The sequence below is a fragment of the Pseudorasbora parva genome, chromosome 17, assembly GCF_024679245.1.
Source record: "Pseudorasbora parva isolate DD20220531a chromosome 17, ASM2467924v1, whole genome shotgun sequence".
NCBI classification, from domain to species: domain Eukaryota; kingdom Metazoa; phylum Chordata; class Actinopteri; order Cypriniformes; family Gobionidae; genus Pseudorasbora; species Pseudorasbora parva.
The window spans coordinates 9,132,262-9,361,247 of NC_090188.1; the positions used below are offsets into that span (position 1 = coordinate 9,132,262).

The window sequence follows — 228,986 nt, forward strand, 5'->3', positions numbered from 1 at the left end:
GCATATGCTCTGTGTTCCATAACGCAGAAGAAAAAAGAACCATAACTGTGCCATGTCCGGCACTGGCACAGAACAAATGGTTTCACAATGAGAACGGTTTGGCTTGATGGTGGAAAAGAGTCTTATATGTCTGATATAGCTATACCTTAGCACTTTTGTCGTGGTTCATATTTTTCTATATAAGAAGCAGATGCGTAGATTGTTTGTATTTCCACCCCCCTGCCATCAAGACTTTAAAAAAGAAAATAAACCACTATTCTGTTGTGTAACAGGCAGCTGCTCTATAAATTTCCTTTTCCCTCAGAACACCCAATTAAAGGCTTTGTTAGTCTTCACGTGGCATAAATCAAATTCCACACAAACTCCTCGAAGCACTCTCTCTATCCCACCTCAGCTGTCACTGTTTATATTTAGTGTTGAGGCAAAACAAGGGCAATGTCATAAATTTGTAGCCCAGAGAAATCCAACCTGCTGGGTACTTCATAGCTCAAACAGCACTTCTCTATTAAAGCCCAGGTGCTGCGTGCTTTACTGCTCTATAGGTGTTTCTTAGTATAAAGTTCCTCCTCAACACACTGATGTTGCTGTAAAGTCTGGTCCAGTAATTACCCAAAACAGCCTCCTGCCAACTCATCTTACCATATTTTCAACTGTCCCTTCTAGTATCAGAAAGAATAATTGTCCTTCAAACACACTTGTATACTGCAACTGGCCAGAACGTGGGAAACAAACAAGGCTTATGTGAGTAATCTGTCTTTTACTAAAATGGTTCTTCCTTTGCATCCTATTTGATAACCTGCTTACAACTCCAAATGGATCCATTGTATTATTCAAGGCCATTGTGATATGAAGTATAATTGCCATTAATTTAACAAATTCAAGATCTCTCTCAGAATTTCTCTTAGTCTATTTCTGTGGAAGACAAATTCCATGATATCCATACAATCTGATGTACAATTATTTTTCTTAAACCATTAGAGGTGGGGAAAAAAGTATTGTAGTGACCACTGTTGGGGGTAACGCATTACAGGTAACACAAGTTATGTTATCAGACTACTTATTTTCAATTAACTAGTAAAGTAATGCATTACTTTTAAATTTATTAGCAAAATATCTGAGTTACTTTACAAATAAGTAACTCAAGTTACTTCGTTTTTGACCATATATTGACTGATACCTCTCCTGTCCCCATGTTGAGAGAAATCATAAGTAAGTGCGGCGTTGTGTGCGCTGTGTGTGAACATGATGACTATTGTAGTTCTAGGACAGAACAGTTCTAAACAGATGCATATGCAAAATAACGTGACCATCAACATTAAACATCATATAAATCAAAACTGCCTAATGTTACTGAATGAAATGTGGACCCAAGATGAGCTACAGGACGGTGAAGCATTAGAGGTGTTGATGGACTCGATCTACTCCATCTGTGTTTGATCATCGCTCTGAATCTGATCTGGATGTAGTCTTTGACAAAGATGTGATTTTCTCAGCTTTTTGTTTAAAATGTTGCTTTTTAAAAAAAATAAAACTTTGTTTGAAACTACAAAAGGAATGCAAGAAGCTAGAATAAAACGTTTTTAGTGTTTTTTTTTTTTTTGTATAAAAGAAGAGGGTCAGCTCTTTCGTTTGATATACAGTATTGCATGCTCAGATACTCATAAAACAAAATATTCTATGGGCTATTACATTTTGGTGCAAATGGTCAAAAACCTGCCGGTGGCTGGCAACTCTTTTTTTTAAAACACAGGCATTGAAATAGTTAAAGACCAGCCAAGATGAGAAAACTAATGCAAAATTAATGTAATGCCTTACTTTCCATAAAAAGTAACAATATTATTAATTTTTGTAGTGAATAACACAATATCGTTATGCATTTGTTAAATCTTTAATCTATAAGATCTTTAATCTAATTAAGCTTTGTATCAGTAGAAACCTGGTATAGTATATTCAAATAATCATGCTCCCTCCCCTCATATCCCCTGAGACAAGAGATTTTGTCTGGAAAAAAGCCTCAGATGACGCAAATATCATCATTTTGTGTCATCATAGGATTTTTTGGCCATAGGGGTTGGGATCTCACTTATGGGTCCTGCACACTGTGCAATTTTTCAAAATCCTTTGCGAATATCCCTTGTCAGACTGTACGAACATGATCCCCGATGTAAGCCATGTCACACTGTGAGATCTCAGTTGGCATTAATGTCAGACTGCACGATGGTGAAGGCGCGCTAAAAACGGACGCGCGCAAGAAAACTCGTCCGGAGTTTTATATCATCAGTGAATGACACGTTCGGTGACGGTGAGCTGCATTACACGCGGGACTGAAATGCTGGCTACAAAGAAATCTCTAGCTCTCTTTTTGGTCATAGTTTGGCTTGAAAAATGGAGATATTTGACTGTCGTCATAGGAAAAGTCACAATGCAGGATTGTGTGCCAAATCTTCTGAAACTGCCAGAATTTCGTCTGAGGTAAAATTTGATCGCAACGCTCATTAATCGGCTGCCGGTGGACATGTCAAACTAACGACCAAAGACGTCAGATTTTAGCCTAGGATCAGAGGAATTTTTAGGATTTGCTAAATTTGTCTCAGACAGCCAAATCGTGGCCAAAATCGCACAGTGTGCACCCGACATTAAAGAATGTAAATGCACACAGTCGCTCAGGTATAGCAAGTGTTTCAACTTTTTAATGAATTCCTATGAAAGTTTCCATAGGCATGATCTGAAAACGCGCCAGACTGGACACACACCGTGAATGACTGCCGTTATTCACTCAGCTCTTCGCTCTCATGATGAATGAAATCTGACTCCTGCTGCGTTTGTGCTGTGACTCTCGTTCGGCTCACTCACACTTTATTGAACAGACACGTTCAGTTTTTAATTGTGTGTGTTCTCTAACTGAACTATATGATTTTATTACTATAAAAATGAAAACGACGGTGGAGGCGGTGCCAATGCATTCTGCAAATGCATTCTGGGAGTTGTTGTCTTTCATCCTCATCATCCTGTCTTTTCTCAGTCTAGAAGGCAGCAACTTCTAAAATAATTTCACATTTCTTCTACATAAATGTTGTTTTCTAAAAGAAATTCCCAGCGGTAAAGTAACCCTTTAAGAATTAGGTATAGACACATATAAAATATATCTCTAACATGTTGTCATAATTCAATCATTTGTAAATAAAAAGTAATTTTAAGTCATATCTTTTTTAAATCAATTGTATCTATTTTGATTATTTAGCAAAAAGTAACAAAACTGTAAACTGTATTTTGACAAATCCCAAACTTTCTTTATAACATGTAAAATAAAACAGCTAAAACATATTTAGTTTCATCTCCTGAGGTTAATGATAAAGGCTTTCTGAATGTTAAGGATCTTCTTTCACTGTTCAAATAAATAGATATAAATTTAACAGATGTTTTATTTATTTCAGGAATCTATTGAACTGATCTATCTTATAATTCAGACACCAAAAGAGGATCATCACACCAAACACTGGGAATAGATTAACCAGTCAATATGCAGGGACTTTCCCTGTCCCAGATGGCTTTTACACTCCTTTTATTTAAGGGTGTGGACAAACGGATGACTGACGACTGTCTTGCACAACACAGAATTGTAAAATGAAAAGCTGAATGCATCTATCATAAGTGAAACTAAACGGCTGTCATTTTTCTATAAATTATCAGCACGTGTTATTGGACCTGTTTGATCTGTCACAGCGGTCAAATGAGATTCATTCATATGTACAGTGCTGTATCCAGTCGTCAGTGCTCTGAACTGCTCTTGAATTTGCAGCAGTAGTTGGGTCATTGCATCTCAGCATATCCTCAGGGATGGATGCGGTACCCAACCTGGGTCAAAAAGAGGGTTAAGTGTTTTCAGGGCAATAAACAAAGAATTTACACATTCCACCAGAGCTTTCAGTGTGGTGCACAACGGGGGCCATTTGGCAAAGTGGGTGGGATGCGTTTGGGGTTTAGGGGCAAGACATAATGAGATTTTAATGGAACGCAAAGACTTAATTTTCCCAAAGCTAAGCAGCATCAGAGCTACTGTGCAGCTCCGATTACCTCATATTTAATTCAGTTTAGGAGAGCCAACTTAACCAAGCAAGTATACAACAGAGCCAAACAGTAGGGCAGAGACGAAACCGGGTGGTAAGAAAATATTAAGAATCTACCCCAAAAATCAGTGACTTATTGGACCCCAGAGGGCACAGGAAGGGGCCCGAATCAACATAGAGAGGAAGTGCAAAGGCTGTATCATAGGTACACCATCGGGGCAGGGGGAAAAGTGTCGAAAACATGGACACAAAGAAGTTTGTGTGCAGCAGAAGTTCACAAGTTCAATTCAGGATATACAGTACCTGCAAACGTTGATCATGCTATAAAGCCGTACATTAAACGGAAACTTTAAGAAGTGTCATATATATTTGCATTACAGAACTTCCAACGGCACATCATTTTAAATATTTATTAATAAATATTTTATGGTATGACATTTCTTGTGCCACTTTTTTATTGTGAAAAAATTCTGTTGTTCTTAAAAAACTGGCACCTGTCGGTTTCCAGAATAATTTAGTAAAAACAAATATATTTACTTACCAACCTGTACATTTACAGTTTAATACTTTTAAGTCTTTTTACTTTTAACATTGATGTTCACCACAATAACACTGACACTAAAGAGAAACCCACATGATGAATCAAAGTTTATCACACGCCACATTTACACAAGCTGGTGTATATTTATATATACTGTAGAAGGTGTACAGTGCCATGCACACACATCATGGTAAAACACTATCATGGTAACACAAATTACACTAAAATAATGCAATATACTTTCATTTCACAACTCAAGATGCGACATAAAACCATATGTACATAAATGATAACAAAAACTAAGAAAATCTGTTACAGCGGCTTTTCACTATTTTTATTAATATTTTTATTTTATATTTTATTATTTATTATCTCAAAATACATGTTGTTACATTGAGACTAAAAATAAAGAAATGTTTGTCAATAGGGTGATACAATTAATTAAAAAAATAATTCAGGATATATTACATTAATTTTAATTTCCTTATCAAGCACTGTTCAAAGTTTGATTAGGTAAATATGAACATCAGTTGTGGTAAACGAAAGCTCTTGCTCAGAAATGCTTGCTTGATGTGTGAGAACCAATGAGGTTTGTTCCCGCACATTAAAGGTTTAGTTCACCCAAAAATGAAAATAATGTCATTAATGACTCACCCTAATGTCGTTCCTCACCCGTAAGACGTCCGTTCATCTTCAGAACACAGTTGGTTAGTAAGAATCTCTTGAAGCATCGAAAATACATTTTAGTCCAAAAATAACAAAAACTATGACTTTATTCAGCATTGTCTTCTCTTCTGTGTTTGTTTTCAACCCGCAAACAAATATTAGAACGGTTATGAATCAGCAGATTGATTCATGATTCGGACCACTTGTCAAACTGCTGAGATCACGTAACATTGGTGATCCAAATCTTGAATCAATAGGCTGATTCATAACCATTCAAATCTTTATTTGCAGATTGAAAACAAACACGGAATTATCTTCAGTATAGTGTGCATACACTTTCATTAGAGGAACAGAAAAGCTCTCAGACTAAATATAAAATATCTTAAACTGTGTTCTGAAGATGAACGGAGGTCTTACGGGTGAGGAACGTCATTAGGGTGAGTCATTAATGACATCAATTTACATTTATGGGTGAACTAACCCTTTAAGGAGGTTCGGTTGAGCTTCTTTTTATATGTTCACTTCATAAAGATATAAATTCATCATGTCTCTTTATAAAATTTGGACTTAACCTTTTGATTCATATGGATTATTTTTATGATCTCTTTATGAACTTTTTGAAGCAACTTTTTGGAGGGACATATTTCATTTTCATAGAAATATCTCTATTTATGTTTCGAAGATGAATATAAGTTTAACAGGTTTGGAATGACATGAGGGTTAGTAAATGAAGACAATTTTTTTAATTTTTGGGTGAATTAACATTTGAATGCAGGCTGATATAACTTTTGAAGCAACTGGTGCAATGCTCAGATGCTATACATGTTGATGGGTCAGCCATCCTCTTATGCAATCCCATTGTGTGACTGAAAGAGACCAAATCAGCTTTTTTTTGTTCAGTTTCATTAAACTAAACTGGCCTCTCCTCAAGAAAAAACATAAACAGGGGAGTCGGCTGTTCCGTTAGATGAACTTCAATGGTTGGTAATTGCAGCCATGCTGCACTTGACTTGACAGAACCGCCTGAACTAAAGACGCTCATTACACCAGGCACAGAGGCTGTTGACACAGGTGCTGGAGTTATCATTAATGACCATTGCAGGAGTTGGTGGGTGGCAGTTTTGTTCAAAGTCATTCTTTTCATCTTAATCTTACTCGACTTGACAGTTGGCAAGTATTTCTCTAGGAGTGATGAGTGAAATGTTACATCAACTTCAGTAATTTGATCACTATCATATAGAGGTAATACAACAAAATGGAGCTTGAGCCTCTTGTTTACTTTGTTGTTCACTCTTTCTTCCTCCCAACCAGGACCTGAGTGACATTTTGAGAAATGTTAAATGTCTAAAAGTCGGGCTGCAATCATTTCTTTCACACGTGCCTCAGGACAAACAACCTACGGTTCATTTACAAGAGATTTCAGTGTGATCAGTCTCATTGTGTTGTGTAAAATGCATATAATCTTAAAGTGGAGAGCACTTCATGGCGTCCCAATGATGAATTAACAAATGACAAACAGCGGCAGTTTTCTGAGAATATATCATAATCATTTTTATCATCATTTTTATGTGATATATTCCAAAAATTCTTTCAGTATAGATCAAAATAAATCAGACATAATTCTAACTTTACCTTTAGAATAACGTAGAATAACGTTGCAGAACATGCTGCTTTTTATTTAGCTAAAATACATAATAGTGTATCTTATAGCATAGTGTAGGTTTTATTAAAATAATTTAAGTGGGGAAAAATGTTAAAAGCATTTGTTGATTATGCAACATCTTTAAGTAAAATGTCTATATATGTGTATATAGCCTATATGTGTATATATATATATGTGTGTGTGTGTGTGTGTGTGTGTGTGTGTGTGTGTGTGTGTGTGTGTGTGTGTGTGTGTGTGTGTGTGTGTGTGTGTGTGTATATATATATATATATATATATACACACACACACTTAGATATATAGTATATAAAATAATATAAATATTTCAGTTGCTTAAATTCAGAAGAGTATATAATTTATTATTTATTAATTTAATTAAAAACTACTATTTTAGTATTATAGGAAATTGTATGCTACTTTTTAAAAGTTTTAGAATTTGTTTTAATAAAAAAAGTGATAAAAATGATGGTGTCACTGTAAAAAAAGAAGAGAAAAAACCTACATGTTTTACATTGCTTTAAAAATCACATTTTTAAGTTATAAAAGTTATACAACTCAAGGTAAAAGTTAAGTTAAAAAAGTTCAAGATTCAACTCATTCAAGTCAGTTTAATGTAATATAAGTTGAAATGACTTAAACATCCAAGTTGATTGTATTGAAAAATGTAAGGCAGACACTTTTTTTTCAGTGTATATATTCTGGGTCAGATAGACATTGTGTAAAGGTTCATGACAACTGCAATTTAACAAACAGAACTGACCGTAAATTCAAAGAAACAAACATGTTATCAGACGCAGAGGATGGACCGGGGTGAAACAAGGGGTACTTCCTCATCCACACCACTTCACTCGAACCTTTGGGAGGGTGTGATGCCTATCATGAAGTGCTTATACAAATAATGTCCGAGCTAAAAAAAGAAAATTAACCACCCTCTTATGAACACTATATGAAGTGTTATATAATTGCTAGAGACTGCAGGGCAGATCTACTGAAAGCTAGCATTCAAGGACAATAGGTCAAGAAAGCATGAGATGCAGAACATGACGCAGGTTAACACAATATAATCTCCAGTTTTTCAATGGACAAACAATGGAGTTTCCGTGGCACTCATGTTGATACTAGGGATATCCTGCTGATAGAAATACCACTTTCTTTGAAGAAAAACAAAAATGAAAACATCATTAATAGTATCAAACTGTCAAAAGAACCTTGACATTCAGACATCAATCTGACATCGTATTGTACTGTTATATGTCCTGAAACTATCATTTCCTTTTACGCACAAAAGATGAGTTTAAAACAAAACTATCGGGCATGACACATAGTCGGTCTTCCCAGATTACAGCGCATTCATCTTTTCAGAAGCACTAATGTTTCCCTGCAGATCCACCGCAGCTGGTTTTACTGTCTGCTCATATTGCTCGTGCATCAACTAATTGCCTCCTTTGATGCTTCTGCCTTGTTTCCAAACTGTAACTTTGACTTTTGCCAAGTCTGATGGGCTTTTCTAGTTTTAGTGACTTTGAAAAAGTAACATATGTATTATCATTCTGGAAGATCCCCAGTCCAATTGTTAGTTGTATTTTAAGTGCACGGTTCTTTGTTCCAGTTTAAGTGAACTGAAGTATAGTAACCTGGTCAAGCAGAAACCTTTTCATTTGATGATAAATCTCCTTAAAGACCGGCAGCAGACGCCACCATATCAAAAGGAAGTTTGCGTATTATCCTGACATCGTGTCCTATTGGAGGCTCCATTTACTTTAGACATGGTGTAAGTGCTATTAATTCTGAGCATTTTGTCTGGAGTAGCTGGTTTTATAATGGTTCGTCTGGCCTTAAATCTGTCATTAAAGCTTTTATGCAATAAGATACATTTCATATGGATTAAAGATTTAAATTGTAATTATTTTCCATTTATTTAAAGGCTACAATCCAAAGCATATGGTGGAAACATTAGCTCTTATGTAGTCTTTAATGACTACCCATGCCTGTGTTCTTGCTTTAGTGATTCTCTCATTTGTAGAGTCCAACTTTTCCTGCCCTCCTGAGAAATCATTGGCGTATTGAACTGGTAGGGTAAGACATCAAAGCCAGAGAGCAGACATATTTTCAATGCAGACTGTACCATCTGGCCTCACAGCCTCAGGCAGCAGATACCCGTCTATAATCAGGGCATCTCATTCAGTTGAATACACATGCATGGTTAGTATCCAGAAACGGATCAGTGGCGAATAAATAAAGATGGATTATCTACATTAATACAGGTCTATTACAGAGACATAAAATGGCAAACTATTTCACTGGAGCATAACACCTACAGGGCTCAGTTTCATCTGAATAAACAAAACAAAGCCAATATTTTCAGAATCAGAATGAGCGTTATGTGCCAAGTCAGCACACATTTGGACAGTTGGTGGCGCTAGAGGGATTGGGATAGAGACTCCAAATGTTCTATTGTAACATTTCAGACTGTCATCTAACTGTGTGCCAAATTTTATAACCTTTTACCATACGGTTCTATGGGCTGCCATAGATTGATTCAAGAGCGGAAGAAGAAGAAAAAATGGATAAAGACTGATAATAAGAACGCCTAAAGACATCCGGAACAGAAGACTTAAGTAAAGATCTGTGCATTGTGTCTGTTTATACAGCTGTATAAATAAAAAGAAAATGTATATGTATTTACATTATATCTAATTATTGCCTCACTCTCTAGTACTGAGGTATGAATTATAGAAACAGGTAATTCAGTACTGTGTTAATTCTTTAAGCTAAACATAGCATGGGGGGGGGGGGGTAGTTTTTATACCGAGATGTTTTATGCCACAGAGATTTGTAATAATTGTAATATTAATTTGTAAATTAGTGCAGACAGGCTGTGGCGGGGGTGAGAGGGGTCTGTGATGATGATGTTACCTGCCCTATATGTTACAAGCAGGGCTGTAGGCAGAGTTTCATAATCACAACTCTGCAGAAAGAAAAAAAAAGTTCCTAAATTTGAGCTAAGGGGATTAGGGGGCATGCACCCCAGAGAAAATGTGGATTTCTCTGATCTACATATGTGCATTTTAAGACATTTGAAGGCCAAAAAAAATTGGACAACAATAGCTTTAATATGTCAATGAGCAGTAGATTATGTCAATTGCTGCTCTTCCTCTGCTCCATCACCTCTTTTCTCTCAGTCTCCTTATCTTGCCCTATCGCTTCCCTTCCTAAAGCTAAGCTTTGACTGATAGTTTTTTCTGTATCAGTATCTGTATCAGATTTTCATCTGTATCAGTGAAGAAATAATAGGGTGAACAGATAGTTATGTTTTATAAATCATTTTCTTAGATACATTAATTTGCTGAAGGCTAGGAAAGCTAGTTTACTACGTTTATTAAATGTATACACAATATGTAAACAGTCATTATTAATCTTATGCCTAATATGACAAAAACAGCTTCATTAAAGGGGTGATGAATTGATAAATCAACTAACCCTTGTGCCTTTGATATATAAAAGGTCATGGTAATATAAGAATATCCTGTAAGTTTCAGAGCTGAAAACTTCCTTGTTAGTAAAAGAAAAGCTTTTATAGACACCAGGCCCAGAACACGAAGCTCTCAAATCAATGACGTATTAGAAGGGCCCCGCCCACCGACTCGTGGAGTTAAACTGATCGCGCTACCGAGCAATAAACACGCCGAACATAGCAAGATAATCGTTTGTAAACAAGACACATGTCGACACTGGATTTGCAGAGATATTGAGATTAAAAAACAATGCAGTGCTTTCTATATTGGATCCGACAGGAATGGTGCAACCCACTTGTGTGAGTAAAACATGTTTTTTAATGTGTGATAGTATTTCATTGTTGCAGATCCATTATGTCTAGGTGTCTAACAGAAAATACCTCAGCACGTTGTCACAGGCTGGAGAATCCCTTATTTGTTGGTTCATTGTGATTTAGGATCAGAACGTATATGTTATGGGCCAGGGGCTCGCAAAGCCCAACATCCCGGTGCTGTGTTTTCCAGACCAAAGCTTAAGCACGTCAGCAGGCCGGCGAATCTTAAATAGTAAGATAACATAAATTTCTTGATCTTCGTTGTTAATGTCCTAAAGTCCACTCTCTTGACTTGATATTTGAAGAGTGCACGCCCGCTTATGTGTGTGCGGTTCGCGCTTATATCCACCGATCGGGTGGGCCAAGTTATAAAAAAATCGTTGCGTTCGATGAGAGATAAAGAGAGCCCTGTGAGATAATCAAGCTCATTAAATATGCAAATCTTATCCAATCCTAGCCGTGGGCATTTACTTCCAAGTCTCCAGTGCGGCACGCTCATCAAAACCCAGCGTTCAGGAGAGAGCCTCAAAACCAGAGTAGAAAATAGCCTATTACTTATTCATTACGATGTTTTTGAATGTAAAAAACACACGAACATCATTAGTTGACCTCAGACAACAGTATACATTTTTTTAAAAAGCCATGATACCTTGAATGTTTCTTCCCCCTCACACAGTTACATTACTATTTAACTATTTTAAGTTAAAAATGGCAAAATTAGACAAATGTTTATTTTGCCTGGTCCTATCATAAAACAGCTGTCAAGTATGAAATGTTTAGTTTAGCTTTTACATACAGTATTATCTTGAACTTTATGACCGTTAACGGAAGTATCGCGCTGGAATTTGCACTCAGAAGCTTCTGTGAACATACGGCCCAGCTTCTTTAATTTGATCGGTCATCTCAAATATTTTGACATTGACGAGCGGTGACCGACCGCTGAGCAATGCTGTACAATATCTTTGCAGCACTAAAGTAGAGTTAATACTATACTAGTCAATTATATCAACATTTATTGTATACACCTCAGAACAATACAGAGGTCTTGACCTCATGGTTACAAATCCTGAAGGTTGGGCAGGTGCACACCATTACCCTTTCAGCTGTCCTAACAGTCTGTTGCAGTATTTTATGTCTGATTGGCCTGCTGACCCAAAGCAGACAGTTATAGAAGTGCACAGAACCGACTCAATAACAGCTGAATGTCATCTGTGCCTGTGGCTGGGTGAACTTTTTCAGTTGACAAGGAAAGTACAACCTCTGTTGGGCCTTTTCTCACAATGGAGTCAATGTGATTGTCCCACTTCAGGTCCTAAGAGATGGTGGTGCCCAGGAACCTGAAAAACTCCCCTGCCGCCACAGTGCTGTCCACGATGCTCAGTGGGGAAAGTGCTGGGGGGTTTCTCCTAAAGTCCACTATCATCTCCACAGTTTTGAGCGTGTTCAGCAGGATGTTATGACTGCACCAGACAGCCAGCTGCACAACCTCTTGTCTGTAACCAGACTCATCAATGTCTTAGATGAGGCCGAAGACTGTGGTGTCATCTGCAAACTTTGGGAGCCTGACAGAGGGGTCTTTAGAGGTGCAGTCAATTGTGAAAAGAGCAGGGAGAGCACACACACCTGAGGAGCACCAGTGCTGATGGTGTTGGCCCTGGACGAGAGTTTTCCCAGCCTCACTAGCTGCCACCTGTCTGTCATCCAGGATAATGGTGTTGAAAGAGTCCACAAACAGGATCCTTGCAAGTCCCTGTTTTGTCCAGATGTTGCAGGATGTAGTCCAACATGCAATCCCATGTTGACCACATCATCCACAGACCTGTTTGCTCAATAAGCAAACTGAGGGGGATACAGCAAGAGACCAGTGATGTCCTTCAAGCAGGCCAACACCAGGCTCTTCAAATGACTTCATGACCACAGACGTCAATGCAACAGTCCTGTGATTTTTGGTTTCTTGGGTACAGGGATGATGGCTTCAGTGATCTGTTGAAGATCAGGGTGAAGATGGATGACAGCTGGACAGCACAGGCTGGTGAGACACCGTCTGGGCCTTTGGCTTTTCTTATCTTGTTTCATGCACAGACATTACACTGCATGGCATATCACAACTGATCACAGGAAACAGAAAGGGCCTCGCAAAAAACTGTAGGGGTGTTAATACATTTATACTTAAAACTGTAATGGTAGTACGTGATGACAAATAAAAAGTACATGAAAGATATAATGTGAATAATTCTATGTTTTATGTACATATCTTCGACAAAGCACATCCTTTAACACTGAACACATACTCAGATTATGAAGTGCAGACTTTAATGTAAACACATAAGACAAATATAAATACCAGATCAGCCTGAAATAGTTGTATATGATTTTGTTTTTTATAAACACAATTATGCTCCTATATGAATGTACAGACTACCGTACGAAAGTAATAATATATTTTGTGCTGCTTACTGATTTGTGGAAACATTGATAATTTTTTTTTTCAGGATTGTTTGATGAATAGGACATTCAAAAGAGCAGTATTTTTAAACTATATGCACAATATTGCCAAAAGTATTGGGACACCCCTCCAATTCATTGAATTCAGGTGTTCCAATCACTTCCATGGCCAAAGGTGTATAAAATCAAGCACCTAGGCATGCAGATGCCTTTACAAACATTTGTGAAAGAATAGGTCGCTCTTAGATGGTACCTCGATAGGTTGCATTCGTGCAATTTCCTCACTACTAAATATTCCACAAACAATTGTTAGTGGTATTATAACAAAGTGGAAGCAATTGGGCCACAACGCAATGGCAGGAACTAAGCCACAAAGTCCTGGGCCATGTGAAATCACAGAGTGGGGTCAGTGCATGCTGAGGCACACGGTGCCCCAGCTTTCTGCAGAGTCAATAGCTACAGACTTCCAAACTTCAGATTAGCTCAAGAACAGTGTGTAGAGAGCCTCATGGAATGGGTTTCCATGGCCGAGCAACTGCATCCCAGCCTAACATCACCAAGTGCAATGCAAAGTGCCGGATATAGTGGTGTATAACCCACCATCACTGGACTCTAGAGCAGGTGAAATGCGTTCTCTGGAGTGAGAACATGCTTTCCTGTCTGGCAATCTGATGGATGGTACTTGTCTGATTGCATTGTGCCAAGTGTAAAGTTTGGTGGAGTGGGGATTATGGTGTGGGTTTGCTTTTCATTTACATTTATTCATTTAGCAGACACTTTTGTCCAAAGTGGCTTACAAAAAGGGGAGAGCAATAGAAGCAACGAAACAAACAAGGGCAAAAACCTGCAAGTGCTGTAAGAAGTCTCAGTTAATCGATCACAGTACACAAACAAAACAATTTTTTCAGGGGTTGTGCTTGGCCCCTTAGTTCCAGTGGAAGGAACTCTTAATGTTTCAGCATACCAATACATTTAGGATAATTTCATGCTCTCACCATTGTGGGAACAGTTTAAGAATGGCCCCTTCCTGTTCCAACATGACTGTGCTCCAGTATACAAATCAAGGTTTATAAAGACATGGATGAGTCAGTTTGATGTGGAGGAACTTGACTGGCCTGCACAGAGTCCTGACCTCAATCTGCTAGAACACCTTTGGGATGAATTAGAACAGACTGTGAGCCAGGCCTTCTCGTTCAACATCAGTGCCTGACCTCACATATGTGCTTCTAGAAGACTATAAGAATGGTAAAAAAATTCCCATAAACACACTCCTAAACCTTGTGGAAAGCCTTCCCAGAAGAGTTGGAGCTGTTATAGCTGCAAAGAGTGGGCCAACTCCATATTAAACCCTACGGATAAAGAATGGGGCATCATTACATTTTATGTGCATGTAAGGCAGGTGTCCCAAAACTTTTGGCAATATAGTGCAGCTGAAAGGATAAACATCTGTGTTGATCGTTTCTAAAACAGTCTATTATTTTTGTAATGAAGAGATCAAGGTTTGGATACCTGATATGGTCATTGTGAGAGTAATGCGTATTAAGCTATTACTGTAACATTTATTCAGCATTACAGTCTTCTCTGTTCTTCACTAATATGAATTGTTTCATCAAGTATCCATGGACACAAGGGTAGATGTGAACAGATTGATGAACAAACTCTTGAAAAGGCCAAACACACTCTTCTGTCTTCTTAATATCTAAAAGGATGTTTGTGTTATCTTAACTAGATGGATGTTGTAGACAGAGCATACAGTTTAACTGCAATGGTTCAAGTGGAAATGATCTGTATCCAATGGGAACCGATAACAAAGTGCCAAACAAACACAAGCATCTGACACAGCACTAATTATTCAAGAGCCTCATGATGGATTTCAAGGTTATTAAGCAGCATAAATAATGATAAAGCTTTATTGTAACAAGGATAGTGAGGTAGGCTCCCCTTTTAACATTAGTTGTAGACATTATATCATCATTTAGATAAGTACATCAACTCCACAAATCCCCATCATCCATCATATTATTTGTGTGAAAAGGTTGTGAAACACCAAAGTTGTTGGTGTTTCACTGCTACTAGTGTTCATTTGAGCAGAAAAATGCAAATTAGTTATCCGTTTTGGTGGAAAATTCTTTATTTGCACAAATTCCCATAAAAAAGACTAGATTTTTTTAAATGAAATTTCGCAAAGCAAGTACGTGACTGCACCATTAGACACTCAGGGGCCCATTTGAACTATCTGAGTCCACGGTGTGAAGCGCGTGGCGCAGATCCACTTTTGCTACTTTAATGATGGAAAAAAACATTCGGCAGGCCATGGTTCAAAAAGGGTTGTGCCTGAGTCATAGGTGTGTTTTGGGCATAACGTGCTATAAACCATTCAGAGTCTCATCTCTCATTCCCTTTAAAAGCCAGTTGCGCTTGTACCATGGCGGATTTGCTATTGAAGGCTTCTCCAGAGATTAATCTTTTATTTTTAATATATAAAAATTATTGTGTGCTGCTGCATTGTGTGTAATAAGCAGAGTGTATGTACGTCGTGTACCCGCCAATAGGTGCATATTACTAATGCGCCCTTTAAATAACACAAAATATACTGTGGTATTGACTTTAGACCAGGTTTTTCTTGGTCAATGTCCCAGTCATTTTCAGTTGCATCAAAATTGCAACACACCAACAATGCGCCTGAACACACCTGCCTTTCAGACCAGTACGCCCATGGGCAAACATGAACAGATGGAAGCGAGTGCATTTGCTATTTAAACTTTCCCTGTTTTGTGTTGTGCTGAAACTAGCAATAAAACACTTGCGTCGTGCCTGCCGTTGCATTGAGCTGGGTGTATGATAGGACCCCAGCTCTCAGTATCTTTCAGGTAATAATGGCATTGAATACATGATTTCTCTCATTGTTCTTAGTTGCCCCCTTCTCAACACATTAGATTTTCATATTCTGTGGACCATCATGAGGACAGATCAAATGTTTAGAAAGGGGAAAAAGCTATGTCACTATTATTACACTTCCTTGCTGTGTTTACCCAATAAAGCTCAGTAAAACTTATTTGATGGAGCATTTAATAGCCTGGATCTGACTGTCGTTGTTATTTCCCATATCCTGGTTCACTACCGTCTGACCACCTCTGGATCAGTGCTGAGTGAAGTCCTGTGAGGACAGAACAGAAGGGAAATGTTTCACATTTTATCACCATGCTGACAGCTATATTCAGTCCTGTAAAATACTATGTTTTTACTTCTGTTGTCTAATTACTGTTGGAAACTTTTTCCCTACGTTTCAGCTTAACGTTTACGTCTTTAACATTTTGACCTCGGCTTACTGAAATATTTTATATTGAATGCTTTGTGTATTAAATCTACCGAGGCAAAACAGATTTATTGGCTACTGTGTAAAAAATGTCTGAGCCATTCTGGACCGCAGAAGCATAGAGCCAAATGTGACATTTCATAGCAGCAGTGACACATAGCACTTTAAGTGATTTCCTCCACTGCTTATCTAGTGGTTGTTTTAATGGATATTTATAGTATCTTTTGTTTTTCTCCACCCTACGGAAACTCCATTGCACGAAACCTACAGCTCTTCACTCCCGAGACACGGCTTAAGTGGAAATATCTGTCGGGTTGACCTGCAGTCCGAACTCCAGCCCTAACTAATTGCTTCCTGGTCATGGTTTCAAATGATCACATGCACAGGAGGTTCATCTATAGGGTCATTTCTGTGGCTATCTATCATTTCAAGCCACTTTTTGTGCTTTCAAGAATTATTTAATATAATTTGCTTACAGTGCTTATTCCAAAATTGATTAAATTCTATTTTTTCCCCTCTAAATTCTACAAGCAATACCCCATACTGACAACCTGAAAGAAGTTTGTTTGACATATTTGTCCATTTTTTAAATAAATTAATATATTAAATTAAATAAATATATAAATAAAAAACATTCACAGCCTTTGCTCAATAATTTGAAGCACCTTTGGCAACAATTACAGCCTCAAGTCTTTTTGAGTATGATGCTAAAAGCTTGGCACACCTCGTTTTGGACAGCTTCTCCCGTTCTTCTTTGCAGGACCTCTCAAGCTCAATCAGGTTGGATGGGGAGTGTCAGTGCACAGCCATTTTCAGATCTCTTTAATTTCAGATGTTCAATCGGGTTCAAGTCTAGGCTCTGGCTGGGCAACTCAAGGATATTCACAGAGTTGTTCCTTAGCCACTCCTTTTTTATTTATCCTTTATTTTTCCAGGAAGGTCCCATTGAGATTAAAATAAATCTATTCTTCCAGGAAGTCCTGGCCAAGATTTCCGTAATAAATTTCACATAAACATATAACACACATGATAAATTCTAAATTTTCCTTTGATATCTTGGATGTGTGCTTAGAGTCATTGTCCTGTTGGAAGATGAAGCTTCGCCCTAGAACGCTCTGGAGCAGGTTTTTATCAAGGATGTCATTGTACATTGCTGCATTTATCTTTCCCTCAATCCTGACTAGTCTCCCAGTTCCTGTTGCTAAAAAATATCCCCACAGCATGATGCTGCCACCACCATGCTTCACTGTAGGGAAGGTATTGGCCAAGTGATGAGCAGAGCCTGGTTTCCTCCAGACATGATGCTTGCCATTCAGGCCAAAGAGTTCAGTCTTTGTTTCATCAGACCAGAGAATTTTGTTTCTCATGGTCATGGTTTGTTTCTCAAGGGTCCTTCATGTGCCTTTTGGCAAACTCCAGACGGGCTGTCATGTGCCGGCTGCATGGCCACTCTACCATACAGGCCTGATTGTTGGAGAGCTGCGGAGATGGTTGTTCTTCTGGAAGGCTGCTCTCTCTCCACAGGCTTATCATTAGCCAATGCTGTCCAGTGTGTTGTGATTCACTAACTGCCTAACACACTCCAGCCTACTTTTCTCCACAGCAATAATAAATGGTCTCACCCCCTTTATTTAATATTCTCTGAGGAGGGGTTTATGTAAATATTGAACCCGCTGATGTCACCGAGTCTGGGGGGAGAAGCTGTAGTTACCGGCCGTTTGCTGTAGTCCTTAGAAATTGATTTCTTTAAAAGCAAATGTCTCCCTTTGCTTTAAACTTTGAGCATTTTACAGCAATATTACACACTTGCTAAAGTTAGAAAAGTGGAATTGTGTTTTACCACCCCTTTAATTAAATTGCTGTCTATAGAAGGGCCAAAGAGCTCACGGAATTCATAAAAAAAAAAATCATAATTTGTGTTCTGAAGACGAACAAAGGTCTTTGGAACGACATGAGAGTGAATAATTAATCACAGAATTTTCATTTTTGAGAGAACTAGCTCTTTAAAGTCACAGGAGCCTAATAAACCTGTTGCTGTGATGTCAGTCATTAATGTTAATTAAAGAACAAAGGTAACAGAACATTTTAGCTTTAATAAGGAGTAATCTTTATTTAATTTATAATTTATGTCTTTAAGAAAACGTGGCTGGAAGGCCACAGGTAAATATGACATTTATTAGAATTGGTTTACGTAAAGATAATTTTAAGTTCACTTAAATTAAAAGTTATTAAAAAAGTTTTAAAGCCTAATAAATGTTGAAATTGATAGCATTCAATGGTACTGTAATGTTGAATGTCTATCATTAATGTTTAAAACTAATTCAGGGATACATTAATATTTAATACATATTTCAATGGGATGTATTAGTATCAGTGATAATGGCCTTTATTCATAAAAAGATGCCATTACAACAAACATTTAAAATATACTGCCTTGAAGTTGTTTAAAAATTAATTCGGAGAGTGACTGTGAAAATATTACAGTATAAAAATATTACGTTTTTAATCACAATTACAGAAAAAAATGTACTAACACAAAATTTAAAAGAACAGCATTTATTTTGACTGTCACTTTTGATCTATTTAATGCATGCTTGCTGAATAAAAGTAACTAAATTAAAAATCCCTAACCAGATTCTTGTTAACAACACCTGGAAAGAGGATACTCTACTCTTGAAGAAAGGCAGGGCAACTATTAACAATAAAAACTAGATTAATATACAAAATAATCTAGCTGGGTGAAAATATTAAACATGGAATATTCTGCTGTCAAAACACTGACATGAAAATGACTTAATATAAAAGTGTGTTAGTAAAACAATATCTGAAATTGAATGAACTATAATAGAGTTGTCCGGAATTGTCCAATGTTTTGTTTTGAAAATGTGTCTTCGCTTAAAGATAATCGGATAATTCAAATCGCAGTGATCATCTGCTGTTTCTCATCTCTGGATGACGTGACCTTGCCTTCCAGCCGATTGACTCGGCTCTGAAATAGACATTAGCACTAAATTACATAGTGGAGACTTGTCACTGATTGCTAAAATTTGCCATCTCATCTCCGCTCTGTGTACGTCTGTGAGGGTGTGCAGGACATAATTGCCCAGACAGCTGCGAGAGTGAAGAGATTCATGAGCCTTGCTTGAGTTATGGACACACTCAGAAGCACCTCTACTTCTTCACAGACTTCTCAAAAAAGAACGTCACCAGCTCTAGCCATCCACTTTACAAATGATACCATTAGTGCACAGTGGAATGATACATAAAATAAACAGCAGAGTGGATGGCCTTTCAGAGTGCAGATTTAAATTCAGGACAATTGAGTGGAAGTGAAGTTTCTTGACTAATAAATTAACTAAGACTATAGAGCAAAAGAAACACATTTTGTGAGCAAATGAAAGACGCTGTAGCGATTTCAACCTAGTCTTCAGCAGTGAATAATCTAATCAGTTGCTGATTCAGTTTTAATTCAATTAACCATAAATATAATTCATGCATGGGTATTTGCAATTGGATTAATCTTTCACAAGTAATTGTATAACTGAGATAAAAGTTCAGTTCACATTTAGCTTAACAGAAAATGCCTCTCTCTACATTAAAATTTAGAGTCTGTTCTCACCGGTGACTGTGTCCAAGTTATGTATTCAGAAATGTACCATTAGCTAACAATGTATTCATTTAAACAATGTGTTCATTTAAGGCAGAACAACAAGCAGAAGTTGAAGTAAAGAGCAAAGAATACATGTTGTTCACAAAATTATTATAAATTGGAGTCTTCTTGAGTGTTGTCTTCACAGGTGTTGGGGCATCTGAAGTCTTCATAATGCCGAGTTCACATTGAACGATCTTCAAAGTCATCTGATCACTGTTCTTTTCACACTACATGACTATCTCAGGTAGAATTCAGTTGCTGCTGTTTGCACATTGCACGATGGATCGGCGACAGGGGGTTCGTATTGCAGGACTTCACAATAAGAAGAATCCGTTTTTACAACCAAACACACGCGGAGAGTGATAAGGAAATAAGGCAAGATTACGCATGCGTGAAACCAGAGTGCTTGTGCGAGACTGTAATTATTATTACAAATTATATCCCGCAAGAAGCTTGTGATCCAAATTGTCTGTGTGCTAAAAAGGAGAAAAAGAAAGAGAAAAAGATTTTGGGGGAAGAAATGGTTGGAGAGAAGCAGGGAGCAAGCATTGTGTGTTCTGCAAAGAAAGTAGGAGGTAAATAAATATTTTTTCAATGTGCCGCTTTTGCAGCTGGTCAAGCAAATGTCTGTGCTTTTTGTTTGATATAATTGTAAATATATCTATTAAAATACTGATGTTCTGGTTTATAACTCCTCTTCAAACTTCCCGCTGCCCTGTGTCTTGCTCTTTCAGTGGCAGTAGTTCATCACTGATGTAATTTTTTTAGTCAAAACATATTTCTCACAACCGATATTTAGCATGTCAAATATCTCACGGGCGGTGGCGACACATCTCAGATCGCATCTTTGATAATTCATACTGCGTGACAATTTTTGCCTATGATTTTAGGCATTTGTCGACGATTTCGCAAAACCTGTTGGCGAGAGAAAATAATGCCTAGAATCGTGCGATGTGAACTCGGAGTCGACATATGGGTTGGATCCACACTGGAGCTATCATACTCTCTAGTTACCTTGAGATGGCCATCCCAAGATAAAACAGAAAAGCATGAAAAATAACTTGCTGTTGATCATAACATTAGGCAGAGATAATCATGTGCATTTGATCTGATATAACTGGAGTACACGGTTATAAGATGCATTATGTGACTGCATCTCTAAAGAGATGTGTCTTTAATCTAGATTTAAACTGGGAGAATGAGTCTGAGCCCCGGACTTTATTAGGAAGGGTACTCCAGAGTTTAGAAGCCAAATGTGAAAACGCTCTCCCTCCTTTAGTGGACTTATCATAAAGAGAGTGATGGATTGTATGGTGATAGAAGATCAGTTAAACACACAGGAGCTAAACCGTTTAGGGCCTCAGTAGCAATACTTTGTAACTGATATGGAACTTAATAGGTAACCAGTGTAGAGATGATAAAATTGGTGTTATATGATCACATTTTTTTGACCTATGGTAAGAACTCTAGCAGCTGCATTTGACTTATAGAAGTCCTTATACAATTGTAATTTTATTTAAAATGCCATATTTACAGATATCAAAATTATTTAATCAATTTAAAACTAAAATTATTCAGTGACTAAAATTAATGGAAGATTATAATAAAATTTAAAAAGAGTAGTTTTGCATTTCTCTGATAATTCTGTTAAACTGCAGTCCGTAAGTTTTACCTGTGTCGCCTAGCCTGACAAGCCAGAACTGGTTGGGTCTGGAAGCTCACCATTGACTGGGCTCAATCCGAGGAGCGGGATAAACGGGTGTCTTTCAAACTCCCTCTGCACGCGATAGGATAGCGCTACAACCAACCAGAGCAACATGAAGCAGAGGTAGTTGACAGATTAAACTTTCGTCGTATCTGGTCGGCAAAACTCAGAACACATCTTCCCTTTTTAAGAGTGACTTCAGTGCCGTTCTTTGTTCTTTTCTCAGAGAAAAGCTTAACTCCAAGTCTTCCAGAGTCGCTGTCAAAGCTGATTCAAAAGACCGCCATTTGACAGCCTCTGTGTTTACTAGAAGCACGTAAGCACAACTCTGCTGTCATTATGTTAAGCCCCGCCCACCAACTCTATACACGATGTGATTGGCCCAACCAGAGTTTGGTTTTTACAGCTCAGAAGTGTATTGAGAGTTGCTAGACAACACTCGTGGGCAGATTAGATTTGCTGGCGCTAGGGTGCATCTAGATTTCTAGGCTATCTGTCGCCATCTCTGTTTGAAAGCTGCAATTGCAGTTATTTGTTTTCATCTGTATGTGGGTTCTGCATCTATCAGCGCAGATAAATCTAATGTGGGTTTCAGTCACTGCACCGGTGTGGGTATTCACTGTACTTTAGAATCACAGATTACGTCTTGTATGACCAAAATATAAAATAATAATTTGAACAAGTAACATGTTCGCCCCTTTTGCTGACCAACTGAGAAAAATAAATAAATAGCGCTACCAATGGTGATTAAATCTAACGATCACTTAGCTCAAATCAAATCAAACCGTGCAAATTATTATTATATTTAAATTGTACATTTTTAACAACATCAGCACTGTGTGACAACTGAACATTTAGTCTATATTAGTGTTATCTGTAGATTTAACATTTCTCTACAGTCTAATCTTTACAGAGTAATCTGTCTAGTTGCCACTGACGATGTCATGTGGACCTTTCTGGATTACAATCCACCATCAAAAATGATAAATTTAACTATTCCAGCTGCTGTGAGAAAAGGCTATAAATGATCCACCACCTGCAGCATCCTCACATGCAATACTACTACTAGCCGGACACCTTCTTTACGTATACAGACTTGATGTACTGATGTAAATACATGCACTTTAAAAAAAATGCTGGGTTAAAAACAACTCAAGTTGGATTGAATATGGACAAACCCAGAAATTGGGTTGTTTGAACCCTAAATGGACCCATTCAAACAACCCAATTTCTGCGTTTGTCCATTTTCAACCCAACTTGAGTTGTTTTTAACCCAGCATTATTTTGAGTGTGCTTGAATTCCCCACGGAAATTCACCAGTACCACTCAAATTATAACACATTATTACAAGTTAACCGTTGTGAAGTGAGCTAAGGTAAGGAGATAGTTTTGAACACTGGCTGGTTATGTACGTGCTAAAAAAAGATTTTGTATCACCACAAGCTAGACACATTCCTGGGTCAACATATTTGTAACAACATTCCTGTCCAAAAATTTAGTCTTCTTAACCCTTATCCCTAAATCTAAAACTAACCCTACCCATAAATTGTCACTAAAATCAGAGGAAAATGATAGGTGAACAATATTAATGTAGAAGCACCTAAAACTGGTTGTAAGCCTAAAATTAACAAACTGTAAACTTGTCCCTAAAATCTGATTGGTTGATTGGAATGCTGATCCAGGAACATGTTGCACTTGGTGAAATCCGGTTCTGCTGTGTCGCCTAGTCTAATTTCTCAGACCACCCACTGTCTGTTCATGGACCGTCTGTTGTATTTTGCATCCAAAAGTGGTGATAGCTGGATAAAAATAGCCAGTTCCAATCTAACTGGATAGCTTTAGTCAAACTGTTAAAGCCATTTTTTAAATCAATCTACCTGGAAACAAAAGTATGGACGCTAATTATGACTTTGTCTCACAATTTTCACATTTTGTTTTCGCATTTGCAAGTTTGCATCTTACAATTTGGACTTTTCTTTGAATTGAGAGATATAAACTTTCAACTGTGATTTATAAAGTCAAATTTGATAAAGATTTGTCTCATAATTATTTTTTTTCTCTTGTTTATATCTCGCAATTTTGACTTTATAACCCCCAATTAAAAGTTTATATAAATGTTGAGGAAAAAATTCAGAATTTGCTAGGAAAAAAAGTCTGAATTTTGAGTTTATCATATTTAGTTAATTATAGTAATAGAAACATTTATGATTATCAGGTTTGTTTTTCAGGATTCTCAGGTTCAACATTTATTTGAAATAGAATATCTTTTGTAACATTATAAATGTTGTTAATGTTAATTTTGATCAACTGAATGCCTCTTTCTGAATAAACGTATTAATGCAATAAAATGTAAATTATAAAAATCTTTTGAACTGAAGTGTATCTACAGTCAGAATTATATGGTTTAAAAATTTATTATAAATATTTTACAGCATCAGCATTTTCTTTTTGTTCCTTGACACTTTCTCTCAACAGATGCAGGTTCACCAGCAGAGAAGTGACCGAAACAGCCTCCATGTCACAGGAAGAGAAAGTGGGACCTTATTCCAGGAACAGATCTCTAGGCTCCCCACCGTCCCGCTTTCCAGACAAGGCCCATCCTGGTCCTCGCGGCACAGACTCGAAAGGGGCCCCGGCCTCATCATCTGGCAGTTATCAAAGCAAATTAGAAGAACATATGCTCACAGGCACTGCACTCTGTGTGTAGCCCCTGTTCTCACAACAGCAGAACAAAGCCAGGCCATGGCAGGAAGCTTAAGAAGCACTTATAGGGGGCACTAGGACTTTGGCCCTCAGGAGGACCTCTTTACCCCCTGGGGGGACAATGAGGTTGTGAAGGCTGGAGATGGAGATTTCATTCAGAGCTGCCATTCCATCACACACAAATCTTTGTTTCTTTTGACCCAGGAAAGCGCATGAAAAACATAACTGACCCAGCAGGTGAAAAAGAACGCTGCAATGGGAGTAAAATCCTTGAAATATTCATTAAACATATGGGTCTAATGAGCCCTTTTGAGGGAATAGGCCGTCTAACTGAAATAAGCAAGCTGAGCCTTGATCATGGTGGAATCTCATGATAAACATGTTCTTAATGGTGACGTGACATCATCAGCCAAAGGGCTTTTGGAATCAACACCAGAGCTAATTATTCTCAAGTGTTCTGTTAACTAAAAAAGCACATGTTAGCCTAATTTGCTTACTGATTCAAGTCATTGTTACAACATACATGAACCTTTTTATTACAGGTCAACGAGTGTTTTGAGGATTCCTAATTCTTTTTCGCTTGGATGGGTAAAACAATCTGTGAGCATAGGTAATGCAGGGTCACATTCTCATTAGATTAAGTCCACATTAAAATGCCATTGTGGTTTTATTGGACAGGTCATAAAAAACTTAAGTAATAGCTATTTTTAGGAGCTCTGGTCTTCCCTTTATGGTTTGAAGGATATTACACTCAGACCATCAACATAATGCTCATTTTAAGGATTTATTTTATGTCCAGTGATCTGCAAGTTGGCGGTGACTGTTCATCACCATCAGCTGGTGTGTGACAGTTTTATGCACTGTGGGATTGGCCGTGCCATTGCCTTGCCTCCGGTAAGGAGAGAAGGCTATAAACCCCCGCCCACTGGTGACCCAACATCACATCCTCTCTGATCCTCTGGTCTTTTACCTGACACAAAAAGAGGAAAGGACCTTGATTGACAGTTAAAGGCAGTGATAAAAGTGTTCTCTAGAATTAAGCTGAGCTTTAGCACTTTAACAGCATTTGCAGCAGCACATTCAACAGCATAGTACTGATTACCACTAGCAATAATGTAAAATTGTTCCTTCAGCTCTATTGTCAATAATGCAGCACACTGAAATCGCTTCATCTTCATACAGAAATCTCAGAGTACCAAATTCGCTTGACCAAGATGTGGAAAATCTTCATGGGGAACTGTTTTTGAGCTCACGCGAAACCTCCGATCGGCTCTACGTTATTGCCTCCAGACTTACTGTGCTGTACGTGGCGAGGAATGAACTTCTTAAAGCCGAGTCTGCTAGATTGAGTCCAGCTGTGGCACAGGTCATAATTCTTACCATCTCCTCATATGCGGGGGTAAGGGAGGAGGCTTGGGGAAAACCATATTTGGTTCGAAAATAGACAATCTTGGGAGATTTTAAACATGCACACAAAAAAACGGCTTCCTGAAGACAATGAGGGCACCCTTTCAAAAATATGCTGGCACACCCAGTGACATCATATGACTGCCATGGCCAATAAGATTGGCATATTTTTCACACTTCAGACACCGGTTCAGTTAAAAGGCCTGTACAACCATTCGGTGGCTGATTGAAGCAGTGTATGCCGGCTAGGAATTGTGCCAGAGTTAAGACGGCACTAAAGCCACGTGACTATGACGTTTGCCATCAAAAAAGGCGAATGCCTTGAAAGGGAACTGGTACTTTATAGTTGGTCAAACACACGCAAATAACTAATAAGTTTAGTTACTTCCTGAATGTCTATAATATAATGTTTTATAAATTATATACATTGGGTCTCATAGCATCAAAAATGCTAATTACATGGATAATTTTATATTTATTCATACGGGGAATATCTCACAAAAATGTCTACTTATCGTTTTTACCTCTTGTACACCTACGCACGCGCGCCCTCAGATCAGTCGGACAAAGTGATGTACAAGAGGTAAAAACTATATAAATACTGTTAGTTTTCTCACACAAACGACTCGTTTCGCGTTTTAGGCCATCAGTGTGTACTTACGATGGGGGATTGTTTAATTTGGACTTCTCTGTGTATGCTCTTTGAGGTGGTGACCATAGACCTGCATTATGTGAGGCACAGACAAGAACGGTTTGACCTAAAATGATCAAAATTGAAACTACTGGGGAAACAAATACTCCTACATCTCGGACGCCCATGAGGTAAGCTAAAACATATAAAAAATGTATTTCAAAGTGAACTATCCCTTTAATTCTCAACGTATGAAATTGTTCTTATCCTAACTTTAATATTAATCAATTTAAAATATTCTAAATGAGTGACCACATGCCCAAGGTTAGTAATTTGCATTAAAACACACCCAAACTATCTGCATATAAGGTCATCTCCGTGAAAAATTCCTTTACAAATTTTTAGTCAGACTCATCGCACTCCTGCATAAAAAGTACGCTGAACACAATCCTAAAACGGTACCAAGGGTTCCATCCTCAAAACCAGTTCAAATACAATCAACACCTTTTATACAGACCCGAAAAAAATTCAAACCCATCAAACACCATCTGTACATATGCATGTCAGTGAACTACACTGCCACCAAAATGGTCGCATATACGACCTTATGAAATGCCATTGCGACCCGAATTTCTATGGGGTCGCAAATGTATCACTGATTATTTTTGTACCTACCTTATGTTTTAGGCAATATACTATGATTTACTATGAGCATTTATTAATACAGAAATGTGTATTTTAAGAAAACGTTTTATAACGTGCTCTCAACACATCAAGTTGGCTTCAACCCCGCGACCCCCGCCCCCTCCCAAAATGTAGGCGAGGCGTAGGCTACGTTGATTAAAAATAATATACCTCTCGTTAAGACACACACAGCAATCGCATATATCTCAACATAGCCTACAATCTGTACGTGTTGAAATTAAGCGGACAATTGACTCATATTGTAAGAAGGGAAGTTCAAGTGTAACAGAACCATCACTTGATGTCGATGCGACATGTCAAACGGAGCCTGTGAGTGGGAATGATGTGGCTGAGAAGGATTCGTCAGGGAAAGCACACGCGGGAAAAACGAAACGGACATATGAATTTCGACACCAGTGGCTCGAAGAATAAGTTACCAGTGGTTAAGGTACCAAGACGGAGCAATGCACTGTATGTAACGTTACTGTAAATTCTGTGGGCCATCAATTGCTTGCAGGACTGTCCAAATTTGTAACTGCGTCAAAACAATTCAAACACGAATCATTAACGTTAGCCGCCACGTTTACATGCACACTTTTTTGTCATTCCAATTAAAATAATTACGATTGAAAGATTCAGTGGCCTGTTTACATGAGATGTTATCTAAACCGAGCTGACTTTCAATCGCAATCATCACAGAGCAGTTTGTCTGCCGCTTCAGAAATGTCGACGCTTCTCTCCAGCAGCTGAATGTGTTCACGGATGCCATAGCAACTCTCAACGGCCACCAGGACTTACACGGTTTTATAAAAGCTATTTATTTGTTGTAAAGTGTAATAATCATCTCAGAAAAAATAAACTCTTCTGTCAGGAGCAGTTGAAGTAAAAAGTGCCTGGGACAAACGCTGTCAAGATGAGAGGATGTAGCCAGGCTATGTCTGTGTCATTATGCCAACATTATTATCTTCATACGTTCTTAAGAAATAAAAAGTTTACCCCTCAGAAAAATAAACTTTCCTCTCAACATTATTTTTCTGCGGCGCGCAGTCAGTAGTGAAGGCGCGCGCTGTGTATCACGTCATATAAAAGCACACTGAAAAGTAATCCGGTCAGGTCGTTTAAAGGGATCCCATGGTGTTGAGACTTGTATGGCTTAATATAACATAAATGATGTCTCTTACTGAATTATGTGGTAGAAAACCCATGAAAGATCTACGTTATTTAAAAAATCGATTTTATATTTGGACCATGGGCGGCGCCATTTTGTTTGCGTTCTAGGTTGATGACGTAGAGTGGTTGAACTCCTCAATAAGCTGGCGTTACCCGTTGCTATTTTTACCACAACGCAACTCGAAAATTGTTTCAGAGTTAAACAAAACAAATGAATTGCTTTGTAATTGTACTTAAAACACACTCAAACATACATGTGCACACAAACTCACCTACACAAATCACAAACAGATCGGCGGGCGCGCACACACCTAGGTCAGCGACAGACTGCTCTGTCTCAATCGCATGCATCCTCACCAAAACATCCTGCCTCTCTTCCTCACGTTACTTTATCCCATCGTCCTACCTAGATATTTCCCTCTGCTGGTCACATTAGGCATTACAGTTCATCTACTGTCTATCTAGGACATCAACACAGGGAATAGATTGAGGGTTATGTATGCGCGCACGCAGTGCGTGCGTGTGTGTGTGTGTGTGTGTTCGCGCCGATCTGTTGGGGTGTGTGTGTGTTCGCGCCGATCTGTTGGGGTGTGTGTGAGTCTGTGTGAGAGAGAGAGTTTGTGTGCACATGTATGTTTGAGTGCGTGAAGTCGGACAGCTGTTTGTAAATCGGCTGTACACTCGTTATTGCGGTGGAACGTGAGACTGAATGACTGCACTCGAACATGTCCACTATGGTGTCGGACAACACTACAAATGTCCGTCCCTTCAAATAATGCCCTATTTAAGGGTATAGGGTCGATTTCAGATTCAGCCCCTGTCGTGGAGACTGAGCAGCCCAACATCTCGATTGAAACAGAGCCTGTCGTGTGCGCGCCCGCCGATCTGTTTGTGACTTGTGTAGGTGAGTTTGTGTGCACATGTATGTTTGAGTGTGTTTTAAGTATAATTACAAAGGAATTCATTGGTTTTGTTTAACTCTGAAACAATTTTCGAGTTGCGTTGTGGTAAAAATAGCTACGGGTAATGCCAGCTGATTGAGGAGTTCAACCACTCTACGTCATCAACTTAGAACGCAAACAAAATGGCGCCGCCCATGGTCCAAATATAAAATCGATTTTTAAAATAACGTAGATCTTTCATGGGTTTTCTACTACATAATTCAGTAAGAGACATCATTTATGTTACATTAAGCCATACAAGTCTCAACACCAGGGGATCCCTGTCGTTTAACATGGTTACATTTTTCATGAAAAGGTTTATCCCACCCCTCTCAAACTGATTACAATTTCATTCGGTTTGGGCATTTTTATTCAGATTGAGGTGTGTATATGGAGCATTTTCATTTGGATTGGACTTTTAAACCGATTATAGTGCTCCATGTAAACGCACTGAAGCTTCACAATGATAGTATTTTTCTTATTATTTTATGGATTATATTTATTTTATTTTTCCTTAAGAGTTCAGGAGTCTGCCCATCTGTGCCCACCACAGCATGTTGAAATGCAAAAGAAATTCATTTTGCACTTTATTGTGTACTGTATTTTTTATTGCAATAAATCTATCCAAACCATTGTTAAAGAAAACAAGAAGGCATGTGGTTTAAAAGATGGCAAGTAAAAAAAAAGCACCGGTATGCAATACAGTTTCATTATTGTTCATTATTATCCAGAGTGGCTTACTATAAATAATTTGTGCGACCAAATCATGTTTTGTGCCAGTAACTGAAAAAGTTAGTAGCGCAAGTGCCACCAGTGGAAAAGGTTAGTGTAGTTCCCTGCATGTCTGCATTTTTATATACATGCAAGCCTGCATTTTTTATCAATTATCAATATCGCACCTTTCCTTACTTTTTTGCTGTAAATGAAAACTGAAGGATGCTTTCAAAAATGATAAAACAAATGCTGACAACTGATCTCAAATCACACTGAACTTTGAAGTGGTGCATGGTGGTTGGACTTGGTAGAGACACAAAGGAAGTGAAAAACGGGATGAGACAGAAATCTGGAGACATGAGACGCATTGCAGGTGCGACATGCAGGAGACAAGAGAAAGAGATCGGAAGAGAGAGTGAGAACGATGCATTGCAAAAGGAAGACGCTTTCATTACATCCCCTATCATGTGTCCTGATCACTTTCCCAGTCTCACTATCTCTCCCCTAACACAACAAACATCTCCCTCTCGCTCTCTCTCCTGATTCCCAAACCTGCAAAGCCCATCAGGGCAAGAGCGGAGGGAGGGAGCATCCCGCGTTTCTCTCCCCAACTCCCTGCGGTGGAAAAAAAGCTCAACCTCAACAAAAGACAGACAGCTGGTTTTTGGGAGAAGGAGCCGCTCTTTAGATTGAACCGTCTCACCATAAAGATTGGGCGGTAATGAGAATGTCTCTTCATAAAGCCCAGCAGCGTATCGTCCCCTGTTGGTTTGTGAATTACTTCTTTTTCTTGAATCAAACCTCAACCTGACAGCTAATGATCGCAGGGCATATACCTTACCCTAGTTTTGTGGACCATATCAAGAATTTCACAAGTCAGCCAAACCACAGACTTTTCGGAGACAAGTTAGAATGAAAATACGGTATCATAAATGTCCAGGTTAAGGAAAAGGAAAAATATTTAAATACATTTAAAAAAACACATGTGCCAAGGTCTTAGAGATGAACTCATGTAGGTTATGTGGTTATGTACTTGTACAATTTTCAAGATTTTTTTTAAAATTAAGTAACAATATAAACTTTTTCTTGCTACACCTTGATTACATATGAATGTACACACGTTAATTATTAGTTTGAAAAACTACGACCAGTAGGATTTATTTATTTTTTGAAGAAATGCTTTTATTCAATAAGAAAGAATTAAATTTCTTGAAAGTGACAGAAAAGATATTTATAATGTTACAAAATATTTATTTTTCAAATAAATGTTACAGTTATTTTAAATTGTAATATTATATTTTAGATCAAATAAATTAAGGCGAGCATATGAGAATAAGAGAGCGTAGAATCCTGCCAACCATTGACTTTTGAACGGCAATATAGATAATAAGCAGTGATACATTATAATAAGCAGTGATACATTTTATAATATAATAATAACATGATCATTACAGAAGGGGTGTATTCTTCCTGGAAGCTTATCGAATGAAATTAATCAAAGTATTTAAAGGGATAGTTCATCCAAAAATGTAAATGTTGAAATCATTTACTCACCCTCATGTTTGTCCAAACAGTCGCTTTTTTCTGTTGAACACACAAAAATATATTTTTAAGAATGATGACATTGACTTTCATTGTATTTTTTTCCTCCTATGGAAGTCAATGGCTAGCATCAACTGTTTGATTACCAACATACTTTATAGGTGTCATGAAGTGGCTTTTTTATTTTTTTATAATGTTGTCTGAGGTCAGCTACTGACATTCGTGTGGTTTTTACATTCAAAAACATCATAACTAATAAGTAATAGGCTATTTTCTACACTGGTTTTGAGGCTCTCTCCTGAACGCTGGGTTTTGGTGGTCGTGACGCATTGGAGACTTGAAAGTAAACACCCACGGCTAGGATTGGATACAATTTGCATATTTAATGAGCTTAAACTCGCCTGTCAGTTTAGTTCACATGAGAGAGGAGAGAGTAAGGGAGAGCGGCAACCGGAATGATTTTCTCGATCACAGGGTTCGTAAACATCTTTATCAGACAAACACAATGATTTACTTCTAATCCACCCGCAATTGATTGGACTATTATTTTTATATTACATATAGCCTGCAAGATTGAACGATATAAGCGCGAACCGCGCACTGCCCTTCAAATGTCAACTTGAGAGAGAGAGAGAATAGCAGAACAAGAACGGTCTAAGCAAAACGGCCTATAACAATGCAATACTACCACATATAAAAAATAGTTTTACTCACATAAGTGTGTTGCACAATCCCTGTCGGATCCAAATCCAGCATCGACCAGAGATTTGTTCACAAACGATTCTGCCGTGAAATGAAGTGAATATGTCTTCCCCACGTGAGCTGGAACTTCATTAAAAATAAAGTTCAACCACACATTCCTAATATTAGGATCCGAAGGAATCTTATGCAGCGACTGTGTTCTTCCACAACCAGGAATAGCGCAATATCTTGCCATCTTCCTCGGCATGTTTATTGTTGTTGACCAGCTAGAACAAGCCCTCCATGAGTCGGTGGGCGGGGCTACTGGATTAGATGTGCTGTAGATTCTGTAGAGGTGTTTGTTTCGCCGCGCACTGACATCAGTATAAAGCACAAGACCGTTTGCTGGGCCTGGTGTCTATAAAAGCTTTTCTTTAAATAACAAGAAAGTTGTCAGCTCTGAAACTTACAGGATATTCTTATATTACCATGACCTTTTATATATCAAAAGCTCAGGGAAAGTTGATTTCTCAATTCATTACCCCTTTAAAATATGTTTGTGTTAAAGAAGAAACAAACTCGTGCAGGTTTAGAACAATTTGAGGGTGAATAAGTGAACAACATTTTTATTTTTGGGTGAACTATCCATACTTCTTCAGAGTTTTCTGTGAGTTTTGTGTCAATCTCCTTGTAACGCCTTCTCACTGATGCAAACCGTCATTAACAGACACTGTTGATAGCCAGGGTTCCTTTTCCACACAAACCCTATACGCAAAAACCCAAAAAAATAAATAAATAAAAGCATCACAAGAATGCTGCTCCGCCCCACAGTGGGATATGTGAGAAAAGGCCCCCTGCACAAGTCCCAGTGGGCTTGAATGGGTTATAGTTCTCTCAGAGAGACTGCTGATGCCTTTTTCAGACGAGGACTTGAGAAACAACATGAGAGGATGCAGCAGAGTGTTTTATCTGCCCCGTCTGTTCTGCTCTATCGATACTCTCTGTTAGTCCTCTCAACTCAAGTCATGCAGAAATGCTGCTGGAATCTGTAAAGAACAATTTATGATTACAACATGATTTAGAGCTCAATCAGAAACCACCTAAAAGGACACATGCGCCTGGAGACCGAAACCGCTGTAAATGATTTTGTGTGATGACTGAACGTATTAGGACACGAGCTACAGTACTATCCTTAAAGTTACCCATCTTGAGCTAAATTTAGATGCAGATGTTCTGCTTTTCAAAGTTCAGGTGGTTTCATATGATAGTGATAAATGTCCTCTGTGATTACGCTCAAATATTGATTCCATCCGTTGTTGCCGAGAGAAGCAGACATTCAATTCTACGGCTGGATTTGGCTTCCTCTGCTCCTCGGGAGGACAGATCAATCATGTGATCAGTCAAATGATGTCAGCAGCCTCTGACACTCCTTGACCTTTCTAGAGCGTTAAGTCATAGAGTAACATTTTACTGGCCCCACATTGAAAGAATTAGAACTTTTTACTTTTAGCAATGCACACTATCAATACAAACATTTTATTAGGTTGGTAAGATTTTTCCAAGTAGTATCTTATGCTCATCAAGGCTGCATATCAAAAATACAGTTAAAAAAAGTAATATTGTGCTATAATTTAAAATAACTGTTAGTGTTATTACAGTCCTGTGATGTCAGTGTTGGTTAATATTTTTGTGGAAACTTTAATAAATTTATTTTAGCATTCTTTGATGCACAAAAAGTTCAAAAGAACATAATTTATTTGTATCTTTAACATTATAAATATATTTCCTGTCACTTAATCCATCCTCCTTTAAAAATGTAACTGTAGTGTATTTATACTATGCCTATACAAGTATTGGGCATAAGTACTCCTCTGAATCATTGAAGTCAGGTGTTCCAATCACTTCTATGGTCACAGGTGTATAAAATCAAGCACTTAGGCATGCAGACGCTTTTACAAACATTTGCGAAAGAATGGGTCGCTCTCAGGAGCTCAGTGAATTCAAGCGTGGTACTGAAATTGTGAATTTCTCTCACTACTACAAAAATCCACGTTCAACTGTTATAACAAAGAGGAAGCAATTAGGAAATACAGCAACTCAGCCATGAAGTGGTAGGCAATGTAAAATCACAGAGCGGGGAGGCGCACAGTGCGCAGAATTCACAAATTCTGCAGAATCAATAGTTACTATAATAGTAAACTTCATGGGGAGGATTAGCTTCCGATTAGCTCAAGAACAGTGTGTAGTGAGTTTCATGGAATGGGTTTCCATGGCCGAGCAGCTACATTCAAGCCTTGCATCACCAAGTGCAATGAAAATGCAGGCTTGACTGGCCTGCACAGTTCTGACCTCAACACAACAGAACACCTTTGGGATGAATAAGAGCGGAGACTGTGAGCCAGACCTTCTCATCCAACATCAGTGCTTGACCTCCCAAATTAAGAATGGCTTCTTGAAGAATGTTAAAAAATTCTCATGAACACACCTAAACCTTTACTTGTGGAAAGCCTTCCCAGAAGACTGAAGCTATTATAGCTGCAAAGGATAGGCCAACTCCATATTAAACTTACAGATTAAGAATGGGGTGTCATTAAAGTTCATGTGCATGTAAAAGCAGGCATCCCAAAACTTTTTGAAACTTTTGCAGAAATACTTTCCCAATAAATTATACAGCGATCCTCTATAACTCTATAATTCATAAACATGCTTTTTTTTGGAATATTATACAAAATATTTTTATCTTGAAGGCAAATCAGCACAATTTGCAACAACAATGTGAAATACGTCACACAAAACTAAATGTTTAAGTTTGCAAGGCATAAAAATGGATCCACAAAATCAATATACATACATTTTTAGTGGCAGTGCAGAACTGGCATGAAAAAACAATTCTCAAGAACTTTCATCAAGTGGCCCAAAACTTTCTCACACTCACCCAAGGTCAGCAGGCTAGCCTTATTGTTAAGTCAATTGTTAAGTTGATTTTTCATGAGGCATTTATGTCTCAGGTGATTGTCTCAAAACGTTCTGTGACTATGAGCAAAGATGGTAGATTACAAATCGCATACTTCAGGGGCCAATTGAGCATCTGCCATTGAGTAATTGGGATTGTTAACGGACAGCACTTTTCCTTCAGGGTCAAACCCAAAGCACACCATGAACTGTTTTTTGTTTGTTTGTTTTTTAAACACAGTTAATGAGCATTGCCAGCATGTTCGGATAATTGTGTGGTTTGCCCAAAGCTTAAAGTCACGAGGTGGCTTTTGTTTGAAGAGTCCAAGGCTTCATGCCACCTCATCTAAGATAAATCCTGATTGCTGGGAGTGTGTTGCTATGATTGTCATCAGCTGTGGGACGTACGCTGCCTTGTTTCTAACAGCTCAAAAAGCCTACAGGATGACTTGGATAGTGTCCATCTGTTATTTAGGAGATCACAGGAGAGCAGTATGCTTAAGCATTAAATAGTCTACTTTTGAGGAAAAGTGAAAACAGCTGGCAGGCTCTGGATGTCAGCACTAGTAATATGGATGACAGATAAGCCCAAGCTTTAGTGAATAGAGAATATATTTCCTCACAGAAGCAGACATGCCGCTCCTTTTGCCCAGTGGGCGAATGGTTTTATGGAGCTCATTTGTTATTTCATTAGTATTTTAAAAGGACAGTTTAATGACAAAACTATTGCCATTAAAATCTGCACAGGAAGTGCTATTACCTAAGAGCATATCCATTCTGTAAGTTCTGTTATCAACTCATGCAATTTGCACTCATAATTTGATCAATAATGTAATGATATTTTTTCCCCACAGATCTATCTTCCACAGATCTATCTACGTCACTCAGAACTACACTAAAAATCAGCTTCAAAAAGTGAATGATTTAAATACACATTCTATTTCAAAATAAAAAAAGGGGTTTGGATCATTTTTATGGTGCAGATATATATATATATATATATATATATATATATATATATATATATATATATATATATATATATATATATATATATATATATATATATATATATATATATCTGCACCATAAAAATGATATATATATAAATATATATATATATATATATAAACTATATATATATATATAAAAAAACTATATATATATATATATATATATATATATATATATATATATATATATATATATATATATATATATATATATATAGTTTTTTTAGTAACCATAACTTATATTCATAATTTTTGTTCCATGTCATTATGTACCACATTATGCTACAACCTAAATATATTAACATTAAACATTTTTTTAGATAGTTAACTATTTTAATATAAATTCATTGATTTTTCAGTTATAAACATATTAGTTTCACAAGCACTGTAACAATAAAAAAAAATTTAAATCAAAAAAGAAGCTGTGTGTAAATATATTTGAGGTCAATAAAGGTTTCTTTTTATAAAATAATAACATTATTTAGCAAGGAGTCATTAATTTATTCAAAAGTGGAAGAAAGACATTTTCTGTAAAGGCAATTTTTATATCAATATATCAAATAAATGCATTTAATATATATATATATATATATATATATATATATATATATATATATATATATATATATATATATATATATATATATATATATATATATATATATATATATATATATATATATATATATATATATATATATATATATATATATATATATATATAATACATATAATTTTTTTTTAACCAGAACAGTAAGCCCCTGTAAGACCATCCCTTTTTGATGTTTGGTCTTCTGCTTTAATTACTTTGGTCTCTTTCACGCAACTACTTTGAGTCGAGTGAAAGCAGTGGCCACATGTGTGGTCTGTGTTGTTCCTTTGTTTCTCAAAATATGCCAGTCACACCGAAGCAGAAAGGAGCAATGTTATGACAGGGTTTGACAGGGGTGGCGGCATCCTTGAGCGGGATTGTGCTCTGACTGTTAATAATAGTACAGCCTTCTTTAAAAGATTGTGGCAGAGTCTGCAGTTTGGTGGATGTGTTTTGATACTCAACAGACAAGCTCCACGCAAAAAGCCCCATCTCAAAAATGGACTGGCCTACCACTTCTATCATAACAACATCAATTTATATGCATGGGAACACAAATTCTGTCTTTTTTTTCTCTGAAGACATGAAGTATTTGCAAATTCCTTTTCAGTGTGACCCAAGGTCTTGCTCATGACAGGTTTCATCATCAAGTTCTTCTCTAGACTATACAAAAGCACCTCACTGGTCCTCAGTGGCATGTTTTCAGCAGGTATCGTGAAATTTAAAAGAAATCGTTATGTGAAAACTCTGAAGTGTGTTAGTAATTTGTGTCTCCAAATGTGCAGTCTTTATGTGTGACAGGACCAATGACCTTGAAAAATAAGCTACTGTGATTTCAGAAAGAAAAACCCGAAGTGGATTCGAAGCGGAGTGATTAACACTTTAGCTGTGTCCTCAGAGGCTGCATTTGAAGGAATGCGGTTCGATGACGGCTGTCCCAATTAGAATAAGTGGATCCTTCACAGCCTAATCTATCCTAAAAGTACAATTTTACATTTAAATATTAGGTTTCATCTTATTCGAATGTCTAAAAATACAAATGTAAAAAAAATCTTTAAAGCGGTTAAAATGTTGACTTTTATTTTAGCAAGATGCAATGTTATAGTTTATACTCTCTATAAATGGACCAAGGTAAACATATTTAGACAGGTCTTGTTTTCAGACAGATACTTTTGTACTTACAAGTACAAATGTTACTTTTGTTACTAAAATATATATATATTTTTTAATCGGTGCTACCCGACCAGTCAAATACCACAATGCCTTAGTAGGAAAAACTTCTTAGCGAACTTTTAGTCATAATGGTGTCGACTTGTAGCCTGACAAGCCAGACCCACATCAAGATGTTTGGTCTGGAAACTCACCGTTGACAGGGCTCAATCCGAGGGGCGGGATAAACGGTTGTCTTTCAAACTCCCTCTGCACGCAATAGGGCTGTCAAAATTGCTCAAAAATGGCATTCGAATATTCCCTCTAAAACAAACATGAATATTCGAACTATTCGAACATCTGGGCACGCATTTTGTCAATGACGCGCATTACGTCAATAACAGGACAGATTAATACAAAGAGACATAACTAATTGTATAGGTAGTCTATTTAAGTTTATACATATTTGACAACGTATTACTTACACAAAAACAAGTAGATTGTTATTATAAATTATATAATTATTATTATATAAATTAACTAATGGCCAAGACCGCAGAGCGCAGACCTCTCTCTCTCTCGCCCTCACTGCGGATAACAGTTTAAATGAACAAACTTTGAGAGCTGATCAAGAGTTTTGTGCAAGCAATTTAAGGTCGCGAGACTCGCGACTCTTGTCCCAAATATAACAGGCTTCATTCAGTGATTGAAACAAATATTATTAATATTAAGTGAAGTTTTACAGCATACTGAGCGCTCCGAGCAAGCTGTGGGGTGGTAAACATGGAGCTTTTCTTTGACATGGTAATACATTCAGTGCCGTTCTTTGTTCTTTTCTCAGAGAAAAGCTTAACTCCAAGTCTTCCAGAGTCGCGATCAAAGCTGATTCGAAAGATCGTCGTTCGCCAGTTTCTTTGTTTACTAGAAGCACGCAAGCGCAACTCGACCCATCATTATGTTAAGCCCCGCCCACCGACTCTATACACGATGTGATTGGCCCGACCAGAGTTTGCTGTTTACAGCTCAGAAGTGTATTGAGAGTTGCTGCCGCTAGGCTAGTCGACTTGAGCAAAGAATCATATACACGGAGTGAACAGCCCGACAAAAAATCTGGACAAAACTGTGTTTGTGGTTGACCCTTAAACTGGATGACCCTGAACACAGTGTTTTAGGCCAAACAGAGGGGAAAATTGAAAGAAACTGACGTTCTATCAATTCCACCCAATCCCCCAAAGCAAAACGCTGCTGTGTCCAGTTAAGAAAGCTGTTGCTATACATTTTTCCATAATGCTGTTTAAAGAGTAGACATAATACGATACAATTTTCATTGATAAACCTACCCTCACAAAAACTGTTCTTTTAACATTCGACAGGGATACAAAAATACAAAAATGCGGAAGAATAATCTGTATTTTTAATCAAATCCCTGGAGCTGTCAAAACTCCACCAGATGATGCACTTTGAGGAACTTTTGCTGACCAATTTCAGTCCACCTAACACGGAGAGCAAATAAGCAATGTTCATTGAGGCCTACATATACTACTGACACTGTGGCAATTCAAAGTTGGTTGAAAATCGGTGAAGGTACACTTTAACAATGCTCGGTTCAACCTTTGCAGAATGATGCAGCCTTTAAGCAAAGAGGGTCAATTTCTGTGGTTCTGGTCCACTGATACACACTGTTCCAGACAGGCTTTCATTCTGTGTTGCTTTGGTTTCTGATGGAATTATTTTTCTACTGCTGTAGAACAAGCAGCCCATTTTGTAAAGGCTAAATACCTACACTTATATAATTCTAAAGGGAGACTTAGAACCTTAAAGTAAATAAGAATAAGGTAAAAAATCCTGTTCAGAAGAAGCAGACATCACTAATCTGATCCCCGTGCCAGACCCACCCTAGACCAACTCTGATGTTTCAATGTTTATGCATGAACACATCTGCTTCTCAAAGAACTCTGCAGTCAGCCTTTCAAATGTGCAGATGTGAACTGAGAGAGAAAAAGAGAATTTAGATTAAAGACTTTTATAAGGAAGTGTGGTCAGTCTCTAGCTCTTCTCTGTGTAAACCTGTCCTTGGCTCTCACGGGCGACTGTGGCTAGTGGAAGCAGGTCAGACTTTAAAAGAGCCTTACAGTTCTGAGACTTCACCCACTGCAAAATTTACGGTCCACTCATATAAATTTGTAATACCATAAATTACTATTTTGCGTTCTTTCAAAAAGACTTAAAATGACAGTTCACCCCAACATAAAAATTCTATGTTCATCTACTATGAAATTCTATGATATCGTGTCTGTCTTTCTTTCTTTTATTGAACACAAAAGAAGATATTTTAAAGAATGTTAATGCTGCTCGACAGGGCTGTCAATCTCTGTATAATTAAAGAATTGATTAACAAAATCGGATAAACGCAAAATTTAACAAAAATGAACTGACTGCCACGCATTATTCTCCACATATAGCACGTTCTGAAACCTAAACACGCTTAGTCACTATTGTCCAGTAGGCTATAGTCCACTGTAAAGGCATTGCAAGTTCATGTTTTACAGCAGAAACCGACAAGCACTCTTGTTTGTGAACACAACTCCATAAGTCAGTTTATCGAATCAGCGTGCAGTTTTCAGGTCAGGTGACAAGGCTGCTAGTTACTTTGAAAAGACACACTAGCTGAGAGGAGTTTTTTCTAAAGGAGTTTTGTCTAAGCTGACAAAGTGATCGAGAATGGATTATTTCGAAAACCTGTTCTTCTTTGGATCTTAAAAGGAAAATACAATCACTTTTTCACAGAAAGTTCCTAAAGCAGCATGTTTTAACGTGGTGAGGGAAAAGCTCCTAGCCTAGAAATCTAGACGCACCCTAGCGGCAGCAAATCTAATCTGTCGCGAGTGTCATCTAGCAACTCTCAATACCCTTCTGAGCTGTAAACGCCAAACTCTGGTCGCACCAATCACATCGTGTAAAGAGTCGGTGGGCGAGGCGTAACAATGATGGCAGAGTTGCGCTTGCGTGCTACTAGTAAACCGAAGCTGGTGAATGGCGGTCTTTCGAATCAGCTTTGACCGTGACTCTGGAAGACTTGGAGTTAAGCTTTTCTCTGAGAAAAGAACAAAGAACGGCACTGAAGTCATTCTTAAAAAGAGAAGATGTGTTCGGCGTTTTGCCGACCGGATACGGCAAAAGTTTAATCTTTCAACTAGCTCTGGTTGGTTGTAGCGATATCCAATTGTGTGCATGCCGTGCAGAGGGAGTTTGAAAGACAACCGTTTATCCCGCCCCTCAGATTGAGCCCTGTCTATGGTGAGTTTCCAGACCAAACATCTTGATGTGGGTCTGGCTTGTCAGACTAAAAAGCTCCGTGTTATGCATGTAAAAAGTTGTTAAAGCACTTGAATGGTTTTGGTTAACACTGAAACATGGAATGTGAACATGAAACAATTTTTGGAGTTATCTGCTTTTGCTAAATACAAACTTTTAATAATTGTTTAATAATTTTATAATTCATGTCCATTCAATTAAATTTGCTATGGTCTAAAGACGTATGCCACTGTGATTATTACTTTTCATATTTTCATAACTTCAGTGGTCAATGATTTCAGATATTTCAATCTAGTTGCACTGCACATTAAACAATGGTAATGACCAGCCATTTCAATTAACAAGTTTCTAGAGTGTAAAAAGTCTGATTCTGCCAATGTGCAGACCTTTTGAACTTTGAGTTTCTGCTATTAATAACTACAGTTCTATGGCTGAGGAAAAACTGAACAGGTTTGTTCTGAAAAAAGGACAAACAGGAAGTCTCTCAGAATTTCTCACACTAAATTATACGGCATTCAATACAGCACTTAAGAAGTGCAGATTACATGTTGCTGTCCACACCAAACTGGACACTTGAAGCGGCCGGTGGGCAGGTGATTTATGGCAGGTAGCTCAGACCTCCCCCTCAAACTTGCTGACGTCTGTTATTACGATGTGATTCATTCTCCCACCAACAAGCCGACCTGATGATTTTAACAGCCATACTGGGGCAGCAGTCTGAATTGAGGAGCCGAGGGAGGAGGATGGAGACCAGTGAAGGGGAGAAGGAGGCGCCTAGAGAGAGGGTCCAGTGCTGGCAATAGGGTGAGACTGAAATAAGCAGTGTGCACTGTAAGCGTACACATTATTACCCTCAGCAGACAGTTAGATGACAGTAATCTGAATGATGGTGCCTCTCAGTACTTAGTACTGTCGTTATATCTTTTTTATTGAGTTAAAGTTGAAGGGTGTAATTTTTTCTGTTAAAGTACTTTCTTCTACTCGGACTCAGTTTAATAAAGTGCAAAGACTACACGTTTGTTGATTTGCCTAAAAAGTAGGCACACAGTGTGCAGAAGTACTTTACAAAATTAAAAACAAGATTGTATCCACAAATCCCATATTAAAAAATGTACACTAAAAAAAACCCTGATAATTAACTTAATAAAAATGTCACAATCCTTACGTTTCAGCAAAACAAAATTAGATCTACTAACCTTAAACCTGTTCTGACTGAATATATATTTTTTTTACTTATTTAAATATTGTGATGAAATGACAAAATTAAGAAGAGCATACCCAATAAATAAACGCGTTGAGATGTGATTTGTCCCATCTATGATCAAGAAAAAAAATGCCTACCACATTGTACCCTACTTGTATTCAGTAAGTAAGCATTACATTGATTAAATGTGAAAGATGTTACAAAAGATTTCTGTCTCAACGAATGGATTTGGCTTTATATTCTTATCAACTAGAACTAGCATGATAGACTTTCTGTACACAAGGTGATTGTGAAAGGCTTTTTAAATACACTTCTGGTCCATATATAACTCCCAGTATCTATAGGGAATGACTTATTTTGCTTTCCATTAAATGGCAGTGTGCCCAGAGGTTCAACGGGAAACACTTGTCCAGAAGGTGGACAGACAACACTAACATCCTTTTCCGAGGGGGATAGAACAGCCCTTTTGGAGTGCTAGAACTGTGTAATTGATAGTTCCCAGGCATCTGGGAGTATTATGCCTGCAGCTGAACATGCCCTAAAGATAGACGCGGGCCCACTTTTATGCCATTCATGTTTACACGCATCCACAGAGCAGTGAAAGCACGTCACTGTGTCCCTCTGGCCAGCGCATTACCAGACTACACTTCACATGCTGATATTTTAGCTTCTCTTTTACAGGATTTTTTTTTTTTTAATGCTTGATTTATCTGCCTATTTGAAGCTGTACACTGTAAAAAAAGAAAAAAAGAAGAAAAAAAAGTAAAAAATCTCCATAAAAATTAAGGTAAAAACTGGCAGTTGTGGTTGCCGGAGACTTTACTGTAACAAAATATGGTAGCAACATTTTAGGATTTACAGATTTAAGTTAAATTTACAGTAAACTACCGAAATAATGTTAAATTACCAACCTAATAAAATACTAATATCTGTTATGTAACTTTAATATACTGACAACCACCAAACAATGAGCTTTTAATTCATCATGTGACTCATCACCACTGTTTGGTGATGAGTCACATGATGAATTAAAAGCTCATCTCAAGCAGCTTTTAAGAGGACAATAATAGTATATAGAAGGTGCACGGTGTCACATACGCACTAAACACCATCATGGTAACACTCATGGAATTTTAAAAATGCATTAAACATTAATTTAACAACATTAAATGTAACATAAAACCCTAATGTACACAACTGATTAGAAAAAAACTAAGAAGAAAGAATTATTTCAATGAAAAAGACATACATTCCAATGTAAAGTCTCATGCAGAGTTCTGGGAATGTCAATTTACAGTTTTTTACAGAAAATCCCACAACAACTTATTTCTCTTGTTCTTTTTCACTTCCAAAAGCTGTTATTTTATAACAGTATTTTACTGTAAAATTACATTAAATGTAAGGTTCAGTCTATAACAGCTATTCACCGCACAGTACGGAAACTGTACAGTACAGTACAGTACAGTTAACCAGTTAATTGTTTTTTTAACCGTAGCATTTTTACAGTCTTTTACCATTAAAATCACAATCATTTTTTTACAGTGCATGCAATACGCTTTGTTTTTAAATGCTAAAAATCTTATAGAACAAAAAGTCTTTATGTTAATATCAATTAAAGCTGCATAATTTGGGGGCAAATTTATCAGCGAACATAACTAAACCTGCTTGATGCATGAGAACAAACCTCATTGGTTCTTCTTGCGGAAGCTCAAATGTGATGCGTAACACGAGAATGAACCTCATTGGTTCTCACACATCAAGCGAACATGCTTGTGTTTCCGTTTACCATAACTGATGTGTGCGTTGATGAATGTTCATATGTGAATAAAAGCCTAAATTCAATCTGTTCATCATAAGCGATTGTGTCTCTTCAGAAAAGTTTGGACTAAACTGCTCAATTCATATTAGAGCCCTGCACGGGCCTCAAATCTAGGCCCTAGCCCGGCCCGGGCCCGAGACGCTGAGGCCCTAGCCCGGCCCGTGTCCGACAGCTTATCAAAATTCTCGGCCCGAGTCCGACTGGAGCCCGTTTTTTTTTTTTTTTTTTTTTTTTTTTACATTGTTGCAGCCATTAAAATAGTTCTGTTTTGTTTTTAATGTCAAAGTAGTTATTTTTCGTTTCGTTTCTTTAGTAAGTTAATTAAGAAAAATGTTTAGAGCATTTTTTTGTTTGTTAAATTAAAGTTTTAATTTTTTTAAGACGACCAAAAGCGGCCAGCGGCCGACAGTGAGTTAACCGCATATTTAATTAATTTAGTCTCTCAAATCAACTCTTGACTTGTCTTGCCTATAATAAAATCCATAAAACACTTCAAGCATCACAATGTTAGTTAATTTCGCCAACTATTACCACCAGTAGCCTAAAAGGCATTTTTGACGAGCTGAGGCAGGCTGATTCTGCTCGCGGCTCTCGCAAACGGAGCTAAACAAATAAAATAAAAAAAGCACATGCAGGTTGTCTTATAGCCTACCTTACACCTACGCAAATGAATATAAATCCGATCTTCAATTCCCGGGGTATATGCTCATTTAACGGAGTTTACAGCAACGGAAGCAAAAGATTAAGATGCATTTTATTCAGCAGCTTATTTCAGATTCAAATACCACATAAGAGAGCGCGACGCACTGGTAAGATAATGATCTCATTCATCTCATTCATTTTTATTGAAGATGATGGTGTTTTTGACTAACTTAGACTTATTTTAAGTTTCATTTACGGCCATTTGCGTTGGCTTGCATTAGTCATTTGCGGCGATGCGTGTTGCAGCACCATCATATCTATCTGACTACAACATATAGCCCATAAAACATTGTGACACATAATTACATAATGTTTGAAAGTCTGTAGGTTAACATAAATGCAGATAGGCCTAATTGTAATAATAAAAGACAACATAGCCTAATTATCGATTTTGAAATATTAAACCAGTCAATACAGAACGAATTATTCTGTAGCCTTTTGCCGTCAATACCATGGATATGGCATGGGCCGGCTACTGCCGAAGTTGTCTTTGCTGTATCAATAGGCAATATATTTATATTTAACATGAAGTATAGGGCTTCCCTGTACATTAATAGCAGCAGACGCCCCGCGGATGACACGCAACAGAAACGCCATGCTCACACCACGCTTGCAGTGTGTCTCCGCGCTGAAGAAACGCGCGCTGCTGCTGGCGCGGACTCTGAACCTATGCTCTGAACACTGTGCGAGCCATCTTGACAGTTGCGTTAGCTATTATGGTCTCGTGTTGTTTCCACCAGCGCAGAACTCATTGTTCCTTTTAATTGATAAAATAAATATAAAACGAAGGAGAAGCCTATAAAAAGGCCCGAAGCCCGGCCCGCGTTTTAGGTATGACATGAAAATTGGCCCGAAGCCCGGCCCGAGGGGCGTAAAAAAGTCGGGGCCCGTCGGGCTCGGGCATAAATGCAGGGCTTTAATTCATATGGATTAGTTTTACGATCCCTTTAAGAACTTTTTGAAGTGTCAAAGCGGTATTTGCTTAGCTGTCAAAGGAGGGAAAGAAAGCTCTTAGATTTCATTAAAAAAGATCTTTATTTGTGTTCCGAAAATAACAAGTCTTGCTTGTTTGGAACGACATGAGGGTGAGTAATTAATGACTGTATTTTGGGTAAACTATCCCTTTAAAGGTCCACTGAAATCAAAATTTAAGTTTTTTTAGCTTTTAGTATGACTGTGTTAGCCTTAAAGGGGGGGGGGGGGGCACTCAGTTTCAGTCAATCTCATGTCAATCTTGAGTACCTATAGAGTAGTATTGCATCCTTCATATCTCCGAAAAGTCTTTAGTTTTATTATATTTATAAAAGAAATATGGGCTGTACCGAGTCTTTCCGGAAAAAAACGAGCGCCTGGAGGCGTATCGTGTGGGCGGAGCTAAAGAATGACGAGCTCGTCGAAAAAGGGGTGACGTCCTCAAGCGTGGAGAAACCCATGGATATCGAGTTCAGCTAATAGATTTATGATCCAGAATCATTCTGAGGCTGAAATAAATTGAACAGGAGAAACAGCAACAGCAGGACGTCCGTCTCTGTGGTATGTACTGTCAACATTTGTGTGTGTTTACTCGCAGTTTATGAGGACATGATTCGGTTTATGGACTATATGCGACTTAACCTTAGCATGGCAAGCAAAACGGTTTTGCACGTCAGACTAGTGTAACGTTATACATAGAACAACAATAGAGTCCGTAAACGCATTTGAATGACGAAGCACGCGATCGTGTCGTTTACTGATGTTTACTCACGTGACGATAGCCAACAGCACAGACATTTGAAGCAGTTTTACTCACCGGCTGCTTCCAAAGCAGGACTGAACCTTTATCGCTGGGACCGCTCCGTCAAAAACACACTTCTTTGGTATGATTTGGTGAAGTCCTGTGACAGCAGTGAACGGTGGAGATCCACTTTTGCGACGCGACTGAAGCGATGTTGTGAAGCTTCCCGTCATTTCTGCGTTCAAATCGGTTCAAATGCAGCGCTGCCATCCCGGAATGCTGTGCTGAAGCGTTGAAGTCGCTCGACGTCTTTTATAGGAATAAAGTGGAGCGCGGCACCTGGATCGACTGGATCTGCACCTGAGCGAGTGTTTATGGCCGTGCATTTCCTCTCTCGCTCTAGTCACGCGTGCGCGCACCCTACCGGGAGAAGAGCCCGTACGGCCCATACAAGGACCTTCCACTCTTATTAACGTCAAGTCGAGCCATACTGAAAAAAACTCGCCGAAACTTGTGAGACACCGGAAGGCATATTTTTAACACAGATATACTCCATCAAACGTCCAACATTAGTTTTTGAAACTTTGTCTATGTTTAGTATGGGAATCCAAGTCTTTAACAGTGTAAAAAGCTCAGTATGCATGAAACAGCATTTCACCCCCCCCCCCCCCCCCCCCTTTAAAGTTATGAATGAACTGTTATGTTCCAAAACTATGACAAAATTTGCATTTAGGAGATATAAGCATTCAAAATGTACAGTCTCCCACTTCCGTTAAAACAAATCTCAGATTTTGATGACATCATCGCAGACTTCACTTTCTCGTCAAATCTTCTGTCCAATCAAAAGGCTCTCTAGAATTTAAAGCCCGCCCCCTACACTGCTGAAGCTGCGGCTGAAATCGGTCACTTGTTAACACACATTTACTAATTTCTACATGGTGAAAGGCACATAGCACACTATATATTCGATAGGAAAAGATTCAGTGTAAATATGATTTCATTTGAGGCGAATGGAGTTTTCACGTTAGTTTCACGCACCATAGCAGCGCACACACCCCAACGGCTCTGGTCTAAAGTTAGACTTCAGACACGAGAGCGCAGCACGGATTATATGCGCGAGTCGGCACAGACAACAAACATATCGGACCCATTTGAATTCTGCACAGAATGCTGCATTTCAAAGCGATATGGAGGAGATTATGATGATAAACGGTTAGAGGAAACTGGCTAGTCTGGCTTTACCAAACAGTCAGGAAGGCGCTCTAGTCAAACTGTATATTAACAAAACGCTATTGGCCGTTTCAAAAAAGGGGAGGAGCTGCTAACAGCTAGAGCTGTTTCAGGGGAAATCACGTCAACACATTGAATAATGCGGCACGTTTCAAGGCACTTCAGTGGGCCTTTAAGTAAAGCAAGATATATGTATTTGCCTTTCTCTAAGTGATAAACACACCGGTTTTGTCTGTTTGGCACATCTAGAAATCATTGTTGTACATCTGCCACATTACTTATGATACATATTTTCCTGTGCTGGTCTGCTATTACTCATCTGTAAATAAGTCCGCCAAATTCATCTAATGGACTTTCATTGCCTTCAGAATGACAAGGAAGTAAAGAAATCACACTGTACAAAACACTGAAAACTAATTCATTTGGATTAATATGACATATAGCATGTAACAGAGCATAGGTGCTATAAATGCTTCAATATTTTTAGATTCAGGATGTGGTATTTAATTTCGGGAGCCAAGTTCTCTATCTTTGCTCTGTGTTTGCATTTGGACTATTCCCATCAAAGCACTCATCATCATGCACTTTTGCAGAAATTAAGCATAATGGGCTTTCTATGGGCTGTAAAACAAAAAATGCAAGCATTTTTTTGCAAAACCATGATTTAATTAGGAACAGATTTTTTTTAGGTTAAAGTCAAACTACAGGGCAAGAGCACTAATTATGACTCATTATGAGTAAGGGATTGAACAGAAACTGGGTAAAATAAGTTCTAATTTTGCCATTTTTGTTGTGCTTAATTCAACATAGTGACATGGACAGTAGTCATATGCACTTATGTTCTCATACAAGACACAAAGTTGTCACTTAAACCCAAAAGGTAAATTTCAAATATGCAGAAAGCTAAGCAACATGACGAACAGTCAGTAACAATATTCATAAGAAGCTGTGCAAGTGAAAGGAGACAAACTGTTTTCTTAGTTTCTGAAGACATTTCTTTTGGTCAAGGTTTGGTGTCATGTAGAGATGACACTGTAGGACTGAACATCCGTTTCCCATCTCTTCATCTCTACAGTTATTCACACCTCACTCAAGGACTTGTCTTCAATGTGTGGCATGAGAGACATGAGAACCTTCAAAGCACAGGGGCGGAGCTAAATGTTCTACTCATTTCCAATGGACACTTTTCAGCCGTGCAAGCTCAGCGTCTCATTGGCTGATTCACTCGGATATAATCTTACATGGTGCGTTCCTATAAGACGCTGCCAGACCATCAAATACCTGCATAACTCTGCTGCTTTTTTAGTGCTTAAATGTTCTGCATAACTTTTTGCAACACATTTTAAACTTGTGGTTATCTGAGGCATATTAATGAATTATGGCCTGCTATGGTTTTCCTTTTTAATCCAAATACTCCTCACCTATCCATAAAGTAATGTAGAATGTTAAATTCTGATAGCACATTGGAAATTTAGGGTTAAACCTAAAAAGAAAAGAAAAACAGGAAATGTTTTATAATTTAAAAAAGTTATTTAATATGTTTCTATTAATATTTATATAAAATATACTATAATAACAATATATTTTACTTTTTATAAAAAATTATTAAATATTTAGATATCAAACTATATTTTATATACTAGTTTTATATACTAGTTTTATTAATATTTCAAATTAATTTGTATATTTTTGTTAACTTTTTCAATTAATCATTTTATTATTTCAAATTAAACGTATTATTTTAATGTTGTCAAGGTAACATTTCTAATTTACATCTAATTTTCTAATTTAAATTAGGGCTGTCAATTAAACAATCAATTAGTTATGTTATATTAGTTAATATTTCTTTCTAAAGTAAATTTTGTCAATGTATATTTGATGCTTTTCTCATTTAACACTATAATGACTTTAAATTATCATTTGGGGGTAATTTCTCAGCCAAAATTGATTAATTTGTAATTCATTAGATTAAAAAATGTATTCGATTGACAGCCCTACATTTGGTTACACTTTATTTAAAGGTGTCTGTGTTACATTGTAACAATACATTTAAGTCCCGAGTAATATTAAAGGGGTACTTCAGCCCTGGGAAGATGAATCTGTATTTAAACTGGGTCATTAATGTAGTAGAAATGTGAAATTATTTTTGAATTTGGTGCTTTCTAGACAGAGAAAAGACAGAAAATGTGTTTTTGTCTCATGGGGATGAAAGACTACAATTCCCAGAATGCTTCGCTGCCCTGTGAGGCCACTCCTAAAGCCACCGCTACTGAAACACTTTTACTTTCCCAACACAGCATTCATCTTCATAAAATCAGTTCAGTTAGAGAACAGACACTACAATTAAAAACTGAACATGTCTGTTCAATATATTGTGATTTAGCCGCTGAGGAAGTTTCAGCACAAACGCAGCAAGAGTCAGATAACACGCATCGTGATGAGCTGAGAGGTAAACGCGTCCACGCTCGCGGCAGTAGTTCTCAGCGATTGTTCAGTCTGGCTCGTTTTCAGTTCATGCCTTTGGAAGATTAACTTTCATAGGAATTAACTTGAGAAGATAAAATACTCCCTTTGCTCCGCCGGCCGCACTGTTTCTATGAATGCTTGAGCCGAGCTGAGCTGTGACCGCAACCTCATCCCCCATGTGCGGGTTGAAAACATGAGGAAATAGCTCCCTCTGCTGGCTGTAGTCTTTAGTGCACACACTAAGGGCATGTCTGAATCCACTTTTGCTAATTTAATGATGGAAAAAAGGGTCGCCGCACCGGGCGCATACACTGTAAAAAATTATATGTTCAATAAGTTATGACAGCACGTGTTTTTACTCTATTTTTACTCATCAAAATGAGTTAAGAAACGTTAAACTATTTTTTATAAGTTATACAAGATTCAACTCATTTTTTTTTAAAGTCAGTTTAACATAATCTAAGTTGAAATAACTTAAATATCCAAGTCGACTGTACTTAAATTTCAGGCTGTGGCTTTTTACAGTGTAGTTCCAAAGGGTTGTCCCTAGTCTCTTAATGAGTCATGGATGTGTTTTGGGCATAACGCACAATAAACCTATTAGAGTCTCATCTCCCATTCTCTTTAAAAGCCAGTTGCACATATAGGCGCAAAAAAAGAATGCGTTCTTTAAATAACACAAAAAATACTGCACTATTAACTTTATACCAGGTTTTTGTTGATCAATGGCACAGTCGTTTTCAGTTGTCTCAAAATAGCAACACGCCAACAATGCGAACACACCTCGTTTGCAGACCAGCGAACAGATGGGCGCGAGTGCATTTGCTATTTAAACAACGTGGCGCTGGCCGTGAAAATGATAACTGCGTCAGGCTGATATAGCAAAAATCTCTTGTGTCGTGCCTGGCACCGCATTGCGCCGGGTGTATGATAGGGTCCTATGTCTTAAGAATAACCACGCAGCAACCAAATACTACACATTTCTTACATTCATATAAACTTTGGTGATACTATAACTTGCTTGAAATTTGTATTAAATTCAGAAAATAGTGCAAAATAGAATAATTTTCACTAGTGGTCTCAGACACAACAGTATATACAGCAAATCATGATCAATTCAAAATGGCACACTGCAGCTCTTCCCAAAAAAACATAATGAAATGGTACATTGTTGGAGGAAGTACAACCACAAACTAACTATGGCCTCCCCAAGAAAATGTCCAAAAAGTAAAACTAAATGATCAAAATGTAGTGCTAAGACGGATCCACTATAAGTTCTCTCTCCTGCACACAGTGGTCAGGATCAGGGTGATATCACTGGTCTTCTGTGGTCAGAACTCCTCTCTGACAGAGTCTCATTCTTGGCCGAGACCTTTCATCTCCCTCAACGTTCTGAGGGTCGCAGGACAGGCCGTATATCATTTCAAAAAGAACAGAAAAGCTTTCAAGTGAGCACGTCCCTTGAAACGCTAGCCAGACTGTAATTATAGTGTGGTGAGGATTTGAGCTTTGAGCTGTGCTGAAGATAACTGTGGTGACTCGGACGAGTGCCGCTCTACATCTCCTGAGAGAGAACGAAGAGAGGGAAAACTCATGGGGAACATGAGGAAAATCTACTGAGGACATAATGGGTTTTGAGGTTAAACCACATAGTACCTCATAGTAAACCACCACAGAGACCAGTAGAAATAGTGAAGCTATGGTAGAAAGCCTCAGAGAAGATCCAAAAGTCTCACACCACATATCATTTTTTTTGATAATGTGACTTCTTTATACAAAAGGTCAGATGTTCTTGCTTGGCTGCACTGGTATTTGTTTTTCTCCATTGTTGTGGTGGATTGATGTTTTAGTCTCAAAAGCTGCTGTATGGTCACAAGATTATTTAAAGATCTTCCTTTTTCCGCATTGGGTTAACTTAGTCATACACAGGCTCTTCTAAAACCATTTTAACATCTGTCCCACCAGAATGCTGTTTTTAGTGGGAACACCATTTCCAGAATCCGTATATCTGCCTTTGGCATTTCAGAAAAGGAGGAACACACAAAACGAATCAATAAACCTGATGCAAACCAGATGTTTGGGCTGGGTGATCAGATCAGATCTTAACCCAAACCTATTAATCCAGTATTTTGCTCTCTCTGTACATTTTCTCATCTCTGATGTCAAGCAAATGCTTCAGTGGGGAAAAGGGGAAAGCCTGCACAGATCATAATACACACATCTTTTTCCTATTAATTACACGTAATTTTCAATTAAAATGATCATAATTGGGTTAAATGAATATTATATATATATACAGGTCCTTCTCAAAAAATTAGCATATTGTGATAAAGTTCATTATTTTCCATAATGTAATGATAAAAATTAAACTTTCATATATTTTAGATTCATTGCACACCAACTGAAATATTTCAGGTCTTTTATTGTTTTAATACTGATGATTTTGGCATACAGAGAAAACCCAAAACATCATGAAAACCCAAAATTCCTGTCTCAAAAAATTAGCATATCATGAAAAGGTTCTCTAAACGAACTATTAACCTAATCATCTGAATCAACTAATTAACTCTAAACACCTGCAAAAGATTCCTGAGGCTTTTAAAAACTCCCAGCCTGGTTCATTACTCAAAACCGCAATCATGCGACCTGACTGCTGTCCAGAAGGCCATCGTTGACACTCTCAAGCGAGAGGGTAAGACACAGAAAGAAATTTCTGAACGAATAGGCTGTTCCCAGAGTGCTGTATTAAGACACGTCAGCGGGAAGTCTGTGGGAAGGAAAAAGTGTGGCAAAAAACGCTGCACAACGAGAAGAGGTGACCAGACCCTGAGGAAGATTGTGGAGAAGGACCGATTTCAGACCTTGGGGGACCTGCGGAAGCAGTGGACTGAGTCTGGAGTAGAAACATCCAGAGCCACCGTGCACAGGTGTGTGCAGGAAATGGGCTACAGGTGCCGCATTCCCTAGGTCAAGCCACTTTGGGCTACAGAGAAGCAGCACTGGACTGTTGCTCAATGGTCCAAAGTACTTTTTTCGGATGAAAGCAAATTTTGCATGTCATTCGGAAATCAAGGTGCCAGAGTCTGGAGGAAGACTGGGGAGAAGGAAATGCCAAAATGCCTGAAGTCCAGTGTCAAGTACCCACAGTCAGTGATGGTCTGGAGTGCCATGTCAGCTGCTGGTGTTGGTCCACTGTTTTATCAAGGGCAGGGTCAATGCAGCTAGCTATCAGGAGTTTTGGAGCACTTCATGCTTCCATCTGCTGAAAAGCTTTATGGAGATGAAGATTTCGTTTTTCAGCACGACCTGGCACCTGCTCACAGTGCCAAAACCACTGGTAAATGGTTAACTGACCATTGTGTTACTGTGCTCAATTGGCCTGCCAACTCTCCTGACCTGAACCCCATAGAGAATAATAAATATCCAATAGGAAAATAATAAACTTTATCACAATATGCAAATTTTTTTAGAAGGACCTGTATATTTTTATATATATATATATATATATATATATATATATATATATATATATATATATATATATATATATATATATATATATATCGTATATATATATATATACGAGAGAGAGAGAGAGAGAGAGAGAGAGAGAGAGAGAGAAAGATTATATTATATTATTTTATTTACATTTATTTTTTAAATTTAAGTTTTTTATTTTATATATATATTTTATTTTAAATCTTTGAAGTTTAGTGCATTTTAGTTTAAAGCATGATCAGTAACATTTTATTTTGATAGTACACTTTTGTTTATTATATTTTTTTTTTTTGACATTTTTACTGACCCTGTAATGTTTACTCAAAGTCATCATTCAATCTTCAGGGGAAAATGACAGACTTCTCTGGTGATGCATGCTGGACTTCTCAATCATTTAGTCCACTTAAACACCGCCCTTTGACTACAAGTTCTCGGCCTACATTTTTTTATTTTCTGAATTTCTGATTAATTACAAATATCTTCTTTTTGATAATCTATTACCTCAGATGTGTCACAATATAGAAGAAAATATCTTGCTTTCACTTCGTAACAACTTTAAATGGTCCTGCAGTGTGTTGTCCTAAGTACAATTAGTCCATGTAATATCTCAGTTAATATTAGAACAATAATGTGACATGTATAATTATAAAAGAATAGGCAAAATGCTGCTTGATTGGTGCACATCACATTAATAACTTCATATATCAAACTTAAATCCAAAAATGTTCAGAAAAAAAGATTCTGAATTGTGCTGAAGATATGTCAGATTAGCTGGAGATAAGTAAAATGCTGGTTTTGGTTTTGCTATAAGCTTTTTTTTTTTTTTTAGCACAATGAAAAGTCCTTGATTTCAGGTCAATGTAAGCAGTGACCACCTGGAAATGTCACGTCTTGGGCCATGCAATGAGGTTGTGGATCTCGTCCTCTACATCTTTAGGCATGCAAAGGCTGCAGAGCTACTTTGGGCCTCCTACAGGGTCGCTGTAGCGTAACCCTTCCCTTAACATTCACAAATCACCCTCTTTCTCAAGGACCTGTCATCCATACAGCGCTGAGATAGTCTGAGACCGGTTAGTCTTGAGATTGCATTTGTTTCCTTTGGCAGCTTTGTTGGTCGCATACTGTGGATATCCATAACATGTTCTATTGTCTGCATATGAAAGTGCTGTAAGTTATTGTGAAGGAGAACATTACATTACAGCACTTTACTACACCACAGAATTACAAAACAGTAGGATCTAAAGCCAGAGGCCACTGGTAAAAATGCTTCTATATTGCATTCGTCCAACGTTGAACTGAATTAAACCCCATTTCAAAATGTCTTGATATGACAGAAGAACTTGAGCTGCATAAGCTTCCCAAATGTATGTAAAATGATAATGATGTTCTCCAGCATGAATTGAGACGTTCCAAAGCACATCTTTAGCTTCAATGGAAGCAAGAGCATCTTACATTGTCTATACAAAGAGTCACATGATCAAAGTCAGAACTGTATAATGGTGTTGAATCTTAAATAAAGCTTTTTAATTTTACATAGTGAGCCTTTGTTTTATTTTATACATATATATATAACTTTTTTGTTTTCGAACCCCACTGTATATTTTAGGGGAGGTCAGAGGTGCAGGTGAGTCAGTGTCACTCATGCCGTCACAGGGCTGGAGGAACAAGGCCGCGCTGAAGAGGTGTGTCACTGAGACATGCCCTGTGCTGACCTCGGGGCGCGCAGGGTGACATTCTTGCTCAGGTTAGCTCACTGTGTCAGATTGCAGGAGGGTCTGGTAATGGAGGAGGGGACAGGTGTCTTTCTTCCACGGCTATATTCATTAAAAAAAAAAATCGACGAATACTTCATGGTAACTGCCCAGGTAACAAAAATATGTTCTTAGAATGTTTTCCTAACATTCCCAATGTTAACACCAATGCCATTTCTGAATGTTAAAAATGAACCATTTTGCAAACATGATGGAAATGTTCATTGTTCTCTTAAAACATCTAAAATTCATGGAGCCATGACAGGCAGACTATTTATATATTAGTCTCGCATAGCAGCTTTCATTGGCCAGGGACTGCTCAGAGGTCGTCTGACTGACATGTAAAGCAACCAATTACAGTTGGTTTTGATCCGCGTCATATTTAGGAGCATGAAATTGTCCCTACATTGACAGAGTCTGTCACAAACTTTACATACTTCACATACTTTTGAAAATACAGTGCTTAGTTGATCCAGGTAAAGTGCTTATTGTCACAGATGTAAAAACAACAACAGCATTTTTCTTCCATGAGGGGGTTTGACATCACAGCATCTTTGTTTTCAGGTGGACCATTAAAGGGGTGGTAAAACACGATTTCACTTTTCTAAATTTATCAAGTGTGTAATGTTGCTGTTTGCGCATAAACAACATCTGCAAAGTTACAATGCTCAAAGTTTAAAGCAGAGGGGGATTGCTTTTAAATAGAGGGATTAGAAAGATAATTTTTTTGTGGTGCCCCCCACAGCACTTGGTACTGTATGCGCACCGCGTGATGGGAGTGGCGGCACGGAGTGTTGTTGCCGCAATGCCGACAAAACGCTATTATTTTCATCCAGATTCCAGGTCCACTTTTTACAGTCGTCCTAGGGACGGGGAAATTAGGGATCAATAGTTAAAATTAATCTTTAACTCAGTCTCTCATAATTAATACCCAAATTTAGCTCTCTGTGCTGCACATTTTACAGAGGAAAGCTTCCACAATCTTCGCGAGTTCAATGCAGGATTCGCACAACGGCTTGTCCTGAAAGATGGAGCAGTTCTAACTTTAAAAACCGGCCACAACCTGTAAGTATGATTTCTTTTTCGTCAATGTGTTTTCCTGTAATAGTTTGCATTGTTAATTGTTGTTCAAGGAAGTAAACAAATGACAACACTGTTTGGCTCTGCAAACCAGTTTGTTAAATGCTCATTCATACCTAACGTTATCTGACAAATACTTAACATTACAAACGTTTTTAAAATCTCAACATGCAAACTTAGTAAAATTAGTGTTAATTATTCTTTGATTAGAGCTTTTATGTATTGTTTATCTACAGGCATGGTAAACAGGGTTTTGTGTTTGATTTGGCTACTATAGTAAAGCCAATGTTTAGTGTTTCATTTTCATTTTGGGTTAATAGATCTTGCGACATATATTTAATAGTAAATAATCATACATTTTATTTGTAATGCACTTTATATTAAACAAAATCTCAAAGTGCTACAGAATTAAAACAATCCGCAACAATAAATAAATAAGTAAATAAAATAAAATAAATTAGTTAATTATTATTTGGCTATAATCGTTCAAAAAATACAAAAAGGTCCCATTCAGTAGCGATCACTATAGATGCGCAGTCAGACTACCAGTAAAGGGATTTCCGAGAAATGTGCACTAGGCGGTTAGTGAATCACAATGGACTAGCTAACCAATCTGAGCCCATTGCGTATTTTTGAGGGACTGGCTTCATAGAACCCGGAAACCATCAGACTGATTTTAGAAGGAGGGACAGAGCAGTTTAGAATAAAGATAAATTAATGAAAAAATAAATAAAAATAAAATAATAATAATAATAATAATAATAATTTTATATATATATATATATATATATATATATATATATATATATATATATATATATATATATATAGTATATATATATATATATATTATATATATATATATATATATATATATATATATATATATATATATATATATATATATATATATATATATATATATATATATATATATATATATATATATATATATATATATATATATATATATATATATATATATATATATATATATATATATATATATATATATATATATATATGGGCATGATGAAAAATACTGACACCCTGCTATTTTAACATAATTTTAATACAATCTCTGGCTATTTTCCCTTAGTGTAAATAGCATCAATTGTGTGCCTTAAGCATCCATTGTGTAACATAAATGACATTTGCTGAATGCTTATGTATTAGTAAGTGATGAGGACAAATTGTGCATTCATGGCCATGATATACTACAGTACATTTTTACCCCACACTAAACACATTTTTTTCAGAAAAACGTTTCACAAAATGTTTTTATGCTTACTTTTTGAGAACGTCAATAAAGACCAGATAAATTTGAACAAATGTTCTGTCAATGTTACTGGAAGAATGTTTGCTCATAACTTTGAGAGAACCTGTAGGCTTCTGCCAGCTTCTATCCTGTGATCAGCAGTTATTTGCAGGGATTACATTTGATCTGATGAACTGATCAGTGGTGGAGCCGGAAAACCTTTGCCCCTTTCATTCTGTGTTCATGCTACGACTAAGCAACAGGTGTGTCGTGTCCATAATCATTTATCTATATTTTCTTCCTCTGGCTGAATTAAACACAGCAAGCTTGTTGTTCTTCATAGCCATTAAAGGCAATGGAGCGATGCATACCTGATGCCTGAGCCACAGCGGAGCCCACACGGGCCGTTCCCAAGGGTTTATATAAACTCTTCCACCCGAGGGTCAGGGACTTGTTTCGGGTTGGTCTGCCAACAGGTCACCACCCCATTATGAGTGCGGCTCCAGAGGTCACTGAACCTGCTTTGCAAACGTGTGCCTGGCCACATCTAAAAATAAAATAATAAAAAAAAAGGTTTTAAGTGGAGACGCAATAAATTGAGCTCATGTCAATGGGAATTTATAGTGATAATTACACCCATTAACTCCACAATGCTATAAGTTTAAAAATACTAATATCATCATGACTACTATGAAATAATACATTTTGCGATCAGAAATATTTTTTAAGGGTTTTTGAAAGTCATACAGTGAAAACACTAATATTGTGAAATATTATTGCAATTTAAAATAACTACTTTATATTTTAATACATTTTAAAAAGGTAATTTATTCCTGTGATAGCAAAACTGAATTTTCAGCATCATTACTCCAGTCTTCAGAAATCATTCTAAGAAGCATGTCTTATTATTATAATGGTTTTTATAATATTGTTTTAAAGAAATTAATTTAATACATCATGCAAAAAGGTAGTGAAATTCTTGTATACTAACTATGTCTTGACAACTCTGAAACATCCTGTTTAGGCCCCTTGTTTATTGGCTTGTCACTTTGATGGACAGTTACCGCAACAACATCACATAACAGTGTTGAATTTCAAAGACATGGCGGCATGCAGGCTACTCATGTGTGCATCCCTTTGAAGCCCATGACTAGTATCCGATACAAACAATACTGGATAAATATAGAGGCAGTAGCATTAGGTATTACGTGGAAAAGCAGAGTGGAACCTCACTACCTTTCACATATAAAACCCTAAATCGGACACTACCAGAAAACAGTGTATAGGTTAGAGAAGGACAATCATTTATTTATGTTTTATGTCACTAACACTTCTGTTCGAAAGTTCTGGGTTAGTAGAATGTTACAGAAGAATGTTGAAATAATGCATCACAGAAATATTTGTAGCTTTTTCTATTGGGCATATTGATAATATGCTTTCACATTGCTGTTCTTTTGAACTTTCTATCCATCAAAGAACCCTGAAAACAAAAAAATATTAAGCAGCTCTGCAGTGGACATAAATAACAGACACTGAAAAAAATGGACATGTACTATGGTAATACTATGGTATGGAGTGATAATTTAGCTCATTATTGTTATTGTGCGACTAATTGATTTATTGACTATCGCGACAGGCCTAGTTATTAGACTTTTTTTTTTTGGCCGACGACCCTCGGTTGGACGGCCGTCTGGACTTTTCCAGAATGCACAGATTGCCAATCCGTCCCAGACTTCCATGGTTTATGAATATGGTTACTGTATATACTGTGATGTATATTAAAGTACAGTGGCACCACTACTATCAGGGCTGTTTGTTTTCCAACTGGTTTTCTTCAAGTCGTCACCTTTCTTTATATTACACTTTATACAATACGGATTGTTTTAAAACAGCTTTACAGTGATTTATGCGGCGGTTGTTCAGCTGAAGTCAGTTCAGTGTTGACTCAGTTCTGTTGTAAAGATCATCAGTTATTAAATTAGTTTGTTTCATCTATAAAGCATCGTCCAGCTCAGTCCAGTTCTCATACATACAACGTTGTCAGTACAGTCAGAGCAATAATATTGTTGAATGTTTTCTTCAGTGCCTAAATTTATGGAACAAAATGGATTGTTGTTGAAAACTGAAAAAAAAACATGCTTGCAATTAAGCTTCAGAATGTATTCATATTTGCATTTTATATATGGGAAAACGGAAAAACATCTAGTATGCGGCAGTCCTGCTAGAGGTCAGAGGAGAATGGGCCGACTGATTTAAGCTGATAGAAGAGCAACTTTGACTGAAATAACCACTCGTTACAACCGAGGTATGCAGAAAAGCATTTGTGAAGCCACAACACGCACAACCTTGAGGCGGATGGGCTACAACAGCAGAAGACCCCACCGGGTACCACTCATCACCACTACAAATAGGAAAAAGAGGCTACAATTTGCACAAGCTCATCAAAATTGGACAGTTGAAGACTGGAAAAATGTTGCCTGGTCTGATGAGTCTCAAGTTCTGTTGAGACATTCAGATGGTAGAGTCAGAATTTGGCGCAAAAAGAATGAGAGCATGGATCCATCATGCCTTGTTACCATTGTGCAAGCTGGTGGTGGTGGTGTAATGGTGTGGGGGATGTTTTCTTGGCACACTTAAGGCCCCTTAGTGCCAATTAGGCATCATGTAAATGCCACGGCCTACCTGAGCATTGTTTTTGACCATGTCCATCCCTTTATGACCACCATGTACCCATCCTCTGATGGCTACTTCCAGCAGGATAATGCACCTGCTGGAATGGTCTTGACTGGTCTTGAGATAAAATCCTGAGTCCTCCAAGTCCGAGACCGAGACAAGACCAAGTACAAATTGCGGTAGAGACAGAGACAAGACCAAGACCTTCAAAAAAAAGTCTTAAGACCGTTCTTTGTCTTGAGACTCAAGTCTCAAGTAGTACAACACTAGTAATATACATATTTGTACATAGCCTAAGAATAGGATGAAGGCATCTTGTACAACCTTACCATGTTAAATCTGCTTAACATTTGCCCTTCTATTGTAATGTAGAAACTTGCATTTTCTGTAAAGCTGCTTTGAAACCATATGTACTGTGAAAAACGCTATACAAATAAATGTTACATTGAATTTTCAAATGACGGATAAATTTGTGTCAAAATACTGTAGTCATTATTCACCTACTATTGACATCAACTACAAAACATATAGCAAATATTTTTTCCTCACTGACTTCCTATATGCTAATCTACGATTATAGTTGCATTTTAGCAAAGTCCCTTTCATTTCAGTCATTTCACTTAGGTGCCATCTTTGAAACATGCAAGTACTCTTTCAATGGGGAAACATCAAATTCTTTAAAACTGTTCGCTTAAGCTTAAGATAAAATTTCACATTGGAAATCACCAATGAAATCCGAAACTGTCACAGCCTGGACAAAGTAATGCACAATCCTAAACGCATTTCTGGAGATCCATGCCAGTCTGAATGCTCTGATTGGATTTTGCTTGGTTTACGTGACTCTCATTTTCAGATCAGATTCCAAACATATACACAAATAATCGGATTTGGACTGATAGTGTGATATAGCCTATAATATTGACAACACCGAACAATGAACACAGGAAACGCAGGGCCCTCTTCCACAGGAAAATGCAGGGGTCAGGGTGCCCATGCTGACCCCTGTCCACCGCCAAGAGCATCAACAGTGGGCTTGTGAGCATCAGAACTGGACCATGGAGCAATGGAAGAAGGTGGCCTGCTCTGATGAATCACATTTTCTTTTACATCACGTGGATGGCGGGGTGCGTGTGCATCGCTTACATGGGGAACACATGGCACCAGGATGCACTATGGGAAGGCGGCAAGCTGGCGGAGGCAGTGTGATGCTTTGGGCAATGTTGTGCTGGGAAACCTTGGGTCCAGCCATCCATGTGGATGCTACTTTAACACGTACCGCATTGTAGCAGATGATGTACACTCTTTCAACAGGATAACGCCCCCTGCCACAAAGCAAAAATGGCTCAGGAATGGTTTGAGGAGCACAAAGAGAGGTATTAATTTGGCCTCCAAATTTTCCAGATCTCAATCCAATCGAGCATCCGTGGGAAATGCTGAATAAACAAGTCCGATTCATGGAGGCACCACTTCGCAACTTACAGGACTTGAAGGATCTGCTGCTAATATCTTGGTGCCAGATACCACAGCACACCATCAGGAGTGAATTAGATTGATCAGAACTGACAGTAAAATACATTTATAATGCTGTTTTAAATAAATGCTGTTCTTTTGAACTCTGTATTCCTTAAAGAACGATGATGATGATTTCTATGATTTCTGGAAAAATATTAAGTAGCACAGCTCAAAAGGTTTTCTTGAGCAAATCAATGACTTCTGAAGGCACAATCATGAAAAAAATCAGCTTTGCATCACAAAAATACATTACATTTAGCAATATATTCAAATAGAAAACCAGCTCTTTTAGATTGTAAAAATTTCACAATATAACTTTTTACATTTAAAAAAAAATAAAAATACATGCAGTCTTGGTGGGCATAATACACTTCTTCTCAAAGATGAAACCTGTTTACAATTAAACCTCTGCTTCCCCGTCAGTGCTCAGATTCTAATGCTCTACTTCTCTCTCATTTCACACAACATAGCAGTGTTTATCTTGGTAAGCGCTTGGTGTGCAGGGGTACACAGAAAAGGTGAACTGAACGATTCAGCAGATGGTGAACGCTGTTGCTGGGAAAGGAGCTGCTGCACTTCCAGAAACATCTGTATTTGTGAAGGCAATTCTATATGTTGCTGTCGTAACTTCTCTTTTTTTTGTCACGATAGACCCCCATTTCTGTTGCGGGTCCTGTTGCCAGCCTGTGATAGCATATCTCTCTGGATCCTCTGATTTATGAGCCAGACTTGTTTTCCAGATGGATGCAAAGCTAGGAGGACGCTGGCCAGATCCAAAGCCTTCTCCAGGTCTGACATATGCAGCATGACACACTCCTCCAGGTATCGAGTGAGTGTTGGAGAAGGCTCTGCACCTCTATGTGTCAAACCACTAAGACAGTAAAGGGATAGTTCACTGTAACTTCTGTCATCATTCACTTACCTTCATGTCGTTCCAAGCCGTATGACTTACTTTCTTCTGTGAATCACAAAAGAAGTTATGGTAACACTTTACTTAAATATTATATACATACAAAGTACAGGCCAAAAGTTTGGACACATTACTATTTGTAATGTTTTTGAAGGAAGTTTCTTCTGCTCATCAAGCCTACATTTATTTGATCAAAAATACAGAAAATATAATATTGTGATATATTATTACAATTTAAAATAATTGGTAAATAATACATTTTCAATTTATTATACTTTAAAATTATCATTTATTTCTGTAATGCAAAGCTGAATTTTCAGTATCATTCCTCCAGTCTTCAGTGTCACATGATCCTTCAGAAATCATTCTATAATGATGATTCATTTTCAAAGTTGGAAACAGTTCTGCTGCTTAATATTTTTTCATAACCTGTGATACTTTTTTATAATACTTTGATGAATAAAAAGTAAAAAAATAAAAATAAATAAAGAGAAAAAATAAAGAGAAGCACATTTTAAAAATAGAAATATTTTGTAACAACAATATACACTACTGGTCAGTAATTTGGGGTCAGTCTTTTTTTGTTGTTGAAATAAATCAATATTCAGCAAGGATGTGTTCAATTGATAAAAAATAGATAGCAAAGGAGATTTTTATTTTGAATAAATGCAGTTATTTTGAGCCTTTTATTCATAAATTATATTAGGCAGCAGAACTGTTTCCAACACTCATAATAAATCATCATATTAGAATGATTTCTGAAGGATCATGTGACACTGAAGACTGGAGTAACGATCCTGAAAATTCAGCTTTGCATCACAGAAATAAATGATAATTTAAAGTATAATATATTGAAAACCAAATATTTTAAATTGTAATACATCACAATATTAATAAAAATTATCAGTATTTTTGATAAAATAAATGTAGGCTTGATAAGCAGAAGAAACTTCCTTCAAACACATTACAAATAGTAATGTGTCCAAACTTTTGGCCTGTACTGTATGTATATATATATATATATATATATATATATATATATACAATTTATTGAATTTATTGAAAACTGCATTTAAACTCAAACAGGCCGTTCATCAGCTGATCAAAAGTTTAAGACCATAACCCAAAATAAACGCACAACAGTACTAAACGTGTCAAAAAAGGACTCAGTAGTGAGTAGCCCCACCGTTCTTGTTGATCACTTCAAAAACTCGTTTCGGCATTCTTGATGCGACTGTTTCCAGGAGGCTGGTGGGAACGTTGCTCCATGTGGGGAAGATGGCTTCACAGAGGGCATCCACGGTCTGGAATTGATGTCCATTTTTGTAAACTTCCCTTGCCATCCATCCCCAAATCTTCTCAATGGGATTGAGATCAGGGGAACACGCAGGATGGTCCAAAAGAGAAACGTTATTCTCCTGGAAGAAGTCCTTCTTCAGGCGGGCTTTGTGAATTGCAGCGTTGTCCTGTTGAAAGACCCAGTCATTACCGCACAGACGGGGGCCCTCGGTCAAGAGGGATGCCCACTGCAACAGATCCACATAGCCAGTCGCCGTTTGACGCCCCTGCACACCCTGAAGCTCCATTTTCCCATTGAAGGGAAAAGCACCCCAGATCATGATGGAGCCTCCTCCACTGTGCCGCGTAGAAAACATCTCAGGTGGGATCTCCTTGTTATGCCAGTAACGTTGGAAGCCATCAGGACCGTCCAGGTTACATTTTTTCTCGTCAGAGAATAAAACTTTCTTCCACTTTTCAATGTCCCATGTTTAGTGCTCCCTTGCAAATTCTAAATGGGCAAGTTTGTGTAGTGGGAGGAGACGTGGCCTTTAGAGATGTTTTTTGTTCTTGAAGCCCTTCTCTAGCAGATGACGTCTTACGGTTATTGGGCTGCAGTCAGCATCAGTAAGGTCCTTAATTTGGGTTGAGGATCGACCTGTGTCTTCACATAGATAACCCGTCGGATCCTGCGGCTCAGTGCAGGTGAAATCTTTTTGGGTCTACCACTTGACTTTTTTTTCCCATTACTCTCAGGATTTTTTAAGAAATGTAAAATGACTGTCTTACTACTAATAAATTGCCTACTATTTATTTTTTGTCTCTTGCTGCTGTTTCTTCTTTTGGCATTTTAATGCAGCACTTACAACCCGGTTATGATCCACAAGTGCGAAATGTGTAAAACTGGCAATGAATCCCCTGGTCTTAAGATTTTGTTCAGGAGTGTATGTTTATATATATATATATATATATATATTGTGGTGTGGCAAGCAGCGGGGCGAGGGACCGCGAGAGCGGGCCGGTGATTAATGTCAACGAGTGCCAGCTGCGTGGCACACCGGTCTCGTCTCGCGGCTATGTGACGGGAGCATAAAAGGAGGAGCATGGCAGCGGAAGACGAGAGAGGACCAGGCCTGGATTTTGTGTTATGTTTTGTTTTTGTGTTATTATGCAGTCGTCCGTGAGGGGCTGCCCACGTTTTATTTTGTGTGTTTGCGGGCAGTCGTCCGTGAGGGGCTGCCCGCGGTTTTACTTTCATTTTGTTTATTTATTTTGAATAAATGTTTTTGAACGTTCGCCGGTTCCCGCCTCCTTCCTTCCCATCTACGAACATCGTTACATTGGTGCCGAAACCCAGGAGGAAGGAGGGACGCGCTGTCGGAGAGCCCTCGCTGCTGAGGGGGATCGCGGTGCTGAGGAGTTCGGGCAGCGCGGATGAAGAAAGACCGCGAGTGACTGCCCGAGGTGGTGGTGCTGGAGCGAGTGAAGACCGGTGGGACGGAGAGCTCGCTGCCGTGCCCCTGGGTCGAGGTGGGGTGGCGGCCGTCCTGGAGGGAGCGGAGGAGTTGCCGGCGTTCGCCGTGGGCCGGAGCCTGCTGCCATCCGCCGGAACGGGGAGGAGCAGGGAACGCGGAGCTCGCTGCCGACTGCCCTCAATAGGAGGAGCCACCGCCGGCCGCCAGGGGGGCGGAGGAGGATCGGGCCGTCCACCGGGCGTCCAGCACCATCGCATAGCACCGCGAGGAAGAGCCTCTCGGCTGGTGAGGACCGAGCGGCAGTGTGTCGGGGAACCGGACCAGAATTTTTTTTTCTCTCTTTATTTTTTTTTCCCTCTCTCCCCTCTCTCGTCCGCGGGCTCCTCGTGCTCCCGTCTATATTTCTCTCGCCTCTCTGTCCTTACCCCCAGGTGCCGCGGCCGCCGTGATCGCAAAAGTTTTGTCGCCTATACAGAAATTGAACAAATTTACTGCAAATACAAAAATATGTCAGCAAATTAAGTTGTGGTGCTGTGAGATCCAAATGTAATATCTTGTATGACTTCCATGAGCTTGAAGGACTGCATCCATGCGGTTTGGCAAGGATTCATACAATTTATTGATGAAGTCATCAGGAATAGCTAAGAAAGCAGTCTTGCATGCCTCCCAGAGATCATCAATATTCTTTGGTTTCGTCTTCCATGCGTCCTCTTTCATCCTACGCCACATATGCTCAATGATGTTCATGTCTGGTGACTGGGCTGGCCAATCCTGGAGCATCTTGATCTTCTTCGCCTTGAGGAACTTTGATGTGGAGATGGAAGTATGCGATGGAGCACCGTCCTGCTGCAGAATTTTGCCTCTTTTATGGTTGGGAATATAAGAGGTAGCTAAGATTTCTTGGTATTTTAGACTATTGATGTTGCCTTCCACCCTGCAGATCTCTCGCACACCCCCATACTGGATGTAACCCCAGACCATGATTTTTCCACCACCAAACTTCACTGTTTTCTGGGTGAATCTCGGATCCATTCGGGTACCAGTAGGTCTCCTGCAATATTTGCGGCGACTGTGGTGTAATTCAACAGAAGATTCATCTGAAAAATCCACCTTCTGCCACTTTTCCAGCGTCCATCCTTTTAGCAGGCTGTGGGCCTTGGCAAATGCCACACGGTTTTTCAATTGTCTTTTGTTTAGTGCTGGCTTCTGGGCACTGATTCGACCATGGAGGCCATTTCGAGACAGAATCCGACAAACTGTTCTGGTTGACACAGGGACTTCAGGTGACCAGGTCTCGTGGAGCTCTGCTGCAGTGGAAAATGGGCTGGCCTTGGATTTTCGAGCCAACAAACAGTCCTCTCGAGCAGTTGTCTTGTGGGGTCTACCTGACCTGGGCTTGTCAAAAACGTCTCCAGTCTCTTCAAATCTTTTTTTTTTATCCTCTGTACTTGACGCTGAGACACATTGAAGGTGTCTGCCACATCAGCAGTGGATCTGGTCTTCAGCCTCTTGATAATCAAAACTTTAGTCTCAGGGTGAATCTTAGGCATGTTTGCAGAGGTCTAGTTGCAGTTGATGTGAAGGTCTAGTGTACTCTAGAGTCTAGTGTCTTGAGACCTAATTGATCCATTATTAGCCACAGGTGAAGCTCATATGACAAGGTGACAACACTTATGTCTTTGCAAAAATTGACTCAATGGGCTTTACCAAGCTGTGAATATTAGAATACTTTTTGAAAGTTTAGTTTTTCACTGAAACATTATCACAAAAGCTGGTGGGATTGAAATGAGCCATTTCTTGTAAAAAAAATCTTGACTTTAGGTCAATTTGTACACAAGCGAAGCAAGGGACTGTATATATATATATATATATATATATATATATTTAAATCTTAATGCATTAATTATGCCTTGTAATGCACCTTATTATGCATGGTCTCATGAATTATTGTAACAACAGTTATGATGCATTATGATACACGTTATCCTCTAGAAAGTAATAGCCTTTCAAGCAAAGGCTTTTTAATGTTGCAATTATTTGAGAAAATATACAATGCATTATAAATATAATTCTTTATACATAAAGGCTGTGTTATTCAGTAAAATCATTTTTGTGCTCATACAATTAACAGCAGGGTCTGTCCTGTTTTGGGTCCCTCTGACTTTCATTGTTTGGACAAAAACAGTTCAAACATTCTGCTTAATATCTTCTTTTGTGTTCCACAAATAAAAGAACGTTATAAAAGGTTTGCAATGACATGGGGGGGAGTAAACGATGACAATTTTAATTTCTGAGTAAGCTAGTGAGCTTTGGCAAACATTTATTTATAAATATTTATATTCAATTTAATTCACAATTATTTGTATAGCACTTTTCACAATACATGCCGATTCAAAGCAGCTTCACAAAAAATGCATGCGTCTACATTACAATTTAAAGTGATTTGTTATCAGAGAGGAGAATGTCAAAGTGACGCATTTCAGAAATGTACTAAACAAAGTTAGCTAACAAAGTTCGTCTCTTCACAGGCGATGGTCATCTGAAGTCTTCATAAGAGGCTGGATCCAAATACAATTGGAGATAAACATTTTGTAGGGCCTGACTCATGGATTCACAGGGCGACTGTTTCTAACCCTTAGGGTTCCAAAGTTAGGATCCGAAATGCAAATTGCTTATTATAGTGCCACCTAGTGTCAGACAGATTTGTGTTTTTGAGCTTGAGTAGCGGTGCACAAATGGGACCATCCTGACGAGTTTGGGGTCTCTAAACTTTACGATGTATGACCCCTATATATTGTCTGTCAAGGATACTTTTTTTTTGACTAGCAAAATGGTGTAGTCATGCTGCCAGTAGGGGCTAACTGGACCGTGCTAACACACCAAACCTGACCCCTTGCCTGATATTCTGGTCTGTAATGCACACCTGTCACAATCTAATCAACTCCTGATGAATAAAATCAAGTTCTGACCAACATTTCTCATCATCAAATATACTGTTTCACTTATACAAACATCAAAATATATAAAATGAATGTCACAAAGGGGTTGACAACTGCAAGATGTGCTTAACTTTTTCTGTTACTAAAACAGCTCAAAAGTGGTACTCGAGGAAGGGATTTGTTACCATGTCTCTATTGTTGTAATTTTTTTTAAAGTAGAAGCTAAATTAATGTTTGTAATGGTGACACTTTAGTCTGGCATTAAAATTTCAGTGAGATGAAATGCATTTTACTACATAATTCTGTCATATTTTTAACAATTAGTTTTTGTTCAGTTAGTGATCTATCTGCCACCAAAGGTTTACTGAAATAGCTATGTTTTATTATTTATTGTATTATATTGCTGTTGGCAAAGCTAGTCATACACCTAGTCACACGTTGGCTAACTCAGCCTTATTCTCCAAGCGTGAGGTCACGGAAAAGAGAATCTTGAATATAGATTTTAAGCTTTGGAAACAATAAAAGGGTTTATGCATGAATTTTTACTCATAACATAAAGGAAGAGAACAATAAAACTCTCAGCCTTGTCTGAGGATCATAAACTCAGATCTGATAATGCCAGTTCCGTTCAGCCTTTCGTCGCCAATTAGCCCATGTCACGGAAAACACTATCTTTAGGAAACATGCTGTCATCACCATCCTGTCTATCCCAGCTCCAACAAAAAAGCAGGCACTTATTCAAGCATCTGTGACACTAGGGCTGATTTCACTACCGCTGTCCTTGTTAACAGGGAAGCTGTCTTGTTCATTTCACACACTTCCAATGATCTATGTCTCCCTGTGGGCAGAGTCAAGGGTATTCTTTTAATGCAGAGCAAACATTAAGTGTCAGATAAGTGACAGCTTACTCTCTACAGAGAGCAGATACAATACAGAGATGGCTCTAATCCAGTGCTCTATAAGGGGAAATAATGGGACTGCGTGGAATCCTGCATAAAATCACACCCTCTCTTCAGAGCGTCTCCAAAGCCACTCCTTCAAAACACATGAACGCACACATCCAGAGCAAAGTCTGCAAAGCGTCACGAGAGATGGCGTTAAATGACCTTATGTCTCAAAGCACATAACATTACAGTAAAAATGAACCCATTTTATATTATGTGGCCTTAACTAATATGTACTTACATTTGAATGAATCATTTGATACAATGTACTTAATGTGTACATGTTTTTACATTGTACTTACATTTTTAAAATACCTGCATGTTGTTATGTCTGTAAATAATTTCTGTAGTTACATTTGTAATTACACAGTTGGCACTGCCCTTACACCTAACCCTACCCTTAAACTTACCCATCCCACCACACCTGTCCCTAACCCTACCCTTAAACTTACCCACCACACCTGTCCCTAACCCTACCCTTAAACTGACCCACACCACCACACCTGTCCCTAACCCTACCCTTAAACTGACCCACACCACCACACCTGTCCCTAACCCTACCCTTAAACTGACCCACACCACCACACCTGTCCCTAACCCTACCCTTAAACTGACCCACACCACCACACCTGTCCCTAACTCTACCCTTAAACTGACCCACCACACCTGTCCCTAACCCTACCCTTAAACTGACCCACACCACCACACCTGTCCCTAACCCTACCCTTAAACTGACCCACACCACCACACCTGTCCCTAACCCTACCCTTAAACTGACCCACACCACCACACCTGTCCCTAACCCTACCCTTAAACTGACCCATATCACCACACCTGTCCCTAACCCTACCCTTAAACTGACCCACACCACCACACCTGTCCCTAACCCTACCCTTAAACTGACACACACCTCCACACCTGTCCCTAACCCTACCCTTAAACTGACCCATATCACCACACCTGTCCCTAACCCTACCCTTAAACTGACCCATATCACCACACCTGTCCCTAACCCTACCCTTAAACTGACCCATATCACCACACTTGTCCCTAACTCTACCCTTAAACTGACCCACACCACCAAACCTGTCCCTAACTCTACCCTTAAACTGACCCACACCACCACACTTGTCCCTAACTCTACCCTTAAACTGACCCACACACCACACCTGTCCCTAACTCTACCCTTAAACTGACCCACACCACCACACCTGTCCCTAACCCTACCCTTAAACTGACCCACACCACCACACCTGTCCCTAACCCTACCCTTAAACTGACCCATATCACCACACCTGTCCCTAACCCTACCCTTAAACTGACCCACACCACCACACCTGTCCCTAACCCTACCCTTAAACTGACCCACACCACCACACCTGTCCCTAACCCTACCCTTAAACTGACCCATATCACCACACCTGTCCCTAACCCTACCCTTAAACTGACCCACACCACCACACCTGTCCCTAACCCCACCCTTAAACTGACCCATATCACCACACCTGTCCCTAAACTGACCCATATCACCACACCTGTCCCTAACCCTACCCTTAAACTGACCCACACCACCAAACCTGTCCCTAACCCTACCCTTACCGTGCGTTCACACCGCCGCCGGCGAGAGCGTCAAAATTCGCTCTTGCCGCCCTGACAACGACGCTGTAGAAAGCTCCGTGGACGTGCTGCCGCTCTGACGTAGATCGAATGTTTTTTCTTTTTTTAAACTGTATTTAAAGAGGCCGCAAATCAAACAAGCATATTGATGGATATACTAACCACAAGTAGGGTATAAATTAACTTCATGAAATCGTTTAAATGTGAAAGTAAGAATGAATTGCATACCCGCTGAACAACGAGCGTTCTAGCGCCTATAAAATAGTGTTACGCGACTTCTTAACAAATTACACATCACTATGAATGATCTTGTCATAAATGATAGGGAAACCCGCACAGCAATGATCAACCTCTCCTACAAATTGCTTGGGAACTAATGTGGTCGGAACCAACGTTTACAGGCCTGCGTTCTCTGGATTTCTCTCAAGCGGAGCACTTCTACATTCTGACTGGTTGCCGCCTGTTGCCGCCGAACCGCGTCATAGCTCATTACCATAAAGTTGAGCTGATTTCAACTCTCCTCGACGCCCAAATCGTCCAAGACGCGCCGCGCCGCTCTCGCCGGAGCTCGCCGCCCGGCTCCCATTGAAAATGAATGACTTCCGGCCAGCTTGACGCTCTCGCCGCCGGCGGTGTGAACGCACAGTTAAACTGACCCACACCACCACACCTGTCCCTAACTCTACCTGTATCTCACCTCAATATCAGCAAAAGGGTTTTGCAATACAATTTGAACACAGTAAGTACATTGTACTTATTTTTTTTATGTAAGTACATAGTACTTAAGGCCACCTGATATAAAGTGGGGCCGTAAAAATTAACATAAACAACTTAATGGAAAAAAATTGTGATTTATTTGCGAGAAAACTGAATTTTCCGGGTTTGCGGGTCTTTACTTTCAGACGCTAGGGGGTGCTATTACGCATCTTCTGAATGAGTACAGAATCTCCTGATCAAAACACCGGCGAGAAAGACGCAGTAAAACAAGCGATTGCATGTAAACAGATCCATATGCAAAATAATGTGATCATCAACAAACATCATATAAATCAAAACTGCCTAATGATACTGAATGAAATGTGGACCCAAGATGAGCTACAGGACGGTGAAGCATTAGAGGTGTTGATGGACTCGATCTACTCCATCTGTGTTTGATCATCGCTCTGAATCTGATCTGAATACAGTCTTTCAGAAAAACGTGATTTTCTCAGCTTTTTGTTCAAAATGCTCTTTTTTTTAATTAAACTTACCCATATTCAAGTGTTGATAAAAAAGGAATGCATGAAGCTAGAAAAAAAACAACTTTTTTTGTTTGAAAGAAGAGGATCAGCTCTTTATTTAGATATATTGCATGCTCAGATATTCATAAAACAAAATATATTATGAGCTATTACATTTTTGTGAAAATGGTCAAAAACCCTGGTCGTGGCTGGCAACTTTTTTTTAAAACACTGGCGGGGAAAGGGTTAAAGTCTCATTTCATTGACAGACAGGTAGGACATCCCATCATTGCATTGACTTGACATTACAGACTGAATGCAATGATTGGAGGAACATTTTTTGTTCCTGAGACATCCACAGAAGATATGTTTATTAATATTTAAACACAACAAAAAGTGTTTACAAAAAACGTTGCCTAGTATTCCCCACCTTTAACTATAGCAAAGTTGGACGGATGATGTGTTGATCATTTTGGCCCCCTCCACATTAACGGTGATCAATGCACCCACCCAGCCTTTTCACAGATCTACATTAGTGTGTATTTCACCTTAGTTCAGGTTGGAGGACCATAATTAATCACTTTCAATAATGAACAATGCTCTATTGTGTGCTGGTTTGGAAACGAAACTGAAAGAATCATTGAATTGAGGTAAAACACATTTATTTTTAGACAGGCCCCGTCTGGGTGGGCATTTGTCTCGCAGACCTCTCTCTTTTACAGGAACAGGAAATACTGCAGATTGCCTGGGAGTTGATACACTGCCAACTTTAAATGCCACCTCTAAAAATATCCGACAGGAATGTTCGGCTTGGCAAAGGGGTAAGGTCGGTGGCCCATGGTTTGTCGCCACTCTAAAGGCTTATTTTGACACGCCAGCCCCCTTTGAGTGTAATCTGAAACTCTTCTTCTGTTACCCTCTCTATCTTTCTCTCTCTCTTTAAAGCTCTTTTTGCCTTGGGACTTTTTTTTAGGGCCCCTTGCAATGACACTGGACCTTAGAGGGACGGGTTAAAAAGAACAGCGCCTATTCACAGCATCCCCAAGGGGGTTCTCTTTTTGTGGATTCTGGTCTGGGAGAGGGAGACGGACCATCGACTACTTGTCTGAGGCCTAAAAATACCTGGCAAAGGTAGCCATGCTGCTGCTGCGTGATGTGGGTTTTTTAATCATGCCACTGGCAGGACAGCTTGTTCCTGTTAGAAGGACTCCTCACAAACAACTTGTGCACTTGTTTTGATATCTAAAGTCTTGATGACATCATAAAAAAGATCATGACCGCACATCCAAATTAGTCAAGAAGATATTCCTAATACCGGTAAGCAGAACCAAAATTCAGATCAATGCAGGCATATGCCAACTGTCTTTTTAGAGACTGTAAGAGTGTATTAAACTGGTTACATTAATCAGGGTTAACGTAATATAGTATTACAGAATCAGATTTTGGCCTAAATATTCACAGGTGTTCTTTCGAAACTCTCTATCAATGTAACATTTCTGCAAAACTAATAGAGACTAGGTAAAACATCTCAACAAGACAAGAAGCTAACATAAAATCTTCAAATAAAAAAAAAAAGTATGGAAACCAGACTCAAATGTATGAAACTGAAGCCTCAAGTTTTCTACTTGAAACGTAATTTATAGAAGAAATGCATAATGGGCAATACAGTAAAACTAAATCAATTGACAGGTTCCCATAATAAACAACTTGCTCACACATCTAGAGAGAATAACAAGGTATATATATCAGTGGTGTATTACTTGGAAGAGTGCTAAAATAAGCAAGTAGGGAAAATTAATTCATCGTCAAGACACCAGACGGCTATTAGAAAACAAATCATTCAATAACAGCTTCATTTTGTATGTAGCACATGCAGGTTGGATTTATGTGTTCCGCAACATGATCTTCCGTAAGATGTATATTTTGAGAAGTCCGATTTCACGGCAAATAAGCAGACGGTCTATATTTACATGCAGGTCGCAGTATTAAAAAACAGAAAATGATTTTGAGCACAATCACATAATTTTAGTCACTTAAGCGGACAGAATTTTTTGAAAAATCACCACATTGAATGAGGCATTTGTCATACTTCTATGTGAGCGCAATATCATAGAGATGCTGGAGCCGAGGGCCCCTGTAGACCAGGTCCAGTCATCACCAGTTTTTGTTTAGATTGCTGGAACCAGGTGTTTAGATAATTTGGTCTGCTCTGCTGACTAAGAGGACGCATGTCACTCTTCCCAGCATACTCCTGGGCCCGTTCTAAAGGCAAGGCTTGCTTTATCTCTGAAAAATGCCCAAAAAGAGCTTGCAGGGCTGGGGAAATCATTTTCAAAGTCTCACTGTGGTAGATTAAGGACTCTGCTACACAATGGGTATTGCAGATTTTGTTTTATTCAAAGAACTGTCTTTTTATCTACATAACTGGACCCAATGAATTATTAAATGGCAATGGCATACGTTGGCAGTGGCCGGGCTTTATTAATGAGTCAGAACTACATTTTTCTGTTTTTGTTGTCACTTACCATCTAAAAATTTAACACAGATGAATTTAAAACACAGATACAATATACATTTCTGTGTATAATCTGTATTTGTTCATAGGCAATTTCACACAAAAGAATGTAGGCCTCTTTTAAAGAAAGACTGTAAAAGCAATCTATTTTTTATTATGTCAAATGATTGAAAATCAATTAAAACAAAAAACGTAACAAGAAATAATAGTGATATCATAATAGTGATATAATAGTGGACAACAAAATATTAATCCTATAAATATTTTAGTGCCCTTTTTGCCTAAAAAAGCTTCAGAGGTGCATTAATTTAACAATTGACAAAACTCAATACATAATCAAATAAATACATGCATATTGTCCAAACATAACTGTAAAGTGTTCCAGTGAAAAAGAACAAAAGACTAAAAAGTAGTGAGGCTCAATCGCTTTATATGATGAACAGATTATATTCAGTCTTTTATTCACATATAAACATTGATCAGCAGACATACACAGAAGCTCAATCGTGCTATATAACATAAGGATGAACCGCATTGGCTCTTAAGGAAGCTCAAACATGCTGTGTAACAAGAATGAACCTCATTGGTTTTCACGTCAAGTGAACATGCCTGTGTTTCTGTTTACCATAACTGATGTGTGAGTTTATGAATGTTTATATGTGAATAGCCTAATTTCAATCTGTTCATCATATAAAGTGATTCTATATTTGGACTAAACTGCTCAGTTCATATGGATTAGTTTTAATATCTCTCTATGAACTTTTTGAAGCGTCAAAGTTGTAGTTGCATATCTGATTTCATCAAAAAGATCTTCATTTGTGTTCTGAAGATAACAAAAGCCTTACGGGTTTGGAACGACACGAGGGTGAGTAATTATTGACAGCATTTTCATTTTTGGTTGAACAAACCCTTTAATCCTCTTTTTTGGAAAACCCTGCAGCAGACCGTATTTTAATACAGGTAAAATAAGTTAATTCAGTTTGATAGGATTACTTTTCCTATCTAATTGACATATAAGGAGGCAACGTGGGGGAGAGGACGCTGGCGTCGTCTGTTCGCCGCTTCTCCACCCACAACAAATCATGTTAATGTACTATTAGATTTACATTTTATTTTATTTCCTTATGTTTGTGAGTAGTCTAACAGTCAGAGCTACAATTGGGACTGTTGCTGATTGCTGGCAGCCACTGAGAAGTCGTTGTTCGTCGTTTCGCCGTTTTCAACCGCTTCTCTAATGTTTACATTTGAATTGCTGCAGTTGGTTTCTGGTTTGGAGGACATTTTATGTTTCTCGCCGCGGGTGCTCACTGGTGGTCTCCCTTGGGCTTAAGCTGCATGGTGGCTGAAGTTTGCACCGGGCTAGCGTCATCCGGGCTCTCGTCGTCGGTGTCCGGCATGATGTTGGGATGTTCTGCTTCTCGGCTGCGCCGCTGTTCCGTCCTGCATTGCGACCGTGGAGCGACATCTGCGCCGGCCCCGGTGTGTCCACAGAAGTGCCCGGAGGAATGTTCTGCCTCCTGCATGGTGCTGCAGCGATCCCCATCGTTTGAATCATCATGAAGAAGACCCATCATCTGGTCTTCAGCTGTCGTGCCTCAGCGATGTCATCGGGACACTGCCGCTGGGAGAAATCTGAAACATGGAGTGGACCACAGTGTGCTGCGGAGCTAACAGAGACTTCCACCATCAGCTGTTTTCTGTTCACCATCAGCTCTGTTTCTGTTCACCATCAGCTCTGTTTCTGTTCACCATCAGCTCTGTTTCTGTTCTGTTTTCTGTGTTGGTTGATTGTTTGTAGTATTCTATATTTTTACTTGTTATTCATTTTTTTGTTGTTATTCCCCCCCCCCCCCCCCTGTTGCACTTTGAGATTCTTCGGAATGAAAAGTGCATTATAAATAAAATCTATTATTATTATTATTATTATTATAAACATGTTGCTCACTAGTTTATCTTGTCTGCAAGCTTTATACATAGCTGCAGTACTGAGAGACAACAGACCTCTTCACTGTGAAATTTAATTGAAATTACGCTAATGTGACTGTACCTTCAAATCAAAATTGACCAAGATTATGGAATTCTGCCGTAAAGTATAGATTTTAAAATTCATGTGCCAAATTCATGAATTAATTCCCTTAATTGTTATATTTAATTGAAATAACTTTTCCCCTCTCTTGCAGGATCTCTTCGCTGGTGACACGTTTACTGGCACAAGGGCAGGACAACTTGTCATAAGTCCAATCCTTTTATTTTTTCTTGTTTGAGAAGCCATTTCACTCAAATATACATCACAATAAGCAAGAAGACTCTCACAGCTTCTGTTCCATGCTGACTTTAATGAAGGAATCCACAAGAGTGCTAGAGGTCTTTGAAAATGTTTAGAGCAAAACAGTGAAAAAAATATATATATATAAATACAAAATTAGATCAAAATAAATTAAACATAGATTAATATAAATATATCATACATTGATTAAAGCTGCACTATGTAATTTTTACGTCCACTAGAGGTCGCCTATTTAAAACAAATGTGTTGTTTGATGACACCAAGTTTGAGCGCAGCATCTTAGGACATGTAGTCTTTACCTCACAGCCGGTGCAAATCAGGATAGGATTCATCTTCATGGATGCAGTTATTAACGTTGCTGTGAAGCGGAGCAGGGACAAGTTTTGAGAAGGCTGAGCAAGGCCGCTGGTGCGATTGTTGCAGAACACACGGCTCGCAAGCAACAGGACTTTGATTATGACGGGACGGGACACAGTTGCGGGTACCATTTCCACTTTTCCGGTCATGAGTATGAGGTAACACAGCTCTGTTTATCATATTAAATACATGTAAGTTTTTTTTTTTTTTTATGATGTTATGACGTTACTCTGTGCGTTCACTCAGCGGCTTCTGTGATGTCTTGTTCACATCTGCAGTAAGAGTAAAGCGTTTCTGTCAAATAAAACCGGAAACCGAGGGTAACACAGATATGACGCAATTGACAGGCGATCCCTCAGACGCTATGCACAGACGTCCCGGCTCCTTGGTTAAAATAGTGATTTTCTCACAATTTACAAATAGTTGGAAACATTTGGGATTATTGTAAGAACTTAACTGTACAAAATATATTACACTGGCCTAGTGTTTTTTTGTGTGGATATTTTAATGCAAAAATCCTACATAATGCACCTTTAAACTAAAAATAAAAAATAAATAAATACATATAAAAGTTTAGTAATGTAGTTAGTAAACTTAACATAAACTGAATATTTCCCACATATTTGTAATATGAATCTTTCATATACAAATTGGGTCAGTCTTAACATGTAATTTTTTTTTATCAATGTAATAAGTAGGCTAATTAACACATATTTCAATTAACATGCTTAAAGTGTACATTCAAATAGCCAACATAAAAAAAACATATATATTTGAATATGGCTCGTCCCTGAGCAACGCCTGTCCTTGTCTGAGAAAATATAACCCAACATAATACAAGTCCGCCCCCTGACGGACCACACCAATCAAACAAGCATATTTGAATTCTGATCTAATACTGCCCTCTGTGGAACCAGTTTAGTCCAGCACAGATTTCGCAGACACGAAACGCTATTGAAACGGGCCATTATTCGAGCCTGTCAACGCATATTAGATTTGCATTAACCAGAGACTCGTATATAAAACCGAACAGATATAGTGATCCAAACTGACAATGAGGAGGTTTGCTTTTTAAGTGCACTCAAGATAACGCGTTCGTATGCACTATAGGCTTTCTGTCGTGTCTGCGTAAGGTTAATGTTTTTAAAGTACATATCAGATTGAGTTCATTAGGCGCCAGGAGAGAGTCTATTCATGTGAAAACGAATGAAGATCACCACTCACTCGAGTAGACACCAGGTGAAGAGACTGATTTTTTGTTTTTAACAGTAAGTATTATTAATCTCCCAGACACATACAGCTGTCTGTGACGAATTCGCTTTGCATGCTGCTCTCAACCGCCTCTTAGATGAGAAATGATGGCTTGATAATGACTTACATCCACATAATGTCCCTTATATGTGCATTCTGCATGGGTTGCATTGGGTGCGCTCTACTGTATTTCATATCTTGAGTGTAATGTTTTTTAAATGAGAAGCAGCAGCCTAAAGCCTGCCTCCATCGACAGTACGGTGGTACTGGCTGCTGTAGTTTTTCACGGTCTCTCTCTCTCCCTCAATTTTTTTTAAGGAACAGCAGCGACTCAGCACACAAGGACAGGGAATAGGAATACCAGGAACTCCTCCTTATTTGCGCCTGTCAGAAGACAGATATATTTCGTACATGACGCATTTGTAGAGAACAAACAGGTAAATATTGGCACGAGATATTGGCTTGATAAGCGCGCGATGCATGCGAATGCAGCTCGAGCACACTGTACACGACGCGCGCGACGATACGACAGCGTTCGCATTATAAAAACGAGGCTGAACGCAGCTCGCTTGCAGATGCGATGATTATAATAACAACGCTCCAGTCGCGTCGCGTCGAAACGCATCACACGCTCGCGATTTAGATCTGGTGTTTTACTCTATGTAAATGCAACGAGGTAAAAAACAAAATGGGGGTGAATTCGTGTGGGAGGAGCGGGGTTAAAACCCAAGAATAAGGATTTGTGCACGACCTAATGTGTTTTGAAAACAAATCTGCCCGGATCCGTGTGCATTTGGTAGGAAAAACTGTGAGGTGAAGGCGAGGCCTTTGATCATACGTTTTGAATCGCGGATTCGGCGACGGCCTCTCGATCACGTACCGCATCCCGACTGAATATAATGGTGTTAACGTGCTGTTGCTGGCAGGAGGCGGGTCTTCCATTACATATATTTGTGGCGAAACTTTTCATAGGGGGGAGGAATCGCGCACCTTGTTTATAAATGTTCGCTGTTTATCTTTAAACATGCGCTGCGCCTTTAATTTCGGATGGCAGTGCGGGGTCGCTGCAGGCTGCGCAGACAAGAGCCCCTGTCTGCCGACGCGGTAGTTCACAGTCGAAATGCCATTCACAGACCCCGGGTCATATTTTTATGTTTTTATTTTATTTTTATTTTTAATATATTTGCAGATAGATAGATAGATTAAAAATAGATTTGCTTATCTTTTCAATAATGCCCATAAATATATTCATTATCCTGCTTATTACACAGATACTTACAAAATAAATATGACATTAGATATTGATTGGTCTTGCAAATCTGCCTAGCAGCAAGACAAACAGCAACAGTACAAATGTATATTTTATTATTATTAACCAGGAATCCAAGTTAAAGTTTGTATGGACTAGTTAGCTAACATAATTAAAGGGATAGTTTCCCACCCCCCTAATTTTTTTTTTTTTTTAATTCTGTCATTTACTTACCCTAAAGTTGTTCCAAACCTGAATGTCAGTTACCAAACAGGAACAGGGACCTCATTGACTTCCATAGTGTTGAGGAAAAAAAGAAAAATATAATACTATGGAAGTCGATGGGGACCAGAAACTGTTTGGTCACCGACATTCTTCAAAATATCATCATTTGTGTTCAGCAGAAGAAAGACATTTTTATGGGTTTGGAACAACTTGACGGTGAGTAAATGATGACAGAATTTTTATGTGAACTATACATTAATGTAATGTTTTTCTATATTTAATGTAAGCTATGCGTGCAATAAGTCTTTGTATTTTTTATTATTATTTTATGCTTATAATACATTAAAGCACAAAGTATACTTTTTTTACATGCATAATAGGATATGCATACAGATGTTTTAATTTAATTACATACGTTTTCTAAAAAAACAAAGTATACTTATTTTTTTCTAAGTGTAACGGAGGCCAGCTAGTAGTCACTGTGCAAGTAAAATCTCAAGTTTTACTTGTTCGAGTCCCGCTTGGAGCGGGCAGTTCGAACAGGAGGGGTTACGTAAATACGCAAGTGTCTTCGTACAGTGTGTGTGACGTGGATTTTGTGATCAACATACTATGTGTGTACTGTACACATGCAATACATTTTCTAACTGCATATTAGAGCAAAAAAAAAACAAACAGGTTTATGACCCGGGCTGTGGTTTTGACAAATAACTAACTAACAGATGCAACATCAATAGATGTGCACGTTTAAACGAGTGCAAATGTGTTTTTATTGCTCATAAGTTCTGGAGAGAAATAGTACAGACTGAACAAGAATGAAACTTTCTGTTGTGCATTTGATGAGCAACTGTGTTTGTGTACGCTATCAAATGAAATTTGAACTTTGTAAGGCAATGCGTTCAGCTGTAGGCATACGTTAAATGTTCATGTCAAAACTGAAGTTTACTTTGGGTAATATTCATCAGACCCTTTTTTATTCGCAAAGTGGTTTCCGATCGCACTTTGAATTTTCTTCGGTTATCACAATGAACAATTTATGACATTATGCTAAGGATTCAGATTTTAATAATAGAACATGCAACAAATAATACAAATGTGTAAATATACCACTTTCCCCACTTTTCATGAACCAGTGCACTCCAGCAGCTTTCATGTTGTGTTTTCTTTAATTCAGCCAAGCTGTTTAGATGGTCTTTTTCCTCACACATCTTGTCACTTTTTATGCTTATCAGTGAAAAGTCTTCTGCAACTGTCCCTTTAAAGAACTATTTCATCAAAAAATTGCAATTCTGTTATTATTTACTCACCCTCAAATTTTTCTAAAGGAAGATATTTTGAAGAATGTTGGTAACCAAACAGTTTCAGGTCCCTATTGACTTTCATACTATGGAAGTCAGTGGGAACCAACAAATGTTCGGTTATCCACATTCTTCGAAACATCTTCTTTGGAGTTCAGTAGACAAAGCTGTAACTTTTTAAACTTGTGTTTGTAGCTTTATTATTCTAGTTTAGTCATTAACATGGATAAGAGAGTGTGATCATTATCGGTTAAAGCAGATGGAGTCTGTTGAGTTCAGTCACATTTAGAGATGTTAATGAATAGTAACATTGTTTCTCGACTCCTCTGTAGGTACTCCATCCAGTGGCACTGTGAGTCAAGAGGAGGTGGGTTTGCTTTGTCACTCACATGATCGATGATGTTTTAAATACTTGTAGTTGAACGGATTGTTACCTTGATCAAAAGACGATTACAGAAATGTTTGATTTTTCACCACAGCAAAGGCAGGATGTCAGCCAGAGGAGGAAAGAAAAAGATCACCAAGCTGTCCCGTTCTGCCCGAGCAGGAGTAATTTTTCCTGTCGGGAGAATGATGCGTTATTTGCGCACAGGCACCCATAAGTATCGCATTGGCATGGGCGCCCCCGTCTACATGGCAGCTGTCATTGAGTACTTAGCAGGTGGGAATCCAGAAAGAGCACAAATCATTTTTTTTTTACAATTTTTTAAATCTATTTTATTTTCATTATGAATCATTTAATTACACTGGCCGTCACAATTTTCAAATTTAGTTTTTGTTTTGTTTTTATGTTTTAAAGTTTTTATTAAGAAGCACAGGGGGCGGCTTTATTTTTATTGTATAAAAAAGTCTTTATGTTCACCAAGGCTGCATTTATTTGATCGTAAAAACAGTAATTTTGTAAAATATTACTACATTTTAAAATAACAGTTTTCTATTGTTATATATTTTAAAATGTAATTCATTCCTATAATGGTAAAGCTGAATTTCCAGCATCATTACTCCAGTGTCACATGATCCTTCAGAAATCATTCTAATATGCCGATATGCTGCTGAACATCATTTGTTTAAATGGTAAAAACTGTTATTTTTGTAGAAACTGATACACTACTATTTAAAAATGTTATGGTAAGATCATTCTTTTTTTAAAGAATAAAAATGAATAACTTTATTCAACAGGGGCACATTAGATTGATTCAAGGGGCCATTGTAAAGATTCACAAAGTGAATTGTAAATTTACAAAATATTTTATTTAGAATAAATACTGATCTTTTGAACTTGCTATTCATCAAAAAATACTGAAAAAGTATCACAGCTTATACAAAAAATGTAAGCAGCAAACACCGTTATCACTTTTGATTCATAATAAGAGCCGTTATTAATAAATGAGCACCAATAACAATAATAATTGAGCAGCAAATCAGCATAATTATTTCTGAAAGATCATGTGACACTGAAGACTTTGCCATTAGCTTTGCCATCCTGGGAAAAATAAACATTTTAAATAACAAAGAATTGTAATTATATTTGACAGTATTAATGTTTTTACTGTAGTTATGATCAAATACATGTAGTCCTGGTGAGCAGAAGAGAATTCTTTCAAAAATATTTTAAAAAATCAGAATTATTCCAAACGTTTGACCGCTCGTGTATATCAGTCTGGCCATAATTGCGGTTTTGAGAGTCTTGTGATTTGTGATCTGTTGCTCTTGTGTTTTTGTAGCTGAGATTCTGGAGTTGGCTGGAAATGCAGCACGAGACAACAAGAAGGGGAGAATCACGCCACGACACATCAAGCTGGCAGTGGCTAATGATGAAGAACTCAACCAGGTAATGAATTACATGTAAAAAAGACGCGGTTAGGGTTAATGTTTAACACAGTCTTGTCCAAAAACAACTCCCAATGCACTGTATTGCTGTAGTCTACCATGGTGGTGGTCGAGCATTAATAAAAAAGCTATGAATTTGCCACCTTAGTTTGAGCAGACCACTTTATACTAGTTAGGCAACTTAACCTTATTATACAACTAAACAAAATATTTTAGATCAGAATTTCGACTTTCGTTCAATCTAATATTTTATAATCTTTAATAATAACAGCAATGCCGTTGTTTGTATGTATTATTGGATAGTTGCTCAGAGGGGTGACTATATCAAATGGTGGAGTTCTGCCTCGCATCCATCCTGAGCTGCTCTCCAAGAAGAGGGGCGGCAAGGTGAAGGTGGAGACTCAGGTGACCGTTCCGGAGAAGAGGGCAAACAGGAAACCCATCAAGAAACCCAGCAAAAAAAGCAAAGGAAAACCAGGTCGCAAACCCAAAGTAAGTGCAGGACATGCATGTTGCTCTGGTACTGTGTTTGTCTGTGAGAATACAACAAATGGTTCTTTTTGCAGAAAAGCACAGAGAATGACAAAGAAGCAGATGCCAACACAATGGTGGAAGACGGACCGGGAGAGGGATTTACTATCCTCTCTGCGAAAAGCTTGTTCCTTGGACAAAAGGTGGATATATCTGTGCATATCACACATTATCAAGAATTTGCCATTTTATTTTAACATTTATGGAGAACGTTATAAACTTTGTATACCTTTGATTGCAAGGTACATTTATAACTTAGAATTTTTCATGGCCAATATAAAAGCTGTTATATGTGATATCGCATATTTTCTAAAAATGATTTGAACTAAATCATTTCAACATTCCTAAATAGAACCAACTCCATCACCGAAGCCTAAAATTCAGAGAAATATTTAAAATGTACTTTTAACTCTTTCTTTATCAGCTGTCCCTTACAGAGAGTGAAATCAGCAAAATCGGAACGATCAAAGTGGAGGGAATCATCAATCCCACAAACGCAGAGATTGATCTGAAAGAAGGAATCGGTCAGTACTTTACAAGATTATTAACATTAGTTATGTTTCCATTCAAAGTTGCAAATAGAACCATTTCCAATCCCATGTGTTCAAGAAAAAAAATCGTCACTTCCTGGGAAATTGGCACTAAATATCTGGAATAGAAATGGAAGTTGCTGCAATCGGGGAAGGCACTGTGGCTCTTTTCCAAAAACATAAACGGCTCGCGTCTCATGAGAGCGCAGACGGAACGCAATGAACGCCGTAATGTGATCTTCCAGGCATATAAGATTCAAACTAACATTCGAGATGCCGCGCAATGCGATAGGTCCGCTGGCGAGTCCAGTTCACATCGCTGTTTTGTGTTGCGCATCAAGGGATTTATTTGGTGAATGTGTTTCCATTGTGGTGTATGCGCTTTTCTTTTTATCAGATAAAAAAATGAACCACCTCATTTGAGCGTATATATATTTTTTATGTGCATCTTGGCGTTTCCGTCCAGTTTTTTTTTCTGGGCTATGTCCCAAAATGCGCATAAAAATAGGTGGATGGAAACATATCTATTTTGTTAGCAAATATAAAATGTTCAGACATATTTTTAAAACGTGGCAAAAAAATAAACGTTTTTCTGTGATACAGGTAACGCTCTGGAGAAAGCTGGAGGAAAAGATTTCTTAGAGACCGTCAAGGAGCTGAGAAAAAGCCAGGGCCCTTTGGAGGTCGCATCAGGTTGAACTCACACACACGCAGCCTGACACAAGTAGACAGAAAGCAGACACAAATTAGTGTGTTCTAGAAATGTTCAAAGGGGCAGGAAATGACCTTGTTAAATATTTTAATATAGAAAAAAAATAAGTATAGCCCTCACGGAAGCCCTGGAAATATCTGGAATATTACACTGATCATTTACAGGCCTGGAATTTGGAAATGTCAAGGAAATGAGCACAATCTAAAAAAGTCAGTACTGAATGAGCATTTCTGTAGTACTAAAATATTTTATCGGCTAGAGAATATTATTAAGTGTTATACAAAAGATGGAACATTTGAGTTTTTGGTCAAAAAGTGTGGGAACTTTAAAAGTAAAACAAGAAAAAGGGAAGAAATCTACTGTAGGGTATTGCAGTAAAAAACAAAAAAAACAAACGTTTCTGTGTGTTGTTGGTGTTGTGACTGGAGTATTTCTTATCCCCTCTGCTTTGCAGTGGCTGTGAGTCAAGCCAATGGAATGGCAGCACGTTTCATCATCCATTGTCACGTCCCTCAGTGGGGTTCAGAGAAGTGCGAAGATCAGCTCGAGAAAACAGTCAAGAACTGTTTGTCTGCTGCCGAGGAGAAAAAGCTCAAATCGGTGGCGTTCCCTTCACTACCCGCTGGACGGTGAGCATCACAATCATGGGGTTTAACAAGTAATGGTTCCCAGAAATCATCTCACCTTTTAAATTCTTGTTCCCCCAGAAATGGTTTCCCAAAGCAGACAGCAGCCCAGCTAATACTGAAGGCCATTTCAAACCATTTTGTCTCAGCAACCACATCCTCTCTGAAGAACATTTACTTTGTTCTGTTTGACAGCGAGAGCATTGGGATATACCTGCAGGAGATGGCCAAGATGGACACCAAGTGATGTTCAGTCGTGGGTTTGATTTCTTTGAAAGTGTAACGGCCTCGATGCAACTCTGTTTTTAGCTTTGCTTCGACTGGTTTTGTCGGCCTTGACATTGAGGGAAGGTAAAATGAGTTGAACATGAGCTTCAGCAGGGAGTGCATCCAGGCTAGTAAGAGCATTCTAAGTGGAGTGTAGTGCAGCTTGGTGAAAGATGTCGTAGGTATATGTTTTTGACAGCAGATTATTTGAAGGTGTTTAAACAAGGATATTTGTGAGTGATGTACTGTACACATTTATGTTTCACTGTTCTCCTTTTAAAGAAAAAAAACATTCATTTAGACTAGATCAACTTAATCTTCATTGTTTGCCATTTTTATCCTTAGACTGAACTTGTTTTTACATTCCATGTTCAGAGTTGAACTTTTGACCGTTGTTTTTTGGCTAGATATCACGTGTGGTTTCCGACAGTTTTGGTTTATCAAAAAAAAAAAAAGTGTTTCTTGTTCAGCTTTGAAATAAAAAAATGTTTTACACCACAGGATGAGCTTCCATTTATATACAACTACATGCAATAGTTTGCCCAAAACATACTCAATGTCACAACCAGTGTTGGGGGGGTAACGCATTACCCAGTAACTCAAGTTTACAACAAAATATCCAAGTTACTTTTTGCAACAATAAAAAAACCTGTTACCTTGTTTTACCATGTATTGACTAACAACTCAGGTGTTGTGTGGGCTTTTGCAAACAAGATGGTTACTGTATTTCTAGACTAAATGTGAAAAATACACTCTCATCACACTAAAAGAGGTATGTATGCCTCAAAATGAATAAAACAGTGAAATGCAGACTCAGAATATTACACAAACTGGCAATAATTAAATATGTTGAATAACACAAATATACTTTTTGCATTTAATCTCACTCCCTTCAGCCTTATTCATTTTACTTTTGGTGTGAAAGTGCCTTTATCTTTGTCAAAAATAGAACTTTTTTTAATTAAAAAACAAGCAAGCCCAGCCACAGGGTGAGGAAAAGTAACACATTACTGTCCATAAAAAGTAACAAAATATCGAAGGGAGTATTAAAGGTGGGGTAAGTGCTATCTGGTAACCGTTGTTGGTATTTCAAATCACCAAAACAAACATGCCCCTACCCCTAAAAGGGTCTCGCCCCTATTTTGATAGCGCCGCCCCACACATACGTAAACCCAGAGCAGAGGCATCAATGGCTATGGCAGAATCTCTGTGTATCTAATCCAGGTCGAATATTCAATAAAAAAGTCATCCCTTCTAACCTGACAAGCCAGACCCACATCAAGATGTTTGGTCTGGAAACTCACCATTGACAGGGCTCAATCCGAGGGGCGGGATAAACGGGTGTCTTTCAAACTCCCTCTGCACGCGATAGGATAGCGCTACACCAACCAGAGCAACGAAGGTGAAACAGAACTTGTTGATATATTAAACATTCGCCGTATCCGGTCAGCAAAACTCCGAACAAATCTTCCCTTTTAAGAATGACTTCAGTGCCGTTCTTTGTTCTTTTCTCAGAGAAAAGCTTAACTCCAAGTCTTCCAGAGTCGCGGTCAAAGCTGATTCGTAAGACCACCGATCGCCAGTTTCTGTGTTTACTAGAAGCACGCAAACGCAACTCATCCGTCGTCATTATGGCCCCGCCCACCGACTCTATACAGGATGTGATTGGCTCGTCAAGAGTTAGGCGAATACACCTCAGAAGGGTATTGAGAGTTCCTACACAACACTCGCGGGCAGATTACATTTGCTGCCACTAGGGTGCGTCTATATTTCTAGGCTACATCCCTTCTATCACAAAAACACAAACCGTTCTTGTAAACAACTGAATAGTACACGAGCAAGACTAACTAACATATTACAATTATGACAAGATTAGAGTTACAGCAATCACAAAAACACACAAACCGTTCTCATGAACAACTCGATAGTACAAGCACACAGTCCAGCTAACGACATATTACAATTATGACAAGATTAGAGTCATAGCGATCACAAAATCACAAACTGTTCTCATGAACAACTCTATAGCACGAGCCGACAGTCCAACTAACGACATATTACAATTATGACAAGATTAGAGATAGCGATCAAACTGTTCTCATGAACAACTATAGCACAAGCCGACAGTCCAGCTAACGACATATTACAATTATGACTGGATAAAGGTTATATAGATCATGAAAAGAGTAAACAAACATAAATTAGGAGTATAGTATCTTACTTGTCGGTGAGCTGAGGCTTGAAGAACAAAGTGATGAGATTTAGACGCTCCATACGGTGTGGAAATGAACGGGTCTTTATCATTGCTGAAGTTAGCCACAATACGATCGCAAATGGACTAACAAGCGAACATGACACATGAGCATAGTCAAGAAGCATATATTAGGCTAGTTCTCTGCTAATGTCCGTCATGTGTGACTCGTGTGTTTTGAATAATGACGTGCACAGAGCGAGAGCGAGCGCTCTTCTCACCATCATTAGTAGACACGCCCCTACCTGCTGATTGGCTACAAGTTTGTTGTTCCACTCGGCTGGTGTCCTTTTTCTAAAACGGGTTTGAAATAACACTTATCCCACCTTTAATATCGTAACATTAAGTTTAAAATGAACTTTCCAAACAAAGAACAAACCCATAATTTCTATCTTCAATAAAGCCCACAAGATGAGACAGAACTTCCAAGCAGCTGTTTTCCACAGAACTAATGTGAATGTGAATCAAAATCATAGAAATATAATGAAGCGAATTGTGAATTCACGGGAAAGTTTAACCCTCATCATTCCCGTGGGTCATTTTAAAAGAAAAAAAGGTGTTCATCTGAGTGCCAAGACTCTTGTCGCACTTGAACCATGAATTCTTGAACTGGATTAAGGAGTTTTGTGGTTGTAATAAAAAAAAAAGACAAATCCATAACTCACCCATGGGTCAATTTTACCCCCATAGGAATGAATGGAATGCAAGAAATACTTCAGTACACATAGAAAACCCTAAAAAAAATCAAAATTCTAACAAAGTGCCAAAACTTTACCAATTTAATTGAACAATTTTTTAAAATTTCTACATGTGTATCTGAATGCATACTGAAGAGAGCTCATTTGCTTCATATAGACGAGCTATGGCCATAGTGGCAAGAGTCGCGAACCTTATATTATCTTTTTATCCACAAGCTTATGCTTTCTAGAAGAAGAAAAAAAGAGATGGAAAATAATTTTTCGGGTCATTTTGACCAGCGAGGGAATGATGAGGGGGTTAAATCGTTTTCTCTGATGCTTTTCTGCTGTCAAATTTTCTCTGATGCTTCTCATAAAATTATATGCACCAGGTGTGACAAACATCAACGCCAAACATAGCTCTTGCAAGTCATGTGGACTTGCTTTTGCAAAGGAGTTTGAAAGTATAACTAAAACTGGTTCTATCGTTAAATAAGTAGTAGATTTATGTAATGTTTATAAGTTTAAATAAAAATTCTATCGTTTGAGGAAACATAATATGCCGCATGTCTCATTTTGTGTTTAATTGACACTGAAACATAAGGTAAAAGGAATAGTTGGCACATAAATAAAAAATATATAATTATCGTAACGTAAAGTTAATCCTAGTAGTCCTAAAAACTGATAAAACAAAAGTTATGTTCATGGCCATAGAGGTTTCGAACGACACATGAATAATGGCAAAATATTCATTCAATTCGGGTTAACAATCTCTAAAGTGTAACTTCGCCAATTCAATTCGCTTTGTAATTGTGTGTATGGCTTTTGAAAGCTCCATGATTTCTTGAAAACTAAAGATTATACTTCGCAGAGGGTTAACAGAAGCGTTTTTGTAAGTGTGGTTTTATCACTGAAAATTGCATACTCTTTAAACCGCAGCATAGAAAAATGTAACAGTATTGCAACAGCTTTTTTTTTACCTGTACATGACGGTTTGCTTCGGGGGATTGGGCTCCCAGTTTCGTTCAGGTTTCCCCTCCGTTTGACACTGTTCGTGGTCCTCCACTCTGAAATGTTGCCTACAAACATGCTTGTTTCTCAGATTTTCTTGTGCTCTCTCCATAATATTTACAATTCTTTGCTGCATTTATCCGCTGCAAACAACACTGTGGATCCTTCACTGGAAACGATTATAGCTCAGTCCCGCCAAACGTTTACTCATTAAAATATTGCACCAGGGAACTATACAAGTCAACACCAGTAGCTATGGCTAAAAGAAAGTTTGCTAAAAAGTATTTCCTACTAAAGCAAGGCATATTTGACTGATAGCAAATCTCCACAGCAGACTGGTGGGCCTGACCGGCAACATACAGTGCATTATGGGTGTAAGTTTCCTACTTACTATCTGGCAATAAGGCAGACACCTTTTTCTCTCTCTTTGCTTTCTTGTCAGGTTAGCACCACCACCAACAACAAAAACAAAAATCGGTTCCTGCTGTATAGTGGTCAATTACATGACGTGCATATTTGTGTCCAAGTACATAATTTCCTTTTTGTTAAAGTATACATTTATGACATTTCACTTTATTCTATAAAACCTATTTAGTTTGAATTCATGTTTTTGTACATTTAAATAATATACATTTTGTTTGATCATAAACCCCCAAAATGTTAAGGTGGTGCAACGGTCCAAACAAATGAACAGATTAAGAACACAATTTAAAATTGTGCCTTAAAAAATTAGAAACTGAATACTACGGCATCATTTTAGGTTTGAAAAATTAATATAAACAATTTTTTTTAATGTCAGTAGTTTTGAAGCGGTTAGGATAATTGAAAAACTTTTGTCCAACAATTTGTATATTCTCAAATGTCAGGGTGGCCACGACGGCAAACATGTCTCTTTAATTATGAACTGACAAGGTTAAATTCATGATAAACATAATAATGCATCATCCAGAGGACCCCAACGGATCCTTTTTGCAGAGGGAAAAGGTTTGTAGATCTCTCTGAAATACTGGTAAAAACTGCTAATTTCAAGTATGGTTAGGTTTGTACACTTTCCATGTCAGGTGGTACAACTACAGTACATGCAACTATTTGGTTGCACCCCCTGACATAAAAACATTAAAAAATATATATATTTTAAATACTTTTAAATATTTAACAACTGAAACATATTTAAACACCTTGTTCATGACTCATAAAACATATTTTTTGAAGCTCTCAAGTTTATTGAAAGCCCATTTTGCTGGCGGTAAAGTAAATGACAACATTCTCGCTTGCTTAAAGACATTGAAATGTAATCGACATGTAAGAGGAACACAGTGACATCCTTAGGATATTTACCATATATTTATTACATTGTAAAAAGTACATTAACTTTTATTCATATATATATTTACAGATTTTCATTGAATTACCTGTTGACTACAGAATTAATTCCTGATGTATCTAAGAATGCAGTACAGCAAGTGCACATACAAAAAAGAAAATGTCCATCTGTCCACAGCAACCCCTTAGGTTTGTGTTGGTGTCGTTGATCTGCTGTCATTGAAGCACAGCAGTGACAATCTACATGAAATTACAGTACAATTCCTTAAAGCACCTAGAGTTTCTGTACTGATCCAAACATACATGCTGTGAGGAGAAACCACGAGTCTCAGGTCATACACTGATCTCTAGATGAACTTGAGCTGTTCTCGGGTGGTCTTGGCTGATGCAAGCGGAGGTGCGGGTCTGAGAGCTATTATATTTTTATATTAGTGAATTTTACAGCTCTCTTCTGGCTTCAACCTTTTTGAAGCCTTCATTAATTCATACAAAACTAAAAGTGGTTGCTAAACTTCCAGAGCTGAGATCACCACAATAAAGGGATATGGTTGATAGAAAGAACAGCAGGAAGGTATATTTGAAATAACTGATCATGTCATCATGATCATGGCCAGGAGAAATTCTTGAAAGGGAAACTTTTACAGAGCAGAAGTGCCGCAGCGATACAGCAGAAACCTGAGCAACAAAACAAGCTCTTTTTAAGACAACTTATGAATAAAAAATAATCATCAAAGTAAAATAAAACCTGACATTCAGAGTTCACCTGGTTCATGTAGTTGAAAACATTAGTGACGTGTCTGGAATGTTGTAGAGGTGCACGATAATGAATTATGTGGCGTCATCAAAACAGTTCTAGTGTGTACAAGCAATATGTGACTGTTTTCAACCAAAATAACTTAAAGGGACAGATCATCCAAAAATGAACATTCCGTCATCATTTACTCACCATCATGTCAACCCAAATCTGTACGACTTACTTTCTTTTGTGGATTCAATGTTCTTTTGTGTTTTACACAAGTCACACAGGTTTGGAATGACACAAGGGTGAGCAAATATTCATTTTCGGATGAACTGTCCCTTTAATTTCCCTACTAAAAAACAATGAATGATAAACAATAAGTGACTAATTCTCTGTGACCGTTTTCTCTGGATCGATTTACACAAAGCAATATAATTAAAGTGTAAAAGCCACAATAAGAAACAATATGAATTGTCAAAATAAATTACGTTTTCTTCATCATACTGTACAGATTCATTTAGCTTGAGCATTGTAGTTTTTATGGTATCATTAGCCAGTGTGCGATACCTCTACCGATCAGCCATTCTCTGTGATCACTGACTAAATCTGACGAGTAACAACTGAGTACTAGTACATTAAAACCTGCTCTGACAAGCGCAGCTAACCTACCAGACCCCCCGACTGAAATAAATGTAGTCTTATCAATAATGAACCGTCCTCCATGGTGGCTGCTTCCCGTTTTGAATAAATACGATCGCCAATGTAACATCTCTAACTGAAGGACATTCGAGTCCGAGCGGTTTGGGAGTTGCTTTGATGTTTAAAACGTAGAGAGGCAACTGTGCATGTCACTGTCCTATCATGCGCTTTTATTCCGGGTCCTGCTGTTACATAATTTAATAGTGTGGGCTACAGATGTGGGGAGTGTTCGCCTGCAGGAGAACAGTGAGATCGGATGCTTCTTCCGCTGTGCTTCTCCTTCAAACGCCCCGGCACTCTGTCGGCTTGCGTTTGACGGGTGGGTCATTCGGCGGAGGGCCGGGGAAGCAGGGGCACGGGTGAGGTAGCCTCTATGAGAGCCGGGTTGAGAATGATTGGCAAGGACATCGGAGGAACGCCAACCTGCAGCGGAGAGGCGAGGGGCTGCAGGATGAGTGGAGACTGGCTGAGAGGGGGCGGGGACTCTGGAGGACTCATCTTTGTTGGAGTGGGTATCGGAGGTGTTGAGGGAGGAACTGGAGATGATCTATCTGTTCCTGCACACAGAAAAAGGAAGTGAAATGTTTTTGATATAGACTACCACGCAACATTTGGAGGCAAGATTTTTTCTTTCTTAAATTAATGCTTTTATTCAGCAAGGATGCAGAAAAGTGATCGAAATTGACAGTAAAGACATTTATAAATAAACAAACAAAATATTTATATTTCAAATAAATACTGTTCTTCTGAACTTTCTATTCATTAATGTATCATACATTCTTGGAATTAAGTTTTTTTTCTTTTAGAAAGAAACCTTTACTGTAAAAAATACAGTAATATTGTAAAACAAAAAAATAAATTAAACTATTATACTTAAGAATATTTTAAAATGTAAATTATCCCTGAATTTTCATCTCTTAAATATTTCTTATTATCAATGTAGAAAACAGTTTATATTGCTTAATATTTTTGTGGAAACTAAGTTTAAATACATTTTTTTTTAATAAAATTAACACTTATTCAACAAAGACTTGGATTGGGTATCCTTTGAATTTTAGTGATTCCATTCCAATTTTAGATTCTGCTTATTGATTCCGATTCTTATCAATCAAATAAATAATTTAAATCAAATGAACATTTAGATATCAAACTTATTTCTTCTGTGTCGTTTGTCAAGCTGAATGCCATGAATAAAAAAATCAGCAGCCTAAAGAATGACCAAAAAAATTTGACTGATATAAATTATAAAAACATTATTAATCGAAAACAAGTATACAGAATAAATTAGCAAATTAGCAAAAGCACAAATAAATACAACTGAACAAAGTTCAGAAATTGAAATCAAATGTAAAATAACACTCTATAATTTTCTTTTTATAGATAACATATAGATTAATCCTTATTAGTTATAAGTTATATATAAGTTACAAAAGTTATTCATCTATGATCAGTGAGTGGTTTTCTTTCTCTTTTTTTCTATGATTAGTCTGCTGTTGCTTTAAGGCCTAATGCGCTGATCCATGTGTTTTCTTTCTCAACTGTTTAAGGTCGTTTTCACACCTGAAAGTCCTCACCAAGGTCCGAACCAAAGTTTGTGTTTTGATGTATTGTATACATTTGGTTAGTTTTGGTTTGCTTTCACATTGCAGTTATGTCAGCACACCAAAGAACTTTACATGACGCACTTGCGTCCTGTCGTCATCATTATGTCGACATCTAGTCAATTCAGCGGATAACTTTGACAAAAATGAATGAATGAACAGACGCATATCATTGCCAATACTGTTAATATTATGGGATTACTATCTGCAGCACCAACTATACTCAAGGCAAATTCACCAAATGAACGTCCTCGTTGTGCAAACATTTTATCGGCGCCGACAGGAAAGGAGGAGAAGATAGGCTTTTTAGCCAAACAATGTATTTTGTTTTATAGTTATGTTTAAATATTATAATGTTATTTTTAAATTTCTTCTAGGCTATAATGATTATGAAACGTGCACAGATGTACAATATATGTCAAAGACATCGGGTCAGAAATGATTTTGACCACTTCATTAAGTTTTGTTTTGTTTTGTAGAAAGCTTTGTATAAATTATATCTTAATTTTAATAAATGTTTCATCATTTGCGTTGCACATGATCTGGAGCGGTCTCATAAATAAACCGAAACTCAGCATAGCCTACATCTCACAGAGATTAGAAATATATATATAGTCAAGCACCGAATTTCCTGTAAATGGTCTGAAAGTCCGAACTATATAGAAAATGCTTTCACACAAGAAACGAACCGAACCTTTGTTCAGTTTGGTCCAGACCGAGACTACCTCTTTTCGTCTGACCAAATTTCATCTGTTTGGTCCGGACCATGGTCCGAGGGAGGTTTCACACCTGTAATTTTGGTTCGTACCAAACTGAAAAATCCGAACCAAACAAGGTAGGTGTGAAAGCACCCTGAGTTCACTTTAGACACAACTTTGTTTATGAGGATATTTTGACCATTTCGTTGTGTATGTGTGTCCATTGCAAGACGTGAAAGAGAATTCAATTCAGTATTTGTGCACTATTACATTGTTATTAGGCGGATCTATCTGCACGTGCTGTGTATGTGGCCAGCACAGAAAACACCACACAAGTGCAGAATTGAGTTCTTTCATCAAATAAATGCAGCCTGGATGAGCTTACGCAACCATGTGTATAATTAATGCTTATGATCACCATTGGCACTGGGTATCGACATATCCTGAGGCGACGCGGGTCTGCTGGGGCTATTTGGCTCTGCCGGGGCAACTGGCACTGGTGAGGGGGCTGGCACAGGGGAAGAGGCTGGAGTAACGGCAACAGGCGGTAGGACGGCCTCCACAGGAACATTACACACTGGTTCTGTATAAAAAACAGAAGGTATCAGTTAACGTGTTATGTGGTTGAACTCAATGAAATAGTAAATGTGAGTACTGTGTTCAAGTGATCATTGCCTGGGATGACAGCCTGTTTGAAGAGCTCTTCCTTTAGACGGGGCAGGAAACAGTCAATTCTTTCCCAGGTGATTTCCCACAAGTCAGAGTAGCCTGTACGAGAGTCTGCGCTGTGAAAGATCCCTGCTGTGTCCATCACTAGCAGCATGTTCTTCAGAGACTCAGGGATCGCCTCCAGCTATGAATTAAATATAGATTGATTATTATTAAAGCTATGAAAGTTCTTTGATTTTTCTCTTTTCTTGTGTTTTTTGATTAACATTAAAAGATGCTGTAAGCAATTTCTGAGAAACGCTGTTAAAAGTGAATTGGACTGAGTAGCACAATAAACTTGTATCCAATCAGCAGTAGGGGGCGTGTCCACTCATGATGGGGGAGGAGAGAGTGAGAAAAGGGAGATTCAAAGAAAGGCTGAAGAAAGAGAGAGATGGCTGAGAGACATTACAAAAGAAGGGTTATGATGAGGCAAAACTGACGCTGAGGTTCTGTTTCTGCTCCACACAGAGTGTAAAGATATGTTGTTGTTGTAGTGTTAACTATAGTAACAGGAAAGCTGAGAGTCATTGTCTGGACTGGATGTGCTGCTGGCAACTAACAACCAACTCTCACTTTTATATACTCTTTGTATACTGTGTTTTTTTCTTTTTTTTTTTCCTTCTTGTTGTTTGTGCGTCATCTTCGCTTTACTTTTCACAAAGAATTATTTTGCTTTGCTTCAGCTATGAAACGATAAAGAGACATCCACTCTTGTATTGCATGTTCGCACATTTTGAGGGTGGAGCAATGAAGGGAGTTTTGAGTTTGTTTCTCAGAAATCGCTTACTGCACCTTTAAAGGTTTAGTTCACCCAAAAATGAAATTTATGTCATTAATGACTCACCCTAATGTCGTTCCTCACCCGTAAGACCTCCGTTCATCTTCAGAACACAGTTTAAGATATTTTATATTTTAGTCCCAGAGCATATGCAGTCAATGCACACTTTACTGTCCATGTCCAGAAAGGGAATAAAAACATCATCAAAGTAGTCCATATGTGACATCAGTTGGTTGATTAGTCTCTTGAAGCATTGAAAATACATTTTGGTCCAAAAATATCAAAAACTACGACTTTATTCAGCATCAGTCTTCTCTTCTGCGTTCCTCCAAAAAGATTCAAACGGTGTGACTCGATCAATGATTCGGGTCGCCAATGTCACGTGATATTTCAGCAGTTCAGATCGCATCAAACCGCCAAACTGCTGAAATCACGTGACACTGGCGACCCAAATCATTGATCGATTCACTGATTCATTAACCTTTTTACTTTTTGGAGAAACACAGGAAGAGAGGACAATGCTGAATAAATTCATAGTTTTTGATATTTTTGGACCAAAATGTATTTTCAATACTTCAAGAGACTCTAATCAACCAACTGATGTCACATATGGACTACTTTGATGATGTTTTTATTCCCTTTCTGGACATGGACAGTAAAGTGTGCATTGACTGCATTATGCTCTGGGACTAAAATATAAAATATCTTAAACTGTGTTCTGAAGATGAACGGAGGTCTTACTGGTGAGGAACGAGTCATAAATGACATCAATTTCATTTTTGGGTGAACTAACCCTTTAAGGACACAGACAGCAGCAGGAATATTAGGCTGATGTAACTAAGACGAACAATGCACAGATCCAATATATTGATACTAGGAGTGTAACGATACAGTTCTCTTACTATACGATACTAAACTCATGATACAATATGTATCGTGATATTTTAAGCCAAAATAAACTTTTCAAAAGAATTAAAACATTTTTTTATTTAATATTATTTAAATATTGTTATTGTATTATTATCAGGACACACAATTATTCCCCCATTGCATTACTATACATTATTTTCAACATTATATATTTTACCTGTAAACGTAAAAAATACATTCTCATGTAGTACTCGCGTCGCACGCACACAGACTCTCCCAATGCTCGCTATGTTAGGCTTCAATAAATATCTTCATTTTTGTTTTGAAGTTAGATGGAAAACTTATAGGCTTGAAGCGACATGAGGGTGAGTACATGACGACAATTTACATTTTTGAGTGAATTATAGGCCTAACTTATAAATACAGTAAGCTGAGCCTTGGATAAAACTTACTCTATATTGTGAATTAGATTTACATCAAAATCGTCATATATCATGTCACATTTTTATATTGTGATCTCTCGATATAAAATGTATCGTTACATTCCTCATTGATACACATCCACTTTTTCCTGATTACATTCATTTTAAACATAACTGATTGTGTTTGTGAACGTTGTGTGTATTTGACGGTTTAACCACAGTAAGTTGCGAAGATGAGAACTTAGTTCAGTACTCACACTATGGATTTTCTGTGCATGCATTGGATGTGTGCAAAAATGAATGTCAGAACAGCATGAATGTAAAAACGTTTGAAGGTTTTGAACTGGCAAGGATTTAAAATGCATGTAAATAAACTTGAAATGCAATATCACATTAATTTAACCACAATAGAGATGCTTATTAAAAAAAACAGCCTATGAAACACATTTTCTATACTGTATCACGGTTTTAACGATCTCTCTGTAAAGGCAGATTTTGGGGGCATTTTAATAGTTTACAATCTAATATTGTCATATCACACACCCTTAACCTGAACAAGGAATACACACAAACGGAAATTGTTTTCTATACATTAAAAATGTATTCCACGTGACTTGTGATGAATAGACTGAAATTTCAGTCTGTGTTAATATAATATGGGTTTGGAACGAGAAGAGGGTAATAAGACAACAACATTTTAGGGTGCATAATTTTCTTCTCTTCTATTTTTAGGGTGTATAAAGTCAATACAGGTGATTTCTTATGCTTATCTGAGATCATCTCACCAGAAGGTCGCTGGAGCCGGCATGCATGTACTTGTCCATGAAGTCTAGAATGGTGAGCCAGAGGGCAGCAAACGTGGGCAGAGAGAGCAGAGGGGAAAGATGCTGTAGGAACACCTGAGAAGAACAAAAACACTTTTCAAAATCACTTCCAAGAAATGAAAAAAATCAGCATAATCACCTTTCAATTCATTCAGGTTTAAGTTAGGATTAATGAGCAAAGAAACTTAGGCCACACCTTAGAAAGCAGTGTGCAGGCCCTCATCCTGGTCTCTTCCATGCCACCCACGTCAGCTGGACTGATGTTGTCTAGGAGTTTTGTCAGTAGAGGAAACAGAACCTGAAGATAGACAAACATCACCATCATTTCTCAGACCTTTTTTTATTGAAGAAATAGTTTTCTATAAATTAAAATGCTTGTTAAAGCAGAGCTAGTTCACCTTGTTGAAGCAGGACTCCCACTCCACCGCATCGAGAGTTTGTAGATCGTGTACAAGAAGTGCTCTCTGTAGGTAGGTGAGAGCTTGCATGCGGACTTGTCTCCGTGCATCACAGCACAACCATGCCATACCTACAAGGCCAAAAAGCGTACGTTATAGCTTCTCTCTGAACATCCAGTTTCTATTATACATCCAATAATATTACATCAGAATCAGATATTAGTGTATTGCGTATGTGCATGCATGCATTTTAGATTGACAGTGAGGCTTGCAAATAAGCTTTTGGCTAGTCTCTGACCTTGAAGGAGTGGACACCAGCAGCTGGTCCACAGTGTTTGAGAGTCCGCTTCGATCTTTCTTCCAGCATCCTCTAGATGGCGCTGTTCCTCTGCCCAAGAGCTGTAGATGCCGGCTGCTCGCGTGTGCAGTGTATGCATCAGGTCTAACAACTATATGGGCAAACAGGCTGTTTTAATGATCACTAAACACTCAGGGAATATCTGGTCTATTAAACGAATATTTGCTTTACTAACAGACTCACATTCATCTTATTAATGGGGACAAAAGATGTTATTCTTATACTGAAACATGGAAGGTAAACACACGGAAAGAAAACGACAACAGGATATTGTTTTTAATGTGCACTATTCAGGTTATGAAGATGGGGTAAGCATGCTGCCCTGGGTAAATATCACAAAGAAATGTCTGGGTCACATTTCAATGCAAATATAAAGACAGACAAAAAACAAACTTCATTTTGTTTATCAGTCATCAGTGTCACATAATCCTTCAGAAGTCATTGTAATATGCTGATTTGATACTCAGATATTATCAACTTTGAAAACAGTTATGCTGCTTAATATCTTTTTAACACCTGCGATACTTTTTTTTTAGGATCTGTTGATGAATAAAAAGTTGATGAAAAGAAAAGCTTTTATTCAAAATGGAAATCTTTTCTATTAACTTTTTATCAATTTAACAAATCCTTGCTGAATAAAAGTATTACTTTCTTTAAAATGACTGAACCCAATTTTTTGAACTGTAGTGTATATTGTTACAGAAGATTTCTATTTTAAACAAATGCTGTTCTTTTTAAACATTTTATTTATAAAAGAAAAAAAACAGGTTATAACATATTAAGCAGCACAACTGTTTCCAACATTGATAATAAATCAGCATAATAGAATGATTTCTGGAGGATAATGTGACTAATAACTGATGGAAATCCAGCTTTGCATCACAGAAATAAATTATATTGTAAAGTATATAAGAATAGACCATTATTTTAAATTGCCATAATATTTCACAATATTAAATGATAATTCAGAGCCTATTACTATTGAAATTTAATCATTAAAAATTTCTCACTGTCATTACTGTGAAAATCATCAGTCAGACAATTATTTTTAAACAGCAGTACAACAGAAACTACAGGTCTGAATTTTTTGTACTAATGCAATGTGTAGTAGCATTTTCATTTTTGTGGTTTTGGTATCAAAATTTATTTCAGTAAATGTGAAATTTTACTGGTGTTAGTATTGACAACTATTTTTATTTATTTATTGTAAAAGCTCTAAATCAGAAATTAGGGGTGAGAAACTAAAAACTCAAAGCATAAATATTTTTCTACTAGTTTCAAATGTGAAATAAATCACATGCCCATCCCTCACCAAACACATCTGCAAACATGATGATGGACAGATCTAGGAATTAGGGAAAGGGCTGTTGTACTTACGTCCAGACTAACCTGAAAAGACACCGTGTGGTAACTGGCCGGCACGCCCTCATCTTCCTCATCGTCGCTATGGGAACGGGCGGGCCGCTGACTGGACGGTTTGGCTCTCCGTGACGCGCCATCCTTCTCGCGTGGCTTCTTTCGGAGCCGGCTGGATTTGGAGTCGTATTTGTGGCTCTTTTTCTTCTCGTGGGTGCGGTATCCTGCAGAGGGCGTGGAAACAATCAACAGAGTGACTAACAAGGGAAATCAAATTAAGCTTTCAAGCGCACGCCGCCCCATTCTCACGTCCGTCAAGCACGGTAAAAGCCTGTGCTGTTTGATAATGACTGCAAACAAAACTATGAGAATGAATCACAGGTGCTGATTTTCTAGCGAGCTTTTCTCTGTATGACTGCCCATCTTCACACCCTTTTATTCGCTGGTTAGAACAACCTGTCTCGGGCATATCTCGGTCAATTTTGGGATTGCATTGAAAATATTGTGTTCTGTTTCCAATGAAAGAAGGATAAAGCAGATATCTACCATATAATTATCACATTGTTGTACCCATTAGATGTTCAAAACTTCAAAACTTTGATCTGCCGCCCTCAAAGTGAACATCTAAGCCCTTGATGACAGCAGGTATCTTCTCAAATAAACAGACGCCTCTAGCTCATGAAAAGACCATGCTGATTGGCAGAGCAGAGCTATAAAGTGCTGAATGAGTCTTGACTAAGCCTACTGTAGATCACCGACCACCCCGGATAGAGGACCTGAGAGGCAGAGTGAAGGATAAATGGAGAGGGCACACAAGACAGTTGAATTGCCCCCGAGTTAAATGACTCACCAGGAGCACAGCTCAAGATACAGCACTAAAGAGATTACAGGCACTGACACATCCAATTACAAAGCCATGGAAGTGAAGCAGACGCACTAATCCCTCAAGGAGTCAAACTTCCAAGATGAAGTTTGAATAAAATGCCCTCCAAAAGGTTTGTTTGGAACGATACCCATCATAAAATAAAATGCAAATTGCATCGCGGCAGCATTGAATATTTTGTTATTGAAGCAGCGTGAAAACTGGAACAATGGCTGTGTGTCGCGGTTGTGTAAAGACGAGAGAAGTTCATTCATTTGTTTTACACAACACAGGCAGATTTCAGTTTTGAAGATCGCACAGCATATTCAATAATGTTTCACATAGCATACATAAGCATTTTTTAAAAAAGGGCAACTACTTGTAACCTTATTAAATGTATATAATCTTTTGTAAAATTCTAACATTTAATAAATAAAATGGAAGAAGATGCTATAGGGTTGTTACTCAAATTAAATCTGTATTAACAAAAGACAAAATGGCATGGAATCTGCATCTGAAGCTGCATTTACACAAACTGTGTATAAATGCAGCTCAGAGATGGCATACATGCATTTACACTGGAATTATAATTCAATAAATAATGCTATTAGGTTATTGTTCTAAACATAGAGTTTTGAATATAGAATTATAAAATTACGGGAGGAGGAGGCGGGGTTAAATCTGCCAGTCTTAATGAGCGAGTATATGAATCATTCTTTCAAACAATTCATTCAAACTGGCAGATTCATTCAGGAATTAAGCAAGGAACTGTCTTTATGAATGGGTCGTTGAATGATTCGCTCAATCCATTTGGTCAAAAACACGGATTCACAATCGTGGTAATATTTAGAAAAAACACACAAGCAAGACCTCATACAAGCAAGAACTCATCAATTTGTGCTCCTATTTTGATTTATTTAGGTGGCATTTTTTCCCACACCATGAGATACGTACCTCCATTAAGGCTAGCCTCCACAAACACTCGTATGGCTTTAACACAAAGCTCAAAGTTTTCTGGAGTGACGTGGGCAGCATCGCGGACGATGAAGGACAGCGAATCCACGCACTTGATGAGGGACTTGGTGTCATGCAGACCCACGTCCTGCCCAAGAGTTAAACTGTATTGGTTAATGAGAGGATTTGTCAGGGGCTTTGAAGGTTGGGTCAATGCTGCCTTAGATCCATCCAGGTCATCTTTACCAACCTGCCCAAAAAAGAAAGACGTTATATTAGGTTTCGTTCTTTCGTTCGTTCATACATTTCATTTATAGGTGCCTTACATGATACTCAAGGACACATTACAGAGACAATAAAACAACATTAGACAAATAATCATTATTACAGGAACAGACTGGATACAAGCATAAAAGTAATCATATAGCCTAAAAAGATGGGTCTTAAGGTAAGATTTAAAAATACAAAGACTTTCACTGTTTCACACATCCTGTGGCAGCAAGTTCCATAAATAAGGGGCTGCATGAATAAAGGCTACGGACCCCATAGAAGTAGTGCGAGTTTGATGGAGAACAAGAGTGAGTGCAGAAAATTATTTTAAAGTACGAGTGGGAGTGTAAATGTGAAGAAGATCAGAAAGGTATAAAGGGGCACGATTATTGAGTGCTTTGTATGTAGAAGAATTTTAAAGCCAATAAATTAAAGTTGGAGTTTGCAAGGAAGCTTTGAAGGCAGGCCATAGAAAAGAGGGTTGCAGAAGTAGATGGGGGAAGTGACTAAAGCAGAGGTGGGCAAACTTTTGAAACCTGAAGGCCACCAAGTTTTGCAAATCAAGTGAAGGGCTGCAAACTAAATACTTGATAAAATAACTTTTATTTAAAGGAAGTATGCATGGAAAACTATAATTTTCTGACAGAAACATTTGTCACATTAACAATGTTGTATAGTTGTAAAAAAGTATACACTGTATTAATGAAACAAAACCGCATAATTGTACTAGAAATGTGGGGAAAATAAATACTCTGAACCCCAAGTAGCCTATAGATTAACTGAGAAAGTAGGTACAAAACACTCTCCCCTACACATTCATTATCTTATGCCTAATCTGATGAAATCGACGGGTTCGTTAATGTTTCTTTTCTCCTCACATTGAAGTTAATTATTAATGAAATGTAAAGTTTAGCTACTTATACTCACACAACACTGTGTACATTTACAGAAGCGTTGAGATGGAATTTGCGCTAATCTTCTGTGAATTGATTGGTCATCTCAAATATAATATTTTGACATTTGACGAGCGGTGAAAGGCGGCTGAGGCAGCTCCGATGAGAAGCTCTTGGTGCTGTGCTATCCTTGCAGCACTAAAGTAGGTCTAGTGTTAATAATTAGGCATTTATTTCACAGCATTTATCATATACACCTCGGGAAAATACCAAGGTCCAGACCTCGGTGACCTCATAGCTGGCTAAGGTGTATTTTTGCCGCGTCACTCATGCTGAATTAAAGCCAATATTCATCTGTATTTGCAGAGCACAAGCCGCGGTTCAGCTGAGCGAGACAAATGCTGCCAGTGTGAATGCACAATGAGCGCGCGTGGCTCCCGTTCTCCATATGCACTGCATACGCGTGCGGTGGGAATCATATTTTTTTTAACTCCCTGCAGGCCGTAGTTTAGTCCCCTCTGGACTAAAACATACACAAGAATTGTCTTCTGTACTGAGAGAGCTGGATGAAGTCGGTTAATATTATGTATGCGAAAATGTGCAGAGCAAATTACATTGTTTATGTGTGCTTCAAATTATACTCTACAGACAGAAGTACTGTCAAAGATGATACCCAAACTTTGTCCAACCCAGACATGTCTATCCAAAGCAACATTCCTAATTATGATGCACTGCCATTAGTGAGGGTGGATTTGTCTCAAATAGGCTTCCTATCTGGGGTATGGTGTGAACACTCACCACTAGCCAGCCCACATCCACATCGGTAGCTGAACGGGGCATTCTGGATTTGCCATGCTCGGTGTAAACCTCAGAGTCAGACGTGTATCCCCGGTCAAGACTAACTTCACTCTGATGATATGAACTCAGTTCACTATCGGACTGAGCACCTGGAACAAAAGGATTACACAAGATAAGCCAATCTGGAAACGGACTTCACACTACTCTCGACTGTGTCTTGAGGTATGTTAACAGATAAAATGATGGAAAATCTGGGAATGACCGAATCACCTGTGTCATTGTCTGGGTTGGTGCTGGTGACCTGCATGGCAGCCGGAGGTTTGACCCCAGCCCCGATGCACTCCAGAAGTGAAAAAAGCGTGTACCAGTCATCAGTGCAGTGGATGTTTGCAGCGTTGGTTTTAAGCAGCTCATGCAAGCCGTATGCCACCTCTCGACTGACTCTGGACAGGACGTGAGACTTCATCATCAACAGCAAGCGAAGGGAGAGGAGAACCTATCCAGCGAAAGAGAGGAGACTGCTTAGGGTCTAACTTAGATGCGCACTTTCTGTTTTTTATTTTATTACAGTTTTATACTCCTACAACACTACTACTTTTATCTACTTTTCTGTTATGTTTGCAGCAAACACAATGAGAGTTTGTGCTTTACATGTGTACCTGTGAGCCAATGTCCTCTCTGCGTAATAAGCGTATAGCAAGTCTGAGCAATCCCACCACTGCTCTCTCAACCAGGAAGCAGCTCTCACTAGCATGGACGCATAACTGGTACAGGTGATCCCGTACCGTTTGCCATACACATGATACTCTGTCCCTGCAAACACCCAGTCATCGAACTATAAAAACCCGCAAGCAACTGTATCTGTGTCAACTAGAAATTCTCAATGCGATAATGCAGCATGTTCATGCAGTACCTGTTTTCAAGAATAATACGTAGCAGCATCTCCAGACAAAAAGCAGCATCTTCTTCATCATACGTTTCCTCATCTGGGGTCACCGAGATGAGAGCCTGGAAACATTAAGAATTATATAATGAACCGATCTGTAAAAACTGTAAGAAACACGCCAGAGAAAACGTTTTCTGTATACACCCAGTCTGTGAATGTGGACCTCACCTTCATGAGCTCCTGTAAAGACTCCAACTGCAGAAACTTGCTCTCTGTAATCAGCTTCTCTGGGTCACAGTGCTGACGTGAATACAGAAGAAATGAGAGAAAATTATTTGATTCACGTGCGATAGCATTTTACACATGAGCAATGAGCCAGACTGTCCGTATACCGTAATGTCTTTTAAAAGCAAAATAAGTTGGCTGTACCTTTATGCAGAGCAGGGCAGCTTGTTTGGCCTCCTGGTTCTCATTTGAGGGGCCTCTGAGCCCAGGTTGTTCACTAAGTGTTAACCAGCTCACAAAACTCAATACAGCGGACTCACCCCTGAGAGAAGTACAATGGAATAGGAATGGGAATAAAATAGATGAAATTATTGTTGAAAAGCAAAACTTCCAAGATCTTAAAGCACCTCGAAAGTGAGCGTTTCAGATTTACATTCAAACAAAAAGGCTCATTTCACGATATTTCACGAACCACAATCAATGTTATTGCTCTAATAAAAGGATTATTTGTATTTCACATAGGGAAACACTCAAAAGACAGAACGACAAAGTAAGTACAAAGTATAGACACCGTAACAAATATAAAGACAAATACACAAACATCTACAATCGCTGCTGCATCATGTAAGAAACAGGTCTGGTCAAAAGATACTGTAATAAAGCCATGCAATACAGATAATATACATCTTTACATTTACATTACATTTTAAATGCTTTAGTAGAATCAAATGTTTTTAATTGTGTGGTCAAATGTGCATATAAATATTAAAAAACAGTTTTAATTATAAATGTCACATTTCATAAAACAAATGTGGGGATGTAAAAAAATTCTAATATTGTCAAGTTCGTTAGTGCATTTAATACTGCACTAAAGCCAAAGGTATAATCACCAAGTGATAACTATAGAATAATTATGTAATAACTAAAATTAACAAACTACATTGTATAATGTAACACAGAAAAACAGATCATTAGAGCCATAACACTGCTTAAAAGCAATCACTAAAAGCAGCTTGTTTCAACCTGGAAGTGTGTATAAAAAAGCTTAAGTAATTCCAAATATATACCTGTTTGATGGTGTCTCTTCACGCTGTAAGGAAATCTTCTCATTGGGGTCAAGAAAGTCCTCAACCTTTTAGCAAGAATGAAATAGTGTCAAATTTACAGTTAATAAACAGATCTTTCATTGTGACAGTAGGTGGCACTGTTGCCTGATCTAAATAAGACTGCTTTATCTAGGAGCGATGTGCCTGCTATATGCAGTTAGGTTTCTTCTAAATAAGAAGTGTTTGTTAGAGGATATCAAATGATATGTTGGGCTCTCCTGTCTCACCTCAACCATGGACTTGGGTAAGAGCTCAGCCCTGAAAAGCTGCAACATGGAGTCCATGATGTTCTTCCATCCTTCTCGTAAAATGTCACCATGATTATGGGACAGGCTGAAAACAGTCTTGGCAGCGACTTGAGCCTTCCTGTTACTGCCAAATACAGTGGGCAGGTTCTCTACAGACTAAAGACACACAAATCCCAATCACAATTTTTCGCTCATGACCTAAAGCTGCTGCAGGAAACCGATTGCATCTTACCTCAGAGCTGAGAGTAGTAAACTTGCAGAGTGAAATGATCAAGTTATCAAAGACGTCACTGAAGCCGTAGTGTGCAGAGATCATGGCACATTTCCTGAAAACAAAAAGAAGTGGGGCATCATAATCAAAATCGTAATTATTTGCAGAAAAAAGTCTGACGATCACTAAATACACAAACTACTTAGCAATGAGCGCGCAAAGGCTGTGTCCTAAACCTGTCTACAAATCTGCAGATTTTACCTGAACCCAGTGATGGCCTTCTGAATGATAGTGTCATCCAGGCTCTTGTCAAAAACGTAGGAAAGGGCGGCAATGGTCGGTCCCCAGGTCATAGTGAAGAGGTCACGGTCGTAACTGCTGCCAGGCACATGCAGGAACAGCCCTTCAGAAGAGGCTCCTCTGTGCAGCAGAACACTCCACACATAGTTCTCCTTCACCAGACCTGTCTGCTCGTCGGGCATCACAATCTCCTCGTTCCTGCAGGACCACATACGTTTATCTCAGCTTATCCCATCTGAGCCACTGTATACATTATTAGCAAGAGCTATTACATCCACACACTTAAAGACCAGAGGCATGAGGTTTAAAGGAGATGATAAACAGAGCTCAACAATGACTTTTTCAGCTATTTAGCTGTAAAGATTTACTTATTTGTGTAAGTAAATACATATTTAACAACTTTGCACACACAGAGCCATTCAAAAGTTACTTTGTTAAAAAGATAAATGAATGCTGTACTTTTAAACCTTCTATTCATCAAAGAATGCTGAAAAGAAAAAAGAAAAATCATGCACAATAATTGTGGTTTTCAACACTTAATATGTTTCTTGAGCATCAAATCGCATGCCCTGAAAGTAGCAGCAAATTATTTATTTATTATTATTGGAAACCATACAGCAATAATGTGGCAGCTATACATTTAAACTGATAAATACACTTGCTGGCGTCCAAGACTATTGAAGGTCATTTTCACAATTTCTACAATCTTATATACAGACTGTAGGTCGGCAAGACTGGTAACTTTACCTTAGTGTCAAATTTATATTAGAATTTGCATGAAAAAAATATTGCACATCAGTGAAAATGAAATGTTTAAGTCTGTGAGCCATTTGTCCATTATCAACAAGTGACCGCATATAAAGTGCCTGATTTAACAAGTGCCTGTTGTTTTTACAGGCCCAAAATTCTCTCACACTGGCTTTGGGTAAGTAGGCCATCCTTAATTTTCTTACCAGTGAAAATCGTTCCACCCTTTTATTTAGTTTATATAATTAATGTAACTGTTCAACAAGTAAGAGGTAACAAAAACTATACATAAGCACTAACTTGATGGCATTGTAGATGTCTTCCAGCATGTCTTGATCAAAGTCATTTCCTCCATTCACACCTTTGAGATTCTTCTTGAATTGCTAGACATATAAAATAAAACAACAAACAAGAGGCGGAAACTGATTAAAATGCCTTCATTCAATCCAATTACAGCGACATCCTCCAACTATCACCTTTCAAATCCAATAATTGGCCTTGGTTTATTACTGCTGGTGTCACTTAATAGGTGTTAGTGTTAAGCAGGCTGGTCTAAGGCCAACCTCAGCTCAAATAAACACACAGACGTCTGCTGCTGAGTGATGGCGTTAGGCCACTGTTTTACTGCATACTTTCTTAATGGCAGGTAAAGCAAGGGAAACCTGAGCTCCCCCCGAGAGAGAGAGATGAACAGAAGGAGAAATAAACAGAGGAGTAAACAGAGGGACGGAGGGTCTTTCCAGGACTGCATTTTCCGTGGCTGGGGAGTAGGAGCAGACGCACACGCGCTAGCTGACACAGAGACAAGACAGCTGGACCCGCTTTTTCTTGCCAAAAGCCCAGTCCTGCCTCGTCTCCTGCTGCTCGCCTTTCACTCTGCCGCCGCTTATCCCCTCTGTGCTCTGGTTGAATACCTGCTGATTACCATTCCCACTGCTCCCTGTATTCCTATACAACACCAGTGCTTTTAGCAGGAAGGTTTGTGTGATCATCTGTTTAAATGGATCTAGTGTTAATGCATGGAAAACCGTTTCCGTGGTTGCTGAAGTAAAGACGCCACCAGCGGCAGCCACGTATCTAAGGGTGAATCTCATGAAAACATGTCCAAGGCAAAGACATTTTTTTAGTCCAATTTTTAGGACCATGTAAACATTTTTAAGAAAAGCAAGCATATTCTCACTCAAGTTTACATTACAGTAATGGAGTAATTGTATAGTTTATTACAGTACTGTACTTATATAAATACCTGCAATGCTGCAAATACTCTGCAATTAAAATACAAACCATTATATAAAATTTGGGGTAAATAATCTGTTTTTTTTTTATCAATACTTTTATTTGGCAAGGACATGTACAATTTGTTAAAAGTGACAGGGAAGACATGCATAATAGAATATAAAATAAATAACTTTCGTTGAAATCATTTATAAGAAATGTTTCCTGAGCAGCAAATCAGGATAATAGAATGATTGCTGCAGGATCATGTGACACTGAAGTAATGGAGTAATGATGCTGAAAATTCAGCTTTATAATAATATTTCACAATATTCCTGCCTTTACTGAATTTATGATAAAATAAATTCAGCTTAGTGAGACTTCTTTGAAAAACATTACCGACCCCAAAATTGTGATTGGTTTTTACATTTATTAAAAAAAAATCACTATGGTAATGACACCGGGATTTTGTTTATATTACAAAAATGAGAGTAATAGTTTAGTGTTTTTTACATTATGTAAGGAGGGGATCCCTAATTGATCATTTGTTCCTTTTGATTTTGGTGTGAAAATATGACCCATTATTGGGGGAATGTTATATATTGGGAAACACCGGTACTTGCTTACTGTATCTCTTGCTGTTAAGTTTTGAGAATTAGAGGATTTCAGTTTTGGTAGAGCATGACAGATTAAAATATGGGTTAGAGTGCAAAAATTGAAAATCCATTCTTTACCTTTAGATGCGTTCAAGTGTTATTTCTTTAAATGATGCAATTAAAGTCATTTATAATATCTACATGTGTGACTCCTATAGCTGACATCTTTGTATTTCATATGACCTCAAAGACCCACTAAACTGAGGCCAGTTGTTTGAAGCACATAAAAGTAAGGCATGTCTGCATAACAGTATTCTGCATGTGTGGCAAATCTAGACAGATGGTTTTATAACACACTTACACGCATAACAAATACACTTATCTTATACTACTAAGTTAAAGAGCCGAAACTGATCTCTCATGGAGGGATTGCATGTGTGGCCCTGAACATGTGAATGACTTCTGGATATTCCCATTGGTAACTGGAACATGTGTCGCTCACCTCCAAAGTCATGGGGATGTTCTGCTTTCGAACGTTATGGTTGTGCTGATCCGTGTTTAGCATGATGACGGCATAAGCCAGAGCGAAGCCAGCGTCGTTTGTCAGGAAGGGATTACCGTTCACTTTCTGCACACAGGAGAACAAGGCCATTCAATTTGCTGCAAGAAGAGCATCATCAAATCACCTAATATGTACGCTCATCTTTACAGGCGCGTTTTGAAGGATCATTCACCACAAGAAAAAATATAAAAGGGCACAGTAATTCTTCCGGGATCTCCTGCCAGTGTAAATGTCAGACACTGACTCCATTCCCGTTTCGATACATTGCTGCATCGCAGAGGGCACAACCCCCACGTCTATGTGGCATATTCACATGAGCTCATTCGTAGTGATTGAGAAAGGCGACTAAGAAAAGAAATTACTACAAATACTTTCCAGGTGACACACAGAGAGCTGCCTTTAACATGCACGTAAGTGAGAGTGTGCAAAATGTTCTCGGATCGGCCTGAGCTGCTTACTGCAGGGCAGATGGATGTGTCTCACTTCCCAGTGCAACATTTTCCTCTTCCCTGATTACCTGCGTGACTAATGACCCCGTCCTTGATCCCGAGCGAACTGCTGTTCCACTATCCCTAATTACCTGATGATGGGGCCAGTTGGTGGCCAGGATTGCCTCAGAGTGTTGTAATGGAAGAACTGTAAGAATGTTTGTGTCTGTGACTGCAGCGAACCTACAACCTATTTAAAGAGTATATATATGTGTGTGTGTGTGTATATATTCATGTCAGTCCATGCTTGTGTGTGTGTGGCAGCTGACTTACATGCCAGTTGTCAGTGAAGGTTTCCAAGAGGCGATGAATGACAGGCGCTTCGCCAGGAAGACGGAATGCCTCCAGATACAAGCGGAGCGCTTCGTCTATGCGCAGGCCCTGGAAGCCGAACGTGCTGAGGAAGGGATAGAGATGGCCTTGAAATAACTTTAAGGTCTAATTATCTCAAACTCCACATTGACAGTCACTTTGAACCCAAGCAATCATTAGTGAGAAGAACATCTCAAGCTAGAAGACCACATCCAATTTTCAGATGTTAGACTCGATTACATGAGTGTTTGAAAAACAAGTTGGTGTTGTTGAACAGCCTACAACCAACTCAACTCAATCTAAGACCCTAATAATGCTTATTAAAAAAACAATGAAAACATTTTCATGTAAAGTATGCATATTGTCAGCTAGTTTTTGTTTTTTACTGCATTTCCCATATGGGTCACAACTGTAATAAATATAGAATTACTATATTACAGTACACCAATGCATTCCTTAAGGTTTTTTGAATGAAAGTAATAATTTTATTTAGCAAGGATGCATTAAATTGGTCAGAAGCAACAGTATGTTAAAATAGGCATAACATAAATCTGTTTCTAAAATACATCATATAAAGCGATCATGACCCTTCAGAAGACTTGAATTCCGCTTGATTCATGTGTATTACTTTTAAGAGGTTCTGATGAACATTTTGGTGGATGGCTATGGCTTTGGAACAACATAAGAGTGAGTTAATGTTAAATAAGTAAATTTTTAACTACCCTTTTAAATAAATCCTGTACCTTTCAGGGGTTTTCAGTGGTAATTTTCATTATATTTTTAATACTGCAATACAGCAAGATTTTACAGTGAAACCAATTTTATTATATTTAAATCAGCATACATTTAAGGTATACAGAACTGTAAAATGATATTTTTATTTTACATTATGGTAACAGAAAAAGGCGTAAAATAAATTTTAGTCCTAGATTTTAGTAAGTAACTAAAAAATAATTTAGTAACTACATTTTAGTAAGTAATCCTAAAATAGCCTTAATTCTTAAAAACAGAAAATAATTTCTCAGTGAAATATGACCTCAACGTTTTTAAATTTCTTGATCGTTTTCATAAAATTCAACTAAAAACATCCCCAACCAATGCTTTAAATTGGCAATATGCAGCTAGCCTAAACAACCAACCAAAAAAAAAAAAAAAAAAAAAAAAAAAGCATAGTAAAAAGTAAAGGTTTACTTGACAAAACTGTCCAGCAGGTCTGTGTTCCTGCGGTCGCTGATAAACTCTCCGATCATCTTCTTGTCCAGACGGGGGTTCTCTCTCAGCCACTGGGCCACCTCATTATTGTCCATGGGGCTGCTGAGCAGGCCTTTCTCCTGCAGGATCTGAATGCCCTTCTTGGGCTTCTGATTAAACTGCTCTGTACCTGTGATTAGAAGCTTTGAAGAACAAAAAAATAAAAAATGCCATTCCAGTGCAAATTTGAGAGTTTAAATATTCACAAATGTAAAAAGCAAAGAACAGCAGATGAAAGTTCTGGTTACCTTCTTCTTGCTCTTGATCTCCAAAAGTTCCTGAGATTCCGGAAGACAGCTGGTGAAACGACGAGGCTTCTTTAAGCTTTTCTTCTCTGCTGGATTAAGACAAATCAAATTACTCTAAATCCTCAAACGTTTACTGTAAATCAATGAGTATGTTGTCTTATGTTTACCCTATTAAATGCAACAAACAACTCAGTAAAACACCTGTGTCTGTCTCTTCCTGGTCCTGTCTGCCAAATCTCATCTTCTCTGCCATCAGATGACCGCTGGTGGGAGGACAGGCAGCCCAAGTCTCTGACACCACAGCATTCTGCCCATTAGAACCCGGTACAGATTTGCCAGTCTCTGTATGCAGCGAACAAAAGAAGTGTTTGCCATTATAAGACACACTGAAGCTTCTTCATTAACTGCAGTTCATTTGGTTCTCTTCATTTACTATAGCACTTCAGTTAGTATCCATCCTGAGACAGGTTTCTGCCCACCTGTGGTTGAATCTGTAATTGTATTGACTGAACTGTCTCCTTCTACTGTTGTTGATTCTGACTGGTCCAGCTGTGCAGCATTGTTGAGCACTTTGGCCTGACAATGAGCCTCTGTGCTGTCAATCACTGTCAGAAGGGCTTCAAGTGAGAGGAGATGGGTAGTGTAGAGCTGCCCAGACACTGGAAAGGCATTCTTCAAACATAAAACAACATATAATAAACAACTTCATAATTATTAATGTGAGAAACATTCAGGAATTTCTATAAAAGGTGAAACATCCCCTGTAAAAATAAATAAATCATTAAAATAAATAAATAATTTTGCTGAACGATGTGGCTTAATGCTTGTAAAACATGTGCTTAAAGGAACACTCCGCCGTTTTTATAAATAGGGCTTATTCAACTAATTTCCTACATATAGATATGTGGGCAAATGCATTTTTAGGCTCAGTGCATGCATTGTTTTAGTTTGGCAGGGTCGTCGCTAGCTTAGCTTAGCATAATGAATGGAATCCTATGTTGCCAGCTAGCATGTCCCGAGTAAAAGTGATCCAAAAATGACAATGATCCGGCTGTGTCTTTTAAACCAAGTACGATCACAGCGAGCATTCAAATCTGCGTTTGCATTGCCTCTGACCAGAGAGTAGTTGTCATGTTCTTTCATCCACAAAGTATAATTATTACTGTCTTACAATAATTCAAATGATCGCAGAAGTACTGGAATAAAAGTTAAAAAATCGGAAACATTCATGTCTACAGTAACAATCAAAATACAGTAAATAACTTTTAAAGAAACTTGACGCTTCAAAGGCCAGTAGGTATGGAAGCTCCTTTTCTGCCACTAATTAAAAAAATAGAGTAATTGAAACTTCTCACAATTACGAGTTATACAGTCAGAATTCTGAGATATAAACTCACAATTGCGTGATATAAAGTCACCATTCTCCCTTTGTTTCTCACAATTCTGACTTATGCGAGTTATAAAGTTAGAATTCTGAGATTTAAACTCGCAATTGCGTGATGAGTCAGAATGCTCACTGAGAAAAAAAATTGCGAGTTTACATCTCAGAATTCTGAATTTACTATTTGCAAATTGTCTGTGTGTGTGTGTGTGGGGGGGGGGGGGTCAGAATTGTGAGAAAAAAGTCAGAATTGCGACTTTATAACTCACAAATCTGAGATAAGTCGCAATTACGCAATTATTAAAAAAAAATATTTGGTGGCGGAAACAGGCTTCCATAAGTAGGTGATGACTAGTAACTGTTAACAAATGTGTTTGCTATTGAATCATTCAAGAGATTGATTCAAAAACACTGATTTAACCAGTAATTAAACGAGTAATTGAATCATTCAAACTGATAAAAAAAATCATTCAAATTATAATTTTTTTTTTTTATTGACCGTAGCAATTAACATTTTACTCGAACCTCTAGCAAATTATTTTGTTATTATATGTTATTTTGTTTAGTTGTCTATTCTGAATTTAAACAACAAAACATTTTTTTTTCAATTTATCCAGAATCGTGCAGTTCTAGAAAACTAAAATATTAATTTAAAGGTGACGCGATTAAATTCTGCATAGTTAGAGGCACCAAATAGTATCCATGGGCTCTTTTCAAACTTTAGATTAATTTCTTCCTCATAAGTCCCTGCAAGCAGGATGTCTGGAGTTGGAGTGGCTCACCTTAGAGAGCAGTTTGGTGAGGTCCTCAAACAAGTTGGAGCAGTAAAAGTCACAGTCATAATTTATATAGAGCTCTGTGACGAAGCTGGGGATTCTCCAGAGCTGTACAATGGCCTCCAGGGCCATCTCCTTCATCTCATAGGGCATTTTAGGGTTCTCTGAGGTAATGATGTCCATTAGTTTCTTCAGGTACATCTGTGGAGGCATATAAAGAGTGACGTCCTGCATCAAAGATATCCAATATCTCACCACAGAAAGATTTTCATTCAGTCACCTACCTCAAGTTGGAACTTGAGATGTTCTCGCATGCTTTCAAAGAGAAGAAAGCACACACGTATGGAGGCAGCGTACAGATTCATTCGGTCTACACTTAACAACTAGAAAGAGACACATGTAGAACATTAAGTACAGATAAAACAAATATCAGGAGGGATTTTCACCCACGGTTAAACATTTCAAGTATGAAAAACCCCTAGAGAAACCAACAAGTTAGGTTACAGAAGAACAAAGATTTACCTGTATGAGGTGTCTACAGAGCTCATCTTTGACCAGACCGAGCAACGACTGGTAGGGGGCGATATGTGCGGCTTCTAGGGCCACGTTTAACAGCTGGAGGCCCATGTGCATCATCACATCTGAGTTATGGCGGTCATGTGGGTTGGTGAGAGAGATGAGGAACCGGAAGAGCTCTCTCAGGCACGGGAGACCGTACGGGATTAAAGCAGCACCTGGATAAACACAATGGGACTCCAATCGCACTTCAGGAAGCTTGAGTGTAAAGGCTAGGGCTGGGGGGAAAAATCAATTCACATATGAATTGCGATTCTATCTTCTGCACATTTTCATCGATTTACAAATTTAAAAAATGTACTCAGCAGTTATTAGTACGAATTTGTCTAGGGATGGGTACCGAAACCCGGTATTAAACCCGGGGGTGAATTTTGAAAGACCGTTGTATCGATAAGCAATGACAGAATCAGCAAGATCAGTGATTGTTCAAAAATACAGTCTAGCCACTGTTGGTAAATTGTAGGACGTGTTTAATAATAAAAAGAGCAATTAAAAGCACAAAAATATGAGCAAGAGATTGTTCCCAAGTTGGCGCGCGCTCCGAAACAGCCGCAACGAGACGAGCAAATTACACTTTCGGTTTCACATTCGCGTCTAAACGATCAAATGTACACAATAATCCATCTCAAAATGACCGGCTTGGAGAGTCTCTTAAACACAACACAATTTGTGTCAAAAATGAACGTAGTTATTATGGATATAGTCGGGAGAAAATGTAGTGCATCTGCCAAAGTCGCCTATAGAGCTGCACATCTGTCTTAAAGAGGCAGCGGTGTAAATAAACATGCTGACGAATTACTGCGAATTAAACAACCAAATGCAAAGAGCAAATCACTCACAGCTCTTGAATGAATAACTTCAGCTTTAATAAGCATTAATTTAGGCTGTGATAAACTATGCAGTGTTATTTTACAATTGATTACTAGAATTCTTCCTGAATCTTTCCTATCTTTGTTAATTGTGTGTGTGTGTTAGGGATGGGACGATACACTTAAACTCACGATACGATGCACCTCGATATGCCAGGGTTACGATACGATACGATATCAAAATATATTTTTTTCTTTCTAAATCTGTGATTTTTTTTTTTTTTTTACCACCTAAGTAATGTACTTAAACGAAAGGTAGGATTTTTCTCTTTTTTTGCATTTTGGTTCTATGTTGTTTAAAAAAAAAAGGAGAATTTTTAGAAGTCCGTGACCACATCTTAAACAGGGGTGCCAATAATTGTGGAGGGCACTGTAGGGATGTCAATCGATTAAAATATTGAATCGCGATTAACTGCATGATTGTCATGAGTTAACTCACGATTAATGGCAATTTAATTGCACCTTTTTAGCAATTGTAAATGTGTCTTAAATTAAGTTTAAATTAAGTTTTTAATACTCTAATCAACATGGGTATGGACAAATATGCATTGTCCATGTACATTTATTATTAGTGAAACCATACTTATTCAATAATAATCAATACAGCATGAAGACTAGACACATCAAAGGTCATAGATATGTTTATCTAAGAAATTGTTCATGTCTCTTAAGCCTAAACTTAAAAATAATGAGTAAGTAGTGATTTCTCACTTAGTTTTTACACTGGCAGTTTAATTCAGAGCAGGGCACAGTTTGTATGAAAATTTGTTAATGTGTACGAGTGAGCGCACCAGAACCACACCATACCTGGAGGAGGTCCATACGAGTGGAATATAGTGCGGCCCCTTTAAGAGATCCGCATTCTCTATTGAACTGCCGGTATTTTGCGTGTGCGCGCCGAACTGCCGCTATTCACGTGGACAGTGTGAAGAACACGGACGACTCGGGAGCGCGCTTGTTCAGGAAAGTAACCTGTGCATTCGTTTTAGCCGATTGTAATGTATTTAGTTCAATAAAACACGTGTACTGTAAGCGGGGTGATGGTGTTAATGATTTACCTCAGACATGAGCGAGTGAGCTGCAGTGCATCGCGCTCAGACTGCAGAGAATGTGCTCAGTGAAAAAACGCCCTTTTCTTTCTGGAGTCTAATAAAAGTTAAACAGAAAGTATGGTAGTTTATGTAGGCAATAACTGCATTTTTGGTTTAGAATATTAATGCTAATGTCAACCATTTTCTTTCCCTATTAATGTTTGCTGCTACATCCTTTGTCTGACTGCTCTCACTTTTTCCAACTAGATCAAACAGAAAATGCGCGCTGCGTTTTGTTATGTCTGCCCCCCACACACACACATATAATACACTAAATTATTTAACTTGTATACTACGCAAATCATGCAGCAGTGCGATCTATCTTTATTTCGCGATCCATTTTTTTCGACCTCGATGCGTTTCGTCACGTTTTGTATCGCGATATTTTGTCAAACGATATTTCGTCCCATCCCTAGTGTGTGTGTGTGTGTGAGTGTGTGTGTGTGTGTGTGTGTGTGTGTGTGTGTGTGTGTGTGAGAGAGTGAGTGTGTGTGTGAGTGTGTGTGTGTGTGTGTGTGTGTGTGTGTGTTTTATATATATATATATATATATATATATATATATATATATATATATAAAATCTCAAAAAGTACCGATAAGAATACCGTTAAAGTACCGGACCGATAAGCAGTATCGATAAGAGTAGTAATACCGTTAAAACCTTAACGATACCCATCCCTAAATTTGTCTCAGGGTTGCCTTTACTTTATTACAGAAGACTGCCAGTCATATGTGCAATGATTGAAGTCAGCTTAAATGGTCTTTGTTTTATAATATTGGCTCGACTAAAATGGGAAGAATTCCCACCCCTAGTAAAGGCCCTGATATACTTCAAGTGAAAGTGAAGAATTAAATGGTTTGAAATTTCAAACAATTTTTGAACTAACATTGGTCTGTGGCAATTATGTAATAGGTACAAGTTCTCAGGGGCTGCGTCTTCTTTAACACGGAAATCTTCAGGTTTACTTCTTTAGTTCGGTCCATCAAGATCAGACATGAACATGAAACCTGAAGAGCCGCTTTACAGTTGAAACTAAGTTGTAATTTTTATTTTTATGTTTAATACTCTAAAGCTGGTTGCTATAAAGCAATATATTGTTTAAAGTGGTATATAAATAAATGTGACATGATGTGGACTGGACGGTGCAAATTGGAGAGCAGGTGGAAACCAGCCACGATCAGATGCTTTCATATCTGTAGTTTTTTGCACCTGTATATTTTGTTATTTTGTTATTGAAAGGAAAGCACATAGCACACATTAAGATTAATCTAAACACTGCTTCCAGTAGCATGGACAGTGTCAGGATGTCGCTAACTGTATATCTTTTGCAAAGGCATTTCACACTTCTTTTTACCCCCAAGCGAAGAACGGGTAAAAATCCCTGTGAGTATATCGGGGCCTTAAAGTACAAGATTTGAAAGCAATCTTTCTCTTACCCTCTTTCTGGGTAGACTGCGTGAAGCGGACTCCTCTGGGGTTCACATAGTCCATGTCATGAACCGATGCCAAATCAGACTGGTCAGCCAGCAGCGAGTCTCTCTCTTCCAGAACTTCAGGAATGGACTCCACTGAGGCTGACTGGGCACGCTCCACTTCTCTGCCCTCACACTGATGACACCACACACACATCAAACAATCAAGCTCAGAAAACATGAAGACTTGCAAAAACTTGTAAGTACGTCTGACATTTTTACTTTTAAATGAGCATTCTTACTTGAAATGTATTTTTATCAGGCTCCAATGTTTAGGTTCAGTAATTTAACTTGAATGACATTGAAAACGCTATTAGTCAGTTATTAAAATGCCTTATTTTTCAAAAATCTCACTTTAGTCAATTCAGTGGTATTTAACAAATTTGATTGTCCATGTGTGCGACTTTTTTGCAATAGCCTTCAAGTCCACCTCTTTGGAAAATACCTAGTACAGTTGCAAAATCACTACTCCCACGTGATTTATCACAAATCAATAAAAAATAAAAAATAATAAGTAAGTAACAGTAAAAAGTGTTGGCTAGTGTTAAGCAAGTTGTGCATTAAAAAGTATATTAAATAAGTAAACATTAAACTGATATTGGTCAAATCTAAATCCATTGTCATAAAATAAAACGTTTTCTAAACTTTCAAACATCTTGATTAGTAAAACAGCATAAAAACTTGCAGCGCGATAAATGAAACCCGCTTCATATGCATGCCGTCATTCATCTTGAAATCATATGATTGGAAAATGTATTGATGGTTTGAGGGATACCTGCGATTCCAGTCTGCCTGGCTCTGTAGAGGGTGTCATGGGAGTGGTGGCTGTTGAGCTGCTCTGCTCCAGGTCAGTGAGATCTTCCTTTGAGGTGGTTTTAGAGCCGGTGTCTAAGCCACTGTCAGTGGTGGGGCTGGAGATGGAGGAAGCTGCACTTTCTGAACCAGGAAGAGTAAAAGAGCTTCCACTGTGCTGCTCTATGAAAGGAACTCCACCTGAAATAGAAACAGTGCGATGAGAACAGTGTGACCGCACATGCGTTTCTTTACATCAAATCTGGCCAATAAACTGAATATCCATAGCATGATTTTACCGACAAAATACAGTTTAGTAATCATATTGTGATGATATTAATGTTATTTTTTTATTTTGCCACCAAGTTTCATTGCCATTAAACTAGATTTGTTATCCTTCCTCCTCTCACATCTTGCAAGTATGATAGTGCTAAGACATATTGTAATAGAGAAGTTCAAAAAGCGAATTCAAACAGTTGATGCATATATAGAACTCTGCATGATTCCGTTCAAACGGTCTTTAAGAACTGATTAAATGTAACACTGATTAAACTATTTGTTTCCATCACATTGCTCAGCTCACTTTAACATGTCGGTATACCTGAAAGGTTGTTGGTGAGGGTACTGGACTGGGCTGGATCCATCTGTCCTGAGGGACTGCGTACCATGTGACGAGGGGGGCGGGGAGACCGCTTCTGTTTCTTCCACTTGGAAGACTCGCTTATTCCCCCGGCTCTCATCTTCAACTTCAAAACAAACATGGACTTGTTAAATAAAACCAAATGCTGCAGATCACTGTACAAAAAACAACGCAGGAGGGAAAGATGAAAACAATGATACGTCAAATTATCATTTAAAAAACACCAACACAAACAGATGCATAATCACTCATATTAAGAACGTCATTCCTGGGTCTGTATGTATGCTGAGGTGATTGTGTTTATGAAGATACACATTTACAAATACCAAATATTCATTCAATTTGTTTGATTCTTAAAATGTTATCATCTGTATTGAGATGAGAAACAAAAGCAAGGTAACAATCCTACAAAAATATTTGCCATTTCTGTTATTTTGAATTGATAGCAAGCAGACGTTAAGAGCTTTTTTTCTTAATGAGCCCCTATTATGGATTTTTGCAAATGACCTTTCATGTAGTCTGAAAGTGCAGTGTATATAAAGTTATTGTCTCTAAAAAGTAAGAGTCAAGTCAATAAATCAAATAGTTTTTCAAATGAGTCGTAAACCGTTTCGCTGTGACATCACAACAAAACATTAGCATATTGCCCGCCCACTTATTGCACACGCATGTCGCGCAGAGACCAGGGAAATCTAAAACACTGCAGTGGATACTGGATAGCATCATGTCGCGAAGACACTGTGCTCTACAATGTGTTTATTGTGTTTCTACTACTGATGTAAATTAGCTATGGACTGCACTATAACCTAGAAAACTGTGTCTAATACAGATTGTCTGTCATTCTTCCTACTTTGAGTAAAGATAAAGGATGGAGCAAGAGTTGTGTTGCAAACGTTAATGTTTACATCAGCCGGGCTAACGTGTGCACTATTATTGATGCAGTTCCCACATGTGAACCGCAATACATTAGACACACGCACACACACACAGGTTTGTTGATGGAGAAACACTTGCTGATGGAAGGATTTACAGACCAAGGAGGGATTTAGAGAGACTGATTCAACTAATGAGTTGTTTGAGAATCATTGAACATTGTGGTGATGTGCAATGTATATTATGAGAAACGCTACGGTTCTGTGAGAACAGAGCTAGGTATCTTACATATGGTAACGCCCCCAGGCGTGATAGACTATGGAAGCACCAATTACACCACGTCTGTCTGAAGGACGGACCACTCACAGCTCATACACGGAGTCCACCCTCTCCCTATATATATATATATATGGCTGGGATCCCGTAAGCGGCATTCTGAGCATGCTCTTCCCTGGTTTTATGCGAGTAGGGAAGCTTGGTGAGATACCTCGCTCTGTTCTCAGAGAACCGGGGTTACGCAAGTAACCTAACATTCTCTTTCAAACAATAGCTCGGTATCTCACATATAGGAATGATATAGCCAACTCCCGGAATGCATGCTTTCCGAAGCCGGCGAACAGACCCGGCAAGAACGAAATATAACCTTTCAATTCTCCAAAGAGCCAACATAGAGAACTGCATGAGCCATAGAAGGCGCAGTGACATCCAGACACTGTAAAATCTGATAAATGTTTGAGGGGAAGCCTAGCTTGCACCTGCACAAATATCTCTTACCAAAATCTCCTTAAACAACGCCCAAGATGTAGCCACATCTCTTGTAGAATGGGCTTTAAACGCACTGGGGAATTAAAGCCCATTGACGTATAGGCCAAGTCAATCGCCTCTACCATCCAATGGGAATTTCCGCTCCTCCTCCGAAGAAAAAGGAGGGGGGTAAAAGGCATGCAACTCCAAAGCAGAACAGTTATAAGCTGAATCACTGACTTTGGGAATGAAAGCCGGGTTAGGCAACAATGTAACCTTGTCACCACTCCCGCTAAAATTCAGACATGTCCGATAAACCGACAAGGCATGCAACTCACCCACTCGCTTAGCTGATACTAAAGCAAGTAGCAAGATCGTCTTCAGAGATAGAAGCTTGATATCAACACTCTCCAGAGGTTCAAATGAAGCCCGAGTAAAAGCATTCAGAACCAAGGATAAATCCCATGATGGGACCAGGCGCTTCGATACTGGTCTCAGACGCTTCACGCCCTTCATAAAACGGCATACAAGAGGGTGCCGTCCCACTGAAACTCCCTCAAAGCCTATGTGACAGGCCGAAATGGCAGCCAGGTAAACACATCACTGGAAGTCTCTCATCTTTAGCAAGCCCAACGGGACCACAGAGAGTGACGAAGCCATCATGCCCAAAAGGCCTCTGAAGGGTTCTGAACGATACCAAGTTTCCTCTGTGAAACTGGGCAAGGCACTGATAAACCGCGATTATCCTCCTTTCTGAGAGCATGACGCGGTATGCCAGAGTCTATTCGCAAGCCCAAATACTCTATTGTCTGAGATGGAATCAACTGGCTTTTGGCCTTGTTGATTCTGAACCCCAGATTCGTTAGATGAGACATGAGCATCTCTGTATCCCGTTCCGCGCGCTTCCGGCGAGTGAGCACAAATCAGATAATCGTCAAGATAGGCTGATATTCTGAGCCCCTTGTGTCTCAGTGGAGACAACGCTGTCTCCATGCACATGCTGAAGACATGAGGAGCGAGGCAGAGCCCAAACGGAAGAGTGACAAATTTGTACCCTTCGCTCTGAAAGGAAAACCTGAGATATATGATAGATACTTATATGAAAGTAAGCATCCTTGAGATCTACTGCAGTGAACCAATCGTCCTGGCGGATAGCGCGCGTGAGCGACTGTGAAAATCCTGAATATGTACTTCCTCAAGTGCTTTTTTAGAGCATGCAAGTCCATTATCGGGCGCAAACTGCCATCTTTCTTTGGAATTAGAAAATAATGGGAGTAATAGCCTTTCTGAGTTTCCTCCTCTGAAACTCGTCTTACAGCTCTTTTCTCTAAGAGGGAGGATATTTCTGCCTCCAAAACATGAGCTGAATCCCACTTGCAACAGTTGCTATGATCCCATTGAATGGGTGGTCAGGTACAGCGAACTGAAGCCTGTAACCCTCGGTTACCGTCGCGAGGACCCACGGATGCGCGGAACACTCTCTCCAAGCCCCCTGAGAAAGAGCCAGCGGGTTCAGCTGAACCAGATCCATAGATGGAGTAATAGCACCATCTAGCAGACCGAGAGAAAAGCGGCCGGGGTCTGTGTGACTCGGAGACCGTTTTATTTCTTGGTTCATTGCTGTCATTGTTTTTGTCTCCCTGCGTCCTCGTCAATTAGCCTGGATGCAACAGATATTTTTTTCTTTGCTTTGAACTCAGGGCCTGAAGTGCTTTGTGACAATACACTTGAGAACTTGTGCATGTACCCAACAGACCACATTCTTCTGGTGGCTGAGCATTCTGCTCTCGAACTTGACGGAACATAGTGTGTTGAGGGGAAGCTAAACTGGCCTGAACACATCTTAGAACCATTTTTTCAGCCGAAATTCCACATCTTCCGCTTTTTCACGGGTGGGGGAACAGATATGGTGGGCTCGGGAGAGGACATCACAGAGAACCCTAGGTGCTGCCAGTCCCTCCTATGTGGAAATTGCATCCTAGGTATCCCTCCTTTTTTTTTTTTGGAAGGGTTGACGGACTTGGACTTCGCCTGAGCTGCTGCCGCAAAAGACTGCTTTCCCCATGGTTTAGCGTTCAAAGCGAGCCGCCTGCTCCGTGCTCTGGGGTTTCGCCGTCCTGTACGCATTCAAAAACCACCTGTTCTGCATTGAAGGAACAGAACCCTGGGGAACCAGAGGACGTGGTGCTCTTTTCCGTGGCAGACATATGTCAAACGCCTCTCCTTCCTTCTTCTGGAGTTCGCACCTCTGTCTCATAGCCACAACGGCTGGACCAAACAGTCCACTAGCATCGGCCGGAGCGTCGAGAAAATCTAATTTCTCCTCATTGCCGATGCTCGAGAGATTAAGCCAGAGCGACCTCTCGCACGCAACGGCAAGAGCCATGGTACAGCCGCACCGCACCGTGTGAGGTGCGCAAGTTGATATCTGTTATGTTGCAGATCTCCTCCCAGATGCCCGGGTTTGGATTGCCTACGTCCAGCTGAGTAACCAGTTCCTCCAACAACTCGGCTTGATAGGCTGCCAACAATTAAGTGACGTTAAGCGCCCGCACCGCTAGTCCGGAGGATTTATATATTTTTTGGTACATGGAAGCTGTAAAGCGCTCCATTTTTCCCAGGAAGGAGGGACTGGCAGATGAGAGAGTGGTCGGCCTGTTTTGATGCAGGTGGTGAGTCACTGACTTTGGAGGATGCAGCCACCCGAAGCCTTCTCCTAAAGATCCCTCATTGGCTTTTAGTATGAATATGTTAACCTTACTGTTATCTATAAACTAGTGTGCTCCATAACAATGACAAAATTACCATTTCTCACTTCTTATAATTATTTTGATAACATCACACTGCAATTTAGCTTCACATCAGATTTTCTGTCCAATCAAATGCTCTCTAGAATTTAAAAGCGGCCTGACCCGTACAGTATAAATAGACGCCGAAGCTGCTGCTGCTGATATTGGTCACTTGTTCACACATTTACTTTTTACTAGATGGTGAATGAAACATAGTACACTATATAGGTTATAGGCAACAAAAAAATGCTCCGGTTTCATGTTAGTGTGGTAAGAACTGCTGCAGCGTGCACAATCTGCTCCAGTCCAGAGACACGATAGCAGAGTGTATCACGTGTGAGTTGGTGCATATCAGAAAACGAATCAGATCCATTTAATTTCTGCACAAAATACTATATTTTGAAGCGATATGGAAGAGATAGGGGGAGAAACGGTTAGAGATTAAGAGGAAACTGCGGCTTTACTAAGCTCAACAGCTATGGCCGAGCTGTGATATAAACAAAACTCCATTGGCTATTTTGAAAAGTGGGAGGAGCTGTTTGATACATACCATCCCGTCTTCCTGTTTCAGTGGAAATTACATCAACACACTGAATAATTTGGCGCATTTCAAGGCACTTCAGGGGGCCTTTATAAGATATTGTGGTGCAGGAAACAATGCCGTAGTACTTTAACAGGGAGTTTCATACACAATGGCAGAAGAATGCAGTGGTTCGAGAACCATCAAATGAAACCAAACTTCTAGAAAATAATTTACAAATTCCCACCAATACTTAGAACTGCAGTTCTGGGTGCATTAAATGCATTAGAATGTATCAGTGTAACTAACTAATGCTTGTCTCAGCTTGTTCTACTGCCTTTAACATCCTTCCCTGTATTCAATGAATTCTAACATCAACATGATACCAAAAATATAACTAAGACCTTAAACCTGGACGAGTAATACTGTCAACCCTGTCATAGGATAAATACATGGGGTTGTACAAGGTTAAAGTGAGTCTGATCAGTGATGATCTCTTCTTCCTTACCTGCACTCGTTTGTTTTTCCATAAGATATTGTAAGCCTCAGGAGAGAAGGGGCAGGCCCCGTGATTAGTGATAGACATGTCTCAAGCTCAGAGAGAGACACATGACATGGGAGCATATATATATAACTACATGCATAGGGTATACATGGGGGAAACCAACACGCATACCAGGACAACATCAGTGCACACACACACACACTCATTATCAGTAGCTCCACAACACACCCATTCAACGACAGTAACCAAGTGCATATCTGAGAGGAAACAAGGGGGAAGTAGCACCTCAGCATACGTTACAAATAAATATGTATTACTTGGGGAGACTAACCAAGGATAAACATAATGGGTGCAATGAACAGACCAGGAACACACAGAGCATGCAAAATGGCAGTCAAATAGGATTTCAGTGCCCGGTTGCATAAAACACCTTAAGTGAAAATTTCCCTTAAGATCGCCCTTAGGTTTCCCTTAAACTTAAGGGTGTTGCATAAAATAACCCTTAAGTATCACTTAAGGGTTTATTAAACTGAAACGTCATAAACCCTTAGAATTATCCTCAAATGTCTATTTTTCACTTAAGTAATCCCTTAAAAACCGTTAAGTGTTGCATAAAGCCCCTTAACTGTCATTTTCCTAAGTATAGTTTAAGGTTAGGAAAAGTTTACCTTAAGAGTTGACGAACATTAATGAGAAAAAAATAGCTGAGTTTATTGATCCTGTTGAAGATGTAAATGTGCCAAAGCGAATTTTTCGCGATAGAGAGAATCCTCTGGACCATCTTAGCGATGAAAAACTGCTTCGCGAATATAGATTTGATCGCCGCGGGATATATGAGATCGCTAACAAACTGGAAGGCGATCTTGATCATGTTACCCAGCGCAACCGCTCACTACCCTCTGTGTTACAGTTGCTTATAGCACTTCGGTTCTTTGCAACTGGGAGTTTCCAGTCTGTGGGAGATGTTTTCCATGTTCATAAATCGTCAGTTAGTAGAGTTATTCACCGGGTTGCAGGGGCTCTCTGCCGTCATTTAAGCCAAACTGTGACATTTCCATCGCGTGTTGAACTGGATGCCATTCAAACCTCTTTTTTTCGGAAAGCGGGGTTTCCTCGAATAAGTGGTGTAATCGATGGCACACATGTCAGAATTCAGGCTCCCCGCACGCATGAAGAACAGAAAAAATTACCATTCTGTTAATGTGCAGCTAGTGTGACCATGTGTGCAGAATTAGAAATGTTGTTGCATCATGGCCAGGGAGTACACGTGACTCTAGGATTTTGACAGAGAGCTATAGCCTATTAACTTTAAAAAGTTGAAAATTAAGTAAAAACATATAGGCTTGTCAACTTTTTGAAAATATTTTATCAATGTATTAAAATGTATTTTGACTTGTTGATAATTATGGTCATCGTTTGATCCTATGAAAGATACAACAATGCGTTGATACACACACGGTCTATAATTGAGAGGACGATCGGACAGCTCAAACGCAGATTTCACTGTCTCCACAGCGAGCTGCGCGTCTGCAGAATTATTGTCGCCAGCGTTGTTCTTTTTAACATGTCAAAGATGCATTGTGAAGAGGGAGATGATGTCGAAGAAGAGGCTCAAGAAGCAGAAGAGGCTCATGAAGAAAATCAACAAGATTTTCAACGGGCTGGATTTGTTGTCAGAGATGCCATCGTAAATGCATTCTTTAATTAGTTTAGCTAGTAGCCTATGGACAATAGTCATACATATAAATAAATGAAATATAAATAAATAAATCATAAATAAATACAATGCCTGTCAGATCTGTCATAAAAAAAATATTCGTCAACTGATGTGCATTTTATTTTTCCTTCACTTTGTAGCTGCATTAGTTTGTTATTAAGAATGAAGTTGTAAAGGTCTTTCCTTCTCCTTTTTAAGTTTTTCGATCTCTAATTGCAGTTTTGTCTTTTGAAGCAGTAGGATGTCTCTCTGCAGTTCTAGCACTTTTTCTCTTGTCGCGGCTGGAGAGGATATTTGCGTCTTTCTGCAGTTCACAAGTGTTTTGAAGGAATAATGAAAAAAATCTAAAAATTATATCGAGGCTGTTCTAAGTAAAATTAACAATAGACTAAAATAATTGTTAACAAAGAAGCAATAAAACCTCACTTTGCTGCATGGTTTGGCATGCTGCTGGCGCTCTGCCGGTGTTGAAGCTGATTTTTGCTAAAAAGGTCTAACGTGTGAAACAAATAACGTTACCAAGCATAGTATTTTATTTTGTCGTGATCTTCAAATCGTTTATCCTCAGCAGTGATCATTTTTATTTGATTTAAGACAATAATGTTCTCTCACTCCGTGTAATATTCCTCTTGTTGAATCTCAGCTTCACTCTCTAACCCGCCAGCGTAGCGTGTCTATGGCAACAGTAGAATTTTATAACGGTAAAACCTGGGTCGCAGTCGTGAAACACTTAGCGGCGTCCCTTACCTAAGAGAACCGTTTAAGGGATTATATGCAACACCCTTAAATCATTCCCTTAGATAAGGGGAAATCACGCCTTAAGTATCATACTTAAGGGAAAAACTTAAGGTGTTTTATGCAACCGGGCACTGGTCTTTAAATTATAAAAAAAAAAGACCTATTCGAATGAATATAAATTCAAATATAGAACGTAACATTCAAATGAAACAATGGAACCAAAATGAAAATATGAAAATAAAAGTCCTGATGTGGTTTCACCTCAACTCAACTCATTTGCATAAAGTATAAAGCTAGACCTAAACTGTGTTACATTGTTTACCCAATACTGTTCATCTAATACTCTCTCTTTAGACTGAGACATCTCTGCAATATCACTTTCACACACTTGATTGAAGTATTATTCACAAACCCTAATATTTCCATATTCAGAATACACGAAGGATTCATTATCAACAGGTTTTGCTAACAATACTATACATATAAATAGCTACTTCCTTTTTTAAATGGACGTTATGGGTTTAGCACAAGTTAAGCTCTGTTGACAGCATCTGTGGCACAATGTTGATTATCACAGATAATCATTAAAACAAGGTTTTACAGCATGTACAGTAATAGACTCACGTACGTTTATGTAAGTTACTAGGTCTATCTAGAAGTTACATTTGGAATAAATGTTTCACAGTTTCAAAAGTATAAAACTGTTCACTATTCTTGACTGTAATTAGAAACAGTAAATTTGTAGTTTATTTTTCAAGCACATTTTCAGATCAGATAATACAATTGTTTTGTCTATAAAAATTAATAGAAGCATTTTAGCAAAAACTTTCTGTCTGCAAAGTCTCCAGAATGCTTTGCAATATTGTGAATTATTACAATTTAAAAGAACGGTCAATTTGAATATATTTTAATATGAAATTTATGTAAGGGAAAAGCTTAATTTTCAGCATCATTACTCCAGTCCAGTGTCACATGATCCTTCAGAAATCATTCTACTTTGCTGATGTGCTGCTCCAGAAACATTTAATTTTATAAATTTTCTAACCATGATACACTATAATATTCAATATTTTGGGGCAGGTAAGATTTAAAAAAAAATTATATATTTTATTATATATTTTATATATACAAAATACTTATTGCAAGGACGTATTAAAATGACCAAAAGTTTATATAAATTTATAATATTATAAAAGATTTGATTTTCAATTCAGTTCTTTTGAACTTTCTTTTTAAAGTATTGTTAAAAAAAATATAAGCAGCAAAAACTGTTCAACACTGATAATTAAGCACCAATAATAATTGAGCAGGAAATTAGCATATTAGGATGATTTCTAAAGGATCATACACTGAACGGTGAAGTAATTTGTGCTGAATTTTTTACATTTAAAAAGATAAAATAGAAAACAGTTATATAAAAGTGCAATAATATTTCACAATCTTACTGTTTTAACTGTATTTTTATCATATAAATGCAATCTTGCTGAGCATAAGAGACTTTCAAAAACATTTTTTTTTAAAACACACATTTTGACTGGTAGTGTGCATGTGATTGAAATGATGGAACAAGAAAAAAATTACATGCTGCAGATTTTGCCAAAAAGGCTTAAATTGTATTGGACCCAGAATATCCATTTAAATCCCATTAAAAAGATCATCAGACATCATGTTTTGTAGCTATGACAAATGGCCGCTTTAATTCCTTAGCGAATCTCCCCACCATGCGTTCAAACATAAAGCCATGCGTCCCGGCGTATTTAAATGCACTAGCTGAAACCCAATAAAACTGCTGTTTTAATGCATGTAAATGTGCTATACCCTCTCTAAGCCCGTCTGATTGGTGTTTCTAGGCTGCTCTGCATAAATAAAATCCTGTGTGTCCAGAATACAGCCTGGGATCTGCGAGTTGGAACAGGCAAACGGGCAAAAGATGAACTCAACAACAATCAGGTATGAAAAGACAGTAGAAGAGAGTGTCTATGTCCTTTTTATTGCAATTATCCAGGGATCAGAGGTCTTTTAAATGAAGAACCAACTGTGACTGAAAAACACAGTTAACTCTCACTAGATAGTATTTTCCATTTAATAATTATGCAACAGCAACTGACCTCACTTATGGGTATGGAGACATCTACGTAACAAAGCTCATAAAGTAAATGAGAAATGAAGAAGGCAGATGGGAAACAGGTGTAAAGGGTCTGGAGGGAGAATGGAGATCGGGGGGGATTTTATATTTACCTTCTTCATGTTAGTGCCCACATAATTCTTGGCCTCCTCTTTGAACTGTGGCAATCTGACAAAAAAGACAAACATAAGGTTTGAGAGTTATTCCAATTAATTTATGGTGACATTTTTAGATCAAAACTTTGCAGGTTAAGTGTGAACTACTCGTGGTAAAACAGAACCGCAATTAGTTTAAGTCGCCAAAGTGAGAGTGACAATATAATATGAAACCAAAAAGAGGGTCAATGCCTTTCTAAATACACACATTAAAATAACTCTCAAATGTACAAATCAGGGATTTTCAAACTCCAGGCACACTTGAGGTAGATTCAGTCATTTTCTTGTTTATTACTGTTAAGCTGCTTTTAAAGAATCTATATTGTATACAGTGCTATATAAATAAAATTGACTTGAGGGGATGCAAGGGAGTGCTAAATAAAAAATAATAATAAAAAAAATCACAAAATGTAATTATATGGCTGTTAAAGTAAACATGTAAGATATGTATACGTTTCTAAGTGTTAAAAAAAAGGAAATATATTAAATGCATGTCAAAATATTTGAGTGAATTTTATATTTTTTGTTTCAATTTGCTTTCTAAAGACTGGATGGAAGATGGTATAATGCAATCATGAGGTTAATCACTAAATATTATTTCGTGGATCTAACATCACTCTAATAGCTTGATACTTTGCTTTCAATTGAATGAAAAAGTGCAATACAAAAGCAACTTTTTTTTAAAAGGAACATTAATGCTTCTTTATTAAAGAAAAGATATCGCTTCTTCTATGTTTTAGAAGAGGAGTCCCTTGCAAAGATTTTGTCTTAAGCCATTTTTCGTCAGGCCGATCGGTTCCAAGAACAGTAAAGAATGGTTCCCGTTATATTTCCACTGTATGGCACAGAACAATTACAAACCAAAATTCTCAGCATGGTTGGCTAGCCGTGCTCGTAGAACGCTTGTAGTGACGTCACAACTCAGGATTGGTCACTTTTCTGTTGCCTGGCTACCAGTTTCCCTGTAGCTGGCTAATCTCGAAATTTGAGCGACCGAAGCACAAATGAATAACATTAAAAGAAAAAACTGATCATCCTCCATAAAGCGTTCGATATTTACATACTACGTCATCTAAAAACTCTCGAATTAACATGGCAGCGACTGACACATTTGTTTTACAATCCAAAGAGCGCCGTAATCAGCTCCATAGTGGAAAATGAGACCACATCTGTATTGCCTGGGCCGGATCGCCATGGAATGGAATGGTTAAGCAAAGGGAAAGCTCAAATGTTCACCAAACTACAATTTAATTAACACATTTGAATTATCATTCTGAGAAACCTCACTGAAACCGAATCAGAGGAGAAGCAATATGTCCGAAGAGTCAACATCTTTGTTCCCAGGGCGTGACTTTCGACCCCCATGTGCCGGTTCATTAACTGAATTAGATGGATGATGTTCTCAGACCGAATGCATTGTCTGCATGTGTGCGTGTTGTGTGGACACTGCAGCTTTCCCTCGAGTGAGATGTCAGCGCTCGCACAGGCAGGCTGGGAGAGACGGCTCCTGATGTTAACTCTGCTCCGCGTTAATGGAGTGTTGTCTTGCCGGCTTGATTATGGGATGATCTGTGAGTCCAACAGATTAACATCCCTAATGCTTTCAGCAGGCTGCTTAAGCCTCCTTCTGAGCACTCAATAAGATCCGCTGTTCATTACTCTGGCTTTCTCGACCACACACACACACACACACACACACACACAAACACACACACACACACACACACACACTGCTTATTACCCTTAGGCACACAGAAACACACACACACTCATTATTAAGGCCTTTTCACACCCTCATTGTGAAGGCGACGTGGACAAGAGGGTCTGGGCAATAAGAACGTGCACAATGGGAGCAGCAAACTCTGGTTGTGAGATTGAGTGTGTGTGTGCGCATCTAAGATTAAAAGGTGTTATCGGCTATAATTAAAAATTATTAATGAATGCTATACTCATCTGAAGGACGTTTACGGTGCATGAAATTATAAAAACAAACAGAGGATGTTTACATGGTTTTCAAAACCAGGTCCAAATGCTGTAATAATATTCAGACGCTTCTCTTTTATGCAAAAAAAAAAAACAATACCAGTTCCTCTTTGATTGAGCTTATCATAAGAGACCAAATTTTGTCATTATGTCTTTGTTCTGCGTACATATGTATGTGTGTGTGTCCCTAATCTATATGCAGATGGGTAGAGCAAGATGTGCTCCGCGGTCTCATCCTCTCGTCTGTGCGGGATGTGACTGGAAGTCTAATGCGAGTGGATACGCACCTCTGATAAATGCCACCATATAATCATGTTATTGCATTAGAGCAGCAGTAAACTATGACCTGCACAAGATGACTAAGGGCTTCCACTAACAATTGCACCACAATCATAGAACTGCATGTTAGATATGAACTAATCAAAACTAAGATTTTAAAGTTCTTGTTCCTAAATTGCTCATCATACAATGTTCATGTCACAATAAGTCAGTAATGATGTCAGTGATCTATATCGGCACTTAATATTCTTATCAAATCAGAGAAATTTGAAAGTTTTGAATATCACCTTGGAATTTAATAGTCTTAATACTCTTAACAGTCAAATGATATTATGAATAATTTAAGGTTCTAAAGTAAGCCCAGATGGAATCTTAACTTTTTGCAATGTTTTCGACACTGACTTTAGGGGAAAGCATGGGGGATTTTACAGAAAGCATTATCAACACTCATATCTGTAGCTTTTTCTATTAGATGATAAATCAAAATACTACTCTTAAATTGTGGTCAGCGCGATTTTTAAGTGAAAGCGACTAGGGATGGGCATTTTTGTCAATTTTTCATTTCGATCATCGATAGGTCTCAAAAACGAGTAATCGATTAACCGTGGGCGGGGCTTTTGTGGGGGGGGGCGTCTCCGTCATGGAGATATGAAACTATTTTAAGACTGTTACAATAATGTATGCTGACAAAAACAAGATCTCCATGCAAATATGAACATATGACTATAAAAAAATAACTATTAGATTATGATGCATAAATGTCTTTGAAAAAGAAACTATGACCGTCTCAAATAACCCAGTCAATGATCAGGCATTGTATTTGAGCTGAAACTGAATACACCACCCCGCAGAGCTTTGCTAGAGATTATTCAGATATATGCCTATTACAATTTACATCTGCCCAAAAGGACGCAAATGTGCAAGTGAACTTGGCCGTGCTACTGCAGGCTTGAAAACGAAACTCATTTTAAATGCGCTCTTCCCTTAACAACAACGCTACAGCATCACTGCATGTTTTCAAATCCATGAGAAACAACTTTAAAACAGATCTACTGTTAAAAAATGAGTAACACTGCTGCATCATAAATATCATCAATGATTCTGAAAAAGAAAAAGCCTACCTAAAAATAATATGACCGTCTTAAATAACCCAGTCGATAATGTCGGGCTGTTCGCATTTGAGCTGAAGCTGAAGAGAATGAACACCAGCCGAAATAACGGCAGCGCTTTGCTAGCTGGTTATTAAACTCAACCAAACGTCGTCCTATATGAGATTATTTAGATATAGACAACATATAATCAAGTATTAAGCAAGTAATCTTACAACTTGCATCTGTGGAAAAGGACACGGATACGCAGATGAACTTGACCGCGCTCTGACTCTCGTTGTGGATTTCCTTGAACAGCGCGCGCTGATCCACGGGGAACTAAAGCACGGAGAATACAACATTATATGACAATCGTGTTCTCATTGTAATGCTGTGTATGTGACAGATTGCTGCCGCACATCTTGTGCTGTATTTCATGATCATTCACAGTGCTTGAGGCATCACTGCGCTCAACGCACAGTGCTTTATTTCACGGTCTGGAAGGCGTGCTGTCTAATGCTAACCAATCAGACCTCAGTTACCGTCCAAAATGCCGCAATAACCAATCCAAGAAATATACAAATATATTTTTTAAAGTCAGGGCGATCATCGTTTTCATGATCGATAGTCGCTGTCACGTACGAGTACTCGAGTACTCGACCACTGTTGCCCATCCCTAAAAGCGACCATAAAGACAAATTTATTTTTAGTTAAAAACGTTTCATTAAATAAACCTTAAATTCTGTGTGAACTAGAAGTTGGGATCGACCTCACTCCGGTCTTTAAAGTGATGTATTTTCCCAATAAATACTGAAAGGGAAAATAAAGGGCGTGGCTTGTTTTTTTCCCCACTGGGAATTAATTGGATCTAGAAAAGTAGGCGTTCCATTCAGCTCACTGTCAAAGTTCACAGCAGACTCAAAGTTGAAGGGGATGTTCTACCCAAGCCGTCAAACTGACATTAGAGAAGGAAGTACATTTTCAAATTCTGATTGAAGATTAAAAAGACAAATATTTTTAGTGGATTTACCGGGATGAAGGAATTGTTTACAACAAGACTACTAATGTGTGCTAACAAAGTTTAAAAGGTTCATTTTGATTTCATGCCGACTTTAAAAAAGGGTCCCACAAGAAAACTTAAGCAGCACAACCGTTGTAAACATGGTTACGATAAAAAATATTTGAGCACCAGATCACTGGAGAGAAAAGACTGGCGTAATGATACCGAAATTTCAGCTTGGCCATCACAGGAACAAATAACATTTTAAAATATATTCAAATAGAAAAGTGTTATTTTAAAGCAGCACTAGGTAACTTTTCAACCTTCATAATATATTTTTTAAGACTCTTGTGATGATACATTGACTTACAATAGGTTGAATGACACGTCTGCCATAGCCTGATGGGGTCTGTATCGTTTTTAATCGTACTTTTAAACTTCGGGTTTCGGGTAGTAACCCGAGAAAAAGAAAAGAACTACAAAATTCGACTGCTTTACGGCATATGCGTCACTTCCACCAACACACACACTTCCTTACATTCGGACGTGCGAGCCCAACTTTGTTCGTCGGATAATATAGTCATGTCCGAAGCAGCAGAGACAAATAAGAAAGAAGGTTTTGTTGGAGAAAAGCAATAAGAGGAAATGAAAAAATGATGGGATTAAAGGCAGGACGAGGATCAAAATTTGACCAGGGTTTGCTCGTCAGCGTGAGCTGAAGGAGGCGTGCCCGACCAATGCTGTCATGCTTGTTACGGTGAGCTACCACTCAAACATTGAACTGAAGTATCATATACATTCTGTAAAACGGTAACCAATAGACTACTATAATGACGCTGGCTTGTAAACGTGAGCATCGTGATTATTTGGCGTTTGAAAAAAATAAAACCCATGAAATTATATTCATATGACATGCTGAAACATGCCACTGACTGTAACGTTACCTGGGATGAAGACATTTCACACGCGACGCCAGAAGAACTCCTCTTGCAGTTTTCAGGGGAACTGTTAGTGCTGCACCGACCCGTGGGACGCTTTTATGAAGTTATTTGGCCCGCACCGCACCACTGTATATATTTTTACAGCCCGCCGCGCACCCGCGACCATTAAATAGACATACGGGGTCCGCGGGTTATGAGACGACCCGCGCATCACTAGTTCAGGGCTATCAGGGTTGTCATGTCAACAAATGCACGCGCGATGGCATCCCCTGTTGTAGGATGACAGCTTACGACAGTAGTTGAGGACATTATTTTTTCCAAACTGTAGGGGGACCCCGAGAGCAAAAGTAGCCAAGTGGGGCTTTAAATTGTAGCATTATTTCACTATATTACATCTTTTTCTGTATTTTTTATCAAATAAATGCAGTTTTGGTTAGTGACTTCAACAATCAAAAAAAAAAAATCTTACTGACACCAAAATTTTGAACGGTTGTGTAAATAAATAAATCACAGAAATGCAAGTATGCATCTCTTTTCATTTGGGAATGTAATATTTTTCTCCTTTCATTGAGGTCCAGAAAGAGGGCACTGCAGCAGCAGATATCTGTGTGGGCCTGGTAATTAGCCATGCTTTGCATTGTCAGAGAGTGATGCTTTCACCTGTCCCTGTCTGCGTGCGAGGGGGAAGTCGGAAACCTCTGGCGGTAATTGAGAGAGGCCTGAGAGTGAAATCGGAGCCTGTTACGGAGACAGACCCAGTTCCTGTTGTGTTTGGTCTCAGGTTTGGTTTGATTATGTGAACCGCAAGAACACGACTCTGCTCCTAATCCTCATCTCTACATCGCCTCTTCCACTCTCTCTCTAGTTACCTGGAGAAGAGCAGCTGCACCATGTCCACCAGCGTATGCTCAGCTGACTTTCTCAACAGCTCTGTGATGAGAAAAGAGCAAAAACAGGGGAAAAAAACAGAGAATAGAAAAGAAATGTTATTCCAGAGGACAAGAGCAGCACCTCTGGGGTTCAGAGTCCAGGCTCTGTTTGGTCAGGATTAGAGCAGGGTTTATCACAGTCCTGAGAGCACAGGAGGCAGATGCACATATTCAGCAGTTCAAGAGTTAGGACATACAACAAAATGTACATCTTTATCAAATTTACAGTACACCCGTGTTGGGGAAAGTTACTTTTAAAAACAATGCATTACAATATTGCCTTGCTCCCTAAAAAAAGCGAATAATTGCGTTACTTAGTAACTTTCATTGTAAAATAATGCATTACATTATTTTCAAGTTACATTTTCCTCACCTGGGCTGAGTTTGCTTGTTTGATTTTAAATCAAAGAAATGTCTTGGCAAATGTAAAAGCTCTTTTACACCAAATGGTTGGTTGAATTGGATCATCCAAGGCCAGTGACAAATTAACTGGTTAATAATGTGAGTTTATATACAAAGTATGTTTGTATTATTTAATATATTTAAATTATTGCCAGTTTGTGTAATACTCCGAGTTTGCATTTGACTGTTTCTATCCATTTTGAGGACAATTGCATCTGTTTTTTGTGCAAGAGAGATGAATAAATGCATGCTCACATTTAGTCTAGAACTATAATAAGCATCATGTTGACACACAGCGCACACAATGCCTCTGCACCTTATACCCGATTTCTTTTATCATGGAGACAGGAGAGCTGTCAGCCAATAAATAGGAAAACAAAGTAACTTGTTTTACTTATTTGGAAAAACTACATTTTGTTCTCAGTTTAAAATGTAATCCATTACCTAATTTTTTTTTTACCCCCAACACTGCAGTGCACTGAAACCTTTTCCCCTGTGTAACCCCTACTGCTCGGACCGGGACTCGAACCCGGGTCCGCCGGCATGAGAGTCGGACGCTCTAACAAGGAGGCTAAAGGCTGCAACCTCTAGCGTCGGTCGCTAGAGCGTCTCTTGAGGTCAGAGGAGTGAGGTTTACTTGCACAGCAACTACTACCAGCTGGCCTCTGTTACACTCACCCCCCTAAACCTCACTCCCATCCGGGTCACGGCACCAATGTAACCCCTACTGCTCGGACCGGGACTCGAACCCGGGTCCGCCGGCATGAGAGTCGGACGCTCTAACAAGGAGGCTAAAGGCTGCAACCTCTAGCGTCGGTCGCTAGAGCGTCTCTTGAGGTCAGAGGAGTGAGGTTTACTTGCACAGCAACTACTACCAGCTGGCCTCTGTTACACCTGGAAATTTCACTTAATTTAACTTACCACTTAATCTCATTTCAAAGCATATTCGGAAACAGGACTGCATGATCTCACAAACAGACTCATTGGTGAGATGGGCTCCAACTGGAGTTAGCAGCAAAGTCCTTAAAACCTAGAAAAAATAATAATGAAGAAAAAAAACATCTTGTACTGAACATATCTGGATGCATTTTAGACTATTATTTATTACACGTACACTCCAGTTAAAAAGTATGGGGTCAGTAAGAACCCAAAAGAAATTTTCGAATTTTCATTTTGGCCTGACTTTGTTTGGAATTACGTCACAGTAGTTAGTTTGCTTGAAGTATATCGGGGACTTAATACTTTTATTCAGCAAGGACACATTAAATTGATCAAACATAACAGTAGACTTTTACTAAATATTTCTATATAAATACTGCTTTTTATATTTCTATTCATCAAAGAATCTTGAAAAAAAATCATATATCAACTTTTTAAAAATAAAATATAAAAAATAATGTTTCTTGAGAAGCTAAACAGCATTTTAAAATGATTTCTGAAGGATCATGTGACACTGAAGACTGGCGTAATGATGCTGAAAACTGATCACAGGAATACACTACATCAGGGCTATTCAAATCTTACCCTGGAGGGCCAATGCAGTGCAGTTTAGCTCCAACCTTAATCAAGCACCCCTGAACATGCTAATCAATGTCTCCAGGATCATTAGAAAATCACAGGTGGATGTGTTTGATCAGGGTTGGAGCTAAACTCTGCAGTGCATTGGCCCTCCAGGGTAAGATTTGAACAGCCCTGCACTACATTTTACAATAAAATGCAATAGAAAACATTTATTTTAAATTGTAATAATTATTCACAATATTACAGATTTTATCGCATTTTTGATCTAATAAAATGTAGTCTCGGTGAGCAGAAGAAACATAAAAAAACATAATAATATTACGAAACGATATTTACAAATTTTTTTTAAAATTAAATTAATCATTTGCAAGCACCAACAATTTGTGTGACTGAAATTGTGTTACCTGGAGGATTTTCATCAGTACAACCTCGTCACTCGCGGGGTCAGTGCCCACGAATCTCGCATGTGTGACGGCGTCGGCCATGTTCTCGATGCCCTCTGCTGCCCCTTCATGATTGGCATCTGTGGAGGACAGGGATGGAGAAATTTAAAACAAACTAAAAATATCCTAATATATTCCCCCTCACTCTCTCATTAATGCTCCCGATTCTCAGCCGGATAAGTTGTACGTGGGTCATAATGACATGACCATGGTTACATGATTAATCTTACACAATTAACCTGGTCACCAGTTCAGCCCCCACATCGCTATCAACTGACCACGCTCTATGTGAAGAGCTCCAAACAACCATCTGACATCTAATCGCCAGATGTGTGCGCTTTTGTGGATGGCCTGGTAAATTGGCTGTCTAGGCAACGATGTTTTGAAACCCAAGAAGGGCCAGATAGCAGGCTGGAGCCAGGCTGCTTTTTCTTTCCCATCGCCTTTAAAGAGCATTTCATTAACTAATAAGCGCAGGCTGCCTGGGGAGGAAGCCGGGGCTGTGACTGCAGGTAAAGCCTTGACACAAGAGTGCATTCCACTTATTAGCAGGCAAATAACACACAGAGAAAGGAAGAGAGCGACTGAGACACGGGACAGCCTTTACTCTGAACTGAGTGATCACCAGCATGGTTATTAAGGTCTAGAGAAGGACTTCCAATCGCCAAACTCTTTAATAATTATCCAGTTATTGAATAGACCGGCAATACACTTAAGTAGAAATATAAGGATCATTTCTATCACCGTTAAGATAAATGTTGTCACATAGTTAGGGTTGGACATATATTCCAATCATTTTACACTTTACCACATGATATTCAGAAAAAAGATGGAGGAAGAGCTTGTACAGTGCTGAGGCTTCACTAAGCCCCGCCCTCGTTACTGATACTAATGCTTTCCTATGAAAACCTGTTTAGCCGCTGCCAAACACAGAGAAACAACAGGATTAAATGGATTAACTCAGGACCTAATTAAAGAACAATGTGCACTTATATTTAATCACTATATACAAACCCTAAATAGGTATGTGTGTGTGTTACACAATATATAGACCCTTTAGAAATCATTCTAATATTCTGAATTGAAACTCAGTTATTATCCATGTTGGAAACAGTTGTGTAGCTTGATATTTTCTTCACTGAACTTTTTCCAGGATTCACTGATGAATAAAAAGTTAAAAAGAACAGAATTTATTCAAAATAATAAAATATCTACATTGTTAGAAAACTTTAAAAAAAAAAATCAATTTAACATCCCAGCTGAATAAATTATTAATTTATTTTAAAAATGAACAGTGATGTATATCATTACGAAAGAAAATAAAAATATACGGTTGTTATATTTTAAAGGGGGGGTGAAACACTCAGTTTCAGTCAATCTCATGTCAATCTTGAGTACCTATAGAGTAGTATTGCATCCTTCATATCTCCGAAAAGTCTTTAGTTTTATTATATTTATAAAAGAAATATGGGCTGTACCGAGTCTTTCCGTAAAAAAACGAGCGCCTGGAGGCGTATCGTGTGGGCGGAGCTAAAGAATGACGAGCTCGCAAAGCGGTGACTTCCTCAAGCGTGGAGATACCCATGGATATCGAGTTCAGCTAATAGATTTATGATCCAGAATCATTCTGAGGCTGAAATAAATTGAACAGGAGAAACAGCAACAGCAGGACGTCCGTCTCTGTGGTATGTACTGTCAACATTTGTGTGTGTTTACTCGCAGTTTATGAGGACATGATTCGGTTTATGGACTATTGTATGCGACTAAACCTTAGCAGTAGCAAGCAAAGCGGTTTTGCACGTCAGACTAGTGTAACGTTATAAATAGAACAACAATAGAGTCCGTTAGCGCATTTGAATGACGAAGCACGCGATCGTGTCGTTTACTGATGTTTACTCACGCGACGAGCCAACAGCATAGACATTTGAAGCAGTTTTACTCACCGGCTGCTTCCAAAGCAGGACTGAACCTTTATCGCTGGGACCGCTCCGTCAAAAACACACTTCTTTGGTATGATTTGGTGAAGTCCTGTCATAGCAGTGGCCGTGGAAATACACTTTGAGACGTGACTGAAGCGATGTTGTGAAGCTTCACGTCATTTCTGCGTTCAAATCGGTTCAAATGCAGCGCTGCCTTCCCGGAATGCTGTGCTGAAGCGTTGAAGTCGCTCGACGTCACTCATAGGAATAAAGTGGAGCGCGGCGCGGAGTGTTTATGGGCGTGCATTTCCTCTCTCGCTCTAGTCACGCGTGCGCACCTTACCGGGAGAAGAGCCCGTACGGCCCATACAAGGACCTTCCGTTCTATTAACGTCAAGCCGACCCATAATTGAAAAAAACTCTCCGAAACTTGTCAGAAACCGGAAGGAGTATTTTTGACACAGAAATACTCCATCAAACGTCCAACATTAGTTTTTGAAACTTTGTCTACGTTTAGGATAGGAATCCAAGTCTTTAACAGCGTAAAAAGCTCAGTATGCATGAAACAGTATTTCACCCCCACCCCCTTAAATTAAAATATTAAAAAGATTGTTACTTTTTTTTACTTTTTATTCAAAGAATCCTGAAAAAAAGGTTCCACAAGTTTCACAGGTTATAAAAAAAAAAAATTAAGCAGCACAGTTTGATAATAAATCAACATATTAAAATTAAACTGAAAACTGAAGTAATGATGCTGAAAATTCAGCTTTGCGTCACAGAAATAAATTATATTTTAAAACTATATTAAAATAGAAACGTATTATTTTAAATTGTAATAATATTTCACAATGTGACTTTTTTTTGTATTTTTTAATCAAACAAACTCAGGCTTGATGACCATAAGAAAGTTCTTTCAAAAACATAAAAAATGTACATACATTTATAGAGTTAGATAACTTGCTGACATGACGCAATGACTGAGCAACTAAATTTCGAGTGAAAATCTGCAAGCGATCGCGAGTGAACAGCAATGAAGAGGCAAGCCCACAATAAACACAGGACCCCCGTCCAAACAGCCCATCTCCACGGAAACAAGAGCCATAGTCTATTCAGCACAACATCAGAAGTCATCTAAAATACTAATCCTCACTTGGCAAGGTCTACACAGCCAAGCGGGAGAGTCATTGTTGAAATAACTGAAGTCTGGGTGGGGCTGGAGGGTCTTTGTGCATGTGTATGAGAGTATCAAAGAGGTTCAAACAGCTGTCGTGTACTAAAAGGTTAAGTAAAAGTACATTCAGACACCAGGGTGTCCCTTAAGTGAAAGAACTGCTCATTGCAGAAATGGGTGTTGTGTTAACCCTGAAATCAGGCATGCACAGGCGCCGACCTGGCTCTTTTAGCCAAAAAAACTAAATAGAATGCATCCCGTCCATCTGCACGAAATCGTATTCACGTTTATCATGTCACAAACTGCAACTTGTTTTTAAGTGAGTCCCTAACTTAAAGCAAGGTATGATCTGAAAAGCACATTTCCAAACGCTCCATGTACATGGGTTTGTGTGTGCTGGCTGTCATAGTTTTTAGAGGGATAAGTGGCTGTGTAAGTGAGCCTTTTGGTTTGAGTACCGGCCTGGGAAAAAGAAGAGTGGGAAAGGGAGAGTGGGAAAAGTGGGATCTGGATCTGTCAATACGTCCGTCCCCCCGAGCCCACCGACCTCAGGCCTGAGATTGAGGGGAATTAGCCCTCACTAAACAAATTCACGGAGTGTGTGTGTGTGTGTGGTGACAGTGAGACCTCCCAGTGTGACATAAGGGCTCAGGTCTCACTGTACAGAGGGAAGAACAGCAGGGAAGTCCTGGTGCGGTTGACTGATAAAAATCATATGCTGTGCCTCTTGGTGAGCAAAGCTAAAATGCTCCTCCACTTAAAAAAGGAAACTCCCAGCATATGATAAAAAGAAAAAATAGGAAAAAGTGTTTTGTGAGATCAGTTAGCTTAAACCAAAATTACAAGCAGCAGAGATTCTCACAACTTCAATAAACTGACATAGGACAGGTGAATGCCTAACAACTCCCTATTGGGACCAACATAAAGTGTACCAAAGATCACTGCATTTATGTTTCTGGCCAATAGATGTCAGTATTCTGTCTCTGTACTGAAACAGCAGTGAGTTGAACGGTCACTCAAAAACACCAATAATATTCCTGGGACCAGCAACATACTTCTGTCCATTTGTAAACTTTGGGTTGTGTCAGGACTACACACAAAAGCTTTTCAGAGATAACAATTTTAATAGGTTAATTATTTAATTATTTATAATACATTTTTCAGACAAATTTTGATTTGACAAATGATTCAAATAATGAATGAATGAATGAATGAATGAATGAATGAATGAATGAATGAATGAATGAATGAATGTAGATATTCTTTAATTCCTTTGATATTGTAGTATAGAATATATGTGCATAGTTTGCCAGGATTCCAAACAGAACCAGGAAGTCTGAACATTTAACACCTGTATTCCGGTCTTTACACTGGCTTCCAGTTACATTTAGAAATGCACTATTTACTTGTTTAAAAATCACTCAATGGCCTATACATTGCACATACGCTCAATGAATACAAACCCAACAGATCACTCAGATCATCAGGATCAAGTCAGTTAGAAATATCAAGGGTTCACTCAAAGCAAGGCAAGCCCGCTTTTAGCCATTATGCCACCCGTAAGCTGGAACCAGCTTCCAGAAGAGATCAGATGTGCTCCAAAAGCAGCCGCATTCAAATCCAGACTCAAAACACATCTGTTTAGCTGTGCAATTACTCAATGAGCACCATGCTACTGTGGACACCTGACTTTATCTAGGTGTCCTCTTTTCATTCTTTCTGGTTTAATACATTTTAAGTCAATTTTAATCAATGTCTTATTCTTTGTTTTTATTGTCATTCCCACTTCCTATGCACTTGTGATTATTATTATTTATTTATTTTAAATAATTTTTATGTAAAGCACTTTGAATTCCACTGTGTATAAAATGTGCTTTATGAATAAACTTGCCTTACCCAGTTTGGGTCATGTAAATTGATTTGTTAAAGGGGTACTTCAGCGGTGGGAAGATGAATCTGTATTTAAACTGGGTCATCAATGTAGTAGAAATGTGAAATTACTTTTGAATTTGGTGCCTTCTAGACTGAGAAAAGACAGAAAATGTATTTTTGTCTCATGTGGAACAAAGACTACAATTCCCAGAATGCTTCGCTGCCCTGTGAGGCCATTCCCAAAGCCACCAACTTGATTACTGTGAGTTGGAGAAGACACTACAATTAAAAACTGAACGTGTCTTTTCAATATAATGAGTGAGTCACCGCGCGAGTCTCACAGCACTGAGCACTAACTGCAGGAGTGAGATAAATGAGCTGATGAGCTCTCGTGATGAGAGCTGAGGTAATCGCGACTACACTCGCCCCATACATTCACAACGCGAGTTCAGTCTGGCGCGTTTCAGTTCATGCCTTTGCAAGCTTAAAAAATAAAGTTAAAAGACTTACATTGCTCACCATAGCTCCGTTTAAATGAGTGCCTGCAGCTGCGAGCTGAGCTCTGAGTGTGATCTCCATCCACCATGCACGAATTCAAAACATGCGGAAATGGCTCCCTCTGCTGGCTGTAGTCTTTAGACTTTAGCCAAACATTCCTCCTATGATGCAAATATCGTCAATTTGCATCATAGGAGGAATATACTCCAGGGTTTCTACTGATATAAAGCCATATGCTAATTGCTGCAGTGACCCTTTAAGAAAACACGCATTTCCTACATTTGCGATATAGTCTTACAGACTGAAAACTGTTTAAAGATACGAATGAGCCAGAAACTGACAATGTCTTCTGCAGGTGACACAAAATAAAAATTAAACAAAACAAATCAATAATATTAATATTGGAGCACAAACCACACTATAAAACAACATGAAGGGCCTGTGATCAACTACAGTCTATAATCAAAATCCAAAGTTAAGACCCCTGCATCGCAGTGAGTTGTGAATCAATCAGAGCTGTTAATGTAAGACCTATAGTGTGTGGCTTTGCTGTATGTCTATGGAATGCTAATTGGGAGTAATGATAATGTCACTCTTCATGGCAGATTAGTGCAGTCTGAATGAGCATAACCCATCAGTCAGCACACAGCCTCTCACATACCTAAAGGTCATTTAATCACACACTCATACGAGTGCATTAATATGTCACGCTCGTCAGGAGTGCTCACCTGGGATTAGCACAGTTCTGTGCATGAGAGAGAGACAGAAGAAAAATAAAATGTGTGTGAGAAAGAGTGTTGAAGCTCTACTGGAAAAGAAAAGAGTTCATTCTGTGCGTTTCTGAGGGGGGAAAAATAAGAAAAAGAAAAGAGAAAGCTGTAGTGAATTGTATTTTAATTTATAAAGTATTAGCCTTACCTGAACAAATATTCGTAAAATAACGTCTCAATTTAGCACACTAAATTGCTTTGAAAAAAAGACGTTTACAGCCAAGTGTGCTGCTGCTAGTACGTTTTGACAACATGACTTATTTTGTACTCAAGAAAATATGCATGTGTGACTACTATTCCTAATCCTACAAGTTAAGGGGGCTAAGATTTGGAGATCTACAGTACAGGTTTCCATAGCAACCATTCCTGGAGAAATGCTGGCATCGTGGAGGATTGGGAACAAGGGTGCATCTGGGGTGACAGCAGCTCTCAGGGTGTCAGGATCTGTTCAGTTCAATATAATAGGGATGCACTATATACCTGCCTGCCACTATATCGGTATTGGCGGATTTGTGACTCTGGACCACAAAACCAGTCATAACGTTAAAGTTTTGAAAAGTTAGATTTATACATCAGAAAGCTGAATAAGTAAGCTTTGCAATGATGTATGGTTTGTTAGGATATCTAGCTGAGATACAACCATTTAAAAATCTGGAATCTGAGGGTGCAAAAAAACAAAACAAAAAAAACGAAATATTGTGAAATCGCCTTTAAAGTTGTCCAAATGGAGCCCTTAGCAATGCATATTACTACTGCTAATAAATGTTTTATGGTACGAAATGTACTAAATATCTTCATGGAATATGATATTAACTTAATATATCCTAAAGATTTTTGGCATACAAGAAAAATCAATGATTTATGACTGGTTTCTGGTCCAGGGTCTCATATACTGTATGTTCATTTTTATTTTAATGTTGCTGATAAATAATGGACTATTTATGTGCAGTTAAGTGCAACATGTGCTATCATATAAGCTACATAAAATTATAATAAGAAGTAAGAACATTATAATTGTGTGCTTGGGACATGGCTTTTAATTGTGACACTTTTGTTTTTGTAGTAAGGCTCTCAAATGATATAAAAATTTGGATTTATTGGTTAAGCAAATTGGTTATTGGCTTTGAAATCTAAAAAATTATCGGTATCAGACAAAGTGCGTGCGTGTGTGTGCGTGCGAATATTATAGAGTCTTAAAGAATCATTAATAAGATTTCAAACGTTTTTGCTGGTTTTAAGGCATTACTTTTGTTTTAGATTTTCAAAATGCTTACACTTTTTTCCAGGTTTAAATGAGATTTTTATTGCTAGAATTAATTGTAAATTATGAATATTCATTTATTTTTATTTTTTGACAAAAGATCGATATCCACTCTGCACTGTATCATGTTATTTACAATGTCATTTACAACATCTGTAATCCCATCCTTCTGTTGTGCAAACCTTACAGCTGCTTGACAAGTGTTGTCATTATTCTTTTTTAAACTGACAAGTTATAGGAAGGGGGAGACAACTAGAGACTGCTTGTATCGTGAACTGAGGCCTGGACTGGTTTCACACTTTGAACCTACCCTGGCAAGATCTGGCCATATTTCCCTAACAAGGAAGAGGACAGTCTGTGCCGATCACAACTGCTGCAAAACAAGCTCTCCCATGTCAATTCGAAAATACAGTCCACTCATGCTGAGAAGTGCATTCAAAGATGGCGTTGACCAATAAGCTAGTCTTTGGACGTCCAGATGTTTCACAGATGAAAGAACATCATATGGGTTTAGGAAAAAGTGTTTAAAAAAAAAAAGTAATATTGTAAATTATTACAATTTAAAATAACTAAAACATTTCTTAGTATTAATGTTGAAAACGGCTATGCTGCAAAACATTTTAATACATTGTATCGCTGATGAATAAAAAGAAATCGTTTTTTTTAAACTTACTGACCCCAAACATGAACGGTTGTGTATATATTTTAAATGTATTCATATTTCTGCATAAAAATGACATATAAACTCATAAGAGAAAATATGGCAAACATGCTTAATTACATTTGATTTGGTATGTAGTATTCTGGAGCAAGAGTTTTTTCCAGGCACAATAAAAAAAATACAACTTACCTATAAGGCCATAAGACAAGAACTTGTTGACCGATGTGAGAGCAAGGCCTGTGATTGGTCCAGTTGTGTCCTCTGAGCGGATCACCTCCAGGAAAGGTCTAAGAAACACATTGGGTTCCACATCGGAAAGATCTAGAATTACAAAAGACAAGTCTCTAGGTCAGAGGAGAGCAATTCAACCTACTGACATAAACACATGATGAATAAGACACTAGTCAGTTACTATTTTCAGTATGTAGGACAAATTGTTCAATTGCTAAAAATAATTATGTTCTTTATAAATCATTGCTATATACATGAACAATGATGTTTAAGACATGCGTCGCCACTGAAATTACGAATCTGTGTTGCATACATGTAAAAAAGATGCAACAGGACAGAAAGGTATGGCCAGGGAGGGGGTTAAGAGAGGGCTGTTTCTTATTCACCTTGGCAGAGCGGAGTATCTTATTACAACTCTGTTTCCAAAAGCTCTTGTTTAAAGCAGCTGTGTAGGATGTAGGATTTAGTATTAATGAAAATGACTGAACTCGTTGGGGTGGGAGGACTCTGCTGCTAGCCTGCTGAAGTAACAGCTGCTGGGAAAATTAAAGCCTCTCTCTCATCATTAGGGATGATACCGCTTTTTGGAAACAGAGTAAGAGTAATACTATTTTTTTTTTCTCTGTATTTCCCAGTATCGATACAATGTGTAGAAATGCAATTTTTAGGTAAAGTGAGATTGACGAATCAAGGGTAGAATGCTTAATATTTTCATGAATCAACTCTCATCACAGATTTGTTCTGGGTCTCCGTCAGCAAGGACAAAATTAAGGGTGCATGAAAATAAAATGCAAAGTAAATAGTTTTTCAAATGAGAAGAAAAAACACTTCAGGATCTTTGTTGATGTCAAAGTGCTCAAAATATATTTTGGCTCAGTTGTCACTTGTTAGAAACAATCTAAACAAAGGTAAAGATAACTAAACAAAAAGCAACCAAGATTATTTTAGTATTATTCTAAGGGCCAGATTTACTAACAGCTTGCGCCAGTGCAAACCCTCTTTTGTCATTAAACTACTATCAGGATGTACTCAAGACACATAGTGGAAAATTAGCGCTGAAAAGGTGTTGACAGAGTTATTTATGCAGCTGACCTTATTGCATATGCATTTGTAGGAGTTTCCCTTTCAAATTTATGGGAGGAGAGTATTTAAATTAATCATGCAAGGTGATTTACTAAGGTTTGCACTTGCTGCTCGTCAATTTACTGGTGTGTGCAATATTATTTACCGCCACCAAAAAAGCACATCTTTAACCAGATGCTAACTGGTAGTTTGTGTTGGTCATTATGGAAAGATCTGTCTGTTCTTTAATTTCCATGTCGTCAGTAGATCACACGCAGAACTTTCCACTCCCATCAGCGCTTTTTTGGAATTGCCCTCTCATGCTAATTTGTCCTGTTTAGTAAATTTGGCCCTAAGGCCTCTAAATTATCAACATGATCAAAAAATTGCTGAAAAACCTGTTTTACATACTACATGATCAACTTTTGTCATCTGATTGATAGGCAGTGTTGCCACAGTTACTTTGAAAAAGTAATCTGATTACTGATTACTCCTTTGAAAAGTAACGTATTTACTTTACAGATTGCTTGATTTTAAAAGTAACTAAGTAAGATTGCAAGTTACTTTATTAGTTACATTCAGCAGTTGCTGACAACACCCCTGCCTCCTCAAAATAGAAATGACAACCGTCTTTGCAAACACTCACTTTATTGGAAGTGCATTTTTTAACTGTAACATCAACAATTTTAAATTGAAATTAAAAAAATATTTCCTGAAAAAAATATTCTCCCCCGAGATGCAAGAAGAAAGCAAAAATAATGTATTTATTTTTTACTAAGGAAAATGACTAGAATAGTAACTCACAGTGACTTTGATTAGTTACTTTACTCTGATTACTGGTTTGGAAATAGTAACGCGTTAGATTACTCATAACTGGAAAAAAGTAGTCAGATTAGAGTAACATATTACTGGCATCACTGTTGATACGTATACTTTTTTTTATCAAGTCAAAGGCCTTTTAGTATAATTTTAAAATTCACCAATCAGTTTGTGGTACAGTTTGTGGTTTCATTTTTTGCTGCGAAATCTTTACTAATTTGCATAAAGTAAACGTAAGAAGTAAATTAGAATGTTAGCTATATTTTAAGATGAAAACTGACTGGCGTTAAGCAATTTAGATGTACTTAACTATCCATATTTTTTTAGAAACCTTATGTTAAAATGTGAGTGAATATCAAATATCAGGCTTTTGATAAACATTTATTTGTGCATCTCTCAATCATCATTCATTGTAATGCATAACAATGCTTGAGTTTTGATCGTAAAAAGTACATCAAGTACATCATCTTACTAAGAAATATTATTGGGAGAGTGGCAACTAATATTTATGTGCACGTGTAATTAGTCAGCTATATTGTTAGAAAGATCTTTACAAGATCTTTCCATCTCACTTTCTGGCAATATAAATATTAGCAACTGAACCAAATTGCATATTTTACTCCGTTTTTCTCCTCGAGTATGAGCTCCATTTTCTATACTAAAAGAGCATAAAACGCAGTATATTAAGGTTGAAAATTCAGATACATTCTGCACAGTGCATCCCGTACACGAATTCCTGATGAGAAGAGCAGAGGCCAAGAAATAAACGGCCAGTTGCACGATACAAATTTAGGCCTGCAGCTCTTGAGTTTATTGATGAGCTTTTATAAGAAATAAGCCGAGTCCACCACACATAAAGCCTTAATCTAACAGAGCCAACAAAACACAGCTGCAGCCGAGGATGCAACATACTTCATTATCTTCGCCGAGCTCTTTATTTGTGGATGGGAAAGCACCTCGGGCCAATCCACCCGGGTGCGGGGAACAGCCCCTCTGAGAACGCCGGCGAGAGGGGGGCGAGGGTTACAAAATACAAACCAGGTAAAATAACAATGGAAAAATTAGTGGAGTCACGAAAACCTGCTGCGAGTGTCGGGCCGAGGCGCAGCTTGCCATAGCAATACTGGGCGGATTAGGGTTCCCCCGAACAGCTACTTTGACGCAAAAAAACAACTTGTGACTTCAAAGCCCGAGTCGAGCCTCAGCCAATTTTACAGAGCGCACATATGACTGCTGAGTATTAGCTTGTGATATCTAATACGCCTGCGGCTTGTTTGGAGATAAAATATTAAATCATTTGAAAATTTCCACACTTTGTCTTATCCGAGGCCAGGTTGCTTCTAGACTCCCTTCCAAAAGCAAATCTTCTGTTGCGCAGTTTCTTTGGGGAACTTGATGTTTTCTTTGTATTCTCATGGGGGGAAAGCTCAGTAATGCTCCATTCCTACAGTGAAAACTCTTTGACGGTGCTGCAGTATCTGATAACAAGGGTCTCAAGTGCTTACCACTTAACCCAAGTTCACGAAAAGCCAAAGAAATCGTGGAAGGCAGAAGAATAACATAAGTTACTTTGAAATCAAGCCGAAGAAACAGTCGCGAAGCTTCGAAAACACAGGACAAAACAACTCTGCTGTCAACGCGTTTCTTCAAACCCAGAAACTTTTAACGGTGGGCTTAGACTATATTACTTTACAGTGGAGGAGAGAGTCTGGAGTGAAGTGGTGGCAATGAAGGGAGAGTGATCTCAAATGAATCTGTCAATAGAAGCTAATAAAGTCTTCATCAAAGGCGATCACCCCATAAGTGCCACCTTCACTGCAGCTAGTCTCTCAGATTGGAGAACTCAATTGTGTTGTATTGATCTGGCCGGCCATCGGCGGCCCGTAGTTCGTCCTCCCCCCACGTGCAGCAATCTTCTTAAATAAAGGCTAAATATGACTCGGTACTTCAGCGCAATCTCCAGGGCCACGCAGGGAAATAAAGAAATCGAGGTGCTGGACCATGATGGTGAGACAATCACACAGTAACCAGGGTGACCTCTGTGTGACATTGACCAAAATAAAAAAGGGATTAAAGTCGGTCACCCATCCATGTATGCTCCGGCTAAGGGTTTTGGGTCTCCAAGTATGTACGTGTCCTTGGAGAACAAGCTCAGAGAATTGAGCAACGGCACGGCACGGCTCCTAACAATCTCCCTTAAGATTCAATTGTGCCTGTACATAACTAGCAGAGGAGCTGTTAGCAAAAACAGAGGCTATGGCTCATTTCCATGATATCTTACTGCTTCATAATGCACAAATACGGCACTCTCACTGCATTTTAAGTTTTGTAAAATATCCAGTTTTCCCACCGCATTGGAAACTGCGCAACGGTCTGTTCTGTTGTGCTTGCTGTAGATCTAAACTCTGAAGAGTGGACTGAGACTGGTTTAACAGCCAGCCTGTGCAGCCGAGTGTGACTGGTACCTCCACAAATATCCCGGACTCTCTGGCCCCTGGGAGCACCTAAAGGAGATGCCGCCGCTACACATTACACATGCACATCAATTGGCACTGGTGCAGAAAGAGCTTAAAACAGAGCACAGTTTAAGCGGTTGAGGGTCTGAGCTATAAATGTACATAACAATGCAATGTCGAGAACAGCATTAAGAAAGTACATTAAAACTGTTACACGCTGATTCAAATGCATCCCGAGGTGAAGCTAAAGCAGGCCTTTTAATCACACAGCTTAATTCAATCAGAATTCAGACTCAAAACTATACTGAACATTTGTGTTAAGAAACAAAAATTAACCACATTTATAGTTTGACCATGTGATGTTTCTGCAACTTTTATTTTTACAATGCGCTTTGTTTTTAAGACCCTTAATCAGACTATATATAATGAATAAAAACAGATACAAATCACTTATCAAACACTTTGAACGGTTACTGAAGAGATAAAGGATACACTTTAGTAAGTATTTTCTACAAAGTGTAATGTGAATTTATTTTGAATGACGTCAAACTTTTTACAAATTTGTTGTTACATTTATGTTAAATTAATGCATTTGGCAGACATGAACATCATCTTTATATTAGATATTTTAATTTATAAAAAAAGACTTGATTTTAATTATTTTAATACAATAATTTTTATTTATTACTTTAAGGTACAACTGCAGTGGATATATATATATATATATATATATATATATGCCATTACCACTAAGTTATTTAAAAAAATTAATCTTTTGTTGAATTTACACAGCAAAAAGCAAAAATAACTGTATTAATAACTTGTATTTTGACATTTGTACCATGATATAAATATGACAATCCACCTACTCCTATACAATATACAGCATTAGTAGGTGATTACTTAGAGACTTTGAATATTCTTCTACACTCACGGGAATTGAAAATAAAATAGAGGATCAAAACTACCCAAATGATCCAGTATCCAGTTTCCTAAACTGTTTGAGTTTCCCCCTGTAGTAAATGTAACTAAAGCATCACTGACAGATCAGAATTCCATAAGAGCTACATTACACCACACATACAAGAGGAGGCAATTTTCCACAAGGCTTTATAGACGTGTGTGTGTGTGTATGTGTGTGGGACACAGCTATTCAGAGAAGCAAATGATCAGGCTACAGCAGCGGTAATACAAACAGTGGCTGACTCTCAGTACTAGACCTGCTGGGCCTTTGTGTTTGTTTAATTTAATCACAAAAGAATGAATAACTTAATTTGTCAGACTGCTATGTCACATATTTTAGACAATTATACGGGCCAAGTGTCTTCCATCAGACTGAAACCAGCTATGCTGTTTGCTTTACAAGTAGGGTTGTCACGGTACGGAAACTTCAGTAGTCAGTACCAAAAAAACAAAATAAAAAAAAGGTGTTCCATTTATCTCATCCATTGGTTATCACTGTCAGTTATCACAATTTCAGATTCAAATCGCACATTTAAATACAGTTATCCATCCACAAACTTTGCAGTGTATATACATTTGAGTGTGTTGAAAACGATGTTTTGAAGTTACTCTTTGGTATATGTCCTGCTGTCTGAGATATTTAAAGCTACAACAAAACAAAACTATATTGTGATATATATCTTTACTGAGACAAAAATACTCAAAAAATGATGAAAGATTTTGGTCATTCCAAATAATGAATGTAACCAATAAGAGTTTTTTTTTTTTAAAGTTTGGAAATTGCATGATATATCTATACTCTTTGAATTAAAGAAAGAATAAATGTGCGTCAAACCTTCCTGGCCCACTCACTCCATAAAGACAAGTGCGAACTGAGACTCAATTGAGACACAGTTCACAAGCTCACAGTGAAAATTACCTCCAAACAAAACGAGCCTACAAGGGTTGCGAATGGGGGCGAGCAGGGGAGGAGGGGGGTGGAGCATCCCGTGACCAAGCCAGCAGCCCAAAACCAAACACTGATGGTTATTGATCTGCTAGTGGAATTAGAGCCGGGTCTTTCCAGTAGCCTGCTCTAATACTGCAAGAGATGGGACGAGCTAACAAGGCCAGCACGGCTAAAGCAAACCCAGGGAGACTTCTCATCTCAGGCCCCAACCACAGCCTGATCCATCTGCGGGGAGGAGTTTGACGCATGTCAACGCTCCTCTGGCCCGTCCGCTCTTTTCTCTCCTGCCTCTTGAAGAAAATTGGCACTTGTCGAAAAGGGCAATTAGGTTGTAACAATGTTATGGAACTCCATATGGTCGTTCAGTACAACCCACAGTGGTGTTTTATAAATGCGCCGAACAATGCTCGCCACAACCTAAACAGGCAATTTGAAAGCCCCAGAGAAATTAAAACTTTTCCAAAAGCTTCCAAAGCAACTCATTGACAATTTTTCCCCTTACAGTTTGAGATCAAAGCTGTATTTTAGAATAAAAGGATGAAATATTGCTTGCATTTATATTACGCAGGATCTCAATGTATTTTTGATTTCGTCATTTGGCCATGGAATTTTTTTTATTTAAAAGAAAAAAAAAACATTGACAAAGTAAAAACTAACATGAGCTCTTAATGAGAACTTTGCTGATTTAAATAGTAGTGTAGGTCAAATCAACTAAAGATACATTCTATTGATCAAAACTGTTATTGTGAACTTTCTATTCATCAATAATCACAGTTTCCATGAAAATGTTAAAGCAGCACAACTGTTTTCAACATTGATGATGATAAATGTTTCTGAGCACCAAATGAGCATATTAATACACTATAAAAAAAAAGTCTTGAAAAATAGGGTCCAATTCACTGTTAATAAGAAAAAATATTTTTCCACTGGTGTTCCGTCCTTTTTTTTAATCCATTTTCAAAAGTGTTGTGGGTTAGTGTGTAAAATAAGCTAATAATATCCTAGCAGAAAATGAGCAGTACTTTTTCCAGATTTTTTTTTTCTTAAAGGGTTAGTTCACCCAAAGGCCTCCGTTCATCTTCGGAACACAAATGAAGATATTTTTGTTGAAATCTGATGGCTCAGAAAGGCCTTCATTGACACCAATGTCATTTCCTCTCTCAAGAACCATAAAAGGCACTAAAGATGTCGTTACAAAGCCCATCTCACTACAGTGGCTGTACAATAGTTTTATGAAGCGACGAGAATAGTTTGTGTGTGCAAAAAAACTAAATAACGACTAATATAATGATGGGCCGATTTCAAAACAGATTCGAATGGTTATCAATCAGCGTACTGATTCACTCAAAATCTCTGTGCCATGCTGTCACTTTCTACACGGATTCATAACGTTTGAAACTTTGTTTTGAAATCGGCCCATCACTATACAAGATGTTATTTAGGGGGGGTTTTTGCGCACAAAAACTAATTCTCGCCGCTTCATAAAAGTATTGTAGAGCGAATGTAGAGTGAGATGGACTCTTTAAAAACCACTTTAGGCCTTTTATGGGTCTTGATAGAGGAAATGACATTGGTGTCAATTAAATTCTTTCTGAGCCATCGGATGTCAACAAAAATATATTTGTGTTCCGAAGATGAACGGAGGTCTTACAGGTGTCGAACGATATTAGGGTGAGTAATTAATGACAGAATTTTCATTTTTGGGTGAACTATCCCTTTAAAGTGTGTGATTTTTGATGGATCATGTGACACTAAAAACTGAGTTAATTGTCGCTATTATAAATTGCAAAAATACTGTACTTTTAATCAAATAAATACAGCAACGATGAGCATTAGACACTTTAAAAACATAAAATCTTACAGACTACAACTTATAAATGTGCACAAGCAAAAAGTAACAAAGGCATTAAAGAGGGAAGGAGAGAAAGGGTAGGCCATCATACATAATGTGACTTGCGATCCATCAAGAGTTCTTCAAGATCAAAGCTCTTAACATTAAGTAAGCTAATGAAAAAGGGTTCTGGAAAAGTGGTCTTACATTAAAGCACTGCTGACCGGGAGCACAGAGCATGAGGAGGAGCGTGTTTTTTTATGTGAGGAATGAGAAAATGACAGCACAGCACTACCTTCACTGCACAAAGATAAACAACTGGCCTGTTTAGCTAGCCCTCACCCCTAATCCCAGACTTTTCTTCTCTCTCCTCCACCTCATCACTCTCCCCTGCACTCGAGGGGCAGCCAGGGATTTGTTTGCTGCACCTTGAGGCCGATATTAAAAAAAAAAAAAAAAGAGGAGGAGGAGAAGGAGGAGGAGAAAAAAAAGTGATTTTGAGTGACAAAGGCAAACAAATAAACAGCAGGGCTGAAGGTGACCTTTGACCTGGAGGGCTTTGTTTAAACCACCCTCCAGTCATTTTGAGCAGATTCAAATGCTGTTAGTTTTGACAGAGGTGAAATGCTGCTAGTGTGAGAATGAACTCTACTTTGGGGAGGGAAGAGGAAAGGTGGGAATGGGAGAGATGAATTTAAGGGTTCTGCATATGCAGCTGATAACAATGGTCAGGGCATGTCAATAACATTTTTAAAGGGGCAATGAATTGAGAAATCAACTTTCCCTTGAGCTTTTGATATATAAAAGGCCATGGTAATATATGAATGTCCAGCAAGTTTCAGAGCTGAAAAATTCCTTGTTAGTCAAAGAAAAGCTTTTATAGACACCAGGCCCAGAAGACGATTGTTTCTCATCTTGACGTCATCGCGCCACGAAACACGCCTCTACAGAATAATAAGCACGTGTAATTCAGTATCCCCGCCCACCAACTCATGGAGGTGTTCGGATCACTAACCAGTAGCAATAAACATGCTGAAGCAGATAGCAAGATATTGTGGAAGAACACACAAATCGGGTGGGCCATGTAATACAAAAATAATATGCCAATCAATCGTGGGTGGATGAGAAATAAATCATTGTTTGTTTGATAAAGACCTTTACGATCCCTGTGATCAAATGATAGTAAATACATTTATAAATTTCAAAAATGCTGTTCTTTTTGTACTTTCTAAACGAAATCATGAAAATAATCCAAATTAGTTTCCACGGTTTAAAGGGATAGCTCACCCGAAAGTGAAAACTGCTAGAAAAGTGTTAGCTCGTCCCACCCATGATTTAATCACTCTCAAGCCATCCTAGAAGTATGACATTCTTCTTTCAGATGAAAACAATCAGTTTTATTTAAGAAAAATGTCCTGGCTAATCCATGCTTTATAACGGCAGTGAACGGAAGCTCAAAATTTGAAGCCCAAAAAAGCGCATCGATCCATTATAAAAGTGTTCCACATGGCTCCGGGGAGTTAACAAAAGCCTTCTTAAAGTTAAGCAATGCGTTTTTCAAAGAAAAATATCTATATTTAGAACTTTATAAAAGAAAAATATCTAGTCCACCTTCTGTATTCAACTTATAAAGAAAATGAAATGCCTCTCGCATTTAAAATGCTTACGCTGTTGAGTCAGGTACGTTTTTTCCGTAATTTGAATATGGAAGGCGGTCTGGTGAAGGCTAGATATTTGACAAATCATATACATACACAAACACTGCTCCGCTTTATTAGAACTTTTGTGCTTTCATTTATTGCCATTATAAAGCTTGGACATTTTTTTTTATATAACTCCGATTGTATTCGCCTGAAAGAAGAATGTCATATACACCCAGATGGCTTGAGGGTGAGTAAATCATGGGCTAATTTTCATTTTTTGGGTGATCCCTCTAACTATGATTAAAAAAATCATCAATAAGCAAATAATAATGTGCGTATTAGAAAGACACTGAAAACTAGAGTAATGACTGCTGAAAATTCAGCTTTGCCATCACAGGAACTGTTTACTTTATTTTTGATCAAATAATGCAGACTTGGTAAGTGTAAATCTTTTGAATGGTAGTTTAAATTGATAACTATTTTCAGATTAGGGTTGATAACTAATAATACTACTAAAATCTATACTATTTTGTAATAGAAATAAAGACTTAAGTGGAGGCAATAGTTTTGTCAGTCAAATCAATTATGCTAATGAAGTTAGACATCACAATGTTATAATGTAAAGTATGAAATACTGACTACAAAACCAGTATCCGTCTGCTGTAAACAACTTTTGCCAAACATTTAATCTATCATGGCTTTAATATATATAAGATTTATTAATGGGTACAAAACAGCTTTTGTTTATTAGGAACTTACTGGGAGTAACAGACCCCACTCCAAAGATGATGCATTCATAAACCATGACTTCATTAGTACACATTCCCTGCCTAGCCAGCACCTGTTATCCTGCAAATAAAATGTATTTTTTATGCTGCATACTTTGAACAGAAGCCACATTATTCCGGCTGACCACAGAGTGGAGTGGAGCCGGGCAGTGAAGAGCAGGCCGGAGCGTACAGTAATGAGTTTCACAGCTTGCTGTCTACCCATGATGGATGGACTTGTGCTCCAAAATACTTTACGCTCAATCACCTTATAAATAACGGATGTTTTATCATGCTGAATTAAAACATTTGAGAGATGGCAAGCATACGGATTCCAGTTCCGCCGTGCGTGTGAGTGTGTGTCTCCACCGAGCGCTTCCTGAGGAATGTGTTGCTGAAGGTTGCTTCCTGGACTCCATAAGTCTGTGGTGGGAAGTCTTCAGGAAGCATCCCAGTAGCGTTCAGAGTTGATTTACTGCGTGACATGGTGGCAGAATGATGTGGCCGTCACAACGTGGCATGAGTTTCAGTTCTGATACATTACTAATCATGTAAAGCTGCTACAAATTTTACAATGACACTTTCCTGATGTATCTAGTCATGGAGATTCTTTTCTTCTGATGCAATTCAGTGGATTACGGTCATCCATGTCTCTAACACTTACTAGAATACCTCTTCATAAAACCACAGAGCAAAACAAAAATCCATATAAATATAACTGACTTCGAAGAACATGAATTACAGTAAGCATTGTGAATATAAAAGTGATTTTTGACTGACTCAAACAAACTGATGAGTGAGTCAGACATCATGGCTCACTATGTTTGTTGTTGTATGCACTATGATGTCTAATAAAATCATATAGGATGCACACCACAACTACTTTTTTTTTTGGGGGGGGGGGGGGGGGGGGGTCCTAATGGTATTTCATGCATTCTGACTTATTTACAACGTTAAAGAGTTTGATTCTCCCACTCTGGATTTTCATGCTAAAAAAACAAGTTGAACGTATGATTTCTGTGCCAAATACACTCCTTCAGGTTTCAGATACATTTTGGAAAGGTTTTTCTTTCGATCATGGGCCTGTATGACATCACAAGGGGCGGAATTCCTTGTATGTGTGCACATCAACCGGGGCGAGAGCAAGAGGCGCCCACCTGGGGTTGCAGGAGACGTTGGAAGCGCTGTCATTTTGTTTTTAGACCACGAAATCAATGTCACTAAATAAATACTTGTTCAGCTTCCTAAAAAACCCAATATTAAGAAAACAGTAAACAATTTGTTTTTCTGGAGTAGCAGCGGAGTTGTAGCCTAGAAATCTTCTAGACGCACCCTAGTGGCAGCAAATCTAATCTGTCCGCGAGTGTCGTCTAGCAACTCTGAATACACTTCTGAGCTGTAAACGCCAAACTGTGGTCGGGCCAATCACATCGTGTATAGAGTCGGTGGGCGGAGCATAACAATGACAACGGCCGAGTTGCTTACGTGCTTTTAGTCAACACAGAAACTGGCGATCGGTGGTCTTTCGAATCAGCTTTGACCGCGGCTCTGGAAGACGTGGAGTTAAGCTTTTCTCTGAGAAAAGAACAAAGAACGGCACTGAAGTCATTCTTAAAAAGGGAAGATGTGTTCGGATTTTGCCGACCAGATACGGCGAATATATAATCTATCAACGAGCTCCGTTTCACCTTCGTTGCTCTGGTTGGTTGTAGCGCTATCCTATCGCGTGCAGAGGGCGTTTGAAAGACAACCGTTTATCCCGCCCCTCGGATTGAGCCCTGTCAATGCTGAGTTTCCAGACCAAACATCTTGATGTGGGTCTGGCTTGTCAGGCTAGCGGAGTTGTGCAAGTGTCTTTATTTGTTCCCAATATTTCAATGACAAAAGTTTTAAAAACAAGTCCTAGTTTGATATAACGTAAACAACACAAATGTATAGTAAATCAAAAGTTATCCAGGGATCAAGCAATGTATTTTGTGTGCGCACGTGCATGCGTGTCTTTAGCTCCACCCACTGCACGCCTCCACAAGCTCGGCTGTTTTCTGAAAGAATCAGGACAGCGCATGTCTCTTAATAACCTGAAACTAAATACTCTTCAGAGATATGAATGATGCAATACCACTCGTGCTGAAGATAAACAAGAGATTGATGGAAACTGTTTGTGTTATAACCCCTTTAAGTTCTGTTTTGATTTTTCTGTAGCATTTGTAACCATGTAAGCCACAAACTGTACCTGTGAAACATTATCAGACAACAGAAAGGACTACATGATCAATGTTAACATCATTTACAGACCAAACATTCTTTGCCCAGTAATAATTTTAATCCACTCACTCTTGGTTTTCTAATTAAATTAAATTCAATCCTTTTTCTTTTTATTTAGAAATAGAGAGCTCAGACGTCCCTCAGTGTGCCCTTCAGCTGAGGCAGCCCTAAATTAGCACCTCTATTTAGAGGAAAAACAAACAGAAAATATGAGACCCGCTGTTTCCGTCGCATCCTTTGAACGTGTACCCTTGCAGATACCCTCGTGTGTGTCTTGAGTGAGGGTATGCGTGTCCGCGGGGGGTTTGAATGGTGTACAGCGAGGGGTTAAGCCTGGCAGAGCGGTCAGCTCGGCAGGATAAATCACCACACATGCTCTGGCTCAGAGCTCATTTCACACCACTCCTGATGACTATCGTCCACAACTGCATGGAAAGAATGAGGGAAGGAGAGACTGAAAGAGAAAGAGAAAACACAACAAGGGAGCAAGAAAAGGAAAAAAGCAAGGTGACGAGAGGGAGAAAGGGAGGGGGAAAAAATCTGGGCCTTATTTGTTTCACCTGCTGTGTTCCTTCAGTTCCACACTAATAGCATTCCCATGGGGCGTGAGAGCATATCCTGCAACCACGCACTGTAGACTTAGACAACAGGCCTCGGCTACTGTGTTAGCAAGACACTGTGGCGCATACTAAAACAAGCCCTGCCTACAATTAGACCACGGTTTGAGTCGCTATACAGAGGGAGGAACAAAGATTGAAAAGTGTGCTTCTGTAGTAAAAAACAAAAACAAAACAAAAAACTCATTTTGCCACGATGTCATAATCATGATTTATATTACTACCCTTCAAAACTTTGGGATCTGTAATTTTGTTTGATGTGTTTGAAAAAGGTCTCTTATGCTTAACAAGGCTGCATTGTTTGGTTACAAATGTAGTAACAACTGTACATTTTGTGAAATAGTATAACAATTTAAAAGAATTTTATACTATATACTTTATAATGATGATAAATCAATTGTAATTTATTCATGTGACAGCAAAGCTTAATTTTCAGCATCATTACTCCAGTCTTAGGTGTCACATGATCATTCAGAAATCATTCAGAAATCATTCTAATATGCTGATTTGCGATATATTTTTGTAGCATTATACATGTTTTTACTGTCAATTTTAAACAATATAATGCATTGAATGCTGAATAAACAAACAAACAAACAAAACAACTTTTGAATCGTAGCATAAAAAACTCCTGTCATTTACTGTGGGACTGACATAGATCCCTAAGACACTGCCTAACATACAGGCTATTTCATATCCATTTTGATTGCTTTGTTAGCCCTTTGTTTATTTGCTTTGGTTTATTTCACAGGTACATTTTCAAAATGCACTCTAATCTACTATAATAAATAGAGCATAAAAATTCTTATAATTCATCAATATCAGTTCAAAGCTTTCATAACAAGTAAACAACTCCGAGACCATTCAGTATGTTTAAATACATTATGAATAAAAATTTCAACAAGACTGAACCAGGGCTCTTCACTGCAGCAGAAGACAGCTGAACTCTCTCGCTCTCTCGCTCTCTCTCTCAGCTGTGTTGCTGCTACTATCTTGATACTACTATAAGCTAGAGCACAAGGGATTCATAGCCGTTCAAACTGAAAATAAAAATGTTGTCATTCCTTAAACCTCATGTCTTCTTATTTCCAAAGTTTCCTTGACTTCCTTTATTCTGTAGAGCAAAAATTGGATTCTGTAGACTAATATTCACAAATGGTACAATAATAATTCATGGTGACCATGGCTGTTCCATAAAATACCATAAAAGTAGTGTGAACAAACCAAAAAAAATTGTTATTCACTGAGTTTTATCATTAAATCGAGGACTGCTGAAAACAGATCATTGTCATTTTTGGATGAACTATTCTTATCTGCATGAAGTCACCTAATTCAACATAGATGCTTCCTCCCAGCGAAGGCCCCTCTGTCCATTCACACTCAAACTCTGCACAAGCTCTTCATTTACATTCACCATTCAGCGAAGCCTTAATCAGTATTAAGTGTCAGACTGGCCTGTATTTATACGTGATGCTGTGTTTCCAGCCTCCAAGCATTGACAGCAAATCCTGCGTGTGTGTTTTATAAAGCACGGTGGTTAGATGGGTTGGATTAGGCTCAAGTCACCTAATGACTATATTATGAGCCGGTGCATTAAGGAGGATTAATCTTAATCTGAGCTGTTTCAGTTTGCTGTGTGTGTGAGCAAGTGAGAGGGCAGAGGGCCTAGTGAGGAACAGCCCAAACACGGCAGAACAGCATTAATGAACAGCTATGGGGGGACTGAACTGATCAGTCCTGAGTGGACTCTCCTACAGTGTGAGGGAGTCAGTGACTGTACTTACATATTAGGGGTCTGCGTTGATTAGTCGTGGATCAGAAGACTTTAGCTACGTTTGTTCTATTTACTGACACCACTGAAAGAAAACTGCACTATGATCAGTGTGTAACCTGCAACAGAAATAGATATTCGGAATTTTGTGAAAGTTTGTGGAAAAAAACAGCACTTTATACCAAGTTCACATTGCACAACAAAGTCGTCGGATTACTGTTCTTTTCACAGTGCATGACTATCTCAGGTAGAATTCAGTTGCTGCTGTTTGCACATTGCACGATGGATCGGCGATAGGGGGTTCACATTGCAGGACTTTACAATAGAAAGAATCGCCGACAACTATGTTTGGTCCTCAAGCTACGTTTCCCAACCAAACACACGTGAGAAGTGATAAGGAAATAACGCAAATTCACGTGTATGCAAGACCGGAATTGTTATTAAAAATGATAGCCTGCAAGAAGCTTTCGGTCCAAAATGTCTGTATGCTGATTTGCAAAATACTGATATTCTGGTCTATAACTCCTCCCAGTACTTCCAGGTGCCATGTATCTTGCTCTCTCATTGTATTGGCCAATGTAATTTTCAGTCAGAATACAATTGTCACAGCAAGAATTTGAATCGCAGACAGGTCCAGAGATATTTAGCATCCCAAATATCTCATGGGGGTCTGCAATGCATCAGCGATTCCTCTCAGAAGGCGTCTTTGATAATTCACACTGCGTGATTGTCACTCGAGTGAACGCGCACGGATTTGCTTCCGACTTTGGCATTTGTCTGCATAAGGCGGGTATACACTGCAAATTCGAGAGGCTGAGAGCCATTGCACGTTATGAGTCAGTTAATATGATAATCGCATCAAAGCAGCTCATACGCAGCACAGTGAGCCGGCAGCAATCACGTGAGCTTTCGCACTAAACACAGATGCTGGAGCGTTCAATGTCGCCGATATAGCTTTGGATAGAAAAAAAGAAAAGAAAAATGCGAGTGCACAAATGATTTGCCGAAAAGCAGAAAACAACAGTCCTTTCTTTCAACAGAACAACTAAAGAGAGTGTATTTGTGTGTGCGTCAGTATATGCTTGTCACTTCGTAAAATTATTGTACAGCCACTGTAGTGAGATGAACTTTGTTAAAGACGTCTTTAGTGCCTTTTATGGGTCTTGTGAGTGGGTCAGTGGAAATGTACTGAATGCCAATGGAGGCCTATCTGAAGTCTTTCTCAGCCATCAGCTTTCAACAAAAATATCTTAATTTGTGTTCCGAAGATTAACAGAGGTGTTATGGGTGTCCAACGACATGAAGGTGAGTAATTAATTAAATAATTTTCATTTTTGGTTGAACTAACCCTTTAATATAAGCGTGTGATTAGTCAACTAATCAAATCTAAAAAATATTTAGTCAGGGACAGCCCTACACCAAACCAATGAAAACTAAACTACCGGTAAACACAACACAAAAACTCAAAAAAAAAAAAAAAAAAAAAATGTAGGCAAACATTTTAAACTTTTTTTTATATAATTGTATACAGATTTTTTAAAAGTTGTAAAAAATATTGAAGGAAAAAAAAATGTAATGGCTATACAGCATTGCAATTGTAATACTAGAAAAACAAAAGCAATCTGTCAGGAACAATCAGAGTGTAATCATCCACCAAGACCAAAGGAACTAAACTTCTGTTAGTGCCAGTATCTCTCTCCATGGTAACAGCTGGTGACTTTGAACAACACAGGCTCGGGGACCACATTTCTGTGCAGTGATACCACAGGGTCTCCACAGTGGGCAAACATTAAAGCCTATCGGGTGTACTCCCAGCGGGATATTGAAATGCTATGCTGAGAGTGGCGGGCAATGCCCTGCGCAGCTTAGCAGACCAAGGCGACAACTGTCATAAATTACTCCCCTGTGGGTCAGCATGTCTGCGGTACTGTAAGCAGTCTTGCATGGAAAGAGGGGCGAGAGACTACACAGTGCTATCCACAGGCCGAGGCTGGCATCAGCTATGCCGATTTCAACTACCATAGCTCTCAAAACAAACCGGCACGCACAGAGACGTGCGCGCGCACAACGCTGGGAGAGCCGTTCCGGGGAAGAAAAATTACGGAAGGACTTGAGGACTCGTGCATGGCCTCATCTCCCTCTTAGTTTCCATTCATGGGCTGAGAGTTTGAAGAGCAAAAGTACTCGAGCCAAATTCCCATCCCATCTCAACCTTTTCTAGTGATGTCTAAAGTGCACTTCCCTGGGGCTTGCTGTTTGTCATAAAACATCTCTCAGCACATAATTTACCCCAAACCGGAGAAGCAAAAAAGAAATACAAACACAATTTACAGAAGTGGTGGTGGACCAGAATACTGCAGCCGCTTGCCAGCAGAGCGGTAATTTTAAACCGTCCGGCGTTAAGTGGCTCTTCCACCATACTGTGTGGTAATGTGGGACAGCTGAGCACATGGGCCCCTGGCCAGGGAGTGCATTATCTTTATGAATTCATGACAAAATTCTTCCTAGATAGCAACAGTAAGATAGGTGTTTGTAAACATTCAAGCTCCGCTTTCACATGAGAATGTCTCGAACAAATGGAGATCAAGACGAGACGTCTGCGCACTACGCAAGCAATCGGTCATGCCCATCCTAGTCGCAAAATCACTAAATTAACTAAAAATAAAAAGACTGTATTATTCACATTGACCAACACATTATAAAAAATAATAATTTACAAAATTTACAAAAAATGCATAAGTATATAAGGTTTCCACACTTAACATTGTATGACATATTTGTCTGAAAAACTGCATTTGAAAAAAAATGCTACTCTTTAAAGGGTATCAGAATCCACACGCCAACAATGCACTGAAGATTTCAGACTAAACTTGACACAATGTTGCTTACATTACAGGCTTTGCTAGGCTTAGTTTATAAGTGCATAATTGAGACCCTCATTCCCTTTCACACTTGTCAACTAGCCCAGTTTTTTTTTTAGCCAGTCCCGAGATAAAAGGATGACATTGATATGGATTTATTAACCGCACGACAATTCAAAGACAACTGTATATTGTTTCTTTGTTCTTTGGATGAACTACGTAAAAGAGAACTGTACATAATTACACCGTACTTTAACAAACTCATCCAATCCTTGTATTTATCATGCGTGTTTGTTTCTTTTGTGCCTTGTGACAGAACACTTTCCCATATATCGAGTTTTTGCAGTCTGTTGCATCTCCATCTCAGCCTGTTCGTTCTGCACACGCAAGGCTGCGCCTATCCAATCCGACTGGCATCACTGCCATGGAATGCTGAAGTCCACATTTTTCCCATTCAGCAAGGAAAAACGGCCTTTCAAAACCAATCAGCTAGAAATGTTGCTTTGTTTTTATTTTCAACTGAACTTCCTGGAACCTATTATGAAGCTGTCAGGGATGTATATTTAGCTATGGCAACAGTGGGCCTCCTCGCCCACTTGCGCCAATGGTCATGTCACCTCTGATAAACAGAAAAACAATTGGCTATCCCCTTTGTCACCTTAAAAGAAAATGGCCGAAAGCGTGCTGGGGAAGAGATGGCCAATCATAGGCAGAAGAAAAGGAGATCTGACAAATACTGTGGGACTTTTACAATCGGTTCCTTGTGATTCTTTATTGACATAAGATAAACTACCCATTAAGATTAATCTAACAGTTTGCCTTAACAGAAGGTATTTTGGTCTGGACCAAAAAGAAAACTATACATTTATTCCTGGTTTGCTTAGAGTTCACACTGTCATTTTTAAGACGGAAACTAAACATACAAACAAAACAACCACAGGGATTTATGACGTATATTTTGTGACCGCACCAGAGTACCTTTGGAAGCAACCTTTTTTGGTGAGCAACATGACTCAGATGTCAGCGTTCAAACTTTAAATGAACAATAATTTTCAAAATCACACCAGAGTTTGTTTTAGGGTGTGTTCACACTTATAGTTCGGTTCACTAGGTTTGTCTGGTCCGGATCAAAAAAAAAAAAAAACATTAGCCCTGGTCTGCTTAGCATTCAGATTGGTATTTTTAAATCACAGAACCTAAAGATACCAATCCTAAAGGCATATGGATATGTTCACAACCTGATTAGTTGGCTTTTATGAGGTATATTTCACGATGGAACTTATTGAACATCCAAAATAATGCAGTTTGCTGGGCTAAATGCACTAGCCCATATAATGTCTGTAGACTGCATATGATGGTATTTTAACCCCCACCCAAGATCTGCTGCCTGAACTGTGATGGCAACATCCCGACTATGACGAGAAAAACAGGTATGCATGAGCATTCTGTACCTTTTTTGGTCTCAACTTTCTGTTTTTGGTTTGTTTAGATGGTTTGTTTTTTGGTGAGGTTCCAATGATATATGAATGCAGCATGTACCAGAGTTCATTTGGAAGTGGACCCATCTTTTTTTTAGCAATCTTAATCCGCTTGTTTGGTGCACACCAGAGTTTGGATGGCAGCTTTCATACTTATTCAAATTAACTATACCAACAAAGAAATTGCACCAGGGTTTAAATTGACCAAAACATGCCTAGTGTGAACAAAACACACCCTAAATGACAATTATAGAGATTCAGGTCAAAATGTCAGAGCGAACATAAAAACAATAATAAAAAAATATAAAAATCTACAGGATGACAGAACCTTAAAGATTGAGTAGTCTGAGCCGTTTTCTACATTGTTCAGTGCACAAACACCACCCTGCAAAAAGAAGTGTGTTGTTTATTGGCTTGCTATATTGAGAGCAGACCCATATATCTGTGCTGTTGAGTTTGATGGAATCTGTGCATTGAGCCCAGGATTAGCCCAACCTAAACTTGACTAAACGGTAACAAGGCAGCCGACTGGTTCACAAGTTCAGTCCACTGGGCTCTCCCCCCACCACCCCTGAGCCCACTTAAAAGAAAAAAAGAAAAAAGACACCAGTACATGTTCCCAGGTCATAAATTCAGGGTCAAGATTTCATCACTCATAACCACCGGCAGCACTGCCAGTTTAGCAGGAATTTTCACAGTTTAAAACCAACACAGGCTTATGTGAATAACTGGAATGGCTAAAGACTGACCTGTACATACCGGAGCAGCTCAACGGGGGGCGAGACGCAAAGCAAACAGCTATGTCAGTCAAAACACAACTACCAATTGTTACAAAGACTGGCGCTAAACATACTATGAAGCTTTTCACGTGTGCTTTTGGTAGATGCTGCTTTCCTAGGGGATCTCAAGGTGCACATTGGATCGGTGTAAATTTCATACTTTAATCAACACATTTCAAATAAATTCTGAGCCTCAGCCGATAACAATCTGATAGCAGTGCTGTTTATTTCTTGATCATTGTAGAATATCTAAACCTCTGAGTGTGTGGAACTGATTATCATTTGTATGTGTTGAACACAATCTACTAACACACTTCTTTATTTTAGAGAAAAACAACAAATTAATAAAAATAAACAATTATAATTATGACAAAAAAATATATTACAACCTAGGTGAGGGGAGAAATCAGCTAATTATTTATTTTCTTATAAAAGACACTCATGGAAAACTATTTGTAGAAAAGAAAAACTATACAATTAAAATGTTTAATTTTTAAATGTAATGTGCAGCTTTTTAATGGTGCAACAAGATATGATAGATAAGACAGAACAAGATGGCTATTAATAATCTTTCAGCGCACTAAACTATCATAGTATGAAAGGCTCCAATACAGAGTGGCACAGATCGCTCATGCACATCCCTGGTACCGAATGATGTGCTTTAAAGCAACATGCAGTCTCAGTGAGCAGTGCTCCGCATTTAAAACTTCAAGGCACAAAAAGAGATAATGTGCACATAACTCCTAGTGTTATATATCTATCAGACTCTTTATTGACCCTTTCTTCATCGCGGTTATAAACTCCAGTTACTTATTTAAATCTATAGACATTTATCTACAGATTAAGTATAACAACGGAAATATATATATATATATATATATATATATATATATATATATATATATATATATATATATATATATATATATATATATATATATATATATATATATATATATATATATATATATATGGATGCACTGGTGTGGAAATGGCATATTTAAAATTGAGTTTAACTCTTGATTCAGAATTGACATTAAATATTTTGGATCTACCTTGCATCAATGACTGTTTGGTTGAAATAATGGAAATTTCAGATAATTACATAATGTGTATGCAATGACTATTGTTTAATTGAGTAAAAAAAAGCTTTGGCTGGTGAAGTATGTATGTATGTATATTTAATATGTATTATTACTTTTTATATATATATTATATATATCCCACCCTATATATTGCATTTGTAGTTATATCACTATTTGCAGCATTATGTCCAATCTTCAAATGCTTTTAAGTCTCTGTCTATGAGTGGAAGGCTAAACGCCTGGACAGCACCATGCAAGGCAGTAAAAGAAGCATGAGCACGTGGGGAGGGTCGTTGGCACGCCAGTGTACCAGCAGGTCTATTTTGCTTCCAGAGCAGTCATCACCTCCTTGTTGTCCGAGGTTGTTAGCATGTCCCCCGGTCAGCTGTGGGGTCTCTGCCCGAGCCACAGTCTCCTGTCCCTGTCAGCATGACAGCTTTTGTCAAAATTTGTAATCGGCGGCGCTGATCTGATTCTATTTAAGAAGGGCTCGTCAACAGGTTTAGAAGAATGGCCGCACATGTCACCTCTTTCGATTGAATATTTATGCAGCCACCCCCTCAAACGAATGGCTGACAGTTGTTTAATCATCTGAGAGCGCCTGTTTCTCCCCCGACGGCGACAAGAAAGTTCTGACCCATGTCACCTTTACGACGAGCTCTGCTCTAAACTCAGCTGCTGGCCTAAAATAGGAGCTGTTTTTTTAATGCCAGGCCACTTGAATGTGATTGACTTTGCCAGCGTTCTGTTCTTTGCCGACAGTGGCCATAAGGCCTTTAATCGTACGGTTGAGCTTTGTCACAGCATTTCAATGAAGAGTAATTGAGAGTGATGGGCGTCACTGGACGACTTCCATGGACATTGATTAATGAAGTGCCGTTAACACACTGGCTCATCGAACAAGGACGTGGAGATATTCCATGCATCTGTTGTATATTTTACAATAGTATTCATGTCTTTTTAAAGAAACTCAAGTTGGAAGTAAGAAAAACCCACACAGTCCTCTTCAGATAAAGAGTGGAGTTATTTTCATTAGGTGAAGAGAGTAAGAAGATGATTTAAGGGATGAGTGACAGCCACAGCTTGACATAGGAGACCCAGAGGCTCAAAATTTTAGCATGGGAAGCTCAAAACGTGTGCTACATCTCCAAACTATTTCTGTTGTTAGAGCCATTTCTTTCCCACTCATTTTTTTCCTTAAGTATTTTTAATAAATAATTCTATAAAGACTTCTTAGCCTTGAAAAAAAACTGACCAAAAAATAATCACATCTGATTCTAAGCAAATCATAGGTCCATTTACAACATATAATTATGAGAAAAATATTGAAATATACTAAATGTGTTTTAAATAACTTCTCATGTGCCTTCATAAACCCACAGGCCCTAAATGAGTTTGTATGTGCATGAAATATAGGACTCGTTCTTGAACCCGTGCTGGTTGACATGGTGATAACCACAGAAATGTTTTGATGTCTCATGGCTGTAAATAAGAAACATGGATGCCATTTGGGTGTGAGCTATTTTTGATGAAAGAAATATTAGCAACCGGAGACACTGACATCCAACAATTTTTAGTAAACCAATGTCGACATGTCTTGTTAAGATGCTCCTCTCTAGACTAGTGGTTCTTAACATGAATCCACCCATTGTCAGCAACAATATTCAAAAGACCCATTTCTTTTCTAGATTTTTTTTATTATTATTATTATTATTTTAAAGTTCAGTTATAAACTATTACCTATTCGCTTATTAGCAAGCATACAACTAGGTTATTGGCTGTTTATTAGTACTAATAAAGCACATATTAATGCCTTAATCTGCATGACCTTCTTTAACATCCCTTAATCCTAGCCAATACCTAAACTTAAATGCTACAAAAATTACCTTACTAACGATTAATAAGCAGTAAATTAGGAGTTTATTGAGGCAAAAGTCGTAGTTAATAGTGAATATGTGTTCACCATACCAAAATGTTACCAAAATTATTTAGAAAAATTATTCATTATAAAAAATATGCCCATGGAGATTTTTTTTTTCCCAGGTCAGAAACCACTTCATCATATTGAATTCTCTTTACATTGTATTCTTTACATCTTTACAATTCTCTTTACAATGTATTCTTTTTCTTATGCATGTTTTATCCTTATTTTAATTCCTTTCTATGTAAAGCACTTTGAATTGCCATTATGTATGAAATGTGCTATATAAATAAACTTGCCTTGCCATATACGCTGATAAGGGTATGAATTATTAATACGAATTAACAACTTATAATTTTTTTGTCGTTAGGTTTAGTAACTTAGGTTTAGTAGCTGTTTTGACATCTGGAATTTATTTTCTACTAAAAAAATGATATCTTGATTTTGAATTAATGTTGTTAATGCTTGTTTTGTCTTATTTTAAATATCTTTTAAAATCACTTTTGGATGTTTGCTGAGGCCTTCAAGTGGACCCGACATCCAGGTGAAGAACAGTGTTTTAATAGATTAATAGATTACCGCTAAACTAATGGGTAGAGAGTGCAACAAGAATTGTATCAAAATCTGTCAAAGAGTTGCATGTTCTGTCCAGTTATGTACATAATAAATGTACTGTATTTAATATTAATGCAGCTGTCAGCACCTGGATTTCCAGGAGTGAATACAGGTGTACAATGTGGTCACCCCTGTAAATATCCGAAACAGTACTGCTACAGAATCGGATTACCAATTCAATAGATGAGTGACAGCCACATTTAGCTGCAGTGAGTATAAGCGTGTTTGATTGGTTCCGAATAATACACATGATCTTCCGGTATCCTCTTCATGCACTTAATCTCTATCCAAATATAACTTTGGCTTCTTGATACAATGCTTCAAATGACAAATTCTTGAAAAAAACGATAATGAATAAGAGTAACAATAAAACAGGGATTCACTCAACAGTGTTTTAAATAAAATAAACTATCTTTCTATAGGACGCATGAATAGTCAAATAATGAAAAAATTATATGAAAGGCCTAGATTAAGCGTAGGAAACAACAGTGACAAAACACAGTCAACATTCACTATGAAATCTTTTTCATAGTGCTTTTTTGAGTATGCTGTGTGTGACATTGAGGGAGTGTTTGTCCTAGCATTGACAAGGCAAGAGTGGTTTGAATTTTATTTGCCAATAAGCCTGTCAATCTGTGAGTGTGTGTGTGTGTGTGTGTGTGTGTGTGTGTGTGTGTGTGTGTGTGTGCGCGCATTCAAGTCCAACTGTCTTGTTTCGCTCCTTGCTCTACATACACACACACACACACACACACACACACACACACACACACACACACACACACACACACATCGATGCCTATTTAATTAGAAATGTGTATTAGAATGTTCGTGGTCACAGGGTCCTTATGGGGCATGAAATAACAAGCAGCTGTGTTCAGGGTGTGTGTGCGTGTGTGTGGAGAGGTTTATTAGCTCAGTCCATAAAGGCAGTCTGGGATTCGCACAGGGACGCCCTAGGCTTAAGATCTGAACGCCACACAAGCAAGGCGCTGCCTCTGAAATACTAATATTGGCCCTTATTTCTGCAAACCCCCCATCCCAGACCATTCCCCCTCTACCAGGGCTTAGTCTACTGCTGGTCTGCTGTGCGCTTTGATTTCTCCAGCCTAACAGACTTGGAAAAAAAGAGAACCCTCTCAACATCATAAGACTATCCATTGTCATTAAAATCTGAGTAACCTCTTCTCTTGCTCTAATGCTACAATCCTCAATGAAATCGGACACTGGTAATCGTGTACCTTTCCTCTTTTGGCATTACAGACAATTTTGGTTAGCTGTAAGTTGACCATATGCAAGAAACCAGAAAGTACATTACCTGATATCAGGTTTTTTTTTTTTTTACACCTATCAAAGGGTGATCGCTTTAGTCAGAACCAGAGCAGCTTTCTATTAATTTAGCCAGGCCTACATGCGAGTCAGATTTAGTGAGATTCAGTGTGACCAACACCTATAGGTATGCCTCCTGCATGGAACTTGCATCTTTTTCTAGCCTCAGGCAAACATGTGTAAACTCACTGAAAACAAACAACAAAGGGGTGTTGACATGACACAAATTAGTTTCCCATTTTTTTAAAAAAACAACACCACCAAAAACACCACTGGTAACAAAGAGCAAGAGTCAGCAATAAATATGATAAACTGTTCAGGTAATTTTTCAGGTAAAATAAAAAAAACAAAAACAAACAATGGGTTACTTGGTGCCTGAGTAACATTTATTGTTATTATTAAAGTTGAAACCATTTGTGCCACTTAAAGGTGCCCTAGAAAGAAAAATGTAATTAACCTTGCCATAGTGAAATAATAAGAGTTCGGTACATGGACATCACATACTGTGAGTCTCAAACACCATATCCTCCTACTTCATATGTAAATCTTGTGCATGAAAAACACCACGGAAAAATAAGTGATTCTCAACATAACACCAACCGTGACGCAAGCATTGGGGATCATTTATATGCCCCCAACATTTGCGTAGGTCCGAAACTGTGCATTGTCGGGCGGAACTGACGGATCCGAATCATCAGGACTGCAGGTAAACAAGCTGCTCTCATGGACACACGTCATGTTCCAAGCTGTGCAGGGGACGTGAGGACTTCTCTACCCTTCCCACGGATAAAAAAATGTTAACAGTCATGGTTGATGTTTATAATCGGATACCACAAATTTAATTCAAGATCGTTTGTTTGTTTTCGGCCCATTTCAAGCAACTTTAACTTAACTGAAGAAAGTGGCAATATTCCTGCAAGCAGTAAGTAGCAATTTTATCCACTTATTGACTGTTTAAACAATTTCTGATTAAATTGAACGTTTCTTAGAGAGACAGCATTGCCTAGATAACGCAAGATGCTAGTACAGTAACAATAGGAAACACCAAGCACCATACAAAACTAAATAGTGTGTCTAATGACAAAGGTTAATATTATTTTGTATTACAAAATACAACCGTAGATATTTGAGAACTTGATGTTTTTGCATGCTTGTATTTCAGAGTACATCACAGTCACTGCGTAGCCTACATTGTGACTAACGTTATATAAACATGCAATATCTTTGACTAAAAAAAACGAGTCTAAAATCACTGGTTTTGTCTGAGGGAATGGAGAGCGTTCGTGCGGTTGCCATATTTCAGTAATTTAAATCCCCCAAACAGAGCTTTTCTGTGAAAAGAACACATACTATCCGGTGTTTTACCTAAACATGTACAATCTGGCAAGCATATGCACACGCGCGCGGATGATCTGAAAACTCCAATAAACAAGTAGGCTGCATTTTATCAATCTCCATTTAAGATGTTCTGCTTAAAGTGTCATTCAGTCAGTCCGTGTTCTGTCAGGACTCACGAGCTGCTTCGCTGAACAACTGAACTGCTGTGAGTTTTAGCATTACATCCTAGGGACAATTTATAGGGTTGTAAATGGACCTGTATAACCGTATCTGGACATTTTTTGACCTTAAGTAAGCCAAATACCCTCTATTTAGATATCAGAGAACAATTTCAAATATTGTTTCAAATCATTCTAGAGCACCTTTAAAATATGGCCTGTCTCTTCCAAGCATTATAAATTGCAGCCAAAAATTCTTCAACAAGTCTTCATCCAATCATAAAACTTTTTTTATTTGCGAACGTCGGACAAAGTGTAAAAAAAAAAAAAACGAAGTAGCACAAGCATTTTAAACTGTAAGGGGTGCTACACTTTCTTCGTAAGCTGAATACAGAAGGCGGTACACTTTTTTTGGTCGTCAAATTTTGGACTGCCATTCACTGACATTATAAAGCTTGGCCAAGATTTTTTTTTTTAATACAACTAAAAAAAGAATGTCATATACACCTATGCTGGCTTAACAGTGAGAAAATTATAGGACAATTTTCATATTTGGGTGAACTATCCTTTTAAGAGTAATTAAAAAAAAAAAATGCTAGAACAGATTTCCTAGATTTCATTTATTTTTTATGATTAATTCAAGACGAATGCGTACTACTTAGTTTGTTTAGAAAGACAAATAACTTTTGACTTGACTCAAAGTAAAATAAAAACAAATGGTTTAATTCTCTTAGTCTTAACTTGGCACCTTACTGGTTTACTGGGATTCAAGAGGATACAAAAGCGTTTTTGACGGCAGTTCTCTGTTATGACAAATGGGCTCTCCAAAATGATAGATCAGAGATGTGAAAGCACACTGGCAAGAGACAGCAACAATACAGCTGATAAAAACAACCCGTAAAAAAAACACAATTGAGCCACCCAGCATTTGCTAAATTTACCCTGGCCTCCTGTTGGTTAAACATAGCAACAGTACGATTTGCACATCAAAAACTAGCACATGGCACTTGCAGAAACTACAGATACCTGGTCATTTTATAAGTCCTGGTAATGCAGACTGTCCCGTCAACATGTCACCACACAAAGTGTTGTGGGACGAAGGCAGAGGTGTTGAAACGGCCCAAAACCCACCTTAATACCCCTCAGTTATAGAATGTCTTCGGCTCTCAATGTGGAGTTATTAGGGGCCAGTGCCCTCTCCTTCAGCAGTAACAAAGTGAGCAGGCGTCTAGCACAAGTCTCTCAACCCTGGACCAATTACCACCTCATAAGAATATGCTTAACACAACATTAAATAAAAATCCAAAACAGCCGCATAAAAACACTCAATCCTTCTGCCAATTAAGGCTGACATCTCACATTAGGATGGTAGATCAGACTGAACGGCAACCTGTAACAAAAACCGGCATTAGAGTAATGACAATCACCACTGAAAAAAATGACTAATGAGAAAAGAGAAAAAAAAAGAGAAAAAAAACTAAATGGTCCTCATTTTCTATGAGCAAAATGTCTTTCATCTCACTGAAGAAAACTCCCCATCATGAGCTTCTCAGTCCTCAAAGCCAGTTTGAAGGACATTTTATGCTGCATACAAACAGTGCTTTCAAATCAGCAGAACGTCTGTTTACATGAGAGTAATATTAATTCAGAAGGCAGAAAGTAATTAAGCAGTCTTGTTTGCTAATCATCATCTGCTGTGCTGATGAGGGATTACTGCAGACCTCACAACAAAAGCTGCCAGTGTAACTTGAGTCAATTTGCATGTCTTCGCCAATCTCTACAGGATGAGCTTGACTATTTTGAGAGCCTCCAGTACAAATCAATTTTTCCTTCGGTGCCATGTAGAACAACAGTATGTTTAGGTAATGGCAGGATCTATCAATGAAGCAGGAAATTAGACAAATGGGCAGAACAAAATGGTTTTGTTGATAAAATGCTACATTCCAAAGTTTAAATCACTATAAGCCAAGGGTGGACAGTGTCTTTGCATATACGATCAATCGAAAATCTTTACTGCAAATTTTGATTAATACATCCTTGCTAAATAAAATGTATAATAATAATAATAAAATAAAAGTACATACTGGCCCAAAACAAACTGATATTAAAATTCTGGCTGATACCAAGAAGCTGACAATTATTTCAGGGTATGGCCTGATAACCAAGTATGAAGTACAGTGTATAAAACGAATATTCATTTGCTAAAGATAACATTTAAAAGCGTCACTAAATTATTGGTGTTTTTAAAGATTACCGTGAGAGTTAGCTAATAACAAAAGCAATCTAAATGTAAAAATAGGGGAAATGAGAATGCATAAATAAATATGCATGTTAATAAATTATGGTGAACTGCAAAAATAAAATGTCTATAAATAAATATCTTATATTGACTGATAACCATTATGGTACTGGCATACCGTAATTAAAATTTATTTTGCATTACAAAACCTCCCAATCATATCTTTAACCTGTAACACACTGTATGGAAGCTTTCTCAAATTTCTAGAAAAAGACAGGAGAGAGGAGGAGTAAATAATTGCACTTCTCTGGCCCGTATAATTGTTTTAACATTGCAGCTCACACACCTTTTAACGTTTCATCTTTATAGCACGGGGTTGGTGGGGTTAGATGTTTAGGCTGGGCTTGTGGACAAGCTCCATGGAGTCAGCCGGCTTGTTGTGCTCCATCTTCTTGTCCTCCATTCCTGTCAACATCCCAGCCCCACCAAAGGTACCTTCAACTCCTCAAAACACATACTCCCGCCCCGTGAGCCTTTCATAGCACAGAATATGATTAATAGTTGTGTGTTGGCCTCTCCGTGCACTCAGCACATTGTTGAGAAGCTCTGAAACAGGACAACAGTTGCATCCCCACCTAACACCGGGCCTAAGCCCTGACTGTCAGTCCCCGGTTAGAACACTGTTAACTGGCCAGATTTACAGCTACTAACCAGCGCTGGGTTGCTGCTTGGCAAAGAGGAGACAAGCATCCATCATCACGACTTATGGAGCGTTTTATTACAGCGGGACAGAGGCCATGATGAGTATGCTGCCACCCCGAGTGACACCAGTACAATGCTGTGGGTGTTAAACTTACCACAGGGACGGATGACTTGCATATGAAGCATGTACTGTGGATTTACAGAGCTAAAGTGACACTTCAACACACCTTCGGAAAAGCATCCGCACGACTTCAAGCAATGCATTTCATTATTCAAGTATAGGCGCTGCAGCTACAGTAGTCTTTTCTATGCAATCTACATTTAATGTAATGGACAATGAAGGGGGGGGGGGGGGGGTAGTAATGTTATGTCATTGCTGGAGCCAATGTTACTGTTAGGTTGTAAAGACAACGTAACAAATAGGGTCACTTTTTGGGATATTAAGCCCAAGGTTTATCCATCAGTCATAAAATGTATAATCAAAAATAAATTACTCATGACAATTATCAAATCAAAGAAATTGAAAGTAATGAGCGGTATAAATTACAAGGTTAAAACATAAGCAAGTATTCTCGTTTCATCTCTCATTAAGACAGAAAAAAGGCGAAGAGGATCTGGGGCCAGTTGAGAATTGTATTGTGATGGAAACCTAGGATAGCAGATTGGGCGTAATAGAAGGAGGCATCTCTCCTCAGGGAACAGCAGTCGTAAATTCCTTCCAGTAAACTTCTCGCTATTCAACAGGTTAGGCTCCTATCTCATCTCTTTGACATTCACATCAGACAGTAACCTTACCTTTAAATATTCAGCTTAGCATTGGAGATTAAATGATAATAGTTTGGGCATTACGCATGTATCACAATATAGTGCAATATCAGCACAAGGCGAATATCAAGTCTGCTCTAGTGACAGATAACTGTTGATCACTTTGTAGGATTAAAGACAAAAGCTGCATTTCCACTGCAGGAACTTTCCCCAGGAAATAGGGACTTTAGGATTGTACTTGGTGTGTTTCCACCACAGGGACCAGGATCTAAATGAAGTTTAGAAAGTCCCTGTTTGCAAGGTAGTACTTTTTAAAAGTTCAGGAAGTTCAGGGTGCTGAACATGCTGATTGGTTGAGTTCATTCAGCATTGTGATTAGTTGACTACAGCATTTTATTTCAAACACCATTTTTTAAAATATTTTGTTATGCGTGCAGTAAGAGTTGTTTGCTATTTAAATCAACAATGGAGTTTAATAAATACGTTGGATGCTGAGAAGGCAGGGACAATTCAGCAGGAACTTCAAAATCGCGCAGTCCTACACCACCGGATTAATCTTCATGGTAACTGTGATAGAAACGCAGACAGCAATAGAGTTACCGGGAAAAATTGTTCCAGGTAATTTCAGCGGAAACGCTAGAATGTGACAGTCGGTCACATCATTTTATCTATAGGAATGGTTGTTGGACAACTAGTCGACTAGCCAACCGTTATCTATCTGCTGAATTCAGTGAGGTTGACTATTATTGTCTTATATATTTTGGCATCAATATTTATTTTTGGTTCAATTAGCTGATAACGTTGTCTGGACTACTCTGGAATGCAAGAACACATCTTATGTAAAGGACCAAATTTAGAAAGTAGCAAGTAGTTTTACAGCTTTAGTTACTTTTTTAAAGGGATCCCCTGGTGTTGAGACTTGTATGGCTTAATATAACATAAATGATGTCTCTTACTGAATTATGTAGTAGAAAACCCATGAAAGATCTACGTTATTTTAAAAATCGATTTTATATTTGGACCATGGGCGGCGCCATTTTGTTTGCGTTCTAGGTTGATGACGTAGAGTGGTTGAACTCCTCAATCAGCTGGCATTACCCGTTGCTATTTTTACCACAACGCAACTCGAAAATTGTTTCAGAGTTAAACAAAACCAATGAATTCCTTTGTGATTATACTTAAAACACACTCAAACATACATGTGCACACAAACTCACCTACACAAGTCACAAACAGATCGGCGGGCGCGCACACGACAGGCTCTGTCTCAATCGAGATGTTGGGCTGCTCAGTCTCCACGACAGGGGCTGAATCTGAAATCGACCCTATACCCTTAAATAGGGCATTATTTGAAGGGACGGACATTTGTAGTGTTGTCCGACACCATAGTGGACATGTTCGAGTGCAGTCATTCAGTCTCACGTTCCACCGCAATAACGAGTGTACAGCCGATTTACAAACAGCTGTCCGACTTCACGGACTCATACATGTGCACACAAACTCTCTCTCTCACACAGACTCACACACACCCCAACAGATCGGCGCGAACACACACACACACACACCCCAACAGATCGGCGCGAACACACACACACCCCAACAGATCGGCGCGAACACACACACACACACACACACACGCACGCACGCACTGCGTGCGCGCATACATAACCCTCAATCTATTCCCTGTGTTGATATCCTAGATAGACTGTTGATAGTAGATTAACTGTAATGCCTAATGTGACCAGCAGAGGGAAATATCTAGGTAGGACGATGGGATAAAGTAACGTGAGGAAGAGAGGCAGGATGTTTTGGTGATGATGCATGCGATTGAGACAGAGCAGTCTGTCGCTGACCTAGGTGTGTGCGCGCCCGCCGATCTGTTTGTGACTTGTGTAGGTGAGTTTGTGTTCACATGTATGTTTGAGTGTGTTTTAAGTACAATTACAAAGCAATTCATTTGTTTTGTTTAACTCTGAAACAATTTTCGAGTTGCGTTGTGGTAAAAATAGCAACGGGTAACGCCAGCTGATTGAGGAGTTCAACCACTCTACGTCATCAACCTAGAACGCAAACAAAATGGCGCCGCCCATGGTCCAAATATAAAATCGATTTTTTAAATAACGTAGATCTTTCATGGGTTTTCTACCACATAATTCAGTAAGAGACATCATTTATGTTATATTAAGCCATACAAGTCTCAACACCATGGGATCCCTTTAAACTACCTCTAGCCTAAACTACCTGGAGTCTACAAATTCATTATGAAATTAAAACCGACAAGTAAAAAAAAACAAAAAAACAATTATGGAATATAACAGTATGTGTTTAATCCGTGCAGTCTTAAAAAAAATACTCTTTAACAATTCTTAATCTTAAACAAAATCTGATTTTACTGGCACCAGGCTGTCCATAACATGAAAACCTTTCACTAACACAACATCACAAAAATAGCAAACTATGCTACGATCCAATGATGCAATCAATTACCAAGTCCCATCCTACATTTTTATTGTTCATTAAGTGGTTTCACTAAGATATACATCACAATAGGGGAAAAAAAGACTCAATTTCCATTTTATGCTGACTTTTGAATATAGAGCATATAGAATAAAAAGTCAAGCAGAATGTGAAAGCAGAGCATGCTGTAAAGAAATAAAATGATTAAATTATTTCCTAACATCTGTCCTGTAAGTCATTACTGTTCTTTCTTTCTGTATTATTCTGTAACTTTAAACCCTAAGTGACTTCCCTGCAGGAGCATTCATCACATTGATATTGAGAACACTCACACTCTACTTTCTATTTGTTTGCCATCTCAGATGATGTTACCAAGGACATGTGTGAGTGGCAGACCCTCAAGTTCTCCTCTCACTTTCCTTGAAGGGCAAAGGGAATTAATTTGCTTCATATGCCATCATAAGTAAACACATTTGCATTTGTGTCAGTGTGATCAGACTTATGACTATGCTCTTTTCTGTGTTTTTTTTTTTTTTTGCAGTCTTGCAGCTCATGAAGGTATGATATATAAGCACATTAAATGGCAGAGGAGTCCACAGGGCCTCAAAGGAGCAGGATATTCCCACGTGCCCCAGGAGAAACCCTTGTTGGGACGCCAGCACAGGCACAGCTGTTAGCCTGAGACAGATCACACTTGACCTTGAGCTATAGTTCACTGTACATGTGTGTGCTTAGACTGAAACAGAGGACACCAGCAGCCAGTTGGATAAATTGCTTAGATTAGATTTTCATAAAAAGCAACATTTTTTGCAAAAAGCTGAGAAAAATCAGACTACATCCAGATCGGATTCAGAGAGATAACCAAAACACAGATGGAGTAGATTGAGTCCATCGACACCCCCAAAGCTTGCACAGTCCTATAGCTCATCCTGGGTTGACAAATCATTCAGTAACATTATGGCCATTTTGATTTATATGGCGGTTAATGTTGATGATAGATAGTGTTATTTTTCATATGCATCTGCTTACATATGCTATCGCTTGTTTCTGCTTCTTTTTCACCTTTGTTTCGATACAAAGATTCTGTACTCTTTCAGAAGATGTGTCAGTCATCCGTCAATGGCGAGAAAAGCGTGTCTCAAATGACGGAAATTTTGTCGGGGAAAGAGTTAGGAAACATTCTTAAAGTGGCTATGTTTACCCCCCTTCATAAAATCAATAAATCACAATGCTAAAAATTGTAGGGGACTTAAAACTGGGCTTTTATCCTTAAGCAGACTATAATTTCCTGCTACTGATCCAGTTAATTTTGTTTGTCCCAAATTGCTTAGCAACCTTGTGGGTAAAGTTCACAACATCCAAGCAGAAATGACTTAACATGATGTGTAGTAGGTGTCAAGTATAGTTTTAAATATACATAAATATGGAGACAAGAACTTGCAAATACTGTACTCAGGGCCTGTCAAAGGCATGGCAAATTTCTTAATCAAGAAGACACAGTCAAAGGATTCATCCACAGCCCTTTGTTCAGGAGATGAAGAGATTACAGAAAGTGCCTGAAAAGAACCAGCGATCAAAGTATCACTGTAATGTTTACTACAAAACTCAGTCGACATCCAATCATCGGGTGGTGTGGTCTGACTTATTAGAGCAGGAATTTCTTTAGTACCTGAAAACCAAACGAGACAGGCTAGGAGTACAGGGTAAGTGAGAGAGTTGTCAATCAAACAAAGCTCTGGTATTGGATCTACCAGGTGGCGTCTTTAAACCTGTATTTGTATGAATAAAAATGAGAGGATTTAGTCTGTCGGCTTTCTCTACAGACTTGTCAAAAACCTGACCTTTGACGCAAAGGGAGGGGGAGGGTTGGAGGAAGATTCAAAGCTCTAAAGGACTAAAGCTTGGGCTGACTAGTGTATAAAAAGTGAATACTATGAGAAGGCAAGACATCTTCATTCCAACAGTCGTTTCCTTCCCCACTTTTTGCCTCAATGGTACGATATTCAATGTACAGCGGATATCAAAAATATCCTGCAGAATTACATGACCTCATACCAAATCCTAGTTCTCGATTTGATGTTAAACAGACCACGTTTCATAGCTAGAATATCTCCCTTACAAAACCAATAGATTCATAGACTAGTTGTCCACCAAGCTAGACACAAGATCTAAAGCTGACTTCTCCAATTCCAGTGTGTTTGTGGATTTCAAAACAGAGAGTCTAAAAGCTGTGTGCAGAAAAACACAAACCGCAGAACCCACTGGCATTCATTTGTCACCCCAAGTTGCTTGTTTGTAATTCCAGAGGGGTTCAGGATTAACAAGAACATCTGACTAACTTCTCCTGCCAACAGAGGACTATTGTACTTTATGTTTATTTTATAAATTGGCAAAAATTTAAATATTATATATTAAAATAATAGTCCTGGAAGCCAGTATAACAATCCATATTCTATTAAAACTTAGTTCAATTACTTAGTTCAAAATTTATTCTATTGAAAACTTATTTCAGCTCCTAAAAAGAGCTAAATACTTAACAGTGTCATAATTTATTCATCCTCATTTCACTACGAATCTGTATGACTTTTCCTCTATGGAACAATTGGACCCCACAGTCTCCTTTTTCACAGAATAAAAACAGTCAAACAAGTTTAGAACAACAAGGGAGAAAATTTAAATTTTCATTTGAGCTACCTGTCCCTTCAACACATTTTACAACAAAGTCGTTCCATACATGTTTTCCTCAAATCAAGGGCAGAAAATGCAAAAGTCTGCAGATTCAGTACGGGCATGCATATCAGCAACTAAACGCAGCTCACTCCAAGAGGCTTGAGCAAATAACACCAGATGAAATAGATCATTGCTGTCACCACCTTCATGCTAGAGATTCCAAGACAAAAGACAAATCGAAAAACTCAGCGGTGACTTTCATACGTCAGTCACAAAAGTAGGGTATGTATGGTATCTATAACAATATGTAACCTAAAAACCTGTTGAAATAGAAGGTCAATTTCCATTTAATCTGCTACTTAAAGAAATTTGCCAACATGCAAATCTAGTTTATGCTGAGGGAAAAAGCTTCACAATACCAGGGCTCAAAATGAACTTTGAAGTTTGAAGAACCCCTCAAAAATGTAGTTTCGTTTTTTGTTTTTTATTTAAATGAGATTTAATTATAGGATTTTAAGTAAAAATAGAATAGCCTGAATTTAGTTTTGTGAAATTATGCTAAATAAGACAAAAACAACAGATGGACTGATTGAAAATGTAAGATCAGTCTCTGACAGTAGATGGCGCTTATGGAACAGCAGCGATTATTGCGTTTTTGAGCACTGCTGTACAAAAAGCAGTGCTATGCTAAAATACTACTTAGCATGATGAGAAGACGTCTCTGACCTGTTAACGTCCTGTATTCAGACTTCGTAATACTTTTATTTAACAGCTAACAAATTACCTTTCTGGAAATTATTGCAATGCAGTTTGTGTGCAAGTCCGGAACAGAGATTGGCCAAAACTAAAACCTGATTGTGATTTTTTTGTGTTTGTTTGGAGCAAAAAACAAGCTGTTTCTGATGTATGGTCGGTCCACCAGTGCATCAAACAGGTGCAAAAATTATTTGCGCACACACAAATGCTCCGAAATATATTTTGAGACCACATTCTGGAGCATACGAGACCAAAATGGTCATAATTTCGAGCCTTGAATATGCAAACTTTTGAGTCTTGTTCAGCACATTTGACCAAAAACTGGCTTACCACAAATCAGGTGTAGTGTACATGTAAGTGAGGTAGTATTAGTACCAACACATGTTTCTGATGCACTGGAAACTCTTTGTTTCACAAATACAAAAATGGCCTCATTCAAGACAAGAACACTTTTTTTGTGGAGGGAGAGACAACACTTCCTTTCCCAGAACAATCCATCTCTCGGGTTGACAAGTCTCCCTGCTATATTTACCCAACCTAAACTGCAGATGATATACTTCCAGCTGCATTCTACCGCCATACGACACATGTGCCTGCCAATCAAACGGCTGGTGCAGAGGAAAGAGAATGAAACCTTTATCAAGCCAGCGAAAGTGGCTAGTAAACCTTTGGGGCTAATCCACATTTCCTTTGGCGGTATCTTTTGTTGTTGGCTAAGATAAAATGGCCACAATGTGAATGGAATTATAGGCTTTCATTAAGAAGACAGCTGGGCTATTTAAGAGATGTATATATACATTTAATTCATGGTACACTGAGCCAAAACACTGGCAACATAATATGACCAGACCCAATTCAACCTATTTTATCATTCTTGAAAAGGCATTGAGCAATAGTCACACACTACTCACTAAGTGCGGACTGTTGTATATTATTAAGAGACAAATAGTAAAACAAAGCAAATGGTAAGGTAAAGGCTGGTTATTTGATTAAAGCTTTCAAGATTTTTATTGATCAAAAGATCAATTTTATTGATTTTTATTGATCAAAGGCATAACATAAAGCCATGGCAGAAAATCAAATAAAATTGGTTGATACTTCGAGAAATAACCAGATGATTTATTTTGTCTCCTTACAATAATGTTCAAAAGTTTGAGGTCAGTAAGAATTTTTTTAAAGATATTAAGATGTGTATTGAGCAAGGGTGCATTAAATTGATCAAAGTTAGAATAAAGACTAATAAAAATATATCTAAAAAAAATCTATATCAATGAAATAAATGCTGTTCTTTGATTCATCAAAGAATCCTGAAAAAGAAAGAATCTGCTTTTCCACAAAAATATTACGCAGCACAACTGTTTTCAACATTCATAAGAAATGTTTCTTGAGCGGCAAATCATCATATTAGAATGATTTCTGAAGGATCACGTGACACTGAAGATGGGAGTAATGATGATGAAAATTCAGCGTTGCTGTCACAGGAAAAAATATTACAACAGAAAACTGATCTTTTAAAATGTAATATTTCACAATATTACAGTTATTAGTGTATTTTAGCTCAAATAAATGTAGCCTTAGTGATCACAAGAGATCTTACAGACCCCACATTTTTGAACAGTAATGTACATATGCTTGGAAAAAAGCTAACATCACCCATTTTATTCACTATGAAGTAGGTGAATAAAAGTCAACACTTGCTCAATAGAACTAACAAGGCCTTTGCTATGGGTCAGGGGGGGAATTTGCTAGATTTCTGCCTGGGTCTAGACACAGCCGCTCCTGTCCATCTCCGAGCGGCAGTATTCTCCAGAGAGAGGACTCCCTGTCCAGGGCTTCCATTACAGAGGCATGACGACATGCAGACAGAGTAGAGAGCTGTTGCACATCTCATCAACTCACACCCCTCCATTAATACAGAAATTCACTATGATGAATCAGGCTGGCATGCTTAGTAGGACTTTCAGCTACCAAAAGGGAAGTCATGTTAGTCGAGATAGTTTGTTCCACTCTTACCTAAAAGACTTACTTTAATCAGTCATCACACTTATTAAAGTTACTTGAACTCTGAAGCTCTTAAGATTGTAGTGTTATTTCGTAAACAAGCCATAAATGTCACTGTCATGGACATAAGTGATGTTTATAGTAAAATATTACTGCAAATGTGGAAATTAAGTTCTCTAAATATATATAAGGACTTCCGGTGCCTTCAAAAGTCTTCTTAAATCACCTTTATGGCATAAGGAGACTATGACTGTTAAATAGCAGCAATTTGTTATAAAAATGATTACAAATACCCCTTTACAATTAAGAGCAATGCAGTAAGAAGGATTTTTCATTTCTTTTTGAACCGAGGAACAATTGCATAAAAACATAGCATAACATTTACCTTAGCTGTCCTTTTCATTAAGAGGCATTTGGATAACTAAATGAACAAACACTGACAGTTTCCATGGGACCCCAAAATTATAAGATGGCATAAAAGCCCAATAGTAAGACATTGAGAAAGATAATATTGACTGATTTGAAAAGGCCATCCCTTTTCTCAAAGGAAATTTAGCATACACCTGGTTAAATATGCTTTCGTTCTGTAGCAGGAAAGAAGCACTCTTGCGAATGCTAAACAAGTCTGTTTAGTTTGATTATGTCTGATGTGGTTCAGTCTACTCTTAAATAAAGGGAATGAAGAAATGGTGCTGTGGCAGAATGCAAAACCTCCTAATTTTGCTTGCTTTTAAGACTTATCAACCAAAATCTGTATTAATTTCAACAGCTCTTGTTACGGTCAAGCACTGCAAGCCTTTTTTTTGTATAGCATTTTTGTATAGCTGTCATAAGAAAAACAGATCTGAGTGACATATGGCCAAAAAATTCTGAACATAACATAGTTAAGGGGTTCAACAAAAAATGTATTTCTGTCATTTCTGTCAAGTTGTTCCAAACCTGTATGAATTTCTTTCTTCTGCTGAACACAAACAATGATATTTTGAAGAATATGGGTAACTAAACAGTTGATGGACCCCATTGACTTCCATAGTAAGAGAAAAAAATACTATGGAAGTCAATGTGGTCCATCAACTTTTTTTTGTTGTCAACAAAACAAATAAAATCATAAAGGTTTGTAAAAACTTGGTAAGTAAATGATGACAGAACTTTCATTTTGGGTGAACTAACCCTTTAATTACTTGTGTAATCTTGAGTTATCATGTCTAACCTTTTATACTATTGAGGGTCTCTTTCAAGTGGCTGAAGCTGTGGAGTAGTGGGTCCTGTTCTTCATCCTGTTAAAACATGAGAAAATCATTTTAGCATTCTAGTTAACAACAATTTAGCATGTTATGATTTCACTAACAATATCATTTGATATGTTTATGTTATTTAAAGGTGCAGTGTGTGATTTTTAGCGCATTTGTCCACATCTCATCGGTCCCTTTAGGAGCACATAGAGAAGCTACGGGAGGCCAACAAGACAAAAAGGTTGTCGTCGGAGAGAACAGTGCAGCTAGCGCTCTGTATCAATTGGTCATATTACATTCTGTATGGCTTGACATGGAATATTTAACGGTGCATGCTAATTGCACACATTCTTGAGAGCGTCAGAAAAACAAAATGATCTAAAGCAAAACGTACCCATCATCAAATAGGTCCATATAATACATCAAATATATATATATATATATATATATATATATATATATATATATATATATATATATATAATGTTATTTAAAAACACAATCCAAAAAACTTTGAAATTGAAATGTTGCAGATATACTTTTCTTCAGTAAAAGTGCAGGTAAAGTTTGAAAAACTTCACACAGTACTCCCAATAATAATTCAAATCAAAGACAAGTTTGAAATGTAAACAGATTCAGTATTTATTCATATTCTCATGTTGTAAAGTGTCAAAAATAGTGCAAACAGCAAAAGTAATAATCCCAACCATGTCTCCAGATTTCAAAAAAATAGCAAATAATGATTTTAATGATAGAACTTTAGTAATTGGAACTAAAACTTGGTAATAATGTACGAACTGAAATGTATGAATGCATATTTTTCATTTTAACTGAAGGACTGGTGGTGGACCTTAAGAGATGGTTAGTCATTCAGTGTTTCTGTTAAAGGGGTCATATAATGGCATTTTTGTAATTAATATGATTATTCAGAGTATAATTTTTTTTTTTTTATATATACTTTAATAAAAAATTCTCATTAGTATTGTAAGAAAACCCTAATTTTAGTCTGGTCAAAAACAGCTCTGTTTTCACCAAACATTTCAGTGCATATGACTTTAATGCTAATGAGCTTTGCTCACCCCGCCCCTGTTCTGTGGGCGGCAGTGTTGGGCAAGCTACTTGGAAAATGTAGTGAGCTAAGCTACCAGTTACTCTACATTAAATTAAGCTTCACTACACTGAAGCTACCCCCCTGGGAAATGTAGCAAGCTAAGCTACAGCAACTTGAAAAAAGTAGTTTACTACATCTAAGCTACTTTTTATTTATTTAATTTTATATTGAACCCACTTCATTCCAATCAATGCTATTTCAGTGATCAATAAAAGTCAAGCATATAGACACACATTTTTTTTAGTTATACAAAAACTGTCCGAAATCAATTCGGCAACAAAAACATGTGATCCATAATATTAACAAAACAAGGGGCCTATTGCACAAAACTAGGATAAGGGATTAAGCCGGGATATCTTGGGGATCTTGTCATTTTTATGCAAAATTTAGTACAAAGCTGTCATGTAAACATACCCTGAAGGCAAACTCATACCAAGAACGATAACGATAATGAAAGATAACTGTATATTAGCGGATAAATTGAGCCAGGATCACCAAAATATCCCAGCGTAATCCCTTATCCTAGTATTGTGCAATAGGCCCCTGGTGTCGAGTGTGTGTGTGTGTGTGTGTGTGTGTGTGTGTGTGTGTGTGTGTGTGTGTGTGTGTGTGTGTGTGTGTGTGTGTGTGTGTGTGTGTGTGTGTGTGTGTCCCACACGCATGAAACAAGTTTCATTCATTCATTTATATCAAGAGGTGGCCAGGCTAGACCCCGATACTTTAACAAGAGGTGTTTATTCAAGAGACACAATAGATTTTAAAACTTTGCAGTTTCTCTTTTGTCACCGCGCGGACGATGCGCGTTCAACAGCGACTTGAGCGCTAGGGGGGAAAAAACATCAACCAGATAGTGCGAATGTGCACGTGCCTATCCCGTCTTTAAGTGCTTACTGCCAAATGAGTACTTTAAAAGGCTCGTGCGCGCGCATCTGTGCGCGTCTGCGCGAGGCAGAAAGGAACGTAGAAAGTGAAGTATATCCGCTTTCTTATCAGTTGTGTTTCCAATTTGTGCTTGATCCTAAGAAATGCTTGGGAAAATGTTACGTTAGCTTGTGTGGACGCTACCGCAGTACTTGATCAACAGAAGAGCTTCGCTACTGAAAAGCTATTTCATTGAGAAAACAGCAGCGCTACCACCACGCTACTGAAAAATGTAGTTAAGCTAGTAGCTTCACTACTTGTAGCGACTAGGGCTGCACATTCTCAAGTTTTTCATTAACCGTTAACCGAGGCCCTTAGCGGTTAATGATCGTTAACCATAGTGTGCGTCAGGGTTATTTTTAGTTTATTAATTTGCAAAAATATATTACAACTAAATTCAAACATGTCATTGACGCCACTTAACCGAGCAAAATGTTTCACTCGGTTACGCAATTTTTAACGGTTAATCGGTTAACCATGGACACCCCTAGTAGCGACGCTACTGCCCAACACTGGTGGGCGGGCAGGTGGAGCTGTTGCCTAATGCCTAGAACAGTAGAGGGGAAAGAATGGCTACGGAAGTCTCTGAGAACAAATCAGTGCAACTTTATCAATTTGAACCGGAGTCGGACCTGGACAAGATGACAGTAGGGCTGGGCGATATGGCCAAAATTTCATATCCCGATATAGCTCATTTGATACCCCGATAACGATATAGCAATTTTTCTGTTAATTCAGTTTATGAATAGTCTATACAAAATTGCAATGTGGAAATGCAGTTTGAAATGATATACAAAACAAATAAAGGTAGTATGGACAACATTTTTATTTTATTTAGAACCTTTTTTTCAAGCAAGACAGCTGGTAAAGTTAACACCAGCCTAGGGATGTTAACCGATGACCATTTGACCGATGGTTGACCGTATCAACGTTAACCGATCAAAGTTGTCGGTTAAAAAAAAAAAGTGATCTCTAAATTAGGCTATTATACAGTGGACTAAACGCTACTACAATTAGCCATCTCAATCCAAAATCTTTTTGTGTGAAGTGAACATATCCCTCGCGCTCAATTTTTCATAACTTGCCTGTTTGTACTTAATAAACCAATAAAAACATTTGACGCGAGGTCACAGCGTTTGGGTTTGCGCGCTCACAAGGTTTGCAAAAAGTAAACACTCGAGGTTAGAGCCGGGGCAGACGACAGGATGAAGCTTGCATTTCACTTAAGATGGGCTTACATTTGGAAATATATTACATCTACATTTCAGTTGTAACACATAAGGTGTTGATCGTCTTTCTTTATTATTGTTAGCACTACCTCGAACTAAAGCGGCGCCTCTTCGGAGCTGTCATTTCCTTAAATGAGCCACGGCAATGTTTCAAATGAGCTTCTTACGCTACACAAATGCCTTTATTTTCAACGCGATCACCTTCTACCCAAACCATTTCGAAACTAAGGAGCCATTGTACTCAGATTACAAACAAGCTCCTCGGCGGCGCGTTTGCGGGACTCGCGCTGTGGGGGATTTAAAAAAAGTGACGTGAGTGTAAGGGAGGCGGCAGCGCTAGGACAGTGCGCGTGTGTGTGAGAGAGAGAGAGAGAGAGAGAGAGAGAGAGAGAGAGAGAGAGAGAGAGAGAGAGAGAGAGAGAGAGAGAGAGAGAGAAAGAGAGAGAGAGAGAGACTGTTATTTCAAATAGCGCAGCATATTTTAAACTAATCGGTTAACCGGTTTCAACCGGCTAATGAGGCTCGGTGGTGGGTCAAGAAAATGTTTAGTTTTCGCCATCCCTACACCTGCCATTAAAATATTTCAATATATCCATAATGGCCATGGCTATATGGTGTGCCACGCGTAAAAGCCCGTTGCAGCGTCTGTGTCTGAAGTTTGTTTTGAGCGCTTATGCCACCACTCTGGCATAATTACTCTGAGAATTACCCTATGGAATTACCCTGGTCTGAACCGCGTCTACTACCGTCTTCCTCCATGTTTGTTTATGTATTGCAGCGTGCATGGGCATGCCGTGGCGTGGCGTGAGGTGCATCTTGACGTAAAATTCTGCCATAAACGCCTTATCGTGGCGTAAGCGATAGAGCCTAATATAAAACGATAGACATTTTCTATCGTCCAGACGATATATTTCGTCATATCGCCCAGCCCTAGATGACAGCCCAATGAAATTCGTCAATTAAGGCTAAACAGGACGTTTCAGAATGGTTGGTTAATGTAATGTCACTTTGATCTATCTTTATGTACTGGCAAGGTAACGTTAGCGTAGTGAGATGCAAATGCTGTGCATTTACTGATGTATACAATAGTTAATTGACAGATTGATGTAACAGCTAATGCCAATAAAAACTTTTTTTCTGTTATTAATGTCGGTTTGTCAATGATGCGTAATGATATCTATGCATTGTAATAACTGTTACAACACAATTTTTGTTGTTAACAGTAACAGACACTGTTATAAACCTTCTACATACTGGTAATTAAGCTTAGTGTAGAGTTACCACGTCCACATTAACTTTAAAACCACCATACACAGTTTGTAGTAACACAATAACCATAATGAGTTGTTCATTATAATAAACGTGGGATTATGAATTATATTGAGAACGTTATACTTAGAAAGCATGCCTTAATTTAACTTCGCATCAACAATGGCGGACTGGGATGATGACAGAGCTCGCTCAGGGCGGGTCTGAGGTCAAACGCTGCTTGTCAACCAACAATCGTGGGAGGGGTGTCCAACCGTGTGACGTCACACGGTCGAACGGCATGAATTGAGACAGAAGAAAACATATAAGGAGATTTTTTTTTTAAAACACTGGATGTACTTTTATCATTATAGGATGGTTGTTTACAGGCAATGCCAACAAACATTTCCATACAATCAGCTTGTAAAAGTGCATGTAGTTAGACTTCCTTAAAAAAAAAAAAAAAAAATTTAAATAAACATAATACTGATAAGATAATAGTACTACGAATTCTACTACCAATAACAATATAAACCGCACTAAGGATTGAGGAGCTGATGGGTTTATGAATATTAATCACGTCAACGTTCGCTTTAACTGAATTGCTGAAATCAAAACGGGTACAGTAATAGGTGCCCGCCAGCCAATGAGATTTCCACTTGCACATTCGTTTTTTCTTTATAAAGGCTGAATAATTCCAAACAAATGCCATTATTTTACAGGAAAATACAATAATACTGGAATAGCGCGCTGGAATAACGCGCTTTAGGGATCGCTTGACAAAGTGCAAATCTCCAAGTGCTCATCGCATGAAAATATATCTGTGTGTACTAGTTCGAGGTTGTAGAGATAGCTCTTCCTTCAGCAATAAACTCCTCTGCAGCTTCGGCCCTAGTTGTTTACGCTCTGCACAGAGATGTGAATGGGTCGCGTCATCAACATAGGCGTTATCGTTATTATCTCGGGAAGATAAATTCTTATCATGGGGAAAACTTTTACCGGTATATCGCAAACGATAAGCTATCGCCCATCCCTAATATCTATCATGGGACATCAGGCCCTACATTTCAGATAATAACAATATTCTTATAATAAACATAAACTGGACAACTTACCAAAGGAGTATGGGTACTCCATCTAGAGTTCCTCTTGATAGCGGTAACAACAACAGAAATCTCCCCTTGAACGATGTATATATTTTTGTCCACCATAGTGAATCTAGAGTGAAATTAGAGATATGCAATTAGACACAAGTAACAGCCTCATATCTTTTATTAAATGCAAGAGAGCTTAAAGCTAGCGGTAATCGCTGTGTAAAGCATCAGACAATGCAGCAGACAGGTATCAGCTCAGACTTCAATATACCAGATTGTGCCTTGTGGGGGCAAAAAAGGCGGTACAGAAATCACAATTTTTCATACAAGCCTCTAAAAAAAACTAAACATACAACTTTGAGGATCAAAGAGACTGAGATGACCGAGAAAACTTCTATAGTTTCTACTTGTATAGAAACTTCAGAAAGTATTTCAAATATATCTTCTAAAGAATTCTACTTGTTTACGCAGAAAGACTTGCAAATGTTTGGCTCAAGTTGGTAGGTTAAAACTGAAACCTATCAAACCTATCAAATCAAATGAAATCAAAAGAAAACCCAGAAGGACTAATTAACCATTGGTTACCTCGAGAAATATATAGATCATGAGAATGTTTGGTGTGTGAAAGCGTGCAGTTTATGTTGCAGAGCAAAATTGTCAAGTTGTTTACCACAGACCTTATTTTACTCATAACCCCATTATAAAACCCCTTTAGGAAAATCTCAAGGGAAGCACTGGTGAATTAGTCTTTTGCTTGACGTCATTTCTGCATTTTTCTAATGACTAGGGCCAGTTGAATAAACATATCCATTACGTTAAGACAGTGTTTTAAAATCTGGTGTTGGTAAAATCTAGCATTTAGTCAAGGGGCAGTAAGTCTTAATTTTTGGTATCAAATTAGGCTAATTCAGTTTTTTTATAACTGACTTAAGCTATGCTTAACTGTTTTAAAGAAAAAAAATTGATGACTAACTTGTAAGACTAGGCAACTGACCCCTGGTATTAAGATGCATTTTAGTAGATTGGATCATGTTAAATACAGATGTAAACGGGGTCAAAAACTTTTTGAGCTTGTCCACTTTCAGTCACTACCAGAGGTAGTCGAAAATGCATTCGACCGGATTGCTTTCGCAGTGTTTTCGTAATGTGATGGAATGTGTCCAACAGCCACAAAATACCGCCTACTCTCCTCCTAATTTTTAATGCACGATTTCTACCACACACTCCCAGCATTCAACGTGGTCTTGCATCAGAGTAGACATTTAAGCTGCTGCCCTCCATAATGTGTTTTTCCGTTGTCTTTGGGCATGTTCATAATGTAAACTACCTCAGTTTATTTCATCCATTAGATTGAAAGATCTGAAAAAGCTCATACATTTACCCACCCATAGGCCCTCCCCTCGACCAATCAGGACAGAAGTGGTTGAAAGTGGACAAGAGAGACAGATTCAATTACTAGGTGTAACAGGTATGGGTCTCCCTTGTCCACAGGTGAACCAATAGACCAAAACGCATTTTAATACCAAGTGTAAACAGGGCCTAGATAGATATAACATTACAGTTTATAAAATTTTACTTTCGCTTTTGAATTTGCAATCCCCCCTACTTTTATCTTTACTTTAGGCCTATCATTTGTGGCCCTCAGGGAGTATATATGGGGCGTTGAAATCACTTTTGAATGCACGCTCGGTTTAAACCAGGGGTCTCCAACCTTTTTTAATTTGAGAGCTACTTTTTAAAAATTAAAGTTGCCAAGAGCTACTCATGTTATACAATACTTAAAACTCTAAATAATGCATCATAATTCTCATATTAACAACTATGCAAACTGTTTTACTCCGGAAGGAGTGTAGTAGCTCCAGTAGTCGGTAGCAATACCATACAAATTATCTGGTACTCGGAACCAATTTTTGTACCACAGCAAAACAAGTTTTTTTTTTTTTAACCTGACAGATCAAAGTGTTAAAATGTAAGTATCAAATATTAGGCTTTTGAGGATCTCTCAATCATCTCTGTATTGTGTTGCATGTTTAACCCCATACAATTAAAAACTACAGAGCTTTAATTATAAAACTAAACATTTAAATATAAGGAATTTTATTGGGACATATAAAGAGTCAACTGATGTTTGCTTTGTATGGCTTCTTCTAGGGGAGGGAGAAAAGCTTGATGCATCGATTCAGAACCGATTCTCAAAAATTAAGAATCGATTCTGTGTTCAATTCAAACTGCCACTTCCCCCACTGTAAGCGCGCGGCCGGTCACTGGCCAAACAGAAAAACACATTAATAGACGAACGTTCGTATGCTGACCGTTCGCAATGCCCAACCCTTACTGTTGCTATGTCCGACACACCATGGGCTTCTCACGCCACATACACGTTCTCACGTAGAGAAAATACATCGCGGAGCAAAGAGGCCTGACAACAAGCCGACAGACAGGACAGAGCAAGTTACTCGATATGAAAAAGTCTAAACTTTAAAATGTTGTCTTTTAAAAGAAATGTAAACCACAAATAGTGCTTTGTGGGGTTCTTTTTAATGTGCCATGATCACTACGCCTCAGCTAAAGCTGCTCGTGAACCGATTATCTCTTCCTTCTAGTTCGTTGATAAGCATAAAATAAACATGAATGAACACTAAAATAAATGTTGTTAAAACCGCAGAATGACATCAGTACACACCGTTTTCAAGTTCAAGTCCACCAACGTTAATCTCTCCTGACTGCTTTGTCGGACAAACTGGCAAATTCGCCGATGTGATTGAATTTAGATCACCTGTCAATCAATCTCACGGTGAAGGTTGAATTTAAAGATAAAATGGACAAACTACGACCTGCTTACCTGGAGTAACTCTGTTGCTTTTAAGTGTGCTATATTAATAAAATCTGACTTGACTTGAAATAACTTTTTGGGGGTTTAAAGACTTAAAATATGCTAAAGAAACTGAAAAATAGTCACACTTAGTTGTAAATTTAGAACTGTTTATTCTTAATAATTGTTCTTTGCAATTGAATGGCTTACCATTTTTCGTTCAGAGCTTGTTAATCCTGATATAACTTAATAATGTTAATAAAATAAAAAAAGAAATCTTTATAATCACTTTTAATATGGCAATACTGCCAAACAGATATTCTAACTATAAACAAAAAGCATAGTAACTCCAATTTTAGTTAATGTATTTGCACAGCAGGAGAATTAGTTGCCAAAAAAGCATGTTAAGAATCGTTTTGGGAATCGGAAAGTTCAAATATGAAACTCAAAACAAGAAAAAGTTTGCAGAGCTTTATAAGCTATTACAGAGTTAAGAGGCCATTGCTACAGTGTAGTACAGCTTCCTCCTCTGAATCTAGACATAATGAAGAGTTATGAAACTATAAAGTCAAATATATGTGCATAAACATAAACCCACCCAATGAAGCACAAAATGATGCTCTATTACAAACACATACTAAATAAACAAAAGGGCCCGGACCATTCAGTGATGATGGCCACGTACTAACAACCAGCATCATGACACTACAGAGCACATCTTCATGACAGCCCCCCGGCACACTACAATAGATCCGTTACCTTCAACAGCATTAGTACAACAAACAATCTTTCCACAGTCTGACTCTTACTGCGCCGTATAATGAACAAAGGTTGATGATTGATTATAGCTGAATTAATCAGTAGGCCAATAAGCTTAGCGAGCTTGCTAGCAAAGCTTGTACATGACAAAGTACACAATGTTAAGCGACCTGCATATCGCAATATGAACATATATCTTCAAGTATCTTTCACATACCTTCTATTTCGAGATGCGACTATGACTGAGAAAAACAAAAGCCTTATGAATAATCAACAGAGCTGATGATGCAGCTAAGTTAACCAACCTGTCAACAAGCTAGCAAGCGGTTTGTCATAACGACTACAGCTGTTAAACCGCACAAATAAACGTGTGAAATGAGACCTCGTGGTCCTCTCGTTTTGTTTTATAAGAACCTATATCTCTTTCTGCGTGCATGCGTCTGTCAAAACAGAAAAACATGAAAACACGGCTGTTGACTGGAAGACGAATCCAAAATGGCGTTCAGATTCATTTCCATTCGCTTGGCTAACTAGTTTAGCAGGCTGCCAAAAGCGTACAGACTAGTAATAATGCTGAAATGACTGCGTCGAATAAAGGCTTACATTTTAGGCAGTTCCACGTAGAGATGTCATGCCCTGCTGTTTTTCTGTTATATCACTAGACAGATATTCTGTCACCGGTAGGTAATCTCCACCACAGAAAAACTTACTGACGTGGAAATGGTGTAAGCGCACACTAACGTGATATTTCCTGTCAACTGAAAGCGGTTTCAGCCAATGGTATTTTGACTCTAGGGCCTTACTTCCCGTGTATTTAAAATACATTATGTCGTTATTTCGAATCGTCACTCAATCAACCATTACTTTTGAATGGCTAGTTTTTCGTGTTTATACACTGCAAAACCAATAACACTGTTTATCATGGTCGTAACATTAATATTCTCCTGGTCGCGTTCAAAATAGGGCGGATCTTTGGTGAAAGCAAGTCAAAACAGGGTTGGTTGAATTACACTGATGACGAAACACCACACCGGTGGCGTTCAGAGTTCATTCACACACAGGCTTATTTTTCTCCTGTCAAAGCATACAAGAGCTCCGATAATGCAGATCAGAGAGAAAAACAATAAGCCATACAATTTGCACGGTGTGAAAGCCAATTTGGAAAGATTCTGACAGAAATGTTTAAATGCACAATAAAAATTTAGAAAATACACGTCAGTTTGCCTAATAGGCCTATGACATATAAAAATGTCAATACTGCATACCAATTGAAAAGGTTTGTGAAGGTGTTTGCTAACAGAAATAGCATTCCTATTGATTAAAATAAATATATGGACTCTTGCACACACAAAAATGCACAAAAGTTAATATTCAATAACTCTGCCCAAGGAGGGCAGTGTTGCTTGACTGCAAGTGGGGCATGAAACCAGAATCAAATAAACGTCAGCAGAACCATGCAACAATATAGGCATCTTCAAAGAGAATATCAGAATTTCTAATATATATATACATATATAGGCTATAGATAGATAGATAGATAGATAGATAGATAGATAGATAGATAGATAGATAGATAGATAGATAGATAGATAGATAGATAGATAGATAGATAGATAGATAGATAGATAGATAGATAGATAGATAGATAGATAGATAGATAGATAGATAGATAGATAGATAGATAGATAGATAGATAGATAGATAGATAGATAGATAGTCAAACTAAACATTACGAAAATGCAAAGTAACTTGAGATAGTTTGTCGTGGAGTTGCACTCAGAACTGACGTAAATTGTGGGTCGATTAGTGTTAAACCCCCTGAATCTGTCTAATGGCTCCTCCAGAGAGAACCACATCTGCACATCTGCTTTAAACTAGCCTGCAACTCAATTAGGCATGGTCTTGTTTTTATTTAATCTTTTATTAGGTAGCCTACATGTTTATTTACAGTAAACCTATTCTTAATTTAAATAGTCTATAGATGAATAATGTGATAGATGATAGATGGGCAAACGCTTAAAAAAATCTAAAAATATGCCATTGAAGAACTGAGAATCTGAGAACCAATTTTCTTAGTAATTCGTCTTGTAATAATCTAATCTAATAATAAAGAGGCTTTTCTATAAAGAACCTTTTGAGCATTCGAAAGGTTCCATGATTGGATCTTCATGGAACAATGAATTCCAACTAAAACCTTTGTTTTTAATATGAAGTTGAGAAAAACATTATATCAGGCTACTCAGGCTACTGAGCAGTTTCAAAAGCTACTGACGGTTTCAAAAACCTCGAAATAACACCACGCTAACTATGAATGTTCATGCTCACTCACATCTAAGGTTTTGGAGGAAGTGTGGAAGTGAACTCAGGGTGACTGACCGAAGCCTTGATTTACTGTGCTTATGTTTAGCGCGCGCATGTGTGAGAGGCTGAAAAAGAGCGTGGGAGAGAGAGAGAGAGAGAGAGAGAGAGAGAGAGAGAGAGAGAGAGAGAGAGAGAGAGAGAGAGAGAGAGAGAGAGAGAGAGAGAGAGAAGGGGTGGGCATTCCTTCCTGCCGCTGACCTGTCGCACGAGATATTTAGCATAAAGTCAGTTCCCCTCTACATGGGGATCGAGCCTTCACTCTCCGCTACAAACTTATGACAGGCAACACCGCGAGAGAGGGAAAGGGGAAACTGTCTCTTTTCATTTGCTCACCCTAAGGAACTTTGTACATGACGACTGACTGCATCGTTTCTGTAAAGCAGCTTACACGCGTTGCACGCTAGAGTTGTACATTTTTCGAGGATTACCTCCACTAGACCGGGATTCATGTAAGTAGATGCGTGACACACACAAAAATCACTGGGTGATTATGTGCTCTCGTGCGATGGAGGGGCAGTGGGGACTGTTGTCTCCTTCTAAGTCTCTCAAAAATATAGGCTGCCTGAATCCAGACCTGTCGTGTCATTCAACACAGAGCGCAGCGCATTTTGCTGATGGGTGGCATGGTGCTCCAATGCCGTAGAGATGAAGATCAGTGTTGATCGGGGACTGAGGAGAAATATGGGACGCGCGAGCGTTTATCATCAGGCTGAAGTCGATTTCATGATGTCTGGCTGTGCCGAAATGTAGATTAAAAACCTCAGTTCAAAATACTTCTCATAACTTAAAAAATATCCAATATCGTGTCGGGTTATAGCTAGTGCTTTGTTATATAGGCTATGGTTAAATAGGCTATTTGATTTATTGTTAGGCTATAAATTATTAGGCTATGATCCGAAGCAATTTTTCAACTTGATAGACTAAAATACACTTCCTTTCATTAAGAAAAAACATCCTAGGAAGTTTACGTAATATTTGTAATTTACGCTCAGTGAGTTTTTTTTAGCATGGTACAAATTATTTCCATTTAAACACTGACTTGTAAAGACTTAATGTAGTTTAAATTGGTTGTTGTGTTTTAAAATAAAACCCTATATGATTTGTATATATCAGAAAACGGATTTGAACAAGTGGCTGCGGTTAGTAAAACTTGCATTGCATCATTTTATGGCAATTGTTTAACTCGCATTGCATTACAAAAACAACCATATTAATAATCAATCCTCGATATTTCAGAATTTCTCTTTCTATATTTTCTGCATGGCTATCCCTTTTTTCCTGGTATTGTTAAAGGCTATATTAGTAAAAATATTATAATTAAAATATTAATGCAATAGCTATATCCAAACTGGTGGCAAGTGTGCAAAGCCGTAAGACACAGTTATTTCTAATTTTAAAAAACAACAACAATAAAACATTCAGGCTTAATTTAATAGCCTACTTTATTACAGATCGCTTTATAAAATTGGAATAACGGAATAAGGCATGCGGCAATTTACATTTTATTTGGTTAATTTTTAATTAGTTATAACACGCTTCATTTATGTGAAATAGGCCTATAAAAATACTCCCCAAACGCACCTGTTTATCTAAATTTACATGCGGCCAGATAGTCAAACAAGATTGACCGAAACATTTCTGCCAGTGTATCGAAAAACAGAAATTAATCCGAATAGGCTCAGTTTCCTTTATTTATTTATTTAGTTGCATTTGTCTATGTTGTGTTTTATATCCGTAGCTTAGCTTATTTAAATAGGCTAGTAGGCTAGTTCTTATTTATGATGAATCTACTTTTTTCTCTCTCTTTTTTTCTTTTTTTGTGGAAACGATAAGACTAGTTAAAAAATATTCAAAAGTAAATCATAACTGCTAAGTATCGTTTAAACAAAATAGCTAAAACAGTTTATTAGTGTGTGTGTGTGTGTGCGTGTGTGTGTGTGTATGTGTGTGTGAGTGTGGGTAGGTGTGTGTGTGTGTGTGTGGTTAAACCACAGGCAGAACAACAATGCGTGACGATCTTGTGTTTGGTCACGTCGTTTCGTGTTGCTTTTAGTATAGGCAATAATACACAAACACATACAAATCTATATAAATTCAGTCAAAAATATATCAAGTATTAGCCTATACTTTCTTCAAAAATTGCTACCAAACATATATCAATATTTGTTGTGGATGTGATGCTTCATAATTTCATTAGCGAAAACATTAGTAGGCCTGTCTCAGTCGAACGTCGAATAGGCTAGTGCGTAATGGAATAAACATGCCTGATCTTATAGTGAGTGAGATGCGCATCTCCTCGTACACGGGTACTCGGAGCTGTGCGTGCAGGAAAAGCCGCGCTTTGACATACACAGCCGAATGCAAATGGGTGTTAGGAGGGGAGAAATTAACATCTACAAACATTGGGTAGAAATTCCATCTGCCGCCGGCTCGAGTGGGCCCTTAATAAGTTCTCAGACAGCAAAGTGACACACATCTTAATCAACTCTTAATCCAAGGAATTAATTCTAAACGCGTTTATGAATAATTCCTGAGATAATGCAGCAGCCCGTGGAAATGTATGCTGTCTGCCTCTGTCGAACCAACAGATGGACCCAGCAATCTTCTGAAAAACGAGAGGATTTACCTCTATTATCTCTTCTCTTATTAGATATATATATTTTAATGAGATCGATGATCGGGTATATAAACTGCCTCCTCACTGAAAAGAATTCCCTGAGCCTTGTCACCAGTATCTCAAAGGCAGCAATGTCCTAACATATAATGTGTGTGAGATACATAGAAGGTTTGAGCCAAACTTATAATAAAAAATATAGAGATTTTTTTTTTTGAAGTTTAAAAACTTTTGAACATTCATTTGGACAGTTGGTTCTATACAAGGAACGGTCTGTCCAAGGTCAGGTCACTTTCCCATTTGGGCTCTCCATTTTTCACATTTGAGAAATCTATCAGTGCATCTCGCCTTGTTGGCTCACAATCCTTAGTGGACCCTTGATAGAGTTTGAAATGTAATAATGTCACAAGTCCTGGCAGGGGTGGGAGGGGTGGGGGTGCATTGACACCTTGCTCAAGATGAAATAACCAGGTTATGTCATTGGGAACAAAGCTAAGGCATAAGGAACAGCATCTGAGCAGCCTGCTTGACAGATCAAAGTCACACGTGTTGAAGTAGTTCTGGTTGCAATTCTGCTTTCTCGATAGCCTCCTCAAGCCAGCTGCATTTACAAGGCAAGTTACCTCAATTGTTTATTAGATTAAAAAGAAAAGTGATTATAGGATATTGTATCTAATGATTTTTTGATTGATGCTTGAACATATGTAGCATTTAAAATTTGATTAATGAATGAATGTTAATTGAATCATTTCATTTAGGCCAAATGATAGCACAGACAGCTCAAAATCAAAAGGCATGCATTCATGTGCACACTAAAACAAATCATTATAATTTAACAGGACACTCTTCTTTGTTATCCAAATGTTTTGCTTTAAGGATACCGAGGCCTATAAGCCTAGTTGTTAACAAAACCTAATTAGGGACTGTGAAAAGGGCATCAATAGTGTTTTGGTAGGAAAAGTTGTAAAGCAGTGATGCTAAGTTGTTCGTCTGTTTTTTATCATGATATGATAATCTCTGTATCCCCAGGGTCTGTCACCTCATGAATACTGATCACTTCCTGGTTTTTTACTATCCTACTTGTTTGTTTTTTTCTAATGGGTGGCGGATTTCAAGCTGTAGAAGCTTTTATTGACTGCACATGAATATTAAGAAACAAAGAAAGATTAATTATGTTCTGGAATTCCATTTATCATGCACATTAATATACATTTCGATTAATTTGTCAAAAATGTAGGCCTAATATTCCACGAACTGGTGAAATTGAGTAATCAGGCTGTGCCTTTATGTTTACACTCAATAAGGTAGCCTTAATTAATGATGGAAAAGTCAGTCATCACCGCCAATTTGGAGAAATGCCTGATTCCAAACGTGTTCGTAGATCGCGTGAGTGTTTCGGGAGCTGTCGGATCTATAGGTGCTGAACCAAGGTCAAAACTTTACCTCAGCAACTTCATGAGTGCGTAAATGTTGCCAAACATTGCATAGTGCAAACAACTTTGTCTGAAAGTTATTAAGCATATTTGGTATGCTTACACACGGTACACACACATTAGGACAATGTCTGAAGGAAGAATGGGGCGATAAACAAGGGCACTTTAAACCTGTTCATCTTTTGATTATATATATATATATATATATATATGTGTGTGTGTGTGTGTGTGTGTGTGTGTGTGTGTGTGTGTGTGTGTGTGTGTGTGTGTGTGTGTGTGTGTGTGTTTATTGAAACGCAGAGTCAGATGTGTCAAACAATATTTGTAAAATAAATCTATTATCTTTTTATAGCAATTAGTGTTAATCAAAGTAGGCCCACATGCATTGTTATCTTATCTGTCATGTAAATGCAGTATATCATGTGCGTAAACATGCCTAAATTATCGTTCTAAATTAGTTTTTTTAACCATAATTATTTTTCTCGTATTTTGGCTAGATTCTAACTGAATGAATGTATAAATGTGAAACTAGGATGAAGACTGACGTTGCACAAGTACCCTATAGTCCGATGCTCTCGTTTATTACCAATATTTTGGTAACGCGGATTTTGGAAAGGTGGACACGAATTACGCGCTCTTTGGAAAAATGTATGCGACTCATTGACTAAAATATATATAACTTGGAAAATGTTTCCCATGAGATGTTGTGTGAGTTCATCATTACGTGGAAGTTTAATTTTAAACGGCAACAAAAAAATAATTCCATCAAAAGAATATGCTATTTTGGGTTCGAAAGTGTGAAGAGAAAATGCAAATGTCAATTATTATTATTATTATTATTATTATTATTATTATTATTATTATTATTATTATTATTATTATTTTGTGGGAATCTCGTTTAATCAAACCTTCACACCTTTAACAATCTATCAAGAGAGTTGAGATCCAGCAGCAAAAAAAAAAAAAAAAAAAAAGGAAAATCACGTTTGTTGCCTGTTGGCGTTCAGTTCCGTAAACTCTCCTCGGCGCGCGAGTTTCGGTGTCGTTTGCTTCATCCAGTCACATAACAGATTCCAAAGACAGTGGTTATGTTTCTATATCTCGAGGGTGTTGCTGCTGTTGCATAAATAAACGAGATGTTATTTTAGGCTCTATTACGAGGCTGCTATTTAAGGCTTTTGGTTCACGTAATTTTGAACTTTGATTGATCGGTGTCTAGTCCAAAACGTTTCAGACATAAAGAGTAGGCTACAGTTGTAAACGGATCAACCCTATCCTGACATCTTCGAGATTTGCAACACAAAGAAATGGCCTTTATTAGCCTACTAGCCTAGTACATTTCATTTGATATGATGAAACATGCAAATAATTGTTTATTTTGACTTATTTTTGCACATTCGGTTTCTGATTTATTTTAGGGGGTTTAGCCTATTTATTTAGGTTTGTGTCTTATTTTGGGGGATTAGATTGAATTTGTCTTTTTTATATCTCTGTTTAGCTTGAAGGTTTTGCAGAGGGATTTTTTTTTAAATCAAAAGCAATTGACCAAAATAATAATAGCATTGACAAAAATATTAGTTCGTTTATATAGCCTACCTAATTAAACTAAACGAAAAATATTTTATTTTTGTTTAAAAATGTGTGTACACGGACAGTCTGAAAATATGTTCCATCTTTATGTCGTGCAGCGTTAAAAAAAAAAAAAAAAAAAAAAACATTTTCGTTTCCATCCATTTAACCCAACATTGCAATAATTAGTTTTCTGTTAAATGGGCTCCCACTCATTTTCTTCATCGTAAATAATATCCAAGGTTGTAGAAAACATTGTCATGTAGGTTACTTACTTGTGACTTTGCAACCAACTTGTAATGCTATTCGACTTTTGGTTTGTTTCGCGTTCATTTTTGATATTTCCTAAACGACACTGATCGCTCATGAAAATATTATAGGTATGTTTAATTAAATCTAATGAAAAAACACATTACAAAATCTTTAAATGTAAGAATAAAAATGTATTTATGTCTTATATTTCATTATTAGCCTACAAGTCAGAATGAGCTGCGTCCCATGTGAACCATGAGCAAACAATGCAGTCTCATGTGTTTACAGCCTGAGCATGTGTGTATATGGTGAATAAGCATTCATATAAATATGACCCTGTGCTGTTCACAGAGCCTGGCGGTCGAGGTGATGGATTTTAACCTTCTAACGGACAGTGAGGCCCGTAGCCCGGCACTGTCTCTGTCTGACTCCGGGACTCCTCAGCACGATCCGGGATGCAAAGGCCAGGACAACAGTGGTCAGTATATTCATGTTTAATCATAAACACACTAAAATTCGTTCACTTTTAAGCCTATACTTAATTTTAACTTAGCCTAGCCGAAACTCGTGTATCATTTGCTATAGGCCAATTGGTTTCCTTTTTTGTGGGAGTCGAGACGGTCCAAATGCAGATGTTGCTACCCACCTATCAACCCATCAGTGCACAATTGTGTAGCCTATTTTATGACACTTTGTGTTCTGTAATTCGTGTTCAGGTTGAAGTGGACTAGTGATAACAGCTCCATATCTTTTTTGAATAATCTTAGCTCATTTGAATCCCGTATACATTTACAGAGAGTCTTTAGTGCACTGTGTATACTCATGACAGTCGCCATTTGAAGGAGAACATCCCGGCTAGCCAGTCACGTGCTGAAGGAACGGTGCATAAATTATTCATTCCTGCCTCAAATTTGGTATCCAAATGACAGTCAGTAGGCCAATGCGAATAAGCCTAAACACCTGTGAAAAAGAGCAAAGGTCTGAAGACGATAGGCTACACTTCACCGAGACACTGCACGACAGAAGATAATGTAGGATAATCCTAAACAAACTACGAAAAAGCGTAAAGGCTATAGTCGCTCATATTGGCTACTGTTTATAAGCCAGGCAGGTTTACAGTTTTATACAGCGTGTCAGGTCTGAATGAATTGAAGAACTTTAAAATCCATGGAACCTTTATATTCTACAAAAGATTCTTTATAGCGGCAAACTTTAGATTTTTACAATGTTCTTTAGGATATTGTACGAAATAAATGCTTATTTTAAGATCACTGAAAGGTTCTGTGGGGAACCAAAAATAGTTATTCGTCACTGTGAAAACCCCCTTTTGGAACCTTTAGCCTATTTTTAACATGCTGAATTTAAAAAGGCATTAACATAATGAGGAAAGCTATTTGATTGTTTACCTGCTATTTTGGCCTATCCCGTAGCCTACGACACTGAGAACTGCCAAACGTGTTCGCATCGCAGCCTATTTTAAGTTTGATTGCAATTTCCATCAACAGATAACCAGGCCTAAATATCACTAACCAGAAGAATCGCCCCTGGTTGGTTGTTTATGGAAAGTTTATATTTTTAGAAAGTCACAGGCTCTCATAAAACGGATAGTCAACGTTCTATAATAGCCTAATGAAGAAAAATAAAATAACCGGCAATGGTAAAAATGTTCTTCCACTTAGACCCCCCCCCCCCCCATAGGCTTATTATATTAAGCTGTTTTTATTATTTATAGACTTTGTTGTAGGCCTTTTTTACTCTCTCAGAAGCCTTAAATCGCATGTCTGAAAACTCCACCTGATTTTTTAATACTAATAACAAAGATGTTAAATCTTCATTAATAGTCTATTATTATACTGTATTTAATTAAATAGAATGGAAAGGTATTATTATTGTTGTTATTTTAACGAAAATGTGTTCATTTAATAATACAATGGCTAGAAACGTGACATTAAAACCATTTTGATTAACATTGTGGATTCAAAAATAGCCTAGGCTGCTAGGCTAAATAAATTATGGATTTTATAATAGGCCTATGTAACGTATAAAATTAGTTTGGCTACAACATATGTTCACTATCAAAAAAATTAAGTAAAAAATGTTGAACGAATATTAAACGTTTAAATTCAGTCAACGGCTTCTGACTCCTATCCGCGCATCGGCTCGTGGATGGACAACATTTTTTATATTCAGACTAAACAACAAATGACGATAAATCAATGCATTTAAAGCGTTGACAGTAATAAAACAAACGGACTGTAGAAATAGCGGTATCTGGACTGCAAGTTCCTCTCATTACGGCCCAAAACAATTTCGTTGTTTTTTAATTTCTCCGTTCGTGTTGTTGCAGTGCATTAATTGCATTGAACTCGCATTCAATTCTCATCTTACATTAATTAATTATTATGTTATAATCTCAAGTTTTATTTTTATGGGACTGTTGTAAGAGTTAAAGGGTATCTGCACTGACAGATGGCAGCATGATGTCTTATTGGTTTTCCTAGAGGCCATGGAAAGCTTGCTGATTAGTAAGAACTGCTCCTAGAGAGTTAAGCTCTTGCCAAACAGCCCCAAACCTGCCCTGTCACTAATGGCTGATCCCAGGATTATGTGGCCAGCTAATTTAGCCCTTTCTGTGGGGTCTTCAATTTGCAGAACTCTACACCACAGAGGGAGGATTTTCCTCACACATACAAAAACACTTTGGGCCCTGCAGTTTATCTTGATCTTACTTTCAAGTACTTTTTCTGTTTAGCACCCTGCAAACCTGATTAAGTTGGCAAAACAAAACAAAAATGAGGTGATCATGTACATCAACATTTTTAAATACATTTGTTTTTTTCAAAGTTTAAGCATGATAATTGTGGGATTTATTTGTAAGTTATGCATCGGCTTAATGAAATGCCTTTTTTTCTGACCCATACAGACACAGAGAAGTCCCATCAGAACCACACAGATGAGTCAAACCCAGAGGACGGCTCTCTAAAGAAAAAACAGCGGCGGCAAAGGACACACTTTACCAGCCAGCAGCTCCAGGAACTGGAAGCCACCTTTCAGAGAAACCGTTATCCTGACATGAGCACACGAGAGGAGATCGCTGTGTGGACCAACCTCACAGAAGCAAGAGTACGGGTACGTGTCCCGGCCAAACTAAACCACTGCATATGGCACTTTGGGGTTAAAAAACAATTGTCAATGTAATAATCTAAATTACTGTGAGTGAACAAGCTGACTGACAAAGATAAGAAGTTACACTAAAAACAGGTTATAACCTTAAAGGGTGCTGTCAGGTGCTTCATATAACTTTGAGAGGTTTCCATCATGGGATTATTATTAATTCATTTTGTTTTAATAGATTTTTTATTTAATTTTACATGAGTTAAACAGCCCGTAAACATACTTTATCAGCAGAAAAATTACAATAACTTTCATTATATTGTGATTATGCAATCATTTAACCCTCTGGTGATCATCACATGGCGGTCAAAAATGATTTTTGAATGAATGTACTATATTTTAGTTTTAAAAGGTTTTTGTTTAATATTTTGTATGTCTAGGTTATATTATGGTACTAAATGATAACCTGCAGTGTTAACCACTTTTTTTTTTCAAGCATATACCTGAAAATTGCCAACTTAAACTTAAGTTTGGTCTCTTTTGAAATAAGATTGGTAGATTATTGCTAAGGAAATGTTATTGCTATAAAAGTTTTGGTTGCACTTTATTTTACTGTGTCATTGTTAGTAATTCTATATTTAAGTACTGGGTCTTATTATTAACTACATGTACTTACTATAGGGTTAGGGTAGGTTTAGGGTTTGGTCAAGGGTCAGTTGCATGTAATTATGCATAATTTACAGTTATTACTATGCTACATACATGTAACAAGGGCACTGTAAATAAAGTGTTACCAAAGTTGTTATTGTTAAGAAAGTTTATTGTTATGAAAAATGCACGAAATACTATATAATATAAAATAAAATTATTTTATTTATAAATATATTTTGGGGGATTTAAAATATTATTATTATTATATTATTATTAACTGTAAATATTACATACTGTATTTATATATTATAAATTATATTATAATATAAATTATACCGGTTAACTGTAACCACTTTTTTTGAGCATAGACTTAAACTGTAAAACATTTTAAGTGCTTTGGAGCAAAGACTTAAGTTTGTCTCTTTTTAAAGAAGACTCATGGCAGATTTTAGTGGGGGGGGGGGGGGGGAGAGACAATTTTAAATTGTTATATGACATATATATTTTCCAAAACATGTTTTACTCTAAAACTCAGAGAAAATCAAAGCCATAAATCAAAAAAATAAATCAAAAAATAAATCAGAAAATCAAAGCCGAGGTTGATATCTCAAAAAATTGGCTTTCAGTAAAATGTTGCTTTGGCGCAGTACCAAATGTTTCCACTAGATGAATTTAGTTTTCCATACATTTACAAGAGGAGAAAAAGTGGGACTATTTTTTCAGGTAAGACCATGTAACCTTTTCAAATCATGTCCATGATGCATTTGGTCTGTTTAAAACTACCATATTCACTACCGTTTAGATACAGTAAAACAAACTTTAAAAAACGGTCAAGACTACTGAAGAGCATCAGAGGGTTAAGTAAACCTTATTGGCATTAAGGGCTCTTTAAAAATTGATCCAGGAACCCTAGGGTTCTATATAATATTATATCGTTCGCTATATTCTGTCACTATGGTGCATTTAGATCCTGTGTGTAATGAAAGGGTGTCCTTTTGAACCACGGGACTATACGTTAAAGGCCTAGGTTATTCCAGTATTTTCAGGATTACTTAAACACAAGACATCGCCTTTGGTGTGGGCTGTGGCATTTTTTCTTTTAACATGAAAACTGCAATATTGAGATCGCTGATGTAACAGGAACAATAGTTTGCTTCGAAGAACCTAGAAAAGGTTTGTGACCTTCGGTCCCAACAAAAAGCAGAAGTTTAATCGGTGAAGCACACAGAGAGAGCAGGTGGGCTCCCATTCTGATGGATGACAATACAATCGCTACCTCCTTGTCTGGCGCACTTCTAATGGATCAAATTCATGTTGGCCAGAGGAAAGGTCACATAGCACACAGTCTTGGTTGTTATTTTGAAAGAACAACAGAGGTAGAGATACTCCTTTCCTAATGTCTATCAGTGGCCTCCTGAACCGTGCATGAATGTCAGTAATCCCAGCTGGAACCTTATGCCACATATCCCGCATGCTTCTGCTGTCATATTGATTTACGCATTTGATAGAGTATGTGCTCCTAATAAACACACAAACCCTAAATCATGGCCCTGACCTAATGCCAGCTTGACCCAGGATACTTAAAAAACAAAACAAAAAAACTCCACAATGGACCACACATGACTGGTTTCTTCTCCATTTGACACTGCTACTGCTGATTTTGAAACTGAAATTGAATTGAAATACACTTCATTATCTCCAAGGGGAAATTTGTCTTGAACTCAAGATGCATTTACACTGACAATACAATGAATCCATAAACAATACATCATCATAAAAACACTGTGCTTTTGTTTACACACACTTGGATTTAAAAGTGAACAGATCATTCGAGCTTGATAATACTTTTTGTTTTATATTTTGTATTTATAGGAGATTTTATGGTGCTAAATTATATTCATACTTATAAATTATAATCCATTTAGTACCTGTTAACCAACCTGAAAATGACATTTCCAACTTAAACTGTCATAAATCTTGAATTCTTTTGAGCACAGTCTTACGTTTAGACTATTAAAAGTTTGGTCTCTTTAGCAGATTATTACTGAAGTGATTAAAAAAAAGCCAATGTTTATATGAAATATATACTTTCCAAAACATTTATTCTAAAACTGCAAGAGAATCAATAACATAAATCTAAATTTGAGGTTGATATCTCAAAAAATTAGCTTTCAGTAAGATTTTGTTTGGGCGCAGTAAGAAACTTTTCCACTAGATTAAATTTGTTTCCCATTTATTTCCAGTAAAAGTGTGACGGTAGCTGTGTCCCAAATGACGCACTATACCGATGCACTTATACACTATGTAGTATACACACCGTGTAGTGTATGAACTTTGCATGGTTATTTTGTCATTAAACATCAGAATCTGGTAGTGCCTCCCCCTCCACTATAGCCTAGAAATCTAGACGCACCGTAGCGGCAGCAAATTTAATTTGCCCGCAAGTGTCGTCTAGGAACTCTCAATACCCTTCTGAGCTGTATTCCTCAAAATCTGGACGGCCCAATCACATCGTGTATAGAGTCAGCGGGCGGGACCATAATGACGACGGCCGAGTTGCGTTTGCGTGCTTCTAGTAAACACAGAAACTGGCGAACGGCGGTGGTCTTTCGAATCAGCTCTGACCGCGACTCTGGAAGACTTGGAGTTAAGCTTTTCTCTGAGAAAAGAACAAAGAACGGCACTGAAGTCATTCTTAAGAATGGAAGATGTGTTCGGAGTTTAGCCGACCGGATTCGGCAAATGTTTAATCAGTCAGCGAGCTCTGCTTCACCTTCGTTGCTCTGGTTGGTTGTAGCGCTATCCTATCGCGTGCAGAGGGAGTTTGAAAGACAACCGTTTATCCCGCCCCTCAGATTGAGCCCTGTCTATGGTGAGTTTCCAGACCAAACATCTTGATGTGGGTCTGGCTTGTCAGGCTACCTCCACTACCTAATTAAAGCTGCGACAGTTGAGTGCATGAAGTGTCCAACATTGCGTACTTTAGTTTTTTCCGTTACTTTAGTGCATCATCCGGGTATTTAAAGCTACAGTGTGTAACTTTTTTAGTTTATTCTTAGCTTAAAACACTTAGTTCTTTCAAAAATATATGTGCTCATTAATGTATATTTACTTCTTTCAAGTTCTAAAGTATTCTCGTAAGTTTATAATATGCCATTGAAAATACATACGGGTGAGGGGTTCGAATGCAGGTCGCCATGATGCCCCTCCATCTTGAAAGTACATTAGCCAAAGAGGGACATACCCGTAAATTCAAGCTTTGCTTTTCACATTTTAACACTCGATGGCACCGTGTCGAATGTGAAGAGGGGGATTGCCCTGTTAATCTTGGACTAAATCGGCCACCGTAGGAGTTAAAACAAAATCAGAATTGACAGGAACAGAAACTATTATTCCCTGGATGGTCATATACCTTTTCAGCGCTAGATGGGGGAAAATATTACACAGTGGAGCTTTAAAGTGCACTTTTTCTTTTTTGAATTTTCAGTGTGAACATACTCAAACGTTATAGAATAGTGCATACGTATGCGAATTAGGACACACCTTATTTTTCCTTTACAAATCATATCCATGATTTTTGTTTTTGTGTTCACATAGCATGTGCCAAAACTATTACCAAGTTTCGTACCATTTGTGCCATTTTATGCGTGTATGCCAAAAATATAGTGAATGCACAGCGATCATTGAACTATATTTGACATTCAGTTATTTTGAAAGGCTTTAAACACCATTGCCAAAGTGTCAGTGGAACATTCACAGAGAAGGGTATTCCCTCTCTCCCAATATAAACTGGTATCATTTACAGTATGCTGGATAAAAGATGTCCTTTAAATATTAAAAATAAATAAATCCAGCAATGTTCGCTCACTATGGATTATTTCTGAAATATGTGGAGACAGTCCTTCTCAGAAGTGATAAAGTATTAATACCCATGATTGTTTGTATTTATCATATTTCCTTTAGTTACCATCTTCAAAAATATGTTAGAGTTATGAGGAAGGCAAAATAATTTTTCTGTGCTTCTGCTTACGGATATTACTTTTAAAAGCAATCATTTACATATTGTATATACAATTTTTTATTTACATTCCTAAAGCCTAATATTTAAAAGGAGCTCTTGATTTCATATTTTCCTAGCTAGTTTTTTTTTTTTTTTTTTACTAATTACAGACGGTGAACACTTTCACAGGGAAAAGATTGACAAGAAAACAGCATTATAATTTCTCAGAGAGCTAAATGAAATATATTCATTTAAATTTTCACATTAAAACTTTAATCCACCCAATATCCCCTAAAAATAGGATATAAAATTGACTAAATGTGAAGGAAGCTCTTTAATGACATTTCTCACTTGGGAAGCTCATAATAAGAGAATAAATTAGTTTAATAAATGAAGCACTTAAATTCTGCCTGGAGGAACTTTTCATTGTTTAAATCTCATGAGGAGTGTTTAAAAAAAATCAGAATATTAAAGTTCTGCTGAGCTGGTGGAGATTTTTTTTGGAACATTTTTGTGTTACATTTTATTTTAAGTTGTGTCCATGTTACAGTGTAAGTATACATACCGAGTGATAATAAACTACATGTACTTACTAAAGGGTTAGGATTGGGTTTGATTTAGGGTTAGTTGGATGTAATTATGCATAATTTATAGTTATTACTACAGTAACTACATGTAACAAGGACACTGTAAAATGAAGTGTTACCCATTTGGCCCCACTTTATATTAGGTGGCCTTAAGTACTATGTACTTACATCAAAAATAAGTACAATGTACTTACTGTGTTCAAATTGTATTGCAAAGCACTTTTGCTGATATTGAGGTGGGAAAGGGGTAGCGTTAGGGACAGGTGTGGTGGGATGGGTCAGTTTAAGGGTAGGGTTAGGGACAGGTGTGGTGGGATGGGTACGTTTATGGGTAGGGTTAGGTGTAAGGGAAGGGCCAACTTTGTAATTACAAATGTAACTACATAAATTAATTACAGATGTAATTACATGCAGGTATTTTTAAAATGTAAGTACAATGTAAAAACATGTATGTACACAATAAGTGCATCGTTTCAAATGATTAATAAAAATGTTATTACATATAGTTAAGGCCACCTAATATAAAGTGGGTCCACCCATTTTTGTTTTGCCCTGAATTACATAGCCAAATGATGCTGTTAACTCTTCTCCCGTTGTCCTTTCAACAGGTGTGGTTTAAAAACCGCCGCGCCAAATGGAGGAAGCGAGAAAGGAACCAGCAAGCCGAGCTGTGCAAGAACGGCTTCGGCGCCCAGTTCAATGGACTCATGCAGCCGTACGACGACATGTACTCGGGCTATTCGTACAACAACTGGGCAACTAAGAGCCTGGCCAGCAGCCCCTTATCAGCCAAAAGCTTTCCTTTCTTTAACTCCATGAATGTAAGCCCGCTGTCCTCCCAGCCAATGTTCTCCCCGCCCAGCTCCATCCCTTCCATGAACATGGCCTCCTCTATGGTGCCCTCGGCGGTGGCAGGGGTGCCGGGCTCCGGCCTCAATAACCTGGGAAACCTGAACAACCTGAACAGCCCCACCCTCAATTCTGCGGCGGTGTCAGCAGCCGCCTGCCCTTATGCCACCACGGCCAGCCCGTACATGTACAGAGACACCTGTAACTCCAGTCTGGCCAGCCTCCGGCTCAAGGCCAAACAGCACGCCAACTTCGCTTACCCGACCGTGCAGAACCCTGTGTCCAACTTAAGCCCCTGCCAGTATGCTGTGGACCGGCCGGTATGAAGCCCTCGCGTCTAGCCCTGGAAAAACCCCGACCCGAACTTCAAGCCCTTGTCTAGCCAACCCCACATCTGACTCCAAGGCATTATCACCCCGCAACGAACTTGTTATGGCTGCTGAAAGGACAGAATAGGAATAAGCTTCAAGAGGAAAGGAGCCTCACAATGGACCAGGCATTAAAGGACTCATGCAAAAACATGTTGAGACTTTGTTGCTGAACCGACCAACTGTTTAAAAGCTTTTGTCCACTGCATGATTAGAGACAAAAGAGGACCTAAACACTTCCACTGCACTCACAGGAAGACCTTGCAAAGCGAAAAGAATACCTGCTCTCACCACTGGAACAGGCGAGACGGTGTACATAACGGACTCTGTATTGTATGTGATAAACATATCTTGGAAATGTAGTATTTTAATGATGAGAGGAGCATGTTCCTCACGAGCGGAATGACCTCTTCGCGGAATTTTAATCTTTGTTGTGAATTCCATTCACCTAAGGTCAGAGGTCAAAGGTTGTTGTAAGATGACGAGACGGAAACCTAGCAGTGAGTAGTTTCAGATTAAAAGAAAAACAAGTACACAAGAAGAAAAAACTCTGAAAATTAGGAAACTTTTTTTAAAGAATTAACTAAAAAGCCATTGAGTAAATAGATTTGTGTGGTGTTCTAAAAAAGGGAGTCTATGACTGTAATATAATGTATGTAAGAGTGCAGTTGTTATAAAACAAGCTTTTTCTGGTGTAGCCTGCTTTGTCTCATTAAAAATAAAACAAATGATTATTGTTTTAATGAAGAACCCATGCTTTGAAAGAAAGTACCACTCGCTCTCTGAACGATACGCTCATGACATTGGCCTGGGGAAGAACACGAAGTCCTTGTGACACCATAGCAACGCAACCTCAGATCCATGGCAACATTATACAACAGCAGCGAGCGCGGGAGATCGGGAGGCAGAGATATAGATGTTCTTACTGGCCTGTCACTGATCTGTTTGACCTACAGTCTTGGAGGGGCTTCCATCAAGCGGCACTCACTATCCTGTAACGGGGGGTGGGGGGGATTCTTGGTTCAGTGCCTTGTACTTCCGAGGGAATACTGCCAAGATTACGTAAGTGTATGAGAGGAATCCCTCCAGAGAGTCGCAATGGGTATATTGCTCAGGTTTAAAGCTCTAGCAACATTATATCTCCCGTTCTACATTTTAAGAAACATTTACCCAAGATAAACACAAACATATGTGTGTGTGTGTGGGCATGTTTTTGTGACATATGAGGACACAAATGTGTGTAATAACATGGGTATGACATAGGTATTACAAGGAGAGGGTGAAATAGGAGGGTGAAATTGGCCATGTCCCCACTTTTCAAAATGCTTATAAATCATACAGGATGATTTTTTTGAGAAAGTAAAAATGCAGAATGTTTCCTGTGATTAGGTTTAGGGGCTGGGGCAGTGTAAGGGGATAGAAAATACGGTTTGTACAGTTTAAAAACCATTATGCCTATGGTCTGGAATGTCCCCATTTGTCACAAAAACAAATGTGTGTGCGAGTGTGTGTTTATCATGGGTAAATTCTTCTTTAAATGTAGAATGGGAGATATAATGTTGCTAGAGCTGTAAACCTGAGCAATATAGCCATTGCGACTCTCTGGAGGGTTTATCTTGGCTAAATGTTTCTTATATGTATATACATATACATACATACAAACAAAAAAATATGATTCAATATTCACCTTCATAAAAGGAAATGCCTGTGCTGTAAAAATATACATGCATTATATGAAATACAGGTTAAAACTTTTCTTTGACCGAATTACATTACACTAAATTAGATCGCATGAGATTATTTCTACACTGCCACATAAAACTTTCTGCATTTTTACATAAAAAAAATAAAAAAAACCTTCTGTATGAGCTGTTGGACCAAAAAACTCAAATGATTCCTGGTATTGCCATCCTTGTGGACACACACACACACACACACACACACACACACACACACACACACACACGTTAAAAAGTACATTATGAAGAATACAATATGGGACAACAATTTTTCTTTGACATATTTATTCTTGTCTACTGCCAAATGGAATTTCTTTCTTTCTTTCTTTCTTTCTTTCTTTCTTTCTTTCTTTCTTTCTTTCTTTCTTTCTTTCTTTCTTTCTTTCTTTCTTTCTTTCTTTCTTTCTTTCTTTCTTTCTTTCTTTCTTTCTTTCTTTCTTTCTTTCTTTCTTTCTTTTCTACACCATGCATAATGCACAGTGCAAGTAAAACCAGTTTGGATGCATGCAAATATGATGTTTAGTGTAAAAAAAACATACTATGCAGTGAAATTAAACAACAGTGAGAGAATGACATATAATTACAGCTTTCTGCCATGGCGGATCAGCATTTCAAACAGGATTTGGGTGAGGCATCCTTTTCAAATCAATTGTCTCACAAAGTAAAAAGCAGTGGAGTCTCTCCATTTGCGGTAATGGTGTGAGCTCACGATGATGATACACACTGAGCACTCCAAATCAATATCTCACTGGAGGGTAAATATCTCTGGTCTCTTTTGTTTACCTCTCAAAACAGATATGAACTGAAATGAAAAGAAAACACATTTACAATGGTCTTGACCTGTAATAATCTTGAACCCTTAAGCTATCAAAATGTGAGAATCCAATACAACTTCAAATGTAGCCTGTATAATCAGGTCTGGTTACAGAATTTAAAAAAAAATCAGCTTCTGAAATGAGTGAGGGTGCTCTAGAAAAATGCGAACATGTGTAAGCAAGGCTCCACCATAACAGTGAGACATTGTAAAGCACGTTGCTACTTTTACAACTAATTAGAAACAAATTTCAAAATATTGATATGAAAATGCATTTTTTTCTCAATCTGCATTTACATTGTTTATTTTGATGTATTGTTGTCCTGTGCTCTGTATCACAATGTCAATCTATGCAATTTAACTTTCCGTCCTCTTAGCAGCATGAAAAATAACATTTTTATTTAGATTATGAATGAATGAAAGCGTGCAAAGTCCGCTCCGTTAATCACTAAAAAGCAGTCACTCATCTCAGAAAAAAAAAAACTCCAGCGTTTTGACCTGTAAGTGGATTTGGACTAAATTAAACACCCCTGATTGGTCATTGTGTTCAAGAGATCAACAAACATCTCTGTGATTGGCTGTTTAAATGTTTAGTCAACTGAAATATTTAAGTTGTCACTTACAACTTCACATTTCAAGTTGACTAAAGTAAACATTTACAGGACAAAACATACATTTTTAAGGCGAATAAACAACACATTGCAAACAGAAACATCTGATGTTCTCTTGTTCCCTATCAAACACCCGGCACAATGGAGAAGCGTCCAGTATTTCCATGCACTCACAAATTCCACCATGTAAATTACGAATGCGCATGGCGCAAGCTCAACTGGCTTTTAAAGTGAGATGCATGCTTTATTAACACTCAGATTAGTTTATTGCACGTTAAGCCCAAAACACACACACCCATGACTCATTAAGAGACTAGGTACAACCCTTTTGGACCATGCACCTATAGCACGCCAATCGTCATTAAACTAGCAAAAGTGGAATCGGACACGCCCTAAGTAACATGCGCTTCAGACCATGCGTTCATATCGTTAAAATAGGATCCAATTATATGCAACAGGGCGTTTGCCAAATTCTGTTTCGGCAATATGATATTATCACAGTGTCAACTGAGGGTGCTCTTGCGTACGTTTGAGGGTGATCAGAATACAGGACCTGAGTTTAACAATGGATTTTATTTAATGTATTTGTTTGATTTCAGCATTTTATATCACTGTCAATAAAGTAAATGTGCATGGCATGATGGAAATGAAGGAAGACTCTGTCAGGAAGCCCTTAGGACTCCATCGTAAACCATTTTTCAACCAAGCACTACAATCAAACAATGACTCAAAGAGTGTTGAAGCATGAGGCCTGCTTTCAAGCATGACACCATGCAAAAGAGCAGAGACGGCTCAATTACCTTGAAGTGAGCCTTAAAACAACAACCACACATTTGGATACTTTCAGATACATTCGGATAGCCATTGTTATTATATTGCGTATTTGTCTCTTAAGACTCGTTCGCAAATCTTTCACAGTTGACTAAATGAAATGATTACGTAACAGATCATACTTCAGTTTCAAATTAAGTTCTGACATTATATCATTTTCATAAAAGTAGACGAAACTAAGTAAATGAAGCTTGTGAAAAATAGAGTTTACAAACACAACTGTTGTCCGTCATAAAATCGAATACTTTTAACTACCATTAAAATCATTTGTAACACAAAGGCTGACTACTTTCGAAATAATGAATAGCTTATTATTAACACTTACATAAAGACGGGATGGTATGGCATTTTATATCAAGAACTGCTGCCCCGATTGGATAACTGCATATATTGTTGGAGGTCGGTGGTTTAATTAGGTTTTGATCATTTTTATCAGTATGTGGTACAGTGAATTCATGTCACGGGGCACTAAGACGAAATTAAAACTGAAAATTGGATAAACGTAATTGAAGCCTGAACAGGTTGCCTTTGTTATAATAATTAGTATTGAAAATAAAAACAGACAGACAGACAGATAGACTGAAGAAATGTCATGTCTTTTTATACTGTGTTCCAAATGAGGATTAAAGAAATTAAAGTCTGCCTGGCTCACTCTCCAGACTTATTAACAAGACAAATTGATCAAAGACAGATGGAGCCTCTCTTGTCTCGATAATACTTGTTTCATGACCTGTTTGCACGACTTGGCAAATGATAAGTGTATTTAATGAACGTTTGAAATCCGCATGTAACTGTGAAAGTTCATCAATAAAATTGTACTCTTTTCTACTCAATGGAATCTTTCTAAAACGATCCTGATATCTTTGCATTTCTTAAAATGCAAAATTAAACTGTAAAACTTTAAGTATTATCATTTGGAACAGAAATTACTGCATTCACACTTAAAGGGAAACCGATGTGAAAAAAAACAATGTTCTTAATTGTACTGTACGTCATATCTTGAAAGTATCTTTAAAAAAAGATAATATAATTTGGATTATAATAACGTTATATTAAATAAATTACATTTAAAATTGCACTTTATAAGTTAAAGTACGTTACATCATTATGTTTTAATGATCTTTTGTTGTGTTTATTTTCATGTAAAGTACTTGAACATATATTTTAACTATACTTGATATTACTTCTAAAGTTAATATATTTGAAATGCTTGCAGCTTTATCATTACAGATGTGTTTAAATATAGGAATAAAGTATATTTTAATTGTTTTAATTGCTTGTCATTACATTCTGCTGGCCATATTTCACGGAAATAGATGCAGTTGTGAAAATACTGTAAACAAATCAATAAGTTATGGCATCACATGTTTTTACATTGCTTTAACTCATTAAAATAAGTGTTGCACTTTTCAACTTTTTTTAATAACCTTGTTAAAGTCTTTTAATTTTTTTACTTTCATTTGTTAAAGTCAGTTTAATGTAATTTAAGTTGAAATTACTTAAACATCCATGTTGATTGTACTTAAAAAATTAAGGCAGCATTTTTTTACGGGCCAGTACTCTAAAGGTCTAAAGTTAATTACATTTAGTATATATATATATATATATATATATATATATATATATATATATATATATATATATATATATATATATATATCTTGCACTTGTAACATAATTGCACAATGCATGTTCTTTTTTCACAAGGATAGTTCAACCAAAAATTGCGTTTGGTATACAATTTTGCACAGAAGTCAGTCATACCGGTTTGAAACGACATAAGTAAATCATGACAGAATTTGCGTTTCTTTTGTGTGTGTGTGAACTTCTTTAACCCTCACACAATTCTCTTTTACCACCGCATAAATGCTGACGCTCAAACCCTATCAGAGTGTATAAAACACACCTGGAGCCTGATCTTGCTTCCAGCCCAAATTCTTTTAGTCTAAAGCACTTCCAAAAATATTTTATCCCCAGAAACGACAGTGTTAGCAGGTGCTAATCTGCCATTACATGATTAGTCGCAATTGCTTTTTGTATCCTATCAGCCACAGCTTAGAAAACGGATACAAAAGAAATAGTTTGAGCAACCCCACGCACCGATGCCTGAGGCAGGTGTAAATTCACAGACCACACAACGTCTCACACCCTGGGAGGATACGAGCCAAGAGCTGTTCCCTCACAATTACTAGCAGTTTCACTCTCCCTCCTGTCCCATCTGAATAGGGATCATTACTGACGTTTCCATGACGACAACGAAAAACACCTAATAATTTTGCAAAACTCAAGCAAGCAACAAAAGAAAGGAAAGGTTCAGCATTTCATATTGTGTGGACAAACACATGTGGATTACACAAGCATTATTACAGCATAATTACTGATCGAATCACTCCTCTAGATAAGAAAACCTTTCTGCCCTCAAGACCGTGTCTGTGCTGAAGTCCAAACCCCCGCCTGCTATACATTAGCAGGATTAAAATTCCAGAGGTAAATCCTGGAGAAGCTGCTAGTTATCGTGCACTCTTCCCTTTGGCATAAGAGCCCCCCTGTGAAAAAGAAGTGTGCCTAATTGTACTGAACGTGTGCTTGTAGTGTACTTCAAATCTTTAAAGTATATTTTCAAAAAACAGTACTTGCAGATAATATATTAATCAAATAAAAGGCCACTTAAGTGTACTTAAAGGAGTACATTTTCCCAACTAGGATTCTTAACGCATTTCAAGGGACAGTTCGTCCAAAAAATAAAATTCTGTTTCAAACCCATATGAAGCCAGAAGATGTTTTGAAGAATGTCGGCAACCAAACAGCTGATGGGCCCCATTGACTTTCATAGTATTTTATCCCTACACTCAAAAAAATGAACTTATGATGCTGTTCACTTTATTTAAGCAATTCATATTGATTTAACACCATTATATCAGGTTTCTGGTTCAAAATGTGATTGATTCATGTTAAACTGACTTAAAACCGTTACTCTTTGACATAACTTGATGTGTTTAATTTGAAATAACATGATTAAATCAAGTAAGCCGAACAAACAGGACTTTCACTTCCCATCATGCTTTGCAAATGGGCTGAATTTGGAGAGTAAATGTTTAAATAAAGTGCTATTTTATGCATTTCTAACGAGATGAGAAAATGGAGAGACTTTTTAATGTTTAATGTTTTGTTTGGTTGTTATTTAAAAGTTTGTGTTATGTTAGTGTTTTTGGATGTTACCATTATAGTGAAGTGTAGACCTTGTGGTTAAGCTGTGCTGTTCTCATCGAGCTGTTAACTGTGCTAATGCCAGTGACAAGAAATGCTTTACTTGATTATTGTTTACAATTAGCAAGTGATCAAGTGTTGTTGACTAATAGTTTTATATAAAATAAAGAAAACTAATTCATGTGACGCAGTTCCCATAAAATAACTATGGCCACCAGCTCTATCCCTCTCTATCCTACATTATCTAGTTGGAATGACATGATATATTTTAGTAGTTTTGACTAAATGATTTTAAGCTAATACAACAAGATAGTTGAGCTGACACTATTAAATTAAGCTGTGCCCAACCATAGTAAATAAGTTGAATCAACCTTAATAAATTAAGTTGACCCAACGTAAGTACATTAAATTGGAATAACAGAATTGCATAATGCTGAAATAAAGCAAGTTAATCATGTGGAAATACTTTCCATGATTTTTTTATGTTCATTCAAAGAGTAATTTTTTTGAGACTGCAGATCAACATTCTTCAAAATGTCATCTTTTGTGTTCAGCAGAAGAAAGAAAGGTTTGGAACAACTTGAGGGTGAGGGAACATTTTGGGGCGAAAAATCTTTTTAAGTGGACATTGTAATAATGTCAAAATAAAGTAAATTTTAAATCCTTATATATAATAATCTTTAGTCATTTAGAAAAAAAATAAAAAATACACCTATTTTCAAGTGTTGACAAAAGTACATAAAGTACTTTGATTATAATTTTAACTAGTGAATTATTTGATGATAGACCTACATTTAAAGATTTTTTTTAACGCACTAAATTGCAGTTTCATTGATTCGAAAGTATAATTACAAATATATTTAAATACATAAGTGTCAATATAATAAAGATTAAAGTATATTTTAATTTACAACAATTGCTTGTCAGTACATTCAGCAATAAAGTTTTAACTATATTCAAATTAATAGTTACATCCTACATAAGTGTGTAAAAAAAGCCTACATTTGCTGATTGCATTTAATGTACATTTAAAATATAACATTTTTATTTATTTACAATTAAAATGCCATTTATTGTTTAGCATAACACTGTCTGTCTGTCTGTCTATATGTATATGTATACATACATATTTTACAGATTGAGTCTAATAAGACAAAATAAGTGACGGTCTAAATGCTGGCATATTGACGTCTCCCAAACTAGTAAAATATGCCAACATCAAGACCTATTGTGGCTGTACATCCGGTAAACTGCAGTCTCTTCGGGTTGTTGGCCTCACCCATTCGGCTTACAATGCACCAGACACCTTTCATAAATCAGTACTTGCACAGGCATCTCACAAAGACAAAAATACCTTGAGGACATTTTCAAATAGGATTATCCTGGGCTTGAGAACCAATTACTAGAAAGCCATTTAGGCATCTCATCTAGTAGAAATTACAGCCTACGCCTCAATTGTTTTACTTTTGCTTAATATCGCCAGTTTGCTAATAATTAGTTATATATGCGTGTACACCTTCATTATGGTATTCTTACAATAACAAAGACATAATAATTAAGCCATCCATCTTCATCCATTTGGCCTACATGATTTAAGCCTACTGACGTCTAATAAAAATGAGTCCCATGTGCGAGAATTACAACTTTCTATAAACTATGAGTGATCAACCATAATTAGTTTATGAGTCACAAGCATTTGTTTTAATTATGTTGTTGTGTGTTTTGTTATTATCTTATTAATTTATGAAATACGCAAGAAGTCCAGAGATATAGAAAGAGAGCATGTGTGCATAATGCACTCTGATGCCATCTGATGGTGATGAGAGTAAACTACAGCAACCACAACTCATCAAGCTCAATATGATCTTTACTTCCTCCGTTCTCCCATATAGAGTAAAGCTTTTCAAATAGCGCAGCTGCAAGTTTGTACTGCAATTATATGAGATATCAAGCAGTTTGTCATTATTTTGGAAATAATGCTCTTCAACAAACAATGCATTGCCGGGTCATTCTGCAGTAGTATACATTTTCATAAACTCATCTACTGTTACATTTTTTGGTTTTGGTAGGCTAATATGTAAACAAAAAAACAAACAAAATAATAATAATAATATTAATATTTAAAGACAAATATTGTGAAATAGATGCTGGGCAATCTATTAATTGCGATTAATCACATCCAGAATAAAAGTTTGTGTTTACATAATATGTGTGTGTGCACTGTGTAGTATATATTTAAGAAATATATATATGTGTGTGTGTGTGTGTGTGTGTGTGTGTGTGTGTGTGTGTGTGTGTGTGTGTGTGTGTGTGTGTGTGAGCCTGTTTATGTGTGCGTGTGTGTGTGTGTGTGTGTGTGTGTGTGTGTGTGTGTGTGTGTGTGTGTGTGTGTGTGTGTGTGTGTGTGTGTGTGTGTGTGTGTGTGTGTGTGTTATATAATGTACGTAAATGTACCTGTGTGTGAATATATACATAATAATTATACACAGTACACACATACAAACCCGATTCCAAAAAAAGTTGGGACAGATTGTGAATAAAAAAGCAATGCAATAATTTACAAATCTCATACATTTATATTTTATTCACAATAGAATATAGATAACATATCAAATGTTGAATGTAAGACATTTTGAAATGTCATGCCACATATTGGCTCATTTTGGATTTCATGAGAACTACACATTCCAAAAAAGTTGGGACAGGTCAGGTGGAGGATATAAGGAAAAGCTGGAGGACCAATTTGCAACTTATTAGGTCAATTGGGTAAAAAGAGCCTCTCAGCGTGGCATTGTCTCTCAGAAGTCAAGATGGCCAGAGGATCACCAATTCCCCCAATGCTGCAGCGAAAAATAGTGCATAAATATCAGAAAGGAGTTTCTCAGAGAAAAGTAGAAAATGGGAGATATCTCAGAGAAGAGATTGAAGTTATCATCATCTACAGTGCATAATATCCAAAGATTCAGAGAATCTGCAACAATCTCTGTTGCAGAGATCACTGTAATGGAAATCACAAGATGGGCTCAATACTTCCTGAAAACTTCCTTGTCGGTGAACACAATCAACCATGCCATTCGCTGTCACCGGCTAAAACTATAGGTCAAAAAAGAAGCCATATCTAAACATGATCCAGAAGCGCAACCGTTTTCTCTGGGTCAAGGAAAAATGGGACGCCATGTCATCCGGACTAAAGAGGACAAGGACAACTCAAGTTGTTATCAGCGCTCAGTTCAGAAGCCTGCCTCTCTGACGGTATGGCGTTGCATGAGTGCGTGTGGCATGGGCAGCTTACACATTTGGAAAGCCATCATCAATTATGAAAGGCATATCCAAGTTCTAGAACAAAATATGCTCCCATCCAGATGTCGTCTCTTTCAGGGAAGACCTTGCATTTTCCATTTTCCATGACAATGCCAGACCACATGACAACATCATGGCTACGTAGAAGAAGGATGCGGTGCTGAAATGGCCAGCCTGCAGTCCAGATCTTTCACCCATAGAAAACATTTGGCGCATCATAAAGAAGAAGATGCGACAAAGAAGACCTAAGACAGTTGAGCAACTAGAAGCCTGTATTAGACAAGAACAGGACAACATTCCTATTCCTAGACTTCAGCAAGTTGTCTCCTCAGTCCCCAGATGTTTGCAGATTTTTATAAAAAGAAGAGGGGATGCCACACAGCGGCAAACATGGCATTGTCCCAATTGTTTTGAGATGTTGATGCCATGAAAATTAAAATTAACTTATTTTTCTCTTAAAATTATAAATCTTCCCAGTTTAAACATTTGAAATGTCATCTATGTTGTATTCTGAATAAAATATTGAAATTTGAAACTTCCACATCAATGCATTTTTAGTTTTTATTCACAATTTGTACAGTGTACCAACTTTTTTGGAATCGGGTTTGTATTATGTAAACACAAACTTTTATAATCGCGATTAATCGATTGCCCAGCATTAGATATATTATTACAATTTTAAATAACTATTTTTTGTAATTTAACTAAAGTGTGTTATTCAATATTACATTTAAAGTTACATTAGAAATTACAGTAAAGTTCAATATAAATGTGTGTCGGTGCATTTGGCCCAATGTATGGTGCATATTACAAAAAACAAAAGAAGTACTTATGAAATGACCTATTTAAGTGGGTCTAAAAGCACTCTAAAATTCAGGTTAAATATAAAATTGTACTAGTGTCATTTAATTGTAAATAACATGCAAATAAGTCCACACTTAAGTATACTTGTGTAATGAGTACTCTTAATTGTGCTTAAATATACTTATTTTTCACAAGAAAAAAGGTGAATAAAAAAATTCAAGAGCTTATAAATCACACCAAGTGATGTTTTTTGAAAATGTAAAAATGCAGAGGTTTTCTGTAAAGGCAGGAGGTTTATGGGTAGGGTTAGAGGATAGAAAAGAAAACTTCAAAGTGCTTGTTTGGGTAACATTTTCAGGATATTTGAGTTTTAGTCGATTTTGCTTGAAGAAACCAAATTTCATCAAGTTCTTTTGTTTCGGATGTGGCTGACGTTGGAATCTGTCCATCAAACATTTTTAGGAACTTTGATTCTTAGGACATTTCAGCTGAAAAACAGCTCATTCATGCATTAAATTATAGGCCAACTGGATGGACCCGATTTCTAATCCACGAATATATTGAGAACGTTGATGTGAACTGTGGGTGTATAAGGATGACTCGTATAATGACTTATCAATGGTTTGTGTTGGACAGGGTGGACAGGGTGTTTTCATATCCTTTAATTTAAATGCACATCAGCCCATGTTGACAGCTAAAGTTGTGTGAACTCCATTTGCATCTACACAGCCTATAACATGAGAGCAGACAAAACTCACATGATCTCAACATTTAGGACAAGCTGAAACAAGACTTCCTCGCAATTATCCCATGAATGTATATCTGTATGTTGAATGGTTAAATCATACCTCCAAATGTTTTGGCAGTCTCTAGACGCAGAACATATAGTCTTGTGAAGTATTTATTTAGAGTTAATGGCCTTCCACGACAGACACCATTGAGAAGATCTGTCATCAGAGTGGAAATTCACACAGACAGTAAACAGCACATCACACAAGGTCGCAACTACCTTTCAATGGCTTCTCACGCAGCTTACACTGGCCATATATATTCCATACTACTCTATTTTTTTAATCTATTCATTCTTTATTATGTTTACATTTACATATATTTGACATATTTTTGTACACTTTTGAGTAGGTACTTATTTTGAATAAGTAATTACTTTGCTAAAAAAGTATGATTTATCTATATAGTTAATGTGTAGTTTGAATGACCGAGTACAGTTGGTATAGGGGTACATTTGAGACACCTCAAATAACTTGCGTGCTCAACAAGTCTGGTCTGTGATATTTGCTTCGCACATGCGTATTAGCGTCCTCTTCAATCGTGGAAAATTTGAAGTCAGTGCGCTTCTCCAGTCCGAAGATATCGGTGAAAGTTTTTTTTCTAAGGTCAATTTTTCATTTCACCACAGCTCTTCCACATTGAATAGCTTCTCATCCTTACATGACTTTTAAAGTTAACTTACATTTTCGTAAACCTTAATCTGTGCTCTGAAAACTGGCATATTGCATGACTGTGTGTCATGTAAGGCAGTCGTAAAATATGGAGAAATGTGCGAGGTGGTCAGCGGGTACAGTTGAGACGCAGTGTATCAATTGTACCCCGCACTAGAATCCTATTGCAGCACATGCAATTTAGTTGCACGATGAAATTATTTTCTTATAGTATTTTTGTCTTATTTCAAGTCCAAACATCAAAAACATAAAATAAAAACACAAATAAAGTAAGACGTATTGACTAGACTAGTAAAAATCTGTCTTGTTTTGGGATTTAAACATTTTTCCCCTTTTGCTTAAAATAAGCAAAATAATCGGCAAATGGCAAATGGCAATTTATTATTGATAAATAATCAAACAAAATACTGAATGGAAACAGAAAAATGTTGAATTCTCATTTTTAAAGGTATTTTACAAATTCAATGAATTGGTTGGGCAGTTTTACAGCATTACGGATGGGTGTCTCAGCTGTACTTGTGTACTGTTCCAACTGTACCCAACATGGGTACAGTTGAAATGAAAAAGCTTATTGCCTTTATGAGCTAATTGTGGCAAATATGACCTACTTATGGATGTTAATAATTATTAATATTTTAGTAGACAAGTAAAGGAAATGTCAAATGAAAAATACACTTATTTTCAAACCTCAGTTTTGGTGTCGTAACTGAAAAAGCAAAAAGTGTACCAACTGTACTCGGTCTACCCTAATCTGGATGTACTATAGTATGTATACATTCTCCATGTTGTCATTATCATGTGACCTACAAACTAGGGCCAGTTGTATCACTTCACTGGCATTTAGAAATCCTCTCTCGTTGCCTCATGGGACAGTAAAGTGCCCATCGTATGCACTCTTCAGAATCTCGCCAGAAGACTTTTTGCCGAATCTTTTACGAGTAGGCCTACTATGAATTCAGAAATACTTCTTGTACGTTTTTTTGTGTGTGTGCCTACTATATAGGCCTAGTAGAGATGTAGCCTATGTGATTTTAGATGCAGCCATTGTCTTTGCCTGAGTTCTTCGAAAATCGCCACAATCGTTATCCAAACGATTATCCAAAATCGCCCCCTATACCCTCATTCACTATTCCCTAAATTAGTCCACTAATACAGTTCACTTGAAGAAGTGAATGAAAACAAGAAGTTGAATTCGGACAGCCACGTACATCGGCTGTACACTCGTTATTGCGGTTTTAATGTAGAAATGAATGAGTGCACTCGATAACATCCATATGGTTTCGGACACCATGAATGACTGTCCCCTCAAATAATACCCTATTTGAGGATATAGGGGTGATTTTGGATTCAGCCCTTGTTTCTAACAGTGGTTTCTGAATCGTTGCACTCTGTTTCTTTGATTATCATTCTCAGTGCATTTGAGCCCTCGGGGTGTGTTTAGCCTACACGACGACGGCGACAGCGTTGTCAATATAATGGCCATAATGGCCCCGGTCACATTAATCTGCGAAAATGATAATAAAAAAAAAAACTGTATTATGCATTCATGCGTTTTCAGGCCCCCAAAAAGCTGTTGTAGTTTTGAACGGTTTGAAAAGGTTTCCCGTTTTCAGTACAACATCATACCTAAGCATAAACTAAGCATCATACCCTTAGTTTGTGTTTGTCATTGAAGTTATGGTTTATATGCAATGTTTTCATGGTTCATTTATTAAATCGCGTGTTTCATCATCATTCTGCATCACGCATCTCT

The 228,986-nt window shown here is 38.0% G+C and overlaps 3 protein-coding genes and 1 long non-coding RNA gene across 15 annotated transcripts; 2 read left to right on the top strand and 2 right to left on the bottom strand.

The window, feature by feature from the left end:
- Window positions 1–25,406: 25,406 nt before the first annotated feature.
- Window positions 25,407–90,619, bottom strand: LOC137045533 (uncharacterized). The gene is made up of 4 exons (XR_010898793.1): window positions 90,254–90,619; window positions 58,471–58,646; window positions 31,688–31,717; window positions 25,407–25,556 (listed from the first exon to the last, which is right to left on the bottom strand). It is a non-coding gene; the product is annotated as an uncharacterized lncRNA (long non-coding RNA).
- On the top strand, window positions 78,746–86,843 carry macroh2a2 (macroH2A.2 histone). Of its 4 annotated transcripts, none has more exons than XM_067421303.1 (11): window positions 78,746–79,094; window positions 79,396–79,514; window positions 82,182–82,216; window positions 82,329–82,510; window positions 83,574–83,680; window positions 83,983–84,171; window positions 84,246–84,353; window positions 84,635–84,734; window positions 85,344–85,433; window positions 85,907–86,081; window positions 86,160–86,843. In XM_067421303.1, exons 4-11 carry the CDS (start codon window positions 82,339–82,341, stop codon window positions 86,323–86,325), a joined length of 1,107 nt encoding a protein of 368 aa, XP_067277404.1. In that variant the 5' UTR covers window positions 78,746–79,094; window positions 79,396–79,514; window positions 82,182–82,216; window positions 82,329–82,338; the 3' UTR covers window positions 86,326–86,843. The 4 variants fall into 4 exon arrangements, with proteins under 4 accessions (XP_067277404.1, XP_067277406.1, XP_067277407.1 ...); XM_067421305.1 differs by having other exon boundaries at window positions 78,746–79,065; XM_067421306.1 differs by lacking the exon at window positions 79,396–79,514.
- A 994-nt stretch (window positions 90,620–91,613) lies between the features above and the next one.
- On the bottom strand, window positions 91,614–197,404 carry gbf1 (golgi brefeldin A resistant guanine nucleotide exchange factor 1). 9 transcript variants are annotated; one of them, XM_067422225.1, is made up of 41 exons: window positions 197,273–197,404; window positions 193,120–193,222; window positions 187,474–187,540; window positions 147,925–148,056; window positions 139,545–139,663; window positions 138,541–138,649; window positions 137,158–137,218; window positions 130,956–131,010; window positions 126,266–126,301; window positions 120,793–120,937; window positions 120,175–120,392; window positions 119,364–119,535; window positions 115,913–116,124; window positions 115,675–115,773; window positions 115,397–115,591; window positions 113,713–113,905; window positions 113,435–113,575; window positions 113,234–113,319; window positions 112,926–113,128; window positions 111,696–111,819; window positions 110,875–111,000; window positions 108,862–108,944; window positions 107,776–108,012; window positions 107,536–107,629; window positions 107,283–107,459; window positions 107,017–107,081; window positions 106,154–106,271; window positions 105,953–106,024; window positions 105,752–105,846; window positions 105,498–105,651; window positions 105,109–105,334; window positions 104,839–104,987; window positions 102,878–103,127; window positions 101,083–101,285; window positions 99,646–99,796; window positions 99,348–99,478; window positions 99,146–99,247; window positions 98,911–99,024; window positions 96,020–96,197; window positions 95,763–95,927; window positions 91,614–93,602 (listed from the first exon to the last, which is right to left on the bottom strand). In XM_067422225.1, exons 2-41 carry the CDS (start codon window positions 193,213–193,215, stop codon window positions 93,370–93,372), a joined length of 5,586 nt encoding a protein of 1,861 aa, XP_067278326.1. In that variant the 5' UTR covers window positions 193,216–193,222; window positions 197,273–197,404; the 3' UTR covers window positions 91,614–93,369. The 9 variants fall into 9 exon arrangements, with proteins under 9 accessions (XP_067278326.1, XP_067278325.1, XP_067278322.1 ...); XM_067422224.1 differs by having other exon boundaries at window positions 113,234–113,322; XM_067422221.1 differs by having other exon boundaries at window positions 115,913–116,184.
- A 1,858-nt stretch (window positions 197,405–199,262) lies between these two features.
- Window positions 199,263–215,090, top strand: pitx3 (paired-like homeodomain 3). The gene is made up of 4 exons (XM_067421313.1): window positions 199,263–199,479; window positions 205,250–205,376; window positions 207,822–208,027; window positions 213,859–215,090. Exons 2-4 carry the CDS (start codon window positions 205,268–205,270, stop codon window positions 214,423–214,425), a joined length of 882 nt encoding a protein of 293 aa, XP_067277414.1. The 5' UTR covers window positions 199,263–199,479; window positions 205,250–205,267; the 3' UTR covers window positions 214,426–215,090.
- Window positions 215,091–228,986: the final 13,896 nt, after the last annotated feature.

Excerpts from the sequence above, each read along its gene's own strand:
- macroh2a2 (XM_067421303.1), top strand. The coding sequence starts at position 82,339 with ATGTCAGCCAGAGGAGGAAAGAAAAAGATCACCAAGCTGTCCCGTTCT. Across the intron at positions 83,681-83,982 it reads ATGATGAAGAACTCAACCAG|TTGCTCAGAGGGGTGACTAT; the intron begins GTAATGAATTAC and ends ATTATTGGATAG. Across the intron at positions 84,172-84,245 it reads AACCAGGTCGCAAACCCAAA|AAAAGCACAGAGAATGACAA; the intron begins GTAAGTGCAGGA and ends TTCTTTTTGCAG.
- gbf1 (XM_067422219.1), bottom strand. The coding sequence starts at position 193,215 with ATGGTGGACAAAAATATATACATCGTTCAAGGGGAGATTTCTGTTGTT. Across the intron at positions 111,820-112,925 it reads CTGCTGGACAGTTTTGTCAA|CACGTTCGGCTTCCAGGGCC; the intron begins GTAAACCTTTAC and ends TCCCTTCCTCAG. Across the intron at positions 99,479-99,645 it reads CTGGTGTCCACTCCTTCAAG|GTATGGCATGGTTGTGCTGT; the intron begins GTCAGAGACTAG and ends TTGGCCTTGTAG.
- pitx3 (XM_067421313.1), top strand. The coding sequence starts at position 205,268 with ATGGATTTTAACCTTCTAACGGACAGTGAGGCCCGTAGCCCGGCACTG. Across the intron at positions 205,377-207,821 it reads CAAAGGCCAGGACAACAGTG|ACACAGAGAAGTCCCATCAG; the intron begins GTCAGTATATTC and ends TGACCCATACAG. Across the intron at positions 208,028-213,858 it reads TCACAGAAGCAAGAGTACGG|GTGTGGTTTAAAAACCGCCG; the intron begins GTACGTGTCCCG and ends TCCTTTCAACAG.